The sequence below is a fragment of the Equus asinus genome, chromosome 10 (genome assembly GCF_041296235.1).
Source record: "Equus asinus isolate D_3611 breed Donkey chromosome 10, EquAss-T2T_v2, whole genome shotgun sequence".
NCBI lineage: Eukaryota > Metazoa > Chordata > Mammalia > Perissodactyla > Equidae > Equus > Equus asinus.
The window spans coordinates 108,251,683-108,462,113 of NC_091799.1; the positions used below are offsets into that span (position 1 = coordinate 108,251,683).

The 210,431-nt window shown below is 52.9% G+C and overlaps 3 protein-coding genes and 1 long non-coding RNA gene across 13 annotated transcripts; 3 read left to right on the forward strand and 1 right to left on the reverse strand.

Annotated features, from left to right (window-relative positions):
* Nucleotides 1–42,319: 42,319 nt before the first annotated feature.
* LOC123289493 (uncharacterized) lies at nt 42,320–61,233 on the forward strand. The gene is made up of 3 exons (XR_011506548.1): nt 42,320–45,751; nt 46,217–46,479; nt 47,798–61,233. It is a non-coding gene; the product is annotated as an uncharacterized lncRNA (long non-coding RNA).
* A 29,275-nt stretch (nt 61,234–90,508) lies between these two features.
* On the reverse strand, nt 90,509–108,713 carry TRIP13 (thyroid hormone receptor interactor 13). Of its 2 annotated transcripts, none has more exons than XM_070519908.1 (13): nt 108,262–108,713; nt 106,582–106,747; nt 105,034–105,163; nt 104,268–104,323; nt 103,399–103,489; nt 101,969–102,041; nt 99,191–99,254; nt 98,280–98,366; nt 97,892–97,998; nt 95,547–95,700; nt 93,368–93,480; nt 91,929–91,998; nt 90,509–91,374 (listed from the first exon to the last, which is right to left on the reverse strand). In XM_070519908.1, exons 1-13 carry the CDS (start codon nt 108,711–108,713, stop codon nt 91,342–91,344), a joined length of 1,596 nt encoding a protein of 531 aa, XP_070376009.1. In that variant the 3' UTR covers nt 90,509–91,341. The 2 variants fall into 2 exon arrangements, with proteins under 2 accessions (XP_070376009.1, XP_044635464.2); XM_044779529.2 differs by having other exon boundaries at nt 90,509–91,491.
* Nucleotides 108,626–134,666, forward strand: BRD9 (bromodomain containing 9). 6 transcript variants are annotated; one of them, XM_044779522.2, is made up of 16 exons: nt 108,626–108,763; nt 109,526–109,740; nt 110,016–110,148; nt 111,671–111,731; nt 112,089–112,233; nt 114,003–114,113; nt 114,779–114,954; nt 116,127–116,259; nt 118,112–118,187; nt 119,459–119,554; nt 120,644–120,776; nt 122,809–122,920; nt 126,283–126,321; nt 129,832–129,931; nt 132,431–132,598; nt 133,874–134,666. In XM_044779522.2, the coding sequence occupies exons 1-16, from the start codon at nt 108,712–108,714 to the stop codon at nt 133,972–133,974; spliced, it is 1,851 nt and encodes a 616-aa protein (XP_044635457.1). In that variant the 5' UTR covers nt 108,626–108,711; the 3' UTR covers nt 133,975–134,666. The 6 variants fall into 6 exon arrangements, with proteins under 6 accessions (XP_044635457.1, XP_044635458.1, XP_044635459.1 ...); XM_044779523.2 differs by having other exon boundaries at nt 114,839–114,954; XM_044779524.2 differs by having other exon boundaries at nt 114,842–114,954.
* Nucleotides 134,667–134,811: 145 nt separating this feature from the next.
* On the forward strand, nt 134,812–208,732 carry LOC106835877 (palmitoyltransferase ZDHHC11). Of its 4 annotated transcripts, none has more exons than XM_070519905.1 (17): nt 134,812–145,730; nt 146,481–146,613; nt 149,797–149,883; nt 151,903–152,124; nt 162,590–162,768; nt 163,274–163,375; nt 166,405–166,529; nt 169,494–169,649; nt 172,475–172,584; nt 173,576–173,610; nt 176,593–176,686; nt 180,487–180,521; nt 189,430–189,606; nt 191,990–192,024; nt 194,975–195,089; nt 202,779–202,851; nt 207,479–208,732. In XM_070519905.1, the coding sequence occupies exons 1-13, from the start codon at nt 145,339–145,341 to the stop codon at nt 189,584–189,586; spliced, it is 1,827 nt and encodes a 608-aa protein (XP_070376006.1). In that variant the 5' UTR covers nt 134,812–145,338; the 3' UTR covers nt 189,587–189,606; nt 191,990–192,024; nt 194,975–195,089; nt 202,779–202,851; nt 207,479–208,732. The 4 variants fall into 4 exon arrangements, with proteins under 4 accessions (XP_070376006.1, XP_070376008.1, XP_070376007.1 ...); XM_070519907.1 differs by having other exon boundaries at nt 134,812–144,316; nt 145,682–145,730; nt 189,430–192,024; XM_070519906.1 differs by having other exon boundaries at nt 189,430–192,024; nt 194,975–195,249.
* Nucleotides 208,733–210,431: the final 1,699 nt, after the last annotated feature.

Here is a 210,431-nt window from a genome sequence, read left to right on the forward strand (position 1 = left end):
AAAAGTGTCAGGAAGCCTTCACAGTGGGTCACCTAGACTTGCATCCACAGCTGAAACCCGGAGAACTCTCTCCCCGTGCAGACTGGAGGCAGAATCCTGGAAGGGCTGTGATGTCGCGCTCTACTCGTGCTGTGATAACAAAGAACCACAGACGGGGCGGCTTATGGACAACAGACGCTTATCTCTCACAGTCCTGGGGGCTGGAAGGTGCCATGCCGGGTCAGGGAGCCGGCCTGGGCGGGCTCTGGGGAGGGCCCACTCGGGGCTGCAGACGGCGCCTTCAGGCTGTGTGCTCAGCGGCAGAGAGCAGAGCCAAGGGAACGCTGACCCCCTCCAGGGGCCCTGCCCTCACGGGCTCCTCTAAACCCAGTCACGTCCCATAGGGCCACCTCCAAACACCGTCACACGGGGGTCAGGGTTCAACAGACGAATCTGGGGGACACAGACATCCAGTCCGCAGCACACGGTGAATAGAAAGCTTACGAACTGAGCATCTGAAACGCCTGGGGCGGGTTCGGGTCTGTGGGGACCCTCTGAGGACCCTTCTAAAGGAGATGAGGTTTTCCGCTCCGTGAATGGCGTCCCTACTCACTTCACACAAGGGCCCGGGTGTGTCAGAATTGCCCTTGTCGGGGAGGCGCTGTCGTTGGTTACCTGCACGAGGAATCAGCTTCATGGGGTGGGGGAAGGTGTGCAGCTGCTTCTGACAGCTTCCTGCTGGAACGTCCTCGCGGAGGGAGCTGGAGGGTGTGGTCAGCAGACAGCAGCCTTCACGAACTCTGCTCATCACGGCAAATACTACCACCTCCCCCTACGCTGATTCCCCGGTCTGGGGCAATGGAATGGGGCCCAGGCACACGACCCCTCCTCGGGCCCCCGGGATGCCGTGATGGGGCTACGTCCAGGGCGCATGCGGTGTCCCAGGAGAAAGGTCGGGGCCCTTTAACCCCGCTCCCAAGTCAGGCATGGTCCCTTCTCTGCGCTCTGTTCTTTGAGGCTGTCAGAAGCCCCCAGGTTCGGGGGGTGGGTCGCCTCTCGGCGTGCGGAGTGTCTGAGGGTCCCCGAGCTGCTGTGGAGGAAGTGGAACCTGCTCAGAGCGAGGCCGGCCTTTTGCGAGAACTCCCTGTGGCTTTGCTGGAAGATTCCTCCTCCGGTGCCGTTTTCTTCGTTTTCACCACAGGCCGAGGAGAGCTTCCTTACGGGCTCTCGCTGGCCTGGGGCCTGGCTTCTGGGAACCACTGGTCCAGCGCCTCTCCAGGAGAATTTGCAAATAAAGGCAGGAGAGATACGGAACGATGACCTCAGGGCTGGCGCTCGGGATGGGTCCTCCTCTGTGGGAACGGCCTGAACAGAGAGCTGTGGCGACTGTCCTGCCCCCTCCACAAGTGGCAGAGGAGCCCAATGACACCCAGGTCAAAGTCCACGTGAGCCGCCGGCCCCAGCTCGCTGGCCCCAGCTTGCCGGCCTGAGGAAGGGGAGCTGTGCTCGCAGGGACTCGCAGCTGCTGAGGCCGGTGGAGTCCTCGGCGTCCAGCAGGTCACCAGTCTGGCCAGGCCGCCCAGGGGCCGAGAACTTCTCAGCTCGTCCGCCCGTGAGAACCCACAGGGGACCTCGCCGGTAGGAGTGCCCAGGGCCTGGGCCCCGCGGGTCCCACCGAAGGGGTCTGTGCCCCCTGATGCCACTGTGCAGTCGGAGCTGGGAGTGGTGTCAGAACAGCCGGCACCTGGCAGCTGCTGCGTCCGCCCCGGGGCCCGCTGCACTTGTGCTCATGGCAGCTGGTGTGACGTGGGAGCCGACCACCCTCGTGTGAGGCTAGATCGAGTTTGATTCCCCTCTTAACTACGAGGTCCGACGACTGGAGTTGTGAAGTCGTTCAATTCCACGTGTACAGGGCCTGTCGGGTGCCAGCGCTGGCCTGGGCATCCGTCTGCCTTTCAGATCCAGCGTCCCCAGCTCAGCTCTGGCCGTACCGACGGCTGTGCATGGCCGCGGGTGGACGACTGCGTGGACCCCAGGGGCGCTTCGTTGGCCGTGGCATGGGCTAGTGTCTGGAGCAAGGACTCGAGTCTTGGGCTGACCCCACACAAACTCGCAAAGCAGAAGGACGGGGCCCCGCTAGTGCCCCCACCCCTCAGTGGCAGGCTGTTCTGGGGCCGAGTGTCTGAGACGGGGACGTGGGAGCAGCTTCACCAATCTGAGGAGCTGAGCACTGAGGAACTCGGGCCTGTCCTTCTGCTGGGGCGCCACTCATGGGAACCTTTCCTACAGACCCCCTCGGGGACGTGTGTGTGCACGTGGACGTGTGTGTGCGTGTAGGGCGTGCCGTGTCCATATTGCAGCCCTGCTTTCAAGTAAACGAAATCACTGGAAACACCCTAACAGTCCCCCAATGGGAATGTGAGTGTAATTGTCACATTTGTGTGATGGAATACTATACAGCCTTCAAAACGGTCGAGTCTGAGCAGACTCGCGTGGAAGAACGTCCAGGACTCACTGTTAAATGAAACACATAGCTGGCCTCAGGACGTGTCATTGCTACGATTCTGCTTGTACAAAAATAACTCTCCGTGTGTGTGTGCACGGAAGTGTCTGCAGAGCACACACAGTAGGCTGTTCACGAGTTACTTCTATCAGAAGGAAATGAGAGACTTCTGTTTCAGTTCTGAACTTTTATTTTTTACAGTAAACACATGTTTTTTAATAGACAGGGGAAAAACTTTGAAAAACCACCAGTTTAAGGAGATGCGATGGCAGAACCGAGTGCCACACTCACAGGAAGGACTGGCCGTCAGCTGCGCGTGGAGCTGGTTCGGGGCAAGGGTGCTTCTGCGGTCCTCGCTCAGAGGCCTGGCTAACTGGCTAACTGTCTTCGAGCAGTTTCCTTTGGTTCTAAGTGAGTTTCCAACGCCTGCAGCTCCACCAGGGAGGTCTGATGAAAAGTGAGGTGGAGCGGGAAGGCAGCGAGGAGACACTCGGAGACGCTCGGAGACGTTCCGTTTCCCTTCTGGACCAGTCTGTGGGAACCCTGGGTTGGTGGTGTTTTCTCATTCATTTTGCCTTCAAGGAACAATAGTCCAAAGTCTGTGTTGGAAACTGACAGACGATGTCACAGTACCAGCGGGGTCAGCGTCTTCAACCTTAGAGATCGGGAGCCCGTCTGATCCATGTGGCTGGACTCTGGGCCGCACTGTCTCCATCTGGCCGATGGGCACCCTGAGCGACGGGCTGGTGCTCTGACCATCTGGGGCCGGAGCCCCAGTGATGGAGCGGGAGAGGGGAGAGGGGTCTGCGGGGACAGATCTGGGTGGATCATTCCCCTTTCAGGTGGTTTTATAGATCAGCTGGCACAAAGACACGTTGCTTTTCCAGAGACAGCTTGCTGGAAAAAGTGTTTCTTCTTCTTTCCATAAAGAAAAGGAAAAACAGAGCTTCTCTCTGGCTCTGAGAACAGGAATGGCTCAGACTCAAAACAAGCAGGACAGGGAGGTATACTGTCCTTTCATTCCTTTACCATATCTTCCCCTGGAGCACATTGGCTTAGAGACAGCAGGTAAAAGGGGGCGGGGGGCACCTGCAGCCTAACGCAGAGGACCAGACCCTTCCACCAGGACCCTGACCCAGAGGACGAGGCCCCCACCAGGACCCCGACCCAGAGGACGAGGCCCCCACCAGGACCCCGACCCAGAGGACGAGGCCCCCACCAGGACCCCGACCCAGAGGACGAGGCCCCCACCAGGACCCCGACCCAGAGGACGAGGCCCCCACCAGGACCCCGACCCAGAGGACGAGGCCCCCACCAGGACCCCGACCCAGAGGACGAGGCCTCCACCAGGACCCTGATGCAGGGGATGTTATGGGGATAAACCAGAGCAAATCTCGGTGCCGAGTAGAGCTGGTTGTTGGGAGACGTCAATGTGAGGTCAGCTTGCTTTTCACAGCTTCTGTATTTTACGTTTTCTCCAATGAGCATAGTTGTTTTGATTTTTTTAAATCTACCAGTAAATGTTACTTTTATGTTCTTTCTTTAGCTGTGGAACATTATTGTTTCGGAGGCGTTTCTCTGATTTAATAGCTTCATTGAGATAATTCGCACGCCATGTAACTCGCCCATTTAAAGTGCACGCTTCAGTGGTTTTGGGCGTATTCACTGAGTTGCACAACCATCACCACAGTCCAAGTTTAGAGCATTTTCATCACCCCGAGAAGAACCGCCCGCCCCCCAGCCCCTGGCAACACTGACCTAGTTTCTATCTCCGTGGATGTGTCTGTTCTGGACATTTCGCACAAATGGAACATGGTGTCTGGCTTCTTTCACTCAGCATCGTGCTCTCGAGGTCTCTTCATGCCGTGGCGTGCCTCAGAACTTCCCTCCTGGTCACGGCGAGCACTGCCCCGCTGCATGGATGGACCACATTTTGCTCATCCTCCATCCGGTGATGGGCACTGGGGCTGTTTGCACCTTTTGGCTGTTGTGAACAGTGCTGCTGTGAACACGTGTGCAAAGGGGCTTGTTTGAGGCCCCTTTAGTATTCCACGTGCCATCTGCCCCCACCCCAGGTGAAGGACACCCCTCCTGGGCTGCATCAGCTGGAGCCAAGAGAGGGAAAGAGAAACACAAAACGTTCTGGAAGATAACACTGCTCCAGCAGCATTTCCATGTCCCACCCCAGACCTTGGTCCTGAGAGATGAGCACCCAGCCTCTGTCCGCACGCCCCCCGACGCCCTCCGGGCCTCTGTCCTGAAGGACAGCAGGGCTGTTTGAGCGTTTTATAACTGGGTGAGTGGGCTGCCTGTGGCTGCTGTGACAGGTTACATCTATGGCCTCACAGCTCCAGAGGTCGCAGGTCCAAAGTGGGTCCCCCTGGGCTCCACCGCAGCTGTGCACAGCGCTGGTCCTTCTGGGGGCTGCAGGGGAGATTCTGTGCCTTGCCCTTTCCAGCTTCTCCAGGTCACTGGCAGCCCTTGGCTCATGGGCCTCCCTCCATCTCAGAGCCAGCATCGTGGCTGGTGCTCCTTATGCGCATCTCTGACTCTCCGTCTCCTGCTCCGCCCTCTTTAGAAGACCCCTGTGATTACACTGGGCCACCGGATAGTCCAGGGTCACGGCCCATTTCAAGGCCAGCTGATTAGCAAACTTAATCCCCCTTTGCCACATACTCTAACCTACCTACTCACAGGACTGGGGATCAGGACGGGGGTGTCTTTGGGGGGCCGCTGTTCTGCCTATGGCATCTAGCATTTGCTCCATATTCAGATGGGAGCAAAGGTGACGCTGCAAAATGTGCAGGCATGTCTTGATGCCAGCTCTGCCCAGCGATCAAAGTTTCTCTGAGGAGTCTCAGGAAATCACAGATTCCTCCTTCTGTTCTCTCACACCCATCACCTCTCCTCCCTGTAACAGCCTCAGTCCTGCCTGGCTGCTCCAGAAAGGGCGTGTGTAAGGGGCTAAGACAGCCAGGGGGTCAGGTGGGGCCCAGAGAGAGAGAAGGAGAGAGAGAGCAGAGACAGAGAGAGAGAGACAGAGACAGAGAGGAGAGAGAGGGAGAGAGACAGGGACAGAGAGAGGTGAAGGTCAGCGTCTACTGACCCCGCCGGCCTGGTGGGACAAGCTGTTTTCAGGGTGAAATGCTCTTTCTGGCTCAGGCTCAGGGCATCACCCTATAGCTTCTGGGTGTCTGGGGTGTGGCACCAGGCAGAACAGGGGTCTGTTGTTCGGGTACCCCTGTCCCCAGGGCCCAGGCGGGCGGGCTGTCGTCAGATTTGGAAGCTGGCATTGATTATGCGTCCCTGAGAAAGTTCCACTCTGCGCTCGGACTTTCCGGTCCCTTTTAACCAGAGGGAACAAATCCGAGCCAGCGTCCTGGGCGCCTGCCAGGACCATCCCACTCCCCCGCGGGTACCGCTCCGCCGCACCTGTGTCCCGCTGGTCCTGGAACGAAGGACTAGCAAACATGCAGGTTTGTCTCTCTGTTTAAACTGAGGCGGAACACAGTCAGGAGCCTCAGTTCACAGTGCAGCTTTGATTAAGTTACATTTATTGTTTCCTTCCCTGAATCAAGGCAGACGGTGGCACCAGCCCCCAGGAGGCCACACTGTCCTCCTCCTGCTGCCATGGGCTGCTTTCCGCATTCTTCAGCCTCACCCGGGCAGAGCCCCTGCGTGGACCCGCGGCCTTCCTGTCCTGGCCCCGTCGCTGAGACGCCCATGCCCCTGCAGCAGCGTCCCCGGATTCTCCATCCTGCTGCTGACCCGGTGGTGGGTTGTTCCTGCTTGCTGCTTGGTGTATGAAGCTTCCAGAACTCTCGTGCCCCCCTGACAGCACACCTCTGAACTCACTTACTTTGGTGTGAGCCTCGGGTGCAGTTGGGGCCTGTGGGGTGGGAGTGCCGAGCTTGGCAGATGCTGCCGAGCACATTTCCCCAGTGGCGCCCCAAATCGCACTGCTGTGGGTGGCCCCACGTCCTGGGCCCTTGGTCTCCCGAGCCTTCCTCACACCCAATGTCTGCGTCTGCAGAGTCGGCGGGCTGTGGTTTCCGTGTCTATTTCCACGATTATCGGTCACATTAAGCACCTTCTCCTTCACAAACCGGCCACTTGTAGGTCCTCCCTTGTGAAGTGTGAGGTTCTAGCCCCTTTGTAACTGGCCGTCCATCCCTTGGTTTTAGGGCCCCCGTCACGGTCCCACATCAGAACCGCAAGTCCTAAGCATCTTCCCCATGGATGGGGCTGGACTTCTCCCCTGCAGTGGTGTTTCCAGATGGACAGAAGTTCTTAATTTTCATAAAGTCCCATTACCCGTCCTCTCTTAGGATTCGTGCTGTCTGCATCCTGTTGAGCAATCCACCCCCGGGGCATGGGGACATCTTCCTGTTGTTTTAGGCACTCCCATTTAGGTCTGGGATCCGTTTTAAATTTATTTTTGTGTTTGATGTGTGGTGTGGATCAAGGTTCATTCTGCCCTCCCGTGCAGAGGTCCCATATGTTTGGCACCATTTATTGACAAGACTGTCCCGCCTACTTGTCTGCAGCAGGGCCTTTGTCACGAGCAACGTGACTGCCGTGTGGCTCACGGTCTTTGCCTTCCCTCCCAGTGCCACACTCTCACGCCATCCTGCCAGCCTGCATCTCCTGCCGGGACAGGGCAGTGAACGAAGGAAGGTGCCCGGGCGTGTAGAGGCTACCCTGACGGCCACTTCGCCCTGTGGAATGCTGGCATCCACCTCCCACCACAGGGCCCTGACTCCCAGGCGATCACCAGGGTGGGGAGTCGCACTTTATCTCTCACATCTGTGCTTGAAAGCTCTGGACAGAAGCCCTTGGAGAAGCGGATGCTACCCCTTCCGCCGGCCTCCTGCCACAGGGAGGGGACCCTCCCGCTGGCCGCCCACAGGCCGGCACCAGGCCCCACAGAGAGCCCTTTATGGGCCGCTGGGATGTGCACAGTGCTCCGGGGTGAGGAATGCCTTGTTTTCCAGGAAAGCCTTTAACGAGACTCACCAGCCAAGACAGTACAAGAGAAATAAATAAGGCACAATCGAATCCTTTATTCTAAACACTCCCGCCCACTCTTCAGAGACCCACTGCGATCGCGTTGGGTTTCTTGCCTGTTCCCGTCTGCCTCACGATGCTTCGGCTCTGGTGGGGAGCAGGCTGGTTTTCCCTGTGACTATAGTGTTTATTAAATATCGATTGCAGTAATAAGAAGCAATTTCCTCCAAAGTCAGGAGGAAAAGAAAACATATCGAGTACACCAGAGCGTTTTTGACTCATTCTTGTTTTAGAAGGCGGAGCCCGTGAAAACAAAGCTGGCACTTGTGGTTCCAGCCGTGGAATCTGCAATTTCTCAGCTCATGACCATTTTGGGGAAAGTGGAAGGCACTTTGAGAACTGCTTTTGTCATACTTGTCGCAGGGAAGGGACATCTCGACAGTTCCTTGATAAATATGTGAAAAATAAGAAAATCCAAAGCAAACGCATAAGGAATAGGTCCTGGGAACAGCAGCAGAATGCTGAGGGGAGCCGGCCTTCAGGTGCCCACGGGCCGGCCAGACGACTCCACACATTCGAATCCATGTTGTCACCAGGAGGTTGAGGGGTGCAGGCTGGGCGGGCCTTGCTAGTGGCCTGGCCTGGTCACCATTGGGCCCTCGCTCTGCGCTCAGCAGGAGCGTCTGCCCCCAGGGACCCTCCCATGATAGCCACACCCAGGCCCATCCATCCTCCGCAAACTCGACCTGATGTTTGGGAGGAGACGTGTGTTTCCCGAGGGTGGGAATTCGGGCCCCTGATGTCTGAATTTGAGTCTCTCCCTCAACCACTTCCCGGGTCCCTGCATGACCTTGGTCCAGGGGTCTTGTGGACAAGGACAGGGTCTCGAACAGATATGGCGCCCCCAGACAACCTCATGGTGTGAAAAGCAGCTATTTGCTAAAGGTGAGCACGAGGCCCTGGGGGCTGCCGTGGCATCCTTGCCCTCGTCCCTGAGGAGGTGGAGGAGGCCATGTCGTGGGAGGGAGAGCGGGTCCTATGGTGGTCTCCGCTTGCTTCTCCAGCCACCTCCCAGGAGAGCCAGCCCCTGGACTCCTGGCTCAAGGAGGGCAGCACGGGGCCTCCCTCTTGCCTGTGTGTGACCATGAGACTGCTCCGGTGCTCCCAGTGTCCTGGGAGAATGAGACTTGCTGGAAATGCAGTGGAAGGAAAGATCCCATTCAGAACAGCATCCAGAAGCCTGCGATACCCAACTTTATGAGATATTCAGTGAGATAAACAATAAAATGAGGAAACCCAACTGAGGTCCATACAAGAAGGTGGATACCCCTGGTCCTCCTGAGGGACAACCATGTCTGTCCAGCGGCACATTCTCCAGATTGATCCATCAGTTACAGCCCAACGGCAGTTATTGGCAATTTATAGAAAATAATTCTTAAATGTATTTGGAAAAAAATTTAATAATAGCTGGGGAAGTCCTCAAAAGAAAGAATAACCAGGAGTGACTTTCCCTACAAGATATCAAAACACATAAAACTGTGCTAGTAAATCAATGTGGCGTTGGTGTAAAGTCAGCAGTAGATGCAAGGACTTCAGGAATTAACTATCGATAGAGATGGCACATCAATGGAGACCAGTTGCTAACAGATGGATCATTTTTAAGCTGTTTTGGGGGAAAATAACTCTGATCTCTACTTTACTTCTTAACTAAAATATATACTAAGTAGATCGCAATGTAATACACACCACGTAGATCACAATGTAACAGAAATATCCATCCGTATTTTATTCTGATTCTTTACGTTTTCACTTCTGTACCTTTGCTTTACTTTTGGAGATCAGGTGCAGCCCTGTCAGGTGACTTGTTCTCTTCTTGCCTGGTTGTTTCCGGACATTTTGCTTTGTGCCCGGCCCCCAGGCTGCTCTGTGCCCCCCATGTGATTGACGTGTCCTTGTCTGCTCATGTGCCGTGTACATACACAGGGATGTTTCCTGAACTTGTTTTTAATTGACATAATTAATATTTGCTATTTACCTTATCCTTAGCTGTTGATTATTTTAAACTCAGTACCATATTTTAAAGACATATCCAAGATATATGCTGTTGTTCATACCCCTAGTTTGCTGATTCTCAGACTTGGCTGCATTTCGAACAGCCTGGGAGCTTCTGAACTAACTGATGTCTGGGTCCCAGCCCTGGAGACTGTGATCTAATGGATTTAATGATTTAATGTGACTTAATTTAAGGGGTGCAGCCTGGACATCGTGGTCTTAAAGTGTCCCAAGCAGCCTCAACGTGCACAAAGTGGAGTGGGTCTCTGGCTTGTTGCTCCCTCGGAAGAGGGCACCACGGTCATCCCCTTCCACCTAGTGGCCTCCACCCACCTTCTCCCGCAAAAAATGCTGCCATGACTCCCTTGTTGAGTCTCTAACAGACCTATACGTGCATTTCTCTGAGGTTTGTACTTGCAAATGGCGTTTCTGGGGCAAAGGGTCAGCACAAATTTCCCAGGTTCTGTTAAATTGCTCCCCAAAATACTGGCACGGTTGATTCCCGCCGCTGCAGTGCACCCCACATTCCTGCATGCTTCCTGAGCGCCCACCTTCTATTTTCTCCTAGCCTGGTGGGCACAAGGTGACACTTCCTGCAGTGGCTCCTGCCTGTCTCTGGTTATGGGTGAGGCTGAACGTCACCACTGGTCAGTCACATGGGTTCCCTTCTGTGAATCGCCCACTCATGTCGTCTGCCCAAATACTGCTTCCCATGCTTTGCCTGATGGTTTGCAGGAGTTTACTGTAAATCTAGAGAGTAATCTCTTGTAGGTTTTTGATATTGGAACGAGGTCCTCACAATCTGTTGCTTGTCCAGCAGTGTCTCCAATGTCCCTCACTGAATGGACACGTCTGGTTTCGATGTAGGCGAACCCGGCAGGTTTCCTCCTCACGGTCTGTGGTTTTCCGGTTGTGAAGACAGTCTCTTATGTTTTCCCCTATTAGTTTTAAGGCTTACTACTTTGCATTTAGGTCTCCAATCCAGTTTCGCTTTTTGCTTATGGTGTGAGGCAGGGACCCCACTTCATCTTTCCCAGGTAGACAGCCAGCCTTCCCACCGCTCACTGACTAGGCGTCCTCCCTCCGTAGGTGTGGCTCACGTCTGTCACACAGCTCGTTCTCACGGATGGGCATCTATTGGGGGCCCCCTTTCTGTTCCATCAGGCTGTTTGCCTGTCCTTGCACATTACCCCAACTGTTTTATTTCCAAGCCTGTCTTGTGTGTTAATATCAGCAAGGGCAACTCCTAATTTTGTTGTTGCTGTTGCAAATAGGATCTTCCTGTCCCTCATATTTGAGCTGGCAGTTGCTGGCGTGGAGGGCTGACTTGGTGCTGTCATTTTGCCCTGGGCCGTGCTGCAGAACTCTTTGGTTTGGTCACACTACTTGTCCATTAACCCTGTGGACTCTCTGTAGATGAGCGCATTGCTCACGTATTCTAGTTTCTTTTCCTTCTCTTTGGAGGCTGGAAGCTAAAACTCTTTTGAAATATAGTGGGATAGAGGCCACCCTTATTTTGTTCCTGGTCTTAAAGGGAGGGCACCGACTCTTTGTCTGCTGAATGCTCCATAGTTGTAAGTCGTTGGTCCACAACTGGAAAGTTCACCTTTATTCCTAGCATCTGAGAGCTTAAAAAAAATCATAGATTTGAATTTCATCAGAAGCTTTTTTTCACATCTACTGAATTAACATGTTATTTCCCTTTTACACCATGAATGAGACAAATTACACTGGTATATGTTCTGCAGCTAAACCACTATGCATCTCTGGGCTGCAATCGTGGTGGGGTTGCTAGCTGATCCATAATGCATTGTTTGTCACCTATGTTACATGGTGAAATTATCTACAATTATCTTTTCTTATGCTCTTCTATGGTTTCAGAACTTAGAGGTTATGCTGGCCTTATTAACTTGAAAATTTATGGAAGAGAGGCATTGTCTTTCCTTTGAACAATTTTTGGAGTGCACCTGACCTGCTGGGTGGACTGTGGCCAAATGGAACCACTGTGGTCTTTGATTGCCATCCCGATTCTCTAGTGAGTATTGGCCTGTTAAAGTATTCTGTTTCTTCTTGCACTAATTTTGGCATTTTATATTTTTCCAAAAATGTTTCCATTTTACTTAGGTTCTTGAATGTATTGGTGTTTATAATATTTTCTTTCTTTGCTTTCTTGTCTATATAATTGGCATAGGTTGGCTTTTCTATTATTTAGTTAAAGAATTTTGAGTAGATAATATATCTGTATGATTTAATAAACATATAGAAATGTGTACAGTGAAAATTACTCCCCCCTCCAGCTAATTTTCCCAGTTCCACTCCTCCAAGAGGTAATCAGGTTTATTACTTTTTTGTGCATACTTCCAGAGATTTTTTTTTAATTTACATACAAGAAATGTAATACAAGAAAACACAAATCCGATCCCAATCTTTTTTTGTTTTTGACAAAAGAGACAACTTATCTGTGAAATATGTCAAATGGCTTTTCAGCATCTCTGAGACATAGTAAGATGTTTGCAAATCTCCTAACATCGACTCGTCATAGAGGAAGCTCCACGTGGTCACAATCTATAATTCTCTGATGTGCGGCTGCATTCTTCTAGCTAAGGTTTAAAAAGATTTTTACATCAATATTCATGATGAAGATTGGCCTGTTGTCTTGTTGTTTGGTGCATTCTTGATTTGGGTATTGATGTTACAATCAATTCATTTAAAAAATCTGGAATTTTCTATTCCTATTCTATGTTCTGAAACGGCTTTAAAAGCAGGCCTGGTGCTTTTTTCAGGGGTAGGTCTTTGACAAATTCCACTATTTTTTCTGTAGATAGTGGTCTATTTAGAGTTTATATCTTTTCTGAGTTCAGTTTGGCAAGGTAAATTTTCCTATAAAGTTTTCCATTTATAGAGGCTTAAATGCATTTTGACAGCAATCAATTGTGATTTAAAAAAATTTATTCTCTTTCTCTTTCCATAGCTATTTCCCCTTAGCATTATTTTCCTCTTTTTTTAATCCTGGTAAAATACACATAATACAAAATTTGCCATCTTACCTATTTTTATGTATACGGTTCAGTGGTGTTAAATACACTCAGAATGCTGTGTAACACTCACTACCCTTCATCTCAGAACTCTGTTCGTCTTGCGAAACTGAACTCTGTCCCATGACACAGTAGCTCCCATTCCTCCTTCCCCAGGCCCTGGCCCCGCCATTCCACTTCCTGTCTCTGAATTTGACCTCTCAAGTACCTCACACAAGCGGAATCGTATTTTTTCGTGGGTAGCTTATTTCACTTAGCATAAAGTGCTCACATTGTAGCATATGTCAGAATTTCCTTTCTTTTTAAGGCTGAATAATATTTCATTGTACAGACAGACTACAGTTAGCTTGTCCATCTATCAATGGACACTTGGGTTGCTTCCACACTTTAATTCTTGTGAATAACGCTGCTCTGAACTTGGATGTATCCCCTTATTATTTATTATTTGTGTGTTTGTGCTTCATCTCTTGCTTCCAGGTTAGGGTAGCTGGTGGTTCACATTATTTTACTGGCTTTTCCCCCCAGAAGAATCAACTCGGAGATTTAATTTTTAGTTTTTATTATTTTTTCCACTCATTATTATTCCACTCATATTATTTTTTAACTCATTTCAAAAAAGGTTTCTGTTTCCTAAATCTTTTCATTTTAGAATGATATACATACACAAAAGAGCCAAAGCTGATGGGACCCCCACCCAAAGTTTGGTTCCAATGTCAAGGCTGATGACGCCCCCAACCACCAAGGGAGTGTGAAAAGGTTCATTACTCACACTGACTGAGGTCATGGAGGAGGTGTCAGAGGCCTCTCCAGCAGGTCTGAGATGGCTTGAGCGAGCCAGGAAAGGAGACTGGCTCGGGCTTCTATGTGGTGCAGGGGTAGGGCCGGGAGCATCCGGGCTGTCTTGTCAGTTCGTGCAGGTGTGGGGCACAGGGGAGGGGGTGAGGCTTGGAGGCTGTCAGCATCAAAGATCAAAATGTGGAGTCAGACGCCTCACTGGGTGTGTACATCCCGAGTACACAACTTTCGGAAGTTTTAGGGGCGGAACACACCCATGTCCAAAGCACCCTCATCAAGAAACAGCACCACCGGAGTCCTAAAACCCTCGTTCCCTCTAGACACTATTTCCCAGCGAGAGCCACCTCTTGCCTTCTCACGCGTCCTGAGCCCGGGCTCCTTCTGCTCAAAGCCACCGAGACAGCAGGCACAGAGGACAGCAAATCGGAGACAGAAGTAGATTCTCTGAAGAGTTAGTAAAATTGCGAGTCTGCTTGGATCCTGATCAGATTGCACTGCAACCACAGATTGGTTTTGGAGGAAGAAGTACGTATCGAATCTTCCAGTTCTCGAGCACAGCATTTCCCTCACTACTTAGGTTTTTTGTCATTTCTCCCAGTAAAATTTTGTAGCTTTCTATATAGAGGTACATTTTTTAAAAAGATTTGTTCTAAGGTGTTTTATTTTTCTACGCTATTGTAAGTCATAGCTATTAAGAAATGTCGTTTCCTAATTACTTGCTACAAACTTGCAGAACAACAATCGATTTCTGTAGGTTGGCCTTGAATTCAGCGGTCTTGCTGAAATCATATATTAATTAGCAGGTTTTTTAAAATCAAATTCTTTATATTTTCTGTGTATTCTCGATGAATTCAGACAGTTCGCTTCCCTCCTTTCTTTTTCTGTCGGTTCCTTTCCTTGTTCTCTTGCCCTGGGAGAGCCCCTGGTGGAACGTTTGATTGTGGTGGTCAAAGGCGGAGTCCGAGGTCCAGTCCTGCTGCTGGTGTAAGGTTTGTAGTCCTCTCCTCAGATGAAGGAATTTGCTTGCTTTTCTCTCATTTCTTAGAGCTCTTGTAGTAAATGGGAGTTGAATTTTTTAGAGCTTTTTTTCTGCATCTGTTGAGATGATTATGTGATATTTTCTTGTTTGCATTTGATTCATGTGATTTGTATTGATTCATTTCATAATGTTTGCCCATTCCTGCGTGTCTGGATTATACCGCAATTAGCTGCATTTCTGCATACTGCTGACGGCGATGCACTAACTCTCTAAGCGTGTGCGCCCGTGCCCTCGTCAGGGATTGCTGTAACGTTTCTTTCTTGCAATTACCTTGTCAGATATTAATAATGAGATCATGCCGTCTCTTAAACCAAGTCACAAAGTTTCACCTCTTTTTTCTCTTCTCTGGAAGGGTTTGTGTAAGATTGATAGTATTTCTTCCACAACGTTTGGAAGAATTTATTGGTGAAGCCAAGGGGGTCTGGAGTTTTTGTGGGAATGTTTTTAATAGGACTATTCAGACTTTTAAATTTTCTTGCATCAATTTTGGTCAGTTGTGTTCTCAGAACTTGTTTACCTAAATTGTCAAAATTACTGGCATAAATTGCTCAGCATATCCAATTTTTATTTAATACCTGTGGGATCGTTAGCGATGTCTCCATTTGCGTCTTTGATATTATTAATTTGTGCCTCCTGACTTCTTCCTTGCTCAAACTTTCTAGGAGCTTAGCCTCTTAGTTTATTATTCTATTTCAGGAACCACTTTCGCCTGTTGACTTTGTTCTCATGCGTGTTTTCTAGTTCATTAATCACTGATTTTATTTTTACTGTTCTCTCCTTTCTAACTTATTGAGTGCAATAGTTTAATTTTCTGTTCTTTTTCCAAATTCACGAGAAAAAACTTAGTTGTTTGATTTTGAGCAATTTTTCCTAATAAACTCATTGAAGGTTGTACATTTTCTTCTCAGTGCAGCTTTAACTACATCACATAAGTTTTATACTTCATATTTTTATCATCATCCAATTCAAAATACTTCCTCATTTCCGTTGGGGCTGCTTTTGACTAGCAAATCATTTAGAGGTTTCTTATTTTATTTTCAAACATTTGGGATGTTTTCCCCACGTATCTTTTTGTTATTGATTTCCAGATTAATTTCACTGTGGTCATAGACTACCCTTTGTGTGTTTTCAACACTTCAAGATTTGCTGAGTCTTTTTGATGACCTGACGTGTCATCGGTTTTGGTTAGCGTTCCTTGTGCACTTGGGAACAACGTGCGCCCCAGTCATGCGGCAGAGGCAGGGTTCTGTGTGTGTCAACCGGGTCAAATTTGTGTATCGAGTTTTCTGCGTCTTCAGTATCTCTGCTGATTTTCTTATCTGTTTGCATGCACGCCTATTCCGTCCTTCCTCTCACATTTACGAGTCCGTCTGAAGGAACATGTGGTCTGTCTTGGTTTTGTAATACAGCCTGACAATCTTGCCTTTTAATTAAGTATTAATATAGTTTACTGATGAAGCGAAATAATGATTGCACCCTCCTGGTGTCACTAGGGTGCCCTTGCGTTAACTTTACCATATTGCAGGCTGCTTTCTAGAGTCCTCCTCTGCTCCTTTTTTATCCTTCTCTGCCAGTTTTTGATGAACTAATATTTCTTATTATTCCCCCTATACCTGATTTTTACTATTCTTACAGTGATTCCTACATTTACAATCTTTGATCCCATTTACCTCTCCTGCTGGTCTGTACTCTAATTTTACATGTATTTAAATTCTACAAGACATTAGTGTTATTGCCGCATTCACTCAGTAGGCATCTGGGTTCCCCACGCATTTACCTTTTCTATTGTTTTCCACAATTTCCTTTTTTAAAAATAACAAGAATTTTGGGTGATAATTTCCCTTCTTCCTGAAAAAGTTCCTTTAACATTTATTTCAGTGAAGATCTCTGTTGACAAATTCTCTTAATTTTTGTTTATTTGACTACATCTTTGTGTTTATTTTCAGAAGGCATTTTAATTGGGTATAGAATTCTAGGTGGGCTGACATTTTTTCCAGATTTTAAATATATCATTCGATTGTCTTTCAGCTTCCATCATCGTTGTTGAGAAGTCAGCTGCCTGTCAGTTTGTTTACTTTTATGATTTTTCTCTTTATTCTTATTTTTGACAGTTTGACTATGATGTGCCTCAGTGTGGTTTTCTTTGTGTTCGGTTTCCTTCAAGTCTGTAGAGCTTTACAAACATATGGCTCGATGACTGTCACTGGTTTGGGAATTTCTTGACCAGTCTTTCTTCAAGTATTTCTTCTCGCTCATTCTCTCTCCTCTGCTTCTGGGACTCCAGTCCACGCATGTTACACCTTTTCACTATGTCTCATATGTTTTTTATGCTCTTTTTTCTATTTTCATCCTTTTAGATTTCGTTGCGTTATTCTTGATTTTTCCTGCTGACCTATCTTCCGGTTCACTGACCTTTATTCTGCTAACACATTGCTACATCCATCTTTCAAGTATTTAATTTCAGTTAGTGTGTTTTTAGTTCTAATATCTTCATTTGATTTAAAAAAAAAATCAGTTCTCTTGTGAAATTGTCCATGTTGTCATTTCTGTGAACATATTAACAACAGCTGATTTAAAATCCTTATCTGGTGAGTCCGATATTTGATCACGTTTGATTCTGTTTACATTGTCTCCTTATCGCTTGGTGTCCGGTCATTTGGTTCTTGGTACGGCAGGAAATTACGGGTGTATTTTGGATGCCACACATGGAATGGAGGTTTTGGACAATGTATTTTCTCCCAGAGACCATTTAATCATTTAACTCACTTCCAGAGGAAGGTGAGCTCTGAGTCAAGGGAAGTAAACACCCAGGAAGTTTAAAAATCACAAAAGAAAAAGCCAAAAACTGGGGAGCTTATAACATCTGAAGCAGAAGCGTTAGGACAAACAGACAAATTGTTTTCAAAAAGTATGACAAATATACTTAAAAAGATAAGGGAATAAATTGGCACTATGAAAAGAAAAAATACCCTGAAAAAAGAACAAAGCAGAAATAGCAGGTATAAAATGCAGTAGGTGAGAGAACATACTATTTTGCCGGCATAATAAAAATATTCTGATAAGGTTTCAAAATATTTGCCAGCAAAACCTGAAACAGCACATAAAACATCGACCACCTTAAACTAATTTAGCTTCCTTAAAACAGGTAATTGATCAATCAAACCTTGCTCGATAACAGAGACGGAGCTGGGCCTGCGCCAGGTGGAACCCACAGCCCAGGAGGAGTCCAGCCTTCGATCAGGAAAACCTGGCTCCCAGAAGCCCAGGTAGCTGGCACACCACGTAGGGACTGACTCGAGCCTAGTCGGCCGGCTGACACAGGCCCTGCTGCAACTCGGCAGCCCAAAACTCCTAAAGTTTTGCCCCGAACCTTGGCTCGAGGAGACATTTGAGAGCTGTGCCTCCTGTCTCCTTGCCCGTCAACCTCCTAATAAAGCTCTTTCTTTTCTCAAAATCCGGTGCCGTAGTATCAGTTTCTATGCAGGTCAGGCAGCGAGCCCTTGCTCAGTAACAAACCCACAGTGAAACATTTTTGGAGGAAACCTCAAAATAGAAAGAGAAACAAACCCAGGAAAAGCTGCAAGAGATAAGAGGACAAAAAAGAAAGATCAAAACTAGACGTTTATAAAGTTTCTTGTTAAGAAAAAACTGAGGCCAAAGAAAGAAACGCATACATACACAAACCCAAAACTCAAACTCTCACTGAACCAGGAAAACGAGGGACCAGGTGTGGAGACCGAGGGCTCTTGAGACGGCTGAAATCCGCATCTTGTCAGGGACGTTTGGAGATCAATTTAAATAAAGGCAAAAATTGCAAAAAAAGGAATCAGAAAAGGTAGAGCAATTGAAGTGTAAGAGATGAGAGCAACGTCCACACCCGTCAGGAGTCACTGGAGCCCTTCATGGGCTGGAGCGTCCTGCAGGGGCCGAGCTGGGGCCCTCCCCGGTTTGCTGGACGCCCCTCCCTCTTGGTTCCCTTTGCCTGGCTGACTGCCCCTCCTCATCCATGGAGGGGCCGTCCCCTTGTCTAGTTGGATGCCCAAGTGCCAAGGCCTGTGGACGTACATGGTGTGCGTGTGGGTCGGGGGAGAGGGGCCATCCTCCTGGCCCATCATCATGTGTTCCCACACTGACACCCGTTGCCCCTCCCCCTGGGACCCCAGACTCAAATTTCCAACTGCTCCATGACATCTGCTCTGGGCGCACCTCCAGCACGTCTAGCACGCGTGTGCCCCGGGGGCTGCCCTCTCTCAGGACCAGCAGCAGCTCCCTCCAGGGCCTCGGGCGAGTTCCAGGGTTCATGCTGGCCTTCCCTTGCTGCTCCACCCCAACCCTTCAGCTCCACCTTCAATCCACCCAAGACTCGGTCCCTCTCACCAACCACCCCCGCCTCGGGCCCTACCAGCTGCCCCAGGTGCTGGCTCTTAGAGGTCTTGCTCTGTCTCCCCAACATGGCATGACCTCCCTGGAGAGCCAAAGGATCCTTAAAAGTGACCCACACCCTAACCAAACCCCGTTCTCCTGTCCTCCCTCCCAGAAGGAGCTAGAGTCCTTGAAACATCACTGCCTGTCCCTCGGCCTCCTCCAGTCCACTCGCTTCGAGCAGCATGGTCCTGCCCCAGAGACAGGGACCTCTCTTCCTGAGATACCCACAGGCTAGTCCTCAGTCCCTCGAGGTCTCTGCTCAGAGGCCACACTCTGATGCCCCTGTTCCCTGGACCCCTGCCTTCCCGGCCACTGCATGGACTCTGTGCACTAGTTGACATGCTCACGTATCCTGGCCCTCACCACATGGCTTTATCCCGGGCCCCAGTGCAGGGCAGCCCCAAAGTGTGGAGTTGAGTGCCCCTAGGGCAGAGGCGAGTGGAGAGCCCCCCGCTGCCCCATCCGTGGTTGGGACAATCAGGCCGCATCTGCTTCCTGTGTCTGAGTCCTTGTCCTGGGGTCTGCTTGGGGGGGACACTGCTTGGGCCCAGCTGCCCTTCTCTGGTGCATGGGGGCCTTGGCCACCGCATATGTCCAGTCTGTGTGCTCACAGTGTCTCCCCGGGGGGACAGTCCACTTGAAGGCAGGAACTTGTCTCACTGTGGGGCTCCCAGAGCCTGGACAAGCCTCTCCCACAGCAGGTGCCCCAGAAATTGTTGAGAAAGGGAAAAAGAGAGAAAGAATAGACAAATGATGGAGCCAACGAATGTTGGTTGTTCTGTGTACAGCAGGAGGAGCCCTTTGTGACGGAGCCACAAAATGGAAACTGAGGCGCTGCTCCAGCCCAGGCTGGTGAGATTGCATGCTGGCGCTCTGGGGCCATCCCCCAGAAGGATTCCTGGCCCCTGGGTGAAAGCTGTGCTGTGCACTTGCCTCGCTGCCTCAGTTGAAGGGGACACACCAGCAGGAGCGTTGTCACTGGGCTCCGAAAACAAGGCCCGGAGCTCCGAGCTGGGGGCCGCGTGGGCTCTGGGCGGGAGTCACACGCCGTTTTCCGACTGCTTTCCTCCCATCTGCTCCCCCATATGGAAGCAATATCAGCCCTCATAAAAGATCCAGGTTCTTGTTTCAAATTATGAAACAAACATTCTCCTAGGATAGTACCATGTCCAGCCATGAGCCAGGTTTTGAATTCCAACTTCAAGGGGAAGTTAAAGTTAGTTCTAAACCATAGCATGTAAGTTTGTAATAAATTGGATGCCATCTTCTGCTGCCAATTAAAAGTAACTGTTGGATCCGTTTCTTTGAATTATTTGATTCTGTGCTCATGGTTTGCCCTTCACAAAGCCTTAAAGTCGTGAACCAGAGTATAGACCTCAGAAATAATTAATACAACTTAATGACAATAAATAAACTTCAAAGCCCTGAGAAACAGCAGAACTTCATCAAAGCAGAAAAAACAAATATGTTTCCAGTTCAGATTTGAAACCCTCCCAGAGGCCCGGCGTTTCATCTTGAGGGAAAGGCTTGCGAAACACTTGGAACGAAGGCCTGCGCCTCCGGCCCCTCCTCGGCGGGAGCAAGGCAGTGTTGTGCGCGCAGCTCCGGGAGCAGACAAGGACTTGCTGTCTCTAACCTTCTACAAAGACAAGTGCCTCGTGGAGTGAGCCGAGAGGACAGACAGTCATTAGGAGTCCGCGTGGAGACGCTCCCAAAGTTTCGGAAGATGCTCTTTAAAGTTTTGCTTTAACTGAACACTATTTTCAAAAGCAGCCGGCTTCCCCACTTCTGGTATTTTCTAGTAAACTTCAGCTCAAGGCTTTGCTATTGACAATCGTGCCTCTCTTAAATGCCTTTGGAAACTGAAAACAAAAGAGTATTGACTAAAAGTTAGCGTGTTAAAAAGCTGAGTGTGAGTTCGTGACAGATGTGTTAAAATGCATAAACATTAATTTTAAGTGCGCATCACATAGAACTATTTAAGAATTAATGACTGGCTCCATTAATGAGGCTGCATCCTTGTCACAACTCATCGTTACTCTGGAAAGTGCACAAGGATTGTTTAAAACGTCCAAGCGAACGTTGCATTTCTTTGAGGGACTCTGGTGGCTCCGAAGGGTCCAAACCATCCAGCTCCAAAGGGTCTTAGGACGTCGTCCCAGCTCCTCCTCTGCCCAGAGTTGACCCAACGCCCACATGTATCTCCAGAGGGGAGAATAATAGTCTTTCTTGGAAATTGTTCTTGTGTTGAGCCCCTGTCAGGAAGTTATTCTTTGCCGGTGTCTCCATGATACCAACACGTTAAGTCAATTAAGGCAAAACTTGAGTCACTCGCCCACATGTTTTGTCTGCACGGGTCTTAACAATGGGGCTGCGTTGACGGGATGTTTTGACAGCACCGTAGCCCCAGACGCTCTGTCTCAACAAGCGTTCCTTTGATAAAACTTAGACCAGGGTTTCTCTTCCTGTTTCACTGCAGTTCAGGAGGTGAACACGTTGCTCCCAGAAACCTCCGGCACTGACCTGCAGAGTCATGAGGTGCGCCCTTTCTGTGTCTTTGAGGAAAAGGACCCACTCGCTGTCATATCACCCTTGCCGGGGCACAGGGCGGGCGACGTCACCTGCCAGGTGAGTCAGGTCAGCCCTCACCTGGCCCCTGGCCTCCTGAAGGAAGGAGTGGGCAGCAGGCCTTCAGACCTGGCCAGGTCCACACCTGCAGCTACGGCTGGGAGAGCTCGGTCAAGGCCTTGAATCTCCCCTCCATTCCCCCTTCCCTACCGGTCACCCACCAGCATTTATTGAGCGCCTACTGTGTGCCTGAGGACACCAGGGACGACCGTTTCTGCATTAAAAGATCTGGAACCTGAGAGGGAGAGAGACAAAGCACTAAAGGTGGGGTCCCTCCTGCCGCTGCCCGTCCTGCAGCCCCTTCATCACGTCCAGCTGTCTCCTCTGACAGCCATCCACCGGTGGGAGGAGAGGGTCCCCGGCCCATTGCTGCCCAGTGAACCAGCCAGAGCTGCTAGGCCTGGCTGCTCACCTGTGCCTCCTGTTCCATCGTCTTCACTGGGTGTGTGCGGACGTTAGAGTCCTTGTCATTCACTGGAGTCCTCAGTCCTGTCTAGAGAGAGGGGTCTGGGGGGAGATGCTTGAGCCCCACTCACTGCCACCTTGGTAGGAACCAAGAGTCCTCCGGCCCCAACTAAGTTACAGAAACGGGATTCCGTCACAAATTTAGCAAACGCCACCCAACCCAAAGGGAACGTCACCTCTCCTCTAGCTCTGGGTGGAGAAGGTGGGGTGTAACCACACGGTGCAGCCACCACGACCCTGGTGTCGGCGTGGGGGGCTTAGGGGCTCATGGTTCCCCATCTGGCTCCCTTTTGACAAAGACCGAAAGTGAGGCTGAAGTTCTGAGTGTGTGCACGTGCGCGAGTGTGATCCCTGCACTAGTGAGCTGTTGATTCGCGGCCACCTCTCTGTTCTTTTATCATGAAGGCCACCAGTGAGGACACGTGGGCGTCTGACCGTAAGACAAGAACAATCGTACGGACGTTTGAAGCTCGAAGTTCTCGTGTGTGTGTGTCTGTGTGCGTGCGTGTGCGTGTGTACACGATCTCGCAGCAAACCTCAGCCAGGTGTGGCTGTGAGGCCCGGGCAACCCTGTGCCGGCCACAGGGTGGGGCAAGTTTTCAAGAGAAGCAGGCCCTTCAGCCAAAGGGCTGGAGTCCAGTGGCCGCAGGAGCCTGTGGCTGCCCCGGCTCTCCCAGAGCTTAGTCATGGCAGGAACGGCTCCTCGCGGCCTGGCCGCACAGCCCTGGGTCCGCTCTGGCCACGTGGGCTCCTCCTGGGGCTCCTGTCTGGCCCTGGGGTCTTAGCAGGGCCCACAGCCACAACGAGCCCACCCTCAGTGCTGACACGCAGGAGGCTCCACGGAGACACAGGAAGGTGATCCCGGCCCACAGCCCTGGGACCACGGAGCTGTCACTGTGCCCTGGTCCCGAGGGAGGGGGCCACTCAGGGTGGGCCGGCACCCCGACGTTTCCTCAGCAGTGACTGCCCGAGGGCTGGGTCCTCAGAAGGTCAAGCCAAACACCATGATTTACTCTGGCCAAAACCACCACAGCGAAGTCAGACCCAAGTCACAGCCGGCCCAGCGCGCAGCACCTGGGGTGTGGCTGTTTCTCCCTCTGCCCAGACGTCTCCACCACAAGGCCCAGGGCTGGGAAGGGGGCTGCCAGCATACACAACTTGCAGGAGACCCCACGCACCTCACTTCTTCTTGTCTGTGCCCGAGACTGAGTCCCTGAGGCTCGTCAGCGCCATGAGGACACTTTCTGCTCAGTGTGACAGCTGGGTCTCGGGGTCGCACTGCATTAGCCTGTGTCCTCAGATCTAGGAACCAGGTGGTCTGTCCAAGTGGTCTTTCCCTTGAGGCCTGACTGTCACAGGAACACCAGCAGCAGTGGGAACAGCTGCCCAGCTGACCTGGCCCCTGTGTTCTCAGTCCTCTCAGGATGTCTCGGTTTCTCTTTGATTCAGTGGGAAGCAGCTGCTGGCCACTCCTGCAAATCATAGAGTCTGAGCCTTCTGGCCTCGCAGCTCAGGTCCAGGGCTGCCCCAGCGAGTTTGGACCCAAGGCCCCAAGCCTCCTGCTCCAAGTGCGGTGGGCTTGAGCCCCCGGGCGACCCCAAACCAGGGGGGTGCTCCTGGGCTGGGCTGTCCTTTCTTCATGTGCAAGCGAGGACAATGCTCCCACCCCAGAGGCCGTTTGGGGTGAACTTGCCTGGCGCATCCCTTCCTGCTTGCGTGGGGCCGCGGAAATCGTGCACACACCGGGGAGGGTCTGCAGCCAGGACAGGAAGGCGAGGCTGGGCCGTGTGCGAGGGGCAGACCTGCCCACAGGCAGCGGCCACACTGAGCAGGGGACGGGGCAATGTCCTCCAGGTCCTGACCGATGTGCCCAGGAGCTCGCAGCACGCCTTCGGCTGGACTACTGTAGGCCTCACTGATCCCAGTGTCTGCGCTGAGCAGGCAGACAGCAGGACACACAGGCGGACAGAGCTCCCACCATGGCTGTCCGGGCACAGAGACCCCTGCGATCAGGACGCGGGCCAGCTCCCTTCACCCCATTTACACAGCTGCTGAGACGAGGAGGGGCTCCTGGCTGTCGGGAACCGTCTGGCTCAGGTCCCCTGGGAAGCAGAGCCGGGGCACAGACCAGGAGGGGCAGGGAACGGGCAGCAAAGCCGCGTGTCATGCTCTGGTCACCCCTGTGCCACAAGCTGCAGCCACAGCAGGCAGCCTCTCCAGAAGGGCAGAGAGGAGCTGCAGGCCCCAGCGGCCCACAGGCCAGGAAGGAGGAGGACCTTGGGACACGCAGCCAGTTTCTCCCCCTCAGAGAGTGGTCCTGTGGGCTCCACGGGGGTCACAGCAGTAGCTAAGGGCGTCGGTGGTGACAGTTGGCAGACTATGGCTTGGGACCCCTGTCCTTCCCGGGGACGGGGTCGGGGCTGATGCACGGGAATGCCTCGCCTTACAGAGTGCCCCATACATGGCAGGAAACACAGACGCCCAAGCCACCACTGCGCACGCCCAGACCGTCCTTCCCTGGTGTCTCTGTCTCCTGAGTCAGGACGGCACATCTCTGCAGGGACCAGGTGACCTCCCCAGGAACCAGCGGCTCTGACATGCACCCTGGGCGCCAGCTAGGCAGGCCACCCCCATCGGCCTCTTCCTCGTAATCTTCCTCCTCTCAAAAGCACTGCTGTGCTCCGTCACAGGACTGAGGACAGGCTCCAGGACCTGGGACCTCCCCTCAGGCCCCCAGGAGTGCCCATGCTTCTGTGTTTGTCCAGAGCCTGAGTTGGTCGGAACTGCCCTGATGACCTCAGGCGGGAAGAGCCCGGCCCTCAGAAGAGCCCAGCACACTGGCCCTGCCTTCGGGGCGGTAACCGGACATCCCGAACCACGCAGAGCCTTGGTTGCCTCTTCCCCACGGATGTGCTTCCAGAGTGGGGTGCCGTTCCGGGGAGCATCACGCCGGGCTGCCATGCTGCCCGGAGACCTGCCACCGCTGTCACCTGCCTGCCGCGGGTCCCCTAATCTGAGGAGTGGGGTCCTCGGGCACGCTCACTCCCTTCTCCCTGGAAGGTGAGTCACGGTGTGCCCTTCCCTGTGCCTCCAGAGGCCTTCCGGAACACGCCGCCCCCCGAGGCAGGCTCTCGGTCCCTCTCAGTGGCTCCTCATGTGATTTCCCGGGCTGAGGCCGGGCACCTGGGTTCAGGCGGCTGTGCCAGGCACGCACGCTGCTGAGAACGCCACATGGAAAGGTCGTCTGCTCCTTTCTGCTGGGACGTAGAAATATGATTTTATATTCACCTTGCACCCAATACCCTTCCCAATGCAGTCACTCATTGGAATAATCCAGACGGGTGTGGATTTTCTCGTGGCACAGGCGGGTCTTCTGTGGGGGGCAGACTCATCTTATTTCACCTTTTTCTCATCTACGACCTGCTGGAAGGGCGTGGCCCCAGAGGCCGTGTCCGTGTCCCCATGGCCGTATCTAGGCCCAGTAGATGCTGCTTGTCAGGTTAAAGCCACTCACTTCTATTCTTAGGAGGCCTAACGTTGTTTTCATGAGTGACGTTGTCTTTTTAAAAACACTGATTAAGGGGCCAGCCCCGTAGCATTGTGGTTAAGTTCACAGGCTCTGCTTTGGTGGCCTGGGGTTCGCAGGTTCAGATCCTGGGCACGGACCTATGCACTGCTCATCAACATGCTGTGGCAGCGTCCCACATGGGAAATAGAGGAAGATGGGCACAGATGTTGGCTCAGGGACAATCTTCCTCACTAAAAATAAATAAATAAATGAAAATAAAAACATTGATTGAAATGATTATATGATTTTTCTCCTTTATTCTGTTAATACGTTGACCAGCTAATCTTGAATTTCTGGAAAAATACACCTTGGTTGCTGCATATTATTCCTTTTATGTAAGAAAAAAATATGCATTTCCAGATTTAGTTTGCTAGCATTTTGTGTAGGATTTTTGCCTTAGTGTTCACAAGAGTCAGTGATCTGTAATCTCCCTTGTTCTGTACTGAGGTTAAGCTGCCCTCATGGAATTTTGGGGGGAAATACTCCTCTTTCTATTCTATGAGTAATTTATGCAAATTTGGTGTTAATTCTTTCCTAAATGTGTGGAGGAATTCACTAGGAAACCCATTGAAGTCTAGAATTTTCTTTATGGGAAGATCTTAAATTACAAATTCCATTTCGTTAATGGATTCAAATTTCTCCTTCTTTTCTTGTTTCAGTTTTGGAAAATTGTGTTTATGTAGGAATTCGTCCTTTTCCTGTGTATCTTAACATATGATGGTATTAAGTGTTTCAAGATGATCCCCTCGTCTTTAAGGGTCCGTGGAACACATAGTGACATCGCTCTCTTTATTTTCAGTGTTAGTGATTTGTGCCTCTTCTCCTTTCGCTTCACTTCTGTCAGGGTTTTATCAGTGTTCTTGGTCTTTTCAAAGTGTCATCTGTTTAAAACACAGCTTTATTGTGGTTTTTATTTTATTAGCTTCTGTCTCATCTTTATTAGTTTCTTCCTACTACTTTTGTTGGCTTTAATTTGCTTTTCTTTATCTAATATATTAAGATGGATAATTAGGTCATTGTTTTTAGTTGTTTTTTATTAAATATTCATTTAAGGCTATAAAATCTTTCATCCCACAAGTTTTAATTTGTCATGTTTTTATCATTTGGTTCAAATATGCTCTAATTTCCTTTGTGATTTATTTTTCTAACTCATGAATTATCTGGAAGGTTATTGCTTAATTTCCACACATTTGAGGATTTCTTAAATCATATTTCTGTTATTCCATTGTGGTCAGACAAAATAAATTATTTCAATCCTTTAAATTTTGTGGAGTCCTGCTTTGTGACAGGTTTATTGTCAACATGGTTAAATGTTCTGTGTACACTTGAAACTTCGTGTTTACACACTAATGCGGTGTTCTGTGTTTGTCAGTTGTCTCAATAGTGTTTGACAATCTGTCTTTTGGCAATTTATTGCCAATTTTAACAGTTACTGATGTTCCGGGTTAGATTCTCCCAGGGTGATGGCGAATTTGTCTTCTGACGTCGGCCCTGTTCACCGTGACATCACGTCATCAGGCTGTGTGATCAAGGGCACACAGACTCGGAGTCGCTGCCCCATCCTCTCGGACTGATCCTTTCATCGTTGTGAAAACTTCCTCTGATGGCCTCGTGGACTTCTTGTCCTGGAGTCTACTGGACGTGGCTGTTAGGGTCTGACACACAGGGACAATGAGGGAGCCCCAGCCCCTCACCCGTGCTGTCCCTGCTGTGCCCCGGTGTCCAGTGTTCTAGCTCTGTTGAATCTGAACCCCATGCGGCATTGTGGCTGTGAGCACCCACGTTCATTCAGATTCGCCGGATCCCTCCATTGCTTTGGCTCCATTTGCATCTCTCACTTCCATGGGGCGCACGCTTCCTCCACGGAACAGCTTCGTTCAGCATTCCCTTTCCCGCTGGTCTCTCGGCAATGACTTGTCTCTGGGTTTCAGTCTGAAATGTCTGCTTCAGCTTCATCCTGAAGACTATTTGCGTTGGGTATAGGCGTCCGGGTGCTAATTATTTTCTTTTAGCACCTTGGAGGTGCAAGTCCATTCTTTTCTGAGTTCTATCATTGCATTGCTCCTTATAAAGTGGTATTTCTGGTTTTCCTCTGGATGCTTTAAAAATATGTCCCTTCCTCCTTGGTTTTCAGCCGTTTTTTCCCATGATTCCTCCGCGCGTAGTTTTCTTTGTGCTAATTCTGCTTGGGGCTGGCCATGCTTCCTGACTCTCTTTCTAGGACTCCAAATTACACACAGTGCTATCACGTCTTTGTCTTCCAAATGATCTTATTTTACATTTTAATTTTTTCTCTCTGTTCTTCTGTCTGGAAATTTTCCACGCCTCACAGTCCAGCTTTCTAATCCTCTCTTCTCCTGTGTCTAATCTGCTTTTAATCCTGTCTATTAAGGTTTGTCTTTTTAAAATTTTTTTACAACTTTATGGAGGAATATTGTAGAAAAACACAGAAAGTGATTATGTTTAAAGTGTGCAATTTGATAGGTTTCACAAATGGCTAGACCGCTGTGAATCCCGCCCCAAACCCGGACAATGAGCGCACCCCTCACCCGCAGCTGGCATCAGACTTGAGGCTGATGGTCCTGCTGCCTCAGGACGTGGGTCCCTGCTTGTCTTCTGGGCACCACTGTCCATCTGGAGAAGGCTCCATCCGCCCGAATGCTCCTGTGTAGCCAATCTGCCTTTTCCCAGATGCTTCCCAGCTCTCTGGTCCATGCCATGAGGCTCGCTGCAGCCTCTACATCAGGTTTGTCCTATTACTCTTGCCCTTTATTGTCAGTTGTTAAACCTTTTCTTGTCTCTTCTTCTGTACCTCCCACGAAATCTACTGGACCTGTCATTCTCTCTTCCATGAGTCCTAACCTCTCTTCCTTTTCTCCATCTCTTCTTCTCTCTGTGTGAACATTGTGGGTTATTTCTTCAAAGCAAAGCTTTCAGTTGTGTCTGACCTGTCACTTATCCATCCTTTGTGTTTTTAACTTCAGTAACGATACACTTCACTTGCAGAGGTTGATTGTGGACTGAATGTGTCCCCCCAAATTCATATGCTGAAGCCGACCCCCCAGTGTGACGGTGTCAGGAGGTGCAGCTTTGGGACGTGATTAGACCATGAGGGTGGAGCCCTCAGGAACGGGATCAGTGACCTTAGAAAAGGGACCCCAGAGAGCTCACCTGTTGCTCCACCCTGTGAGGACATAGCGAGAAGACGACATCTCTGAACCAGGAAGAGGCCTAGCCAGACCCGGCCACACGGAGCCCTGACCTCAGACGTCCAGCCTCAGGACTGTGAGAAATAAATGTCTGTGGTTTAAGCTGCTGTCTGTGGTATTTTTGTTATAGCAGCCCAAACTAAGACTAAGTTTTATTTTGTTCTTTTAAGAAATTTTCCTGTTTATTTGTCATGTTTGTTTCTCATTTTTTTATATTTTCTTTTGGTTTTAATTCCTTCCTTTGTAATTAATCTTTTCAACCGTAGTGACTTTAGGCAGATTCCAAGGTCTGAATCCTTCCATCCGTGGCCTCTGCCCGCTCTGCTGGGCTGGCTCGTCCCCTGGGCGTCTGTCACGAGGATCATGGGAATTCCAGGGTCTAGTAGGGGGAACGCCCATTGGGAGCTTATGTTTGGCTTATCACCAGCCTGGACCCTCCCTGTTTGTTCCCGGATCACAGAAGGGATACAGACGTGGGTCCACGCATCTGGGGCAGGCCCAGGGATGGTAAGTTCATCTCGTGACCCAGGCGCACATGTGCTTCTTGGTCTGTTCTTCCTTTTTGTAAGCGGAGCTTCATCTCGGCTTCGTTTTGTTCAGCATCTCCAGGTGCTTGTGGCAGGCGTCTCTGTCTTACTTTCCATGCCACAGCATCTTGCCCACAGGAAAGTGCAGAGGCCCTTTGCTGGGGTCCCCCCCTCAGGCCCTGCCTGGTGGAGCCCACAGGCCAACGGAAGAGGCAGACACAGAAACTCAAAGTCAGGCTGCGGGGTGACACGTGCTTGCGCCTGGACCAAATCTGGGTGCAGTGGGGGCTGGGGGAATGCCTGCCACAGACAGCCTGCATGTTGACAGAGGAATAAAAGCTTCCACAAAAACGCAGTTTTGTATAAGTTGCTATGAATGTAATTAAAACACTATGAAAATAATTTAATTATCAGAGAGAAGAATAACCAGTGAAAGTCCACATCAAGACAGGAGAGGGCATCCCAGGGGAGAAAGCGGGCGTGTGCAGAGCACGGTGTGTCCAGGGAGAGTTCCTGCCCAAGACCCCGGCGCTGGGGCCTTCGCCCTCGTTACACCACCGTCCGCACTGACGGGGTGTGTGGTTCGTCCTACTTTATTTGAAAAGGGACGGGTCGCATCGTGCATTTAGTTTTAGGCAAAGGAGTATGATCCAGATCACTCCGTTCAGCCGAGAACCTCACGATATTGAGCCCAGGAGCCCCTGTCCTCAGCCAGAGGTGGTGATTCAGAGGTGAGAGGGCGCTGGGAGGAGCGCGAGTCCTTGAGTCTGAGCAGCTGCATTAATTTTCTTTCTTCAGTTGCGAGGAGGAGAGAAAAGAGAAGGGAAAGCAATGTAAGGAAAACATATGTTTAATTACATTTAAATTAATTCTTACAAAGAGGAAATAAGTCTATCAAAGTCCACCTTTTGACTATTTTGAAGAATCAGTTCCCTCCTTCATTCTTTCATTTAGTTCTTCAGTAAACATTTATTTCGTACTAATTATAGGCTAATTTGCTATGTAAATTTCTCTCTGCTCAAGAACATTGGAGAACAATGAGCACACATCTTGGTTTCTAACTCCATTCTCCAAATTGATTCCAGGCCTAGGAGAAAATTCGAGATGAGCCCGGAAGATCTTGCTGCAGAAAGAGAGAGAGAGCGCTCAGAAGAGGATAGGGACTGTCACGACGGACGGGAGCTGGCCTGGAGGAGCTCCAACGGCCAAAACTGGGACCAGCTGAGCAACTAAATAAATAACAACAGTTTAGGATCATAACCCGAAGCGTAAAGTGAATATCCACTCATCTATACTGATGTAAATCGATGGTCCGACAAGGAAATAAACGGGAGAAGAGGAACAGCTCTTCCTCACAGAGAAATTCCACTCGTGAACGTGGAGGGAATGAGGGAGACACAGACTCGCAATCAGACCACCACGGTGGTAATTCCTGGGGGCAAGAGACGCCCACGGAAGCGAAAATCAGCCCGCGAAAGTTTGAGGAGAAGTAGGCTATTTGCATAGCCTCAAAGCATCTCCCCGAGGTAGTCGTTAATTACAAAGAAAAGCAGTGACTTTTCAGTGGAGGAACCTGGCAGACATCACCCTATCCAGGGGACCAAGTCAAAATAACCTCTAACAAAACACAGGCACTGTGCGCTCCTGATGTGACACACCTGGAGGGCACATCACCTCCGTAGCCGTCATACCAAAGACACACAACCTCAGTGGAGTCACAACAGAGCAACAGACACTCAGTCAACACAAAACCCGACCAGTGCCCTTCAGGAGGCTCAAGGTCATGAGCCGAAGAAGGACGAGGAGCTGCCCGGGGTCGAGGACACGAAGGAGGCAGGACAAGAAAACGCAGGGCGGTCCCGGGTAGGTCCCGGAGCAGGAAAATAGGTGATCACAGAGACATGCAATCGGAGCAGAGACTGGAGTCTGGCCAATCGTATACGATCAGCGTCAGCTTCACCATTCTCCATTGCCTCGGGGCCGTCATGCGAGGTCCTGACTGCGGAAGCTGGGTGAGGGCACACGGGAGCTCTTTGTACTATTTCTCAACTTTTCTGTAAGTCTAAAACTATCTCAAAATTAAAAATTTTAAAAAGCATGGTGCCCACGGCTTTAAAGACTGTACCGAGAAGCTGAAAAGCAACAGTCCTCGCCCCCACGTCCTCACCTTCATGTCGCACCCAGAGGAGACTGCTGTTGATGGTTTCTGAGTTTTGGCGCTTCAGGAAGGGAGAAGCCCCCGGACGCCTTTGTCCTCTGGGTCTGCCTGTCACCAGCAGGCCGTGGCTGTTGGCTCACTGACTCACAGGCTCCTCTTTCCGCCCTCCAGGAGGGGCAGTCCTGGCCTGCACCCTGACGTGCCCCACGTAGGGACCCACCCCTCTGAAGCTGCTGCCCGCGAAGCTCAGCCCTGCACGCACCAGCCGGCACCCTCAGGTGCTGTTCCTCTTCTGGCGCCTCTGTTTCCACGTCTGTCAATGGGTTCTGAGGGGCTTCCCTCCCCGGGCTGAGGAGACGACTCAGCGTATTAATGTGCGTGAACTGATCGGAAGACGGTTTCGTACCTAGAAAGCTCTCAGTGACGGCTGGCTACTGAAAATGTATTTTCTCTGTTCATCTGTGGTTCTTGCTTGTGAAGAGAGGACGTTGGCTGAGAACACAAGAAACAGGGTTTAAAGTGGCTACATCATGACAACCCCCATGTAAGTCGCATGCGGCAGAACTCTCCCCTCCCGGTGGCGCTCCCAGTGCCAGTTATGGAGACTTGTGTCGATTTTCATGTGCCCTCTGAAAGAAGAATCAGAGAGTCTGCATGTCATCTGCAACCTCATGTTTTTGTGTTCCTTAAACTGCTGTTGTACCTTCACTCCTGGAAACGAGGAAGCTCTCTTCTCCCCCTGGCTGGGAACCTTCCTGTACGGGTGGGTTGACGCGTTTTTGGTGATTTACCATCCAGCAGGGATCGTGCTCCCTCCTAGCAGCCCAGCAGGAGCTGACATCCGAGGGGCACCCGTTCCCAGAGCGTGAGCAGCAGCTTCTGATTTTCTGGCTTCGTCCTCACCCAAACTTCACCAGCTTTCCTTAGAGAAAACGAGTGAGGTATGAGTTTGCCGCTGCACGTGGCCTCCTATCCTGGCTGTTTTGCGCGTCTCTAGGAGGTGGGGAACTGAAGTGCTGAGGCCTGATGGTCCCGGACGGGGTCCCCTGGCACAGGACGTTGTCTGAACCTCATTCTAGAAAACAATGACTTCTCACCAGTTGTCTCCAGACTGGGGCCTTCGGCTGTTGGTGATGTGGCTGAGATTTCTGGTCTCCGGTTGTCTGACTGTCTGTCACCCTCTGTCTCCTCTTTAATCCTGACATAGAATCTCTAAACCGATGGCAGGGAGGCACTGAGAAAGTGGACGAGAGGAAGAAAGACAAGCGGCCGTTCTCGGAGCAGCAGGGACAGATCCTAACGTGAAGCTGGCGAGAACGCGCGGCTCGGTTTTGTCTGTCTGTGCAGATCCTGGGCAGACAGACCCCATTCACGCTCAAGGGAGGCTTAGAGGAGAAGGTCGGCTTTGGGGCAGAGCAGAGCGGGTGCGGGGTCCTGGGGACCTGAACGCTGACGAGGGCAGAGCCGCACTGGGCCCCGTGGTGCAGGTGCGCAGAGAGGTGGGAGGAGCCTGCCTCGTGCGCACCTCGGGCCACCCGTTCTGCAGACTGAGAGGCCGGGAGTCGGACACTTTACAAACCATGAAATATCAGCCCGGGAAGAGCCACTTCCCCCTCACACAGCTCCGAGCAGAGCCCTCCGCTTGGCCCGTGGGCACCTGAGCTGTTGCCTCCCAGATCCCTGCGCCTCCTCCTCAGCCCTGCAGGGCGGGGGCCTAGGAGGAGCCTGAATCTCTGAATATTGGATATGTTTCTCCAAAATGTGAATGAATCAGAACATCTGTGCTGCTTTTTTCTCTCCATGATGTGCACGTCTAAGGTACCGGGAAGTGGACTCGGCCAAAACCAGGTGGAGCTTTATCAATCCATACTATGAAAACTGTAATCATTTAATATACTCAGCAAATCCTCAGAGCGGCTTGAGTTTGTCCATCTCTCTGAAACGCCTGCACTTGGAGGAGGCAGACAATACACACACCTGACTCCGCAAGTGTCTCCACTTAAGATCGCGTCACCTCGTGCAGGATGCGCAGTTATTTATCGTCCAGTCCGAGGGCCTGGAGGGGCTTCCCGTTAGCAGGGACGGAGCTGTTGGGATCAGAACATGCGCTGGGGAGAGCACATTGTGCACAGGGCTCCCACCCGGTCCCCTGTAACGGGCGAAACCTTTGTCCATCCGGTTCTTTGTCTGTGGGGCACTTCCCCGCCCTCTGCCCCGTGGGAGGACGGAGGTGGCTTCAGCTCCAGGCGTCGTAAATTCCGATCCAACGGCTCACATCTGGAATCCCAGGGAGCTGCTGGTTTATGACAGTTAGAGGTGACTTTGCTGCCAGGGTTGGGAGGGGGTGCAGAGCCCCTGGAGCAGATAAAGGGCTGCTTTTAATTCTGTCTCGGCTCCCGTAACGCTTTCCTTTGAGGGTAGACGCAGGGCAGGCCTTTTCGGTTTTGAAACAGACATAAAAAGGCACTGGCCATGCGGCCGAAGCTGCCACCACCCCAGTTTAGGACCATGGAGGAGAAGTGCTGGCAGGCGGGTACGGCAGTGACCTCAGACAGCCGAGCCGGCATCTGAGATGAGAAGCCACTTACCAGGTTCGTTTCTGCAGAGTCGCCACAAATCTGGCACCTGGGGGCCAAGGGGGACATTCCCTCTGCCCCAGCGGACTCCGAGTGCGGAAGACCAAGAACTGAGGAGGGGAAGGGCGTGGGGGGCCCAGCGTGGGGGTCCCAGCTGGAGGGGCTCTGGGCTGCCACACAGCCAGTCAACCCTTGCCCGGAGCCAGGCCTAGCGCGAGGACCCTTCATCCACGTCACACGTCCACGCTCAGCGTCGAGGCGATTCCTCGGGCCTTGCCCCTCTCCCTGTCTGTCCTTGTCCACCCACGGGACTGCTGAGGGTCTTTTTCTTGATTCCCTAGTTTGACGCTTGGTCCCCTCCAAGTCCCTGAGAATCTGTCTGATGAGGCAATCATGACGAGCGGTCAGTCCGCTCCTGCTGGCCAGGCCAGTGCATGTCAGGGTGTGGGCAAGGTTGAGGCAGTGATGAGCGTGTGGGGAGAGCAGGGGAGGTGGGCAGCGTGGGTGAGGCTGGAGGTTGGCCAGAGGGAGAGCTCATGGGTCTGTAGTCAGTGCCCTGGGGGAGGGACCCTAGCTCTAGGACCCCTGTCCCCTGGTGTCATATAACCCGCTGTCCACTCTGCTTGTCTGCCTGTACCTTTGGGAAGTGGAGGACGCCCCACAGAGGCCCCGAGTCCTCCAGTCACCTTCGCATCCTCGGTGACCCAAGATGCTGCTGCTCTGAGAGGTGGGATTAGAGACCAGGGTCTGAGGAGCGTGAAAGTCTTTTTCTCCCTCCCTCCGTTCCTTCCTTCCTTCCTCCCTCTGTTCCTCCCTCCTTCTTTCCTTCTTCCTTTTCTTCCTGTCTCCCTCTCTCTCTCTTCCTTCCTTCCTGCTTTCATTCCAAAACCCCGGCTGGGCACCCCCGTGTACCTGGCAGCCTGCCCCCCTCCCCAGTGCCTGCCCCTGAGGACCACTGGGGAAGTCTGCATCACGCTGACCCACGGCCCGTCCATGCTCCTCGGCTGCACCATATCAGGGTCCCCTGGCAGGAAACACATCTGAGACGCAGACTGAGCACAACAGCATCAAAGAGCAGAGAGTGGAGAGGAGCACCCGACACCCACCACCTTCTAGATCCTTCCACCAGCTGCTTCCCGAGACGGTCAGGCGTGGGAGGCACGTGGTCTGCCTTCGACATTCTTGTGGCCCTGGCATGTAAGGGGGCTCCCAGCTCCCCACCTGCCATGTCTGTTTCCTCGCCAGTGTGAGCATATTTGGGAAATGTGTTTTGGCCGTGTGCTACGGAAGGTTCCAGCTTCCGTGTGTTCACATGAGTTGCACGGCAGCAGTGGCGGGCCTGGAATGTGAAAGGTTTGCATTAAAGAAACGACACAGATGAACACGGGAAGTTTATCCCACACCCATGGAGGAGCCCTGCCGGGCCAGGCGGCCTCCGAGACGGTGCCGATGGCCCCGGTTCCCAGCGCTCACGCCCTTGTGGTTTCTGCCACACCATCCAGGCGGGTCTGTGTGGCCAACAGCCCACCTGGTCGCAACGCCATGTCACTTCCAAGATCAGGTTGTAAAGACAGGTGGCTCACGTCTCGCTGCTCTCCGTCTCCTGGGTCACTGGCTGTGGGGGGGCAGCTGCTGTGTCACAGGACACTCAGAACCCGGAAGAGAATGAACTGTGGCCCCAGGTCTCCAGACAGCAGACAGCAGACGGCAGGGCCCGAAAGCTGCTGGCGACCCTGTGAGAAAACGGGGATGTGGATCTTGTAATCCCAGCGGGACCTTGGACAGCTGTGGACCAGCCCACAGCTTGACTGTGACCCGTGGAAGACCCGGAGCCTGAATCCCAGCTCAGCTGCTCCAAGGTTCCCAACCCAGGAACCTGAAACACGTCAGGCTTGCTCCTTTAAGCTGTGAAGTTCGGGGCAATTGTTGTGCAGCCGCAGAAACCGTTACAAGTTGTGGTGCCATTAGTGGGTGACACCACGGACAGCTCCACAGGGTGGGGGGCTCTGGAACCGACAGTGGGCAGGAGCTGAAAAGCCTTTAAGGGTTTTGCGGAGTTAGGGAATGCTAAAATTCTTAAAGTGGCTGGAACACCTGTTTTTAGAGTTTTGGACTTTAAAGAGGCCGCCAGTGAGGCCTTAAAGGAAAGCGGAGAAAAGCTCGCGGGAAATGCATTGTAGGAAAGGGCGTCTTGCGCAGCGGCAGCAAGTCGAGCGAAGCTGTTGCCTGCCGCAGCGGAAGGAAGGTAGAAACTGTGCTGCGGGAGCTGAGGGATCCGCCTCGGGAGTCCCAGCAGGTGGCTGGGGGGCGTCCTCAGTCCTCCTTGCTCTGCTGCGAGCGAGAGGGCCGGGACCAGCCAGACGAGGCCGGTTCAACCAGAAAGGACCAGGATTCCCGGGTTTGAGAGGCCCAGCCTCTCCCGCAGGAGGCCCATGAGGCTGAAGTAAAGACGTGGCTTCTGAGCAAAGAGCAAACCCACGGCGCAGGCTTGTGGGAAAGCGAGGTCTGAGGAGCAGCCGCAGTGTCAGGGTTGAATCCCTTCCTGAGATTCCGAGGGATCGGAGTGGGGCCCAGAGGACGGTTGGGTCAGACAAACACCTTCCAGGGGATTGCGGGCGCGTCCGGCAGTGCTCACAGGCCAATGCTCCAGCTCCAGGAGACGCTAGGCATCACCCTCCCACCGCAGCAGACACCCAGGAGACAGAGCGATCACCTCAAAGAGACTGTGAACTTGGTGTCTGACCAATGGAATGAACTCCAAAAGGTCCACAGGAGACCTACGACGTTGTTAAGAGATCTATGTCGACAGAACATTGCCAGCTTGTCCTGAAAGAGACATGGATATGCCAGGGGAGCACAGGCCTCTGGACCCCAAGCTTCCGACGTTCATTTGGCTGGCTTTCCAGAGTCCTGTGAGCCTCCTGCTTCCCCGTTTTTGGACCTGACGTTTGGCAGTTATGCTGCATGTGGGAGGGCACGTAACTTGCCCTCTAGCTCACAGGCTGGGAGGAGCGGCACGAGGGCCCTCACACCTGGGCTGATTTGGACAAGGAGACTCCGGACTCGAGCTGCTGCTGTGACAGGATGAGACTCTGGGGCCTGGAGGGCGTGGGCGCGTTTGCTCATGAGAGGGAGCGGATCATGGCCAGAGGGCAGCCTGTGCCCCCGTGATGTCTGCCTCCTGGTGTTCAAACCCTCGTGCAGGCTCCCCATGTCCTTCTAGGGCTTGTCTGTGCACCCAACAGACTGTCACAGAGGTGACAGTGTGGCCCCAGGTCGAGGTCATAAAAGACACTGCAGATTCCATCTCTTGTCCTGAGGGAACCCGGCTGCCACGCCTGAGACACTACACAGAGCGCCTTGTGGTGGGTGACCAGGTGGCCACTCCTGAGACACCACACAGAGGGGCCTCGTGGGGAGTGACCAGGTGACAATGCCTGAGATGCTGCACGGAGGGCCTCATGGCGGGTAACTGCGTGGCCCGAAGCCAGGGAGGAACCTCAAGGGGCCAGCAGTCACCAGGGAGAGTGGACATGTTCCCAGAGCCCGGGTGAACCTTCCGGGGACCGCAAACTCACGGCCATGCTGTCTGCGAGTCCTCACCTCAGACGCATGGGGTGGTGAACATTCGTGGCTTGAGGCTGCTAAGTTTTGGGGTGAGTTTTGTGCTGCCACAGATAACTGACCCGTCGCCCCGCTGGCCTGAGGGGGAGACAGCACACATGGGAGCCCAGCCCGGCTCAGCTCATGCTCCCTGTGAGGAAGCTCACCCGGGAGTCACACCTTGTGCCAAGACGCTACGAAGTGTGGTCAGCGGGGCATCCAAGGGCAGGGATGGTCTGGAGAGAGCTGGCCTCTCTGCTGGAGAACCGGACAGCTTGGCGAGTGGCTGGGGGCTGGCACTGGGGAGGTAGCTGCCCGGTGTGCAGGGAAGGCCCTGGTCCCCCCACTGGCCTCCTCGAGGCATCCCGCGAGGGCCAGGGGCTGCTGAGATCTCAGGGAAGGCCAGCCCACATCAGGGCACCGCGTCGACCTCGAGGGGGTCAATGGGGGCTGTCTCCTCCAGCAGGCGGTGGCCGGAGCAGGGACTGACCTTGGGCAGCTGGGGCAGCCCTGGCAGAGAGATAAAGGTGGGGTGTGGTGCCAGGCCCAGAGGACCCACTTGGTGTCCAGTGGTGTGGCCGCATCACCTGCTCCCAGCCCAGAGAGGCCTGGAGACGGCCTTGGACACGCGGCTACACTCAACGCTTTCTGGGTTCGTCCGTTCAGATGTCTCTGGAGGAACAGCAGTGGCTCACCCCCTTGAGACTGCACTGGTGGGGCCGTGTCAGGGCCGGCACTGGACTGGCTCCACTCAGTCCTATGAGGAGCATCCTGCCGGCGTCACCAGGGAGCTTTGAAGCCGTCACCCCTCAGGAGCCGGGTTCAGAGGGGAGGTCAGCCCATGGGGGACAATCCAGAGAGCACGGAATGAGGGCCAACATGGGGAGGAGAGCCTGTGGCTCCTTAGGAGCTCACAGCTCCTTTGTTCGCTGCACGTCCTCACCAGCTGAGGAGGCATCTGGTGGGAGTAGAGGGAAGACTGTGGCCTCGTGTGCGTCCTCACCAGCTGAGGAGGCGTCTGGTGGGAGTAGAGGGAAGACCGTGGCCTCGTGTGTGTCCTCACCAGCTGGGGAGGCGTCTGGTGGGAGTAGAGGATGAACGTGGCCTCATGTGTGTCCTCACCAGCTGGGGAGGCGTCTGGTGGGAGTAGAGGGAAGACTGTGGCCTCGTGTGCGTCCTCACCAGCTGGGGAGGCGTCTGGTAGGAGTAGAGGGAAGAATGTGGCCTCGTGTGTGTCCTCACCAGCTGGGGAGGCGTCTGGTGGGAGTAGAGGGAAGAACGTCAGCCTCATGGGTGGCAGCCTGGCTCTGCAGTCTCCGCCGTGGCTCAGGCAGCGTTCAGTTCAGGATGGGCCAACAGTCGGGAAACCGTTTGGGGCTGTGAAGCTGAAATGAGGAGGTCACCTGGGAGGCAGCCACCAGCGACCAGGACTCCTCGGGAGCAGAGGGAGCCACGGAGCGACCTGCGGCTCCCCAAGAGGACCCCGCAGAGCCCCAGACCCGTGTCCAACCTCGGCGCAGGCTCCCTCTGACTCGAAGAAGTGGGGTGGGCGTTCCTTGGACGATGTGCTCACTCGCCCATTCCCATCGGCCGCTCTGTGTCCTCGGCACAGCGATGCCATGGGGCAGGTAGCCCCAGCTGCTCATTGTGGTCCGGGTGCCATTTGCAGGATATGAGGAGCCGAGTAGGTCACACATACTTCGGCTCTGAAGCTCTGCCGGTGCAGGGCCTGGTGGGCAACCTGTGGTCCTCGTCCAGGGCCCGGCTGTGTTGCCCAGCGCCCGCACGGCCTCACTCAGAACCAGCGCTTCCTGAAGCTCGGCCGCCAGCCTGGGCGCACCTGTGTGTGCTTGTGTTATTTCCCCGAGAGCTGGCTCTCGATTAAAGGGCCATGTGAGGCCACGAGTTCTGCTTGCGGGCACACACCTGTGGAGGATGGCGTGTTTGACAGCAAGCAGGCTCCTCGTGCCCAGTGAAGCCAGCTGTCACAGAAACACCGTGGAAAATGTTTCCCTGAGAAAGCTCCTGTAAATGACAACATGGGCGTTTCTCCCAGTGTCTGAGACACTGTCCCCGCGTGGAGGGCGGTGGGTGGGGCCTGCAGCTGAGCTCCATCATCCGCGCGCCTGGCCAGCGTGGGACGCCTCCTGGTGGTCATCACCAGATGAGGAATGGCCACTCACCCTTCATTAACAGCACTGGCTCTAGGGGACCGTGGCTTCCCCATTGTCCAAGGACCCTGGGAAGTTCCACAGTCATCAGAGCCTTTTATTTTCTTTTCAAGCATTTTGACAAAATGCCACAGAAGGAGGGGTTTCCAGCCTCCCCAGGCGGCCCCCTCCGGGTCTCAGCTTGGCCGAAGCAACTGGAAAACATTCCCGGAATCTTGGCCTCGAGGGAGGGTGAGGAATGTGCAACTACTTATGAAATGCCGATGCGCCGGCTGCCGAAGCCCTTCCGGGCTGCTGCTTCGAGCCCCTTGCTCTGGGCTGCGCGTCGGCCTCTGCCCCTGCACCGCCCTGAGCTCGAGGGAGGCCTGGCCACAGCGCCCATGGCGTGCAGGGCCAAGGCGCATCCCACATCCTCCACCATCCCCTGCATCCTCCTCAGTCCACTGCGTCCTCCTCAGTCTGCTGCGTCCTCCTCAGTCCGCTGCATCCTCCACCGTCCCCTGTGTCCTCCTCAGTCCACTGCGTCCTCCTCAGTCCCCTGCATCCTCCTCAGTCCCCTGCGTCCTCCACCGTCCCCTGCATCCTCCTCAGTCCCCTGCATCCTCCACCGTCCCCTGCATCCTCCTCAGTCCCCTGCATCCTCCACCGTCCCCTGCATCCTCCTCAGTCCCCTGCATCCTCCACCGTCCCCTGCATCCTCCTCAGTCCCCTGCATCCTCCTCAGTCCCCTGCATCCTCCACCGTCCCCTGCATCCTCCTCAGTCCCCTGTGTCCTCCTCAGTCCCCTGCATCCTCCTCAGTCCCCTGCATCCTCCACCGTCCCCTGCATCCTCCTCAGTCCCCTGTGTCCTCCTCAGTCCCCTGCATCCTCCTCAGTCCCCTGCATCCTCCACCGTCCCCTGTGTCCTCCTCAGTCCCCTGTGTCCTCCTCAGTCCACTGCGTCCTCCTCAGTCCCCTGCGTCCTCCTCAGTCCCCTGCGTCCTCCACCGTCCCCTGTGTCCTCCTCAGTCCCCTGCATCCTCCACCGTCCCCTGTGTCCTCCTCAGTCCCCTGCATCCTCCTCAGTCCACTGCGTCCTCCTCAGTCCCCTGTGTCCTCCTCAGTCCCCTGCGTCCTCCACCGTCCCCTGTGTCCTCCTCAGTCCCCTGCATCCTCCACCGTCCCCTGTGTCCTCCTCAGTCCACTGCGTCCTCCTCAGTCCCCTGCATCCTCCTCAGTCCGCTGCATCCTCCACCGTCCCCTGTGTCCTCCTCAGTCCCCTGCATCCTCCACGGTCTCCTCTGTCCTCCTTGGTCCCCTCTGTCCTCCTCGGTCCCCCAGCCTCGGCCCTCAGAGAGCCAGGTCTCAGCTGCCACAGAATGGAGGGCGAAGTTGCCCCCAAAGACCCTGGGGCCTCACAGGCATCTCTGAAGACCCCGTGGATCCCCCATGGCAGAGCTGTTCTCTGAGGCTTCCTCTCAGGTTTGAGGCCTCAGTGGATCTGCAGCAACAGGCCCCCACTTCCTGGGACATCTCCTGAGCATGAGCCAGGGGAGCAGGGCCAAGACGGAAGCCAGTCCCCTCAATACCTATGGCTCCTGCTGCCCGCTGCCCGCCACCGGGAGCCCTGGCCGTCCCCTCCAGCCTGGACCCAGCAGATATTGCCTGGACTTGGCCAGACAGCTCCTAGAAGCCCAGGTTCCCAGTCCTAGAGCACCGCTGTGGACCCGTTTTCCCTGGGGAAGCAGAGGTGCTCTGTAACCGGCACAGGCTCTAGGCCGTGGGCACACAGCAGTGAACAGACAGACAAAACTCCCATTTCCTGGAGTCTACACTAACAATGTAGAGAAGAAAAGTCACGTGATCGCCTCGTAGAAAAACATCTGAGAACATTCAGCGTTCATCCATGAAAAGAATTCTCAGCAGACTAAGAATAGAAAGGCATTTCCTTAACTGGATAAAGGGTCTCCTCAAAAACCTCCAACAAATATAGCACTTACCAGTGAAACAGAGGGCACCCCTCAAGACCAGGAAGGACAGTGTGCCTCCCAGCACCACCGTGCTTTGATATCCTAGGAGAGGTCGTGGCGGTCATATCACTCGTGAGAGAGAGAGAGACAGAGAGAGATAAAGAGGACAGAAAGAGACAGAGAGAGACAAAGAGGGATAGACAGAGACAGAGAGATAAAGAGAGACAGAGAGAGAAGGAGAGAGAGAGAGAAACAGAGAGACAGAGAGAGAGAAAGAGAGGAAGATGAGAGGGAGGGAGACAGAGATCATGAGATGATAGATAATGACTGGAAAGGAAACAGGGAAAAATAGATTATCACAAAGGTATAATTATAGAAATTAGGGGGAAAAGGAACAAAGTGAAAAGGAAATAATAATGATAAGAAACAGAAGATAACAAAGACAGAAAATCCAAAAGGATTTGCACAAACATTACTAGACGTAATAAGATGTAGCAAGTATGTTGGACGCAAACCCAATACACAAAATCAACTATAACTCTACATCCCAGAAAAAAAAATTAGACAATTTAGATATCTACAAAAATGAACCAGGCTATTGAGGATAACATTTTAAAGCTTTACTGAGACGTTAATAAAGACCTAAATCCAAGGAGAGATCACCATGGTGACGGAGCACAAGACTGGATCCTGTGAAGACTGCGTCCCTCTGGGTCTACGAACCGGTGCGATTCCCATCAACACCCAGCAGGTTTCTCTGTGAAATGTGACGAGCTGGTTTTAAAATTCACACCGACGGACAAAAGCACAAGAACAGCAAAAATCAACCAGAAGATGAAGAGCAGGCAGGGGACACTCCCCACCAGACAGCACGACCGCCTGTCAAGCTGGGGCCACAAGGCCACGTGGTGCCAGTGTAAGGACAGACCACAGACCAACAGGGTGAGTGGAGAGCGGGACGCTGCCCCACTCGTACACGGGTGGGTGACCTTTAACAAGGGACGCTGCAGATGGGCTTCCCAGTGAGATCCGGGGAAATCAGTCGTCTCTCAAGAAAAAAGTGAGTTGAGCTTCTAGCTCACACCACACGTAAAGATAAACCCCAGCTCATTAGAGCCGTAACGTTAAAACAAATTAGAAGATTGTGCAGGAGAATGTACTCAAGGCCTTAAGGTCTGGAGGAACTTCTTAAACAATTCAGAAAAACACAGACCTTCAAAGAAAAGACTGACATCTTCACCTGCATTAACCCGCAGAACATCTGTTCATCATGGAGAGTCAAGGGTCAAGCCACGAGGTGGGAAAAGATGTCTGTAAGGTTTGTAACGAAGTACCAGTATTGAGAACACGTAAAGAGCCCCACCGTTCAATAAGAAAAACGGAAACGCCCCAGTCAGCACAGGATGTTCCACCTCGTTGATAATCAGCTACGTGGAAATTAAAACCATACTTGGATGTTATCACTTCACACCAACCGTTCTCGCAAAAATTAAAGTCAGGCAAGTGCTGTGGAGAACACAGCGCTAGAAGAGCTCTCGTCCTCAGCAGGCGAGGAGGAAACCACTCAACCGCGTCGGAAAACCACCTCAGCGCGGTGGCGTCAGACTCCCAGACGCCAGGGCCCCGCAGGCCGCCGGGACGAGGGCTCCTGGGATATTTGCCACAACAAGCGTAGAGCATCCTTGCTCCAACCGCAAGTCAGGGTGGGGGTTTTACCAGCAGGAGAAGGATGAAGACATCGCCATCCGTCACGCTCGATGAGGTGTCGGTGAGACAGAGGCAAGTACCGACCGATGCAGACGAGCCTGCTCTGCCCTATTGGGTCACGTCTCCTCCAGGAGCTAGACGCCCACAGTCCCGGCGTCCACGTCCGCTGTGCCGATGCTCGTCACCAGGGCTTCTGCCGAGAGCACACGACACGTTCCCAGCCCTCTGAAGACACCGAGACCTCGCCTCGCCCTGCAGCACCCCGAGAGGGGCCATGCAGCAGGGATTCAGAGCACGGGGTCTGGAGCCAACGCTGGGCCCGCCTCCTGCCCCTCCAGGGGGAAGGCCCACCTCGTGCAGCAAGGGTCACACCATCCAACTCGTGAAATTTGCACACCTGCCGTGGCACCACTCCAGCAGCATTGCCTGCTGTCATCCCAGGGTCCGGCCAGAGACGCTGACCAGTGTGGACCACGAGAGGTGGGGGTATCTCCTTTGTTGATCTGAGGGTCCCTTGCTCTCCAGGCTGCTCAGGGATGCATCAAGGCTCTTAAGCAGCCGAGTCACACAGCTGTCTCTTGGTGAGCTTGTGGCCCACTAACTCCATCAGATCTTTTTCACAACACTGTCAAGCTGGGCCTTCCTGCTCCTCTACTTGAGGACTGAGTGAGCCGGAATGCATGATGGCTGACTTCTCCCTGTTGGGTTCTGTCTTGTTAACTCGGGGCCTTTTCTCCTGGCGGTGAAGTCGTTTTGGATCTGGACTTCAGCACCCAGTATACTCACTCTCCTGCTTCGTGTCCTTTGCATGTTTGGTCAGCATGATTCTGGGTCTTCATCCAAGTTGTGGACGAAATGAAACGAGGAACAGGACCTTCGGTGGTGCTGACTTCCTGTCGTCCTCATGGCCTTTCCTCGTGGCGGCGTCCCCATCCTGCGTGTGCAGACCCAGAACGGGCACCTCCTCTCTCGCTCCGCCACCCTCCCCAGCTGGCGTTTCACATGTGTTAGGGGTGAGGATGGGGCTGGACGTGGGAGAGGACAGGTGAGGATCAGGTCAGTGTCGGCTGCGTGGGTGGGGGAGACGCGGGCCAGGCCGTGGGACGAGGGTGGTACCTGGGAGCACAGCGCAGACGAAGTCTTGTGGAAGGAAGCAGGTGGGGAGGACGCTCTCCCCATGAAGGGGGTGGGGGCCACTTCCTGGGCCCTGACCACGAATGCGATTGTTGGGCCCACGCAGCACATGTGGGATTGTCATGGGCTGTAGGAGAAAACAGGCGGAAACCATGTCCAGAGAGGCTTCCAGGAGGATCAGAGGAGGAGGGAGGAGTCCGGGCTCCTGGCAGAAGGACAAGTCACCCGGGGCCGGGAAGAAAGCGATTCTGATGTGACTGAGGGACTCAGGGCCCCGGAGGGGAAGCAAGGAGCCGCACACCCATGAGTTCCTCCGGCCCGCACATCCTCTGCTCCGGCCTGCTGTGGGAGGGTCTGCAGGCTGGACATGGGCCAGCGGAGGCCCTGGGCAGAGACGCTGACCCGAGGGCCAGGTGGGCCGTGTGCAGGACTCAGCGCCACCACAGGGATTCCCTCCGGCATGCAGGACCTGGGGTTTTCCTCTTGCACAGCTGAAGTTCCGGAACAAACCCTGAGGGATTCTGGGACGTGGAAGGTCCCACAGATGTGGACAAACTCTGGAAGTGATGCCGCCTCCAGGAGGCTGGTCTGGGGCCCGGAGGGTGTGCGCCAGGACGGGACTCGACTTCTCGTGAGGCGAGGGGCTGGGGGCGGAGGGCCGAGGTGGGCTGAAGGCAGCCACGAAGGGCGTGTCACTGCCTCACCTGGAAGCTGTGAATGAGAGCAGACTGGGAAGTCTTTCAGATGTGATCCAGTTAAGGGTCTTCGGATGGGAGCTTCCTGGATTACACAGGCTGGCTGTAAATCCAGTGACAGCGTCCTTATGCGACAGGCCCACAGACACACACGGAGGAGGCAGGAGAGACCCTCCCCTGGGGGCCCTGGAGACGGCGAGGCCCTGTGACACCTTGTTGCCAGACTTCTGGCCCCAGAGCTGAGAGAGGACAAATTTCTGTTGTTTTACGCCATGAAGTTTGTGGCCTTTTCTTACAGCAGCCACAGGACCTAACACCTGAACGTGAAGGAGAAAGTTTCCAGCTAGAACCTCAAAGCCCCACGAAGGACGATACCCACCACCCAGCCCGCGCCCTTGAGCCGGCAGGGCTTGCTCAGCAGAAGCGCATCTCAGAGCCGACAGGGACCCGCCACCGCCTGGGACTGTGCAGGCCGCAGGTTCTCGGAGCCCTGAATGTGAGGTCAACAGTCATGTGCGGAGAAATGTGAGCGTTTTCCCAGAGAAGGGCCCGTGGTTCCCATGATGTTCCTGAAGGAAATTGGGGCCCTACAGTTGTTGAACTGACTGCACAGAGAGAGGCGGGAAACACGTGGGCTTCTGCATCTGTCAGCACAGGGGAAACCTTACTATCGTGAGACGCAAGGAAAGATGCGTTCTTTGCTGAGAGCCAGGCTGACACTTTCCTTCATCCAAACTGCCCAACTGCTGGGAAGCCGGCTGGGCCGGGCCCTGTGAGGCGTGGTCTGCAGTGAGAGGGTCTGTTGTGGGGCAGAGGCCGTCCCCAAGGGCGTCTGCCACCCCCAAGCCCCAGGGGAGCTCTCTGCGGGCTCACGGGTCTTGGTTTCACCGGGGGGGTGGAACGCCACGCGGCTGCACACAGGGCTGTCGCCCCGGAAACGTCAGGCTGTCAGCAGCGCCTCCTATGACAGCGTCCTCTGCTTCATTTCAGTGTTGTTACAGGCTGTCTGTGTGACGACAAAGCTGCAGGCCCCAAGACAGAGAAAACCATCTGGCAGCTGGTCGTTCTGATAAAAGACCCAAGAAACCGCATAGATCGTCAAGGAGGGAGACCCGGGAGAAAACCCAGGTGCCCGCCACTCCAGCGCCAGGGCCACCGGGGTCCCCCAGAGGCACCCCATCAGCCGTGGACCCGGGCGGGGCTGTCTCCTGCTGCCCCCGTCGCCTGGTCAGACAGACTGCGTGGAACTGCAGGTTAGACGGGGCGCGAGCTAGGAGCTCCTCGCTTGCTGTGGTTGTTCACGTGTGTAAAGGTCTGAGAGACAGGGCACAGGCGGGAGGTCCCGGTAGGGGGCAGGGGTGGGGCAGGTGGACGCTACACACGGGGAAGGTGCCTCGAGTGTTTGTCGCTGGTTAATCAGCTCTTACACCCCACGGCCAGGCCTGACCACACTACTTTCCCCGGCTCCTGGCAGACCCATCAGCGAGGGGAGGCTGGTGCCAGTGCCGGGGGTGGGCGGCCACCCAGCACAGCCCTGGGCAGTGGCCCCAGATCCCCACAGGCCCCAGGAGGGCGGTTGGATCTTGGCTGCTCCCAGGAACTGGCTGACCTGTGGTCTGTGTGGAGGTCCAGCTGGGCCAGCCAGGGAGGTCACTCCATGGTTTATCACCGGCTGGCCAGACTTCAGAGGGAGGCGCTGTGCCAGACGTCGAAGGCTCTGCATTCCCAGCAACGTGATGGCTCTTCTGAGCAGCTGAGTCCAGTGGGACGTGCGCCCTGATAGGGCCCAGCTGCGGAGGCTGTAAACTCACGAGGCCGCCTTGCTGCCATCCACGCTAACAGTCGTGGGTCCCAGCCAGGGCTGATGGCCTGTAGGACTGGACACGGCCTCTTCCAAATTGGCACCCGGCCTCAGTGTGCCAGACGGGGACAGCGCTGGGCCAAAAGCTGACCCCGCAGGGCCATAAGGAGGACTGGGCATCATCCCGCTGGACATCCACCCTCGTGTGTGCCTGGTCCTCTCAAAGGATGGTGTGTCCTCATGCTGGACATCCACCCTCAAGTATACGTGGTGTCACCTGGTGACGGCATACAGGGGTAGAAGGAATTTGGGAGACAGCTAGTCAGCCCCTGGGTCTGAGGGTGGGACTTCACTCAGAGGCTCTGCCCGTCGAGCTTGCCTTCTCCCGTTTCCTGGTCCCTCCTACTCTGGGGAGGCAGTCATTACGTGTGACCGGCAGCCCGATGTCCCCTGTGAAGGTGTTTTGTGTGGGGACTCCCCAAGCAACGGGGTGAACATCCTGTGAGCAACGCCCCCACCCCACAGCGTCACTCTGCACCGGGGGGGCCTGGGCATCAGCTGCCCCCAGGAAGACAGTGGTCACGGCCAGACGCTCAGGTGGGCAGCACAGCTCTCGTCTGAGCCCAAGGGGAAATGGACTGCCTGACTCAGCTGGGGGTAGGCCCGTGCCAGGACAAGCAGCATGGGACTCAAGGGAGGGCCGGGACAGTGGGCACGTCCTGACGTGTGGAGGAGTCAGTGGGTCCCAGGCTTTCCTTCTCCATGGTCAGGTTTCACGGGACTTCGCAGGAAGGAGCTGCTGCCGCGATTCTTACAAACCTCAGGTCGTCTTCAGAAAGCAGCATCAGGTGGGGCATTTGGACGGACAGGAGGAGCCGCACCTACGGTCCCACAGATGGAGAGCTTGGGCCAGGCCCCAGACTGGGCCTCTCCCTAGTGGAGACCAAGAGGCAAGAAAATGGAGGCTCCAGGGAGCCGCACACTTGAGATGGGTGAGAATCGAATGCTGGTCAGCCTTGCCCTCCCACTCCAGCTGGGTCACTGGCATCCTCACCCCCCAAAGCCCAGCAAACACCACACCGCACCTGGGCTCCTGTAAACGTGGTCCCTGCAGTGTTGGGGTGTGCTCACGAGTGTGCATGGTGTGTGTGCCTTTTCCTGCAGTGTTGGGGTGTGTGCATGAGCGTGCATGGTGTGTGTGCATGTGCCTCTCCCTGCAGCATTGGGGGGTGTGTGCACAGGCATGCATGGTGTGTGTGCGTGTGCCTTTCCCTACAGTGTTGGGGCGTGTGCACGAGCATGCATGGTGTGTGTGTGTGCCTTTCCCTGCAGTGTTGGAGCATGTGCATGAGCATGCACACTGTGTGTGTGCCTTTCCCTGTAGTGTTGGGGCATGTGCACAAGTGTGCACGGTGTGTATGTGTGCCTTTCCCTGCAATGTTGGGGGGTTGTGCACGAGCGTGCATGGTGTGTGTGCATATGCCTTTCCCTGCAGTGTTGCTGGTCCCAGTGTCTCCTCCTGACGTGGGTTCGAGTTAGCTTTTCATCTATAACCCAGCAGATGAGGCAGGAGGGGCCCCATGACATTCTGGTCAGTGTCCCAGACCCCGCTTTCTGGGATGCTAGGTCCCAGGCCGGGCCTGGACAAGGTTAGGTGGAGACACTTTTTCCCACAGCTCTTCCGTCCACTGGGCGGGTGGGTATCAGCGTGGTTCGGGGTGGCCCAGGGCCTTGTCCTGAAGGTGTGTTTGCAAGGTCAGCACCCTTCTGACTTAAATGGTCTGTTTATCTGGCGCCTTTGGGGGCTGATGAGACTCGGGGCTGAGGAGACCCCACACCACCCGCCGGCCCAGCAGTGCCCGTGGGTTTGCTTGGGTCCCTGGCATGATTGAAGGAGCTCACAGTGGCTCGCTTGGGGCACTTGCAGGCCTGGGCATGCAGGCAGGTTCTGGAGTGAGTGCAGGTCGTGCCCAGCACTCGGGGACCTCTCTGGAGTTCACAATCCTCGGTGCTCCTCACCCCCAATGCTGCTGCTCACACGGTGGACAGAACGTGGCCTGGCCGCTCCCCTCCACGGGTGTCCCCAAAGTGCCCTGCCAGGCACACAGTGGTGCCAGCCCTGACCTGGAGCGAGCTGCCGTTTCCCACCCTCTTGCTTGCCTTCTTCTGAGAGCAAACTCTAGTTCTTTCTTCTCCGCTGAGGGATCAACAGAAAAAGCTAAAATGAGGCAAAGAGATAGAAGAAACTCCAGGGCGGACCGTGGAAGGAAAGGACTTGCTTTCATGACCCGAGAACGTTGCCTGCACTAAAGAAACTTTGCCAGAAAAGTCAATGTTTTCGCTCATGGCACAAAGTACAAAGAATGCAAGCACATGCTCATCCTGAGGCCGGGGCTCCTGCAGGAACACGAGACCCGCTGTTCCTCCCGATGAACCCGAGAGAGAAGAGACAGGCCAGGGTGTTGAGCACGGGTCAGGGCAGACAAGAGAATTTGGCAAAAATAAGGAAATTCGGCCCTTTGCCCCCAGGCTGTGGGCTGCTGGAACAGCAAGAAAATCGAAGGCTAGAGGGGCCTCCAAGAGCACGGTCACAGTGTTCCCGGGGCCCCAGGAGCCACCCCTCCCATCCGCTTCGGAGGTTCAGCCTGGTCGGTGTCAGCTTAGTTTTCCTGGGTCTCGAGCCACTGCAGGGGGCTGGTATCTGTCTCCTGGGCGCGTGCTCGGCTGCTCCCAGCGTCCTTCAGTTAAGCCGGAGATGAACCTCCGCGCAGCGGGAGCCATTTCCTCCAGGCAGCCCAGGCCCGGGGTCCCGGAGCACTGTCCGCACGGCTCCTACACCGGCTCCAGGTGTGAGGCCACGGCTCTGACGGGTGCCTTCCCGACCGGCTCCTTCCTCGTCCCGCTGCCCCTCACCATGTGCAGCAGGGAAGGCGGGTTCAGCCCATCGGGAGTCCCACTGCTCAGGGCCAGCTCCAGGTGATCAATACGGGTCGCCAGGCACCAGGGACCCAGGGGCTGACGGGAGGACCACTGGTTCACTTTCCAGGTGTTTCCATCTCCAGGCTGAATTTCGATATTCCTGATGTTCTGAGACGGACTAAGTGGTTGGCCCCGGAAGGTGCTAGAAGGCACGACCACTCTGACTTGTTCTCTGATGACAAGTAAAGCCAAGACGGACAGGGCCCCATAGCCCCCGATGGTGCTGCGTCTGCCCCTCAGCCCTGCAGGTTCCAGCTCAGACCGGGCAGTCTGGGGTCATGGAAACTCAGCCGGTTTGGGCATGATGGCCAGGGTTGGCTGCCAGGTTCTCATGCGGCCTGGAGCAGGGTGAGCCGCTCTGCTCTGTGCGGGGCCAGAGCCCACACCAAACAGTGCTGCTGACGGCCATGGCCCCACGTCCAGCCCTCAGGCCGTGCCCAGGACACAGCACATCCTGTCCTGGGTGTCGAGGGCCTGCTTCATGCCAGGCTGTGCCGCCAGCTCCCCTTGTCCAGCCTCCTTCAGGGTCCGAGAACAGCTGGCTGACGGGGACTCGGGGCGTCCCACCAGAGCTCATCCCTGAGATTTGGCTCGGGAGCTCCACTCCCACCGCAGTGGCCAGGAGCCCCAGCCCACAGCAGCAGCACCCCGTGAGCACAGACGCCACCGCTCAGGCAGCCGCTCCCATTAAGACGAAGTGAAAAGGGGGCAGCCTCGGGGTGTGGGGCCTTCGAGATTAACATACTCCAAGCAGGCCTAAGACTCTGTCAATCCCCCAGATCCACTGAGGATCCTTGAGTCCAGAGTCCAGGGAGAGAGGGTGGGGCGAAGGCCCCTTGAACCTGCTCTGTGCCCAGTTCTGGGCCGGGGACATCTGCAGCATCCAGGGACAATTTTGACAGTCAGTAGGGTGGGAGGGGCCAGGGAAGCTGCTCAGTGTCTGTGGTGGGCTGAAGGGTGGCCCCAAAGATGTGTCCCTGTCCAAACCCCACTACATGCGTGTGGGACCTCGTTTGGAAGGGGGTGTCTTTGGATGTGGTTAAGTTAAGGACCTGGAGATAAGACCATCATGGATTTCCAAGGGGCCTCAAATCCCATGACAGGTGTCCATATGAGACACACAGGGGAGGCCACGTGAAGACCAAGACAGAGGTTGGGGAGATGCGGCCCAGAGATGCCTGGAGCCCCAGGAGCTGGAAGAGGCAGGAAGGACCCTCCCCCAGAGCCTCAGAGAGAGCATGGCCCTGGGACACCCTGGTCTTGGAGCACCCGAGCTCCAGGACAGAAGCAGCGTGAACAGGGCACCACCCCTGGGGAGGGAGGTCGCCATCCGGCAGGGCTGGTACCACTCGGCATCCACAGAGCCGCCCAGCAGAGAGTGTAGGGTCAGGGCTGGAGACACGGGGTTCAGGCCCAGCCCCGCCTGCCTGGCTCTCAACGTCCTCATCCGTGAAATGAAAGACCTCAGGGGCAGGAGGCAGATCCAGTGAAAGCCACCACCCACCACCTCTATGTGAGAAAGTGGGGCGCTTGGGGGCTGTGCTCGCCAGGGCTGGGTCCCAGGCCTATGACAGGGAAAGCCCCCAGCCCACGTGGGCACAGGGGTGCTGGGTACGCTCAGCTTCCTGCCCCTGTTAAGTAACTCAACTCCACGATAGCACTTTGAGCCGGATCTGCCATTGCACTCCTAGATGGGGAAACTGAGGCACACAGGGATGAAGGGCTTGCCGAGGTCACTAAGGCGGGAAGAGGCAGCGCCCAGTGTCAGCCCAGGCCCTGGGCGCAGCCGTGCCGTCCTCACACCAGAGCCCTCTGTGGCCTTGGCTAGGCCTCGTGACTCAGAGGCCGCACATGCCAGCCTCTCCTGGGTGGCTGTCAGCGCTCAGCACTCAGTGACACCCAGCCCCACAGTGGACAGTGAGCTGCTGTGTCCACTGGCCTTCCTGGCTCCTGGCAGCACTGACCCTGCTCAGGCAGGGCTGGGGCATCTGCATGACCTGAGGGGCCCAGGCAGATGTCCCCACGCAGGTGCCCACTGTGAGCGCAGGAGTGTCTTGGGCCCCGGGCCTCCTGTCAAGCGCCCTGTGAGTGCACCGCAGGTGGCTCTGGAGGCCTCGGGCCAGTGGGGGATCAGCCCTCCCTGTTGCAGAGAGCTGGTAGAGCCACAGCCCCTCCCTGCACCCTGGCGGGAGGTGCGTGTCCTGGGGGGCCCAGGCCACAGCGAGGGAGCAGCCGGACCAGCAGGGTCCAGCCACTTGTGGGGGCTGTGGTCCTTGTGGGGGCTGTGGGTTCCAGGCACGATGGAGCAAGACCCACAGGCCGAGCAGCCCGGGGCTGGAGTCTTGTGGGGCCGTTTAGAGAAACTCCCTCCCTGTCGGCCCAGAACTCAGGCAGCAGCCAGTGCCCCTCGGCTGCCTGGCCCTCCAGCTGGGCGCAAACGTGACCAACGCCCTGGGGCCCCAGGTGCCCCTGCTACCCCTGAGTCCCAGCCAGTCCGCCTGGTCTCCAGAACCTTCTCGACCCTCCGCCTGCTGGGCTGCCCCTCTGCACCTCCCAATGCTTTTGCAAAGTGCAATAAGATGAATTAGCAGAAAAGGGATGGGCAGCCTGCAGTCGCAACCACGCCAGCCAGCATCACAGCGTCCAAATGTGCGTCTCCAGCACCAGGGATGTCATGGCTGTCACAGCCGCAGAGAGCTGGCTGCAGGACCTCAAGGCCGAGGAGGAGCAGGTGCGGGGCCTGCGGCGACCCTGGCAGGAAGGGCGCCGGCTGAAGCTCTGAGCTCGGGCTGCAGTCCTGGGTCCCAGCAGGTTATCTGGGAGGAACGGTCTGCGGTGGATAAGAAAACAAGTGCTGGGGCCCCACCCGGGCTCAGGCCGACTCACAAGTCCCTTCCGTGCACTGGCTCCAGATGCGCACTCCACTCAGACACCCATCGTCAGGGACCTCCTTGGAGCCCCCATCAGGCCATGTAGCCCCCTCAGCACCGGGAAGACGAGCTGGGGCCCCGGACACTCCTCTCTAGCAGCCCGAGTGCACCCCCCCGCCCCTGTCCAGGAAGACGCCTGCCACAGCCACCCCACTTGGCCACTCTGTGCAAATGCCCCGTGTGGTCTCCCCAAAGGGTCTGCTCTGTTTGGGGTGAGTGGAGAGGGGGCTCTGGCCCCAAGAAACGTCCTCCCACAAGATGTGGAGGCCATGCACACCCTGCCCTGCCACCCTCCTTTCCTTTCCCTGGACAGCGGCAGAGGCCGAGCATACGCGGGGACTGGACAGTCCACGGCTCAGGCCACGTCCTTCTGCCCCAGCCCCTGCCAGCACTCACTGGCCACCCAACACATAGGTGAGGGTCCAGCACTGGCCTGAGCCCTGGAGAGAGCAGCAGAGATGACATTGTCCGCCCTCGGGGCTCCGGGAGAGCTCACCTGCGTGGGAGCTTGGCTGAGCCATCAGGGAACAGGGTCCAGGCTCAGCTGCCACACGTCCCTCTCCTGGCAGAGGCACAAGGGGACAGGACCTCCTGTCTCTCTGCAGACCCGGCTCCGTGACCGACCTGTGGTGTGGGAGCAGGGCCCTTGGCTGAGAGAGGAGCCCCGGAGTGTCTTGGCCCTTCTGGCCAGCCTGTGCTGTCCTGGACAGCCCTGAGGCATGAAGTAACCAGTTGTTGGTTCAGCTAGAGTGCTCTGGGGGGTCTGCCCTCGTGCCCTTCCTACAGCTGACCTGTGTATACCGCCGAGCACCGCGGGTCAGGCACCCTGGCCACCACGTTCACTTGTTTGATGCCTTTGATGTGTGGACAAGAGGGCCGTGCCCCTGCTGAAGCCCACAGACAGGCGAATGCAGGGCCTGAGCGGCCAGGCTCGGAGCCATGTGGCCGTGGTGCCAGGCGCTGGGAGAGCCCTGAGCTGTGAGAGGTCCTTCCGCAAGTGGGAGGCAGGTGGACTGGGATGCGTCTCCCAGGATTCTGATGAGAGGGAGGAAATCCCGACAGGTGTTTCCGGCTGCTGTCGTCAGCACTGGCCTTGGCGGCTCACGTTTCCCTCTGAGATGCAGCAGCACAGGGCGGGGCCGTGGGCGAGGGAGGGATCTGGAGAACGGACAGTATTTGCACGGGTTTAGCTCTGAGCCGAGGGTCTGCCTCAGAACTCTGCCTTGGCCGTGTGGCAACCCTCTTCGTATCCATCCGCTGACGGTCCACACCGCAGTCTGGTGCTTATCCTGGAAGCTGGCGGCTCACACCTCCATCATACCTGGACCTTCCCAGGCCAGGATGGGCTGCTTCCAGCCATGACAGTGGGATGCAGCAGGGACCCCCTAGGAGGACAGCACCAGTCACATTAAACCATTCGTGTTGTTTGTGGGTGGATTAGTCAGCTCGGGTAGCTGTAACAAAATACCCCAGGCTGGTGGCTTCAACAGCAGACACTTACTTCTCACAGTTCTGGAGGCCGGAAGGTCTAAGATTCACACACGTGATTCTAATGCAGCCATAAGCTGGCCGTTGAGCACAGCCACATGGCACCCAGATCACTGGGCCAAACGTCCCACGTCCCACGGCCCCCACGGTCTGGCAGCACCATGTCCCCCACAACCCCCATGGATCCACAGCCCCCACGGTCCCTCAGCTCCATGTCCCCCACGACCCCCACGGATCCACAGCCCCCACGGTCCCGCAGCTCCATGTCCCCCACGACCCCCATGGTCCCACAGCTTCACAGCCCCCATGGTCCCCACGGCCCCCATGGCCCCACGGCCACCACAGTCCCATGGTCCCACGGCCTCCATGACGCCCATGGCCCCTCGGCCCCACGGCCCCAGCTCTCTGCTCACAGACCTCCTTTCAGCATTTTCACCAGAGGGTTTTAGTCCTGTCGCACATTTCAGTTGCTATCAGTCTATGAACACAGACTTCTCATTTGCACCCCATTCTGATTCCCTTGGGAAGTTCTTTGCCCACGTCCTGGGTCCTGATTGCATGGAGAGCACGCGGGGTCTGCCTGCAAGAAGGCCCTGTCGCTGCTGCCCCGCGTGCCATCGAAAGCACGTGCCTAGGGAGGGAGAGATCTGAAAGTTGTCAGCACTGGGTACAGCCAAAGCCGTGGCCTCGAGGCTCAGCCCCGAGGAGGTGGCCTGGGGGAGGAGAAGAGGCCAGGGCCTGAGAAAGAGCAGGTGGGGGGAGGGGACAGCGGGCTCTTCCCACCTCCCCAAACACTTCCTGAAGACCAAACGAGAAAATCACAGGGCAACACAAAAACCCATGGACAGCTGCCTCCAGGTCTGGCCACCCACCCCCAGCACACCACGACAGGCAAGGGGTCAGCGAATGCCAGGGGCATGGGGAGCCAAGACACCCAGGATAGGCCTGGGCCGTGCACCCCAAATCACCAATAACACTCACCCCGAAAGGAGCAGACACCAGGACTGGACCTGCGTACACAGATGCAGGAGGCCCGTGAAACCGGGAGACCCACCTGGGAACGCAGAACCTGAGTGTGACGTGGCTTAGTCCCCGAGGGCTGCAGGAACGCCCGGAAAACCTCCCCCTGGAGGACAGACAGTCTCTCACCTGGACCGAGCAGAGCAGGGCGTGGGTCTGGGCCAGAAGAAGCTGCAGGTCAGGGGGGCCCGGAGGGCAGAGGACAGAGTGAGGACAGTGCCACACGGCCGAGCCAGAGCAGCACTCTGCAATCAAGGTCACTTCCTGGCATCTTCCTGAGGACTCAGTGCAGAAGGCAGGGCCGCGCTCCAGGGGGACCCGTCTGAGTCCTTCTGTGATGGCCCAGAGAAGACCCGGCTGTGAGGACACCGCCTTCCCGGCCACCGCCCAGGGCCCCCAGATCATCACGTGGAAACCCATCCATGTGCACAGGAGGGACAGACCACACGCTCAGACACATGCGCGTGCACACACATACTCACCTTATTCTTAGATTCTTTCTCGTTGTTATTTCTGAAATTGCTTTCATTTCTTGCAGTGTTTCCTAATTTCTGTCGGCTGCTTCACGTTTAACAGCACTGCTTCCAGCTCCTCCATTTCTGACTTGTACTCTTGTTTCAAAGCTTGGTTACCACCTAATTACTTTTAATTCATTTTGAAATGTTAGGATACAATTTTCATCTGCTTTTCAGTCATGTATTTCTATGTTTTTGTTGTCTGTTAGAATATTTTTTAATTCTTTTTTTATTCTAATGACTTTCACGGGGTTACACGGCAGTCCCGGTGTACATGCGTGTGGTGTGTGTGGTGTATGTTCTTGTGTGTACATGTGTATGTATTTGGAATCTTCAGAAACAAAAGAAGAACAAGAACTCAGAACTGTAGTTCAGGAACACATAGAGAAGACTAAAGACACACAGAGCCCGGGAAACCAAGCCTGAACAGTCAGCACCAACATACATCCTCATACACTGTTGGGCCCTAATGATAAGGGAAAAACTCACTTTGAACATTGAAGCAAAAAAAAAAAAAAAATCCAAATTTATTGACCAAGGAAAGAACATAAGGTTGGCATCAAATGGCTCAGTAACAACTCTCTGCTGGAAAACAATGGAGCTGTGTTTTAAAGATGCTCTAGGGAGGGAAACATGGGCCAAGAATGCAGACCCAGCCGGGTATCCTGCGAGAACAAAGGCAGAAGAGTTGTCAATATGGAAACACGGAGGGAGTGTCACCCCTTCCTGAAGAATTTACTAAAGAACTAACTTCCGACAACCACAGGACAATGGGAGACGCTTCCGCCCAGGTTCTGAGGCTGGGCCTGAGACGCATGTACTCATGGAGCCGAGCCCAAGGCATCGAGAGGACAGGAACAAGGTGGATGCACACGTCACAGGGTTAGGAATACAGAAACAGTGCCGCTGACAAAGAACAGAGTGAGCTTCACAAGGGCCACACAGTGTTTCCCTGGGAGAGGATGCCACCCAGGCCGACACGTCTGCAGCAGAAGTCTCAGCTGATTTAGAAGGACGATGATGAACACTGAGACATCTGAAGTCCAAGCCCAAATGGCGAAAATAGGCTAAAATGGAGGACCACAGAATGCTCAAGTAACTCGAAAGGAGGGGGGAAATGGGAAGCAGAGGAGTGAGGGAGAAAGGGAAAGACAAAAGCACATAGTGAAACGCCACCTAAATCCCAGGAAACAATGACAGTAAATCTAAGTGGTCCAAACATACCAGTTAGTAACAGATATTCACAACGAAGTTAAAAGTGACCACAGTATACACTGTCTCCAAAACAACTTACTTGAAATACAATGATTTGGTAGACTAACAAGAAGTCAGAGGATGTATAATGTGAATACTAATCAAATAGATGCTGAAGTGACTGTGATGACATCAGACAAGTAAATCTCATAACAAAGAAAATCACCAGGGACAAACGCAGCATGACAGAACGATTAAAGAAAAAGAAAAGTGAATTCACCCAGAAGACATAACAATCCGAAATGCATATGAACCTGACAAGAGAGACTCAGGATATATGAGGCAGAAATCGATGGAGCTGAAAGGAGAAATAAACAAATCCACAGCCGTAGTCAGAGGCTTCAATAGTCCTCTTCCAAAAAGTGATAGAGGCAGTGAAAAGAAAACCAGCAAAGAGACAGAAAACCGAGCGTTCTGAACCAACTGGAGCCGGTCGACACCTGCACAACACTCCACGTGACAGCAGAAGGCACATTCTCTCCACGTGCCCATCCACACGCACCCAGATAGACCGTACCCCAGCCACAGAACAGACTCTGACAAATATGAAACAGTTTTGTCACATAGAGTGTGTTCTCTGATGGTGATGGACTTAGACTAGAAATCAATAACAGGAAAATCTCCAAATGCCTAGAAATTTGACAACATTTTACCAGATGACCCTTGGGTCAAAGAGGAAGTCTCAAAGGAAAATTTTAAACATTTTCAATGAAAATGAAAACACAACATATCAAAATTTGGGGGGATGCAACTAAAACAATGCTTAGAAGGAAATTCACGGCATTAAATCCTTATGTTATGCTATCACAGGAATATAAATAATCTAAACCTCCTCCTCAAGAAACAAAGGGGAAAGAAGGAAATAATCACAAGCATGCAGGGAGGGAAATAATGAAGAAAAGAGCAGAAATTGGTGCAATTGAAAGGGAAGAATGACATAAAAAATTAACGACATGAGTTTTTAAAAGATCAATATAATTAATGAACACCGATCAAGACTGACCAAGACAGAAAGGAGAAGACACGCTCACTATGTGGACTGAAGGGGCCATCACAGGCATTAGAAGATGACGAGAGGACACTGTGACCAGTCCTGCACATATAAAGCCAACTCTTTAGTGAAATAGACCAATTCCTTGAAAGCTACAACTCACCAAAACTCATCTAAGAAGAAAAAAAATCTGAACAGTACTATCACTATTAAAGAAAGTGAATCTGTAACTTAAAACTTTCCAAAAAATAAATTTCCAGGCACAGATGGTTTCATTGGTGAATTCTACTGAACTTCTAGAGAAAGATTTAGATCAATGTTCTCTAGGCTCTTACAGAAAACAGAAGAGCGAGCAAGGCTTTGCACTTATTACATTTGGCCAACATTGCCAAGGCATGACCTTACAAGAAAAGGAAAACTATGGCCTATTATTAACACAGACACAAAAACTCTAAACGAAATATCAGCAAACTGAATCCAGAAATAGCAACAAAAAATACACAACCAAGGGGGATTTTTTTGGAAATGCAAGGCTGGTTTAATATTTGAAAATCAATTAACATAATGCACTATATTAACAGTCTTTCAAAAATGATATTGATTGTTGAAGAAAAAGTATTTGAAAAATTTAACATCTATTCTTGATAAAAACTCTCAGCAAACTAAAAATAGAAAACAGAACTTCCTCATCCTAATAAAGAGCATCTATGGAAAACGTACAGTTAGCCTCATTTCTGTTACAATGTCTCTGATTTCTAGCATTTCGTTTGACTCCTAGATATCCAATGGTAGAGACTGGATGCTTCCCCCCAGGACCTGGAATAAGGTGAGAGTGTCTGCTCTCTCCACTTCTGTCACCACTGCATTGCAGGTTTGAGCCAAGAGATAAGAAAAAGAAATAAAAGATAGCCAGATTAGAAACCAAGAAATTAAAATATCTTTAGTTGCAGACAACATGACCACCTATGTAGAAAACTAGATTAAATCTAAGGAAAAGCTACTAAAACTAAAAAGTGAGTTTAATGAGCTCACAAGATATGAGATCAATAAACAAAAATCATATATCTATATACTAGTTATGAACAATTGAAAAACTAAATTTTAAAAAACAATACAACACAATAGCTCAAAAATTATATATATAGATACAAATCTAAGAAAACACGTACAGGATCTGTATGCTGAAAACCACAAAATGCTGATGAAAGAGATCAAAGAACTAGATAAGTGGAGAGGCATACCATGTTCACAGACCAGAAGACTCAGCGTGGAGCACATGGCAATTTTCCCTACCTGAAGCCGTAGATTTAAAGCAATTTCCAAAAAAGAAAAACAACAACTCTGTAACACTTTTTTATAAATAAATGAAAGCTCATTCTAAAATTTATAGGGAAAGATAAAGGAATTAAAGTAGCCAAAACAACTTCTAAAGTGAAGAACCGTATTTGATTTTAAGACTGACTATGCAGCTACAGTGACCAAGACAGGTATTGGCAGAGAGGCACAGAGAATAGATAGTCTGGAGAAGACAGGCAAGTCGGCCAATCAAAGTTTGAAAAAGTACAAAGGCGATGCAATGGAGAAAGGATAGTCTTTTAATCAAACGGAATTGAAACCACTAGACATACGTAGGCAACCACCACTCCCACCTCCCCCCCCCAAAAAAACTTGTCCTAAACCTCACACTTTTGTATTAATCATGCTTTCCTATTTCCTTATCTTATGACGTTTTGACATCTTAAAATTTCTGCTGGCTGAGGAGAGACTGGTGCTTCAGGGGCAGCGCCCTCCCATCCCCTCACGCCCCTTAGAGAGTGAACCGCATCCACTGGCCTGGGTCCACAGGCCGCCTGCTGCACTGTGGGCAGGAACAGCCGGGGCCCTTGAGGAGAACAAGTGCAGGCCTGCAGCTGGAGAGGCGGAGCCAAGGGGAAGACAAAGGCCGGGGGCAGCAGGCCGACCTGCAGGAGTCACCGCCAGCCTGAAACCAGCTGTCCTTCGATGGACACAGGCCACTGTCCTCAGGACGGGAGAAGTGACACGTGTGTGAACCCGTGGCCTCAAGCCCGCACGCAGGAGAGGCACGCACTCTCTCTGTGACCTGTGGGGCTCCCCATAACCCACGATGATCCAACAGGACAGCCCACAAAAGCAGCCCTCAGGTCCAGGAGCTGACGGCGTCTCTGACTTGTCTCTTCCCAGAGTGGCCGGCCAGGACTCTGCCCAGACAGGACAGAGCTTGGGAATGCGGACAGACACCCGCATCTCCAGTTGCCTCTCGGCCGTGGAATCCACTCCCAGGGCCTCACCTCCTTGGACCCTCTCAGCGAGGCCTCGCTGTCTCCCACTACATGTGGACACTGCTTCTCAAGCTGCGCCTGCACAGGCATTAGGCCGCCGAGAACATGTGCTGTGCGTCCACCCGCCCCATGGACCACATGCCTCCATGTGCAACTTCCCACCTAAGATCAGGCAGTGTTTACATTTTCGGGAACTAGTCCCAGGGGCCTCTCCAGGCAGGACCACGGGGTCAGCAGACCCTTCCTCTGAGGCCCTCGACTCATCAATCAAAGGCAGAGGCTTCACACCCAGATGCTTCCCTCCAGATCAGCTGGTCCAAGAGAAAGCACCTTGAGCTACACAGGAAAATCTAGGTTTTCCAGTAGCTGTGTTAAAAAACCAAAAAGCAACATGGTATTAATTTTGATAATACATGTTATTTAACTCAATGTACCCCAAATAGGATTACTTCAGCACGTAACCAAATGTAAGGTTCTGCTGAGGCATTTTGCCTTCTCTTCTCTTTGCTGCCTCTCCCGCTGGGGCACGTGTCACCCCTGCACCTATCTCTCTGTGGAGGGCGGGTTTCGGGTCTCCACAGGCCAGGTGGCCATTGGCCACCGACTGGACTTGTCACTTCACGCTGCCAGGCCCCCCTGGATTCCCTACATCAGCTTTGAAGCTAAACTTGCTTGACACAGCATGGCGAGGGAGCCTTGTGGAACCTGTCCCATGGGGACCCTGAGCCAGGGACTGTGGGGTCCAGGGCAGGGGACTGTGGGGTCCCAGCTGAGGGGACTTTGGGGTCCAGGGTAGGGGACTGTGGGGTCCAGGGTGGGGGGACTGTGGGGTCCAGGGTGGGGGACTGTGGGATCCACGGTACGGATGTTCTGTCAGAATGGGAAGGCCCCCAGAAGCTATGCCTCTGCGCTCTGCTCTCTTGCATGGACTCTGAGCCCCGTGGGGGCAGCAAGCGCCCAGCTCTGAGGTCAGCACCCAGGGATGGGCACAGGCCGTCTGCTGAGGCCACCCAGGCACTGCCCTGGGCTCAGGAGAGACCCCCGGCCTGGGGCCTGTGTTCACTGAAAAGAAAGGGGCCTCTCCACTCCCCACACATCTCCCTGGGGCAGAGCCCCTGCTCCTCCCAGGCCCTCGTGCCTGGGTGCCAGTGGTGCCCTCTGACCCTGCAGCAAGGGGTCTGGGGATGACCCCAGGACAGAGAGGGCACAGAGAGCAGGGCCAGCCTGGTCTTCCGGGGCAGGACCTCAGTGAGTAGCCGCTGCCCCCCAGGTGACACTTCTCCACAGGAGGGCCCGGGCAGGCGGGCCTGTGATGCCAGCAGGTCTAAAGGCCCAAGGGGCACTGAATCCAGGGCCCTGTGGTGGGGCAGGGGTGCCCCGTCCTGGACCCCACGAGGAGGATTGTCCATACTCCGTCCTCACAGTCACAGCTCAACCTACCAGAGGACTGAGATCACAGGGAAAACGTCCACCCCAAAACCTGGAGAGACGGACGGAATCCCAGCCAAGACTGGCTTACCGGAAGCAGAGGTCCCCGGACCCAGAAACTGGCAGAAACACTTAAACGGTCGCTTTGAGGAATTGACAGTGGAGTATGGACAAACTCCTGGGGCTGCAACCTCAGGGAACCTCCACACATCCATGGTTCTACCTTCCAGAACCCACAAGGTTCCCATGCAGAAGATCTAGGAACAGCCCGCTCGGCACTGGCAGGAGGAAGGACAGAGGACAGCGCGGTGTGTTCCCCACAACAGTGGCTGCCCTCTGGGGAGGACCTCACGTGAGTCTCCTATCTCACTCAAGTGGGGCTACACGCCTGGGGAAAGACCACGGGCCAGGGAGCAGGTCCCCACACAGGACCAGGATTTCCCGCAGATCACGGAGCGCCCCTCCCCGACAGCCACACCACTGGGGCTCAGGATGGCAACCAAAGGGCAGAGCTGGAGGTTCTGCTTCAGGAGGGTGCTCAGGGGAGCCCGCACCCAGAGGGGGACAGAAACAGGGACACCAGAGGACACCGCAGCCTCTGACGGCAGGGCGACAGTGGGCATGACACAGCCTGACTCCACGAGGGTAACACGGAACCTCGGGAGGCACCTGCCTCAGCTCTGTTCTCCCAGTGCCTCAGGTCTGGCTTTCAACAGCAACTCGCAAGGGACGCCAAATGCAAGGAAAACACAGTCTGAAGAGCAAATGCAGCCACCAGAACATGACCAGCAAGATACAGCAGGGATTTTGGAATTTTGAGAATGGGAGTTTTAAATAACTATGATTAACATGGTAAGGGCTCCAATGGAAAAAGTGGGCAACACACAAAAAGGATGCCTATGGTATGCAGAGAGATAAAAACCCTAAGAAAGAGCCCCAGGAAAATGCCAGGACTCAGCCGCAGCAGAAATAAAGAACGTCCTGCTGGCTCAGGTGTAGACGGACGCAGCTGAGGAAGTGTCAGTGCACGTGAAGAGGGACCTACAGAACTCCCCAAACTGATGCGCGAAGAGAGAAGGAACGGAAACCCCAGGACATCCGAGGACTGTGGGGCAGGTCAGAGCAGCACCTCTGCCACTGGAGCACAGGACGGAGCAGCAGGAAAGGAAGGCAGAGAAATAGTCGACTGTGACAGCTGGGAACTTTCCAGAATTCACAAAAGACACCGAACCACAGATCCACGAAGCTCAGAGAACAACAAAAGAATAAATTCCCACCAACCGACACGTGGGCAAATCACGTTCAAACTGGAGAAAATGAGAGACAAGAGAACAATTGTGAAAGAAGCTGGAGGGGACACATTGCCTCCGAGGAACCAGTACAAGCGTGGTGTGCACACGGCTCCTCCTGAGACGCTGGAACGAGGTGAAAGTGGGCCTTCCCCTGACACACAACCCCAATGCGAGAAAACCCCAGACGGCTCCAGGTGGAGGCATGTAGGATGCAGGGGATTCTGTCGTACCTCCGCAAGTTTTCTGTAACTTCAAAACTATCTAAAATTAAATTTCATTTTTAAAAATACAGGAAAAGGTGAATAGCATGGGTGAAAAGATGGTTTAATATTTGGAAGAGAAACGAAAATAGTCAAAAAGAACCAAATGGAAATTCTAAAGTGAAAAGTGCAATATGTAAAAAAACACGTTAAAAATTTTTTACAAATGACCCTCAGGGCCCCCTGCAAGTGGGGGGTGTAGGGGTGAAGGAGATGCCGCCCGCGGAGCCAGAAGGGAAGGAGCCCGGGCAGGGCGCTGTGGGCGGCAGGCCCTGGTCCCACTGTGCGACCTGGAAGGTGTCCCCAAAAAACACTCAGACTACCTGCTCCCTCAGCTCTCCACCCACCAGGTCTCGAGGGCCCTGGACTCACTGGGCCCCTTGGCCGGCCTCCTTTTGCTCATGGTTCGCCTCTCAAGGGAGCACATCTCTCCACCCCTAACCCGGGAACCAGGGCTTCCTGAGGCCGGAGTGCCCCTCAGGCTGGTTCTACACGGGCCATAGCCTGGCCACAGAAGCCCATCCCTGCTGACTCTCCCAGGAGTTCCCCAGCCCCACCCTCGTGCCCTCAGCTGCAGGCCATGTCCCCGTTCCAGGCCACGTAGTGACAAAGGCACTGAGCAGCCCACAGCGGCCAGGACTCTCCACCAGAGCCTTGGGTCAAGGAGACCTCCCAGGTCTGGCTGGCTGTGGGGGGACGTGAGCCGATGGGCACGCAATTACGTGGATCTGGGAAAACACGCCATCTCACAGGTGGCGCCGTGATGGGGCGCCTGGCTGGGAGGATGCCTGACTCTCGACTTTACACTTCACCCCCTGAGAATCAGGGGACGGTGAGGGGGACGCTGGGTCCGAGCCCTGCAGGAGCCCCAGGTCTTCCATGGCAAAGAAGGAGCTCTGGCAGCCCATGGTGCAAACACTGCTGCTTTGCACCCACACGCTGGCTGCTCAGTGTAAGAACGTTGCCTTGGGTTGTGCAGTGCATTTCAAGTTGGAAAGGGCAATTTTCTGAAGAGGTTACCCACCTGGGAGGCCCATGAAATCCCCGTCCTTGCTCAGTATAGAGACGAACATTCTGGCCGGGCCTTCATCAGACGAAGGGGGTCAGAACCTCTTGTAGGTCATATTTGGCTCCAGACAGATGGGTTTCTCCCTCTTTTTTTTGCCTCCACAAAGCACCAGTGCATGCTTGTATGTCCTAGCTGTGAGCCCTTCTGGTTCTTCCACGTGAGCCACCACCACAGCATGGCAGCCAACAGATGGGTGGTGTGGCTCTGTGACTGGAAACTGAGCCCGGGTCCCCGAAGTGGTGAGAGCACCGAACTTTAACCACCGGGCCGCCAGGGCTGGCTCCAGACAGACAGGTTTCCATGGCCACGTCTGGAGGCTACTGAGACACCTTGTGCTCCGAGGAGAGCCTTCCCCACTCCCCCAGGGCGTGTGCTCCCAGGTAAGGCAGCCACGTGCCCGTGTAGCACTCCCAGGTCCCATCAGGCGTTCCCCGGATATGTGTTTAAAACACGATTGATGAGACCGCAGCGTCAGAGCGGGTGTGTCTGTGTGTCTGCGTGTGACTGTGTTTGTGTGTGTGTCTGTGTGTGCATCTGTGTGTGTCTATGTGTGCGTCTGTGTATCTGTGTGTCTTTGTGTGTCTGTGTATCTGTGTGTCTGTGTGTGCATGTGTGTCTGTGTGTCTGTGTGTGTCAGTGTATGCATCCGTGTGTGTGTCCGTGTGTGCGTCTGTGAGTGTCTGTGTGTCCATTTGTGTGTGTGTCTGCATCTGTGTGTGCCCCCCAGCCCCGCCTCAACCACTGAAACAGCCTCTCCGAGCTCGCACGAGCCACTTCCAGACCCACTTGGGAGCCGCTGTACTCTCTCCCCAGAAAGCCTCATCGTATGAGTAATAAACCTTTTGCATCCTCTTGGTGTGTGTGCGGTGCGGTCAGCCTGGTAATCTAGACCAAATTCCAGGCGGGGGTCACCCCATTTCTGCAGTGTGGTCACACGAGGGCGCCATTGTCAGTGCCCACACAGCCTTCTGAAGATTCACACAGACGGAAGTGACCTGCAGGTCTGTGTCCTTGCCTGGGAACTGGCCCTGGTTTCAAACCTCAGATTTTGAGGACCAGGTGTTTTTCACACATATCTGTATGCCTGGAAAAGCCCTCTCTGCCATTCCTTGGCTATGTGGCCCCAGGAATTCATTCACCCTCTCTGGGCCTCCATTGTCACCAGCAGAACAAAGTGTTTGAACTAAATGGTCCATCCGTGCCCCGATCCTTGGTGGCTCCTATTGAGTTTGGATAGGGTCCCCTGGGGCTAACCTGCTACTTTTGGGAAGACTGTGTTGGACTATGGTGACCTTAGGGTCATAAACTATAAATCTAGGGAGGCCCTGGGGCTCCCCATGAGGCAGGGGGTGTGACAGAGAGGGCATTCAAGGTCATGGAACTCAGAGAGCTGGGATTTCAGGGCCAGGCCCATGCTGTCCCGGCTGTGTGACCACAGGCACACGGTGCAGCTCTCCAGCCCCCGTGCCCACGTCTGCGGGATGGGTGCAGTGCCGGGCCAGGGTGTGGGGACGTTCCAGTCCACGGGAAGCTGAGCGGCTGGGTCAGGACTGGCACTCGGGCAGTGGGTTCAGAGTCCGTGAGCGCGACGCTTGGACTTCACAGGGGTGGCTCTGCCCAGGGAGTCACGCAAGTCGCCAGAGCTCACCAAGTGACGAATATCGAGGCTGAAACTCATGCCTCGGCCCCCGATTCTGGCTCTTCATTTGCATCCGCAGCCCACTTCACCTGGCCCCTCCATCCCCCTGCTGGGCTGCGGTCATCAAACCCCAGCCGCCCCTGGTGTGTCCCACACTGGCCTGCACTGACGTTGCCCTGAGGAGTGAGGTCACGGGCGTCTTTGAATCTGAGAGGGTGGAAACAACTTGTGGGCCGGCCGCCTGCCCTGGGTGGCCCCAAAGACAGAGAGCCTCGGAGGCAGCCAGCCCACCTGAGGTGAGAGAGGCACGGCCCGCACCCAACCCCTGTGGACGCGGGGAGCCCAAGGCACCCCGTGTTGATGCCAAGAACCTAGTGGGAAGCTGAGCACCCGTGGCCTTCTTGGAGGACAAGGTTTAAAACTGTAAGGTTGGACGTGGGAGCCTGCTTTCATTAAAGCAAGTCTGAGACGTAGCCCGGGGTCCTCACAGTGCCCAGATCTCCAAAGGTGGGGGGCGGGCAGGCCCTCTGGAAAGCACGTCTGCGGCGCACGGCATGGAGCCGGCCGGGCTGTGCTCCCGATCTGCTCTGTGTCCACTTGTGTTTGCTGTCTCCAGGCAGCACGTCACCCAAACAAGAACTGGCGCTAACCAGGCAGGACGCCCCTGCCAGCCCTGGCTACCCCTGGCTGAAGCCACCCTCCGACCCCCCGCGCGGGCCGCCCTCGGGGCAACTGCAAAGGGAGAGTAAGCGAGGCCAAGCTGAATGTAAAGCTTCTCGTCCATCTGCTGTATTTCATGTTGCGACTCGTTATGGAGGCGGCCAGACGCAGCCACACAGCACGCTGATGGCCCCAGCGTGGCCGCGTGTGTTTCTGGCGTGGGGACGGGCTATACTGGCCTAATGAAGCGTCTGTGCCCTGCTGCAGCCTCGAGGCCAGCGTTCTCTCGTGGCCTCGGGGCAGTCGGCGCGGGTCCTCCCATCCCGCACTTTCCAACCTGCAGTCGGGCAGGAGACACGACGTGGCCAAGTGAGGGTGGGGTGTCACCAAGCAGCAGCGGTGGGGCATCCACCCCATGCTCCCTGTAGGCCAGGTTCCATACCTGTCGCACTCGCAGACACAGAGACCCAGGCTCGGCCCACAGCTGGGACAGCTGGACCCGCTGCCACTCCTTCCCGAGGCTGGAGCTGGAGCCCAGGATGCCGGAGCTCCGCAGACCAGGAGGGAGCCCTTCGCCAGGCTGTGGGCCACATCCCCAGGTGAGCTCCAGCCTCAGCCGCCAACAGTCCCATCTCCACCTCTGACCATGTTCTGGCCTCTCATCTCTCAGAAGCCTCCTGGCGGTGGACTAAACCTACGAGGTCATGACCTTACCACCAACATCACCTGTGTGTCAAGCTGAGGGGAGGGTGGATGCCCCCGACTTTTGGAGGCTGACCAGGGACCAGTCAGACCCCTTTGCAGTCAACACCCCATGGTCTGCACTGGAATCGTGGATCCTTCCGTCTCAGCTTCAGCCCAGCCAGAGAGCGTCTGCCCCGCCAGGCCGCCCCAGCTGGACCCCAAGTCTGAGCCCCAAACCCCAGCCGGGAGCGCATTTCTCGATGACCTCAGTTCACATGGCAGTCCTGGCAGGGGACCATCGAAAGCTGTTTTTATATGGCAAAGCATTTATGAAAACTCTAAAAGACCATCTCTCCATTCACAGGCCCTGGGAGGGGCTCAGCGATGTGTTCGCATTGTCAATTCCCGGTAAAACTTGAAAAGAAGGATACTCTGTCCACGGACACCACTGCCGCCTTCCACTCCAGCGCCCTCCAGCTCACTCCGCTCTCTGTCAGGCCAGCAGCCTCAGAGCCGGAGGGAGAACGGGGCACGGGGCACAGGCAGCAGAAGGGGAGCCATGATAATGTGAGGCTGGGACATCTGCCGGAAGTCCTTTTTTTTAAGAGAGCATTAAAGATCCCTGAAATGTGGTAAAGAGACAAATGTCACATTTCTGTATGGCTCCCACCGGCTACACTGAGACATTTGGGCAATAGAAAAAACAGTAAGGACAACGGTTTATAAAATATCGAATTTTAAAAAGTCTATGCATTCCTAGATACTTGAGGGAGAGCAAGAAAAGAGGAGGAAAGGAGGGAAAATAAACAGCAAAAATAGCTATTTGAAATACTTTCGGAAATCTTGAAATGTGCTTCTGAATAACTCATGGATTAAAGAAGGAGCCGCACGGCAGTGGGACACTTGGAACCCTGCACTGTGGGACACGGCAGGAGTGGCACCAAGAGATTTATTAAATGCTGACACCGGGGAAGAAGAAGAACTCCAGAAGTCGGAAGACAAGAACAAGGCACCGCGGAGAGGGAAGGACGCGAAGACGGAGGATGGATCGGCCTCCTCCACCATCTTTGTACCCCACCCTGCTCGGCCAGACACGCGGTCTTTTCCAAGAATGTCTGTCCTCTGTGTCCCCTGTCCGTCCATCGGTCCCCACTCCTGCTGAACCGCCTGCTCCTGGGGAGGGCTCTGAGGTCAGTGCGGGGGTGGGAGGTGGGCTGCCCCCAGCATCCTCCTGACCCCAGAGCCAGAGTCACTGGCCGGGGCTCAGGGGAGGGAAGGAGGCGGAGGGACCTGGCTCAGCCCAGAACAAGGTGCCACCGTGCTGTCAGCCCGAGGGGACGTGGCCCAGCCCGGACAGCTCCCTGGTGGTCTATGGACGCAGGTCAGCAGGCCCCGAACCACTAGGAGCACAGGAGTGGGGTCCAACCCCTGCTTTGACCAGCGTTGTTACAAAAGGAAAATTCTAATTCAAAGGAGGCCACAACATGGTCACATATGATCCTGCTTTATGTCACCACTGGAGAGTGTCAGCATGAGCCGCTCCTGGAAACCCTCACATGGGAGTGCCGGCTGGAGCCGCTGTCTTGGTCCTTGCGCGGCCGTGGGATGGGGCCCCTGCTCCCTGGGGCAGCAGGTCACAGTCACTGCAGGTCCCTGCCCGGGCCACCCACAGTTGTTCCTGGTGCTGAGTCCTGGGCTTGCTCCTTCAGCCCAGCGCGCCCAGACCCAGCCCAGTCGAGTCAGTGGCTACTGGGGACCCGTCTGAAGACCCCGTGAAGCTCAGGGCAGCTTTTCTGCAGCAATGTCCTTGGGGAGAGAGCGTCTGCCCCTTTCACTTCACAGGTGGGCTCAGTGATATGGAACGTGGGGTGTGGAGGTCTCGGTGGCTGAGCCACAGAAGCTCTCCAGCCTGTGGGTCAAGCAGGGCACAGGGCCGTGGGCTCCAGGAACCTCAAACCGCCTTCCGTTCCCCCATCAATGTGATGAAGAGATTGCAGAGCTCCCGCGAGACCTCAGACAGTAGCCTCTCTAGGAAGTTGACTGCTGAACCTTCTCCTAGAACTGGGTCCACCACATTCCTCTCCAGCCCTCCCTCCCCACCACTGCTTCCCATCACAAATCCCAAGCTACAGAAGGAGTTCATCCTCCCTGAGGGGCAGCCGGCTGTAGAGGCATGTGCTGCAGAGCCCTACAGGGCCTGGGCGCATCACAGCCATAGCACAGACAGGCCATGGCACAGGGACCACGGCACAGATGGGCCACGGCACAGAGACCGCAGCACAGATGGGCCACAGCACAGGGGCCACAGCACAGGGGCCACGGCACAGGGACCACAGCACAGATGGGCCACAGCACAGGGGCCACGGCACAGGGACCATGGCACAGATGGGCCACGGCACAGGGGGGTGCAGCACAGATAGGCCACAGCACAGGGACCACAGCACAGATGGGCCACAGCACAGATGGGCCACAGCACAGGGGGGTGCAGCATAGATGGGCCAAAGCACAGGGATCATGGCACAGATGGGCCACTGCACAGGGGGGTGCAGCACAGATGGGCCACAGCACAGGGACCACAGCACAGATGGGCCACAGCACAGGGGGGTGCAGCACAGATAGGCCACAGCACAGGGACCACAGCACAGATGGGCCACAGCACAGGGGGGTGCAGCATAGATGGGCCAAAGCACAGGGATCATGGCACAGATGGGCCACTGCACAGGGGGGTGCAGCACAGATGGGCCACAGCACAGGGACCACAGCACAGATGGGCCACAGCACAGGGGGGTGCAGCATAGATGGGCCAAAGCACAGGGATCATGGCACAGATGGGCCACTGCACAGGGGGGTGCAGCACAGATGGGCCACAGCACAGGGACCACAGCACAGATGGGCCACAGCACAGGGGGATGCAGCACAGATAGGCCACAGCACAGGGGCCACAGCACAGATGGGCCACGGCACAGGGACCATGGCACAGACAGGCCACAGCACAGGGACCACGGCACAGATGGGCCATGGCACAGGGACCACGGCACAGATGGACCATGGCACAGATGGGCCACAGCACAGGGGCCACGCTCTGGAGCGACCAGGGAGAGAGGGTCACACTGCCTAAAGCTGAAGTACTGAGCTCTCCATCTGAGAAACACTGGCTTCCGGTGCCATACTCCCATTGCGACAGGTCCACACTGAGCCGCTGATGTGGCCCAGAGCCCAGACTCTTGTCTGAGGAGTGGGGATGCCTCCCACGGCTCCTGGTAGGGGTGGCGATATGTGTCTACTCCTGGCTGCATGTGTCACCCTCCCGAGTGTCCGTGACCTGGGCTGCTCCCTGGCTTCTAGCTGAGTCACGGGGATTGGCCGGCATCCAGGCCCCGGACAGAAGGCGTGCGACGGTGGTGCCTGAGAACCACCTGCTGTCTTGGTCACACTCCCCAGGGCCACAGTCCACACCCCAGGTACTCAGATTCAGCGGGGGTTAACAAGACAAAAAGCAGAAAAAGGGCTCATCTTTCAGGGATGAGCCCAGACGGTCCAGAGAGACCCTGACGGGGCAGCATCATTCGTGCCACGGGCGGCTCCCCAGAACCCCGCCCAGCACAGGCTCTTTCTGGCCGGCAGCCTCAGATGGGTTATTTCATCTCAAAAGCCACATTTCCTCTGCTGTAATGTGTTTAATATGTTATCTATCCTCCACCCCCAACTCTCTCACACCCACCAGACTAAAGTTTGCCAGAATGGAGGGAGGGAAGAAAGCTGGAGAGACACAGAGGAGTCAAACTGAGTTGGGGTCCTGCACCTGCCCCACCTCGAGCCAAATCCAAGGACCCCACGTTGGTTCAGGGACCTGAAGGGAGACTGGCCCATCATTGCCTCCCCGGTGGAGTCTGGGAAGCCAGTGGGCCGGCTGATTTCCATCCCTGGTCCCCACACTGCACCTGTGCTGCGGGAGGCAGGGACAGCTCTGCCACGCACATCGGACACGGCTTCTCAGGAGCCAAAACTGCACAGAAGCCTGGCGTCGGCCTCATCCTCACCCCAGCCCCACTGTGCTAGCGGGAGCCAAAACCAAGGGGCGTGGCCTTGACGAGGCAGAGGTGGTGGGACAGCCAGACCATGACCTTAAAAAGCACAGACAAACGTCCTCAGAGAAATCAGGTGGGAGCAGCCAGACAGCTGGCCGGGCACCCTGGCAGAGCAGCAAAAACGCCAGTGATGTGGGGAGCGCCTTCTCAAAGGCATTGTCGGTTGACGAGGACGGAGAGGATGCCCAGAGCCGTGTGGAAGCTGTAGCCCACAGGTGGAAGCCGGTTTTGCCGTGGAGACATCTGCCGGCACCTGCCCTCCAGTCTCACAGCCTCGTAGAGAAACACGCGCTCGGACTTGGCAGAGGGAACCTGGATGAAACATCCGCAGCCAGGAAGGGAGGGGAGCAAAGAAAGTCCTACATATGCGGATAAACCTGACCGACGGGGACTAAGAGGAAGGCCCTTCAGTCTGTGGCCTCGGCCTCAAGGCAGCAGCAGCAGGTGCACGGGGGCGCCGCAGCTCCTCCACGTGCGCGGCATCCAGAGGCGGGTACAGGCTGTGGGCCTCGGCAGTGTACCATGCCCCAGAGCAGCTGCTGGCAGAGCAGAGAGCACATCTGCCACGGTAACAGATGAAATGCATAACGAGGAGAGGTCATCAAACAACCCCGGAGGCAAGGACGGGGGCACAGGTGCAAGGGGGGTGTCATCAAGAGAATGTGCTGGAAATGTCGGCAATAAGATCCACGGTGGTCGACATTCAGGACACAAGTGGGCAGAGGTCACCCTGGAGCCCCCAGCAGGCCTGGGGGGACTCTGAGCAGGCGCAGGTGCATGAGAGAGGGGACGCCGAGGACAAGGGCAGAGGAGTCTCACAGGCAGGGGACAGACGGTCGGCCTCGGCTCCCAAGGGGCCCGGAGGGACCAGTGACAATGCACGTACACAAAGAGAAATGAGACTGTGGTGACTGTGTGCGGAGGGCCAGAGGCGATGGATGGTGAAACGTCCCCACCCGTAAACACTGTCCTCAGATTTAAAAGCAGAAAAGCAAGGAGCAAAGTCCAGGTGCTCAAGGAAAGGGACCTGCGCAGAGCAGGATCCACTGGCAGCCATGGCCACTGAGAATGACGGGGCTGAGTTTCTGAGTTCACTTGAGCCTCGGGCTTCACAGGAGTCACACGGTAAACTGGACAGGAGGGTGAAGTGGAGTTTCCGCGGACGCAGAGCCCCTGTCTGAGGGGACCCGGGGTGAGGGGAGGGGACCAGAGAGGGAGACACAGACGGGGGCAAGTTCAGGGAATCGATGCGAAATAGCCCAAAGTGTGGTCCCAACGACTCACAAGCAACAGAAGGATAAAGACAGACGTGTGACTTTCCGAGGAAATCTGGTCTCAGCATGGGAGGAAAAAAGAAAACAAGAGAAGCCCAGGTGCGGAACGTGGAGCAGAAGGAAGAGCCGTGGTCTCACAGGACGTGAGCCGAGTGGGCTGCAAGCCCTCTGCCTCCAGGCGCCCAGCAGACAGGTCCTCTGGGGAGGGGACGAGAAAGGACGGCTGCTCTTCTGTGTCTTGAAGCTCCCAATCGACTCAGGACGAGAAGCAAACAAGGACATTGAGAGTCAGAGTTTTCTGGGATTGAATTATGGGGCGTTCTGTGTCTTAAACTCTGTTCCGTGTGCTACACATCGCATGGCCCCAGAGCCACCTCTGCTAGCGACGTGACGCTGGTGAGGTCGCCCCACCTCTGTCGCTCGTTAGCAAAACACAGCTAAAAGGAGGAAACCTGGAACGGGGCTTATGTGGGGAACAAACAGATGCACTGAAGGTCAACACGACAGCGAGACTGGGAGACACTGGTGCAATCCGTCGGGCGCCCGGCATCATGCCCACTGCGGCCATCCTCCATGCGTTTAAGAAGCACTTCTGAAATGCCCCCATAACCCGGGAGGCTGTCATCCCACTGTTTGGCTGAGGTGTCCAGACTGAGCCAAGGGAACAGAGTTGTCAAGCTACACACGTTCAGACAAGTGTGCGCCTCTTCCTGCCGGGCCCCGTCGGGCGTGCGAGGATTCCCAGGACCCCCATGTGCTGGGGAATGCCCCGCTCCCCAAGTGTCTCAATGACTTGAGGGTTTGTGGCGAGCAAACAAGGCCTCGACTCCAGCTTCTCCCGGGAGAGGAGACGAAGCGCCGCCTGCGAGTTACACAGGCACCTCCAGACCGAGGCCTCTGCCTGTGACCCCACAGCTCGCCATCTGCTGGCCGAGTTCAAGGCCCAGTCGTCGTGCTTATTTCTTACACTAAGTAACACTGAGCCACTCATCTGCCGACGGGGGAAACTGCACTGTCCACAAGGCCTAACGTTGGGTGGGCTTCAGGAGCGCACGACCCGTGACCACACGTCACCCCTCCTGCTGCAGGGGGCGTCTTAATCAGGACAGGGCACGCACGCTTTCTCCATGTGCCTCCAGCTTAGGAAGCGGGCTCTACTTCCCTTTCCTCCCAAGGGTTGCCCAAATGAGAACCCGCTGGAACGTTCGCCGGCTGTTCCCCCGAAGGAAACACAAGAGGAGCTGAGTTTCAGCAGAAAACACAACAGCCCTGCCGGAGCTGGCGGCTGGGCCAGGGATGCTGCCCGCATGCCTCCCACTCTCCCCGATGCAGAAGGTTCCGGATTGATCTCACCCCGCCGCCAGCTTTGCGCAGAGTGCGCACCAGGCAGGGGTCCGTAGGTGCTGACGTGGCACCCTCTTACCGTCATCATCAGCTCTCCAACTGACCCCCGGGTGCTGGCGGACGGGTCATAAGTGGAGCCGAGGGCGGGCCTCACCCGCCTGCCTCGGCCCCGCGGCCGCCTGTATCCTCTGGGCGGCCACCCTGCCCCTCCCTGAAGGAAAGCAGGGCGTCGTCCCAGGTGGCACCGGCGCCCTCCGTCAGTCGGAGCGTTCACGTCTGAGAAAGGGATTTGCCCCTTTTTGCAGAAGGCAAACGCAGCGGTGCGGGCCCAGCCCATGGTCACCTGCAGCGCTGTTTTACAGACGCGAGCACAGAAGCATGTCTTTGAGGGAGGCAGCGCCAGTTTTCCTGAGTTTACACCAAGGGAAATAAATTCGCGAGAAACAGCCATGGCTGGCGGGATTCCACCCTGGGCAGCCAATTCCTCTCTGAAAGGAGGCCCCCATTGTGGACACAGACCCCCGCTATTGCAGGGTGGGCCCGTCCCTTGGCCCATCCCCCAACCCAGACCCCACCTTGGACATGGAGAGTCTGGGCCTGAGGGTTGCTGAAATTGCTGACCTTGGGAAGTGGCTGGCTTCGAGCTCCTGACGTCAACATCTGTCCGTCTAGGTCAGAGGCCCAAAGCAGACAAGGACAGGGTCTGCTGTCCCTTCTTGAGCCACTGTGGGTGGCACCCCCTGAGGGCTCATGCTGGCTGGGTCGCTGATGGGACCGTTACTCAACCAGCGGCCTTGCAGCTGTCCGAAGACAGGAGAAGGACCCTCCCCTGAAATGGCCAAAAGGAGAGAGGTTTTAAAGAAGCGGCTGGCAGTTAGATTTGGCCCCACAGCAGGGTTGGTGTTGTCCCTGCCCGTGGAGCCTGGGGCTTTTGGACATCAGCCCTCGATCCCAAGTTGGGGAGCACAGGGCCGGGCTGCCCGAGACTTAAAGACAGGTGGGAGCTGGGGCAGCAAAGACCAGGCCTGGAGCCATAGAGGCCGGAGCCACTTGCTGGGGCAGGAGGGGAGAGAGGCTCTGCCATGTGAGCCGACCACTCATGGAAATGCAGTCGCCAGCATTGGAGAGCAAGCTGGGGGACCTGCCCTGGAAGACAGAGAGGCTGCTGCTCACCACGCTGGCCGTGCCCCTGATCCCACAGCTCCTTTGCAATGCGTGTCCTCAGTTTCCAAGTCCTTCTGGCCAGCCTGCAGCTGCAGGACAGGGCCACCAGGGTGTGACTGCCTCGCCATCCTGTGTCTGGGTGAGCCCAGAGTCAGCGAGGCAGCCACGGGCCAGCACTTCTGTTCAGACACCCGGTAGCTCACACCAGGCCCATGGGCGACAGTTACAGCGACCAGGCCTCGCCCTCCTGTGGGCTCCCTGGGCAGTCACTTCCAGCAGGCCACACGCACACCAGCAGCGCTCTGGAACATTCTGGAAGTGATGTTGGCCCAGAAGCTGCAGCACCTGGAGCTGGCTGGTCGTGGGGTGCCCTCCCTGGACTTGAATGCATCTCTAAGGAAGACCTTCCAGGCCCAGGCATCAGGCTGTGCAAGTGGAATCTGTCTGTCTACACATCCGGAAAGGCTGCTCCTGGCCCAGCCCACCTCTCACCCCTGTCTGAATAGACACCTGGAGTGTGGGGACGATGGGGTGGCCCTGAGGACTGGACAAGTAGAGGCAGCCCAGGCGAGAACTTGTGGTGGCCCTGAGGGCTAGGAGCTCACTGAGGGGCTGTCGGAAGGACCCAGATGTGCATCTCAAGGGAGGAGGGGACACTACTTGGCAGCACCTCCTTCAGCCCAGCCCACGCCACACCTGAAATGGGAAGTTGGGCAGGAAAATTCATCCTCCCCAGTGGTCCAGGCTCCAGCCATGTGAGCACCTTGCAAGTGGAGGCAGGCACTGTTTGTGTAATGACAGCCCTGGTTCGGACTTGGTGGGATTGTGCGAGCATGAGACTGCCTGTGTGCAATTGCAAGCCTGCAACAGCATGTGGCTGTGTGCACACAGCTGTGTGTGAGATTGTGTGCACTTGTGAGACCGTGTGTGTGACTGTGTGCACAGCTGTGCGTGTGAGATTGTGTGCACTTGGGGACCATGTGTGTGACTGTGTGCACAGCTGTGTGTGTGAGATTGCGTGCATTGGGGGACCGTGCGTGTGACTGTGTGCACAGCTGTGTGTGTGAGATTGTGTGCATTGGGGGACCGTGCGTGTGACTGTGTGCACAGCTGTGTGTGTGAGATTGTGTGCATTGGGGACCGTGCGTGTGACTGTGTGCACACAGCTGTGCGTGTGAGATTGTGTGCATTGGGGGACCGTGCGTGTGACTGTGTGCACAGCTGTGTGTGTGAGATTGTGTGCATTGGGGGACCGTGCGTGTGACTGTGTGCACAGCTGTGTGTGTGAGATTGTGTGCATTGGGGGACCGTGCGTGTGACTGTGTGCACAGCTGTGTGTGTGAGATTGTGTGCATTGGGGACCGTGCGTGTGACTGTGTGCACACAGCTGTGCGTGTGAGATTGTGTGCATTGGGGGACCGTGCGTGTGACTGTGTGCACAGCTGTGTGTGTGAGATTGTGTGCATTGGGGGACCGTGTGTGACTGTGTGCACAGCTGTGCGTGTGAGATTGTGTGCATTGGGGACCGTGCGTGTGACTGTGTGCACAGCTGTGTGTGTGAGATTGTGTGCATTGGGGGACCGTGCGTGTGACTGTGTGCACAGCTGTGCGTGTGAGATTGTGTGCATTGGGGACCGTGCGTGTGACTGTGTGCACACAGCTGTGCGTGTGAGATTGTGTGCATTGGGGGACCGTGCGTGTGACTGTGTGCACAGCTGTGCGTGTGAGATTGTGTGCATTGGGGGCCGTGTGTGTGACTGTGTGCACAGCTGTGCGTGTGAGATTGTGTGCACTTGGGGACCGTGTGTGTGACTGTGTGCACAGCTGTGTGTGTGAGATTGTGTGCATTGGGGGACCGTGCGTGTGACTGTGTGCACAGCTGTGCGTGTGAGATTGTGTGCATTGGGGACCGTGTGTGTGACTGTGTGCACAGCTGTGTGTGTGAGATTGTGTGCATCGGGGGACCGTGTGTGTGACTGTGTGCACAGCTGTGTGTGTGAGATTGCGTGCATTGGGGGACCGTGCGTGTGACTGTGTGCACAGCTGTGCGTGTGAGATTGTGTGCATTGGAGACCATGTGTGTGACTGTGTGCACAGCTGTGTGTGTGAGATTGTGTGCATTGGGGACCGTGTGTGTGACTGTGTGCACAGCTGTGCGTGTGAGATTGTGTGCATTGGGGACCGTGCATCTGACTGTGTGCACAGCTGTGCGTGTGAGATTGTGTGCATTGGGGGACCGTGTGTGTGACTGTGTGCACAGCTGTGCGTGTGAGATTGTGTGCATTGGGGGACCGTGTGTGTGACTGTGTGCACAGCTGTGCGTGTGAGATTGTGTGCATTGGGGACCGTGCGTGTGACTGTGTGCAGAGCTGTGCGTGTGAGATTGTGTGCATTGGGGGACCGTGCGTGTGACTGTGTGCACAGCTGTGTGTGTGAGATTGTGTGCATTGGGGACCGTGTGTGTGACTGTGTGCACAGCTGTGCGTGTGAGATTGTGTGCATTGGGGACCGTGCGTGTGACTGTGTGCACAGCTGTGTGTGTGAGATTGTGTGCATTGGGGGACCGTGCGTGTGACTGTGTGCACAGCTGTGCGTGTGAGATTGTGTGCATTGGGGACCGTGCGTGTGACTGTGTGCACAGCTGTGCGTGTGAGATTGTGTGCATTGGGGACCGTGCGTGTGACTGTGTGCACAGCTGTGTGTGTGAGATTGTGTGCATTGGGGACCGTGTGTGTGACTGTGTGCACAGCTGTGCGTGTGAGATTGTGTGCATTGGGGACCGTGTGTGTGACTGTGTGCACAGCTGTGTGTGTGAGATTGTGTGCATTGGGGGACCGTGCGTGTGACTGTGTGCACAGCTGTGCGTGTGAGATTGTGTGCATTGGGGACCGTGCGTGTGACTGTGTGCACAGCTGTGCGTGTGAGATTGTGTGCATTGGGGACCGTGCGTGTGACTGTGTGCAGAGCTGTGTGTGTGAGATTGTGTGCATCGGGGGACCGTGCGTGTGACTGTGTGCACAGCTGTGTGTGTGAGATTGTGTGCATTGGGGGACCGTGTGTGACTGTGTGCACAGCTGTGCGTGTGAGATTGTGTGCATTGGGGACCGTGTGTGTGACTGTGTGCACAGCTGTGTGTGTGAGATTGTGTGCATTGGGGACCGTGCGTGTGACTGTGTGCACAGCTGTGTGTGTGAGATTGTGTGCATTGGGGGACCGTGCGTGTGACTGTGTGCACAGCTGTGTGTGTGAGATTGTGTGCATTGGGGGACCGTGTGTGTGACTGTGTGCACAGCTGTGTGTGTGAGATTGTGTGCATTGGGGGACCGTGTGTGTGACTGTGTGCACAGCTGTGCGTGTGAGATTGTGTGCATTGGGGGACCGTGTGTGTGACTGTGTGCACAGCTGTGCGTGTGAGATTGTGTGCATTGGGGGACCGTGTGTGACTGTGTGCACAGCTGTGCGTGTGAGATTGTGTGCATTGGGGGACCGTGTGTGACTGTGTGCACAGCTGTGCGTGTGAGATTGTGTGCATCGGGGGACCGTGTGTGTGACTGTGTGCATTTAGCTCTGTGGGATTGCGGGTGCCTCTCAATTCTGACCAGTGCTATGTTGCCCCAGTCCCGCAGGCGGCCCTGTTGGTGTCTCTGTGCCGCAGTCCCCGGTCTCTACAAGGGCAGCTGGACTCAATGCAGGTGACTGGAGTACAGTTTTGTCAGAATTGGGCAACCTTGACTTAGCTTCTCTGAACCAACACAGGACTGTGAAGTGCGCGTCTACCTCGTGGCCCCGTCGCCCCACATACACCCTGTAGCCTGGTGAGCAGGGGGCAGCCATGCAGGCCGGAGCTTCCCACGCAGATGCATGAGCAATGCTGGGCCACGTGGCAAAGGAGGGAGGGAATGGTCACCCCTACTCCCGGCCCCAGGTCCCGGCGGGAGGCCCGGCGGGAGACCCAGCGTCTTCTAAGCCAGGCACACAGCCCCATGATTCTGAAACTATAAACTCAGAGTCAACGCTCCCTCCACAGAGACTGTCCATGGAGCCACCTGGGGTCCCAGAACGCCACATAAGCGGCGCTGGCCAGCATATGGCAGCCTGTCCCAGTGGATTTGTGGGGTGGGCATGCCCATCAAGGGTGGCACATCCCCACTGTGTCAGTGGACAGGGCCCCCTCTGCCTCTCCAAAGTATCAGCCCCCGGAGGTCCCAAGCACTCTGGATGCACGACTCCCCCTCTCTGAACAGATGGACCACCCTGACTGGGAGACAGGCGTGTCCCCGGAAAGGGCGCTGCCTTTGCCGAGAAGACAGCACCCGGGGCCTGCACCTACTCAGGAAGGGCATCGACGCAGGGATGACTGCTGGCCTGAGAATGCCTGGCCCAGGCTCAGACAGCCCCCGCAGTCCTTGGACAAGGCAGGTGGTCACGGTGACTCAGCCCGCTGGCCAGGCCTGCTGATTTCTCTTCACCTGTCCACCTGACAGCACAGGGGAGCGGGCTCATCTGTCCAAGGCCACTGTCCATTCTGGCCTCATCTCCCAAGGCCACCGGCCCCTCTGTGAGTTGGGGAACAGGAAGGGAGAGGGACAGGAGAGGAGGGAGCAGGTAGGGAGGGAGGAAGGGCCCTTCCCGAGCCTCTCCCCACCTCGAAGCCCACGGAGCAAGTCCCCAAAGCCTGAGGAAAAGAACTGAGCCCCGCCAAGAGCCCAGAGCCAGGTAGAGCCCACTGCCACCTCCCACGGTCCCACCGCGGCTCACGGGGTGTTCCTCTAACGGAGTCTGGCGGTCGCCTCCCACCCGGTCAGTCACACTGCACCTGGAAGGTCACGCTCCCACCTTTCCTGGCAGGGCCAACAAGAACGACGCCCCGGGCCAGTTGTCCTGGTGGTCTTTGGCTTTGCTGGGCTGTGGCCATGCGGAGGCGGGTGATCCCCACTGCAGGGCCCTGCTTGTGCACCTGGTGTGGGATCAAGCTCTGGACACATTGCTGCCGTCTCTGCTGACACCCTGACTTAGGAACTGGCTCACCCTCTGGTGCCATAGGTGCAACAGGTGGACTGCAGGGAGAACCCTGAGTGAGGAGACACCCGTGTCCAGGTGGCATCAAGCATCCCATATGCACAAGACTCAAGTCAAAGCTGGGTCCACACCGGGGAGAGAAGGCTTCTGTCCTGCAGCTCAAAGACTGTGCTCCTTTCCAACCCCAGGCGAACGGGCTCACAGATGAACATGCTCACAGATGAACGTGCTCACAGGTGAACGTGCTCACAGGTGAATGTGCTCACAAGCAAACACGCTCACAGGTGAACGTAATCACAAGTGAACGTGCTCACAGGTGAACGTGCCCACAGGTGAACGTGCTCACAGGTGAACATGCCCACAAGTGAACGTAATCACAGGTGAACGTGCCCACAGGTGAATGTAATCACAGGTGAACATGCTCACAGGTGAACGTGCTCTCAGGTGAACGTGCCCACAGGTGAACGTGCTCACAGGTGAACGTGCCCACAGGTGAATGTGCTCACAGGTGAACATGCCCACAAGTGAACGTAATCACAGGTGAATGTGCCCACAGGTGAATGTAATCACAGGTGAACGTGCTCACAGGTGAACGTGCTCACAGGTGAATGTGCTCACAAGCAAACACGCTCACAGGTGAACGTAATCACAGGTGAATGTGCTCACAGGTGAACGTGCTCTCAGGTGAACGTGCCCACAGGTGAACGTGCTCACAGGTGAACGTAATCACAGGTGAATGTGCTCACAGGTGAATGTGCTCACAGGTGAACGTGCCCACAGGTGAACGTGCTCACAGGTGAACGTAATCACAGGTGAATGTGCTCACAGGTGAATGTGCTCACAAGTGAATGTGCTCACAAGCAAACACGCTCACAGGTGAACGTAATCACAGGTGAATGTGCCCACAGGTGAACGTGCTCACAGGTGAACGTGCTCTCAGGTGAATGTGCCCACAGGTGAATGTGCTCACAGGTGAACGTGCTCTCAGGTGAACATGCCCACAGGCAAACGTGCTCACAGGCGAACGTAATCACAGGTGAACGTGCTCACAGGTGAACATGCCCACAAGTGAACGTAATCACAGGTGAATGTGCCCACAGGCGAACGTGCTCACAGGTGAACGTAATCACAGGTGAACGTGCCCACAGGTGAATGTAATCACAGGTGAACGTGCTCACAGGTGAACATGCTCACAGGTGAACGTGCCTAGGGAAATGCTTTCGTGGTGTTCAGCCACCTGGGCACCGGGAGGAAGAGTGAAATGCCACATGAACAGTCAAGATGGCCTTACTTAAGGTGAACGTCGATTGGTTAAACAAATACAATCCTCAGGCACTGGAACTAGAGCTTTCTTCTGGATGTCGCTGACGTTAGCCAGTGCTCTCGTTTTAGCCCCAAACACAACTGGTTCTACTTACCTGGGGTATACATTATGTGAGTCTCAGGTGGCTGTTAAGCAACAGGAGAAATTAAGATATCTCATCACAGAGATGCCTGGCTTAGGCACGTTTCTTTAAAACTAACATATCAAAGTAAAATGATAGGTTAGAAGGACTCACCAATGGCTAACCAGCTCTGCGCACCTTCTACCCAAGGAGAAGCCAGCCCCGCTCGGCTCCCCGAGCAGGAATAAACACAGGGAGGGACGCGGGGACAGAGGAGGAAGGAGGGCCGGTGGAGGGAGCAGCCCTGCCGCGTCCCGGGGGTGCAGGGACAGGATAGTTGGAGGCCCAGGGAGAGGGGCAGGGAGGCCCCATGTGCCACCACATCTGCTCCTCAGCTGAGGACCTGCCGTCCTGGACTCACGGCCTTGTCTGGGTGGCCTGGCGAGCCCCTCCACAGGGCCAGTGTCCCCCGCTCCATCCCAGGGTGCCAGGCTGCTCAGGACACACTGACCCCGGGCTCTGTGACCACAGCGCAGGGGTGCTGGCTGCAGGAAGGACTGAGAATTCCTTGTCATCAGTGGCTGAGCCTCTCCTGTACCTTCACACTGTTAGCTATTCTTTGTGGGTGCCACAGAGGCAAAGAGCATGTGAGGCCCAAGCTGGCTCTTCTGGCTGCTGGAGGAGCAACAGCAGAGGGAGGGCGCAGGGCGCCTGCTGGCACATCTGCCTCATGAGCACAGGCACACTTGCTCCTGGCCTTCCAGGGGCACACCCGCCTTGCGGGCACAGGCGCTCTTGCTTCTGGCCTTCCAGGGGGACGCTCCGCCTCGTGAGCACAGGCACTCTCGCTCCCGGGTGCCTGTGGGCATGTCCGCCTCACAAACACAGGTGGGCGCTTTCACTCCTGGTCTTCCAGGTGCACAGGCACATTGTTGGTCCCCAAAAAAGCAAGGGGCAGAGCGAATGTCTGTTTAGGGAACTGAGTGCAGCATGCCATCTGCCAACGGTTACACAGCAGAGATGCCACCTAATTTCCTAATTTCAGTTTTCAGGCGCGACGGGAAACTCCGGAAGACCGGGTTGTGCACTTCACATCGCAGCTTAGTGGCTCTGGGCAACTTGCAGCAAACAGTTTAGCCACGAGGGGTCTGTGTCCCCTCTCTCAATCAGTGGAACTAGGATCACACATCTTTGCAGAGTAGCTGTGGATTCAACACAGAGTCGCTGTGCAGGCCAGGTGATGCCGGGCTCCCATCTCCTCCACCCCTGCCTAGGGAGAGCTGAGCGGGCCACATGTGCCAGAGACCCAGGCCACACGGAGGAGCAGGAGCATGCTGTGAATGCCCACAACCACAGAACTGACAACAGCGCCATACCAATGACCTTTAACTTCTGAAAAACTCAAAAAGAAACAACAAACAAACTTAAGTGAGAGCAATTGGTAACCTAAACCCAAGTGGTTGAAAGAGGCTTTTTTATTTTAATGCCTCAGGAAGACAAATAAATACATTAGGAACAACTTAAGCTTCCTTATGATAACCTAATAACTTAGTTTGTTACCTTGAGCAATTTCACCTTGTACGGCATTTCACAAGTCTATTGAGTACATGATATTAGCAGAAATATTTATAGTGATATTTTTCCCAAATGACTGCAAAGAAAATAAAGGGAAAAAAATCTGTGCCTCATACTAACAACAGAGAGCATACTGGTCACGACACGTGAATCCATAGCTATATTTCTCAAACTTCTATTTCATGCTTTTTCTTTCTCCAGGAAAACACTATTGAGTTAGGAAAAGAAAACCATTAAAAGTAAAACACAGTGTGCAAAGTAGAGAACTCTGGGAACACAGGGTATTCATAAAAGAAAACCCAAGGCAAAGAGAAAGAAAGGTTTCCAGTCATAAATGATAATACAAGTGATAGAGAAAGAAGATACCAAGTCATAAATGATAAGTCATGTGATAGAGAAGCAGGTTGTAGTCATACATGGAAAGTAAAGTATCAATTCATAAATGTTAACTCATGTGATGGAGAAAGTTTTCCAGTCATAAAGGATAACTCAGATTATAGGGAAAGAAGATTTCCAATCACAAATGGTGACTCACATGGCAGAAAAAAGTAAGTTTCCAGTCAAAAACAATAACTCAGGTGTTAAAAACATAAGGTTTCCAATCTTAATGATAATTCTGGTGATTAAAGAACAAGGGTCCTAGTCCAAGTGACAATTTAGGTGAGAGAAAAAGAAAGGTTTCCAGTCACTAATGATAACTCAGCAGATAAGCAGAGAATGTCTCCAGTATTAACGATAACTCAGGTGATTGAGAAAGACAGTTCCCAGTAACAAAAGATAACACTAGTGTTAGAAAAAGAAGGTTATTTGGTCATAAACGATGGCTCAGATGAGAGAGAACGAAGGTTTCCAGTCATAAATGATCACTCAGCTGACAGAGAAAACAAGTCTCCAGTCATAAATAATTCATTTATGGAGGAAAAAAAGATTTCCAGGCATAAATGGTAACTCAGGAGATAGAGGAAAAAGGGTTCACACTGATAGACGATAATTCAGGTGATAGGGAAAGAAAGGTTGCCCTTGAGAAATGGAAACTGAAGTGATATAGAAAAAAGGTTTCCAGACAGAAATTACAGGTCATAAATTCTCAAGTGTTCAAGAAAGAAGGTTTCAATCATAAATTATAACTCAGGTGGTGGAGAATGAAGGCCCCCAGCCAAAAATAAAAACTCATCAAATACAGAAAGAAGGTTTTCAGTTAAAATTCTAACAAAGCTGATAAAGAGAGTATCCAGTCATAAATGATAACTAAGATGACAGAGAATGAAAGCTTTCCAATCATAAGTGGTAACTTAGGATACAGAGAGCAAAGGTTTCCAGTCATAAGTGATAAATCATATGCTAGAGAAAAATGGTTTCCAGTCACAAAAAATAACTCAGTAGATAGAAAGATTCTTGTCACATGATAATCCAGGTAAAACCAAAAGGTTTCCAGTAATAAATGATAAATTGGGTGACACAAAAAGAAGCTGTTCAGTTAAATTATGTCAAGTGATAGAGGTTTCAGGTCATAAATAACAACTCAAGCTGTAAAAAAGGGAGGTTCTAGTCATAATTGATAAGTGAGGTGATAGAGAAGTTTTCCAACCATAAATAATAACTGAGATGATCAAGAAAGAAATACTTCCAGTCATAAATGTTAACTCAGGTGATAGAAATAGAAGATTTCTAGGCATAAATTAAAAATGTGATAGAGACCAAAAGTTTTCCAATGATAAATAACCCAGGAGCTAGATAAGAAAAGCTTTCAGTTGTAAGTGATAACCAAAGTGCCAGAGAAAGATTTCCTGTCATAAATGATAACTCAGGCAACAGATAAGGAAGGTTTCCTGTCATAAATCATGTAGGTAGGTGATAGAGAAGGTCAGTTCCAGTCATAAATGATAACTAAAGTTGTGCAATAAAATGGTTTCTAGTCATAAGTGGTATCTCAGGTTTTAAAGAAAGTTTCCAGCCATAAATGAAACCTCAGGTGATAGAGAAAAAAAAGATTTCATGTCACTACAGATAACAGATAAGGAAAGAATGTTTCTAGTCATAATTGATAAGTCAGATGATAGAGAAAGACAGTTTCCAATCATAATTGATAACACAGGTGATAGAACAAGATAGTTTCCAGTCAGAAATCATAAACCAGAAGAAAGATTTCCAGTCAGAAATAATAACTCTGGTGATGGTGAAGGAAGGTTTCCAGTCATAAGTGACAACACAGGTGATAGAGAAAGAAAGGTTTCCGGTCACAAATGATAAGACAGGTGTAGAGAAAGGTTTCCAGTCATAAATAACTCAAGCGATAGAGAATAAAGGTGTTCAGTCAAAAGCAAGAACTGAGCAGACCAGGAAGTAGGGTTTGCAGTCATAAATTACAACTAAGGTGACAGTCAGAAATGATGACTCTGATGATAAATAAAAAAGATTTCCAGTCATAAATGTAATAGAGACCAAAAGCTTCCCAGTGATAAATAACAACTCAGATGGGAGACAAGAAAAGTTTCCAGTCAGAAATGATAACCCAAGTGCTAGGGAAAAAAGGTTTCTAGTCATAAATGATAACTAAATTGATAAAGAAAAAAAGTTTTCAGACACTAATGATAACTCTGCAGATAAGGAAAGAATGTTTCCAGTCATAAATAACTCAGATGATAGAGAAAGACAGTTTACAACCATAATTAATAACACTGGTGAAAGAAAAAGACTTTCCAGTCATAAGTGATAAGTCAGGAGGCAGAAAAAGGTTTCCAGTTGGAAACGATAACTCAGGTCATAAAAAAAGATTTCCAGTCAGAAATGGTAACTCACATAATAGAGAATGAAGATCTCCTGTAATAAATGATAACTCAGGTAACAGAGACTGAAGATTTACAGTCATAAATTATACCTCAGTGGGTAGAATAAAAAGGCTTTGTGTCATAAGTGAAAACTCAGGTGATGGAGAAAGGAGGTTTCCATCATAAATGATCACTCAGGTGGTATGGATAGAGCGTTTCCAGTGGCAAATGTAACTCAGGTTATAGAGAATAAATGTTTGCAGTCAAAAATGAGAACTCAGTAGACAGAGAAATGTTTGCAGTCATAAATTATAACTAAGGCGATAGAGAAAGAAGGTCTCTAGTCATAAATAATTCAGGTATTAGAGAAAACTGGTTTCCAGTCATAGGTGATAATTAAGTTCACAGAGAGAGGCTTCCAGTCATGAATGGTAACTGAGGGATAGAGAAAGAATGTTCCAGTCAGAAATGGTAACTCAGGTGATAGAGAAAGGTTTCCAGTTAAATAAAAAGTGTGAGAGGAAGAAGGTTTCAGGTCATAATTGATACCTCAGGTGATAAAAAAGGAAGGTTGCTGGTCATAAACGATAACTTAGGTGATGGAGGAAGAAAGGTCATTAATGATACCACAGATGATAGAGAAAAAAGATTTCCAGTCATAAAGCATAACTCAGGTGATAGAAAAAGAAGGTTTCTGGTCACAATGGATAAGTAAGGTGATAGAGACTTCCTGTTACAAAAGATAACTCAGCTGATAGAATGAAAAGTCTCCAGTCACAAATGATAACTCAGTTGACAGAGAAAGAAGCTTGCTAATCATAAATGACAACTCAGTAGATAGAGAAAGATTTCCAATCATCAACGTTAACTCGGGTGAGAGATTGAAGACATTTCCAGGCATAAGTGATGTGATTATGATGAAGTAACATGATAGAGACAGAAAGGCTCAGGTTGTAGATAAGAAAAATTTCCAGCCACAAATGATAATGCAAGTGCTACAGAAAGGTTTCTGTGTTTTTTAAATTAATTAACGGATTTATTTATTTATTTTGCTGAGGAAGACTGTCCCTGAGCTAACATCTGTGCCTGCCTTCCTCTACTTTATATGCAGGACATCGCCACAGATGGCCTGATGAGAAGTATGTAGGTCCACACCCGGGAACTGAACCTGTGAACCATGGTCCGCAGAAGTGGAGCATGTGAACTTAACCACTATGCCACTGGGCTGGCCCCTAAAGGTTTCTCTTTTAAATGATAACACAGGAAGTAGAGAACAAATGATAACCAAACATAAATGATAATGCAGGTCATTGAAAAAGAAGCTTCCCACTCACAAATAATAACTCAAGTGATAAAGACAAGTTTCCAGCCATGAATGATAACTCATGTGATAAAGGTTTCCAGTCACAAAGGATATATCAGGTGACAAATAAGACTTCCTGCGTAATTGGTAACTTCGGTACAAAAAATGGTTTCTGATCATCCGTAACCGAGGTGATACAGACAGAAGGTAACCAGTCAAAGATGAAAACTTAGGGGATAGACAAAAAACGGTTCCAGTCGTAAAGGTAACTCAGGTGACAGAGATAGAAGGTTTCTAGTCATAAATGATAATTCAGGTGATGCAGAAGGAATATTTACTTTCATATATATGTCAGGTGATGGAGGAAGGTTTCCCGACATATATGAAAACTTAGGTGACAAAAAAGATAATTTAAGTGAGAGAGAAAGAAAGGCTTCTAGACACTAATGATAACTCAGTATATAAGGAAAGAATACTTTCAGTTATAAATAACTCAGGTGATAGAGAAGGAGGACTTACCATTATAAATGATAACAAAAGTGATAGAGAAAGGCTGTTTCCGGTCATAAATTAGGACACAGATGATAGAAAAAGAAAGTTTCCAGTTATAAATGATAACTCTGGTGATACAGAAAGGTTTCCCACTGATAAGTGGTAAATCAGTTGATAGAGAAAGAAGATTTCCAGTCATTAATGATAGTTCAGGTGATAGAGAAAGGAGGTTTCCAGTCACTAATGACAATTCAGGTGATAGAGAAAGGAGGTTTCCAGTTAAAAAATGATAATTCAAGTGATAGAAAAAGACAGTTTCCATTCACAAATGATAACACACATGATAGAAGATTATTCCAGTCATAAATATTAACTCAGGTACTAGAGAGAGATTTCTGCTATGCATGATAGAAAAAAGAAGATTTCCAGTCTTAAATGGTAACTCAGGTGATAGAGAAAGAAGATATCTGATCAAAAGTGATAATTCAGTTTTGACAGTGAAAGATGTCTTTAGTCATTAACTCAGGTGATACAGACAGAAGGTTTCCAGTTACACATAACCCAGGTGATAGAGCTAGAAGATTCCAAGCCATAAATGACAGGTAATAGAGAAAGGATTTCTGGTTATAAATATTAACTTAACTGATAGAGAAAGGAGGTTTCTAGTCATAAATGAAATCAGATGATAAGGAAAAAAGATTTCCACCATAAATGATAACTCAGGCAATTGAGAAAGAAGATGGTCAATCAGAAACAACAACTCAGCTGAGGGGGAACGAAAGGTTTCCAGTCATAAATGATAATTCACAAGATAGGAAAGGGTGATTTCCAGTCATGAATTATAACTCAGGTGAAGTAGAAGATTCTCAGTCACAAATGATAATCAGGTAGCAGAGAAAGGTTTTTGGTTATAAATAACCCAGATGGTGGAGAATAAAAGGTTTCAAATCATAAATGATAAATCAAGGCATAGAGAACAAAAGGTTTCCAATAACAAACGATAAGTAAGGTGACCAAGAAAGCTTCCCCGTCACAAGTGACAGTCGGGTGATAGAGAAAGGTTTCCAGCCAAGAACGATAACTGAAGTAACAAAGACAGGTACTCAGTCAGGAATGCTAACTCAGCTGACAGAAAAGCTATCCGTCAGAAACTGAAAGTCAGGTAGTCAAAACAGATGGTTACCAGTCATCAATCATGACTCAGGTGATGGAGAAAGAAAGGCTTTCAACCATTGGTGATAACTAAGGATTAAGGAAGGAAGGTTTCCAGTCACAAATGATAACTCAGGTGAGAGAAAGATGATTTCCAGGCACAAATACAAACTCAGGTCATGGAGAAAGGTTTCCAGCCATAAACGGTAATTCAGGTGATAAAGGTTTCCAGTTACCAGCAGTAACTCACATGGTAGACAAAGAAGCTTTCCGGTTATAAATGATAACTCAGGTGACTGACAAAGACCGCTTACAGTCATAAATAACACAGGCGATAGGAAATGTTTCCAGTGATCAATAGCTCATGTGATAAAAAGAGAGGATTTCCAGCCATAAATGATAACTCAGGTGATAGAGAATGGAGGTTTCCTATAATAAATGACTCAGACGGTAAACAAAAGTTTTCCAGCCATAAATGATAACTCTGGTAATAGAGAAAGAAGGTTTCCAGTCATAAGTGACAAGTCAGGTGCTGGAGAATGGTTTCCAGTCACAAATAAGGACCAGTTATAGAGAAGGAAGTTTTCGAGTTATTGATAACGCATGTGATAAAGAGGACTGTCAGTCAATAGCAACTCCCACAGAGCGGTGCCACCCTCAAGTGGCCCACAGGCAGATGCCTCAGGCGCACCCACAGCCTCTGCAGCCCTCTCGGGGAAACAGGCCTCCGTCTGGCGGCCCCTCCCCTCAAATTGCTCATCCTCTCTGCCCACGGGGCTGGGCTCCAAGGCCCCGCCCCCACCTGTCCCCTGTCCCTCTTTGGGCTTCTCGTCCCCTGCTTGTCTCCCTCACCTTGTCTGTCTCTCCACACCTCTGCGCCCGCCCCAGCCCCTAGCTTTCTCCCTCTCTTCTCCCCAGGCCCCTTCCTTCTATCTGGGTACCTGGGCACTCGGCATTTCAGAAGCAAACTTGAGAAAAGTCGTTTCAGGGTCCTCGCCCACTGCAGGCCCCAATCCTGGAGCGTGGAACGCTCCCTTCACCTTCCCCTGACCCAGCACCCACAGACACCACTTTCGCCTCCCCATGCAAGTCTTGAGGAAGCCACAGAGAAAGGCTCTGGTCTCTAAGGCAGTTGTTGCCCCAGGTTCTAGATCTGGCTGGAGCCAGGGATGGAAGACTGCGCAGGAATGAAGCTGCATGTGCCACAGCCTCTGTGGCCCTGCTCCCAGACGGCCTGAGGACACGTCCCCACGGTTTGTGCAGCTCCCATGAAACGGGCACAGCCTCTCTGGACGATGCAGCTATGCCTCAGAGCACAAAACAGGCTAAAAGTCAAGCAATCGTGTGAGCCATTTTTTTAACAAAATTCACAGCGCTTGGGAGTGACAAGAGAATCAAAATGAGAAAATTCTGGAAAAACAATTTTAATACTTAAGTTCTATAACAAATAATATTGTCTTTAAGAAATGTGTACAAAACACTAATGTGAAATTTACCTTAGCATGAGATAAATGCAAAACATAATATTCTGTGTAATACACCGATTAGTGGCCAATTTATTTTACTTCTGTTAACGTGAATCTTCATTTGAGATTCTTCATTGTTCAATGAACAACATTACTGAACAAAGAAATGGGCAGAAGCATCCAGGCAACACTCGCCTGCGCTAGGCACACGTTCATATCAAATGCCAAGGGCTGCGCCTCCCTACAGATGGGCCACGTCTGATTTTGTGAACAACACTTTAGCCAGAATTTTTTCCCCAATTTCTAGGACACAGGAATGGGTTTTCTTATTCATTAAATAGTCTCTGAGACGTTTGCAGTAAATAAAACAAGCTCACGGTGGAAAGCAAATGCCACCTTCTACCTTGAGTTACATGTTCACTTTTCAATGCTATGATTACACTCTTATTTAAGGCAATATAGTTTCTCTTTCATCTTTATAAAAACTATATTAATCATCTTTTTTAGACAAAGCTTGTCAGCACTTTGTGTCCAATCGACTGGAGGCCGGATGGAACAAACACTGTCAGACTTCTCTACAGAGACAAGAGAACTCGAATCATCATCATTTAAACAGTGAACACAGCAGGTCATCTGTCTTCTAATGTGCATTTAAAAATACGTAAAGACAACACGCTTCTTTTCACAGCGCTTGGGTCCCGGGTCTCTGGCCTGCAGGCCTGAGTCTCATTGCATGGAGATTTCCGGGGCCACCGCAGTTGTTCAGGAGGTGACGTCACTCACTGGTTGCGGGTTCACAATCAGAAAACTGCAGGCGGGGAAGCCCAGATCAGACGCAGGTCGAAAGCTTTTTTCTCTCCTCAAACTGCTTGTCCACCGCCAGAGACAGGGCCTGGAGGAATCCCTCTATGGTGACAGTGGGGGCCTGGGAGAATACACGAGCACTGTGGGGTGGTCCTCGCCCTTGGTGGGGTCATGCGGCAGGACCTGCCCTGCCCACGGTGCAGACGGCATAGGGGTGCAGCCCCAGCTCAGGGCTAGTGCGCTGTGACCCCAGGCTGCTGTTCTGGGAGCTGAGCCCAGCCCTGAGGGGCACGAGTGCCTGAGGGGGCCAGGAAGGCCGGGATGTGAGTTCCCGACGCACCACGAAGGTGTCCGTCTCTTCTCAGAGGACTCGAGGGGCCTGCCCCTACGGCATCAGAGGGAACTCCTCCCAGTGCCCAGGAGCCCGTCGCTTTAGAAGCTGGGATAAAATAGGGCAGGTACCACGTATGGAGTGCAACTCCAGCAAGGCCGCGCCCTGCTGGATGGGGTGGGTGGTGGTGAGGACCGAGCACTTGGGTGAGGACTCGGGAGACTCACCTGGATGTACAGCGCATGAGCCAGAAAAGGCAGCTTCCTCAGGACACGGCCGCTGAGGCCCTCGCTCTTCCTGTGAACGTAACCGCATCAGAGGACGTCAGCTCCCACAGACAGCAGCAGTCCCAGGACAGAGTCCCTCGTCCCTGAAGATGCCTCCCCCACAGCCTCGGCTGGTCTCTGGTCCTCAGCTACTGCTCTAGGTGGGACAGGGCCCTCACTGCCCTGATACACGGCTCACGGCCACTGCTGCGCCAGGGACCACGCCTGCCGGGAGTGCCTCACCCGGAGTGGGACACGGTGGCGAGTGGCCACCATGGCACAGATTCCCCAAGTAACCAGCTGGTTCACAACTTCATCAATTTTTTGTTGGTTCTTTTTTGGTGAGGAAGATTCGCCCTGAGCTAACTCCTGTGACAATCTTCCTCTCTTTTGTATGTGAGCTGCCACAACAGCATGGTCACCAACCAGTGGTGTAGGTCTGCGCCCAGAAACCGAATCCGGGCCACTGAAGCGGAGAGTGCTGAACTTAACCACTAGGCCCAGGGCTGGCCCCCATTAATTTTTGCACACATCTCTGGACTGCTCTCTTCTGTCCTGTCTCAATCAGTTTAAATCTCTTCAACAGAAAATGCAAACAAATAATCCAAACACACGTACTCTTCACACTGTCCTTTCGTTCAAAACCTTCCACGTCTCGTAGCTTCAGAATAAAGTTCAAACTCTATGGTCAGAACTCTGAGGCCCCCACTGGGCCCTTGGCCCTGCCAGTGCCTCTGCCGGGTCCCTGCAGCGCGACCCGCCCGAGGTCCTCAGCACACAGGCCCGCAGCCTCCCCCTCTCTCTGTCCTTTGAGGCTCCGCTCCACTTTCCCACCCACCCCACCCCCTGGTCAGCAAAGCCCCCTGAGAACTTGAAAACACACCAGCCGCAGCCCAGCATGCAAGCCAGCGATTCTCCCTGCACACGCGTTACGTGCTTCCTTCTTGGCGCCAGGGCAGCTGGACCATACACTTTATTTCCCAAAGCACCAAGCACAGGACCCTGAAATTATTTACTCTACTCATTGAAGCGAAGGCTTCCATTTTATTTTCTTCTTGCCAATTTGCAGAAATTTAACAAATATTGTTTAAGAAATGACTTATGCATCAAGAAAGCCTTAATGTAAATGTCTATCTTTTCCGACACAAGTGCAGCACTTTCCCATTGTCTGCTGGCACCCCTGTGAGGGCAGCTGAGCCCCATCTTGCAGTAGAGAAACTGAGGCCCAGAGAGATCAGGGGTTCTCGAGCTCTCCCAGCACACATGCAATGCCTTGGGATTCCACTCCCCGGCCTCTAACCCCCAAACTGCTACCTCAGCTGCCACAGTCAATTACAACTCTCCCTCGTTACTATGGCAAAAGGACTTTTCTCGGGTACAAAAACGAGGTCAATTCACACCTTGAAATTTCACTCAAAAGGAGGCTCAGCTTTGACACGTTGTTCTCAATGAAGCCAATCATCTCCAGCTCGCGGAGCGTCAGCAGCTGCTGGCGAGGATATATGATCTGACACTGGGGAGACAGAGGCAGTGGTTACGGTGAGGCCCACAGGGGACAAAGGGCACAAGAGGTCAACAAGAGGTGCAGCACTTAGAGAGTGAAGGTAAACCATGTCCCATCTCGCAGAAACACAAATAGTGACCATTTAACATGCACAGCCACACCAGAAGCAGGCCGGTGCCCCTCTCACACTCTCTCTCTCTCTCTCTCTCTCTCACACACACACACACACACACAGTCCTGCTTCTTCAAACGAAGATAAGTACACAAATAGTGAAACACGCCTCAGAAGTCAGCAGGGACCCAGCCTCTCCCGTGCTTTTGGCGAAAACGTGTCCTCGCCATGGTCAGGGCCGGGAGGGACTGGGACGCGTTGAGTCCAGTCTGCTGTTGGGTTTCAACAACGTGTCACGACCCACAGATGGGCAGAGCCGGGCCCTGGAGACAGAACTTCGCCCGCCGTTCAAGGAGGGTCTCCACTTGTTGTTTTTAAGACTGACACAGCCAGGTTCCGACTGACCACAGATCTGGGCTGCAAAGCTCGCCTCGTGGACCACGTGTCTGCACATCAGACACCAAGTAGCTTCACTAAATGGTCGGGCTGGCACACGGAGCACTGCTGAAGGACTTCCAGCATGAAGTGGTTCCACCTGGGAGCCAGGCGAGAGGAGGAGGGAGAGGCTTTCTCTGCATGTTTGGGAGGTCTGGAAAGGGCCGTGGGTGAAACTAAGACATGGCGTTTCTGTCCGGTGAGCTCTGAACTTTTCGGCTCTCTCAGTGCCCTACAGCCTCCCCGGACTGCCCCCCCGCCCTCACGTGACCCACACCGTCCCACAGACGAGTGCAGAATGGTGAGCCACAGGCTCCTGACAGAGTGGGCCAGTCACACACCTGCAGCCTTCAGAACCAGCCACATCAGAACATCTTAATTTCCTATAAACTGTTTGACTGAGAAACTACCCTGCCCCGTGTGCTCAGCTCCCAGAACAAGTCCGCACGCTTGGCTAACCCTGGGAACATCCCCTGGATTCACAGCACGAGCACGCGTGACACAGCGCTGAAGGTGCTCGGCGACCTCTAGCGGGATCCGCCACCACACTGGCTCCTCGGCAGCAGTGCCACACCAGAACGTTTCCACCCGTCTCTCAGCATTGCAAGTTGAAGCTCCACAGGACCTCCCTCCCTTCCCCCCACGCCACAGAAAAGCAGGACGGGACACATGCACCAGGACCGTGCTGACCTGGAGTCGAGACGAGCTCTCCCGTACCCATCACAGGAGCTGCGCCATCCTCGTCAGGGACGTGGGGGCCACAGCTCCATGGAGCCAGGCAGCAGCTGCAGGGTGGGGGTCGATCCCACCCCGCCAGCCAGTTACAATAACGCCATCGTGACTATCACGGTGCAAATCCCCATTCGTTGGCTGGCTTGGTTACTGCCCACACCCCAAGTGCCCAGAGCTCCTGGCGCCCAGGCAAGTGCAGGTCCCGTGAGACTGACTCACAAGAGACCGCCTGCGAACATCATCATACTCACTGCTGCCGTGCTCCCAGCCATCCCAGAACACGGGACCCAAGGGACACAAACACTGTAGCCAGTGACAGTCTGTGAACTGTGACCTCCAATTAGATGACCTGCCTGTGAACTACAATCTCCAGGCAGGATGACCTCCCTGTGAACTACGACCTCCAGGCAGGATGACCTCCCTGTGAACTGTGACCTCCAGGCAGGATGACCTCCCTCTGAACCAGGACCTCTACTGCTCTCCCTCTTTCAGGGCAGGAAATAGAAGCCCAGAGAGGAGTCAGGTTCAAAGGCCATGGGAACCTAGACTCGCCAGGCAGCTGACTGCAGCCACACTCCCGCTCCCACACTGCCTGCAAATGGGTGGACCAAACAACAGGATGAGCGTTTTGCACCAAAAATATTGAGTCAGTGGCCATAATTTTGACTATTAACTCAATAAACCGTCAAATGCAACAAACTACACTTTTCAACCTAAGGTGGTTAAAGCCCTACAGGGGAATTAAGAAAATACAAGAAACCTACTGATTAGAAGAGAGCGGGAAAAAGCCAAGTACCTTCATCAGCTCCTCCAGGCAGGAGAGGTAGATCTTGAAGATGGCTGCCACCGAGGGGGGCCCGATGTACTGCCTGATGTCGGCCCTGTCCACGAAGGCCACATCGATCCTCTCCGTGATGTTGGAGGTGGTCAGGATCACCACGTTGGAGTGCCTGGAGGCAGCGGAGTGAGAACCAGTCACTCCGCCCGACCCTGGCAGTGCCAGGAGAGGTGCCGCGAGGGTCCTGGGCTCCAGCCAACATCGCTCAGCCACTGTGCACCGTCCAACACCGCCTGCGAGGCCCTCCGAGGACCTGCATCTGTGAGCTCCTGCCTAAGCCCCCTCCTGCCAGGCTCTCCGGCTACAACACCAGGTGCCGGGCCAAGCAGACCCTCCCTGGGGCCTCGTTCTCGTTGCTCCTCTGTCTTCCGGAAAGCTCTCCTAGATCCCAGTTTGACAGCTCCCTCGCCTCCTGCAGCCACAGCAAAGCTCTCTTCTCTGTGCAGCATCCCCATCGCCCGTCCCGGACCCCTAGCATCCACACTCCTGCCTGCCTGGGCACTGCCACAGGACCGCTTGTCACACAGCTGTCACCCCGCCACCGCATGGAGCCGAGTTATTTATCCTGTTTACACTGCTTTCCCCTCTAGCTTCCAAACTCCACAAGAGACCCGTCCTTGTCCGCTCCACTCACTGGCACAGACCAGCACAGAGCGGGCAGGGGGTCCCCGGGGAGCACATCTCCTGGCCTGGTGGGCTTGGGAGCAGGACTGCGGCAGCACTGCACTCCAGGGTGCAGCAGCCAGCAGAGACAGGCCACAGGCAGCTGTGTGGCCAGGGTATCACCAGGGGGTCAGCTCCACATGTGTCTGGCAGTAGGCACACAGTTCTCTGAAGGGTGAGCAGGTGAGCCGAGCAAGGGTAGGGGTGGGGCATACGGGTCCCAGGAGCCCAAGCAGAGGGTGTGGAGGCCGGGCAAGCACAGGCTGCTTGGTCCAGCACCCAGAGCGTGAGGCTGTGGGGTGCAGAGGGAGAATGGGGCTGGGAACCGCATCCAGGGGTGGTATTTGTCACAAAGGGTCAGATCTACACACGGGCAGGGGTGGAAGGGCCACCCAGAGAGGGGCCTGAACTAGGAGCACAAAATGACACGAGGCAAGGAAGGCAAGAGAAATCACAGCCCACACCCCCTCTCATGGAGGGGGAGTCGGGAGACCCCATCTTCTGGCTTGAGCAGTGGGTGTGTGGTACAGCCATCAGTGTAACGGGAACCCTGGAAGTTGGGGTTTCAGGCTGAGTGAGCAGCCAGTAGCGTGTCTGATGTCTGGTCACAAGTGAAGGTGCAGGTCTGCCATGGGGACTTGCCCACCAGAGCTTGAGTGACCCTAGAGAGGGCTGCGGACAGGCTGTGCAGGGCCCCTGAAGAGGAGGCGGGAGGTGCCTGCAGCAGACACTGAGCTGGTCAGGAGAGTGGAGACGGGGGTCACCAGGGGGTCGAATGCTGCAGAAAGTTCCAGGAAGAGGACACTAGTGCTCAGGTGCATGAGGGGTGGCGGCAGGAGCAGAAATCAGCCTGAGGAGCCGTGGGGAAGGAAGGAGTGGAGGCCAGGAAACGCCACATTTGGCACAAGGCCTGCCCGCAAGAGGGCGAGCAGCTGACAGACAGACAACTGCAGCTCCAGAAAGCGAGACGTTCTCTCCTGCAAACAACGCTGAAGGCCTGGAGAAAACAACCCTCAACAGTCTGGTTCGCTGTTACTCCCCACTCAACCAGCCAGACCCTGTCGACGCTTCAGAGCCCTGGCGCCTGAAAGCAGAAAGCGCACTCGAGAGAGCAAACGTGAGAATTTCGAGGACGGAGGGCATGCCAAACTGCTGCAAAGGGCAGATGGGGGTTCTGGTTTGGACATCACTTCCTCGCGAGTCTGGTTAGTAGGAGTTGCTCCCTAAAGCCGGATCCACTTTGGGGACACTGACCACAGGCCCTGGACCTGCAAACTGGACTGTGGAGACACGAAATCCGGCCCCAGGAAATGCTCTGCCTGCCCAGTGTCAGCCTTCAACCACGAGACACCAGTCATGTTGGCACTAACACTGGGATGCTAGTGTGTAAATGTTCACCATGCCCCAGTTCTACTTTACATTTTAATACTTTAATAAAGAAGGAAGTACTTAATTTCTAAAAAATGCACTTAGTATATGCTGCCGCACACACAGAGAAAGACAGGGACCACCCCATGCCAGATGCGTTTTCAGTCAGAAGAGCTGGGAGTGAGGTCTAGAGCTGCCTGTTCCTCTCACAGCCTCTCTACAACCTCTCAGGTAAGTGACCTCACGTACAGTCCCATGTGTCAGAGCCTTACCTTTTAATCTGATCGATCTGGGTCAGGACGGCGTTGACCACGCGGATGGCATCTGAAGGCTCAGCGCCCGCCCTGCAGGCATTGCGGGCAGCTGTGAGGCTCTCTACCTGTGGGGATGGAGCAATGGGTCAACAAGGACGGTGCCCAGCCCCAGGGGCAGCCCTAGCACACGGCAGCTGAGCGAGGGAATCAACAGAGGAATGCGAGCGCGCGTGCCCGCCTGTGCCGGGAGCCTGGTGTGTGGGGAGCCAAGGAGGACAGCACTGCGTGGCACCGCGTGCTGGATGGATGCTGGATCAAGCGAGGCTTGGCTGTGCCCGGGCCACACTGAGAGGGAACTCAGTCCTGAATTCCCTCAGGACCAGGGTCAACGTCTGAATATGCCTACCTCATCAATCAGCACAAACACCAGAGCATCTTTATCGTCAATTAGATCCTGAATCTTCTGGAACATCTTAGTTACCAGCTTGCCACTCTGGAACCAAAACACTGTTTTAGTGTCGACATACACTTGTCTTGCTACCAGGTGCACACGTGCGCCCACCATCCCCATCAGGCTTCGCTCTGACCCCAGGTTGCCCCACAAGCCCACTGTCTCGACAGCCCCTCAGAGAACTCTGTGAACCAGAGAAGCCAGGTCCATACAGGAGGTCAACCCAAATGCCCTCCCTCCCTGCTTCATGTGCCAAATGCTGAGATCTGAGCCCACCTCTGCTCCTGTCCAGAGCTACGCAGCACGGGACAGGAGCGACTCGCACCTCAGCTTACCTGCCTGTCTTTCTCTCACTCTCTCTTTCCCAGCCGTTCTACTGGCCAGGAACGAGATGGATCACGGAGGCCAGCATGCAAACCGGCCAGGCACTCCCGGTCCCCACTCACCATCTACAGAGGGACCTAATGACACAGGTGTCTGGGGCAGAGCCCTTCGAGGTGACAGGCACCTGTGACATGACCTCGTCTGAGCCCCTCAATTCACAGATGGTGGAACAAGGCTCAGCTGAGGCCATGCTCAGCCAAGGGTGCAGTCCACGTTAGAATGTGGGACCCCTTCCATCCTAAGAGAATGCTGAACATCCTGCCCCACCTGGCCAAAGGTCGAGATGTGACCAACAGAGATCCTCTCAGGCCTCGGACTATTTCCAAGTTACTGCTTAGCTCTGGAACCTTCCTCTGACCAGAGTCAGACCCACGGTTCACTCACCCATTTCACCTACTTCTCTCCTGCAGCTGTCTGCCTAACATATGGGACTTCTTTTCAACTACATGCTGACAATCCAGAGGATTAGAATTAATACTTACTTCTGAAAACCACTTAGAAAAGAGGCTGTGGCTGTTGATTTCAATTAATTGGCCATACTGGTACCTAAGATGATGAAACACAGAGTTCAGACCATTATTTCACAAATCAGACCTACAGCACCCTCAGTGGCAGCCACTTTCGCTTCCTTCTTACAGCATCTTTCAACTGCCCAGCGTGTTGAGAATTACTAACTTGTTAAATCGTCACAACTACTAACAAAGGATCCAGGGACCTAGCACCCCGGATACTAAAGAACTACGAAAAATGGAACAAGATGCAATCAATAGTTCTAATCGAAAAGTTCTTCAAGTTAAATATCTTTATTTGAATTAAAGCAAGAGTAAAATCCCTCTCCTTTTTAATCTACCTATAATTTTACTTCTGTGTTTACAAAGTATGACCAGTACAATATGTCAAGCAAAACAAAACACAAGCATGAAAAGTTTTATGGCCAGAGCTGAACATTTTCACCCTTCCACAAAACCCTGAAGAATTGACAACTTGTTTTCCAGCACAAAATCACTTCCTGGAAACCCCTGAGGCCCAGAAGGCGCAGGCGGCCCCGTGAACCATTACCTGTAGGGACCCCGAGACCAGCACTGCACCCGCACTCAGGAGGTGCCCAGACGTGCAGGCCCTGAGTTCCCACTAAGATCAGACAGGAGGCAAGACGGAGGCAGAAGAGACGCAACCCCAGGTCTCTTCAGAGCTCCTTTCACGTCAGAAGCCCCCAGAAGAGAAACAACCACTTTCAAAGAGTATCACTGGCTTTCCGTTTAAAAAGGAGAAAAAGACCATTGACTAATTCTGTTTACAAAAGCAGGGGGAGACAGACAACCTAAGGAAATAGAGATTGGGTTGAATATTAAACGAAATTAAGCATAAAGCAGTTTGACTATCAAGTAAAGTGAACTAGAAAGGCTTGCTAAGTCTTCTTTTGCCATTTCTAAGCCACAAAATAAACACATATTTCCAGATCTTTGTATGGGAAAAGTCACATTTCTTGTACTAACATCTTTACTCTCTGGCGTTTTAAGAAATCACCTCTAGAGATCTTTAAAACCCAGACGTAGGTCCATCTGTCAAGACAAAGGCCACGTTGCTAAGCATGAAATAAAGGGTTGAAATTAAGCAATTTCCCAATGTAAAAATACTCACAGGACATTTTGAAAAGACAACAGGTATTTAAAAGTCAGTTTCACAGAATTTCCTCTTCTAAATTCCCACTGGAGTAACAGATACCAGATGTGCCCTCTGCCTCAAATCGACCAGAAAACCAGACAAAACAAGGGACAACATCTGTGAGCGGCACTGGGCGACCAGCGCCAGAGGAGCGTGAGCTGGAGAGAAGGAAGAGGTGAGCCCTGTGAGTGCGCTGGCCTTCTGCCTGGATCACCTTCGAACGTGGCCCTGGAGGGGACCAGGAAGAGCACAGCCATTGCGCTGAGGGAGGAGCCAGAGGTCAGAGTTCAGGGAGCCTGAGGCGGCCGGGAGGCTGCAGAGCAGAGATCCAGAGGGAGGGAGTTGGCTGGGAATAAAGCTCCAGAAATCGGCCTGGGGTCCCTGAGTCTGCTGCGCACTCGGGTGGGTGAGCAGGAAAATCTCACAAGGCTGGAGACAACTGAGCTGAGCCGTTCCGGGCACTCGAACAGGCTGGGAGCACTCCAGCTCCCAGGGGCCCAGGTGGACAGAGCTCGTTACTCATGCGAGGAGCTCAGCTGAGACCACAGAAGGGCCCCACCTGAGTATCAGGTAACACTAGACTAAGGCCCTCTCTAACAATGCTTGGAAACAAACCCCCAAAGGATCACAGCAAATCGAGAGTAACTGAAACGCCCACCAGAACAAAACTCGACAGCCTTCAAAGGAAGACGAGAGAATCCAGACACTGAGACCACAATGTCCACAGTCAGTCAAAAGTTACTCGACATGCCAAGCAGTAGACGCACATGACCCATAACCAGGAGAAAATCCAGTCAATAGAAAAACTCAGGAATGACGATGATGATGGAATGAGTAGACAAGAACATTAAAACAGCTCTTACACACTTGCTCAAGGATTTTAATAAGAACCTAATGAGGAGAGAAATGAGAAGTATAAATGGAACCTCCAGAGAAGACAAATACATGATAAGAAATGAAAATTTCACTGAATGAAATTAAAAGCAGACTAGATACTGCAGAAAACTGTCCAAAATGAAACAAGGAAGATTTTAAAAACCCGAAAAAATGAAAATGGACGTCAGTGTGCAGGACAATATCCAGCAGTCTGACCTGCAAATAAATGCACTCCCGGAAAAAGGAGGGGCACTGAAATTAAAAAAATAACGGCTAAATATTTTCCAAATGTGGTGAAACAATAAACCCAAAACTGACAGAACCCAAGGAGAAATAGACAAACCCACGATTCGAGCCTCGGACAAGCCCCCTCAGTACGTGAGAGAACAGCAGACAATCAGCATGGGACCAAGCACCCTGAGACGACGTCCATGACCCACGCCACCCAACGGGAGCAGATCACGCTCTTCTGAAGCGCACGTGGAACAGTCACCAGGACAGAGCACACGCGCTCATAGAGCGAGTCTCCATAAATTGAAAAAGACTGAATCGTAACTCAAGACCAGCCTGGGTAGAGAGGAATTCGTTAACTTACGTTGAAAGAGAAGGACCTACCATTCGTGTAAAACGATTAAGAAAGAAGAACAGCTTCCAGCGTCAACAACAGAAGGCGAGCAAGCCCACTCCTGCTGCCCTCTTCTCCCAAGTGACCAAGTTACCTGCTGGAAAGTCTAATGGTCAATTTCTGGGCTAACGCTTTACACAGGGATGTCTTTCCAGTTCCTGGAGGACCTGTAACAAAATCCAAGCAAACATGTCTCTAAGTCAGTGCAGTAACAAATTCTTAAAACAATAGGAGTTGCGTTATCCACGGAATACAAAAGAAGCAGCAGAAAGTTCAATGCCATGAAGTTAGTACCACAAGCACTTGCTAACTTACAAAAAAGTCTGCTAGCAGGGTAAATGCTCAAAATATTACCAGTGTGCTTTAAGTCTTTCCCTCTTTCTTCCTAGTTTGAATGCAACTCGTGTTTCTGGTCTTAGCTTCCACCACCCATGACACACACTGCTTCCTGGCCCCAAGGGCCACTCAGCATCCTGAGCGAGCACTACATTTCCTGGTCTGTCTTCACTGACACTCGCCTCGTCCCCACACGTCCTTATGAAACCCACTCTTTAAGGCACCTTTCAAAATGTCAAACACACGTTTCTTGATAATCAGGACTCCTGAGGCACTAAAGGGGCTACTTCTGCAGCCCACAGCACCCCTGCCTTTCACTAGAGCTATTTCCACGTGGGCCTGCACCCCAGACTAAACCAGAAGGTGGCCAAGGCGAGGGCCCTGCTTGGAGCTGCCCGGCCTGTGTGTCACCTAGCACACCTCCCTGCAGAAGCTCAGAGGTGACCAATGTGGAAGAACAAAGGCGCCTAACAGAAAACGCTGACACGTTGAACTCTGACTTTCCGTGAGCATTTTCAATAATTGAACAGGAAATATATAACCAATTCTAAGTGGAAAATCATTCATTTCACTAGTTAAAATACCTGCTGATTGCCTACTCTGTTCCTGGAATTAGGGCAATGTGCTGGGGATATCTGCATTTAAAAGACACTAACTGATTGTTTAAGATTGTATACAAGCAGACAACCTTAATTGGTATAAACAGGCTAATTACTCTGAGATCCTACCTCACTACAATTTGGGTATTCTCTCGATTCCTCCCTATCCAGTGACATTAAGAAAAAAGAAGAATATTTTCATCTGAGAAGAACCAGACAGAAGTTCTGTAAAAGTATGTTTTTTGCAGTTTACTACTCACCAAGTGAAGCTCTAAGAATACTACAGAGAAATATGAGGCAACTTCTACCCCCAGGAATGCATGAGAATTGGGGAAATAAGGCAGGTGCCTGAAAAGTTTAATAACAACATAAAAAGCCACAAGGCAGTGATCAGCGGCTGCCAAGTCCAGGGCCAAGTAGCAAACGCCCAGAGAGACGTGAGCTGGACCAGCATCTCAGAGAAGGAACGCTCTCGGACAGCTCTGGCTCCCTCAGAAAAGAAAAAGCTGGAACACCTGGCAGAAGGACAAAGGTACGAGTAAAGTCCGGTCCACACAGCTCATCTCGTCAAACAAGCCGCATGCTTTACCGTGAAGCAGCACCACTCGGTTCCAGGTGATGAGATTGCTGTCGACATTCTTGTCTGAAAACAGTAAAGTCGTCATCACGTAATCGAGGAGCTGAGCAAAGAGAGGAGAAACACAGATGGAGGTGCCACGAGGCAAAGCTTCCACCAAACGTGCTCCTAGATGAGCAGAGGGGACGGGAGCAAGGCCACGCTCAGAGGCCGCCTCCAAGGGCTCGTGGATGCTTCGCAGGCCTTCATTTCAGAGGTAACTTAAAACCTAAGAGGAGAAGCGCTGGCCACTACTACTATAAGAAGGGGTAAACACAAAGGTCACTTCTATTTGAAGTGCCAGGTCACGCATGCTGACTAAGGGACTCAGCAAGCGATGAGTGAGCTGCTTCCTCCAAGACGACGCAGCCGGCGAGCACACGGCACATTCACTAAAGGCAAGACAGCCAGGACTCTGCCGTTGCGCTGCGGCTCCCAGAGCAGCCTGGGGTGATGGGGGCCGGAGGCCAAATTCTAGCACCCAGCCACAGCGTGCAGAACCCAACTCCTCCAAGGGGGCTCGGATGCGCGAGGAGTTGCTCACACCTGCCCACCCGCTCTGTCTGCCCCTCAGCACTGCCCCCTCGGCCCGTGGGCTCCTGCGAGTATAACCCAAGGAAAGTGGTCTTCACGTTCTGCTCCTCCTCGTTTCTCCCTCAGGGGCTCCCCAGAGAACAGCTCCACTCGGGAGCAACCCCAGAGGACAGATACCCAGGACGTGGGCTGGCGGGCAGTGCTTCCCAAAAGCCCATTTGAGTCAAGGGGCTCCGAGGTGCTGGAGAGCAACACCATAATGATTCTACTTCAAATCACGGGGCCTTTGGGAAAAAGGTGTAACTTACATGAGATTTGACTTCCACGTCATATACCAGGCTGTCCCAAAGCCCATGGAATTCAGCTGGAGAGAAGAAAACAAAACCCTCATTTTAGGAAAGCAAGCATTTACACCCACCATGTGGGTCTGCCCCAAGCCAGCAATGCACCCCACTGCTCCACACACGGCGAGCTGAGATTCTGATCACAGGGAAGTAAGTTTTTAAAAATTTTTCTTAAAATTAAAGACGCGAAACAAATGCCAGTCACGCTTGACTTTTGGCAGATAATTAACTGGGGTCAAAGGGTTACTTTTGTGGTCGTGTCAGCATGCACGATGTCTCTTGTGGACCTGTGCTTGGACACAGCGTAGACGCTGCACCTGTCATCCTCGCCACTGCCAACACTCAGGCAGTAGCGGTCTAGTCTAGCCCTTAGGACAGCAGCACAAACCCGACGACTGAATTAACCCAGGACTCCGCCTGCTGGAATCACCGGCAAAGTCCACAGAGAGGCAGCGAGGAGGCAGGAGGAAGGGGTGTTCCTTCCGGATAGGAAAGAAGAGCACCACCTTGGAGGGCCTGTCTAAGGAATAACAGTCTTACACTAGAATCTCTACCTTCCTCTGCTGTGATATACTTTCCATTGCACAGGAGACAAAACACCCTAAAATCCTACAAAACAAACAGACAAACAAACTCTCCCTGGTTAAGTGACCTAGCAAGTCCGGGGCGAGTGCCACCCTCTGACCTCACCACCTCCACGTGCTCCACCTACTGTGACCGTCACAAGTACCTGCGGGCAGAACCCAGTGATTTGCTGCAATTATATTTTCTGTTTCTTCCTCCAGATTTTCACTGCTGGGGCCATCTTCATTCAGCTGAAAGATGTGAAGTGCAATAGCGCATGTGCTCAAATCAATGGGCTGTGACGAGAAGGAAAAATCAAATGAATCTATGCGAACTGAAAATAACTCGTTTTAATTCTAGCTATAAAAATTAGATGTTAAAGTCCAACGATAAAGACTAAACGTGCAGTATGTTAAAAACTAGCTCTTAGGTTAGATGAAAAGGCTATCATTTTATTTCAGATTTAGGATTAGCCCTTTTAAAAACATTTATCAGTCTCTCCCTTTTTGGGGTCCTACATATATTAAAAAAACCTTTTTTTTAATAATTACAAAACTAACACACACTTCTTGAAAAAACGCAAATATAGAATGCAGAATGGCAAAGCCCCCTACATCCAGCTTCACAGATGTCATAGTCAATAACACATCCACACACAGTGGACCAAAACGTGATTCTACCAGAGTTTTCTAACTGTTCCTTTCCCACTTACTCAAGTTTGGGGCCATTTTGCATCAGTAGACAGAAATCTACCTCTTGCTTTTTCATGGTTATATTTGGTGTGGATGGGTCGGATTTGTTTAACCCGTCTCTCATTGATGGATAGTTAAAACACTTCAAATTGTTAGCTATTAACAATATGTAAAAAACGCTTGTTCCTACATCTCCACAAAATCACACAGTTATCCATTAGGACAAACTTCTCTAGGTGACTCTGCAGAGTTGAAAGTGAACACAGGAAAACGCTCAGTGGCAGCACCCATGCCCCCCGGTTAGGCTGCGTCCTCCCGTGACCGCGGGAAGGCTCTTCTGCTCCCCTAGGCCGGCTACAATCAAGGACGATGGCCTCAGATCTCAGCGTGGAGAGAAATCTGACAACGCCACAAACATCAGTCCTAAGGTGAGAATGCGGAGTCCGCCTCATCAGCATAATTTCAGTGCCAAACAATTCCTCCAAGTTGACTCTTTCTGAGACGGGAACTGCACGGGTGTGACAGCGCGTCCTCCTGAGGCAGATGCTTGGGTTGCTTTTCCAGCGCTGAAATGACCGCTCAACGCATCCTCCCACGCAGAGTTCCCCTTGACCCGCACACACAAACCCCGTAAGACGCTGGGTGAGGTCTGGACGCTGGAGCTGCTAGAAGGCCAGACCGTCTCGCTCGCAGCCCCCACAACTCGCAGGCCCTGACACCCTGAGCACTCCACACACGCCTGCCGACTGGAGGAACAGGAGGGAAGGCACGCAGGGCTCAGCGGCGCAGCCCAGGACCCGACAGCACCACGCTCCCGTCCCCAGTCCCCACCGTCTCCCCTCCTGCACCAGGAGCATCCTGACCCCAGGGCACCTCTTCTCCCGGTACTTGTCTGAGCAGCAGACCAACGGACAGACGAACCGGTTTCTGACCACACTATCAAAGCAGCTGACAGCATTCCCCGTGCTGGCCTCGTAGCCAGCTGAGGGCTCACTGTCCCAGCGCCGGCCGTCAGGAGTTACCTGTGGGTCTTTAACCTTCAATTCCGTGTCCACGATAGACACAGACTGCACGTTTCTGCTCAGAAACGGTTCGTCAAACTCAGTCCACGTGTAGTCGCCAAACACAATATTGTGTCTGTTGAGCAGCTTCCTGACACTCAGCTTTACGTCCTCCTTTTTTGCGGTGCTGGGAAACAAAGCACATAGATGAGGCCAAAGTTTGCACACAAGACTTTAACAGTGCCATTCCCTTTCTCCTCTAACCGAGACCACACGCGAGAAGCACAGCAGTTCAGAGCGCAGGCAGGAGGGCCCGCCTGGGACCCTGGCGCAGTCCGTCCGCTGGCCCGCGGCCTGGGCAGCGGCCCTTGCCACCGGGAACGTTAGTCGACACATTCAGTGTTCAGGACGAGGCATGGCACTCAACACACGCTGGGCATCACCGCTGTCAAGGAAAGCGACGCTCCCACAGCTCTGGGTCCAGCGTCAGCACGCAGCCAGCGCCCAAGGCCTGCCTCCCAGAAAATCCAACGCTCTCATCTTGGCCTTCGAGGCTTCACGCGGCCCACCTCGCCACTGCCCTCCTGACACTTCACGCTCCAGCAACACCGACTGGCTCTGCCCTCACAGCTTGGTGCCCCACACACTGTCCCAGCCCCTGGGGCTGGTCCCCCACAGTGCCCCTTCACCCCGAGCCCTGCACACCGGCCCCTGGGAGGCAGGCAGAGCTAGAGCCTGAAAGCTCGGAGTCCCCTGCCGTGCTCTGTCCCCAGGCGGCCCCTGGACACAAGCTGACCCCACCCATCCTGAGGCGGGAAGGAAGCGGATGGGCCTGGAGTCACTCTGAAGGGCTGAGGGATGCAGGCTCCGAGGGGAACGCCCCCCACTCCCCAGAACCTGGAGCTTTGTCCCCGGCCCCTTCGCAGCATGGGCTGGGGCTCAGGTCAGGCCGGGTGTGTACGTGCAGATAGGCAGGGCTCTGGCCGGGACTCAGTTGAGGGCTGGGCTGGATGGGTCAGCATCTCCTCCTATGGGTGGGCTACACTCCAGTCCACCTGGGTGGGGTCTGTCTGGTGGGACAGGGCCAAGTCCACAGGGGTCAGGGACAGGGGAGGGTCAGGCTGAGTCCTGTCAGGTTGGGTTCGGGTCTGCTCGGGTCAGGGTCAGATTTGGTACCGTGAGTCCAGGTCAGATTCCATTCAGGGCCGAGTCAGAGCGGGTCGGGATCAAGTTGGGGTCAGGCTCAAGTTGGGGTGAGTCTGCTAGGGTTGGTTTCTGGTCGGCTCAGATCTGCTCAGGTCGGGGGCAGGTTCGGGTCGGGCCAGGTCGAGAACCGGTCAGGGCTGGGTTCGGGTCGGGGCTGGGGCCGGGGTCCGGGTTGGTCAGGCGAGTCCTCTGGGTCCGGCTGGGTTCGAGTGGGGGTCGGGCTCGGGTCGGGCAGGGGTCCGGGTTCGGGTTCTGGCGGAGCGGGTCCAGAACGGGTTGGAGACGCGTTCCGGTCGGGGCCGGGGTCGGGTCAGGGCGGGTCCGCCGGGTCGGGGCAGGGTTTGGGTCGGGCGGGTCCGCTGGGTCGGGGACGGGGTCGAGTCAGTGCGGGCCCGCTGGGTTGGGGCCGGGGTCGGGTCAGGGCGGGTCCGCTGGGTCGGGGCCGGGGTCGGGTGTGGGGGGTTCGGGCGGGGTCCACGCGGCCGGCCGGCTCACCTGCCGCTCCGCTGGTGCACCTCCACATGGACGGTGGGCGCCTCGGCCACGCAGGGCAGCGCCTGCTTCAGGTCGCCCACGGCCTCGTCCATGGCGCCCCCGCCACCGCCGCCGGGAGCAGCAGCGGAATACCGGCCGGAGAGTGGCCGCCGCCGCCTCCCACCCTGCGCCGCCGTCACCGCCGCCACAGCCTCCGCCTCGGCCCCGCCGGCCGCGCCCGCGCTTCGAATCTGCCGCGCTCCGCGCGCCGCCCCCGACCCGGAAGCGCTCGCTGCCGTCCGGTGGCGCCACTTCCGGCCGCGGGGCCCGCTTCCGGCGCGGCCGGGCGACCTCCGCGGGCGAGGTGGGCAGTGAGCTAGGGCGGCTGGGGCGGCGGCCGTGCTCGGGGTTCCGCGCTGCTGCCTCGGGTCCCGGGCCCACCCCACCGCCTCCGCCGCCGCCGCCGCCGCCATGGGCAAGAAGCACAAGAAGCACAAGACCGAGTGGCGCTCGTCGTACGAAGGCGAGTGGCGGGCGCGCTGTGTGACCCCGGGCGGGCGGGGGTCCCGGGGACCCGGGCGGGGGTCTGGGGTCCCGGGGTCGTAGGCGGGGTCCCGGGGCTGAGGACGGAAATCTTGAGGTCTCAGGCGGGGGTCCCGGGCTCGTAGGCCGGGATCTGGGCTCGCGGGCGGGGCTCTGGGGCCCCGAGGACGTGGGCGGGGGTCCAGCTCGCTGCCGGGGGTCGCTGCTGCTGGGCGTTTGGCTCGCCTCTCTCCTGTATCTTCCGGAAGGGAGCGGAGCATCTCTGGGTCGTTCCCGCCCTGTCCCCTTCCGCCCGGTCCCTGGCTGTCCCCTGGCCTGCCGTGGTCCTGCACGGTGAGTGCCCCTGTCAGCGGACGGGGCTGCTGCAGGACAGGAAGGGGGCGCCCCCGGACAGGAGTTTGGGGATGGGGTGGGGCTTTCGCGTCCCACATGGAGGTCCTGTTCTTTGCCCGTGACAGTAACACGGCCCCCCTGAGGTGAGGTAGTGTGAAGGGGCAGGAAGTGGAGAGGACGGGGAAGTAACAGCCAGGCCACCTCGGTCTTGCCCCACCGTCCTTCCCCGGTGGCTTTGATGTTCCCCTGCTGTCCCTCCACCTCCTTGGGCCCCGGTGTGCTCCCTGTCACACCGGCGCACGGGCCAGCCTTCCCACCCAGCTGGTAGTGGTAGTGGTAGTGGGTAGTGGGGTTTGCCTGCACGCAGCCTGGGCACACGTGGTGAAGGGCACCGCCCGTGTCTCTGCAGATTACACGGACAAGCCCCTGGAGAAGCCGCTGAAGCTGGTCCTCAAGGTCGGAGGAAGCGAAGTGACTGAACTCTCGGGGTCTGGCCACGACTCCAGTTACTACGACGACAGGTCAGACCACGAGCGAGAGAGGCACAAAGAGAAGAAGAAGAAAAAGAAGAAGAAGTCGGAGAAGGAGAAGTATCTTGATGACGAAGAAAGGAGGAAGCGGAAGGTACAGCAGGGCGGCCTCTGGCATGGTGGCCCTGGGGCCCGGGCGACAGCAAGCCTGCGCGGTGCAGGAGGGGGCGTTCTGTTGGCAGCGAACGCAGACCACGTGGCCGGTTGCTTCAGTGCTGGCTATCTGCCTGGGTCCGAGCCCAAGCCCGAGGAGGGTCTGTGTGAGGGGGTCTGGAGTAGGAGGGCTTTCCGTCTGCGTCACGTGTCCCCTGAGAGACAGGAGCTCTGTTTAAACCGCTCGCACTGCTCTTGTTGCCCTGCTGCTCGCAGGAGGAGAAGAAGCGCAAGCGGGAGAAGGAGCACTGCGACACGGAGGGGGAAGCCGACGACTTCGACCCCGGGAAGAAGGTGGAGGTGGAGCCGCCCCCCGACCGACCAGTGCGAGCCTGCCGGACGCAGCCAGGCAAGTGCGGCCCTTGCAGAGGTGCCTGGAGCGTCGGAGCTGGCCCTGTGAGGTCGCAGTTGACACCGCTCCTGCAAGCGCTGGCAGGGGGACGGCGCTTTGCTTGCAGGGCCTCACACAGTGCGCGGTTGGTCCCAGGTGCTTGCTGCCGTCTCTGAACTTGGAGAGCGAGGCGTGGCCGCTGATTGCTTGAGGCGTTGTTTTTGAGTCCGTGAGCTAAGAAGCTCGTTGTAGATGGGAGGATGCTGGTGCTGGCAGCAGTCATTCAGGCCATCAGAAACCTTGCGAGCTGTGCTGGCTCCACCAAAGGAAAGCTGCTTCCCAAGGAGGTGCTCGGGACCCTCTGGTCTGTGTGTGGTCACTTCCCTCGAAGGCTTTTGCTGGTCAGGAGGTGCGGGGTTGGAGGCTGGTCTGCTCCTCAGCTGCTTCTCCTTTTGACTTTGAGTTTGACCGCCTGGGATTTACTGGGGGCAGTGCAAGGTATTGTATGGTATTGTGTGGCAGTCGCGGTCGGTGGGGGAGGGTGTGCTGTTTTCTGGCAACACCCCTCTCGTCTGCCAGCCGTTGCCATGGGGAGCGGGTGGGACTCAGGCTGCTGTGCATGTTGGGAAGTGGAGAAAGTCGGGTACAAAACCCCAGTTCGCTAGATGAGTGTGTCTGCAAGGTTAGCACAGTTGCAGGTCGTCGTTGGCTTTGTCTGATTACCTGTTTGAGCTCATAGGCCTGGGTCTTCCCCTCCAGCATACTTGGAGAGCCGATGGTCAGATGTTGCTGTCTTGGACCTACGCTGGTCACTCTCAGAGTGTTACTGTTGGGGACCCGCTGGTTTGCAGTCCTGTTGCGCATCGGCCCTGGGATCGGCCATTTTTCCAAGGAACCCTGCTTCCTTCGGAAGTCGAGATCTGGGCACTGGGTATGGCCCTCAAGAGACAGAGCTAGGAAGGATGATATACCTCCATTCAGCTTGTAGAAGGAAACACCTGCAGACAGCTGTGTTCACGTGCCCTGAAAACCGTGTTTTCACACCTAAGGCCCAGAGACGTAGTTAACAGCTGCAGTCCTCACAAGAGCCCGCGCACTGTGTGTTTTTATCCCCATTTTGCAGATGAGCAACAGGTGTGACCAGAAATCTAGGACTCTCCAGTAAAACGATGGTCAGTGAATCCAGGATGAACTTCTGTGTGCAAAGCCTTTGTTCTCTTGTTCAGACCTGCTCCGGGATGTGCCGGGCCCAGTTGTGATGGGGCTGGAAACACATTGATGAGTGACGGCTTGTGTTGATGTTTGAAGGCATATCAGCAGTCTTGGGGTTTGGGGCTCTTACCCTGTGGGTGCCCTTTCCCGCCCAGCTGAGCCGTGTGGAGGCCAAGGCTGGGTCTGGTTTGTCCTTGTCCCCAGTTCTTGCTGGAACCTAAACCCCTGAGACACAAAGCTAGGTACGTGCTGTGAAACTGGAGCTCTCCAGTGAAGCGATACCAAGGTCTTTTATTGAACTTGATTTTTTTGCTGTTTAAATTGTCAGCTGAAAACGAGAGCACGCCTATTCAGCAACTGCTAGAGCATTTCCTCCGCCAGCTGCAGAGGTAAAGAGTGTTTCTGAAGAGCTTGTGTGTGGGGACCTTTGGGCGGTCTTGGCGGGGTGGCCGAGCACCGTGTGGAAGCCCAGCAGGCGGGACCCTCGAGTCCCCGCTTTGCGTCAGTGTCGGGTGTCAGAGACTCCGGGATGTGGACGTCACGGCTGGAGCCAGGATGCTAGTTTTGGAGTTTTTAGTGTATGCTAAATACCCTGCACACTTATAAAGAGCATAAGTTTTATTTTTATTTTTGAGAAACAAAACTTGGTCAGTTGTATCAGATTTTTTATTGTGAGGGATTTTGTATCATTTGCAAATCTAGATTTTAGGGGTCTTCCAGTTTAAATAAAGATGTTTTTGTTTCAGAAAAGATCCTCATGGATTTTTTGCTTTTCCTGTCACGGATGCAATTGCTCCTGGATACTCGATGATAATAAAACATCCGATGGATTTTGGGACAATGAAAGACAAAATTGTAGCTAATGAATACAAGTCAGTCACGGAATTTAAGGTAAATTAGTTTCAGTTCCTGAAATAATTGTCATGAAGTGTGTGTGTTTGTGTCCAGTAAACGCTACATCCCTCTTAGGTCGTTTCCAGTCGTAAGTTTTCACGTGTTTCTGTGTTTGGGCTGGTGTTTCACAAACATAGCCTCAGAGCAATGGGTTGGTTGTGATTTTCTCCGTCTTTTGGTCTAGAGGCTGAAGCGTGCGTTGGTGCTGTTAGAAGTGTGTTGGGTGAAGCAAGGATGTGTCTGCTTTGGCCTGGCTCCAGAGTGGGTATTTTTAGAGACAAAATTTTCCTGATTCTTAGTTTTGTCATGTGGTAACTGACATTACCATTTTTAGAATGGTAAATGCTTACATCTCCTGAGTACTTTGCTCTTTACTCTCTTTCTTGGCACTGGCTGTGAGAAAGAGAAATTGCTTATCAGCTTTGAAACTGGTGGGGGTGGGGGGGCAAGCAAATGAATGCTTGACAAAGTTGGCAATAATGTCATTTAGAAAAAGGCTTCAGATGTCTTTCTTAGTTTCTGTTAACTTTGGAAAAGCTTGGCTTTTCTGTGTTTCCTGGAGACGTTGCTGGAAGGGTTTGCTGACTAAAGGGGCGTGGGAGAGAGAGGAAGTTTTCACAGGAGGATCCGGTGTCGCCCCAGAGGGCCGGTGGCTAATGGTAATCCCTGCCCTGAAGGCCTGGCTGCCGGCCCCCAGTTCGGGCTCTCACCCAGGGACGAAGCCAAGACGTGAGCAGCGTCCACCCAGCCCGTGTCCTCAGGAGAGTGTCCTGAGCCTGTCATACTTGGGGCCTCTGGTGGACAGGGGCTTGCTCTGGGGACACTGGCCCAGTGACTTGTAAGGGCCCCGGATGGCACGCGCTACATTGCCGCAGCTGGCCTCAGCGGTCATTGTCCATCCTGATGTCTAACTCACCTCTGACATGTGTTGTGCTGAGTCACTTGGTTAGGATGGTAAAATACTGATGTTCCAGATAGTTTGCTTTTAATATAAGTTGTTGTTGGATAAGACTCTCCTTATTTTAGGGAAAGTCTTTTTCTAGTAGTACTGGAGTAACTATCTGTAGGCAAAATCTTAAATTCTATGGAAAATCCCCACTGCTAGAAGACGTGACTGTGCCCGCCTCTCAGTTCATCCCTCGACTTTTGTTTAAAAGACCGGGTTGTTGGCTCTTGTTCCTGTTCTGTCTGAGTCCCTCCCAGAGAGGGAGGAGGGCTGGAGATGGGAAGGGAGCGGAGGGAGCCGGCATTTTCCTCTTACAAAATATACATATTATGCTCAGAAAGCAGTTACAGACTTTAATAAGCTTCTCACTGGAAAATGCTTCATGCAAGACGGATGAACAATTATGAAAGTTTCTCTGAAAGAGTTTTTTTTTTGGGAGGAAGATTAGCCCTGAGCTAACATCTCCCAATCCTCCTCTTTTTTCTGAGGAAGATTGGCCCTGAGCTAACATCAGTATCCACCTGTGGGACGCCTACCACAGCATGGCTTGCCATGCAGTGCCATGTCCGCACCTGGGATCCGGACCGGCGAACCCGAGGCCACCGAAGCAGAACGTACGAACTGAACCGCTGTGCCACTGGGCCGGCCCGTCTGAAAGAGTTCTTAAAAGTTATTTTTTAAATTAAAGAGCCAAATTTAATTGTTTCCCACTTAATTTCAGCCTCTTCTTTTTGGCCTGTTTTGACAGGAATCTAAACTCTTTGCTGTAGCCTCTCCCGTGTTTTAAACTTGATGAATTTTTTTGTTTTTCTCTTTCCAGGCAGATTTCAAACTGATGTGCGATAATGCGATGACGTACAACAGACCAGACACTGTGTACTACAAGTTAGCGAAGAAGCTCCTTCACGCAGGCTTTAAGATGATGAGCAAAGTAAGGGCCCTCCCAGTGTGAGCCGCGCAAGCGGGAGCTGCCCTCCTCTGCGCTCTGCTTGCCTAGACAGATGCACAGCCAACGCCAGCCATTCTCCATCCGTCTGTCACTGACCACGGTGTGGCCCTCCGCTCCGTGGCAGATACCCCAGACGCCCTCTGCAGGTCCCTCTCCTCCAAGCACTCTTCTCTTTCTCCCCCTGCTCCTGCCCCAGCGGTCACATCTCCTTTAGGGTTGGTAGAAAGTTCTGGATATGTTGATCTCGAGCCTGGGTGTCTGCCTCCCTGGATCGCAGCCAGCCTTATGGGTTTATTTTGTGTGGCTGCCTCGCTGAATCCAGATGGGCCACTCTGTCCACCCTGAGCGGCTTCCCAGTGCTGCCCCGTGAGCCAGGTCGCATGCGTCACTCGCCAAGGACCAGTGCCTTGTGCCTGATCGGCCTCTGGGGGCGGTGCACAGGGCCTTTTCGCCTCTGCTGGCTCTGAGCTCTCGCCAGCCAGTCGGCCACACCTTTTGGTGCCGACCCCCACGACCACCTGCCGTGCACCACCACGGAAGGGTCGCCCTTAGGCAGGTGAGGCTGTGGCCATCCCGCCCCATCCATCGTCGTGGTGCCTTGGCTCTGAGGGAGAGGTAAAGCCGCGCTCCCTGTGCTTTGGTTCCAGGAGCGGCTGCTGGCTTTGAAGCGCAGCGTGTCGTTCATGCAGCACGTGGATTTCTCTCAGCAGGCAGCTCTCCTGGGCAGTGAGGACGCCGCTGCTGAGGAGCCTGCTCCCGAGGTTGTGCCTGTGCAAGTAGAGACTGCCAAGAAATCCAAAAGGCCGAGCAGAGAAGTCATCAGGTAGAGGGACGCCGTCTGCCCGTTGGGGCAACGCCCAGCTCGGGAGAGCCGGTGTTCTGCAGGAGGGGCGAGGGAGGGCAGCCTGTGTCTGTGCTGACGTCTGTGCAGGGGCCGACAGACGCACTGCTTGTGCAGCCGGCAGGGGAGTGCGGGTCCTCAGGTGCTCAGGGCCTGTTACGAGGCAGCCAGGACATAACCTGGGCCCAGCGTTCAGAGGAAAGTGACACTCCTCCCCTGCCCACCTGGAGAGTGAGGAGTGTGGGTGACGAATGTCACCGTGAGCGCTGGGGGTGCCAGGGGACCCTGGGACCCCAGGTCAGTTCTGAGGGAGCAGTGGTTTGTGACCCACGCTTTCCACATGTCGCACCACCATGCTGCAGCCATCACGGTAACTTGTCCTGGAGAAGAGTTACATGCTGGCCACCAGGGCTCGCCCATCCCGGGCTCGGGGGACATGGGGGTGCCTCATGGGGCAGGCAGCACGCCTCAGGCTTCTTTCTCACTACACTCCCTGAGCTCCCTGCACCTGTAGCTGTAAACCCTGGGCGGGAGGAGGGGCCTTCCTGTAGTTTTGGGATCCCCAGGCAGGGCTTGCTCCCGCTGCTCCTCTGGGGGCTCCACCCACTTGCTTCTAGAACCTTCCAGAGGAGAGGCTAACTCCCTTGGGTGCTGCACCCAGCGCCTCGCTCACATGTGAGTCAAGAAAGGCGGCTTGGTGTGGAACCTGAGGTCAGCCTGCTGGAGTCTCAGGGTGACCCTGGGGTGTTGCAGCAGGGGGTGCTCTCCAGCCCCGCCCACAGCCTCGCACCCCATCCCAGGCCCAGAGCCTCGACCCTCCACAGGATTTCTGTCACTTCTGCTGCTACCTTGAGTGACGCTGTAACCAGTGAGGCTCCTGTCTTGTGTCCTCTGTTGTTCTTGAGGTGGCTGAAGTGTGTGGCTGAGACATGAGAAGTACGGAACGTGTACTTGGCTTAGCCTCACTCTTCATCTTCCTGAAAGCATCCTGTTTGGCTGTGGTTAGAAAGAAAGGGAAGGGAGAGACAGCTTTGTGTGGCTCCTCAGGGTTCTCTTCGTGGCCTCGGGGCATTAGAGACTGACCATGGGGGCAAGGTGGGAGTGGTGTGCACCGTGGGCCTCCTGGTGATGTGTGCGGGGTTCCTGCATTGTAGCTGCATGTTTGAGCCAGAAGGGAACGCTTGCAGCCTGACCGACAGCACGGCGGAAGAGCACGTGCTGGCCCTGGTGGAGCATGCAGCTGACGAGGCTCGGGACAGGATCAGCCGACTCCTCCCAGGCAGCAAGGTAGCCCTTCCTGATGGGGCGGGTGTGTCTTCTGCCAGGACGGTGGCACAGCCGTCCAAATCAAGAGGTTAATACCAGGACGTCTAGTTGCAGCCTCGCCAGTGTCGCAGTGGTGCCTTTGTCCCCAGAGGGTCCAGCTCGGGAGCACGTGCTGCAGTCCTCACTGGCCGCTGGTACCTGCTGGCCATGTCTCCTGGGAGGGAGGGACGGGCTCCGGGCACCTCTCGGGCAGGCCCCTCGCTCACAGGAGTGATGTGTAGTGTTTGGACGCCTGCGGTCGGGTCCCGTCGCCCGGGTGTTGACCTTCGTCACTGGATAGAGGCGGAGCCCACCAGGCTTCTCCACTGTAGGTTCATCTGTTCCCCGGTGCTCATGTCTCTGTGTGCATGCCGTCGCTCGTGGGTCTCACCCGGTGCGGCCGCTGGGAGCCCGTCCAGTGTACTGCTGTGCTCAGGGGGAGGTGCCGCCAGCCCCTGCGCACCGGCTCCTCCTCTCTGACACGGGGAGTTCTAGACCCGGGTGTCCAGTAGAGAGAGCATGGGAGTCACGCGTGGAGCTTTGAACTTGCATTTGGGCTTGTTAAGGACACAGGTGAAATTAATCCTGATGTTTTCCTTGACCTGACATATCCTAAATCTCATTTCAATGTGTAGCACATATAGAGACTTAACGTCTTTTACCTCATTGAGTCTGGGGAACGCACATTGGATTGTACGTAAAGACTTTTGAAATAACACTTTGGATATATCACGTTATATAAGGTAGATTAAGATTACTTTTGCCTGTTTCTTTTCACTTACTTTTAACATGCTTGCCAGGAAGGTTGAGGTTTTCTGTGGGGTTATGTTGTGTCCGTTCGACCCGCTGGTCTGCACTCCTGTTGCTCTGTAGCCCTGGGGTCGGCCGTTCTCCATGGAGCCCTGGTTCCTGAGTGGAGAACGGCATTCGGAAACCAAGACCCTGGTGCTGGGTGTGGCCCATAATGGACAGAACCAGGAAAGGCCATGCACATACCTACAGCTTATAGAAGGAATCCCACACTGACATCTGTGTCAACATTCAACTGAAAACCGTGTTTTCAGACTGGAACCTTGGATTCCATCCTCACCACCTGGTCTGCTCCACATTCTCTCTTTCGTTTTGTAACTCCACCGTGAAAAACCTGACTTGGGGTGCCCTTAACCCACATACCTGCTCAACAGTAACAGTTTCCCACCCCTACGCCCTACACACCCTGCTTGGGCCCCGGTTCTGCTCCCGTCACTGCTCTCTGGATGTCTGGCCCCTGCCTCGGGCTCCAGCACCCATGCCAGGCTGCCGTCTCTTCTCGCCCCCTCCCTACATATGCCAACAGCAGCATGAGCGCCGCCTCTTCCGGGTCCCCTGTGGCCTGCAGTGGAGGAAGCAATCTTGTTTGGTGGTGGTTTTAATGGAAATGAGTCTCAGGTGCTTCAGAGATGGTGCCTGTGGGCTGCCCATCAGTACCATGACCTTGCTGGCCAGTGTCTCGTTCCGCCTCTTTTTGTTCAGGCTTCTGGCCTACTGTCAGCAGTTCCCAGGTAGTTTTCTGTTTCGGAAGCTCCTTTTGGAAGGGTCATGAGAGCCTGTCTGAGGAGTCCTCTGCTACATACGTGTGCATGCTGTCGTTTGCAGGCAGGTCTTAAACGAGACCCCAGGGAAGGGGCCTCTGCTCTCTGTTGGGGAGTGAGTGACCATTGTGGCCTGTGGGGCTCATCCCTGTTGGGCCACGTCCGTAGGTCTCTGTCTTGTTGAAGCTTCGGTAGAAATCTCTGCGGTGGTGGAAGTCACGGGCCGTCCCTCGGCGGACGGGCTCAGGCGCACTTCCTTGCAGATGGGCTACCTAAAGAAGAACGGAGACGGCAGCCTGCTCTACAGCGTGGTCAACGTGGCCGAGCCGGATGCTGACGGTGGGTGGCCCCTTGCGCGGCTTGGCCTTCTGTGGGCTGCACCGCATGCTTTTAAATTCTGTTCACGCACAATGATTTTAAACCCGTGCAACCTACTCAGGGTACCCGTTTCCCGTGGAGTGCGTGACGCCGGCTGTGGGGTGCAGATGGGCAGCCCTGCCTGGCTTCCTGCCCCTGCACAGCCCCCGTGACATGGCACCACACCACCACACGTGTGGTCGGTCGGTGGACTGCGGGGCAGAGGTGCTGCTTTCCCAGGCTCTCTAGGATAGCCTACAGGACTGGGCCGCACTCCCGCAAAGCTGCGGAGAAGTCCTTGCTGATACCATCACAAAGCGGTTCCCTACAAGTTCAGTAAGGGCTCCTTCTTCAGAAGCCAGAGTGCCGAACTCAGCCCCCCTCAAAGCTCGAAAGAGGTAAACCTGGGTCCAAACGTGAATTCTAGAGGAAAATCCCCAGTTGATAATTAGATCAGGGAGATCTTGGAGGAAGCGTAAATTACTGGGTCCGTCCAACCTATATGTCACTTTTATGGTCTTTAAGAGGTATTTTTATGCTTTTCTCTCTCTTTGAAAATGTTTCAGAGGCCTTTCCTTTAAAGGAAAGCAGAGCTCGCTCAGATTTGGGATATGCTCATACGCACACGAGGGAGCGGAAGCACCTTCCCTTGGACTTGCCCATGTGGGCGCGATGATGTGCCTGGTGGCATCCTTTTGCTCAGCCCTAGATGGGCAGATTTATCTTATTTTTTGGATGCATGCAGAGTATAAACTGACCAGCGTCTTTAGTCTTTAGCGAAAATGAATCATGGCGTTCTCTGTAGGAGGATAGGCAAGTTGATTAACACTAGCTTAGAAAGAGGACATCGAGGTTGAGGTCCCGGTCAGGGCTGAAGAGGCCTGCTCAGGTCACGTGAGCAGAGTGTGCTCGACGGGAGCAACACAGGAAACCTGTGGTCAGAGGAGTGTTCGGGCCGAGGCTGCACTGTGGCGGGAGGTTTCCCAGAGGTGTGAGCAGTCCACCGCTGGTGTTGTGGTCACAACGCTGCAGATTTTCGTTCTGCCTTCTTTGGGGTGGTCGTGAAGTGACCCTGGAGTGCAGTTATGGTTTGGGAGTGGCAGCTGGCTGTGGTAAATTAGATTTTGGATGGTCTCTCGAGAACCCCTGGGGCCTTCCTCCCACACGCCCCCACAGTGAGGCCGAGAGAGTGCTGCGGGCTGCGTGCGGCGGGGGCTTCGCAGCCGGCTGCTCACAGCTCTGGTCCCCTGCAGAGGAGGAGACCCACCCGGTGGACCTTAGCTCGCTCTCCAGCAAGCTGCTCCCCGGCTTCACCACACTGGGCTTCAAAGACGAGAGAAGGAGCAGAGGTGAGTGTGTCGGGAGTATGTGGGGCACGGGTCCGCTCGTCAAGGCCAGGGGGTGAGCCCCCGATCCCTCCTCCAGGGTCTTCCTGGCTCGCTTGTCTTTACTACTGTGTGCACATTCTGATTTTGAAAGTAATCAAAAAATTAATGTCACCTGAAATGTTGGAAATAAGAATTAGGTTGGGCAGGCCCCTCCTTTGCTGTCTGCTCTTTCTTGGTGGGTGGGTCTCAGCCGTGGGCTTTGTGAAGTCCTCCAGGTGGCTGCTGCGGTCCTTGGTGGTGCTGGGACTCGGGGCAGGTGGTCGTGGTCCTGCGGTGGGATGCTGATGTCCTCCAGCAGGCTTCCTTTCATCCATTGGAAGGGGCGCGATGCCACCTGCCATGCGCGGAGAGAGCTGTGCGTGGAAGGCTCTAGAGAAAGATGGGTGTGCACGCCAGACGGCGGCTGGGCGGGCACAGTGGGGTTGGGGGTGGAAGGGTGTGAGCGTGTTCTCTGCGTTTGTGTTCTAGCTGGTTTGCGTTTGTGGCAGGCTTTCCAGTTTGTTTTGGAGTGTCTGCAGCCGTTTTGTTCACAGGGGACAGTCGGCATTGTCTGGAGATGTTTTGATTGTCACCCCGGGGTGCTACTGGCATCTAGTGGGAGAGGCCAGTTCTGTATCAGGTCACAGCCCTCCTGGCCTGACGTCCTTCCCACGGTGCCAGCACGTGCCTCCCTCAGGGTGGTGGCCCCTGCCTCTCTCTGTCCCCTCAGCAGGAGCTGGGCTCTGTGGGCTCCGTCCCCAGTGATATCTGGGACAGCCATGAGCTCTGCAGCCTGTCGGGCTCACTCCCTTATGGATCGCTATGCCTTGTTTGCCACCCTTGGCTCAGAGGCAAACGAGGGCTGGGGCAGCGACTCTGGTAGTCATGCCTGAAAAGCCACTCTGCTGTGCTTGTACCCGGGAGCGGAAATCTCGCAGAGAAGGCCAGGCGCTCAGGGCTGCCTGTGCGTGGGGCGAGCTGCTGCAAGGACAGTGCAGCGCGTCCTGTGCGGGCTGGGGTCTGCGTGTGAGGCTGATGTCCTCACTGGTTCCCTTTCTCTTTTACTCCCAGTCACGTTTCTCTCAAGTGCCAGCACCGCGCTGTCAATGCACAATAACTCAGTGTTTGGTGACTTGAAGTCGGATGAAACGGAGCTGCTCTACTCTGCCTACGGAGACGAGACGGGTGTGCAGTGCGCACTGAGGTGAGCGTCGGGCGGCATGGCATGTGCAGAACGCGGGCTGGTTTCTTGCCTGGTGTGGGGTCGGAGCCTTTTTCCTGGTGAATTCAGGGCCTGCTTGCAGGTGTGTAGCAGAGACGGCCACTGGCAGCAAGTCTAACTTCCTAGTCCGTGTCAGTGAACCACTCTGGTCTGCTGCAGGCTGTCTTGAAGGCCACAGTTTTAAGAAGGCGATGACGTGGGCTGTCGCTCAAAGAAGAACATAGGTGTGTAACCCACTGTGTGTGCTTCCTAAGAACCTATTTCACAGTTGTATCAAAAGGTGGTTCCTGGTGGCTGTCTTAGCTCCGGCTGCCAAAACAAAGGAGGCAAATGGGGCAGCTCAAACAGTACACATTCATTGTCTCCCAGCTCTGGAGACTGCCCTGCAGATCCAGGTGTGGGCAGGGCTGCTTGCCTGAGGCTCCTCTCCTGGGGTGTAGACGGCCGTGTCCTCCCTGTGTCCTCACAGGGTCGTCCCTCTGTGTGTGTCTGTGTCCAGATCTCCTCTTGTAAAGACACCGGTCATCTTGGATCAGGGCCCACCTTGAAGATCTCATTTTAGCTCAGTCACCTTTTCAGGGCCCCATCTTCAAATACGGCCGCATCCTGAGGTGCTGGGGGTTCAGCCGTTGACGTTCACGTTTGATGACATAGTTCAGCCCCTGACAGTGACTAGGGTGTAATATTAGAGTTGGAGATGTCCTACTGCGTTTCTATAGGACTGTTTTTGTGTTCATTTTTTGTTTTCTGTGGCAAAGTAGAAGTGGGCCATTTTTGCAAAATTTTAGTAATTTTCTATGGGGAGAGGAACTTAATTTTGCTAGCCTCTTAAGAAATGGAATATTTCCATATTAGATCTTTGTTTTATTTCAGAGAGATTACAGAATGTATTTGGAGAATAAACAAGGAATCGGTTAGCCCCTGATAGAGTAAATGAATCCCTAACCCAGATTTTTCTGAGAAAAAGAAAGTAGAAGTGGAAAACTGAGGAGAGATTTCTTTCGGGAGAGGATGGTGTCACAAGAGGGTGACCCTGCCCTTTCCCCCGTCACCCTGTCACCCCATCACCCTGTCAGGGTGCTCACAGCTCTTCAGGGCAAGTCACCTCCTGTTCAGGTGGTGTCGTGTGGCCAGACTGAGTTTGCCTCCCCCCAAGTGCCTGCTCCTGAGATGCACACGGAGCCCATGTGCCATCTAGCGAGAACCACTGTGTGAGCAGCACACTCGAGGAAACAGGGCCTGGCCCCTTCCTCCTGGGCCTCCCGCGCCACCCTCCCCAGACTGCTCGCCGTGAGCATTCCAGCCGGTCCCTGCTCCCTTCTCAGTGGTCACTTCTGTGGTTTACCGTGAGGTGCTCCTGGTGGAGCCTGCCGTGTTGTCGTGGCTTCGTGCCACGCCAGCAGGCCTCCTCGCTCCGTGTGAAGGTCTTTGAAGTCTCGGCAGCCCTTCCGAGCCTTTGCCTGGCTTCTGATGCTAGACCGTGGGTGTTTGTTTTCTGCCTCCTCTTAAAGGTTTTTGGTTAGGTTTCTTTGTTTTCTTTAAGCATTTGTATGGTCCAGAATCAAGATGACACTAAGAGGTGTACGTGGAGAGTCTTGCTCTCACCCTCGGCCCCTCCCCTGCCCAGTAGGTAGCCACCACACTGTGCATCGCTCCTCAATCTGGATATGCCTGTGCGGCTTTTACTGGAGTTAGGGTGCAGTATCTTACATGTGTATGTGCACACACTGTTCTTCATCTTGCCTTTTTTAAAATTAATTTTTTCTCAAGATCTTGTTAATCTTTTTGGGTCATGGACCACTTTGAAGATCTGATGAAGGCTGTTAGTCCCCTCCCCACAACTACCGCATCCGGGGGGTCCGTGGCTCTCGATAGACCCTCTCTTGTGGAGGAGCATCCGAGGAGGGTGCTGACACGGCAGGAGTCTGCAGTCAGGACTGCGGCCTTGGGGACAGAGTTTGGAGCCTAGCGCACGTGGCGTTCCTTTCAGCCTGTTCTCTCACGGCCCTCCCAGCCTGCAGGAGTTCGTGAAGGATGCTGGGAGCTACAGCAAGAAGATGGTGGATGACCTCCTGGACCAGATCACAGGCGGGGACCACTCACGGATGCTCTTCCAGCTGAGGCAGGTGGGCTGCGCGTGGTGCCACCCCTGTGGGAAGAGCCCGTCCGAGCGAGCAGGCTCTTAGGGCAGAGTGTGCTGTTTTTAGGCAGTCACTAAGCTGCCCTTCCCTCACTAGTTTTTTATTTTTTATTTTTATTTTAAACAGTTGATTTCTTTAAAAGAGCCTTAAAAGTAAAGTCTTCTCTGTTGACCACACAGTCATCATTTCTGCGCTCTTCGTTACTTTCTGTACACACAGATTTTTTCATCCTCTGTCATTTTCTTTGTCCTGAGGCATTTTCTTCAGTATTTCTGATAGTACAGATTTGGTCACAGTCTGAGGAAGTCTTTATTTTGCCTTCACTTTTGAAATTCACCTCCCTTGGTGTGGAGTCATAGTAGACTGGTTTCCCTCTCTAAAATACGTCTGACTTACCTTGTTTCCGAAGAAGTGTCTGCAGTCATTTTTATCTTTTTTTTCCATTTGCAGTGTGTCTTTTTTGGTCAAGATCAAGGACTGGCAAACATGGCCCACGAGCTAAGAGCGTTTTTTGTATTTTTTAAAGGTTGTAAGAGAAGAAGAATTTGCTACAGACGGCCGTGGCCTGAACAGCCCCAAACACTTGCCCCCTGGCCCTTCAGGGAGAAAGTCACCAACTGCCGCTCTAGCTGCCCTCAGATTTTAACCTTTACAACTCATTTTCACCAGTGCATTTTTCGTGTGTCTCAGTGTGTTTTTCTTTGTGCTTATTCTGCTTAACGTTTGCTGAGCTTCTTGGACCTATTGGTTTATAGTTTTCATTAAGCTTGGAAGATTTTCAGCCATTAGTTCCTCAAGTGTCATTTCTGCCCATACCCTTCTTTCATCTTTTCTCTGGGACTTTGACACATGTGTTGGATGTTTTGATATGTTCCACACATCACTAGTGCTGTCCTAATTTTTTCAGTCTTTTTTTCCCTCTTTCAGTTTCAATTGTTTCTGTTGCCGTGGCTTCACATTGAGTGATCTTTCTTATGCTGTGTCTGAATCTATTGTTAATCCCAGCCAGTGAATTTTTCATTTGAGATACTGTGTTTTTCATCTCTAGAATTCCGTTTGGACTTTTTTGCTTATAACGTTCTCACGTTATGTTCATGTTTTCCTTTAAATCTTGGGCACATTCATAATATTTATTATAGCTGCTTTCAGAGTCCTTCTCCGCTAATTCTATGATCTCTGGCGTTTCTCGATCTGTCTCTATTGGCAGATTTTCCTCTGGTTAGAGGCCATGATTTGCTGCTTCATTGTTTGGATTCTAGATATTATGCTGTTGAGTCTAGACTGCACCAATATAGCAACCACTAGCCACATGTGGCTACTGGGAAATTTGCATGTTACTAGTCTGGATTTAGATATGGTGAAAGTATGAACTACAAACTAGAACTTGAAAGACTACTCATGGCGTCGCCCCGTGGCCGAGTGATTAAGTCCGCGCACTCCGCTTCGGTGGCCCAGGGTCTCGCCGGTTCCACTCCTGGACGCGAGCATGGCACCGCTCTTCAAGCCATGCTGAGGCGGCGTCCAGGGGCTCAACCAGAAGGACCTACAACTAGAATATACAACTATGCCCTGGGGGTTTTGGGGAGAAGAAGAAGAAGAAGATTGGCAACAGGAGTCAGCCCAGGGCCAATCTTTGGGAAAAAGAAAAGAAAGGCTCGAGGAAGAGGAGGAGCTTGGAGCCTCTCTTCAGCAGGAGCCCTTTAGAGACGTGCGCGACGGGGCTGTAAGACGCCTCAGTGATGTTATGTGGACTACGTGTTTGAATAAAAATGCTTTCACTGTATTAGATTAAGTGAAATATGTTAAGATCAATTGCACGTTAAGATTAATTTTAGTGTGGATGCTAGAAAACTTAAAATTAGGTGTGTGGTTACATTATATATTTGTTGGACAAGGCGGGTCTGGATGTTATAGTCTTCCTTTAGAGAACGTTGATGTTCGTTTTGGCAGAGTGGTTACTTCTGAGTCACCTGATCCTCCTGGCGCTTGTTTTAAGCTGTGTAGGGTGGGTCTGGGCAGCCTTCAGTCTAAGTTTCAATGAGGCCCCTGCTCTGGCCTGGTGGAGTTGGGGCCTATCTCGCCCGGCGTGCCTGGCTCTGTAGCATTTCATCTGTACCTGCACAGGTTGGCATCAGCCAGGCTCGAGGTCCCTCCGGGATGTCCAGAGCCCCTGCTCTCTAGACTGTCCCGCCAGCTGTGATCTCCCACTCTTCCGCTCGGCACGGCCGCCATGCTCTGGGTGCTGTTCTCTGCCCTGCTGTCTGCAGGTTTCCTCCGGCGCTGCCTCTGGGCACAGCACCTGAAGCAGGCACCTCCACACCGTGTGGCAGACACAGCGGGAGGCCCTAACATGTGCTGGCAGCTCAGTTTCCCCTCTAGATTGCTTTCTAGATTTTCTGCAAGGGAACTTGTGCTGCAGAGTTTCATAATTTTAGATGTGCCACAGCACTAAATAACATATGATACTAAAGTGTATACGTTAGCGGAAGCTTGTATGAGGCAACAGACATGAATGATGGCAGTATTTCTTTTTCTGCTTACAAGTTTGTGAAAATCATAACACAGGTGAATCTCAGAAACATTACTTTGAACAAAAGGTCACAGGTAAAAAGTGTGCAAGCTGAATAGCTGTTTTTTTTAGGTATGTGCACAGGACTAGGGTATTTTTAAGGTAATGCTCCTACCAGATTGCAAGACAGTGGCTCAGTACAGCATTCAGGCTGTGATCTCTGCACGAGGTGGTCACATGTGCCTGGGTCCCGCTCAGGCTGTGGTCACACACGTGGTGGTGAAGGCTAAGTCCTCTTCCAGACACTCTGTAGGCCAAGAAGGACACATGGCCCCATAACCCTGCCCATCTCGGGGGCGGGGGCACCGTGAGGGTCTTGCCCCATCAGGATTTGAACTGGTCCCGGTGCCTCTCATCTTCAGGCTAAACCACCAGACCCAGTGTTTTTCCTGAGCTGCCCTTGAGACACGGGGTACAATGTCTGACATTTTTGTTTTTAGCCATGCGAGGTTCAGGAACAAGGTAGGGTGTCATCTCGCTCCTCCTCCTCCTCCATTTTGTCTTAGGGTGCTCTCAGGCACTCAGCCCCAGGGTCTCGGGGGTGCTACGTGATTCCGGCCCTCGTGGGTCCCATTAGCTCTCTCTCTCACACTGTGCCAGCTGTCGAGAAGCCCGCAGGGCCCGGCCCGGTCTTTCCAGTGTAGTTATGAGCATGAGGACAGCCCCAGTAGTAGTGCCTGTGCCGGTTTTACTTCACGTGGGTACGTGATGTGAGGAAATCTTCCTTCTATATGAAATCGTTTTGGAAAAGCTGGTTTCTTTCTTGTTTTCTTTGCAGAGGAGAAATGTTCCAGTGAAGCCTCCAGATGAAATAAAGGTGAGTTTCATGGATATGTAAGTAAAAACCTCGTTATTGGGGTTCCCGTAGGGAAGGTTGTGTTCAGCCTTTGAAATGGAGTGGTTGAGTCGAGCTTTGTGTACTGGTATTTAGAAACTGGTTAAGTTCCTGACGAATGAGATTAAGTGGCAGTCTCCCCCTCCCTCAGCTTTTAATGACTTGGGGTGAGGGACGTAAAGCCAAGGTACGTTCCTCCAAATCTAGACACAGGAATCCTAAGGTGCCCGGGCTGGGACAGGCAAGGTGGGCCTGCTCGGGTCTTGCGGGGCAAGTAGCACGCTTTGTCTCTGGTCCCGTGGGTTCTTCGGCCTTCCCCAAAGATGGGCATGCCAGCAGGCACATGCCGTGTGTTGCCAGTCAGGTGTATGTGCGCTGCACACTCGTGAGTGAGACGAGCCCAGCAGTTCTAGGTCCTTGGGGCCTGCCGGCACCCGGAGTAGACAGTCTGTGTTTGAGGAAACTGTTGTGGCCCAGCCTCAGTTTCCCCCTTTTTCCTGCCCTTTGGGAATAACTTGGAGTGTGCATGTTGACAGCCAGCTTTGAATACAGTTCCCATTTTGGAGCAGAGGCGCCAGCATGTTGGGCAGGGCATGGGGGCCTGGGCCACAGGTGTTACCTGGCCTCAGTGGACAGAGGGCCCACCTGGAGCAGGAGCATCAGGTGCCTGTCAAGTGGGGGCTCTTCGAGTGATAGAACCAGAGAAGGTGACACGGGTGTCTCTCCTGAGGGTGTGCTCCTGGTGTTGCTAGGTCCTTGAGGCAGCCAGGATTCTGCTCAGCATCTCTGTCTGGGTTATGCAGACACCGTGGTATAGAGTGCAAACCCCACACGGTGTCTGAAGAGCTGGGACATACTGTAGGCCACTCTAAGCTGGGAGCCTGGCACATTCCCTCTGCCCCTGCCAGCAGGGCCTCTGTGGGGCAACCCCCAAGCAGCGGCAGGGAGCTTTCAGAAGGGGCTCCTATGCCTGTGCTGTCCCTCGCACCAGGGGCACAGAACACCTGCTGGTGGCAGCTGGCTCCATTCGGTGCCTTCCCACCTGCATGCGGCGTGCGCATGGTGTTGACACGTGAGGGGCACTCGCCTCTCTCTGTCATTGCATTCACTCGTGCACCTCACGGCCTGTATGTCAATATGCTTCTGTCATCAATCAGGGCTCCCAAACGTTTCTGCAAATAAGTGTTCCTGTTTTTCTTTCGATTTAACTTAGCGTGTCCAAAGACACCAACTTTAATCATGTGATTTTCAGCATTGCCTTAGAATGTAGGTCTCCACACCTAACACGTGGGCAGAACTAGCCAATGGAAGGACGAATTCCTGAGCAATCTCCCATAGGTGAGCCCTAGAGAGGCTACCTTGGGAATGCACACACACTCAGTTGCTCTCTTGTGGTCTCTAGGGAAATCTGTGCTTCTCAGTGCTTTTTTACTGTTGGAATAAAATGTGAGCAAACCGATTTTTTTTTTCAAGTTGTCTTTATGAGCTCCAAATTGCCTCATCCTTTAGGATCACCAGGTAATCCTGTAACATCCTTGAATGCCATGAGCTGTGGGGAGATTCTCCATGTGTCTGAGATGCAAGGGCTTTGGTGTTAAGCCCTGGGCAGGGGAACTCACAGCTCTAAGACTCAATCTTCAGTTATGGAGCAGATTGGTAGTGGTGGGCTTGTTGTAGGACTTTGTGGTGACCTTGGCTCTGGGCCTGGCCAACACCGGGCTCTGTGAATGTGAATTCAGCCTGACTTGCTGATGGCCTGAGTCGTCACTAACAGTTCCTCTAGGGAGAAATTTTTATCAGAGCACAGACAGAAGTAGGTTTTCTGAAAGCCAAGCGAGGAGGGCAAATTCACAGATCACCAGGGTTAAGACAGCCCAACCAGAGAGGCTCACACCCAGGCCATGACAGCCCAACGGTAGAGGGTTCACACACAGTCCATGACAGCCCAACGGGAGAGGGTTCACACCCAGGCAGTTATAGCCCAACGGCAGAGGGTTCACACCCAGGCCATGACAGCTCAACAGGAGAGGGTTCACACCCAGGCCACGACAGCTCAACAGGAGAGGGTTCACACCCAGGCCACGACAGCTCAACAGGAGAGGGTTCACACCCAGGCCACGACAGCCTGATGGGAGAGGGTTCACACCCAGGCGATTACAGCCCAAGGGAAGAACGTTCACGCCCAGGCAGTTACAGCCCCATGGAAGAGGGTTCACGCCCAGGCGATTACACCCCCATGGAAGAGGGTTCACGCCCAGGCGATTACACCCCCATGGAAGAGGGTTCACGCCCAGGCGATTACACCCCCATGGAAGAGGGTTCACGCCCAGGCGATTACACCCCAATGGAAGAGGGTTCACGCCCAGGTGATTACACCCCAATGGAAGAGGGTTCACACCCAGGCAATTACACCCCCATGGAAGAGGGTTCACGCCCAGGCGATTACAGCCCAATGGAAGAGCATTCACAGGCCTGGTGCCCCCTTGTCAGTAGCAGGAGCCTCAGCTACCTCCTGTTGCTGCGTCCCTGTGAGTCGCTGAATGGTGCTCGATGCCCGTCCCTGCTGTGCAAGCTGGTGGCTGCCCTGTGTGAACCCTGAATCCCAGAAGGCTGAGGGTGGGGTGCGGGTCATTGAAAGGTGCCGCACAAGCCAGGCCCGCAGACTCTCAGTGTCAGCTCTGACGTGGGGCTTTTGTTCTCAGCTCTCACGAAGAAACGGTGTCCCTCCCGAGGGTCAGCTGGGGAGTGTGCTCCCATTCGACAGCAGCTTATCCAGTGATGACTTGGGATTCAGCACCAATGTCAGAGGGTGTAGTTGGGTAGAATTTCAAAGACCTTACAGTCTGAGGTGGTGTCCCTCCCTTATAGTACTGGAGACAGTCTGCCAGGTGTTTATTTAAAACGTGGCTGTGTGTTAACTCTGAAACCCTAGTAGTCTGAGAGCAGCCAATGGGGATGGAAGGAGGTTTGTCAGGGGGGTTTTGGAGAAGGGGAGCTGTTTCTGTAATGATGTGGAGTGGGGCTGACCCAGGAGAAGACGCTCAAAGGGGGAGGGCCCAGCACCGGGAGAGCAAAGGGAGCTCGCGTGGAGGAGGGAAGGGGCTGGAGCGCGCTGGTTTGGGATCCACCACATGGTGTGTTCAGTGACGTCCCTGCAGAGCAGCCACGTGTCTGCCTGTGGCGGCTCCAAGTCCCCCAGCACCCTTAGGTCCCCCGTGGGCCCACAGCATCTGTCTGTCTGGCAACATCGGCCGGGGCAATGGCCACCACTCACAAGCTCACCCCCAGTGATCCCTGGGCCACGGCATGGACTGGGCACTGCTTGGCCCTGCCCACTCCTTGGGGTGGACACAGCAGAGCAGGCCTGTCCTGCTGTGGGTCGCGGGGCATGGATGTAAGGTCACTGGCGTGACATCCCCAGTGTGTGAACTGGTGTGCACTGCTGTTCAGTGACGTCTTCTTTTGTGCTTCATGGTTACCTGTCTTCTGCAGGCTGGGGACTCGCTGGGAGATGGCAGCTCTGTTCTGGATTTCATGTCCATGAAGTCGTACTCTGACGTCTCTCTGGACATCTCCATACTCAGCTCTCTGGGTAGGTCGTGCTGGCCACGCTCCCCTTTGACCCCTTGGTCGGATTGTCAGGCTCGGCTAGAAGGAAGTGGCCCCTGTGCCTCTGATCCCTGGTGCCCGGTTCCCACACAGCCCGAGGGGTGGTGATCCCGAGGGGCATGGGCTGGGGCACCGCTGCCTCTCCTTGCTCTGGGGAATGTGACCCAGCCTGCGAGCTGACTGTAGAGTGAGGGCCCACTGTCCTCAGGGTCACCCTCCCAAATGGCTGCAAACAGGACTTTGCCTGGGCCTCCTTTATGACTTCAGGCTCCATCTGCAGGATCGCGGGGTTCTTTGATCCTGTTGGTTGGTGCGCATGCGTGTGCCCACTGGGACACGGCCTCTCGAACGGCTGGCACCCACTCTGTGAAGTGCTGTCTGCTTCCACACAGCATCTGATGCTCAGAAGTCTCCTGTGCCACCCCAGCCCCTGCTGACGGGTGGTTTCATGAGCGTCTTCTCCCCTTTGCAGTCTGGACACACCTGCGTTTTCCCTCAGTGGTCCTCCCCGGGGCAGCCCCCCCTCGGGGACGTGTGGCAATGTGTTGGTTGTCACACCTGGGTGTGGTGTTTCTGGGATCACGTGGGTAGAGGCCAGAGATGCTGCTGAACATGCTACAGCGCACACAACAGCCCCAGAAGGAACAACCTGTCCCGAGTCAACAGTGCTAAGGTTGAGAAACGTGCCTTGTTAGAAGTGGGTTTTGTCTAACTTTAAAGAGCGTAAAGTCGAGTCCCACTTCGTCATCCAGGACGACAGCCTCTGCCTTGGTGGGAGTGACCGTGGACTGTGTGTGTTTCATGCAGTTACTGCTTTGCTTGGGCTCAAGCCTGCTGTCTTGCTGTTCTGTCTTCCCAACAGTTCAGGGGTCCCCGGGACCACCCCTAGGTTTGGTGATGCACTAGGACTACCAGGACTCCGTGTATGGTTGTCTTCAGGGTTTGTTATAGCAAAGAATACAGGCCAGAACCCACGAAGGGGAAAGGCACATGGGTGAGTCCGGGGACACCAGGCATGCACTTCCGGAGCCCTTTCCCGGAGAGCCCCCAAGGTTGCGCCTGGTCCCCAGCAACGAGCTGTGGCGGGGGTTGGGGGGGGTCACCCTCCACCTGGCATGTCCCCAAACGCTAGTCCTCAGGAGGGGGCAAGTGTCTAGGTACAGTGAGTCCCCCTGCACTTCAGCAGCGGGGACCCTCCCAGAGTCTAGGTCAGCCAGCAGGAGCCGGCTGTGCCTCGGAAGGCTGGCAGCCTCGGGCTGCCGTGGGAGCACCTTTCTGCGCACCAGCAGTTCTTCTTCTCCAGCTGCCTTGGAGACTCTCCTTTTCCCCGGTTCTCGGTGGTCTGGTCGTGCTGTGCCGCAGTTTGCTTCTCTTCAGATCCTCCCTCCTTGGGTTGTGTCAGCTCGTTGGACCTGGGTTTATAGCTTTATCAAATGTGGGAGTTTGGCTGTCATTTCTGCAGTGGTCACCTGGGCCCCGATTCTGCCCGTTTGTGGTTAAGTCTCTGCTTCGTTTGGGGCCGTCCCGCGCTGTCCTGGGAGTCCCTGGCCATCCGTCCTGCAGCGGCTGCCCCATTGTCCTCCCAGGGTTTCCCCACACACGGCTGCTCTTTTCCTCTCCAGAAGCCACATTCAGCTATCCCCGCCTTCCTCTGCCTGCGTGGATGCTTGGCGTGTGCTCGCTGGCGCCGTTTGCACGCAGCTGCTCCTCTCACGTCTTGTGGACGATGTGCCACTGGCGGGATGGTGTTTCCCTGCGTCTTCGCCTGCGGGGCCGTGCTTTCTCAGAGGCCAGACCCTGCCGTCATGCGCTGGGTGCTAGGTTGGGTCACATACCCTTGAACCGTGGTGGTCCTTGCTCTGACAGGCTCTTAGCCTCCTCTCCTTCAGTCTCTGTCGGGTTTTGCTTTGAAGTGTTGCTAGGGCAGACACAGTCCCCACTAGGCCACACCTGCCTTCAGGCTTGGGACGTGTAATATCACAGACAAGCGTGAGGTCTGGACCTGCCCCAGTGGGGGCGTCCCTCTTGCACAGGTGCAGGGCGGTGCTTGGCTGAGACCTGGGAGCTCTCCAGGCAGCTGTCTTCTCCAGCTCTCAGCCCACCCGCTGGCCAGACCCCGCGGGTTCCCTCCCTGGCCATGGCCTGTGCGGGTCCCACGTCTGCAGCTCTGTTGCACACGGCATCCTGCTCTCCAGTTGGTTACAGCAGGACGGCAGCACTTGCGTGCGTCCAGTTGCTTGGGTGTGGTGTGGCGCCTGGTTTCTTGTCCAGTGCTGGTGCCCTCCGTCAAGGCCTCCACCCCCGTTTGCTCTGACTGAGTCGCCCTCACCTCCCAGCTGACTGTGCTCATCCAGCTTCACTTCCGAGTGGTGCTTGTGCGCGTGTGTGGTGACGCGTGAGAGGCTGGAGTTACAGACTGGAGGTGCCAGTGCACAGTGCTGGGCCGGCTGCAGTGGGCTGATGTCTGACTGTGTCTGCACAGGGAAGGTGAAGAAGGAGCTGGACCACGACGACAACCACCTGAACTTGGACGAGACGACGAAGCTCCTTCAGGACCTGCACGAGGCGCAGGCGGAGCGCGGGGGCTCCCGGCCGTCCTCCAACCTCAGCTCCCTGTCCAACGCCTCCGACAGGGACCACCCCCACCTGGGTAAGGCGGCCCCGGCCTTGCGCTCCGCCCCGACCCTCCAGCAGCCATCCTGGAGCACAAGTGGTGGTCACATCCGGGAAGAGGGCAGGAGCGCCGACTTCCAAGAAAGGCTGGAGACCCCGGGGCTCAGAGCTCCGTCCCCGCTGCCCTCCTGGGCTGCCCCTGCCCCTGGGGCTTGGAGGACGCGCCTCCCTCCTCAGGCGGCTGCACTGAAGTGAAATGTTTAATGGAATTTAGTTAGTGCTGTGAATTGGCCGGAGGGTGCTGGCAGCCCCTGTGTCAGGAGGGCCCAGCCGGCCACGCCCGAGGCCCTTGGTCACAGGCAGAATGAGGCTGAGGCTGTGGACCCTGACAGCCACGCAGAGTTAGACCTTGGGAACAGTTGTTTCTGCCTGCTGTTCCCCGCTTTTAGTCCTAAAACAGCGTGTGGACTGGTGCGCTCCCCAGGACCCTGGTTTGGGGTGAGCACGTAACCTTGCTTGGCCAGGGGTCTCCATGTTTGACTAGTGACACCCTGGGTGGGTGTCTCGGGACCCCTCCAGGATGCCACAGCCCCCTGTGCCCCGTGGCTCCATGAACTTGCTCGATTACATCCGCATGCTGCTGTTGGAGTTCCCGGGTACAACTGAATTATTCTTTCAGCAGAGTAAACCTTGATGTTTTTGTGGGAATAAAAAAGGGTAATCAGTTACAGAGGTTTGGCTGAAGTTGTCTGAATAAGGACCGTGTCTTCGGTCTGGTTAACCTTGTAGTAAACAGTATATGATGGAGGCTCCAGGTGGCCCTGGCTCGGCTCCAGATCTGAGGACCCCAGCATCCTGGTGGACTCTCAGGGTGACACCGGAGCTGCTCAGGGGCTGGGGTTTGTCTTCAGGACCCCTGGCGAGGAGCCTCCATTGTTTGCAGAATCAGCAGCCCTGCCGTGTGGAGGGCCAGCACCGACATCCCACTTCATGGTGTCCATACCACGTCTGCGAGGAGTTGCCCTCTACCTGCTCCCCAGGAGAGATGATGGCATGGCCCGTACCCCAGGGGAGATGAGGGGGTGGGCCGTACCCCAGGGGAGATGAGTGAGTGGCCAGTGCCCCAGGGGAGATGAGGGGGTGGCCCATACCCCAGGCGTGATGGCAGGTGGTCTGTAGCCCGGGGTCCTTGGCTCTGGCTGAGTCCTGGGCTTTGCTGACCACAGTCTCACAGACTGGTTTTTGCACAGGGGCCTCCTGAGCTCCGAGCAGGTCAGACCATTGTGTTGAAATGTCTTTTCCTCAATTGCAGGAAGCCCTTCTCGCCTCAGTGTCGGGGAACAGCCAGACGTGACCCATGACCCATATGAATTTCTTCAGTCTCCAGAACCTGCAACCTCTACGAAAGGCTAGCCCTGTCGACAGTCTCAGATTGTTTGTTATTGTTGTCTTTATTTGCATGTACAGTTTTGTCGTGAGACAGAGACTTTCCTTTGGTCCCCTTTGGCGTGCTAGGAGCAGCCCCGGGAGGTGGGGAGTCGTCTCTGATACCATGTTGGCCACACGCAGATGTGTGTTTCTGTAGATCACCCCTGGAGTCCTGAATAGTGGAAATCACGCATGAAAGGTGTGTGACCAGATCGTGCAAAGCTGGAGTGGGCTGTCGCTGAGCTTCTTGGTGCCGGTCGAGCCCTGCTCTGCAGCAGTGTGGACGCACCTGTCTGCCCACATCCTCCACGCAGGGCCCAGGGAAGCAGACGTGTTTCTGTTTGCCTTCTGTTGGGGTCCTGCATGTTCTTTGCCTGCCTGCCTCCCACATCCACGTTGCTGAGGCAGGTCACGGTAGGGGCTGTTCACACAGGAGGAGCGTGTCGGGAGCAAGTGCAGGCCCTCTGGCCGGGACAGGCCGAGTGAGGCCACTCCCCATTCCTGCTCTCAATCCCGTGCCTGAGCGGGTCGCTCTGCTGGAGGACCGCCACTGCCCTGCTGGTTACGATGGAGTGTTGCGTGTCCATAAAACACCTTTTATTCTGGATGTGTTTACAGGACACCTGTTCATATTTGCAGAATGTAAATACAGATCTTAGTAAAAAGATACACAAAGAGTGTACTTGCTGTGATTATTTACAGCACTGCTGGACATCCACTTTAAGTGACTTTTCAGCAAAACCCTTTCTCATGCAGGGTTGGTGGTGTCCGTTCTTCCTAGTCATCATCTGCTGTCTCCTCACATCTCGGCCAGTTCTCAGTTCCCGTAGCTGTGCACCTTTCCCTGCACAACTCCTGCTCTGTTCTGTTATCGTGGAAACGTGTAGTTGGAGACTGCTGTCTCTCAGGGGAGGATCAGACCTGGGGGAGAGTGTGTGACCGAGGGGCAGTGGCAGTGCGACATGCCTGGGCACCACAGGACAGGGCCAGCCCCACTGGCTACTGACTGCCTGGGCCAGCGGGGCTTGCTGAGGTACTATGTGGATCAGACAAGGGCCTCCCCGCCAACATCGGTAAAAGGAGAGCAAAAATATCTCAGAGGGGCCAGCCTGGTGGTGTAGTGATGAAGTTCACGTGCTCCGCTTCGGCAGCCCAGGGTTTGCAGGTTCGGATTCTGGGTGTGGACCAAGCACCACTAGTCAAGCCACACTGTGGTGGCATCCCACATAAAGTAGAGGAAGATGGGCATGGATGTTAGCTCAGGGCCAATCTTCCTCACACATGCACACACACAAATATCTCAGAGATGAGGCACCAGGAAGCCGCTGTGGCTGCTGTCAGCAGAGGAGGAATTTATCAACAGGACGCGGGCTAATGAGCAAACACCCTGGGAGCACGAACCCGACGACAGGCCACAGAGCTGGCCCTGACCCTGTGCCTGGCCCTCTGCTGGCCTCACTGCCGCCCCCAGTCCCTGGCCCTGGGCCAGGGCCCCAGTGCAGAAGGCCAGGCGGGGTGGGATCTGGATTTCCAGCCTCGAGGTGGGGGCGAGTGCTGCCTCTACCAGGACTCAGAAGGTCGGGTGCCCTGAACATGGGATGGAACTCAGATTCTGGGTGGTGTCCCCAGGGCGCAGCCCCTTGGGAGTGGGTGGTGGAGTAACCTTCCCAGATGCTTTGCTTCTCCCTGAACTGCAGCCTGAGCCGCATGTCAACGCCAGCATGACGTCGAGTATAGCACACAGTGGCAATACCTGTTGAGACACAATGTGAGGTCCCAGCGCCCCAGACTCCCCCGAAGGGAGCAGTCTCCACCTCGAGGTCACGTCACAGTGCAAACGGTGAGAGGTACAAGCACGCCCCTTTGCTGAATATAGGAGATGCTGCTGCCTGCTGAGCCCAGATCCTGTGGGGCAGACAGGCAGGCCACGTGGACAGCCCAGGGACTGCCATTCATGGGCATGGCCCCAGAGAACACAAGCCTAGGAGCCACTTGCTGCTCAGGAAGTGCACACACATCAAGAAGGAGGACCAAGGAAGTGTCTCCAGACAGGAGGACCCCTGACCCAAGACCTTCATGCTTTTTAAAATCTTTGTGTTTTGGTAGGATTCACATGACATAAAATCAACCATTAATCACTTTAAAGTGTGCAACTGACTTCTTAGGTGCCCTTTCTTCCGTTGGGAAGAAAGGCCCCAGGCCATGGTCCTCACATTTTAGCTCAGAATAAACTCACCCAAATTTTCATTTATAGATAGGTTATGGATTATTTTTGTCGACATTTCTTCGCATAGTCATGGCAGGATTTCAGAGAAACCCACTGGAGACCACCTGGCATCTACACTGAACCAGCATTCGGTACCAATAGGGGCCCATTGAGCCCCACAGATCACTGCATTCTTCAGGTGACCCCGAGAACTCCCAGAACTGAAGGATCTTAGACTATAACCTGGAGAATTTATTTATTGAAAGAGACATCAGGTAAAAGACTCTCTACAGCCCAGTTGAAAAGGACCCTACCAGGAGGGGAAGATGACAGCATCTGTCATAGACAGCTGTCCCAAGACTCCGGACCAGTGCTGTAAAAATAGCATACAAGAGGAGTGACGTCAGCAACATGGTGGAGTGAGCAGTTTTCTTTGTCTCTCCCCATTTAAACTACAAGTAATTGGACATTCATCAGCCAACAAAGGATATCCACACAGCATCTCAGGATGCCTCAGAGACCTGTGCTGCTATGCATTGGAAGGTGGATGGACTTGCCCCCAGGAGGAGGTGGAGATAGGTGAAAACTCACTGACACCCAGACAGCCTAGTACCTGCAATTGACTTTCTACCGGCTGTCACGCTCATAGCATTGCCACAGCACCAAGGGCGGGTGTGCACATGCATCAGCAGCGCGACGGTGGAATCAGGTGACTACAGCCCTACCTAAGCCCCCCACGATTGCTGCTTAGCCCAGTGGGAAAATCCACGGGCCCACAGCAGCCACAGGGAAAGCCTCTACTCAGCATTAGCGGAGAGGCCCCGCCCAGCATTCAGAACAGTGAGAGACCCTGGGGCAAAAGCAGCCTGGCTGGTGCAGCAACCCACCAGCTGCGGCTAACACACAAAGTCCTGCTGTGGCCCAGAGGGGCAAGGGAGACCCAAAGAGACTGTGTGAGTGGGCAGTGGCAAGTTGGAGCCCCAGTGAGTCTGCTCCGTGGACCAGGAAGAAAATCCATGGTCCCACAGCTGCTGCAGTGAAAGCCTCTGCTCAGCATTAGTGGAGAGGCTCCGCCCAGCAATCACAAGGCTGGAAGGCCCTGAGGCAGAAGTAGCACAGCTGGGTGAGCTAACCATAGACTGCAGTAGATACCCATAGCTGTGCAGTGGTCCGTAGTGGACAAGTGAGATCTTATGGGCCCTGACGGTGGCAGAGCTGCAAGTCTAAATGAACCTGCTCCTGGCCACTGTGAAAGGCCATAACACTGCTGCAGACCCTAAGGAGGGAGCGTGTCTAGGTGGTCTGTGACAGTAGGCACCAGCAATGGGAGGCCCCCTTGCGATTGTCCCCACAGCTGACCAGAGACCCCACAGTGCCACTGTGAGTACCTGGGGACCAGGTCCCCTGTCAGCAACAGCTGACAGGGATCCTGGTCAGTACACGTTACACAGCTGCCACCCCCCCTCCCCCACCCCAGTAGAAGCCAGTGGAAGCAGTAACTAAACTCTATCTCTATGCAGAGGCACAAATACACACCATCAAGCAGTATGAAAAAATATATTAAATCTCCAGAACAGAAGGAAAATGACGAGTACCCAGAAAACAATCCTGAAGAGGCTGAAATCTATAACCTAAATGACAATGAATTCAAAATAGTCATCATTAAAAAACTCAAAGAGTTAAAAGAGAATATAGATAGACAACTCAACGAGTTCAGGAGCTATGTCACAAAAGAGCTTGATACTATAAAGAAGAACCAATCAGAAATGTTGGAGATGAAGAACACAATGGAGGAGATTAAGAAAAATCTGGACTCTGTGAATAGTAGGGTCTATAATATGGAAGACAGAATTAGCAGTTTGGAGAATAGGAATATAGAAATGCTGCAGATAGAGGAGAGAGAGCTAAGACTAAAAAGAAATCAAGAAACTCTCTGAGAAATATCTGACTCAATTAGGAAATGCAACATAAGGATTATAGGTATCCCAGAGGGAGAAGAGAAGGAGATGGGGACAGAAAGCCTGTTCAAAGAAATGATGGCTGAGAACTTCCCAAACCTTGGGAGAGAAATGGAACTCCATGTGACAGAAGCTAATAGATCTCCAAACTTTATCAATGTAGAAAGACCAACCCCAAGACATATAGTAGTGAAGCTTGCAAAAGTCAACGACAAAGAGAAAATACTAAGGGCAGCAAGGCAGAAGAAAATAACCTACAAAGGAACCCCCATAAGGCTGTCAGCAGATTTCTCAGCAGATACCTTACAGGCTAGAAGACAGTGGAATGATATATTCAAAACTCTGGAGGACAAAAGCTTGCAGCCAAGAATACTCTATCCAGCGAAAATATCCTTCAAATATGATGGAGAAATAAAAACTTTCCCAGATAAACAAAAGTTAAGGGGGTTCATCGCCACAAGACCTCCCCTATAAGAAATGCCCACGAAGACCCTCATACCTGAAAAAACAAAAAAAGGAAAGGGGTTAGAATACCCAGAGTAAAGGAGATAAGTAGAAAGACAAAATCAGAAAGTTGCAGCTCTCCATCAGAACAGGTTAGCAAAGTCTAAGTATAACATTAAAGATAAAAGGAAGGGAAACACGAAGAATAAATATAATCTTGTCATTTTAACCACAAACTCACAACACAAGAAGGAAGAGAAGAAAAAATCTGACAATAACAACCTAGAAGGAGAAGAGGAAAGGGGTGGAGTGGCTTAATCTAAGGAAATAAGAGGCTATCAGAAAATGGACTATCTCATCGATGAGATGTTTTATACAAACCACATGGTAACCACTAAACAAATAGCAAGAATAAAGACACAAATTACAAATAAGAAGAAAGCCAATATAGACAACTACCTACCTGAATTGGTAGTCCAAAGATCATGGGACAAGAAACAAAGGAAATGCAAGGGAACCAGAAAACAAGTGATAAAATGGCAGCGTTAGCCCCCCACATTTCAATAATCACTCTAAATGTAAATGGATTGAACTCTCCAATCAAAAGGCCCAGAGTGGCAGGATGGATTAAAGGACAAGACCCAACAATATGCTGCCTCCAGGAAACACACCTCAGCCCCAAAGACAAACACAGACTCAGAGTGAAGGGATGGGAGACGATACTCCAAGCTAATGATGAACATAAGCAAGCAGATGTCGGTGCCGGCCCCCTGGCTGAGTGGTTAAGTTTGCGTGCTCTGCTGCAGTGGCCCAGGGTTTTGCCAGTTCAGATCCTGGGCGCAGCCATGGCACTGCTTGTCAGGCCACGTTGAGGTGGCGTCCCACATGCCACAACTAGAAGGACCTGCAACTAAGATATACAACTATGTACCAGGGGTATTTGAGGAGATATAGCAGAAAAAAAAAAGATTGGCAACAGTTGTTAGCTCAGGTGCCAATATTTACAAAAAAGCAGGTGTTGCCATACTTAGATCAGACAAAGTAGACTTCAAAGCAAAACAGATAAAGAGAGACAGAGAGGCAGTTTATAATGACAAAAGGAACACTCCACGAAGAAAACATAACACTTATAAATATATACGCACCCAACACAGGAGCACCAAAGTATGTAAAGCAACTATTAACAAAACTAAAAGGAGATATCAACAACAATACAATAATAGTAGGGACCTCAACACCACACTAACACCAATGGATAGATCATCCAGACAGGAAGTCAACAAGTAAATTATAGAATTAAATGAAAAACTTGACCAGATGGACTTAATAGATACGTATTGAACAGTCCATCCAAAAACAGCAGGTCACACATTCTTCTCAAGTACACATGGAACGTTCTCAAGGATAGACCATATCTTGGGAAACAAATCAAGCCTCAACAAATTCAAGAGGGTTGAAATAATATCAAGCATCTTTTCCGACCATAATGCTATGAAACTAGAAATCAACTACAAGAATAAAGCTGGGAAAGGAGCAAAAACGTGGACACTAAACAATATGCTACTGAACAAACAATGAATCATTGAAGAAACTAAAGAAGAAATCAAATATTATCTGGAGACAAATGAAAATGAAAACACGCATACTACCTCATTTGGAATGCAGCAAAAGTGGTCCTAAGAGGGAAATTCATTGCAACACAGGCTCACCTCAATAAACAAGAAAAATCTCAGATAAGCAATCTCAAGCGACACCTAACAGAATTTGAAAAAGAAACAAAGCCCTAAGTCAGTAGAAGGAAGGAAATAAGAAAAATTAGAGCAGAAATAAATGAAAGTGAAACAAAAAAGATAATAGAAAGGATCCATGAAACAAAGAGTTGGTTCTTTGAAAAGGTAAACAAAATTGACAAACCCTTAGCCAGCTCAGTAAGAAAAAAGAGAGAAGACTCAAATAAATAAAATTAGAAATGAGAGAGGAGAAATCACAATAGATACCACAGAAATACAAAAGATCATAAGAGAATACTATGAAAAACTATATACCAACAAATTGGACAACCTAGAAGAAATGGATAAATTCTTAGACTCTTACAACTTCCCAAAACTGAAGCAGGAAGAAATAGAGAATCTGAATAGACCGATCACGAGTAAAGAAATTGAAACAGTAATCAAAAACCTCCCCAAAAATAAAAGTCCAGGACCAGATGGCTTCTTTGGAGAATTCTAGCAAACATTCAAAGAAGATTTAATACCTATCCTTCTCAAACTATTCCAGAAAACTGAGGAAGATGGAGCACTCCCTAACACATTCTATGAAGTCAACATCACCCTGATCCCAAAACCAGACAAGGACAACACAAAGAAGTAAAACTACAGGCCAATATCACTGATGAACATAGATGCAAAAATCCTCAACAAAATTTTGCCAAACCGAATACAGCAATACGTTAAAAAGATTATACACTATGATCAAGTGGGATTTATACCAAGGACGCAGGGATGGTTCAACATCCGCAAGTCAATCAACGCAATACACTTCATTAACAAAATGAGAAACAGAAACCACATGATCATCTCAATAGATGCAGAGAAAGAATTCAACAAGATCCAACATCCATTTACGATAAAAACTCTCAATAAAATGGGTATAGAAGGAAAGTACCTCAACATAAGAAAGACCATATATGACAAACCTACAGCCAACATCATACTCAATGGGCAAAAACTGAAAGCCATCCCTCTGAGAACAGGAACAAGACAAGGGTGTCCACTCTCACCACTCTTATTCAACATAGCACTGGAGGTTTTGGCCAGAGCAATTCCACAAGGAAAAGAAATAAAAGGAACCCAAAGAGGCAGTGAAGAAGTGAAACTCTCACTGTTTGCAGATGACATGATCTTATATATAGAAAACCCCAAAGAATCCATTGGAAAACTATTAGAAATAATCAACAGCTACAGCAAAGTTGCAGGGTATAAAATCAACATGCATAAATCAGTAGCATTTGTATACTCTAACAACGAACTAACAGAAAAAGAACTCAAGAACACAATCCCATTCACAATCGCACCAAAAGAATAAAATAGCTTGGGGTAAATTTAACCAAGGAAGTGAAAGACCTATATGACGAAAACTAGAAGACTTTCCTGAAAGAAATTGATGACGACATAAAGAGATGGAAAGACATTCCATGTACATGGATTGGAAGAGTAAACATAGTTAAAATGTCCATACTACCTAAAGCAATCTACAGATTCAACACAATCCCAAAGAATTCCAATGACATTCTTTACAGAAATAGAACAAAGAATCCTAAAATTCATATGGGGCAACAAAAGACCCCGAATTGCTAAAGCAATCCTGAGAAAGAAGAACAAAGCCAGAGGCATCACAATCCCTGACTTCAAAGCATACTACAAAGCTACAGTAGTCAAAACAGCATGGTACTGGTACAAAAACAGGTGCACAGATCAATGAAACAGAACTGAAAGCCCAGAAATAAAACCACACATCTATGGACACCTAATCTTCGACAAAGGAGCGGAGGGCCTACAACGGAGAAAAGAAAGTCTCTTCAACAAATGTTGCTGGGAAAACCAGATAGCCACATGTAAAAGAATGAAAATTGACCATTCTTTTTCACCATTCACAAAAATAAACTGAAAATGGATCAAAGACCTAAAGATTAGACCTGAAACCAAAAGGCTTCTAGAAGAAAATGTAGGCAGTACACTCTTTGACATCAGTATCAAGAGGATCTTTTCCAACACCATGTCTTCTCAGACAAGGGAAACAATAGAAAGAATAAACACATGGGACCTCATCAAACTAAAGAGCTTCTTCAAGGCAAGGCAAAACAGGATTGAAACAAAAAGACAACCCACTAATTGGGAAAAAGTATTTACAAGTCATATATCTGACAAAGGGTTAATCTCCATAGCATATAAAGAACTCACACAGCTGAACAACAAAAAAATCAAACAACCGGATCAAAAAATGGGCAGGGGACATGAACAGACATTTCTCCAAAGAAGGTATACGGATGGCCAATAGACACATGAAAGGATGCTCATCATCAGTAATCATCAGGGAAGTGCAAATCAAAACTACACAAAGATATCACCTTACAACTGTTAGAATGGCAAAAAATAACCAAAACAAAAAGTGAGAAATCTTGGAGAGGATGTGGAGAAAAAGGAACCCTGATACGCTGCTGGTGGGAATGCAAACTGGTGCAGCCACTATGGAAAACAGTATGGCGATTTCTCAAAAGATTAAAAATAGGACTACCATACGACCCAGCTATTCCACTACTGGGTGTCTATCCAAAGAGCTTGAAGTCAGCAATTCCAAAAGTCCCATGCATCCCTATGTTCATTGCAGCATTATTTACAATAGCCAAGATGTGGAAGCAACCGAAGTGCCCATCAACAGATGATTGGATAAAGAAGATGTGGTATATATATACAATGGAATACTACTCAGCCATAAAAAAGTATAACATCGTCCCATTCACAAGAACATGGCTGGACCTTGAAGGTATTATGTTAAGTGAAATAAGCCAGACAGAGAAAGACAAACTCTGTATGACTTCACTCGTAGGTGGAAGTTAAACATGTAGACAAAGAGAACTGATTGCTGGTTACCAGGGGAAAGGGGGGTGGGGAATGGGCGCAAACGGGGAAGTGGTGCACCTACAATATGACTGACAATAATGTACAACTGAAATTTCACAAGGTTGTAAACTCTCATAATCTTAATAAAAAGTAAAAAAAAAAAGCATATAAAGTGTGCAACTGAGTGCATTTGGCACATTCACAATCTGTGCAACCACCACCTCTTTATCGAACTCCAGAGCATTCCCATCACCCCAAAGGGAAACCCGGTCCCCATCAGCAGCCACCCCCAGTACCTCCCCCAGCGCCTGGCAACCACTCTGTTTTTGGTCGTGCAGAATTCCCTCTTGTGGACACTTTGCAGAAGTGGAACCACGCACTACGTGGCCCTTTGTCCTGGCTTCTTTCACTCAGCACAAGGTTTTTGAGGTCCATCCACGTTGTCGTGTGTGTCAGTGTGGGCCTCGGGCCACAGACCCCACCAGGGCTCAGGCCACCCCTGGGGGTGCTGCAGCCGTGAGCCCAGGGCTTGGGCCGCCTCGCTGGGCCCTCTGCCCAAGGAAGCTGGCAAGATCCTGGCCAAGATCCACAGACACCTCTGGTGGCCGGAATAGCTGACCCAGGGGCCAGGTGATGGGGGCGACCCTCAGGGCCAGCCAGCAGGTGCCTCACACCACCGTGACAGTCGATTTGCTCGGGAGAGGGGACCAAAGGTTGTCCCAAGAGAGGCTGTCTGGACAGACAGTGCTGGATGACCAGAATCCCCCTCGCAGCTCTTTCTCCTGGAAGCGACCAAGACCAGTGAGGGTGTGTGCACGCACGTGAGCACGTGTGCGCTTGTGGACATGCTCGTGAGCATGCGAGGGTGTGTATGCATGCCTGTGAGCCCGAGTGTGAGAGCCCGCCTGCCCAACCTGCCCTGTGCTCCACCTATGCTCTCCTGTGTGGCCACCCCCGCCCCCCACCCGCCCTGACCTCCCTCGCCCACAGTGCAGACCCTTCCCGGGATGCGGCACCTTTCAGGACCTCGAATGTGAGCAAGAGAACTGCAAGGAGGCTAATTGTGATGGAAAGTCCTGGGCGCCCTAGAATTCAGGCACGTTGACCAGCCGCGTACGACGGAGTGCTATGCACTCCGTGAAGCCCTGTGGTGGGGCTGCGTGAGGGCGGAGCAACGCCACTGCAGTTAAGGGAACCGGTGGGCATAACGTGGGCCCGAGAGGCCGCCCGTGGTGCTTAAATCCCTGTGCGCACGTTCATGCAGAGCAGGTCCTGCTCGCCCCGCTGGGGGGTCAGTGGCTTTTATGTTCTCTCTTCTTCTCGTGTCTATTTCCTGATGTTTGTATGGTGAGCAGGCCCTGATTTGGGGACTTCTAAAGTCATTTTCAGGAAGCAAAGGCGTCCAAGAGGAAGGGTAATTTTCGAAGGCGTGAGTGGCTGAGGGCACCTGGCTCTGGCTCATTCGGGAGACCCCCACTACCTGCAGACTTGGGGTGCCCTGAGGTGGTGTGTCCTCCACCCCTTGGCCCCTGGTGGCCTCCTTCAGAGTCACCCAGGAGCTGCCTGGGGCCTGTTGGCCTTCAGGGGCACCAGTTGAGGTCATTGGCTCCAGCAAGCCCCCTGGAGTGCAGAGCCGAGCGGCCGCCCTGCACCACCCACAGGACGCACAGGTGCTTGTCTGGAGAAGCGTGTTCTGTGCAGGGGACAGAGGCGCCGTCAATCTTAAGTCACCAGAAAGCACTTTCAAGACCTGGAGAAACTCTTGACTGGCAGCTTGAGCAACGCATCTGCTGTGCTCAGGACCCGTGGCCTTGCCTGCGGAGAAGCACAGTCTTTCTCAGAGACACGTCCCTGTGGAGCTGACCATGCGTGGAGGGGCCCCTCTTTCTGAGGGGTGCCCTGCCTTTGTTCTAGTTGCCAGTGTTCATGGCTATGAGGTCTCCCGCGACCCATGGCCTCCACTGTGCGGTTGGCTAGGACCTTGGGGCCTGAGACCCTGGTCGGGCGGCCTGATTGTCTGCCCGGGTCTGTCTGGTGGCACGTTGTCCTGGCATATGATGGGCTCTGTGCTGTTGTCTTGCTGGACCCTGGGCAGGAGTAGCCTGGCCTGGGCAGCAGGTGGATGGCAGTGGCGGCAGTGTGGAGGCCGGCTGTCTGGTCGGTTGTGGGCCTCTTCAGCCTCCTGCCCTCTCGGACGTGGTTTCTGGGCAGACATCAGCACAGCGGAGCTATGTCCAGCGAGCTTGGGTCTGCCCACAGGCCGGTGCTGGCCTCTGGGGTCCCTGGGAGGCCGCCACCTGCCCACATCCTGGCAGCCCCACTCCCAGCCCCTTTATTCCCTGGGATCCCAGGAGGGCATCCCGGGCACCCATCTCCTTCTGCTCATCTTCGGTCAGCTAAGGTGTCCCGGATAAGTGTCCCTGTCATCCCGATGACACTTTGCTCCCTTGCGATCCTTCAGGAAGGCACTGCTGGGCCGAAGACACTGTGCAGGATGAGGAAATGGAAGCCCAGGTGAGCAGGAGGGCGAGGACAGTGGGCTGGATGGAGCGGGACTGACGAAGGCCAGGTGGCAGCCTCCACATCAGCCCCACCGGCCCTGCTGCCCACCCCGCAGAGACCCCTGGGTGCTGAGGAGGCGCCGGCAAGGCCACAATTTGTGGGGCACATGCCCTAACTCATGGAGGAGCTCCTTCACTCCAGCTGGCCCCAGGCCCTGCCCAGACTGACGGCTTCCCTTCGTGTGTGCATTGTACATCCGGCCCTGCCCAGACCTGACCGTTTCCCTACATCGTCTGCCTTGTACATCCGGCCCTGCCCAGACTGAGGGCCTCCCTTCGTCGTGTGCCTTGTACATCCGGCCCTGCCCAGACCTGACGGCTTCCCTACATCGTGTGCCTTGTACATCCGGCCCTGCCCAGACTGAGGGCTTCCCTTCGTCTTGTGCCTTGTACATCCGGCCCTGCCCAGACTGAGGGCCTCCCTTCGTCGTGTGCCTTGTACATCCGGCCCTGCCCAGACCTGACGGCTTCCCTATATCGTGTGCCTTGTACATCTGGCCCTGCCCAGACTGAGGGCTTCCCTTCGTCTTGTGCCTTGTACATCCGGCCCTGCCCAGACCTGACGGCTTCCCTACATCGTGTGCCTTGTACATCCAGCCCTGCCCAGACCTGACGGCTTCCCTACATTGTGTGCCTTGTACATCTGACCCTGCCCAGACCTGACCCTTTCCCTGCATCGTGTGTCTTGTACATCTGGGCCCAGCCCAGCTGCCAGTCGGGGCACACCTCTGGCCAATGCAGGCGCGAGGCATCCGGGCCACACACACACATTTCAGAGGAGACACAGCCAGCCGTCCGCTGCGGAGACTGCCCGGCTCAGGTGCTTCCCCAAGAAGGTGAGTGGGGCCTAGGGCGCGGGTGGACCACAGGAGCCACCTCTGCTGCCTGCCCTCCCCATCCTGCATTTGCGGGGCCTTCAGATGGGAGTCCTGGAATCCCACAGACAGGGACCAGAAATTTCTTCAGCTTAAGAATTGGGCCACGGAGGCGGGAAGTGGGGCAAGGGGAGGGGCTGTGAGCCACGGCAACCGACCGCAGTCCTCCCGAGAAAAGCCTACCCTGGCTCAGGGCCCCAATCGCCCACGGCGTTCCCATGTCCCCCACTCCCCCACTCCTCTCCTTTGCCGTGTCCCCCTCACGGCCGCCAAGGGGCCGCCGTGAGCCTGTCAGGCTTGGGCAGTGGTGTCTGTGCCACACGTCCCAGGTCTGACCCGGGCGCAGACGTCCCGGACAGGGCGTGTGAGTTTGGGCTCCTGTAGCCAACATGGCCGACAGGGTCAAGCATGACGAGGAAGGTTGGGCTCGACACTTGGGCGACCCGTGTGCAGTGGAAGCAGGGGTCAGGGAGGACGAAGAGCCGACCACCTTCTCACCGAGGAGCTACGGGAGGATGAGTTCTGGTCAAAACTCAGGACCGTGTAAAACGGACTGGGGTGCGGGGTGTGATGGGTGGTGTTGCCACCAGCCACCCTGTCAGAGGCCCCGACCCCTCCACACGGGGTCCGCAGGGTCTGTCTCAAACCCCCAGCCCCCCCTCCCCCAGCTGGCAGCAGGGAGGGGCCGGGGGCCACGCCCCTGGCTTTGTGAGACGCCTGGGGTTCTGTCCCTGCCGTGCCAACCAGGGGGGTCTGGCTCCCCCTCAGTTTGGCCTGAGACAAGCATCGGATTAGATTTAACCTGTGATAGATGAGAAGAAAGAGTGAGTTGTGGCTGCGAAGGAGGTAGGTTCTCCCCTTCTCACTCCTCCTTTGAGCGGGGAGCCAGCAGGAGGACCCCTGCTCGCTGTGCAGACAGTCCAGGACCCGGCGGAGCACAGCACAGTGGTTCTGACACCGTCAGGATCTCTCAGACAACGGCCTTCAGAAAACACTGTTTGCGCAGAGGCCACAGTGTGACAGACACGCAGACGGGGGCCCAGGTCAGCGTCCCCAGCCCACACGCAGGTCAGCCAGGATGCCTTGTTCCGAGGGAGGACGGGAGCAGCAGGAGGAGGGATGGGCGGGGGGTGCAGGGACAGCGACCACCCACGGAGTGGCCACAACCCCGGCCACCTGCCTCCATCCACAACCACAGGCCAGCTCAGCAGGTCTACCGCAGCTCCATGCGTGTCTGCCATGGTTGTGTTGGGGGCTCGGAGGCGACAGTGACCTCCTGGGATCACTCTGGCACCAACAGTCTCGTATCGGAGCACAGACCAGAGCCCTTAGGGGCAATGAAAACCAAGAGGCAGGAACCAAAATGGGGCAAATGGCGACCCAGGCAGCTGAGCCTCAAACAGGGCCCATTTCCTGAGCCCCGGGCTAGGAGTCAGCCCTATAGCAATGTCACAAACGTTCCCTTGCCTCGGATGGAATCCAGAAAGATTAATTACAACACTCTTGGAAGGAATAGACAAAGGGGTCCCGACTCAGACTTGGTGAGGGTGTCGGGGAGAACTTCCAGAGGAAGTGACACCGGGACAAAGGCCCGGAAGGCAGGAGGTGGCCGCTACCCAGGGGGAGGGGCAGAGGGTGGACGAGACTCCGGGCTGAGGAAATAGCGTGAAAAAGGTCGAGAAGTGAGAAATGAGTGCAGAAACCTGAAAGAGCGTGTGTACATCTGCTGTGTGTGTGTTGTGTGTCGTGTGGTGCTGTGTGTATATGTGTACATGTGTCGGGTGTGTGTGGTTTGTGTGTGTGTGTGGTGTGCATGTGTTCACGCGCAGCAGCAGTGTCACAGCCAGGCCGGGCGGGAAGGAGTGGGTTTCCCTGGCGCTCTCTGCTGGGGCCCCACCAGTGACACTGTGTGCCAGCGGGACTCCCGCTCAGCGAGTGGAGGGATGAGCGTCCCAGGTGCCTGTGGTCACTGCTGCCCAGCCCCGGATCCCCTCTCACCCCCACATGCTACTTGCTCAGCCGAGGGAAGCGAGAAGGGCGAGTCTGTGCCGTCATCGGATAGAAGGCGCGGTCTCACCCTCCAGGTGGGGAGGGGGCCAGGTGGAGTCCTGGTTCAGGTAGGAAGTGGTGTTTCCCCAAGTAGACGTCCCACGAATGGCAGATGATGTGGACAGAGTGGACGAGCTCTCACACCAGGCATGCTCTGACCACTTGCAGTGCACCCTGCCTGTTTGTGGGGGCTGTCGCCAGACAGGGAGGCTGTGGGGTGGGGGCTGGCATGGAGCCCACTTTAATTGTGCCATTTCACCCTGAAGGAAACAGGAAGTGCCACACTTGTCAATAGCCAGGTATTTGGTCCCAGTTTTTTTTAACTGATCCTGTCTCCCGAGAGATAAGAATCTGAACTAAAGAGCCGCCCTGATGGCCCCATGGTTAAAGTTCTCCGTGCTCTCAATGCTTCGGCGGCCGGGTTTGGTTCCAGGCGTGGAACCACACTGCTCGTCTGTCAGTAGCCATGCTGAGGTGGTGGCCCACGTAAAAGAACTAGAAGGACTTGCAACTAGCATGTAGAACCATGCACTGGGGCTTTGGGGAGGAAAAAAAAGAGGAAGATGGGCAACACATGTCAGCTCAGGGCCACTCTGTCCCTGCAAAAAAGAAAGGAATTGGGGACCAGCCCTGTGGCCAAGTGGTTAAGTTCGTGTGCTCCGCTTCAGCAGCCCAGGGTTTTGCTGGTTCGGATCCTGGGCATGGACATGGCACCGCTCATCAGGCTGTGTTGAGGCACCATCCCACATGCCACAACCAGAAGGACCCACAACCAGAATATACAACTATGTGCTGGGGGCCTTTGGGGAGAAGAAGAAGGGAAAAAGAAGATTGGCAAGAGGTGTCAGCTCAGGTGCCAATCTTTAAAAAAGAAAAGATGAAATTTGAACTAGAAAATACACGTTTTCCCTTTCACACATATTTCAACCTAGGTGAAAAGAATGCTCGGTGTTTGTTAATGGAGACGTCTGAGCAAAGACCGTGCTGACTGGGGACGGTGGGCTGAGGGTTTGGGAAGGGTGGGCTGAGGGTTGCACACACCTTGTGGCTGCGGGTCCAGCCTCACCTTCCCCAACCCTGTCTCTTCTCTTCCAGGTTCCCTTAGTCCTTGAGGAGCCCACAACTTCCCTGCACCCCCAGGACAGGGTCCAAAAGGTGCCGGACTTCAGCTGTGTCTGCCAGGTCCGACTCCCCATAAATTTGGGGTGAACGTGTGCCTCCCGCCCGTCGTCTTGTCCTCCCACTGCGTTGCTGCCGTCTGTGCCTCCCCACGGGTGTGCCTGCTGACACAGCACAAGCCGGCTCTGTCGTCAGCGGTCACTTCCACTCGACTTCCCTGTGGCTTTGATTTAGACGTGACATAGACTCATTTGCTCACCGCTGTGGTTTTACTTCATGCCTTCCCTGTTATGGGGGCAATTTTCAGATTTGAGGGAGTCAGTCTTTTCAGAAGAGATGAGTTGGTGCCCCTCGAGCCCTCATGCGTCCATGGCTTTCTCTCGGCTCTCACTTCAGGGAGAGTTTGGCTGGACCTATTTCAGGTTCCAAATACTCTCAGGACGGCCCTGGGTTTAAAATTTTGCAACATCTGATGCCATTACAACTTCCAGGTATCCCAGACTGTAGGCATCTCATTGTTTTTCCTTCCAGCGACAGTTGAGGACTTTGTATCCTAGAAGTTCGCGTGCCCACAGAGGCTGTATTCCTGTTTCGCGGTCCCGTCTGGCTCTGGGAGCGAGCCTCAGGTCTGGGGTCTGGAGTCTCCTGCAGCACAGACACATTGTCTTCACCTTTTCCTTTGTTTCTTCTCTCGCATCCTCTCCATTTTCCTCTTCTGGAAATCTTAACAGATATTGTGTCTCCAGCTTCTATTACTCCACATCACTTAAATTTTCGCTCATAATTTTCACTTCCCACCTCTCTGTTCTGAGACCTGTGATAATTCTTTGACTTGACCCTTCAGATCCCTGCGATTTGACTTCCGGCAATGTCCTTTCTTTTAGCTGGCTCTCCCATCCAAGTGTTGCTTTTATTTGGGAATCATGCTTTGATCCCTAGGACTGCCTTTCTGTGCTCCAGACCTCAGAACCTTGGTCTTGTCTTACAAGCGTGGTGTTCTCTCAGGTCCCGAGGAAGCTCGGGGCAACTGTGGCCCCATATCCACCTGGTGTCCCATCCAGAGAAACAGCAACAGCCAAGAGCAGTGGACAGCAGCTGCAGTCCAATCGTAGGAAAACTCCCACGGGAGTTCACAGCACACAAGAAAGTCTTGGGATAGTTTTCAACGTTTCTGTGTCTCCCCAGAGTAATGCATTTCCATCAACCACACTGTCTGTGCATTTTAGTCTGAAGGGACAGCACAGGCTCTGCACAAGGCCTAGCCTGGCGGAGTCCTGAACTCCTCAAGTCCCACCTTAAGTCCCTCTCTCTCACCCCTTTCCGGCCCCCTAAGTCTCCCCGACACCACGTCCCTGCCTTTGCTGGCGTCCCTGCCCCTTACTGGCCAGCAGTGGCCACGGTGCCCTCCCAGCCACTGCACCTGGGCAACACCAGGATGCTGCGGGGCCCGGAAGCCCTGTGGTCAGAGGTCCCCTCGTCCTGCAGAGGGAATGACAGAGAACTCTCTGGAAATGTAGTCTCTCGTCCTGTCCTTGAGCGAAAGTTGCAGGGAGGATCCTCAGGGAGGACGCCGGTGGGTAACAGCGTCACAGCACCACACCAAGTGCATTTCCAGCATCACCCTGGTCTCCCCAGGCACGAGGGCCTCTTTCAGATGCAGGTCCTCCTCCCACATCTGATGGGGTCTTCTCATGAGTCCCTAGACATTTATAAGCATGCCCCTGGACTCATCGCTGTCCCCAGACCACGAGAGACGGGTAGCTGCCCACACCAGGGGTCCTAGCAGGTGGCTGCCCCTCCCGGTCCCGCAGCCCTCTGGACCACGGACCCTCCAAGAGCTGTTTTCCACAGGCCATCATCACTGTGGCCTGGGCGAGCTCAACAGGCTTTCCTCTGATTACCCTGAGGGGGACTGTGCCCACTGCAGCCCCAGCCACAGCCACAGCCCCGGCAGCTGTGCTGCCAAAAGCGGTCCGGGGCGATGGCAGGCAGTGGGTTCCTGTCCCCCAGGGGTGGCCCCAGCCACGAGGGGCCGTGGCAGGAGGTCCGGGGCCTGCCACGCTCCTCTCCTCCCTCTTGCAGATGGGTTTCTGTACCAAGAAATGGAGACGGGTCATCCCAGAAGCCCCGGCCAAGGAGGGGAAGCAGATCCTAGTGCCTCGCCGGTCCAGAGTGAACGGCTGGTCGAAGCCCCTTCACTCCTTCCAGGCGGCGGCCTGGATCATGTTCCTGGTCTTGGCCTTCGCCAGCTTCTTCATCTTCATTCCCTTGCTGCCACAGGAGTGGAAGTACATCGCCTACATTGTATCCTTTCACTGGGGGACTGCGGCTTGGCCTGCCTGTTGTCTAAAGTGGGGAGGGGGCTCCTGAAGGACTCCCCCGCCGCAGCTGGCTCCCAGCCATGCTGTGCCTGCCTCGAAGGCCATGCTCTGCTGCTCCGTCCTCTACTCTGAGTCGCTCGCAAGCATAGTCTGCCCTGCCCTCCGACCCCAGCTCCCCACTCTTCACCCCAAACAGCCCCCTATCGTCAGGGTGCCCGAAACCCCACGTCCATCTTTGCAGCTGGCTGGGGTGGTGCCTGCACAGGAGAGTCTGCCCCCGACCCCGCCGTTGGTGCAGGGAGAGTGTGCTGGGTGGCGAGGGGCCCTGGGGGGAGGCAGCGAGACCCTACGGAAAGAAGGAGCTGCACACTTGGGCCACCGCAGGTTTCCCAGCCACGCACTACAGGGTCTATCTGTGTCGTCCAACAAATAATAGCGAGTTTGTTTTTTCTTTCTTTTTCAGGTGTACATCGTTATATTTCCATTTCTGTGTAGATCACATCATGTTCACCACCCAAAGACTAATTACCATCCGTCACCACACGCATGTGCCTCATCACCCCTTAGCCCTCCACCCTCCCCCCTTCCCCTCTGGTAACCACCAATCCCATCTCTGTCTCTGTGTGTTGGTTGTTGGTGCTGTTGTTTTATTTTATATTTATGAGTGAGGTCATATGGAATTTGACTTTCTCCCTCTGACTTATTTCACGTCACATAATACCCTCAAGGACCATCCATGTTGTTACAAATGGCCGGATTTCATCATTTCTTATGGCTGAGTATTATTCCACTGTGCATATGTACCACATCTTCTTTATCCATTTGTCCCTTATGGGCACCTAGGTTGTTTCCGAGTCTTGGCTGTTGTGAATAAAGCTGTGATGAACATAGGGGTGCATGTATCTTTATGCATTCGTGTTTTCAAGTTCTTTGGGAAAATACCCAGCAGTGGGATAGCTGGATCATATGGTAGATCTATTCATAATTTTATGAGCATACTCCACACTGCTTTCCATAGTGGCTGCACCAGTTTGCACTCCCACCAGCAGTGTACGAGGGTTCCCTTCTCTCCACATCCTCTCCAATACTTGTTTCCTATCTTGTTAATTATAGCCATTCTGACCAGAGTGAGGTGATACCTCATTGCAGTTTTGATTTGCATTTCCCTGATAGTTAATGATGTGAAATATCTTTTCGTGTGCCTGTTGGGCATCCGTATATCTTCTTTGGAGAAATGTCTGTTCAGATCTTTTGTCCAGTTTTTAATTGTGGTGTTGGTTTTTGTTGCTGAGACATATGAGTTCTTTGTATATTTTGGATATTAACCCCTTATCTGATATATGATTTGTAAGTATCTTCTCCCAACTTTTAGGCTGTCTTTTCATTTTGCTGATGGTTTCCTTTGCTGTGCAGAAGCTTTTTAGTTTGATGTAGTCCCGTTTGTTTATTTTTTCTATTGTTTCTCTTGCTCAGTCAGACAGGGTACTTGAAAATATGCTGCTAAGACCGATGTCGAGGAGTGTACTCCCTGTTTTCTTCTGGAAGTTTCATGGTTTCAGGTCTTACATTCAAGTCTGTCATCCATTTTGAGTTGATTTCTGTGCATGGTGTAAGACAGTGGTCTACTTTCATTCTTTTGCATGTGGCTGTCCAGTTTTCCCAACACCATTTATTGAAGAGACTCTCCTTTCTCCATCGTAGGCTCTTGGCTCCCTTGTCGCATATTAGCTGTCTATAGAAGTGTGGGTTTATTTCTGGGCTCTCGATTCTGTTCTGTGGATCTGTGTGTCTGTTTTTGTGCCAGTACCATGCTGTTTTGGTTACTATGGCTTTGCAGTATATTTCGAAATCAGGGAGTGTGATACCTCCAGCTTTGCTCTTTTTTCTCAGGAATCCTTTGGCTATTCGGGGTCTTCTCTTGTTCCAAATAAATTTTAGGATTCTTTGTTCTCTTTCTGTGAAAAATGTCATTGGAATTTTGATAGGGATTGCATTGAATCTGTAGATTGCTTTAGGAAGTATGGACATTTTAATTATGTTAATTCTTCCAATCCGAGAGCAGAGAATATCTTTCCATTTCTTTGTGTCTTCTTCAGTTGCTTTCAACAATGTTTTATAGTCTTCAGTGAATGGGTTTTTCACCTCTCTGGTTAAATTTATTCCTACGTATTTTATTCTCTTTGTTGCAATCGCAAATGGGATTGTATTCTTCTTTTCTTTTTCTGCTACTTCATTCTTAGTGTATAGAAACACAACTGATTTTTGTATGTTGATTTTGTATCCTGCGACTTGACTGTATTCATTTATTATTTCTAAAAAGTTTTTGGTGGATTCTTTAGGCTTTTCTCTATATAAAATCATGTCATCTGCAAATAGTGACAGTTTCACGTCTTCTTTGCCAGTATGGATCCCTTTTATTTCTTTTTCTTGCCTGATTGCTCTGGCTAGGACTTCCAATACTATGTTAAATAAGGCTGGTGACAGTGGGCATCCTTGTCTGGTTCCTGTTCTTAGAGGGATAGCTTTCAGGTTTTCTCTATTGAGAATGATATTGGCTGTGGGTTTGTCATATATGGCCTTTATTATCTTGAGGTGCTTTCCTTGTATCTCCATTTTATTCAGAGTTTTCATCGTAAATGGATGTTGGATCTTGTCAAATGTTTTCTGCATCAATTGAGACGATCACGTGATTTTTATTCTTCATTTTGTTAATGTGGTGTATCACGATTGATTTGCAGATGTTGAACCATCCCTGCATCCCTGGAATAAATCCCACTTGATCATGATGTATGATCTTTTTAATGTATTATTGTATTCGATTTGCTAGTATTTTGGTGAGGACTTTTGCATCTATGTTCACTAGTGATACTGGCTGGTAATTTTCGTTTTTTGTGTTGTCCTTGTCTGGTTTTCATATCAGGGTGATGTTGGCCTCATAGAATGAGGTAGGAAGCGTACCCTGTTCAACTTTTTGGAAGAGTTTGAGAGGGATAGGTATTAAGTCTCAGTTGAACGTTTGGTAGAATTCTCCGGGGAAGCTGTCTGGTCCTGGACCTTTATTTTGGGGGAGGTTTTTGATTACTGTTTCGATCTCCTTACTGATGATTGGTCTATTCAAACAGAATTCTGAGTTTTAATGAGGAAGGACTTTAAAAGAATGCTAAAGCGTTTCTGATGGACAGCTCGAGTTTGCTCCCCACGCACCTCTGTCAAGTGCGTGCCATGGAGCCCTGTTCCCCACAGACAGAGCTTTCCAGGTCAACTCTCACACAGCTCACGTGTGGGGTTTCACATTTGGGATCCTCCTTGGGTGGCTGTGCTCTGTGTTGCACCCCAGAAGATGTCTGCTTTGAGTTCTTGGCGGTGTGCATCAGGGTGGTGTGTGGCTCTGTGTCATGCCTGGCTGACCCTGGGTCCATGGCACCTGATGAGGACACCTCGGGCCCCACCCCCAGGGTCACCCAACGTTCGAGCTGGAGGACAAGGCAGGGCTGGGGTGAAGTGGGCACAGGACCACGTTTCTCAAAGGAGGATGTTTACACCTGGGTCGAGCCTTCCTCTCAGTAAGGAAACAGTCCACACTGCCCGTCTCTTTGCCTAGGCCACCCCACAAGGTCCCTGGCTGAGTAAAGCAGACCCAGGTGTGTGTAATTGGGCGGGAGGGAGGGTGCATGGAGGACCCAAGCTGTCTCTCGGCCTCAGTCACTTGCCCCAGACGCTTTGCTATGGTGTCTTTCAGCTTCAGAAAAGCAGAGGGAACAGGAGGATGGACCTCAAGGACGAGTCTCCAGCTTTAACGGTTAAGATTTTGCCAATCTTGTTTCATCTCACACACACACATACACTGGAGTATCCTGAAAAATCCCAGACGACATGAAATTTCACTGCAAGTGCCCCAGTCTGCCTCTGACAAGGGCTTTTATCTCCGTAGCCACAGTTCTGTTATCTCACCTAAAAATCACGTCGTAAGTTACCACTTACTCCTTAACATCAAGATGGGTGTTTCCCAGATTTTCTGAAGAAGCCCTTTCGCAGATGCCTGGGCCCCACTGGGACCCCACAAGGCCCCCACCTGGCATGAGGTCGCTGTGCCCTGAAGTCTCCCTGACCCCAGGAAGCTGCCCGGGCCCTTTGCTCGGTGGGAGGAACCAGGGCATCTTCTTGTGGAATGACTCCTCACTCTGGATTGGCTCATTTTGTCCCTCAAGGTGCTAGAGATTTTTCTGCGGTAGATTTTCAGTAATCAATTTCTTTAACAGAAATAGAACTGTTCAGCTTTTCTGTCTCATCTTGTGTCTGTGTCGGTAAGTTGTATTTTTCAAGAAACTTGAGAATTTCATCTAAATTGTCAGATTTCTTGGGATAAAGCTGTTCGCACGATTTCCTTTTATCCTTTCAGTGTCTGTTGGGCCCGTAGCGATGTGTCCTCACTTGTCCTTACTGGCGATGAGTGTCCTCTCCCTCCGTCAGTCTTCCTAGCTTTGTCACTTTTGTTAATTGTTCAAAGAATCAACTTTTGGGCTTATTAATTTTCTCTTTTTTAAATTTCTACTTTTATTTTTACTATTTGCTCCTTTGAATTTGCCTCGGGTTTACTTTGCTCTTCTTTTTCTACCTTCTTAAGGTGGAAACTTAGGTCATTGATTTTAGACGTCGTTTCTTTTTGGTATATTTGAAGCTCTAAATTTCCCTCTAAGCACATGCACACACAGACACACAGATGTGCAGACACGTGACACCCACACAGACGCACAGACGCACAGACGCACAGATGCACAGATGCACAGACGCAGAGGAGGAAGGCTTTCTCCTCCACTCATGTCCTCTCTGGCCTAGAGATGAAGGGCGGCTCCCGGGGAGTTGCGTTCAGTCTCCGAGTGTGGGGGTGCCCCGTGCAGCTGTGGTTCCTCTGACCCGGCCCACCTGTCTGCAGGTCTGCAGGGCGCTGGGTCCAGCTGGTTGAGCAGGGCATTCTTGCCAGGGGTCCCAGGGAGTGGTTTTAGGGAGAGACACCAATTTATGGCGGCCCCTCTTCAGCCATTCATTTCAATGCTTTCTTGGTTGGTCCCTCTTGGGACAACCTCTCTTTGGCAGTGGCGGCTGAGCCTATGAGTGCCGGCCCCGAGATGGCAGAGGGCAGGGAAGGAGGCCAGAGAGAGAGCCTGCTGGGCCGCCAGGCGCAGCAGCACAGGCCACAGAGGAGGGCTGCACGCCCTGCCCCAGCCTCACCCCCCCCAACCCAAGATGAGGCCTTTGCTGAGAGAACGAGCCACGTCACCTGAGTGGGTTCCCAGCCAGGCGGGTCCGAACCCGGCCTGGCCAGGTGGGCAGGTGCTGGGGACCTGGACATACACGTGGCTGTGACTCCAGCACCCTCTGTGGAGGGGCTGGAAGGCGCAGCTGCCATGCCCCCTCGTTGCGGCCACACGGCACCGCCAGCCTCATCCCTCCCTCACGCTCAGGTGACAGCTCTTGGGTCTGAGTGGGCTGTCTCTGCCCGTCCCGACCCGTGCTCTCTGGGCCACCGCCACACAGACCCTGCTGGTGAGCTTCTGCGTCCACCGTGGCCTGGCGTCCGAACCCTCTGCCTCCAGCCCCGTTTTCCCCAGTTCCATGCAGCCTCTGATGGCACCGGCCTCCCCCATCTCCAGGGCCCTGAAAATGTCTGATCCACCAGAGCTGAGCAGCAGTCCCACCGGCGTGTGCCCTGAGCACGGCCACCCCTCCTCTGAGCCTCCTGTCCTGCGTCGGGGGCGAGGCAGCGTTCCCGAAGCCTTGGTCACAGGCCCCCATCACCCCACATAACTCGAGTCTTGTCACAGCCGAGATGAGCAGTAATTGTACAGACTCATGGGCAGCCCATCTCAAAATTGCTCCAGTGGTCTCACAAACATGCTTTATGTTTTGTTTTTTTTTTTAAGTTTGGCACCTGAGCTAACAACTGTGGCCAATCTTTTTTTTTTTTTTCTGCTTTATCTCCCCAAATCCCCCCTGGTACATAGTTGTATATCTTAGTTGCAGGTCCTTCTAGTTATGGCATGTGAGACACCACCTCAACGTGGCCCGACAAGTGGTGCCATGTCCGCACCCAGGATCCGAACCCTGGGCCGCTGCAGCGGAGCCCGCGAACTTAGCCACTCGGCCACGGGGCCGGCCCCCATGCTTTATGTTTTTTTAACCCAGGATCTGGTCAAGGTTCATGCTTTGCATTTGGCGATGGGGTCTTAGGTCCCTCTGGCCCAGCACAGCACCCACCTGCCTTCGGGTGGGCAGCTGTTGTGGTTTTCTCAGCCACAGCGTCTTGCCCTGTGGTCTGGCCCCCACTGGGAGGCTGCTCCTTGGGGAGGGGAGCCAGGTACCCCCCTACAGTCAGGAGCAGTCTGCAGGTAGACTGTGGGGCCGTGGGTGCCCCGTTTTCCCTTGTCCGAATTGCAGTTTCACTGGGGCTTGTAAAATGGTGGAAAATTTCCTGATTTCGCCTCCTCCTCGCTCAGCTCGCTCCCCCATCCCTCTCTCCTTAGCAGCACCATGGAGCTGTGGGGTATGAGTTCTCCCGGCTGCTGTAACAAGTCCCACAGATGGAGCGGCTTAAACAGAGAAATTTATTCTCTCTCAGTTCTGGGGCCAGAAATCCGAGATCATGGTGTGGGCAGGGCCACGCTCCCTGCAGGCTCTGGGGGAGGGTCTCTTCCAGGCCCTTCTCCCAGCTCTGGTGGCTCCAGGTGGCTCCACATCCCTTGGCGTTAGATGCCGCCGCCTCTGTGTCCTCACACAGTCGTCCCTCTGTGCGTGTCTGTGTCCTGACGGCCTCTGAGAGCACACCAGTCCTATGGGATCAGGACTCACCCTCATGACTTGACTTGATCACCCCCGAAGACCCTATTTCCAAACAAGGTCGCACTCACAGGTCCTGGGGGTTGGGACTTCAACGTCTTTTGGGGACACGGTTCAGCCCCTAACTGTGGGTTTTGCTTATGTGCTGGGTTATAATCTATTATCTTCATTCTCTTTTGACCCATAATTTAGCCCCATCTTGGCCGTCAGGGTCTCTCTGAGCTGGCCCCGTGTTCTCTGTCCAGGGGTCACTCTGAGCTCTTACCTGCTTTCTGGCACAGCCAGAGCTCGGGAGCCCAGGCTCGCCTGCACTGGACCCGCCATTTCTTCTGGGGGCCTTGGCTGCTGGCTGTCCCCTGCCCCTGGGTGGCTCAATGCCCAGTGTGTGTTGCCCCTCCTGCTCATCCCAAGTGGTGGACACAGGACAGCTTCCCTGGCTGTCCAGGGCTCAGGCTGCCTTTGAGACAAACTTTCCTGCCTAGCGTCCTGCTGCCCGGCACCCCCTGGTCCCTCAGTGATGTCCCTCGGGCCCCAGGCAGCTGCACTCGGGTGCTATGCTCTGGCCACTGGAGGGGGCCAGCATCATTCGGCGCCTGTAGGGACTGGGCTGGCGAGGAAGTGACCTCCGCCCACACCATGGCCCTGGGAAGGTCGGGGCCCAGGGTCGGGGCGGCATTCGGCAGGCCCAGGGGAAACCACGGAGAAGCAGCACAGGTGGACCCCGTGCGTGCAGAGGTCAGCGTCCCCGCAAGTCAGCGCTCCCCTCCGCGTCACCTGGCTGGCTCAGCTGTCTGATCCGCAGGGTCCATGGTGTGGAAGGGCCTGGAATCTGGTGGGACTTGGTTTACTCTGGAGACCCTGTGTTATGGCCTGAGGCAAAATGAGCCTGGCAAGGCTCGGGATCCCAGAAGCTCAGATCCCTGCAGGAAGCTGCTCTCCCTCAGAGCTGGAGCTCAGCTCTGCCTTGACTCTGGGAAGGGCAGGGGTGGGGGTGGGGGCCCAGATGGCAGGGAGGTTAGCAGCACAGGGCGGGTGGAGCTGGCGCCACGCTGTTTATTTACTAAACACAGATTGTTGCTAGGGACGGAGGGCCAGGCCTTCTCAGGGCAGCTCCCCCGGAACTCCGAGGGCAGGCAGCCTCCCGCCTTGTAGCAAAGTGAGACCTCAACCATCCTTCTCTTTTTCTTATTCGCTTGGCCCTGAGGCTCCAAATCCCATGTGAAAGTGAAAGTGGGAGCTTGAGGGTGTGACATGCACTCCGCCACCCTCTCCACGCTGGGGGTTCAGCCTACAACGGTCACCGAGCATGTGATGGATGTGGTGACGGGCCAGGTCATCTTGGGCAGGACGCAGCCCACATCATCCCCGTGGTGACCGGGTGTCACCCGGTGCCGAGCTGCGCTGGGTCAGACAGGCGGGCTGGGTCCTCTTCCATGCGCTGGACGGCGGGCTCGTGTTCGTTCTTGCTCTGGACAGCTTCATGTCTGGGGGCTGTGGGCAGCTTCACCAGCCACGTCTAGGTGGGACCCTGCCCTCAGATCTTCCCCAGGAAGCCACGCCTCTCTTTCGGGGGACGTGTTCAGGGCAATGGCCTGGCCTGCGCACCTGCAGGTTGGGACGGCTCGGGAAACTGACCACAGGTAGCTCTGCGGGGCAGGCCGGGCCGGGCCAGGTCAGGCACCCTGGGCACCTCCGCTTGGAAGTTGAGGGTCTGAGTGCAGGCCACGCTGTCCCCATGCTGTTTCCCTGGCAGTGGTCTTGTGTGCGAGCTGGGTGTAGACGTGGGGGCAAAGGGCTTGTAGGACATGCCTCTGTCCTGGGCTCACCTGCCACCCCGCTCACCCTCCTGGCCACCCACCCGCTTGCCAGTTTCTGACGAGGGCAGTTCTGCTCCAGCCCCAGAGGAAGGGGCCACACCTGGGCCACAGCGCGGCTTCCTGCCACATCTCATTGTCTTCGCCTATCACTGCCTGTGTCCTACGGCTCAGGACGTGCTCTTGTTGCCCCGGCAACCACACAAACAGTGCGGCCAGTGCCTCGGGCTTCAGGGAGCGGGTGCAGGGGCCAGCATGCCAGGGCCATGTTGTGTCACCGGCTGTGACAGTGAGGCCTAGCCAGCCGCTGACCGCCTGCCCGCTGCCTCACCCCCGTAGAGGAGAATGGCCTCCATCTGCTCGACAGCAGAGCAGGGGGCTCAGGCCTCACCCCTGCCCTTCAGGACCCGGCGGCTGTGGGAAGGACCTTGGCGTCGCTGAGGGGTCTGGTCAGTCCTGTCTCCTGTGTCGGTCCCGAGGGCCCAGCTGGTTCTCGGCCGTCTCCTCATACCCGCTTTCCAGCTCCTCCTGCTCATGCACCTGCCTGCCCTTGGCCTGGGCACCAGCTTCCCAGTCGGACTGTCTAGCCCCCCAGCTTGCTCTCACACCTTATGGTCATGTCTGCGTCCCGGGCTGGGCCGGACCCTATCCCCTCCGTGCTCACACCTGGCACGCAGGGCCCTGAGTCGGCACTCGGCGCCTGGAGGCCAAAGATGTGGGAGGGACCAGCAGCTTTGGCCAGAACCAGCCTCTACTCGGGCCTGTCGCGCGTCATGCGTGTTTCTCACGGGAGTGTCGTTGGGGCACGCACATACACCCAAGCCCCAGAGTCCCCAGGGTGGCTCCACACTGAGACCCTGAACCGTGACAGCAGTGCAGCCTGAGAAGGGCCTCCAAGAAGGGGCTTCCCTCCTGACTGAGCCGCGACCCCCCCTCCCTGCTGAGAGCCTGCCAACTGTTAGCGTTGCCACAGAGCCTTGCATGGGGTGGGTGGCGAGCCAGCCTTCGCCTCCCGCCTCTGCCTCCCAGGAACAGCGAAGGAGACCCTGCAGGTGGGCGTCATTTCCCAGCCACGCCCAGGCTGCCCTCTGTCCTCTGCAGACAGGCCTGCAAACCCTGAACCCTCCAGGCTCAGAACTCTTCTAGGAATCAGGGCAGGGCTGGTGGGGAGGCGTGGCCCCTGCTGTTTGGTTTCCATGGGGATGGTGTGTTGATCCCCGATCCCCCGGGAGAGGAGGCAGAGAGGGTGGGATCTGAGGCCTCAGCTTTACCCGCAGAGCCCTGGAGGGAGTGGGAGCTGGAGAGAGCCTGAGGGGTCTTGGGGGCCGGAGTGGAGAGACAGAGAGAGCATGCGCCCGCTCCACAGAGGCTCCTTGGCTCCCTTCCTCCTGTCTTCCTTTCTTGATGACCCACTTTCTTTCTAACCCCACGCATGTGCTTGGAGCATCTCTGCTACCCAAAGGGCCCCCCACGGTGTCCTTCAGTGCTGGCCTGGTGCGGGCAGGCCTTGCCCTTCGTATGGTGGAGCTCGGGGAGCCACACCCTCAGGTGAGGAGCTGCTCTGCCTTGAGGCATCGCTCCCTCGTCCCTCCTGGAGGAAGGGGTTGGGGCTGTTCTGTTGGCCACTGGCGTGTGAGGGCTCCCTCAGTCTCTGCCACTAGCCGGGCGCATGGCTCCCGTGGCGCTGACCGGCGACCAGGGCCCAGGTGGCAGGGCCTAGGCACCTCCCGCCTCCAGTGGACACTCGACACTGTGCTGACCAGGCCCTAGGCCGAGTTGTTCCTTGACGACCCCCCACAGGTGACCGGTGGGCTTTTCTTTTTCCATTTCATCGTCCACTTGATTGCAATGTCCCTCGATCCGGCCGAAGACAGCGTCCGCCTTAAGAAGAGCTACACGGAGCCTCTGCCGACCTTCGACCGTTCCAAACATGCACACGTGATCCAGAACCAGTATTGCCACCTGTGCCAGGTCCCCGTGTAAGTGCCCAGGTGTGGGCCCGCTGACACGGGTGGCCCTGCGCCCAGGCTGCGGACTGCAGCATTTGACTCTCCAGCCACCGTGGGGCTTGCAGGGACTGGGCGGGGAGAGGCGGGGTGCCTGCCCGAGGGCCCACATCTGTGTCCATGCAGCTGACCCGCTCTGCTGCCTTTGATCTAGGAGCGGAGGGAGCACCGTCCTCCTTGAGTCCCCCACCAGATCAGAGCCCAGGGCTACTCCAGGCCTGGGGTCTCCAGTGGCCCCAGGGACGTCACTGGATGGCCTGGGAGGGAGGCCCAGTGGCTCAGGGTGGGGCCCGAGCATGGCCTCCAGGCCTCAGCCCCTGTCAGCACATGGTGGGCGTGGCAGAGGGAGGGAAGGAGCTGCAGGGCGCAGGGCCCGCCCACTGGGCTGCTGTTGCTTGTCTGCTACAGGCAGGTGGGGCTCTGGCCCGTCAACCTGCACAGACTGCTGACGGGCTGCACCCCAAATTCTTCCTTCCAGGAGCCTGAAAGCCAAACACTGCAGTGCCTGCAACAAGTGCATCTCTGGCTTCGACCACCACTGCAAATGGCTCAACAACTGTGTGGGGACCCGGAACTACTGGTGAGGAAGGAGGGGAGGGGCCAGGATCCACTGGGCAGGGGAGGGCAGGGACCAGGAACTCCTGAGCAGGAAGGAGGGAAGGGACCAGGAACTCCTGGGGTTGGGGGAGGGCAGGGGCCAGGAGTGTGTCTGCAGCAGGGGGCCGTGGGTGAGAGGGCAGGGGAGGCCATGGGAGCGGGGCACCACATCCCAACCTCCAGAACAGTGGGCTCAGCATCCCTCTGGTCTCCTTGTCTGGTTCTGGAACATGTTCAGTGGAGCCGTCCTCACACGTGCCATGTCAAGCCTGTCCCCACAAAGTAAATTGCTGGAGACCCCCATTAGCATCAACAAGGAGCCAGCCTGTCTGCGGGGCATGGGCTGGGCTAACGAGTCCTTGACCCACTGGCCTGGGCCCTTCTGCCTTCGCCTGCAGAGGCCGTCAGCCCCCAAGCACAGAGGATGTGGGCGGGGGGCTATGCCAGGAGCCAGTGTCCAGCCACGGACGGGAGGCATTTCCTCCGTGAGCTCGAGGTGCAGGGCCTGTGGGGTTCACCAGGGCCCCCCGATCTGAAGCCAGGCTGTAAGTCACTCCGCTGGCAGAGAAGGGCTGTGTGTCGCCAGGAAAACCACGAGCGCTCTCCTGGCTCCCCCACGCCGGCCAAGGAGAGAGAGGCCTCTACTGGCAGGTGGCCTCCAAGCTGCTGTCCAGGCAGAGGGTGGAGAGGGCTCTTCATTGCTTACCCACACGCGGCAGCGAGCGTGGGACGTGGGTCCCCATCGCCCAGCGAGGAGACCACGAGAGCAGCACGCCAGTCGTTCCTGCGCAGAAAGAGGCCTTGCTGCTTTGAGCAGAAGGAAGCCACAGGTTTCTTAACGAGAAAAGTCCCCTCGAAGCTGCTAGTCTGGAAGGGACCAGGATGCCCACGTCCTGCCTCGTCTCCTATGGAACGGAGCCCCGGGAAGGCCAGCAGGCGGGGTGGAACCACGGTCCACACGCTGGAGGACTCTGCTCCCCGTGGATGTGCCTCCCTGAGGCCTGAGTACCCCGAGCTGGGTGGCCACCTCTAGATCTGGTCAGTGGTCCGGAGAGAGGCCAGGGCCATCGGGGGACAGGCGAGGGCGTGTGACCCTGCCCGAAAGGAGGACGGAGTGGGCCAGGCTCCCCTGACAACAGAGCAGGCTGAGCTGCCGTTCGCAGTGAGGCCAGGAAGCCCCCTCAACAGCTCGTGAGCCCCAGGAGCTCCCCGTGTCCACCAGGCAGGGTCGGCAGGAGGGAGCGGTGCCTGGCCCACGGCAAGGGGAGGTCTGCTTTCCTCGGAAGGAGCCCACGGAAGGGAGGGGGCACCGTGTGTGCCAAGACAGCCCCACTCTGGGGACGGGGTGAGAGCAAGGGCCACTGCTGGCATATGCTCCCAGTTGCCTCCTGTCCCTGCATGTGTCAGGCGGAGAGAGCAAGCGCATTTAGGATATAATTCGGCAAAAGAAGGTGACAAAGTCTATGCCAGGACCCTGAGAGACAGGCCGGGCCTTGACAGCACGGGAAGAGCAGGACACGCACGTGGCCGAGGTGCAGCCAGATCGAAGGCTGCGGAGAGCTGGGCCCACAGACACTCCGATCAAGGGAGGGAGCTGCGCACTGTGGACAGTGGAGGGGAGACAATGAGGGCAAGCTTGACCATGTGGTTGCACCTCCCGCCTGTCCTGGGGGCCACCTGTCCAGGCAGGACGGGAGTTCTGCCCAGACAGCAGGACGGAGATGACCCCGAGGGTCAGGTGCAGAGCCCACCCACTGCCTGGACCAGAGCTCAGTGTGGGGCCTCCCCGTGTCCACACGGCCGTGGGTGCCCCGAGGACCCACTCACACAGGAGAGAGTCGGCCTGTGCAGCATGACCCAGAAGAGACGTCTGGGAGGGATGCAAGGGCCCAGATGCGGCACCCTCAGGGAAGCTGCTTGCCTCAGGGCTGCAGCCGCGCCCACCCGGTCCTGGGAATCCCTCACATCTCAGCCCTCCCCTAAAGACACGTGTAAGGAAACTTCAAGAAGTTCCAGGAAAGAAAAACGGAATCAACTAAATTTTAGGTGAACAAAAGACATTGTTTAACATTGAAAATGTTAACGGAATTGTTTCTTTTAAATATAACGACAGAAAGACTGGAGGGAAGATGTTTCAGTGAAAGCAGATGCCAAGAACTGCTACCCAGAATTTAGGGTTTGGGGTGGGCGGGTCATTCTCCGTGTCTTCTGAGCACAGACAGGAGCGCAGGAGTGACTGGTCTGACACGCAAGCACACTGCACCGTTTCTGGCACGAATATGCGCATGGGACTTCGAACGGTGGACCTGCTGCGGGCTGGATGGTCAGGCTTCCTCGGGCCTCGAGGTCAATCGCAGTGAGCCCACACGCTGTGCTAGCGTCCATCACCACACACCCCTGGCCTTCCCCGTGCCGACTCGGTGCCCTTGATAGCAAGACGGCATCGTGCAGCCCCCCACCTGTCACACCCCGATTCTGTTCGACTGCAGCAGTCCCGAACCCCGACTTGAGGCTAAGAGCTCACAGGGCTCATTTTCCACGATTCCAGAGCTCAGACGGACCCACGGAGCCGTAGGTGGGAGTGAGCCCGGGTCTGAACCGGAGGCAGCTGGGAATCGCAGGCGGGCTGTGAGCTGCGGCCCGGAAGCGGTTGAGTCCCGGGTGCCAAGGCAGCTTGGGCCAGCCACTCCCTGGCTCTGAGCCTCAGTTTCCCTATTGTGAACTGGGGGTGGCTCCCCCTCCTCGCAGCTTCCCGTGAGGATTAAACAAGATGGTGGTGTAAGTTGTGAGGAGATAGAAAACTGCACTTAGGATCGATGGTGGAAGCGGATCAGGGACCTCGCCCAGAGAGCTTGAGAGAAAACAGAGCAGGGCTGAGCTTTAGGGTGCGACCGGGAACAGGAATCGGGGCACGGGGGCAGCCGTCAGAGAGCTCCTTTAGCAGGGACGCCCACCGCGCCGTCCTGGCTGTCCACTGGCCTGGCTCTGAGCCCGCCTCTGCTTCTCCCACAGGTACTTCTTCAGCTCCGTGGCGTCTGCTTCGGCCGGACTGCTCTGCCTGATCGTCATCCTGCTGTACATCTTCACTCAGTACTTCCTGAACCCAGAGGAGCTGCGCACGGACCCCCAATACCAAAGTATGCGGCTGCCTGGGGGGCCACGCCATGTGAGGGGCTCATGTGTCAGCCTCGCCCTCCAGCTGTCTCCGGCTGTGGCGAGGGGAGCCCGCTTGCCCCAGGCCGGGTGAGCAGAACCGGTGCTGGAGCGGGGGTGCCTGGTGCTCTCCGCAGGCTAAGGGCCGCACCCAGCGTCCACCCTGCAGCCTGGCAGCTTCCTGAGGGCCCAGGAGGCAGGTGTGGGGCCCAGAGGCGCTGGCGTGGCTGCTCGGAGGCCGTGCTTCCAGGCAGCAGCAGGCATGAGAGAGCGCAGTCTGCCCTCTGTCCCTCGCGGTCAGTCATGCAGGGGCGCAGGGGTGGTGGGCAGGCAGGCTGTCTGGGGCATGGGCTTGGGATGGTGCATGGCTGCAGGCACTGCGGGCTCCACACAGCTCTCTGATAAGCGGGTCAGGGAGCCTGGCCTTGGGAACAGATGTCCACACCCAGCTCGAGGGGAGCAGATGTGGGGGCTGAAAGGTGCTCACCCTGGACCTGCGACTGTGCCCTTATCTGGAAAGGGGTCCTGGCAGACGTGATAAAGGATCTCGAGATAAGTTCATCCTGCATTGTCCAGGGCCCTGCATCCAACGTGAGTGCCCTCATCAGAGACGGAAGAGAGGGGCACAGACACAGGGGAGGCCACATGACAATGGAGGCAGAGACGGGAGTGACGCGGCCACCAGCCCAGGGAGGCCTGGAGCCCCAGAGCCCCAGGAGCTGGGAGACTCAGAGACAGGTCCTCTCCTGGAGCCTCTGGAGGGAGCACGGCCCTGCGACCCCCTAGCTTCCAGCCTCCAGAACTGGGAGAGGGTAAATTTCTGTTGTTCAAGCCACCCAGTCCGCCGTCTGTCGTCATTAGTCACCACAGCCCTGGACACGACGCAGGGGAGCACCTCATGTGGAGCACCTCCTCATGTCTGTCCCAAATGCTCTGGGACCAAAGCCCTCAGGATGCAGAGCCAGGCCCGCTGTCTCAGTCCCCAGCATCTCTCCAGACTGGCCTGCAGGCCAGTCCTCAGGGCAGGAGAATGTAGGACCTTTGTCACTCAGCCTAGGACATTCCGGGAGCCCCGGGCCCCGTCACAGGCTCCAACATCTCAGGTGCTGACGCTGGCCTTTGCAGAGGCCCAACCCTGGGCTCCAGAGCAGGACGGACAATGCCCTCCTCTCGGGGGAGTGCGCAGCCGGGACAGCCTGGAAGACGTGACGAGGACATTGCGGTGGGACTGAGGCCCCACATCTCCCTTCTCCCTGAGCCTGTGACGTGTAGGCGTCCTGCCTCGGTCCTACCGGGAGTGCCGCTGTGCCTCGTCCCAGGAGGACACTTCCTCTTCCTGGAGGGCACCATGCCCCACCCACTGTCACCCCCCAGGCCCACCCAGCATCTGGCACAGACCAGCCTCGTGGGGTGGACTGTCCAACCTGCACCTGTTCCCAAATGTGACCTGGCTATCACCATGGGACAGTGGACTGCCGGGGGCCCAGTGAGACCAGGCCCTCGCTCCATAGGAAGAGCCCCCGAGTCGTGGGCACAGCGTCTCCTGCCCACCTGACACCCTCTTGGCACTGCCTTAGCCAGAGGGGCTGTCCAGTGCCTGGCAGCTCCCAGAACCTTCGTCTTTCGAGGATGAGCTTTGTGAGCTCCACATGGAAGGCCCTGCAGCTCCCCCATCCTCTGCAAAGAGCTGGCTGATCCCACGCCCTGCGGCTGCTCCGCTGCCCCTGAGGCACTCTCTGAAATGTAGCTCCTGCCCTGTGAGCGGTGACAGTGTCAAACCCAAGGCCTGCGTGCATTCACGCCTTCTACTGGAAGCAGCCGTCCCCCCAGCGATGGTCGGTTAACTGGGCCCTCGCTTTTGGGGGCCATGAGGAGGGGGAAGGACAGGAGGAGCCAGTGGCCACCCAGAGCCACCGGCCTCAGCGATCTCGGCGCACGTGCAGAGGCCACATGAGGCCAGCTTCTCCCTGCAACTGGCCAGTTCTGGAAGCACAGTGTGATTGGCGCCACGTGAATCCTGTGACTGTGGACTGAGACAATTTCCTGGGAGGAAATTCCACAGAGCTTCCGAACCACCAGTTCCCTGGGATGCTCTGCTCTCATTGGCGGCAATTCATCAGGACATCACCTGCCAAGAGGACAAGTGGGGGTTCAGCTGCCCCACGGTTCAGCCCAGCCCCACACACCCCATGCTGCAGCCCCTGGGGCACCAGACTCTGCCCTGGACACTGCCGCGGCCGTGTACCATGACAGGGCGTGGCAACTGCCTTGTGGGAGGCCACATAGGGAGCTGGGTCAAGGTCCCTTTTGGAATTTATTGTGGGGCAGACATTTCAACTGGAATTCAGTCTTCCCTGGCCCGCCTGCACAGCCCTTCACTATGCTTCTCACACTTAATATTTAGAAGTGGTGTGGTTGTGCCCGTCACACCCCTGGGGCACAGAGCACCATGTCCTAGGATTGCCCCAAAGTGGTGGCTGTAGCCTCCAGCTCTATCTGAGAGTGGCTGCTTGAGCATGGAGAGGGCTCTGGGAGGCCTGCAGGAAAGGGTGAGCGCTGGGGTCAGGCAGAGGGTCAGGCTCTGTGACCTGGGTACTTAGTCACCTCTCCCAACCTTACCTTCCAGATCTATAAAGTGGGACCATAATACCCACCGCAGTCAGGAGGGGCTTAAGTGAGGACTTAGGTGAGGCAGGGCACACACCTGGGCAAGAAGAAGGTGCTCACTCGGGCAAGGAGGAAACGCTCACCTGGGTGAGGAGGAAATGCTCACCTGGGCAAGGAGACGCTCACCTGGGCAGGGAGGCGCTCACCTGGGCAGGGAGGCGCTCCCGCGGGCTGGTGCTCGCTCCCCCACTGCCCAGCTCTGTCCTGTGGAGCTCACCTGATGAGAGGGGCTGCTGCATCAGCAGGCACTAGATGCACGGATCTCTCCTTTGCCTCCACAGGCGTCTCCAGGAAGAACACGTGGCTGCTGTTCCTCCCCCTCTTTCCTGTGAGGACCAGCACCCCAGTGGTCCTGGGCATCGGCGTGTCCATGCTGCTGTTGGACATCATGACCCTTGTGATGCTGGGACACCTGCTCATCTTCCACCTCTACCTGAGTACGTGTCCCCAAGCCCTACCTCCAGGTTGGCCAGTCTTTGCCCCCTCGTGTTCCCGTGTCCCGAGGCAGGTGGCCCCTCAGTCAGCCTCTGCCAGAAACAAGCTCAAAGCACCAAGGACAAATCACAGGAAGAGAGAGAAAGCCAAGAGGGCAGCAGGTCCAGCAGTGGCTGAATTCTGCTCTGAGACCTGCAGGAAACATGGAAGAGATTTAAAGAATAGAAAGTTAAAGTGCTCAGAGAGAGAAAGAAACGGAATTTATGAGGCAGGAACAGGGCACTATGAAAAAAGAACAGGGGATTTAGAAAAGTGCCTGGCAGAAATCCTAACAAGGAAAAACCTTAAACTCAGCGACAGGGTCTCCGCTCACCAAACGCTGCAGGGAGAACCGGTGGGTTTCTAGTGTCTGCCTGGTGGCTGCATGTGGCAGGCTCCTCTGTGTCCTTGACTTGGGGGGCTCCCCCACCCTGTGAGGCTTTCCCTAGAAGTGACCACAGTTACCCTCCGCAGCCTCCAGGAGAAGGCAGCAGCAGGAGGAACCTGGTGGCTGTGGGGCTGGTCTAGTCGGGGAGTGCCCCCGCCGAGCCGGGCAGTGCATGGAGTCAGCGCCCGAAGCCCAGGCGGCTGAGCTCTTCCCAAAGCTGCTGGGTGCACTGGTGGCACTGGGAGCAGCGGGTCACGGGGTCAGGGGTGCACTTTTGGGATGGCGCCGCAGCAGCAGCATGCATGACTGCCTGCAGCTGGCAAGTCAGAGGCAGGCAAGCACGGCTGGGCGCCCGTGCAGCCACCCAGGAGGGACGTGGTGAGCTAACAGGGTGAGGGGCCTGGAGGACTCAAGATCCACGGGCCTTCAGGACCAAGTGGAGTCGGACGTGAGCGCACGGGCCTCCAGGGTTCCCACTCAGCCGACCAGGAGGACAGCGGTGTCACTCACTGCCCACAGTGACACACAGAGACCCTCAGTGGGGGAGAAAAGCACCAGGTTCAGGACTGCACATGCCGATTTTACCATATTTGCACATCAAAGGATAGATTTCCAGGAAAAAGCTGGGATATTAGTTATTGTTAGTTAGAGTAAAATTACCTAAAACGTAGCCACTTAAAACAACACGTTTATTACCTCCCAGTTCTGTGGGTCGGAGGTCAGCAGAGCTCAGCAGGGTCCTCTGGCCCGGGCCCCCTCACGAGGCTTCAGGCAAGGTGCCAGCAGGGCACGGTCTCGTTGGACCTGGGAGGACCCACTTCCAGGTGCATCCCCGGGTCATTGGCAGGGTCAGCTCTTTGCCCTGGTTCCTCGTGAGTTCTTGGCCCGCGGCCTCATCCGTTCCATCTTGTGTGGACGCTCCACAGAGGATCTGGCCACCGGGCAGCTGGCTTCATCCGAGGAGCACATGAGAGGGCAGCGAGGCAGAAGCTAGCCTTTTGCAACCCAGTCTGGGAAGTGACGTCTCATCACTTTCTGTGCAAGTGACTAGGACCAGCCCCCACTCCAGGGGAGAGACTGCAGGAGGCGGGAGCGCCCCGGCGTGGGGGAGTGCTCAGGGACACGTCAGTTGGATGCTGCCTTTTGAAGCCCGGGAGAGGGGCACTCTGACGAGTCCTCAGCACATCAGTGGGAGTGGGACCGTCGGTGAGGACAGGATATCCGGGAATCCACGTGGATGCAGAGAGTGCCCGCACCGAGGTGTGAGGGAAACCACGGCCACAGCCAGTGGGAGAGAAAGTGTCTCGGGTGATGTTAGGGGGAGCAGACTAAGGCGCGGGCACCTGAGAACACGGGGAGAGACTCTCTGGCGTCCATCTGGCACACGCTGCGCTCGGCCTCACAGTTCCTCGCCCGTGAGGCTTAAAGCTCTGCGACTCCCTCTCCTCTGAGACTTTATCGTCGCTGCCAGATTAAAACGGTTTACAGGAAACTTACTCCGAACGAGTGTGAGCTCTGGGACACACAGGGCTTGCTTATAATCTGATTTTGATGGTATTTGTGCAAACTCGTGCAAAAGAATGACTATTTTCACTGGAATATAAACAAGTGCAAGTTTTATATCCTCAAACTCTGACACAGGTTCCGAGGGAACGTGGAAGAATGGAATAAGAGCCAGGTAGAGTTAATCAAGAAAGATAAGTCAAGCGCAAGCAAAACAGAAACACAAGCCCTGTAGAACCTGCCTGGGAAGGGCTGGGGCTCCGTCTTCGGGGACCAGCTGCCCGGCAGGCAGCCTCCGAGGGCTGCACTGGGTCTGTGGGGCAGCCGGCGCCACTGTCTGCTCCTCGAGCTGCAAATAGGCTTCTGAGGGTGGCCCTTTTCACTTTCCAGAAATAATTATAAACCTTCTGTTTTCATGTGTGTTGGTTTTTAGGGACAGAGAAATGGAAAGTCTGGCCCTTCTGTGGAAGCACAAGGCAAAAATAGGCACAGAGCCCATCTTCACTAGTACTCCTTTTGCGTTGACAGCCACGTCTCTCAGATTTCCTTTTAAAATCCTGAGGTGCTTCTGCCACGTGCTGGACAGCCAGTGTCTCAGCTTAATCCAAACCGAGCTGGGCACGGTACTCGCCATAGGTCCATATTTACTTTCTGGGCCTGTGGGGCAAGCAGGGCAGCCGTGCCTGGGATGGGGGGCCAGTGAGCCTCAGGTTTGCTGCCCAATGGCCGGGTGTGCTCTGGAGTGGCTGTCCAGCAGCTCCTCAGTGTTCCAGCTTAGGAACCAGCTCCCGACGCCCCCGCTGGAGCCCTGGGAGGGTGCACTGCCTGCTTGTTCTTGGGCACCAAGCACAGCTGATGAATAATAACTCCATCCTCTGCCTTCTTTCTCTTTTCTAGTGGCCAAAAAGATGAGCACGTTTGAATATATGACACAGGGCCGCCTCCGACAGGATGCAAAAACCCCAGAAGCGAAGAAAGGGCTGTCCATCCAAATAGAATTGCCACAGGTACCAATGTCCCTCTGCGTCACCACTCATGTTCATCCAGGGCTGGGACAATGCCCCAGATTGCCCTGAGGCTGGGACCTCTTAGCCACAACCCTCTGCTTCTGCACTGGCTTGGTCCTGTGAGTCTGTGTGTGGGAGTGTGCGCGTGATGTGTGTGATGCTGGGCATGTTTGTGTGTGTGTGTGTGAGTGTGTTTGGTTTGTGGGGTGCATGTGTGTGTTACACTGTTTCTAAGTTCACTCCTCACAGGACCAAGCCAGCAGGGCTGACTCCTTTTAGGCCCACCCATTTCTGCAGCCGCTCCTCATCAAATTAAAAAAAATTTGCTCTTCGAAGTGCACCATTAACAAAATGAAAATATAAGCCAGAGACAGAAATAAAATATTTGCAAATCATATACTTGTATCCAGAATATATAAAGAATTTTCAAAACTCAATTATGAGGAAAATACCCCAGTTTTTAAAACGGGCCAAAAGATTTGAACAAGCTGTTCAGCCAGGAGGATCTATGGGCGGCAAATAAGCACATGAAAAGGTGGTCAACAGCCTTCAGCGTTAAGGGAGTGCAAATTGAAACCACAACACGATACCACTGCACACCAGTCAGAAGGGCTGAAAGCACAAGGACTGATGATACCAAGTGCTGGTGAAGCCGGGGACGTGGAAGGCTCCCCCGTTGCCAGTGGGGATGTAAGATCACACCAGTTTGGAGAGCAGTGTGGCATTTTCTTAAGAAGCTAAGTATGTTCTTATCATTTGACCCAGCTTCCCATTCCGGCTTCTAACCAAAGAGAAGGGAAAACGAACCTATGCAGGTGACAAGGGTTGAGGTGAAGGCGGTGTCCCCCCGTGAGACCCTCTCCCAGGACCGGGGGGATGCTGCGGCACCATTGCTCAGGATCAACTAAGAATTGATTTGAATGTTGTCGAAAAATAAGCTCAGTGTCAGCAGCCTTTTTTCATTTTGTGAATTTTCATTCATCCCCGACAGGAAGCAGATGAAGACCTGAGTCCGTCTGCGCGTGGGTGAGTTGTCATCTTACTGGAGCTGTTCTATCTGTCTGAAAAATAGCTATCCTCTCGTTTTCACTGTGTTGCTTTAAAAAGCCTTCTTTACTCCAAGGTTAAACAAATATCCTCCCTATTGTTTGCTAATATTTGCATAATTTTTATTTGCTTTCTTTACGTTTTGATTTTCAAGCCATCTTGAATTTATTTTTATATTCACTGAGACAGGAGCCAAGGTTATTTTGTTGCAATGCGACTTGTGGTCGCCGCCTTGTGGATGAACGATCCTTCTTTCCTCATCAAATCGAAAGGCCCCTTCTGTGATACCCCAGATTCCCACAAGCACTGGGCCCAGATCTGCTTCTGGATGCTGGTGTCTGCCTCACTGCTCTGTGTCCTTCAGCCACACGGTGCTGTTTAGCTGATGAGGTTTCACTGAGCCGCCTTTCAACATCTGCTAGGCGGATCCCTCTCGAGATTTTTTCATTACTTTTGACAGTTCTTTCACACACTTATTTTCCATATGAACTTTAAAACCGCTCTGTGCAGTTCCGAGAAAGCTGGAGTTGGAACTGGAGTTACAGTAAACATTCACCTGTATGTGGGAGGGACCAACACTGTCCCCACCCACAGCTGCGCATCTCTGCAGTCACGACAGGGACACCACAAGCCAGTCTCCCCTGGGGCACCAAGGGGCCGGGAGAGCGGCCACCAGCCCTTCCCAAGCTGCGCTCCCCAAGCCCCGCCCTTTGCCGAGACCAGCTGAGGGCAGCTCCAGCTTTCCCGGGCCAGGAGGATGGGGCCGGGTTCCTGGGGGGCTCAAATCTCACCATCCTACAACCACATGGCAGAGAGACTCCGTGAGTCCGAAAAGGGAAGCTGAGGAGAAACGCACCGTTAGTCGCTTCTCAACGGCTGGACCGACTCGCGAGTTTGCTCAGTTTAACAATCAGGAGTGGAGTTTAGTGTGAAAACGTCCTTCCCTTTCAGACGACCCACTATTTTTCCTACTAAACTTATTTCCTTAGAAACCTGGTTGGCAAGACTGTGGTGAAAATTTACGTCACTCGAATTTCAGTTTGACGCATTCTCTATGATCCTTTAAATACAATCTAAGAGCACTTTTCTTTTACCCCTTCCTGTCAAGAATGACAGACTTAACTGGAACTAGGTCAGCAAACTTACACTCTAAAGCCAAACAAAGACCAAAACCTAGTGTTTTCAGATTGACTAGTCAGTGCACATTCATTATGAAAACTTTGGAAACAGCAAAAATTCCCATTGCAGGAATGAACATCACTTTATAGTTCCCCACCCACCGATAGCCACTGCTGGCGTTTTGATTAGTATCTTCCAAGTCTTCCTTTTTAATATTATTCTTATTATGAAGGAAATAACATACATTATATACATAATGCATTATATAATGTTTTGTTTCATAAAAATGTAAAGTACAACTCTTTAGAAGCCTTTTTAAAAACTCCATTTATTGTGAACAGTGTCTGTTAAAACAAAAACATGATTTTTATGAATATAAATTATTCCATCTTTGGGATGTACCATATTCCTCATTTCTGGAAAATTATTTTTCATTTTCAATCTAGTCTGTACTTCAACAGGAAGACGAGCTAAGCTTGTTTACTGAAAGGCACAGTTGTGCGGAAAGCAGGATGTAGCACCGTGCAGGTTACAAACCCTCCCGATGCAAGGGGCAGACGACACCAAGGGCCTTTGTTGCAGAAGCGTTGCCAGGGTAACCTAGCGTAGTCAACCTGCTGGTCGATTAAGTAGACACACAAAGCCTGCTGTAGCACGTCAGAGTGTCAGCTCCTAGGAGTCAGGGAATGTGTTTAAATCGCAGGACGCTAAGCCAATGCAAGGAAGGAAGATTCCCTCGGTAAGAGCCTGTGGAGTGAGCTGATGTTAGTCGCAGACACCTTTTGGGGGAAAACTTTGTGTGGAACTTGAGGGGGTCTCTCTCTAGTAGTGGTTATCAGACCAATTTATTGGGAGCGTTTCTTCTGGACCATTTGTCTGTTCTGGAACATTGTATGGAACAGATGTATAGAAATTGACCAGATAAGATGGAAACATGAATAGGGCGTAGGATCACACATCTGAAGATCCTTCTTGCGTAATTTTAAAGGAGTTCTACCAGATAATGTCCCTCAAGCGGCTTGTATTAGTTTTCAGTTGCTACGTAGGAAATTCCCACAAATCGAGTGCCTTAAACAAGACATTCTCGCTCAGTGTCCATGGGTCACGAGCCTGAACAAGCTCAGCGGGGTCCCTGCTTAATGCCTCACAGGCAGCAGGCAGTGTTCACCAGGTCAGCATTCCTTTCTGGAAACTGTAGGGAAGAATTGGTTTCTGAGCTTATTTAGATGTTGACTGAATTTATTGCTTTCTCCTGCTTTCCATGCTGCTCCCTCGGTCTTTGAGTCAGTGGTGGTGGGTCAAGTCCTTCTCATGCTCCAGAACTCTCTGACTTCCTCCTCTTCCTTATTTCTCAGTTTTTAGAAGTTCATGTGACTACACTGGACCTGGATAAGCCAGGAGACTCCTCCTGTGTTAGTTTCCTAGAGCTGCTGCAAGGAATTGCCACCAAGTGGGAATGTTGTGGGCGCCAAGGCACATCATCCTGTCCATTTGTCAGTGAGCCCTGCTGATTCACTGCTGCACCCACAGACGTGTGGCTGCAGTGGTCCAGTGTGGGGTGCTCAGCGAGAAGCCCCTCTCCTTGGCGTCCCACCAGCAGGCAGTCACGGTCCTTTGCACGTGGAGCTGCTGCAGGGCGTTTCACAGGGTGCAACCAATTCAGGAGCCCTCAAACAGCCTCCCAGGGTCTGCCGGCCTCTGAGGTTCTGCCGACAGGGCAGAAACCACAATAATGGCGCTTGTAGGATGCTTTGCAGGCTTCATCGGCCCTCTGTGAGCTCACTGCCCAAAGGAAGTTCTTCCTTGCTGACACACTCTTTCCTTGCTCCTGCCCCGTCCTAGCAAAGGGAAGCACAAGCAGTTCCTGAGGTTTCCTTGGTGCCAGAACATGTGCTCCTTAAGCACCATACACCCAAAGAAATCCTCGCCGCCAAAGGTAAGCCCAGAGCCGCCAGAGTGAAAGCCAAATGTGGGGTCTAGGGCCCCGCCAAGAATGAGGCTAGAACAATGTTGGGAACTGCTTGTTTGGCTGCTTTGAAGCGTTTCTGTAGTACCCAGGGATGCTACTCAAATGGGAGCAAAGGCAGGTGGGAAATAAAAGAAAAAGTGAGGGGCAGAAAGTATTCTTGACCGTGAGGCTTGTATTGTGTGTTCTGTGTGTGTGTGTGTGTGTTTGTGTGTGTGTGTGTGTGTGTGTTAGTGTGTTTGGTGTGCTGTGGGTGTGCAGTTGTGTCTGTGCATGTGTGTGTTATACCATTTCTGTGTCCGCTCCTCACAGGATCAAGCCAGCAGGGCTGACTCCTTTTAGGCCCACCCACTTCTGCAGCTGCTCCAGAGGTCAGCTGCCTGGGGGTTTCTGGTGGGCAATTTTTAAGCAGAGTTTGCGACTCTGCTGATTTCTGAAGGTTACAGTGACTTCATTTCCTCTGAGGGAGGGGCTTCATCTCTCTGCAATCTCTGCAGGGCATCAGAGAGAGACCTCCTCATAATAATTTAGAACTAGGGAGGAGGTTGGCACCCACCTTTAGTCACAGTAACATTGTCAGCAAAGGCTTTTTCCTTGCTTGCACCTGTCCTAAAAGTTTGGAGACACGTTTAGTGGAACCTGTCGTGCCTCCAGTCTGCCCCCACAAGACTCAGCCGCCAAAGGTGATCCTCACTCCACGCCACAAACAAGTGGCCATGGGTTTTTCTTTGCGACCATGAAACCCGGGTGATCCTGTGTTCCGATTTGCCTGGGCCAGTCCCATGCAACACCTGCTGCCAGCCCTGACCGCGCAGCCGCCACCCTGAGAGACACTCGTCAGTGACCATTGCGTCAAGTCCCACTACAGATTCTCCAGACACAGCTTCATTGTTTCTACTCAGTGGCCAATAGCAGGCACTGAGGCCCAGCTCCTCTCTAAGTGCAGGCCGATCTTTCGGGCTCTGAGAGCTGAAGCCTTTCCCCCCACACCTAGCAGGACAAATTCTCTTCAGTATTCAGGAACATAAAACGTCAAACGCACAGAGATGGCTCTGTAATGCAAAAGTAGTGACATTATGGGTTTGGGTCTCTTAAACTTTTCTTTACTTAATTATAAATGTTCCAAGGTTGAAATATGCTTTATTACTTAAGAAAGAGATTTATCATTCTACTGACTTGATACACATTGCCAAAACCGGTTCAAGAAGGAATAGAAAATTCAAATAGACATAAACAAGTAGACACACTGAACTAATTTAAAATTCCCCAGAAAGAAAGTTCCAGGCCCTGATGGCTTCATTGGTAAATTCTACCTAATACTTTAAGAAAAATAATACCAATCACGCACAAACTTTCAGAAAATAGAAGGGGAAGTAACACTTCCCAACTCATTCTGCCAGGCCAGACGATGTCATCCCAAAGGAAGAATATCATAAGCCGATACCACTCATGAATCTGCAGGCAAATATCATTAACGAAATATTAGCAAACCAAATGCAGTCACATATATGCAGGATTATATGTTGTGACTTAAGTGAGGTTTATTCCAGGAATGCAAGGTTGATTTAATGTCTGAAACTAGATTAATGTAATAAGCATATTAATAAAATAAAGTACCATAAACATATGAGCACATCAATCAGAAAAAAGCATTTGACATGATAACGCATCTATCTATGATTAAGAAGTTTCATAACGTAGAAAAAAATCCCCAATCTGATAAAGAGCACAGATGAAACTTAAAACTAATTCATACTGAATGCTTTCCCCTTAGGACTGGGACCAAGGCAAGAATGCCCACTCCGAACTTCTATTTCAACATTTTAATAAAGTTCCAGTTGGTGCACTAAAGCAAGAAATATAAATTGAAGGCATATGGATTTGAAAGGGAAACTGTATGTTTCTACATGAAACATGATCCTAACAAATTTGCAAGAAAGCTAGTAGAACTAATCAGATAGATTAGCAAGGCAGTAGCATATAAAAATCAATACAAAAAGTCAACTATATTTCTGTATACTAGCAATGAAGAAACTGAAAATGGTATTAAGAAAACTATTCCATTCACAACAGCACCAAAAATAATAAAATAACAAAACGAGTGCAAAATCTGTATACTTAAAGCTACAAACCATTGCTGAGAGAAATTAAACACGATCCAAATAAATGGAAAGATTTACGATATTCGTGGACTGGAACACTCAATATTGCCATGATGGAAAATTTGCCCCAAGTTTATCTACAGACTTACCATGATCTCTTTTGAATTCCCACCAAGCCAGCAAGATTTTTCTTTAAGGAAATAGCAAGCTGATCCTAAAATGTATATGGAAATTCAGAGGACTTCAAGTGGCCAAAATAATTTAGAAAAAGAGGAACAGAATTGGAGGACTTCCACAATCTGACTGCAAAATTTAATCTAAAGCTACAGTAATCAAGGCAGTGTGGGACTGGCATAAGGACGACATATAGATCAATAGAACAGAGCAGAAACTCCAGAAATAAAACTTTTACATTTCTGATCAATGGATTTTAAACAAAGGTGCCAAAGCATTTCAAAGAGGAGAAATAAGAGTATTTTCAATAAACAGTATTGGAACAATTAAATAACTATATGCAAAAAAAAAAAAAAGGAAGAAAAAACCCCTTAACGCCCTTCTTCACACCATACACAAAAAAGAACTCAAAATTGATCATAGACTGACATCTAAGAGCTAAACTATAACACTTTAGGAAGAAAGAATAAAATCTTCATGATCTTGAGTTAGACAGTTTTCTTTAACATGACACCAAAAGCACTATTAAAGAAAAAAATGAGAAATTGTACTTCATCAAAATTAAAAACATCCGCTCTTCAAAAGTGACCATTACAAAAATAAAAATATAAGCCACAGGCCAGAATAAATATTTGCAAACCCTATAACTGTACTCAGAATATATAAAGAACTTTCAAATCTCAGTAAGGAAAACAGCCCTGTTATAACAAACCGTTCACCGAGGAGGCTCTGTGGGCGGCCAATAAGCACATGAAAAGATGGCCACAGCCTTCAACATTAGGGGAGTGCAGATTCAATCCACAATAGAATACCGCTACACACCCATCAGAATGGCTAAAAGCAAAAAGACTGACAATACCAAGTGTTGGTGAAAATGTGGAGGAAGGGAAGGCTCATATGTTGGTAGCTGAAAGTAAAATGGGAATGTATTTTTTACAGATTGGCAGCTGAGCTGACATCTGTTGCCAATCTTCTTTTCTTCTTCTTCTTCTCCCCAAAGCCCCCCAGCACATAGTTGTCTATTCTAGTTGTAGGTCCTTCTGGTTGTGCTGTGTGGGACGCCACCTCAGCGTGGCCTGACGAGCAGTGCCATGTCTGTGCCCAGGATCCTAGCTGGTGAAACCCCAGGCCTCCAAAGGGGAACGCCGAACTTAACCACTTGGCCACGGGGCCGACCCCTAAAATGAGAATTTAAAGTGACGTCACTTTGGAAAGCAGTTTGGCATTTTCTTAAAAACTTAAATACATTCTTATCATTTTACCCAGCTTCCCACTCCTGGGTTCTTACCAATGAGACATGAAAACACCTTTGTGCCTGTAACAGGGTTTGGGAAGAAGTGGGCTTTCCCACCAGTGAGGTCCTTTCCCAGGCCTCAGGATTCCCTGAGATACCATGACTTAAAACTGACTAGTAACGGACTTGAATTTTCTGAAAGATTAACCTCAATATCAAATTTCTTTTTCTGTTTTATTAATTTTCATTTTCCCCCACAGCAAACAGTTGTCGACCCAAATTCATCTGCTTCTGGGTAAGTTCTGTGCTTACTAGAGTTGTTTTTGCCGTCTGAAAAATAGCTATATTCTCTTCTTAAGTCAAATTACTTTGGAAAATAATTGATCTGTGATGGGATATTTTTAAATAATATGATACAATAGAAAATAAAATTGTTCCATTTAACTTTATTAACATTTATAGCCATTCATGTATCTCATTTTCACTTATCCTACTTGCAAAAACTACGATAATTCTTCTCTCCCTTCTTTACAACTAACATCTGAACTAATCTGCAGAAATGAGTCAATGCTCATTTAAGTAAGTGACAGCTCTGCCCCTGGAACACTGCACACAAGCACGTGTGCACACGCAGTGCACATGACCTTTCACCTTCAAAATCACAAGAGCTGAGAGTGGTCCATTATAAAGGCCACGATCCACAGTAAGTGCACATTTTTAAAAGTGTGCTCTGTCTCCGTGATGAAACTGTTTGCGGCCATGAAAAATCATCTCCTAGAATATCCAGAAACAAGAAATATGCTCACAGTGTTATGGTGAGTGCTTTAGTTTGCTAGAGCTGCCATAACAAAGTACCACAAAAGAGGTGGCTTAAAAGATAGAAATGTGTTGTCTCACTGTTCTGGAGGCTGGAAGTCTGAAATCGAGGCCTTGGCAGGAGCTGTTCCTTCTGAGGGCTGCAGGGTCTGGTCCAGTCTTCCCTTCTTGGCTTGTGGACATGGATCACTCTGTGTCTCTTTGCATCATCTTCCTTCTATGCCTGTCTGTCTGTGTGTCCACATTTCCTCTTTTCATAAGGCTACCATTCATATTGGGATTAGTGCCCACTCTAACCACCTCATTTTAGCTTCATTGCTTCTGAAAGACCCTCTCTCCAAACAAGGTCACATTTTGAGGTCCTAGGGGTTCGGGTTCCAATATATCTTTTTTGAAGGGACACAATTTAACCCATAGCAGGCTGCCCTCTGGCCCTTCAAAATCCATGTCCTTCCCACGTGCAGCATAATTCACCCCATTACAGCTTCCCCCAATGCAAGCATCAACTCAAAGTCCCAAATCTGATCATCTAAGTCATCCAAATCAGTGATGGCTGAGACTCAGGATATGATTCATCCTGGACAAAATCTCTCTCTATCTGTGAACCTGTGAAACCAGGCAAGTTATTTGCTTCCAAAATATACTGAGAGGACAGGCATAGGATAGACATTCCCATTCCAAAGGGAAGAAAGGGTCACCAGTCCCAAGCAAATCTGAAACCCAGCAGGGCAAATTGCTCAGATTTTGTCCTGAGAATACTCTTCTTTGGCTTGATGACCTGTGCTGTCACCAGGCCACCCGGTTAATGGCTCTACCACGCCCAGCTCCAGCCAGGAAGCTGGGTTTCTTACCCATTTAAAACTTGAGAATCAGTTGAGACTTTTTCAGCCCCAAGTCCTCTAATCATTCACTTTGCCGGACAAAACCGTGAGAGTCACCATCAGGCACCATCATGCTGTCTGGTTTATCTTGAGCGCCAATTCTGCTTAACAAAGACAGCAGCCCTTGAGAATGGAGGTGGTGGCTTCACCCTCTGGAACCAAGGAGGTGGTCCTGATCTTGGAGCATTTTCCCTTCTCTTAAAGGATAACGCATGTCACAGCCAGAAAGCTCCGCAGGCCTATTTCCTGCAGGAGAATTCTGAAGTCTGATGGCCTTCCTTCCTTTTGTCCCATCTGAGACCTTTCCAGAAGCACCGTGACCTTTCATGGTTCTAGCAACGTTCTGTTCATGATGATACCTGAATTCTCTAAGGTGATAGAAGCTTGCTCTACAGAGCCGAAATCTTTCTGAAATCTCACCTTTAATGTCTGTATTTCTACCAACAGTCTTTTGAAGGCAATCTAGGCTTTTTCTATCATTCACCCAAAACTCTTTAAGCCTCTATTCATTACCCAATTCCAAGGTCAATTCCACATTTTTAGATATTTGTAACGACAGCAGCCCACTTCCCTGTACCAAAATCTGTATTAGTTTGTCTGCACCCTGATCTGGGGACCAGGACTCCAATATGGCATTTTCGAGAAGACGCAATGCAACCACAGCAACAAGCACATTTTTAATTCTTGTTCCCCACTGTATTTTCCTCAGAACACAAGGTGCATATATTACCTCTCTGATATAAAAAAAAAAGACTAGTTCACAATACTGGATTGTATGTTTGAAAGTTGCTAAGAGAGAAAAGTTTTCATTATAAGGAAAAAAATTGTAGCTATGTGAGGTGATGGATATTAACTAAACTTATTGTGGTAATCATTTCATAGTATATACAAATATTGAATGATTATGTTGTGCACCTTAACCTTATATGATGTTATATGTCACGTACGTCTCAATAGAACTGGAAGCAAAGGTTACTTTTAGAAAACATTTTTCAATGTTTTAAACATTAACGTATTTAGATACTGCATTCCTACCCTTTAACAACAAATTTCATCTAGAGCCATTTGTTACAATTTTAGAATTATAATACAAAAGGAAAAAGCATGTATTGAACCATCCCAGGGAAACACACACACACGCCCCTCCCTTCCAGGTCCCCCTGCCCTCGCCCTCTCCCTGAGGGACCACTAACTGCTGAGCAGGTGTCGGGGAGGCTGCGCTGGGTCCCACAGGGAAGCGTCCTGCCCCCACCCAGCACAGAACAGCCCACGGGCCGCTGCTGTCATGGCCCGGGCTCCCTGCTGGGCCCGTGCCATGACCATGAAGCCCATTCTGCTGACAGAGGAGTCAGATGGCCATGCTGGGGACGGGGACTGGGAGGCCAAGCCCAGAGACAGGGACAGAAGTCAGGGAGGGGGTGTGAGGGAGGCGCCCGTCTCTTGCTCGGAAGACGGACCCACACAGCCTGGTTGTGCGAACTGCTCAGGGTTCCTCTGGGGACCCCCGAGACCCCTGACTCATAATGGCGCCTGGGGCATCCTGGGTCATGATGAGTCAGTGCACCAAGCTGGTTTTACTCACTCCAACCCAGCAGCCCTGGATCGCGGGGCAACTGTAGACGGAGTGGGGGGCAGTCTGTAATGCCTGCTGTCTTTTCAAAGCTCATAGCCGTGATGCCTGCTCAGGTAGCTCTTAAATACAGTAGCAGCATATAAATATTCCCCATCTCCCCTCCCGATATGACCTCCAGGGCAGTATCTTAACAGTAGAGTGTGTGAGCTCCTCCACCTTTGTTTGCTATCCATATACAAACAACTGAGAGGAAGTAGTTCAAATTATACCATGCATGTCAGTCTGCAGCTTCCTATTTTATACCCCCAACAATGTATCGTGGGCAACTTTTATGACATTTCACGTAGACATCATTCCTTCTCATCAGGGACTTCATACTCTTCCATGGAATGGATATACCATGATTTAGTCGGCCATCCCGTGATAGACACTGAGGTTATGGCCAGGTTTGGGTTTTGCAAACAGAATTACAAGAAGCATCTTTGTGCCCGTATTGTCAGGAACAATTGGTTTTATTTCTGTAGGATTTCCAGAAGTCAAAGGGCCTGTGCATTTTAAATCTTCATAGGTTCATCATGATTCCTTGCCCAAAAGATTAGAGTAACTTGCACTTCCATCAGTTTTCTCAAACTTTTCAGCAGAAAATACTGACAATCTATTTAGTTTTATCCAAATAAAACAATTGTTTCTGTGTGCATTTCTCTTAATGCCAGTGGGAATGCATCATTTCATCTGTTTGAACATTGTACAATTTGTCTTGTGTGAATTAGGGTTTCAAATATTTTGCCCATTTTTATAGTGAGTCATTTGTATATTTCTTATCAATTTTAAGAAGTCTTTGCCTGTTAAAGATATGAATGAACTCTTTGTTCCATGTGTTTCAAATATATTTCATCCAGTCTATCATTAAAAATATTTCTTTATTGTGTCTTTTGCAATGTAGAGGTCACAAATTTTTCTGAAGCCAAATTGGTCAAAATTTTCTTTTGTCTCACCTTTAAGAGACTTCCTTTCTTCAGGATTATAGAAATATCCTCTGGTAGTCTTTCCAGTATGTTCATAGCTTTTATTTGCCTACTTTGCATTTTTATTTTCAAGCCACCTTGAATTTGTTTTTGTGTACAGTGAGATAGGGTCAGGGTTATTTTATCCCAATGACGTAACTATTGGTTGCCACCTCATTTATTGAATAATCTACCTTTCCCCATCAAAGTCAAAGGCTCTTTTTTAATGTCCAGAGTTCCCACCAACATTAAGTCTGGACACTTGTTTCTGTCGCATTCATCTGTGTCCTGCACTAGCTGTGCTGTTTCTATTGTAGCACTTCATTTAGCTACCTTTTATGTACTTTTCTCAAATTTTTAATTAATTTTTAAAATTATTATCATTATTTTTTTGGTGAGGAAGACTGGCCCTGAGCTGACGTCTCTTGCCAGTCTTCCTCTTTTCCCCCCAAAGCCCCAGTGCACGGTCGTGTATCCTAGTTGTAAGCCCTTCTAGTTCTTCTATGTGGGACGCCGCCACAGCGTGGCTCGATGAGCGGTGCTAGGTCCACACCCAGGATCCCAACCAGCAAACTCGGGGCCACTGAAGCGGAGCCTGCGAACTTCACCACTCCACCCAGGGCTGGCCTCTCGCTACCTTTTGCTATCTGGTAGACAAATTCCTCTCAAGATTTTTTTCGTTTTTCTAAACTTTCAACAATGCGTACACATTCATTTTTCCATGTAAACTTTAAAATCGTTTTGTCCATTCTAAGAAAACTGGGTCTGGGATTGGCGTTGCATTGAATTTACAGCTTCACTTGGGAGGCCACCAGTGCTCTTCCCCAGCATCCCCGCTCCCATCCAGGCACAGAAAAGTCGTGGAAGCCCCTCTCCTCATGGTGGAAGAGGTGCCTGGGGCACAGGCCGCACCCCTGCTGAGGGGCCCGGAGCCCCGCCCTCCATGCAAAGGCACAAGCAGCTGCCCAGTTTGCTCAGGGACAGAGGGGGGCCTGCATGCCTGGGCTCTCCCTGCATCCTGCAGCCCAAGGGGCAGAGGGGCTCCCTGGGTCATGAAGGCAATCGTGCGAGTCATGCCCTGTTGGTCCGTTTCTCAAATGCCGAGAGTTTCTTAGCTTTGTCCTTAGTGTGACAGGCAGCGGTACATCTAGTTTAGCGTCAAAACGTCATTCTCTTTCAAACAACCCAATAATTTTTCTTCCAACTTGCCGTCTTTCAAGACCTGATTGGCAATACTGTTGTGTAAATCCAATCATTTTGAATTTCACTTCCAACCATCGTCTAACTATGATCCTTTAAGCGAAGTCTGAGAACATTTTCCCATTTCTCCTTTTCTGGCAAGAATGATAGAAACCTAACTGGAACCAGAATGATAAACCTTCACCTTACAAATTTTTCTTTGGATTGACAAATCAGTGCATGTTCATTAGAGAAACTTTGGAAATACAAAATTCCCGGTAAAAACGGAGGACGCTCAGAGTCCCCCACCCACCCAGAACTACTGCTGAAATTTTGATTTGTATCTTTTAAGTCTTTTAATAATTTTTCTGTGCATTATATACATACATTTTCTTTTGTAAAATAATGATCATATGCAATGTTTAGGAGCCTACTTTTTATACCTCATGTGTTGTAAAGTTCATTCTATTAAAAAAAAAGATGAGGGGCTGGCCCCGTGGCCGAGTGGTTAAGTTCGTGCACTCCGCTGCAGGCGGCCCAGTGTTTCGTTGGTTCAAATCCTGGGCACGGACATGGCACTGCTCATCAGACCACGCTGAGGCAGCGTCCCACATGCCACAACTAGAAGAACCCACAACGAAGAATACACAACTATGTACCGGGGGGCGTTGGGGAGAGAAAGGAAAAAAAAAATAAAATCTTTAAAAAAAAAAAAAAAAAAGATGAGACTTTTTTTTTTTTTAAGATTTTATTTTTTCCTTTTTCTCCCCAAAGCCCCCCGGTACATAGTTGTGTATTCTTCGTTGTGGGTTCTTCTAGTTGTGGCATGTGGGACGCTGCCTCAGTGTGGTCTGATGAGCAGTGCCATGTCCGCACCCAGGATTTGAACCAACGAAACACTGGGCCGCCTGCAGCGGAGCGCGTGAACTTAGCCACTCGGCCACGGGGCCAGCCCCCCCGAAAAGATGAGACTTTTAAGGCTACTCTTCCACCTTGGGGTGCATCGTATTCATCTTTACGGGAACGTTTTTCGTTTTCAATCCAGTCTATGCTTCTCCAGCAGGAAGATGAGCTAACAGTATTTAATGAAAGGGCCAGTAATGTGTAAAATGTGATCAAAATATTATGTAAGTTACAAATCCTCTAGAGGAAATAGGAAATAAATTACCGTTAGTCCTTTTTTGTTGCAGGAAATGTTTCTAGGGTAACAGAATAGTGTGGATCCCGTTGACTAAGCAGGCACTTTAGATAACCAATCACAGCCTTATTCTTCAGGCCAAGCCTGCTATAGCAGGTCAGAACTCAGTTCCTAGAGATCAGGAAATATATCTAACTCGTGTGACCCCATGCCAATGGAAAAAATCCCCTCAGTAAGTGCCTGTGGAGCATGATGATGTTGTCATGTGCCTGTTTCAGGAGAATTTTGTGTAGGACTTTATAAAGTGTCTTATAGTGGTGCTTATCATACCAATTTCTTAAGAGTATTTCTCCTGGACTGCTTACCTCTTATGGAATATTACTTGGATAGCATGAAAATACGAATAGGGAAGAGGATCACACACACTAAGATGCATCTCATCTAATTTTAAAGGGTTTCTGCTCAGCTGACGGCCACCGAGTGGCTTGTGTTGGTTTTCTGTTGCTGCGTAGCACGTTAGCACGCAGTGGCTTAAAGCACTCATCTGACAGTTTCCGTGGGGCGGAAATCGCCGTGAATGAAACTGGGTCGAATGAGATGGGGTCCTCTGCATCCCGCAAGACGGCAATCGTGTGTCGCCACGCTTCATTCATGCTGGAGGTTCTGGTGAAGCTCCCACTTCAAGCTCGTTTGGGATATTGACAGAATTCCTTTCTTGTCCTGCTTTTCGCATTCCCCCTCACTTCAAGTCAGCAGTGGCAGCCTACGTCCTTCTCAAGTCTTGAAACTCTCTCAACTGTTCGTCCTCATTTCTCTGTTTTTAGAGGCTCGGGGGCCAACTTGGGTAATCCAGCATAATCCTCCTGTATTCGTTCCCTAGAGGTGCCACAACAGATTACCGTATCCTGGGCAGCTTAAAACAACAGGGATCTGTTCTCTCACAGTTTTCGAGGCCAGAGGTCCAAAATCAAGGTCTTGCAAGGGCTGCGCTCTCTCTTGGGGAGCTCTAGGAGCGGATTCTCTGCCTCTTCCAGATTCTGGTGGCTCCTGGCATTCTGTGGCTTTGGCAGCGTCATTCCAGTCTCTGCCTCCATCTTCACATGACCTCTCCCCTGTGTTTCTGTGCTGTCTCCTCCTTTTGTAAAGACACCAGTTACTGGATTTAGGGCCCACCTTAGTCCCAGGCTGACTTCATCTCAAGATCATCCATAACTAATTTCATCTACAAAGACCCTATTTCAACTTCAGATCACATTCTGAGGTTCCAGGGGGACAAGAATTTGTGGGGGGGGACACATTTCAACCCCCTACACCTCCTATCTAAGGTCACTGATTAGTAACCTTAACTCCATCTGTAAAGTATTTTTGGTGTGTAATGAGACATTCAGAGATGTGACACCATGGGCTGAGACGGAAGACCCGCATTCTGCCTGCCACATCGTTTCTGTGCTCCGTTATCAATAGTCGACTGGAATTGTAAGCACATTTGTGTTGAGTGACTTTTACGTACCAAGCACTGTTCCAAGCACACGAAATGTGATGAATGAGACAGACAAATCCCATCAGCCAATATACACACAATAATTACATCTTAGCTTGTGAACACGTTGTGAAGAAGACTGAGGTCAAGAGAGAGCAAGTGACTCCAGGAAGCGTTTTTGATCCGGTGATCTGAGGAGGGGGCGGGGAGCGGAGGCCTTGAGGGGGCGAAGTAGCACGGGCTGTGAGATCTGGAGGGACAAGCCATGCAAAGCCCTGGGAGGGGCTGTGTGAAAATGCCGCTTCCCGTCTCCCCAGAGGTGCTGATCCTGTAGGTTGACTTGGGGCCCAGGAATCTGTTTTTATCCAGTGTCCCAGGGATTCTAATCCAGGAATGCTGAGGTTGAACTTGGAGGACCAGTAAGGACGCCCATGGTGTTGGAAGGTCTTGACCAGTGAAGGAACACTGCAGGATCCATGCTTTCCAAAATGGCTCTGGTAGCTGAGTGGACAGTGGCTGGCCCGAGACGGCAGGAAGACAGTCAGGAGACTCCTGTGGTCACTCAGAGAGAGATGGAGTGAGGGCCTTTGGTTTCACGCCTGCCTTGACCTGAGGTTTTTAGGCACCCAATACCCTCTCCGCCTAAGCAGGGTAACCAAGACTGCTCCTTCCCAAGTTCTCTCTCTGTCTTCTGCCTTCCAGTTCAAATTACTGAAGACCACAACTCACGCCGTGCCCTCTCCCCGCCGTCCTCTTGGCAATCCTCAGTCTCCTTCCTGCCAAACCCAAGGCCTTTCCAGGCCGCGCTCTCCTCCGCACCTGCGGGGGCACGTGGCACCACTCTCCCCCTGCTGGTCCAGACTTCTCTCACTGCTTCTCTGGCCCCGCTCCCAGTTGACTCCTCCCCTGCTCCCTTCCCTGGGGTTTCCCATCATGCAGGAAACTCGAGAACAGTCAAACAGCGTCCCAAGAGCCTCTGGTTTCCAAGGTTCTACAGAAAAAACGAAAACCACGACAATGAGCCTTGCGTGATGCTTTGCAGCCTTCAGTAGCCCATTCTGAGCACCCCCCACGAAGTGAGGTCCTTCCTTGCTGACTTGTGTCTTTCCTTCCTCCTGCACCGTCCCACCAGGGTGAAGTCTGAGGAGCTCCCGCCTCCACTTAAGGACCCAAGTCAGTCCTTTGTCGTCACCATACACCCAGAGAACTCCTCGTCGTTGCTGAAGTTAAGAGCAGAGCCTCTGGGCACCAGCCTCAAATGCAGGGGGAGAGCCGAAGGTTGGGTCTAAGGCTTCCCCCGAGAACCGAGGTTTGGACAGTATTTTCTCCTTTGCTTGTTTGGTCTTAAGCATTTACAGTGTTCTCAGGGAAGCTACTCAAACGGGAACAATGGTGGGTGGGGAGTAAAAGAAAAATAAAGTGGGTGACACAAAATATTTCTAAGTGTGGGATACGTGTGTGTGACAGAGAGACAGCTGGCTACAATAGTGGGGGTTACTCTAAGGAAGCATCACGTGAGTGCCCTGTGAGGTGCCCTGACATCTGCCATTGGCTCCACGTGTCTGCACCGCCCTCACATGTACCCAGAGTGATTCTGGTGGTAGGATCTGTGAGTCCCTCCTGGTCTCAAATAACCCACTTACCGTCACAGTGGAAGGGCTCACCTGATCCTCTCCCTGGTCAGTGGGGAGGACAAGGTCCACCCATGAGGGACATACCTGGACCAGTGAGTTCACTACTGAGCCGTCCAGAGCTGAGGCCGGAGTGAGAGTCCGTGCTGGAGATACTGGAGGCTGGTCCTCAGTGGGGACTGGGTGTACCTGACAAAGTCACAGCTTCAACCACGCAACACAATTATGCGTGACCCATCCCGGCCACTTCCTGCCATCCAGCCTGTCATCATTTATGCATGTTGAGGGAACCCAGTAACTTACGTAAATGGGGCTGCAGCCAGAGCCAGCTCCTGGGGAAGACCAGGATGGTGCTGCATTCCAGGAGGCAGAACAGTGGTGGTGACAAGTACTGCATCTGTCGGCACCCTACCCCTGCCATCCCTTCTTGTGTGGTGGATGCCACACATGGGCACAAGTGTATAGACAGTTCCATCAGAGTGACAGGGACAGCTTTCAAAAAGCAAAGGAATGATAAGTGTGCAAGTGTTGACTATGCACCCCATCGAGTTATGCTGGTCTGTCCAGGTGGGCGCACTCAGCCTTCTTCTCCATGAGGCGCAGCTGCTGACCGCACCTCTAGAACGTGTGACCACGCAGTCTCACGGCCACCTTACCACCACCCCGTCTCAGGAATCCCAGGCAGCCCTGATTCTGTTGTTGCCACTCACTCACTTGTGACAGACACTTGTCATCCATCATCACACGTAATCCTGCTAAGAATTCTCTGAGACAGATCTTTATTATTTCCACTGTAGTGGCCAAGCTCAGGTATCGCTGCCCAGCTCCCCTCCTGAGTATGGGGAGAGCTCTCAGCCCCTGAGGGCTCACCCACTGCGGGACAAATTCTCTTCTGCATTCAAACCATAAATACCACATATGACAGATGGCTTCCAAACTCTACAATAGTAATATTATAGGTTTGGGTCTCTTAGACATTTCCATGCTTAATTCTGAAAAACGCATTCTCGCTTAAGAAAAGTAGTTACCTTTCCAGTCAATTTACACAAATTGCCACAACTAAATAAATAAAAAAAGGAAAATCCCAGGTCCTGGTGACTACCCTGGTGAGTTCTACCAAACTTTTTTTAAATGATAACAACCGTACACAAACTCTTTGAGAACATGGGAGAGGACGGGAACTGCGCTGGCACGTGGATTATCTCGTTTAATCTTTGCAAAAAGCCTCACAGACAGGTAATCGTATTATCCCCGCTTCTCAGAGGCGGAAACCAGCACAGATCGCTACACACTCACTAGAACGGTTATAATGAACAAGACGAACAATGCCAAGTGTTGTTGAGGATGCAGAGTAGCTGGTGGGGTTAAAATAGGAATGCAAATTGACACCTTGTCAGCCAGCAGCGGGGCAGGATCTTAAGTGAAATATATACTTATCACATGACCCAGCCTTCTCACTGCTGGGTTCTCACCAGAGAGAAATGAAAACCTGTGCACGTGTAACAGGATGTGTGTCTTTGCTCGAGCTGCCATAACAAAGTCCTACAGGCTGGGTGGCTTAAACGCCAAATTTATTTTCTCACGGTTCTGGAGGCAGAAGTTTGAGATCAAGGTGTGGTCAAGGTTGGATTCTTCAGAGGCCTCCTCCTTGGCCATCTCCACCACATCTTCCCGTGGTCATCCCTCTGCATGTACCTTCGTCCTCATCTCCTCTTTGTATAAGGACACCAGTCCTGTCGGGTTAGGGCCCACCCTAGTGACCTCATTTAACATTCATCTCCTCTTTAAAGGCTCTGTCTCCAAATGCCACCACGTTCTCAGTTACGAGGGGTTAGGACTTCAACATATGAAATCGGAGGGGACAAATTCAGGCCATAAGAGCACAAGGAGTGGGAGAAGGATACTGTCCCACCAGAGATCCTTTCTCCTGGACCCAGGAGCCCCTGGGGTACCATCACTCGAAACTGACCAATAATGGACTTGCATTTTGTTTAAGAATAAGCTCCGCGTCAACAGCTCCTTCCTTCTTCATTTTGTGCATTATTGTTTGCACCCTCACAGGAAGCAGACGGCCGACCGAGAACACCCGCTCTTGGGTAAGTTCCTGAGCTCCCTGGAGTTGCTTTATCCGTCCGACACACAGCTGTCCACTCATCTCAACTAGAATTACTTAGGAAGATAACTCACGTAGAATGGGATATTTTAAAAGACTGTGAAGGCATAATAGAAAATAAATCATTTCAGGTAACATTATTGACACTGATAGCCATTCATGTAGCTTATTGCACTGAGTCCCTGAAAAGTTATAATATTTCTTCTCTACATTTTCACAACTAACATCCGAACTAATGCACAGATATAAGTGATGCTCATTTCTTTTCTCTTCTGTGAATGTGTGCAGCGTTACCAGGCTGGCTGCCCGTTTAATGGTTTGTAATAGTGTTGGGTTAAGTCAGGGCTTGTCCTTTTGACTCGTTCTTGAGTCAAGTAGCCGCTTAGTAGATACGTTCGCTGACGACAGGCCTGACCCAGAATCGGCGCCCACAGGCCGACCCCAAGCACACAGGTCTTTTCACCTTCAAATCACAAAGGCAGGAAGGGTAGAAAGATGGCGATCCAGTTTCAAGCACACCGTTTACAGAGCGCACTCCGTCCCCGTGAGAAACTGCGTGCAGCCCTGAAAAGCTGTCTTCTCGTAGAATATTGAGTCAAAGAGCTATACTCACAACAGTAAAGTAAGTTATCCATTCTCTGTTCTCTGCACTATCTACCTGAGCACACAGTGAGCACGGTACCTGGGTCATTGACAGAGTACTCCTAGAAAACATTCTCCTCTGTTTTAAGTGTTTGGGTACTGCATCCTTACCCTCTGACCTCAATAACTTTTCATCTAGAGCCATTTGTTACAATTTTAGAATTATAATACAAAAGGAAAAAGCATGTATTGAACCATCCCAGGGAAACACACACACACGCCCCTCCCTTCCAGGTCCCCCTGCCCTCGCCCTCTCCCTGAGGGACCACTAACTGCTGAGCAGGTGTCGGGGAGGCTGCGCTGGGTCCCACAGGGAAGCGTCCTGCCCCCACCCAGCACAGAACAGCCCACGGGCCGCTGCTGTCATGGCCCGGGCTCCCTGCTGGGCCCGTGCCATGACCATGAAGCCCATTCTGCTGACAGAGGAGTCAGATGGCCATGCTGGGGACGGGGACTGGGAGGCCAAGCCCAGAGACAGGGACAGAAGTCAGGGAGGGGGTGTGAGGGAGGCGCCCGTCTCTTGCTCGGAAGACGGACCCACACAGCCTGGTTGTGCGAACTGCTCAGGGTTCCTCTGGGGACCCCCGAGACCCCTGACTCATAATGGCGCCTGGGGCATCCTGGGTCATGATGAGTCAGTGCACCAAGCTGGTTTTACTCACTCCAACCCAGCAGCCCTGGATCGCGGGGCAACTGTAGACGGAGTGGGGGGCAGTCTGTAATGCCTGCTGTCTTCTCAAAGCTCACAGCCGTGATGCCTGCTCAGGTAGCTCTTAAATGCGGTAGCAGCATATAAATAAAAATATTCTCTGCTTCTCTCCTGGACTTCCACCTCAAGAGTACTGCTTTAACACAGAGGGTGGAGCCACAGGTGTTTTCCCCATGCAAGTACAAAAAGTTCACCCACATTGAAAAGTTATTATACCACACACATTAGTCTGAAGCTTCCTTTTTTATTCCCCCAACAACATATCAACGGACAACTTGCATGACATTACTGTGTGAGGGACCCATGCTGTTTCCCCAGCATCATAGCCCCACAAGGAGACAGTTACGACCCGGAAGTCAGTCTCCCCTGGTGAGCGAGGGGCAGGAAGTGCCAGCCCACACTCTGGCGAGTCTTGCTCAGGAAGCTCCGCCCCCAAACAAAATCTTCCTGTGGGAAGCTCCCGCGTTCTGGGCCTGAGAATAGGGGGCCTGGGTTCTTGGGGGGCGTCACTGTCGCTTCATTCTGCAGCCCTAGGGGACAAAGCAACTCACTGTACAGCTTGTCAGGAGACTGGTTCTTTAAACTCTATAGATTTTGAACATTGTTCAGTTAAAAGAAAAAATATGATGTGATATTTTTGAGTATAAACTATTCCATCCTTGAAATGTACTATATTCCTCTTTGTGGGGATATTCTTTCACTTTCCGTGGATTGACTTTACTTCTCCAACAAGAAAACGAGCTAACCTTGTTTAATTAAAGGGCTGGTTATGAGGTCAGGATTACACTAACACTGTGTGAGTCCATAAATCTTGTAGATACACTGGGCAATAAAATACTATTAGTCCTTTTGTAATTGCGGAAAGTATTTCTGGGGTAATCTAATAGTTTGGATCCAGTTGGTCAAATTGGTGCTTTAGACAACCACTCACAGCCTCGCTCTTTGGACCACACCTACTCTAGCAGGTCCTGGAGAGCAGGGCCTTTGTCCGTCTACACCATGCTGACGGAAAACGTGTCCACTCAGTTAGTGCCTTGGTCTGTGATGATGTTAATCACAGGCACATTTTCGTGGAAAACGTTGTGTAGGACTTTATCAAACCTCTCTTCCCAGTGGCAGCTGTCAGACTAACTCATTGGGAGAATTTCTTCTGGTTTGTTTATCTGTTGAATGGTTGTACAGAAATTGACCACATGGACTGAAAATACGAATAAGAGAGTAGGGTCCATCACACACGAGGCTGCTACTTATCTGATTTTAAAGGCGTTGCACTCGGCTAAGATCCACCACGTGGCTGGTTCTGATTTTCCTTTGGCGGGTAGAGCACGCCTTTGCACCACCCCCGACAGGCGTGAGGGTCTCTCCCACGTGAGTCTCACGCCTGTTTGCTGTACAGTAAGCTCTCAAGTGCTCACAGAGCTCCCCAGGAGCGGCCTGGCCTGTTCCTGAGATTGTGCCAACACGAGGGAACCACGTGACGGGACATTCTGTGGCACTTCGCAGCCCTCGCAGCGCCCTGGGCACTCGCCCCACAGTGAGGGCCTTCTGTGTTGACGTGTCTCTTCGTTCCCGCCCTCCCCAGCAGAGTGAAGCGGAAGGAGTTCCTGCCGCCACCACCGCTGTTTCTGTCTTCAAGTCTGAGTTCCACCGCTGTCGTCGCCCCAGAGGGCGCCCAGGAGGGCGCTTGGACGCTGAAGGTGAGCACGGGCAGCAGCCGCGGAGTCTGCGTGCAGGGCTGGGGGCCCAAAGTCGGGTCTGAGGCTCCCTCCAAAATGAGGCGGACGGGAGACTCTGGACGGCTTGCTCGACTGAGTTAAGCATTCACTGTGCCCAGAATGCTACTCAAATGCAACAAAGGTGAGCGGGGAATAGAAGAAAGAGTGAGGGACAGGAAATACCCGTGACTGTGGGACGTGTGTGTGACAGAAGCAGATAAAGTGCAGAAACGGGTTGCTACTAAAGCTGAAGCCTCATGCACGCTCGGCGAAGTGCACTGCTGTCTGCAGCCAGCTCTGAACGGAACGTGCTGGGCTGTTATGTGGTGAGGGATGCGGGACAACACGCCAGTAACGGCATGGAGCTTCTCTGACAATCCCTCTGACTTTTCTGTATGTTCAGAATTTTTCATGATAGAATGTTGGGGAATAACTGTGTGTGTAGGAAACAGACGGGGAATAAAGATGGTGTGTGTAACGCATAGTCAAAAAATAGAGCATGTGAGTGTGCGTGTGAGACACACGCAGAGGCCAAAGGCAAACTGAGTGAGGAAGCCAGCAGACGAGGCACATGGCTGAGAAGTGCTGATGACACCCGGGACGGGATGTGGGCAGGACCGGGCGGCCCAGGCAGAGGTGCATGAGGGGCAGAGGCTCAGGTGGAACAGCCTGGTGAGCAGGTCAGTGTAGAGACTGTCGAAGGGAGAGCGGAAGGCGAGACTGCCACGGGGCCGAAGGGCGCACAGGTCTGCACAGACCTCCGGGGCGCTCCCTCCCAGAGTGACTCATGCCGCGAGGGGAGCCTGCAGTGCTTGACTTCCCGTCTCTTTCAGACCTGCGGCCCAATTTCGCTTCCGCAGCAGCAGAGACTCAGAAGGATGCACTTGAAGTCTAGGCTTCATCCTGCACTCCGTTTAGGAGAGCCCCATCCTGACCACTGGCAGTCAGACCCTGGCCCTTAACCCCACTGCCACATTCGCTGAGAGTCTGATGCCGGTGGCTGGTCCACACCCCCAGAGCTGGCCCGTGACCTTCTCTCAGCCGCAGGCTCAGTCCGGAACCTGCGTCTGATCCTGCAGCCCTGGGCTCGCCTCTCTGCAGGTGGCTCCAAGGCCTGCTGCTCTGAGTCGAGTGGTTGGAAAACTAACTGGCACCATAAAGTGCACTTGGACTTTGGCATCAGACAGACCTGGCTTCCATTCTAGTGTGGAGACGTTACTGGTTTTATAACCTTGAGGAAGTTTCTTAAACCGCTCTGAGGCCCTATTTCTTCCCAAGGAACTAAGGGGACGTTGATATCTATTTCCCAGAGGAGAAAATGTGTGCAGACTGAATGAGGAGCCGTGAGCACTGCTGCCCAGTGGCTGGCTCGGGGTGATGCTCAGGCGATGGGAGTGGCCTCCCCACCACACACACTTGTTTTGGACCTTGGTGCACGGAATTGCATTGATCATAATCCTTGGCTGGGGACAGACTCACCGTTGACCTGTGCACGACCTGCTCTTTTAATTTACTGAGCATTCTAGTTACTTATTTTTGGTAACAAAAGAAGCAGCGCCACCCAGAAGGGCAGGGTCCTGAGGCCTCCCTCTGCCTATGTGGCCCCTCGGAGTCCTCGCACCCACCACGCTCTTCACTCTGGTTTTCCGTTGAACGTTGTGCTTTAGACTGTCCGCGCTCCTGAAAAGTGCCCACATGCAGTACATTGGCTACTTTTTGTCTTGCAGAAGGGACAGCACCTGTGTGTGGGGTTTGGGATTTTGGGGGAATCTCCTTTTTCACTTGATACTAAATTGTGTCAATGTGTCCACTTTGTTTTCTCTGTAACATTTCTCCCCATACCACATTTATCCATCCGCTCTGCTGAGGATGGGCATGGGGATGGTTTCCAGGGTTTTGCTGCCACGCGGCTGCTGCCATGCCCCATCTTGACACCTCTCCTCTTGTAGGGTGCAAGGCCTACTCCTAGGAGTGGAATTGCTGTGTATGTGAACGTTCAGCCAGACTGTTTCCTAAAGAGGTTGTATGGTCTACACTCTCACAACCACGTGTGAGAAATTCTGCTGATGAGCATCCTCTCCAACACTTGGAGCTGCAGGTCGTGGGGTGCGGACGGCCAGCCGACTGTGGGGTCTCCCTGCATTCCCATCATGATTAATGGTGCTGAATGCACGTTAGCCGCATGAGTTTCCTCATGTGGAGTACTTGCTCATGTCCTCAGCCCATTTTTCTCTTAGGCTCTTTCTGCTTTTCTTATAGCTTTATGTGAGTTATTTCTACCTTCTTGATACAGATCCTGTCAGTTGAGTGAAGTGCAGACAGAGTGTCACTGTGCAGCTTGACTCCGCGTTTAATTTAACGTGAGATTTGATGAACCAGACCCATGAGTTTCAATATAGGCACATTTACAGATATTTTATAGATAATGCTTTTAGGTCTTGGTTAATAAATCTTTCACCAAAAGATATAAAACAGACCCATCTATACTTTCTACTAGGAGTTTTAAGTGTTTGATTTTGACAGATGAGTCCTTACACTGTCACAGTTTATTTGAGTGAGTGATGTGAGGTAGGGCTCCAAACTCATTGTTTCCCATGTGGATTTCCATTTTTCCAGTTCTGTTCATTGAAGAGTCCCTCATTTCCCCACTGGTGTCACAGCCCCCTCTGTCCCATAACAAAGCTCAACACAGTGTGTCAACACAATGTATTGGAAGACAGTGCATGGCATTTGTGAGTCTGTTTCTGGGCTCTCAGATCACTTTCATTGGTCAATTTGTCTAACCCTGCACTAATGCCCTAGTGTCTTACTTTCCACGGCTTCGTCAGTTCTGACAAGAAGTATTCCCTTTCTCTCTTCCAAGAAGGGCCCGAGTTACTCAGTATAACTGCCCCTGAGGGCCCCTCTTTTCTGCCTGGCGCCTCCCACCACCACCCGACCCTCCACATTTCTGGGGCCCCGACGTCAGAGCCTTCTTGCCTCCTGTGAGGTGGGAGAGCCTGGCTGCTGGCTCTGCAGGGTCAGCTAAATGTTCCACCTCCCCCATGCTCAACGGCATGTCTCCTCCCCATCCTCGCCCCTCCCTCCTGCCCCTGCTGCCCGCCACGGCCCTGGGTCCAGCAGTCTGTGCAGATGGCTGCCCTCAGCTCAGTGTCCTTCTCCACAGCCACTTCAGTGACAGCTTTGTGAGCTCTGCAGCCATCTGTTTTCCTTCCTCTAACACTGTGTTAAGCTTTCATCTGCTCTCCTCTTCCCTCTGGCTATGTCTTTTTGAGCTTGTACTTGTTCATCTTTGCCTATTTTTTGGCAGATATTTGCAGGGACTGTGTAAACAAGCTTGGTCAGTCTGCTGTGTTTAACTGGAAGTTGTTACCTCTGCATTTTTTTTATTTCTTCTTGAGTCAGTTTTGGCAAGTTGTATGTTTCCAGGAAGTTGTCCATTTCATCTACGTTATCCAATTTCTTGGCATACAACTGTTTAGATTATTCTCTTATAATCCGTTTTATTTTCGTAAAATCCACGGTGATGTCCCCACTTTCATTTCTGATTTTAGTGATTTGAGTCTTCTCTCTTTTTTTCCTCTCAATTCTGTTAATTTTTTTATTCTTCTCCCCATAGCCCGCCGGTACATAGTTGTACATTCTAGTTGTGAGTGCCTCTGGTTGTGCCATGTGGGACGCCACCTCAGCGTAGCCTCATGAGCGGTGCCATGTCTGTGCCTGGGATCCGAACCAGTGAAACCCTGGGTGGCCGAAGCGGAGCACCAGAACTTCACCACTCTGCCACGGGGCAGCCCTCAATTCTGCTAACTTTTGATCCATACATTTTGGGACTCTGTTGTTAGGCGTGTGAAATATTTATAATTGTTCTATCTTCCCACTGGATTGAAACTTTTATCAATATATAACGTCCTTGTTTGTCTCTTGTAACCAGTTTTGACTTAAAGTCTCTTTTGTTTGACAATAATATAGCCATCCCAGCTCTCTTTTGGTTACCATTTGCATGGAATATCTTTTTCCATACTTTTACTTTCAAGCTCTTTGTGTCTTTGTATCTAAAGTGAGTCTCCTGTAGATAGATATCACATTGTGGTTGTTTTTTTTTAGCCTAATCTGCCAGTCTCTGACTTTTAATAGGAGAACTTAATCCTATTACATTTAAAGTAATTACTGATAAAGATTTACTTCCTCACTTAGTTATTTGTTTCCCGTATAGATCTTTTTTCTTATTCCTCAATTCCTCTATCACTGCCTTTTTTGTATTTAGTTGAAAGTTCGTGCTGTGCCGTTGTGATTCCTTTCTTCTTTCCTTTTCTATATATTTTTTAGTTATCTTCTTAGTGGTTACATTGGGGATTACAATTAACATCTTAAACGTGTAACAATCTAGTTTGAATAATACCACCTTACTTTCAACAGTATACACTCTGTTCCATATACATCTCCACCCCTCCTCCTTCTATTGCCAATGTCACAGGTTACATCTTTGTACGTTGTGTGCCCATTGACAAAGATTTATAATTATTGTTTTACGCATTTGTCTTTTAAATCATATAGAAAAAGAGAGGAGTTGCAAACACAGTAGAACAGCACTGGCTTATATGTTAACCTTTACCTTTACGTGGAGTTACCTTTACCAGTGGTCTTTATCTCCTCTTGTGGCTCTGAGTTACATTCTAGTGTCTTTTTGTTTTAGCCTGGAGGGCTCCTTTTAGCATTTCTTGTGGGGCAGATCTACTGGTAATGAATTCCCTCAGCGTTTGTTTGCCTGAGAATGTCTTAATTTCTCCTTCGTTCTAAAAAGATAGTTTTGGTGGATATAGAATTCTGCATTGGCAGACTTTTTCCTTTCAGGACTTGAAATATGTCACCCACTGCCTTCTGGCCCCGTGGATTCTTATGGGAAATCAACTGTTATCTTATGGAGGATCTTTGTTTGGGATTCCTTGCTTCTCTCTTGCTGCTTTCTAAATTCTCTCTTGGAGCTCTGAGAATCTGACTGTCACATGTCCTGGTGTGGATCGTTTTGAGTTTATCTTGCTCGCAGTTTGAGCTTCTTGGATGTGTAGATTCCTATCTTTCATCAGATTTTGGAAATTGTCAGTGATTATTTCTTCAGTTCTTTTTTTCTCTGTTCCCCCTCTCTTCTCCCTCTGGGACTCCTTTGAAGCATATGTTGATACCCTTGACGGTCTCCCACAGGTCCACCGGACTCTACTCACTTCCCTTCAGTCTTTCTTCTTTCTGGTCCTCACACTGATCATTGCAGTCGTCTTCAAGTTTGCTGATCCTTTCTTCCATCTTCTCAAATCTGTTGAGCTGCTCTAGTGAATTTTCATTTTGGTTTTTGTACTTTTCAGCCCTAGAATTTGTTTTGTTCCCTTTTATAATTTCTGCCTCTTTATTGATATTATTTGTTCATATACCTTTTTCCTGATTTCCTTTAGTTATCTGTCCGTGATTTCCTTTGGCTCATTGAGCATATTTAAGACAGCTGATTTAATGTCTTTGACTATTCATTCAAATGTCTGGGCTTCCTGAGGGAAATTCTGTCAAATTCTCTTTCTCCTGTGAGTGAGCCATATGTTTCTGTTTCTTCGCATGTTCTGTAATGTTTGTTGAGAACTGGGTATTCTGAGTATTGTAATGTGGTGACTTTACATATCGGATTCTCCCACTCTTCAGGGATTGCAGTTGTTTTCCTGTTGAGGGCTGGAACTACCTGTTTGTGATTTTTCCAAACTATTTTTGCAAAGTATGCATATCTTTTCACGGAAGTTTCTCTTCTGTTACCTCTGTGGTCGGCCAGTGACCTGAAAAAGATTTCCTTCAATGTCTGGCTGCAAGAAGAGAGGGGAAAGGTTCTGTGTCTTTAAATCTCCCCATAGTTGGCACTGAGGGAAGGCGCTGCTGCGAGAAGAGCCAAATCCAAGGCAAGCACCTGTGCCCGAACCTCAGGGCATGGCCACCAACCGAACATACAACCTGAGCTTTTGGAGCACTAACGTCGTGCTGCCTTCCCTGGCACCGGCCAGCTGCTCCCAGGATGAGGGAGCCGCAGCCACAGCAGGACTGAGGAGTGGGGCAGCATCAGGTCCACACACGCTGCTGGCTTCTGAAAGATCAGCCACCTCTCCCTTCCGCAGGCAGCCCCAGCCGGACTGTATGTGATCAGGTTCCAGTGCAAGCTAGGGGATTCCAACTGCTCTTTCCAGCATAACACTGCTTCAGTGGAGGCCGGACCTCTAAGGCTGCCCACTCCATCACTTCGTGCTCGGGTGACCCACGGCTGCACTTCTTCATTTACATGCTTAAAACATACTTTTGCAACACCGTCGTCATGTCTATCTTTCCCCACGAGTCTCCAGTCCACGGTCCTCCGCTATTGCACTTACCGTGTTTTGTCACATTTTAACTTTCATTCCAAATTAATGTTTTGTTTTCCCTGTGTTGTCAGTAAGTTGTAGCTCAGGTTTGGTGATACTTGGCTCACCTTGGCTTTCTGAGTCCCATCACTTCCTCCTGTGCATTATTCTTGCACGGCCCTTCTCCATCAAGATTACGGCTCCTTCTGCTGTCGTCTGCAGGCAGACACCCTGTTCCCAAGGATTCAGGAAGTTTTGCAGCAGCTGTCGATGGCCTGGCTACTCAGCCTGCTGCACCCCCAACTAACTGCCCCACCAGGAGCCCTGCCCACCCGCCGCCGGCGTGCACAGCCTCCTCCACAGTGGGTTTCCTGAGGGTCACTGCCGTCTTGTACTGCACGCTCCTCTGACCACATCCTTGTGCCGTCTGTTCCATTTGCGTTCTCTTCTTCAGGGCGTCGTTATTTCTGGCCCAACAAGGATTTCCCTCCTTGTCTTCCTTTGAAGTCGTATCTTTACTCATTTAGGTGTCTGTTTATATCCTGACTTTCATTTTTAAGGGCTGGAGCAGAGAAGGGAGACTATAGCACTATAAATATGCTATTTTGATTTAGAAGTCTCCTAGAGACATTTTGCTTTCAAAACTTTCAAAGAAAAGTTTTTCACAGACCCAGTCTCTGGTTGATGCCACGTCAGCACTGAAAGTTAAAATAGGCACCATGCCCGCCGTTTTGGGAAGACTGGCCCAGAACTGTGGCCACACTTCCTCTCTGCCAGCCAGCATGCATGGCACAGTGAAGTCTCCAGTTGGCTGGGCCAGGGCAGCACCAGGGCAAGGATCAAAACACCTATACTCAGATGTGGTATGAAAACACCTGGGCTCCCTGGTAGGCTGAACTCAACACCATCAAGCAGAGTTGTGTGGAGAAGCTACCAGGTATGAGATGAACTGTTGTGTGCCCCACACTTCCCTCTTTCTCATGCCGGGAATCTAAACGGGTCTCCTTGGTTGCCATGAGACCCTCGTACTCATCAAGCAAAGCACCTCTTGTCCCTCTACTGGTGCACACGCAGAGGAAAAAGCCCATGTTCTCCACCCAACACAGTCATTGCCCACGACTGGCCCCACATCCTAGAGAATGTTCTGAGACTGCAGAGGTGAGGTGTTTGCCCACATCCCAGAGTTCATCAGTGGGAGAGCCAGACTTGTCTGTCTCTAAAATGTACTCTTGTTGCTACATTTTGTCCCCTTTGGCAGGATAACAAAGACTACATCACATATGCCCGATTCTCTCTCTTTCTGTAGGTTGCAATGGATCAAGAAGAAACGAAGCAGCCTGGGGAAGGGAACCGTGCTGGAGATGCAGTTCTGGCTCTAGGTAGGCTGTTGTGCAGTTTGAGTCACGTTGAGACCTACTCCAGGTTCTCTAGAGAGTTGACTGTTTCCTACGGAAAGCCAGCGGATGGCCAGGGTCCAGGACACTTGTCTCAGCGAAATGGAGGACAAGCTTGAGCTCACATGGAGTGTCTGCAAATAGCCCTGATATCCAGCCTGCTTGCCCACCACCTGCTCTGTGTGCCAAAAAGCAGTAGGTCCAAGACGTGCAGCTGGACACTCGGCTGAAGCATAAGCTTGCAAACCATCTGCAAATAGCTGAGAGCTGGCTCAGCAAATAGCTGAGCTGTGGAACATCTGATGGGCAGTGGCGGCCAGCTTACTAATGGCCACAAACAGCAAGGTCCCATGAAGAGTTTGGTTAGCAAGTGAAACTGAGGTCTGATGCATTCTACAGAAGCTCAGACTCAGCCTCCGTGTCCTGCCTGTGATGTTTTGAGTAATTTCAGGTAGAATCTTCATTGTTCACATGTCCTAATCCTTCCAGAGCTCGTCTGAAATGGTGTCACCTCATTTTAAAAAATACTCAACACTCAAACAGCTGATGTTTGCTGGACTGACGTCTCGTTGTTGTGCATTTCTTTACAGTGCACAATCTGGTCGAGCACGTAACTTTAGTCTGCTCAGCATGCTGTGTATGGGCATCAGCGACTCCTGCTTCTAGAAAGGAGAGGGAGGCTGAGAGGGGTAGTGTGACTTCTACATAATTCCGGAAAGATTTAAGTGAGTTTTAAGGATTATAAAATACAAACCAATGGTGTAAGTGAAAAAGGGAGGGAAAAAGAAGACAAATGGCGCCTGAGCCTCAGGGTTCCAGTCATGGGCAGGTTGATTCCCAGGACGGATGGACATGCAGACAGACGAGCACCGTGGATGTGTGAGTGCCGTGCATGTGGGGCAAGTGATCTGAAAGGCTTTCATGACCACGCAAGACAGGAAGGGGTTCTCAGGCCAGGGACGGAGGCAAGGAGGAAGCCCAAAGACAACCCGGTGGGCACGGAAGCCTCTGCCCCGGGGCGTCTGCCAGCCCTGATTTTCACAGCTTTACAGGAGGAGAAAGAGAAGACCAAGCTCAGAGCACAGCCGGAAGGGGAGGCCGGTAAGTCATCCCCTCAAGTTTGGCCCATGAAATGGCCATGCCCTCACTGTAGTGGTGAACCAGAAGGAACCCAATTCTCCACCCCAAAGGACTTGGGGATAATCAGCCACCTCAGACCGTGGAGCTGAGGAAAAGAAAAGGAAAAGAGAAAAATCACTGCTGAGTATTTGGAACAACAGGCTGTCCCTAACTTTGTGCTGGGTGAGTGGTCCAAAAGATCGTCCATCTGAGAATTCGCAACGAGTCATTCTTGACTGGCCACTCCCAGATGCCGAGCAGAATTCCTCTCTGAGCAACCAACCTTCATCCCAGGCTTCTTCATCAGGATTTTTCACAAATAAAACTACAAAGAAAATGAGCAGCTCTCAATAACACACGACTGGCTCCACATGGCAATAAGCACTCTGAGTCAGAATCAACAGAAACTATAGCATAAATGGACACACAAAGATGCGGGTATTGGACTTAGCAGATGGAAACACAAAATAACTATCATTATTTCATTTAGAGAAATAAAAGGCAATGGTAAAAATAACTGAAAACAGAAAAGTAGTTTTTAAATTACCAAGCACATTTGACAAAGAACCCAATAAAACTTATACAAATGAAAAATACCAACAAAATTAAAAAGTTAACTGATAGATCTAACAATATATTAGGCAGTCGAGAAGTGAATTAGTGAATTAGAATCTAGAACTGGAGAAATTACTCAAATACAGAAAGACAAAGAAATGCAAAATACGAAGGAAAGTGAATAGGATAGAGTTTGAAGTCTGTGATACGTGTAATCAGAGTCCCAGAAACAGAGAAGAAAATCATGAAGAGACACTATTTAAAGAGATGATGGCTGAGAATTTACCAGCACTGTCATAAGATACCAACTGACAGATTCACAAAGTCCAGTAAATCTAACATGGTAAATAAAATTCTAGATGCATCGTAAGTAAAGTGACAAACACATGAGGCAAAGAAAATATATATTTTTAAACTTCCAGTGATAAAAACAGAATCTCTTCCAAGGAGTTGCTGATTAACTAACTTCATTCACGCTAGTGGAAACCAGAGCAGAGTTGAATCATACCTTTAATATGGTGGCGAAAAGTCAATCTAGGATTCTATACGTGGCTAAAGTATCTTTTAAGAATGACGATGAAATAGACATTTCTACATATCAGTAAGAAATGTTAGAAGAAGGAAAAATATACCATTTACTATAGCATTTTTTGAAAATGAGGTCTCTAGGAATAAAGCTAACAAAAGATGTGCAAGACTTGTGGAGAAAATTATAAAACTTAAAGAGAGACATTTGAAAGAGACCCAAACAAATGAAGAGATATATATTGTTCCTGGAGTGTGAGTTACATTGTAAAGATGTCAAAATTCCCAAATAGAGTCAGTGTGACCTCAATCAAAACCCCAACTAGTTTTGTGTGTGCGTGTGTCTATGTGCTTGTAGGCAACTTGAAAAGCTGATTCTTAACCATATGTGGTATTTGAAAGGGTCAAGAATAGCGAAGACACTCTTGAAGAAAAGGGGCGATGTAGGAAGACGTGCCTCACCGTTCCTTTGAAGTTCCATCCATTAAAGACACTGTGGTATTCTTGTAGAAGCAAATGTGGAGATCAGGGAGATGATTAGAGCTGCCCGGAGAAAATCCATCCACACACAGACACTTGGTTTTTGAAGAGTGTGACTGATGATAGGAATAGATGTTTTAATAAGAGCTGCTGGAATAATTGGTACCCATGTGGGCATAACGTTAATAAAATTAGCCCCCACCTTGTAGTATTCACAAAAATCAATTCCATGTGGACTAAAGACATAAACGTAAAGGACAAACTGTAGAAACTTTTAGAAGATAATACTGGATAACATCCTTGTGTCCTCAGGGTATACAGTCGTCCCTCTGCCTCAGCAGGGGATTTGTTGCAGGACCCTCCATGGGGGACCCTCCACTACCAAAGTTCACAGATGCTCAGAGATCTACAGTTGGCTCTCCATGTCCACGGGTTCTGCATCCAAGGGTCAAAAATACAGTATACGGGTACAGTCACCCATTGCTTAACGAAGGAGATGAGAAATGCGCCGTTCGGCGATTTCGTCGTCGTGTGAACATCGTAGAGTGTACTGACACAAACCTAGATGGCATAGCCTTCTGCATACCTAGGCTGTGTGGCACTGATCTCATGGGGCCACCATGGCACAGGTGGTGGGTCGTTGACCAAAATGTGGTTATGTGGCGCGTGCCTCTATTTTCGATCCACGGTTGGTTGAATCTGCTGACTGCGTAAGGATTTGTTAAGTGAGCTCTTTTTAAAGGCACTAGTCATAAAGCAAGATATACATAAATTAGATAACACTAAAATCAAGAACTTCTGGTTATCAAAAGATGCCACTAAAAAGTGAAAAGTCACACCAAAAATTGGAAAAATATTTGCAACACATAATTGAGAAAGGACTGGTATCCAAAATCCATAAAGAACTATGACTCAATGAGAAAGAAGTAGACAAATGATTGAACGGGCACTTCGCACACGAGGAGACCCAGAAAGCCAATAAACACGTTCAGAGTGCTAACTGTGTCATGAATCGGGAGGCACAGCCTGGAGCCACGTGTGGCAGCACCATCTGCCCATCACACTGTCTATTCCTGGCAACGGTGGGGGCCTGGGAACATGTGTGACTGGTGGGTTTAAGATGACGCAGCCACTTTGGGATGGCATGACCTTCCTCAGCTGCGTGAGCTAACCAAGGCCCGCCAGGTCATTCTAGGTGTGTATCTTAGAGAAATTCTCCCCTGAGCCCAGCAGGAGACGGACAACAGTTCAGAACGGCCCCATGTGGGGAACGACTGGGATGCTGAGCAGAAGATGGTAACCTGTGGAGCATTCGTGAGGGAACGCCGCAGTCCCAGGCCGGCTTCACAGGCAGTGAGAGAAGCAACAAAGTGCCGGCGCTGTGATTTCCCCTGCACAAAGTTCAGAAGCAGGCCACAGGCAACGCCACGTTGTTTAGATGGTGCGGTGTGCGAGTGGTGTGCTAGAGCCGTGTACAAACGGGAGAGTGCTGCCACACAGCCATCTATTGGCCAGGGGATGGGGGGGGAAGACGTGACCGGAGACGACACACCGGACACACATCCTGGGGTCCCCCTGTGGGCTGTCACCCTCTCATTATTCTTTTAAATGTGCGTAAATGTTTATCTACTCTTCTCCATATGTGATGTATTTCACACTAAGAACAGAAAATAGCCTGTGTGGACGACGTGTTTGTCTCGCGGGGCTGGCTCACTGAGGGAGAGGAGGGTTCTGGCCGGGACGCAGCTGTGAGCAAGCCCGGGGTTCTCCCCAGAAACGGCCCCGCTTCTGGCAAAGGCCAGGACAGAAGGTGCCAGAGCACTGCGCCTCGGTCTTCAGGTCAGGCCGGGCTTGGGGCCCGTGCACTCAGGGCTCCGTGGCCTCTTGCACACCTCACTCAGGGCGCTCATGGTGACTTTCGTTTGCTCCACAGGAGCCTGGGAGCCCATGCTGGCCGAGCGTGCCATCGGGGAACCTTCCTCCCCCAACATCCTGCCTGGGGAGGCGGCCATGGAAAACATTGGGGTCCCATCCTCGCTGCCCTGCAGCAGCCAGAATGGGCCATCCCAGGAGCCCTGGGACACCCGCCCACGGGACCAGAAGGCCCAGAGTGTGCAGTGCACCGTCATTGACATCGACAGTCAACCCCAGAGCATGAAGACCACCATCATCAACATTGGCAGTGAGCCAGAGGAGGGGGAGGCCCTCCAGGAGATGTGATACGTCCAGCACATCCAACCTCAGGAACCTACACAGGAGGCAGCTCCGGGGGAGGCTGCGCCCCCCAGCCAGGGTGCAGAGGGCATGCCTGCTCCTCTGGGAGAGACCAGGATCGACATGTGCCCCGTCCTTGGTGTGGAGCACGGCTGCCCCTTTGGAGAGGCCACCAAGCCCAGAGCCAACTCTCCTCCGAAACTCCAGTGACCATGACGTCCAGGAACCAGAGCTTCGGGACGGGCTCGCTGGTGCGTCCAGAGCATCCAGAGCATCTAGAGCGTCCAGAGCCAGAACAACTTCGAAGCTCTCCAGGGTGGACCTCCTCCATGCTGACAGCAGCATGGCAGGTGGGCCTCTTCCTCGAACCTCTCCAAGATGGCCCTTCTCTGGGCAGACACAAGCCTGCCTGGCCGGCTGTTTCTCAAAGCTCTCCAGGATGCCCCTCCTCCGCACAGACAGCAGCAAGCATGGTGGTCCCCTTCCTCTCTCTCCAGGATGCCCCTCCTCCGTGCACACACCATCGTGCCTGGCAGGCCTCTTCCTCGAGGCTCTCCTGATGTGCCTTCTCCACACAGACACCACTGTGCCCGGCAGGCTGCTTCCTCGGGAGGGTGGTGCTGGGACCCCAGGACCCACGTTCGGGTTTTCTCCACCTGCACAGGCTTGTTGCTCTTTGTTAGACTCAAGAAAAGAATAGGGCACCAGGGCTGCTCCTTGGTGGTTGGTTACATGACAAGACTTTAATGAATTCTGCATTCTACTCAGTTTGGAAGCCATAGTCTTCTAAACATGTCTTATGTTCTCCCTCAAAGAAACCAGATTCGAAATAGACTTGGTGCCATATCTTCACTTTTGTTGCTTAGTAATATTGATAACTGTTTGAGTCTCAATAGCTTTTAAGGAAATTGTTAGAATTTCATTTCAAGTTTTACAGGAAATAAAAATAAATTTTAATGGCAATAAACTTGAAATTGTCTTGGTAAGTTTTAAATCTTTGGCTTTTGGGTGGCTGTTTCAGTGGAGGGTGGTGGGGAGCCGGGGTCGGCTCCCTTTCTTGTCCCCACCTGCCCGGCCCAGCCTGGGCTCTGCAGTCAGCGTCTGGGTGGACACCTCCAGAGCTGTCCTCAAGCATGAGCCCAGGAGGGAGCTGCCCAGCCTCCTCCCAGCCCCTGGGTCAACCAAGATCTGTCCTGAATCAGACCCACCTCAGGCGGAGACCCTGTACGGCCCTGCAGTGAACACGCTGTTTCTCTGAGCAAACTGACGCACCTCCAAACCCCACCAGCAGGCCCCACTCCGAGCTGCCACACTGCCAGCTTGCTGTGATCAGGCTTCCTGGAGGACCTGTGCCGGGGTGGCAGGCTCCTTAACCTCCCTGTGCCTCAGTTTCCTCCTCCGTGAACCACACAATAATCTGGCTGCTTCCCGTCGGCCCACCCGCTCACTAACACCGGTGCTATCCCAGCCCCATTCCTGCACGCCCTCCACTCACCCTCACTGTCCTCAGCTGCTCTGCCACTATTTTCTTCTGTGGTGCCCAGGTCCATTTCCACCCCTCCCCTCAATGGAACAAGAGGGGACCCCTCGCAAGACTTCCACACGCCCTTGGGCCTTACCAGGGCAGGCCAGCCCTCCTGTGTGGGTGCCCTCCCCCACTTCTCTGTCCCTGCTGATGCGCCTCAGCTGGGGACCCCATCAACAAGGTCAGTGGCTGTGCCTGGGGCCCTGCCTCTAAGTTGAAGGCCGCCACACCCTCCTGCCTGCCAGGAAACCTGCAGCCACCCACCTACCCCGATCCACTCTGCCCTCCTTCACCGGAGGGGTCCCTCTGGGCTGCCAGCTGCCCTCTGCGTCTGCCCCCAGCCCCTCAAGCCAGCAGAGACCTAGTTCCTCCAGGTGCTGCTCCTGGACCTGCTGCCACCCCAATTCCTGGAAACCTGTGCTGGCACCCGGGCGTGGCTGTCCTGGCCTCACCATGTGAGCTTCCACACGGCTCACGGGAACCCGGTCACTCGCCTGACCTCAACTTTCAAGAGAAGATGAGCCTCTGGCTTCCAGAGGGGAGATGGTCTCTGCCTCCCACCCAAACTCGTAAACCACAAGATTCTCCAAAGAGAGAAGAGGTTCAGAAGCTGGGTGGCTGAAAAGCTTTGACAAAGAGATTGACAGGTACCACAGGCTGGGCATTCAGCCGGGCACTCTGGGTACAGTTTGGGTACACTGAGTCATGAACATGGAATAAACCGAGGAAACGAGGTATGAAGAAAGGGCTTCCAGGCTCTATGGAGAACTTTCTACCGTGAAACAAGTAGAGCTTGCACACAATCGTATTTTTATTGCATCCTGGATTTATAGAAAGTGAGAAAATCCTCAAGAAACTGGAGAAAGCAAGTGAGCTTAGAGATAAGTGCTGAGCACGTGAGAAGCAAGGGGCAGCCTCTTTGAAACAAGGCCTTGTGCCAAAAGCAAAGAGCAGAGCTGAGCACAAGACTCCAAGACTTATTCAGGGACTCTGACAGAAATAAACTGAAATACAGGGACCTAGGTTATAAACCGAGATTTTTCAGAGTTTAAGATCAATCAAAATAAGCTCACAAAGAAAAGATGACAAAGAAAGCAAACCATCAAGAGTGAGAGTCAACGGAAACAATAAGAAGTGGATTTAGACC

Coding starts and splice junctions, on each gene's coding strand:
- BRD9 (XM_044779522.2), top strand. CDS start 108,712: ATGGGCAAGAAGCACAAGAAGCACAAGACCGAGTGGCGCTCGTCGTAC. Junction 110,149..111,670: donor AGCCTGCCGGACGCAGCCAG/GCAAGTGCGGCC, acceptor TTAAATTGTCAG/CTGAAAACGAGAGCACGCCT. Junction 112,234..114,002: donor AGTCAGTCACGGAATTTAAG/GTAAATTAGTTT, acceptor TTCTCTTTCCAG/GCAGATTTCAAACTGATGTG.
- LOC106835877 (XM_070519906.1), top strand. CDS start 145,339: ATGGCAGTGGCGGCAGTGTGGAGGCCGGCTGTCTGGTCGGTTGTGGGC. Junction 163,376..166,404: donor GTGGGGACCCGGAACTACTG/GTGAGGAAGGAG, acceptor CTTCTCCCACAG/GTACTTCTTCAGCTCCGTGG. Junction 173,611..176,592: donor CTGAGTCCGTCTGCGCGTGG/GTGAGTTGTCAT, acceptor GCCCCGTCCTAG/CAAAGGGAAGCACAAGCAGT.
- TRIP13 (XM_044779529.2), bottom strand. CDS start 108,713: ATGGCGGCGGCGGCGGCGGCGGAGGCGGTGGGGTGGGCCCGGGACCCG. Junction 106,748..108,261: donor GTGCACCAGCGGAGCGGCAG/GTGAGCCGGCCG, acceptor TTTGTTTCCCAG/CACCGCAAAAAAGGAGGACG. Junction 93,481..95,546: donor GCCTGGAGGAGCTGATGAAG/GTACTTGGCTTT, acceptor CTGTCTCCCCAG/TGTCAGATCATATATCCTCG.